The sequence below is a fragment of the Zootoca vivipara genome, chromosome 3 (genome assembly GCF_963506605.1).
Source record: "Zootoca vivipara chromosome 3, rZooViv1.1, whole genome shotgun sequence".
Classification (NCBI taxonomy): Eukaryota; Metazoa; Chordata; class Lepidosauria; order Squamata; family Lacertidae; genus Zootoca; species Zootoca vivipara.
The window spans coordinates 84,737,146-85,025,503 of record NC_083278.1 but is presented as its reverse complement, the minus strand read 5'-3'; the positions used below and the strand labels follow the sequence as shown (position 1 = coordinate 85,025,503).

General features: G+C 43.5%; 2 protein-coding genes across 10 annotated transcripts; one reads left to right on the top strand and one right to left on the bottom strand.

Annotated features, from left to right (window-relative positions):
- Positions 1 to 26,701: 26,701 nt before the first annotated feature.
- MOCS1 (molybdenum cofactor synthesis 1) lies at positions 26,702 to 62,730 on the top strand. Of its 6 annotated transcripts, XM_035108122.2 has the most exons (12): positions 26,702 to 26,975; positions 28,447 to 28,617; positions 39,784 to 39,916; positions 40,380 to 40,547; positions 42,037 to 42,201; positions 45,545 to 45,606; positions 45,880 to 45,991; positions 46,742 to 46,857; positions 47,182 to 47,292; positions 48,162 to 48,282; positions 49,304 to 49,351; positions 58,877 to 62,730. In XM_035108122.2, exons 4-12 carry the CDS (start codon positions 40,391 to 40,393, stop codon positions 59,755 to 59,757), a joined length of 1,773 nt encoding a protein of 590 aa, XP_034964013.2. In that variant the 5' UTR covers positions 26,702 to 26,975; positions 28,447 to 28,617; positions 39,784 to 39,916; positions 40,380 to 40,390; the 3' UTR covers positions 59,758 to 62,730. The 6 variants fall into 6 exon arrangements, with proteins under 6 accessions (XP_034964013.2, XP_034964012.2, XP_034964015.1 ...); XM_035108121.2 differs by lacking the exon at positions 28,447 to 28,617; XM_035108124.2 differs by lacking the exons at positions 28,447 to 28,617; positions 58,877 to 62,730 and adding an exon at positions 56,103 to 56,226 and having other exon boundaries at positions 26,705 to 26,975.
- Positions 62,731 to 70,857: 8,127 nt separating this feature from the next.
- Positions 70,858 to 287,859, bottom strand: DAAM2 (dishevelled associated activator of morphogenesis 2). 4 transcript variants are annotated; one of them, XM_035108128.2, is made up of 27 exons: positions 287,682 to 287,859; positions 269,708 to 269,847; positions 199,700 to 199,905; positions 170,267 to 170,356; positions 155,934 to 156,008; positions 150,698 to 150,792; positions 142,173 to 142,506; positions 135,952 to 136,062; positions 134,819 to 134,922; positions 133,852 to 133,918; positions 131,644 to 131,761; positions 129,929 to 130,067; positions 129,572 to 129,630; positions 128,436 to 128,620; positions 126,921 to 127,238; positions 119,584 to 119,691; positions 116,681 to 116,716; positions 115,722 to 115,828; positions 103,743 to 103,827; positions 99,522 to 99,628; positions 98,910 to 98,998; positions 98,085 to 98,253; positions 97,684 to 97,791; positions 96,514 to 96,574; positions 88,493 to 88,624; positions 79,414 to 79,584; positions 70,858 to 76,359 (listed from the first exon to the last, which is right to left on the bottom strand). In XM_035108128.2, the coding sequence occupies exons 3-27, from the start codon at positions 199,871 to 199,873 to the stop codon at positions 76,141 to 76,143; spliced, it is 3,261 nt and encodes a 1,086-aa protein (XP_034964019.1). In that variant the 5' UTR covers positions 199,874 to 199,905; positions 269,708 to 269,847; positions 287,682 to 287,859; the 3' UTR covers positions 70,858 to 76,140. The 4 variants fall into 4 exon arrangements, with proteins under 4 accessions (XP_034964019.1, XP_034964020.1, XP_034964018.1 ...); XM_035108129.2 differs by lacking the exon at positions 287,682 to 287,859 and adding an exon at positions 285,791 to 286,140; XM_035108127.2 differs by lacking the exons at positions 269,708 to 269,847; positions 287,682 to 287,859 and adding an exon at positions 262,050 to 266,498.
- Positions 287,860 to 288,358: the final 499 nt, after the last annotated feature.

The following is a 288,358-nucleotide window of genomic DNA, read 5'->3' as shown; positions in this document are numbered from 1 at the left end:
GGCTGGGAAGGTTGCTGCTGTGTGGGTGCAGTGGTGGCAGAGTGCCAAATGGCCTCACACTCCAGTGACCTCCCTCCTGCCTCACCTCTCCCAATAAGTACAATACTGTGGCTGATGGGAGGTCAGATGTGCAGCAGTGCCCCTCTCAGCAACCATCTCGGCTCTCAGATTGCAAGCTTAGGTCTTTCCAAACCTTGCTGTGCAGTATTTACCAACTGGAGGTGTCAGCAGCTAAACCTTGGACCTTCTGCATGCGTAGTGTATGCTCTGCCACTGGTCTACTGAGGCTTTTTCCTTGAAGCTACCTGATACTTACTCAAACCACTGATTAATCCATACTAGTATTTTTCCACCACATTAGTGACTCTCCAAGTCTTCTACCACCAGAGGTTTGAAGGGGCTGGGATCTTCCTGCATGTGTGAAAAGATAAACAAACTTATTTCCATGGAGAATGTATAATAAGAGGATGTATCAGGAGCTGGCACTAAGACTGTGAGATGATGCTTCCATTTGTGAAACTGGCCTACCAGGTAACCTCAGATTTCTGTGACTCCCCTCTCTTCTCTAAGAAGGAAAACAATGTCAAGTTCACAGGGCAACTGGGTTAACACCTGTAAACCTATCCTAGGTCATGAGCTTCAGATCTCCAGAGAAATGCATAGCCCTATTCCAGGCTTAGGCAAACTCGGGGGGGGGGCAGATGTTTTGGGACTACAACTCCCATCATCCCTAGCTAACAGGACCAGTGGTCAGGGATGATGGGGGTTGTAGTCCCAAAACATCTGGAGGGCCGAGTTTGCCTCTGCCTGCCCTATTCTCACACATACAACGAATAATAATCTCCTGAGACTGCCATTGCTCAATTCAGAAATGATTAAAAGCCTGGAAATGTAATTAATGATTAAATCAAGTACCATATGAATATCTGTTGGTTTAGCTGTACAGCTAGAAATGTCAACATTTCATTGACATAGTAATTGGAGGACACACAGCTAAGTTCTTCAGGTAAAATCCTTTGGATGCTTTTTGTTTCTTTTTTAAAAGATAGAATAGAGTGTCTACAGTATCTTCCCCAGCCATCACAATACATATTACAGGGAAATTTGTACCTCTGTAATAACATTTTGACTTCTTCAGTTATAAAACCTGGAGGCATTCTAATCAAGGGTACTACCGGGAAGGGGTGTGATATAGACTTCACCAGCCACTCCCTGTAATTCCTGGAATAGGTCCTGGGGAAGCAGCCTGTGTGGATACTCCCTAAACATCTTAATTTGTGAAAAAGCATCAGCAAAGAATCCAGTATATGAATGGCTGCTAACGGAGACACCTGCTTTCTGCTGATCATCTACCTTAGTAGAATCTACAGTGACTGGCAGTAGCTCTGCAATCTTTCAAGCAGGAGTCATTCCACAGTCATAACTGGAGGGGTCCGGTTCCCTCGCTGAGAGAAGCCAAGTTACAGGGAACCAGGCAGAGGGCCTTCTCGGTAGTGGCCCCCGCCCTGTGGAACACCCTCCCATTAGATGCCAAGGAAATAAGTGACTATACAACCATTAGAAGACATCTGAATGCAGCCCTGTATAGGGAAACTTTTTAATGTGTAATGCTTTGTTATGTTTTTGTATATGCTAGAAGCCGCCCAGGGTGGACGGGACAATCCAGTCATATGGGCGAGGTACAAATAATAAAAGTGTTGTTGTTGTTACCTATCACCTTTTGCATGCAAAGCAATTGCTGTGGGGATGATTAGGGAGGCAGGAGAGGATATATTTTTTAAAGATATCCTTCCTAACTTGCACTAGCAAGTTCCATATTCTAGCAGAGCAGCACCCAAAATGGAGGCTCCCTGGCAGGTAGGAAATTCGGGGGATTTCCGGGATTTTTCTTCATTCGGGAGAACAGCAGGAAATGGATTAAAATCCGGGGGTTTCCCGCAAAAAAATGGGATACTTGGCAGCTAAGCTCCATGCCAGTACAACAGTAGTGGAAGTCTGTCCCAGCTCAGGAGGATACAGGAAGTCTTCTCCTGAGTGGTACAAAACATCCCCTAACATGTCCATTGTAGGAATGTTGTACTGCAGTTTTACATCCCACAATTGCTCTGCTACTGAACTAGCCCTTTCCACACCCGCCAAACATCTTCCATTTTAGAATACCCAAGGTGGACTATAATGAGTGGTTACACTTTTTCTTTTTCCTGGAAACACAGCACCTGTGACCCAAGGCATAGCTAGGGCCCCTTGTGCCCTTGGCAAGGAGCTGTACTGGAGCCTCCTCCAATCCCCCCCCAAATGATCACTGTACTGCACGCTTTTGTGCCACGGTGCAAGGAGAACAGGAAACTTCTTCCACATTTGGTCTTGCTGTGACAACAGTGCTGAGACACCCCACACCTATTGGCCATACGCTACATAGTCCGACAGCTGATTTTTGCACCCCACCTTGGCCTGTGCCCCAGGCGGTGGCCGGTTTCACTAACCCCAGGGTACACCTCTGCCTGCAATGCTACCTCAGTGACAAGTGGAGCTAAAAGTCATGATGTTAGTTTGGAAAGGTGACTAGCCCAACCCGTGAGGATATTACGTTACCATACTTTCACAGTCGTCCAGGTTTGGAGTTGCTTCTTCTCTTCCAGCTTTATAGTAAACAAGATCAGGATCAAGCTTGTAATCGTGTATGAAGGCCGGTGCTGAACATTTGTTTATCCAAGGGGGAAACTTGCTTTTGAACTCGTGCCTTTTTTCACAGCATGACGCAATGACTAACAGAAGCTAGTGTTTGGTCAAATAGGGCACATAACAGCATGAGTTTAACAACACCAAGTTAAGAATGAGTCACTTAATGAACCCAGGCAGAGAGTGATTAGCATAGAACAGAATACAAATGATACCAAAAGGAAAATATGTATAATTCTGGACTCTCCCCCCATGTCTCCTATTTACTAATAATGAACTCAGCTTTTGGGTTACGAGGGCTATGAAGTCAAAGAGGGACTCTTCTGGGAAAAGAAGGTGCACAAACCATGCTTGGAAGAACCACAAGGCTTGCAGAAGTAGTGAAAAAACTGTGGGAGGGGAGGCTGAGGAAGCAAACTAAAACCCTCCCAAAACAGCCCAAGGAAGCCGGCATGCTCAGTAGTTACAGAATGCTGGTGTCCTTTGCAGAATGGGGAAATGCAAAATGGCAAATTGCAGGGGCAAGCTGGTGTGCCTGGTCAACCTCCAGTTTTTGGTTTGAAAAAGTTGCAAACAACGAATGTGCTTATGCCATAATGATCTTATTCTTAACCACTACAAATTCCATGCTGCTGTGTGTTTGTAACTAATGTGCAGTCACAATGATGGTTCTGTCAAAGTTCCATATAGAGCCCCCAAGGTCTGGAGGAAACCTGCTCCTACTTCCAGAACAGAAGAATGAATGGTCTGTTCCCCCCCCCCCAAAAAAAGGATATCTCAGTTGTTTTTGGATGATTTTTCACCACAGTCATGGTGGGACACTTATGGGGAAGTATTATCAGTTGTGAACTATTCTGCCAATCTAGGAAGATGATAATCTTCTTGGTATATATGCCCAACAAAAAGAGGAGGGGGGGACAACAATTATAGGGCAATAATTTGCAAATGGGTTTAAGTAGCTACACTTTGTCTTCTGTGAATACCTTTGTCTTTAAAATAAACATTGCAAATGGCCCCAATTCTTATGCAATGGAATCAGCTGAAGACCAGGCAGTGTGCCCATATATTTCCTTTTCCTTGATATTTAAAAAGGCTTGGCTTATAAGTGATATTACCCTGGGCTGAAGCAATTTAGTCGGCACTGTACATGCATTTGTTTATAGCTTTAATTTTAAAAGTTAAATGGTTGGGACTTCTTCCAACCCACTTTTTGATTACCAGCTGGACATTTAAAAGGGAAATTTACCATCCAAATGTCTTCTTCATTTTGTGCTTTGCTAACTTTTCATTTAAAGAAGAAGAAAACAACATGAAGGCATTTAATAATAATAAAAAGAATGTAACAAGTAAAGAAATAATAAAACACTGTAGGTACCTAGGGACAGCAATTAAACTGGGGGAAGTATTCTCAGTCTTGATTTTCAAAGCACCTGATAATGTTATTTGCGATTTTCTAGGAATCAAACTCATCATGGTTGCCCGCTGTCTTATTTATCCACCTGCCAGTATTAATCCGGGTTCATTGCCTTCCATTCATTCATAACGCACACACCTTCACCCAAGGCTATGGGGTTATAGGTTTGATGAGGAGGTGTCATTTCCACCCCCTAAAACTTTTCCCACAGTCAACTCCCAAGGATCTTTGCATCTTACAAGGGACCACCCAGATTCAGGCATCGAGCATTTGACAAAAGTGAGGAAGCATATTTTGTGTGCTATTAATGGGCAGAAAATTGTCATATTATATTATTATGACCTTATTTTTATGGTCTGTTAATGGCCTGACAGCTAGGACTGTCAGATAACAAGGAATCTCGATCTAGCCCTAGGATCACCCACCCACCCAGTTTGGGGTGACATATCCATAGTATTTTACCTTGAAGGCACAGGACTTTATAAAACAGCTACTTTTAATACAGTGGGATTGTAAGTTTAGATTTTAATATAGCCACCCTCAAAACTCAGTTACTTTTTTATCAATGCTGAAACCATGCCAAAAGTCACCCTGTGTACAACTCCTCATACTCTACGGCACGGGTGTCAAACACAAGGCCCGGGGGCCAAATCCGGCCCGCCAGACCTCGTCATGTGGCCCGCCGAGCGCCCCAGCCAGCGGGACCCAGCAGCGGGACCTTGCTGCTGAAGCGCCGCGCCGACAAAGCGCCGACAAACAGCTGGGGCCGGGGGGGGGGGGATTGATAGGCAAGCCGCCGCCTCCGCCTCCTCTTGCCTCACCTCCTCCTCCTCCTGCCGCGGCTCAACCTCATGAACGTGAGCTCAGCAGCGGCTCAGCCTCACGAATGTGCAACTCTGAGGCTTTACGCACTTCTCCTAAAACGGACACCCGCTGCCTCACGCTGCACGGGAAATGCTTTTTGCCCCTGGGTCCCTTCACACTCTTTTCTGGCGCTGAATCAAGGCAGCGACCCCCCCCCCCTTCCCTTTCTTCCTTCCTCTCTCTCGTTCTTATTCTTTCTTTCCCTCTCCTTCCTTCCTTCTTTATCTCTGTCTTCTTTCCCTCTTTCTTTTTCTTTCCTTCTTTATTCCTTCTTTCCTACTCTTCTTTCTCTCACCTCTTTCCTTCCTCTCTCCCTCCTGCTCCCTCTTTTCTTCCTTCCTTCCTTCCTTCCTTCCTTCCTTCCTTCCTTCCTTCCTTCCGTCCTTCCCATCTTTCTTCCTCTCCCTCATTCTTATTCTTTCTTTCCCTCTACTTCCTTCCTTCTTTCTCCCTTTCCGTCTTCTCTCCCTCTTTCTTTTTCTTTCCTTCTTTATTCCCTTCCTTATTTCCTACTCTTCTTTCTCTCCCCTCTTTCCTTCCTTCCCCCCTCCCTCCCCTCCCCTCCCTCTCCCTCTCCTCAGAAACATAGGATGCTGCTTTATACCAGTACTTCTGGCCCTTAAGCCCTGGAACCAGGAGAGCAGCTCCAGTGAGTCAACCTCAGCCAGTCCCTTTGGTGAAGGGTGGTGGCTCACTGGCAGAACATCTGTCCTGCATGCAGAAGGACCCCAGCATCTCCAGGTACTAGTAGCTCTGCAAAGGTCCTGCATGAAACCCTAGCGAGCCTCCACCACCCAGTGCAGTTACCAAAAATCATTTTTCAATAAATTGTACAATAATTGTACATTTGAATATCTACTTGCCATTATTCTGACTATGTTTCTGCTTTCAGAGCTAGTTATTACTTACATTATTACAAAAAACAGTAATAATTGAATGCAGTGACAATAATTTATGATAATAAAGAGTGGACACATAGTCCTACAGATACAACCGGCCCTTTGAGGGTGACCAAACTGCTGATGCGGCCCCCGATGAATTTGAGTTTGACACCCCTGCTCTACGGTCTTGGTAGTTGACTTGATATTTCACAACTCGAGATCATCTGGCTGGCCACTGTGGGAACAGAATATGCCGGACTAGAGGGAGTATTGGCCTGATCCAACAAGTTGATCTTATGTTCTTAGCAAAATAAAAAAATTCCTTCAGTAGCACCTTAAAGACCAACTAAGTTTATATTTTGGTATGAGCTTTCGTGTGCATGCACACTTCTTCAGATATCTGAATTTTTTTATTTTGCTTCGACTCAGACCAACACGGCTACCTACCTGTAACTAGAATTATGTTCTTAGGATACTTAAATCCATGTACTTTCTCAACTGAATGTACTCTGTTTTCACTATCCCCCCATTTGGAATGGGAGGAGACTCCAATCCTCAATGGGCTTGATCCTTAAACAGAGTTCTCATAAATATGCTCATGTTCTTTAAAAGGGCACACTTTCATAGGACTTATGAATTAATAAGTAGGTGCAGAATTGCTGTCTAAGTTACAAAGTTTTGCTGAGCCGGCAAATGGAACACTTCTTGATAGTAAAAGTCACCCGCTCTGCAATTTGAATAGGTCCTGCATTCCATTCAGTTCCACAGTGCTTAGAAAAGATTCTAGATGCAGACAGATCTCATATAGCCCTGTCTTCAAAAAAGTAGAACTGTTTAGTTGATGCCCATCTTTGCAGAATCTTACCAAAATGTAGCTAAAATGCATCAAGAACTTGGCAAGAATTGGAACCCACCAGCTGGGATCAAAATGAAAAACCTCAACTGTGATGGAATTGAGTTCCAGAAATCCCTTGGTTCATTAGGTGGTGGTAGTGGTTGTCATCATTATCTCTGCTCTGACCACCAATTGCCCTAGGGATCTGAAAAGAGAGGCACCAAGGCCCACCAGAAGGCTGCATCACCTGGCAAGGGGCATACTAACCCAGCCTCATCCATCAACCAGTGGAAGAGTAGCTGTTGCAGTGCTGGTTTTCCTCCTGTCCTCCCCACGAGTTCCAGCGGGGGGGGGGGACACTAGGTGTACACAGATGCACATTTTACACACAGAGGGGGGCGGGAGGAAACAGGGAAATGAACAATCTGGTTAATGACTGGTAGAGCATGAGATTCTTAATCTCAGGGTCATGGGTTCTTTTTTTATAATAATATTTTATTAATTTTTTCAAAAAGATACAAAACATTAAAGACAAAAATAGAAAAAAGAAAAAGACAAAAACAATAGAGAAACAAATACATATAAAGCACAAAATCTTATCTCACCTCACAGTGTATATTGGGACCTCCTCGGGTTCCCCTCCCTGTGGTTCTTAAATACATTTATATTTAGCAAATTCTATATCAATTTATTCACCTTATAAAAATATCTTTTCTTCCTTTAAAATATCATGTTCACATATTCCACAGTTTATTTACAACTTAATTACTAATCTAATAAATTTACTTTAGCATATTTTTTAAAATACAGTTTAAAATCTTTCCATTCTTCCTCCATCGCTTCCTCCCCCTGGTTGCGGATCCTTCCGGTCATCTCCGCCATCTCCATGAATTCCATCATCTTCATCTGCCAACAGGGTCATGGGTTCAAGCCCCATGTTGGGTAAACGATTCCTACATTGCAGGGGGTTGGACTAGATGACCCTTGTGGCCCCTTCTGATTCCATGTTTCTATGTTAGCCTTCTTTTCTTCTGCACAGTAATCACCATTAAATCCCTTTCAAGGGCTAGCCTACAGAGATATTAGCACCTTATAAACACCTCGTCTGAAGTTTTAATGGCACCATGCCAAAAGCCATATAATTAATTTAACATTATAGGTGTGCGTTGTGTGCCATTTCCTTATCAGCCAATGGAGTTTTTTTTAACACTGCTGCCAGGAATCTTCTGGTTTAAAAATATGGAACACACACACACACACACACACAGCCAGAGATTTGATATTTGGTTAATGTGGCCTTCATTTGAAAGGAGAATCAGATGTCTCTTTGGGAGAAAGATGTGAGCCAATTTAAGATCATTTCTCAACTTGCCTATTAGCATTTCAGCAGATTACTTTCTTTAGATGTGAAATAAATACCGTAATTTCTGTTTCCCTATAATTAAAGGTCAAATGGAAACTAAAATGAATTAATCTTTCATTCCTGAGATGGTACTGGAATAATAAAACCACATCACCTGCACAGAGTAGCAATGATACTGGGTATTATTAAGACAAATAAAAAAGTTCAGTGTGCCGTGAAAACTGTTTTGAGAGCAAACCGGCCAAGCTAGGCATGGCTGAGCCTCATTCAGTCCCTTGTTGTCATCTGGTGTGAGAGATGGAGAAGCAGTATAGGCTCACTATAGTAAGCTCAATGGGCTCACAAGACTCACATGTGCAGAAGCCCAATTTCTATTATCTTTCTCCTGCCCTTTTCAACAGAAAAAAACTGAGACCTGAAAATGGGGTGGCTGCATTTAAAGCCTGTGTGGAAATGTCAGAATTATGCACTACTTTAGGTGCACGGAGAAGGGGAGGGAAGCCTGTACAATTCCTTGAAAACATGGACTCTGTTTAGTGCCTAGATCAGACTGAGTCACATTGGAATTGATGGGACTACAATGTGCAGTTAAATACCATTGGCTACAGTCCTCAATTCATTTACTAAGAAGTCTCACAGAACTTGGGATGAGTAAAGCCAAACACATGTGACCAGACACAATTTTCTGAATGGGTGGGCAGTGGACCGGGGTCACAGTGGCAGGCCTTACATGTGACCTCCATGTGTTTAGCATAGAGCATATGCAAGCAATATGTGCAGACCACATGCTTGAAGTGGTCAACTATTTTGTCTACCTGGGTTCCACCATAACCAGTAATCTCTCCATCAATGCTGAGATAGACAAGTGCATTTGGCAAGGGAGCTACGGCAATGGCTCCCCCCCCCCCGAACCAAAGGGTATGGGAAAATGTGATGTTAATATCCAATACCAAGATGAAGGTCTACCAGGCTCACGTGTTGAGCATGCTGCTTAATGGAAGTGAGCCATGGGCAACCTACAACCATCAGGAATGGTGTCTCAATGCCTTCCACACGAGCTGCATCAGGAGGATTTGGGTTACCACACAGCAGGACAGAGTTTCAAACAAAGGTAGTGTCAGGCTTTGAGGAATTGCATCCCTCCCCCAGTGGCAGTAAATAAGCAGATCAAACGAAAGGAGCATTCTCACCAGATAGTTTATTTAATAATCACAGCGAGAGACCAAGGAATGCATATTTCTCTTTAAAAATTGTGTCTCTCCCAATAAAGGTTCACCCCCTCCATCCCCATTAATCTACGTCATTCCTATGTCAGGTAATCTGAGCTTGTTGCCGCTGCACTTTCTGCTCTATCACTCTCAAAGCCCATCTAGTCTTAGGCAAAAGGGGGGTCATGAATGCCTTCTAAAGACAGTGAATCTGTTAACTCACTCTCTTCTAGTGTTTCTTTTGCTAGCTGTGTCTCCTCCAGTATTTCCCAGCTTCCGCCTTCTGAACTATGCCCCTCTGCAAACCACTGTTCTTAATCAATACTGTCCTCCTGTCCTTGGGAAGGTTCAGGAGAAGGGGGGCGGGTTCCCACCGTTCTTCCTTAATCCAGTCCCTGACAGGTAGACTTCCCATGGGCATTTGGTTGATCAGATGAAAACAGGTTGTTGGAGTAGATTGATCCTTGGTCAGATTCAGCAGTCTTCTTATCTTCTTAAGTAAGCAATTGCCAAACTGGTTAGCTTAGGTATAGTGTACAATGTGGCAGGGTAACATCTTGTTTTTCACTTTAACAGTAAGATGTCTTCATCCAGCCCTGATTACTTCATACATTTTTGGAGCTGGACCCTGCTTTTTAAATGATTTTATGTGCTCAAACTCTGGTCAGGTTAAAAGTGCAACAGCCTTTAACTTCTGCAACAGGGAACCTGTGGCTCACAACTGGGGATGTGGAGGGTGTTAAAAGCAATGGCTAACTATAGAAACGCTAGTTTAAGAAGAGGGGAAATAGCATCACTCCCTCTGCTTTGTGCAAAATTCAAGCCATGGTAAGTGGTCCCCTCATTTTCGAACAAGCTCTGAAATTACAAAGCTGAAGGAGCAGAAAACACTTTTCACAGTGGATGATAAGAAGAATATATATATATATATATATATATATATATATATATATATATATATATATATATATATATCTGATAAGCCTAATAAAGACTCTTCTGCTGTTTTGCAGGGATTAAGGCCTAAGAAGCTAACATGATCAGGAGTAGCTTCCAGAAGCAGAGACAAAAAGCAAAGATGAGCATTCAAAGTGAAATAGAAACCAGAGGTTGAAGCAAAGTGAGTCCAGCTGAGATAATATAGAGGGAAGTGTTTTTTGTCTTGCTTATAAATAAAGAATGGGATTGTAATTGCATTCACAGGGTGTGAAGAGGCCTTGGAACATAACATAATAAGATAGATAGATGAGATCGGTAACACTGAAAAACCGTTGCTAAAAAGAAAGCCAAGAAGCCAGATATAAGCCATGGCAACCTTTGTTTCTGAAACTCAAAGGTTTGAGCACATAGATCATAGGCTGAAGGATCATAGAATCATTGAATTGGAAGGGACCCTGAGGATAATCTAGTCTAATCCCCTGCAAACAGGAATCTGCAGCTGTCCCATATGGGGATCAAACTGGCAACCTTGGCATCATCAGCACCCTGCTCTAACCCAGGCATCCCCAAACTTCGGCCCTCCAGATGTTTTGGACTACAATTCCCATCTTCCCCGACCACTGGTCCTGTTAGCTAGGGATCATGGGAGATGTAGGCCAAAACATCTGGAGGGCCGCCGTTTGGGGGTGCCTGCTCTAACCAGCTGAGCTATCCAGTTGTACTGAGTCATACCATTGGCGCACCTACCGTAGCTCCATATTGCTTACACTACCCAGCAGCTGCTCTCCAATATTTCAGGCAAAGGTATTTCCAGCCCTTCCTGGAGATGCCATGGATTGAATTTAGGACCTTCTGCATGCAAAACAGATGTTCTACCACTGAGCCAGGGGCTTCCCCCAGGGAGCATGGGTAGCCAATGTGGTGTACTCCTGCTGTTTCAGATTCCTACTACTATCATATCTGACCATTGGCCCTGCTGCATGGGACTGACAGGGGTTGTAGTACAAAACATTGGGAAGGGTTATTAGCTAACCTAAGCAGAGGATCATTGAAGTTTCAGAATACAGCAAGAGAAGAAAAATCTTCATTCATTGGCTTCACTCTTAGGCTTTGGCAATTTGATGTCTACTGTTCATTGTTCCAGAACACAATGGAACGGTGGCAAGTGATGCTCTTTATCAACAAATGGTGCATTTTCAGCTCATGGAAAAGAAACATGCAACTGTAATTATCTGAAGTGCCTTGTTTCACATTGGGCATTTTAAAAGGTAAGTCTTTTTTTTCTCCCTTAGAAGGCATGGGCTTTTGTTTGTTTGTTTGTTTTTGAAAAGGCAAGAACACAATAATACATACATAAGTAAGTATTTTGTGTGTGTGCAGGTTGATAAATGAATGCAAGGAAATACAAATAGTCTTAAACTGGCTGGGGCACTCTTCCAAAGCAGTCCTTTACAGGCTTACAGGGGGAAGACTTCGTGCCAAATGGGAGGGGGAGAAGCTATATTTAACCCAGATGTGAAGGACAGCCAGTGGCATGCTATGATACTGCATGGGAAATGGAAATCTGAAGAGTTTGGGGCACTAAAAGTAGTAGTTACAGGTAGGTAGCCATGTTGGTCTGGGTCGAAGTAAAATAAAAAAATTCCTTCAGTAGCACCTTAAAGACCAACTAAGTTTTTATTTTGGTATGAGCTTTCGTGTGCATGCACACTTCTTCAGAGGGCACTTCTGAAGAAGGACACTTCTGAAGAAGTGTGCATGCACACGAAAGCTCATACCAAAATAAAAGCTTAGTTGGTCTTTAAGGTGCTACTGAAGGAATTTTTTTAAAAGTAGTAGATTATTATATAAAGAAAATGAGGTGGTAGGTGATGAGAGCATACTTGAGAAAGTGAAATATACTTGGAGTCCTGCAGTGATTTCATGTCTTTATTGCAGCTTGTAAAACAGTGATTGAATCCCCCCCCCCAAAAAAAACCAACCTCAGGCTTTTATATGCATTATTTACACAATGAGTCCCGTCTGATTGGCTGATTCTGCTTCCCTCCTGGAGCCTGACTGGTCTTTTCCTGCAGACCAATCAGTTGTTGCATTCTACGATCCTACCAGCCTAATAGGCTGATTAACTCCCTCCTGGAGCCTGATTGGTCTTCTCCTGCAAGCCAATCAGTTGTTGCATTCTAGGATCCTACCTGCCTATTGTTCTAGGATCCACACTTAGTGCACAACTTAGAAAGAGAGAATATTCAAGCAAAATACACCCACAAAAGTGTTTTTAAAAGATGACATTTGGGTTATCTTATTTTCTGCCTTTAAAAACTATTTATGGAGATATGAACACAGAACTCTGCAATCAAGCAGGTATTGATATCAAAGAACAGTTGCTATGAGATGAGAATGATATAGGAACATTGCTCCATCTTGCTCAATATTATCTACACTGGCTGGCAGCAGCTCTCCTGGGTTTCAGGCCATTGTCTCTTCCAGCCCTACCAGGAAATGTTGGGGATTGAACCTGAGACCTTCTGCATGCAAGGCAAATGCTTCACGCACTGAGCTACATAAAGAGCAACGCCCAGTCATTGTCTTACTAGTATTGGGGAGAAAACATTCCAAAAGGGGCCCAATAGTCCTTTGGGACATTTACATTCTTCTCCAGCATTCCCAGTTGTGCTGGAGGGTTTTTTGCCATAGTAAGGAATGCAAACTCTGTTTTGAATGATGCGCTTGCAGTTTTGTATTACATATATCTTTAAAAGGTTTATCTTAGCAGCGGGTTCGGATTCTAAGGGAATCATCAGCACCGCCTTCAGCTTGTAATCTGGTTGACCTTCTTGGGTTCTGTGTGATAAGGATAATGGAGCTTTTAATCTTGATAAACATTCTCTTTCATGGCTGGTTATACCACTAGGCATCCCTAGACGATTGCCGTTTACAAGGGACAACAGATGCAGGCTATTTCTTTTCTCTCTCCTCACCATCGCCCCTGACGGAGCATGCGGTTCTACGGCTTGCAAACAACAGAGGACAAAGACATCATGAAGCATCTGGTACTACAGGAAAGAAAGAGATAGCCGGGCAAAAAAAAGCCAGGGGTTAACAGCAGCAATGAGAGAAGGCAGGCAAGGAGTCATGTATAACCAAGATGGGTAAAAAGGTAAAGGTAAAGGGACCCCTGACCATTAGGTCCAGTCGTGACCGACTCTGGGGCTGCGCGCTCATCTCGCATTATTGGCCAAGGGAGCCGGCGTATAGCGTCCAGGTCATGTGGCCAGCATGACAAAGCCGCTTCTGGCAAACCAGAGCAGCACATGGAAACGCCGTTTACCTTCCCGCTGTAGCGGTTCCTATTTATCTACTTGCATTTTGACGTGCTTTCGAACTGCTAGGTTGGCAGGAGCTGGGACCAAGCAACGGGAGCTCACCCCGTCACAGGGATTCGAACCGCCGACCTTCTGATCAGCAAGTCCTAGGCTCAGTGGTTTAACCACAGCACCACCTGGGTCCCTGAACCAAGATGGGTAGTAGTAGCTAATCAGCACTGGGGGCAAAGGGCATAAGGAGAAGTATGTGAGTTGTTGACCTTAGTATGAGAGAGCGGACTAATTTGGATGCAGCAATACGAAGGGATGGCTGATGTCTCAATAGGACAACCTTGAGACTGTCAACATGCTGCATTGTCCTGACCAAACTGATAAAACAGTGCCAAGTAACCAGTAATTTTTGAATCCCAAGCCGGAATTAAGGTTGCTGGAAGAAATATCAACAACCTCAGGTATGCAGATGACACAACCTTGATGGCAGAAAGTGAGGAGGAATTAAAGAACCTTTTAATGAGGGTGAAAGAGGAGAGCGCAAAATATGGTCTGAAGCTCAACATCAAAAAAAAACAAGATCATGGCCCCTGGTCCCATCACCTCCTGGCAAATAGAAGGGGAAGAAATGGAGGCAGTGAGAGATTTTACTTTCTTGGGCTCCTTGATCACTGCAGATGGTGACAGCAGTCACGAAATTAAAAGATGCCTGCTTCTTGGGAGAAAAGCAATGACAAACCTAGACAGCATCTTAAAAAGCAGAGACATCACCTTGCCTACAAAGGTCCGTATAGTTAAAGCTATGGTTTTCCCAGTAGTGATGTATGGAAGTGAGAGCTGGACCATAAAGAAGGCTGATCGCCGAAGAATTGATGCTTTTGAATTATGGTGCTGGAGGAGAGTCTTGAGAGTCCCATGGACTGCAAGAAGATCAAACCTATCCATTCTTAAGGAAATCAGCCCTGAGTGCTCACTGGAAGGACAGATCGTGAAGCTGAGGCTCCAATACTTTGGTCACCTTATGAGAAGAGAAGACTCCCTGGAAAAGACCCTGATGTTGGGAAAGATTGAGGGCACAAGGAGAAGGGGACGATAGAGGACGAGATGGTTGGACAGTGTTCTCGAAGGTACGAACATGAGTTTGACCAAACTGTGGGAGGCAGTGCAAGACAGGAGTGCCTGGCGTGCTATGGTCCATGGGGTCACGAAGAGTCGGACACGACTAAACGACTAAACAACAACAACCAGTAATTTGGCCTTGGTCTAGAAAAGGCAGTCAAGAGCATGGGACCCAGGTATCTAAAGAACCCTCCTCCTATATGGAACTGTTCCACTCCAGATGTTCCTGCCATTGAAGTTAGGTGGTCTTTCTTGAAGTGTCTGCCTGACCTGGAAACACACTTAAAGCCTGTAGCTCTTGAGATGCTGGACTCCATCTCCCATCAGCCCCAGCCAGTGATCAGGAATGATGGAAGTTATAGTTCCAGAACATTGGGAGGGTCACAGATTCCCCACACCTGCCTTAGGGCACCCCTAGGTTCAATTTCCAGTGCACCTAAGGGACAGTAATTCCACCTCTCCCTTTACACATCAGAAAACTCATCACCATAGAACAAGGTGTCATCCCTGGGTCATTCTGGGCCTCACCTCATTTCTGAGACCTCTAGTACACTGAGGAAGCAACCACAGTTCGCAACTCCCTCAACAGTCTTCAGAATAAAAACACATTGCGATTCTATCTTGACCTTTTTACCCTTTTTCAGAGATCTCCATGGAGGTATATAAATTCTTAATAATGTATAATTGAGCCAATGATTAAGTACCTACTTAAGGCATCACTTGAATTTTCTCAGTATGTGTAAATTGAAGGAAAAACAATACGGCTCAGAGGCGATTTACAAGCCAATGTCTCCATCTAGCTGCTAAGCAGCTTTTTGCTGCTTTGGAACATGAGGACAATAGCTGTATTTGAGGCAGTTCAGGAAGGGATACTATATGGAAATCTTGCACATCTTGTGAAACTTTCCAAGAAATATCCCTCATGTACAATTTGATTAAACAAATTCACCCAAGGAACAAGCATTGTGTGGTACTGGTTACAGTATTGGACTAGGACCGAGGATAACCAGTTTAAAATCTTCACAAAGTATACTGACCTTGGGCCAGTCACCTACTTTGCGTAGATTAAATGGGATGGGAGTGACTTCATAAGTCACCATGGTGGAAAGAGAGGAGATAGGAATATGTGTGCAGTCGTACCTTGGTTCTCAAACACCCTAGAACTCATTTGTTTCGGCTCCCGAACGATTGAAAACCAGAAGTGTGTGTTCAGGTTTTTGAATGTTCTTTTGGAAGCTGAACATCTGATGGGGCTTTCACGGCTTCTGATTGGCTACAGGAGCTCCCTGCAACCAATCAGAAGCCGTGCTTTGGAAGCAGACTTCTGGAATGGATTCCATTCGACCTCCGAGGTACAACTGTAGTGAGAGACAGACCTAAGAAATGAATTTCTCACCTATGGCTCACTTAGGCATTGGACTCCAGATTCTATTTTGTGATTTACCGATTTACCTGCAAGTACATACCGTCTTCACTGGAAGGACAGATCGTGAAGCTGAGGCTCCAATACTTTGGCCACCTCATGAGAAGAGAAGAATCCTTGGAAAAGACCTTGATGTTGGGAAAGATGGAGGGCACAAGGAGAAGGGGACGACAGAGGATGAGATGGTTGGACAGTGTTCTTGAAGCTACGAACATGAGTTTGACCAAACTGCGGGAGGCAGTGGAAGACAGGAGTGCCTGGCGTGCTATGGTCCATGGGGTCACGAAGAGTCGGACACGACTAAACGACTAAACAACAACAACAACATACTGTCTTCAGTTGTTCCTCTTGCTTGCTTCCCTCTTTTCTGTTAAATAAATCCTGGCCGTTGCCCACTCTCCCTCCTTTGCACCTCCTTTTGGAAAACATAGAACTGACAAAGTGAAGGCATTTCACATTATGTTAGGAGCCCTAGCATTCTTCCCCGTCATCAACCCCACTGTTCCCAAGCTAACAGGGAATTTCTGGGAGAGAAAGTGAGTTACAGTAATAAACTGCAGCTTTATTTTACTCTCATGTGCCACATGGCATCCGAAATAGCTAGACATTTGGAGCCTTGCAAATGAAAGGACTTTGGGGTATTGCACCCTGTTGTATCAGTCTATACTCTGTGTGCACTTCATCGGACACATGAAGCTCCCATGCCGACTTCATTCAGCAGCTTTCTGTGCGTCTCCCTTAATTGAAGTCAGTCATACCTCTCAGAAAACATCTCTGAATGTACAATATAATTTACATGTCCGTAGGGAACGACTGGATTAAATAAAGTAACATGTTTACATGGTGCTCAAGCCTCTAGAGAATAAAGGATTTATTTGTGTTGCTTTGCTGAGACAAGCAATCATCTACATGTTTATTCAATCCAAACCCCAGCCAGGCAACAGTGGGGCTTAATGGAGAAGCAGAGGTACCACGGCAATCCTTCCAGTCAGGAAAGAAGGTGGGGAGAGACATATTTATGCACCAGCACCACATTCAGCTATGGTTTTTCCAGTAGTGATGTATGGAAGTGAGAGCTGGACCATTAAGAAGGCTGATTGCTGAAGAATTGATGCTTTTGAATTATGGTGCTGGAGGAGACTCTTGAGAGTCCCATGGACTGCAAGAAGATCAAACCTATCCATTCTGAAGGAAATCAGCCCTGAGTGCTCACTAGAAGGACAGATCGTGAAGCTGAGGCTCCAATACTTTGGCCACCTCATGAGAGGAGAAGACTCCCTGGAAAAAACCCTGATGTTGGGAAAGATGGAGGGCACAAGGAGAAGGGGACGACAGAGGATGAGATGGCTGGACAGTGTTCTTGAAGCTACAAACATTAGTTTGACCAAGCTGCGGGAGGCAGTGCAAGAAAGGAGTGCCTGGCGTGCTCTGGTCCATGGGGTCACGAAGAGTCGGACACGACTAAACGACTAAACAACAACCACATTCAGGCGATCTACAGTAGGGCTAATTCAGGCTCCAGAGGATCGTGGGCTGGCAGCAGGCAGTAGCAACCTGAGTGGGGTGAGGTATGCAACCTTAAGTACTTATATTTGGCAGAAAGTAATTATGTATATTTCCCATCATAAGACAAAAATACAGCTCATGTCCCAGAAAAAGAGAGAGCGAGACTAGCAGCTGATTGCTCTGGAAACAGGGCAATCAATCAATAAATGCAGATCTTCAATTCCACTCAGTACATTTCCCAGAAATAAGACATAGCATTCAACTGACTGGGAGCCCTATGTGGTGGGCTAAAGAACCACACTGGCCACATCTGGGTGATATACACTATTTACAAAACGGTTGCTCCTTTTGATCAATGAGCATCGAGACAGAGGGAAGTATAAAACGTTGTGTTAAGGTGATTGTTCTGTTGGTGGCAAGGGGGAAAAATAGGTACCAAAGGAGAATTCCTGGGTGCCAAGATCCAAGTTTGGGGCAACTTCTCTTTGGTGAGACAACCACAGCAGAGATTAAAAAATCACAGGAATATGCAACCATGTAAAATGTGGAAATACGGGCTATTAGACCTTAAAATATGCTCTTCTAAATTCCTTCCAGAGTTCCTCTTTTCCCCTAGCATAGAAAAAGAGCACATTTGGCAAGTCAAAAATGGTTTACGTACAAACTATTCAATGGTCAGATCCATGTGCTTTTCCATACAGCAGTCATAAAACACATGCAGTAAAACTTTGCTTAGTTGTAGTGGTGAAAGTTCCTAAAGTACAGTCATACCTCGGTTTAAGTACGCCTTGGTTTGAGTATTTTCAGTTTAAGTACTCTATGGACCTGTCTGGAACGGATTAATCCACTTTCCATTACTTTCGATGGGAAAGTTCGCTTCAGGTTAAGTACAGACTCCGGAACCAATTGTGTTTGTAAACCGAGGTACCACTGTATTGGTATAGGACTACAAGAATGGATTGTAAAAGCCATGCAGTCTGAGCTTGGAACAACCAGCTCAGACTTCTTTACACACTGAGCTTCCTGGGTAGACTGAAGGGAAATAATAAGCTTAATTACCTTCTGTGAGGGAGAGCAGCTACAGACAGCCTCCTCCCATCCTGAGCACAAGCTCATCTCCCAGCGCCAGTGTGAGCGGGGAGGGGGATGTCTCTAGCGGGGAATCAGGAAGTAGAAGACACAGCTCAGGTAGGGTAGCAGAGCCACTGCTCCGCTCAGGAGAGGAAATGGGAAGCAGGGAAAGCGCGACCAGAAGACCGCTTCCGCCGACCCTGGAATTGCGCAAAAAGTGCCGGGGGCGGAGATTCAATGTTCCCAGGCTACTTTGTTGGAGGAAAACGCGGGAATCTCCATTCGGAGGTTCTGACCAAGACTGACAACATGTACATAGTACGGACTCTGCACTGTAAATAGTTTGCACTGAATAAAAGCATGAAAAGGCAACGTCGTGAGGAGTCTTTACTCTAGAGTAGCCGCTACCGCGCCTGTGACACCTTCCATCCAAGATGAATGGGAGTGACCTAAGCATAGCAGGAAAGCTTACTCTATGGCGTTAACCCATTTATTAATTCGACTTAAGCATGTTGGCTATATGAGGCTGGTTATCCATCAGGCTTGGCTTGCCAGATGGAGCAAACCCCCCTTCCTCCCTGTGAGCTGTTCTGAGGGTTCTCCTGACCTCCTCCACCCCACCCTAAGCCAATTTTGGGTAGGGGCAAAGCCCCCTTGTGCAAGCGGAAGTCGTTGCACAGGGCTTCCTCTGATAGGACTCATTAGTTGAATCCTGCCCAGAGTGGCAATCAGGACAACATACACTTGAAAGCATACGAAGAAAGTGAATTTTGCACTGATGGAATAATTGCTATGTTCCGTTAGAGGGCAAATATATTTCACATATGTATTTTTATTGTGGCTGAAGCAGAACGACTGCAAGTGGTATTGTGTACTATGGTACACAATGTAAAACAAAGCGCTAGGCCCGTCGATAAAAGTCACCGTGTGTATATGTGTGTGGATAGACAGACAGATACAACCGCATTAGGCTTCCCAGTCTAACTGCTGCAGGGGTGACATTTGGGGCATGTCATTTCCATCACCTCCCATAGACAGTGGTATAAGAGTCACTTCAGTCACCACACGAAATCGCTTCAAGGGAGGCCTGTGAACAATAGGACCTTTTCTCCTCACGTTACCGTCATGGCCGCAACAGAAAGGTTGGAATGACAGCTCACACGGAGTTGGAAATGTGCTTTCCCATTGTGTAACTGGCCCTGTCACACACCTCTGCCACTGTGGGACATGGTGTTTGTTTCACTGTACAAATCCAAAGCAACGGCAAGAGAAAGTGAGAAAAGACAGCCAGGCCCCCTGAACTCTCATGCTTTAGGAAGCTAATAAAAAGAAGCTAATAAAAGAAGTTGATAGCTTCTTTACTCCCCTGAAATAGTTACTTGTTACTTGTTATTTATTTTATAAATAACGTTTATGTCTTATGTTATGGACTATATATATATATATATATATATATATATATATATATATATATATATATATATATATAGGGTGCATGTGTGTGACACCGAACAGTTCTCAGAAACCGCTTGACCGATTGCGTTCAAATTTGGACACAACATTCCATGCCACTATGCGGGTGTTGTTATAAACTTACATTACAGAAATAGGATACCTATCACAGGTAAAAACGGCATTTTTATGGGGGGGGGAATAGCACCCTTCAGTGGACGTCAAAGGAACACAGCTAGAAAACCTTGGCCCTCTATCGGAGGCTACACTGGTACTGCAGCTACTAGGCCAAATGGAGGCTCGCTTTTACAGACTAGGCCGAATGGAGGCTTGCCTTTACAGACTAGGCCAGATGGAGGTGGGGACTCACCTGGGTATGGGTTGGGGGTGGGGGGACGGGATAGGTCATGGATCGGGACAGGGTGGGGGTGGGGAATCACAGGGATGAGCCACAGCAACGTGTGGCCTGGCCAGCTAGTTATTTTATATGAAGACTGTTTATTCTGTGACTCTGCATAAATGAGGCGTTGCCAATGTGGTGTACAAAAAAGAACCACAAGACACAAGAGATTATTTGCTCTTCCTGCTCAGTTACCGTTTGGACTAACTCAGCAACCCCTGCATTGAAGACACCCCTTGCCCACATTTTATTGGTTTCCAGGATTTTATGCCCACCCCTCTATTTGTTCTGAAGCTGGGAGAAGTGCAAAGAGCTTCTCTCTGTGAGCAAGCATGGTGGTGACTGATGAAGCTGCTCCCTGGGGCGGAGTGCATGGCCACACCATTTTGTGGTCCTGGGTGGAATCTACACACATATAAAAACCATTCTTTTTTTAAACGAGTTTTTAAAAATACATTGGAATTTCTTTAAGGCTCACCATCCCCATCTAGTGTCACATTGTATATTGCACTTAAAACACACTTAAAACGTTTTATTTGCAGCTGTATAGCTGAGTCCCTGGTTCCCCCCCTCTCTTTTAGACATAGTGATCGTTATGTCACACACCCACCACAACCATTATGTTATGCTATGCCCCCACAGCAGTTATTTTGTGAGCAGTACCCACAACACTTTTTGGCTCAAGAAGGTTGGCAACCTCTGATAAGCAAAGGATTAAATATTGGGCTCATTATTCAGCTTTCTTTTCTGCAATTTGCAGCTGCTAAAAGAGGCTTAAAGGTACACAAGAAATGCATTGTGAAATTTCAGAGGCATATAAGGAATGCAGTGAGAAATCTCAAAGGCTGGGATAGAGGAATAAGTCATTGTCAAAGAACCAAGCTTTGCTATCCCACCCAACATTCCTTCCCTCCTCAATGTATTAAACATGCCTTTTCTATCTTTGGCTGCTGGTTATCACTTGATTCAATATTAGTACTTTTAAATGGGATGACCAGAACTATACACAGAATTGCAAATGGGATCATCATGTCACAGATTTATCAAATAGCCTCGTGATTGCTGTTCTTCAGTGACATGCAAACAAACAAAAATCCTTGAAATGAGCTCAAATTATATTTTCCGGTTCTGCTATGCAAGCCAGTGTGGGAAAGATATTTGGAGACTCAGCACTCATTCTGTTCTCCATATAATTGACAAAACTCTGCAGGATGTAGTGTTAGTCATACATGGAACTAGCACCTTCACCAATAGCTGTGCTCTCTGGGGATGATGCTATAGTCTAAAACAGGCATCCCCAAACTTCAGCCCTCCAGATGTTTTGGATTACAATTCCCATCTTCCCCGACCACTGGTCCTGTTAGCTAGGGATCATGGGAGTTGTAGACCAAAACATCTGGAGGGCTGAAGTTTGGGGGTGCCTGGTCTAAAACATCTAGAGAGCACCAAATTGGCAAAGGCTGAACTAGCATATCAAAACACAATTTTCCATAAGTTACTTATTTCTCATAGTAGTTTATTTAACTGGAAATGCATTGCAACTGCAAACAATATTGACATTTGTTTATAGTGGGGTCCTTGAATTCATCTAGATTCCATATGACATATTCTAAACTAGTTCAAAACAAGTTCAGAGTGGCCAAACTGATTGACAAACTATATTTTGAAGTCAGTCTCTGATCCGGAATTGATTTGGATAATTTAAAAAAGAACGATGAACCTGACTGGTGTAGAACCCTGTTTGTTTGTTTGTTTGTTTGTTTGCTTGCTTGCTTGCTTGCTTGCTTACACAAGGGGTTGGCAATCTGTGGTGAAATGGGAATTGGTGACTCCTGGCCCCGTGTCCCATGACCCACTTCTGCCACTGCCACCCCTTGGTTTGTGCCGAACTTGGTAGGAGCCTGGGTGCTCCTCCAAGTGTTGCTACTCAATTGGCTTCTCTGTGCCAGATTGCTGCCCGCTCAGTAGCGGAAGGTGGGGGGAGAGAGAGATGCAGAGCGCCACCTCCTACACTTCTGCCACTTGAGGCAGCATTTCACCCAGGCTGGCTCTGCCATTGGCCATGCTGGCTGGGGCTGATGAGAGCTGGAGTCCATAGCATGTGGAAGGCCACAGGTGCTCCATCCCTGATTTAAATTAGAGTTAAGCAGAAGTTAACCAGTTTATATCAAGAGAGCAACAGATCTGAGGCTCTGAGTTGCTTTCATTGTTATCAGGAGTGGTTGGATTAAGTATATGGCTGATCCGAGAGGAAAATCAATGTATTCCACCCTAGTCAGTTTTCTCCTTTCTGCCTCCTTTCCTCAAACGACATGTCAGCAGTGCTCTGAAGCTTTCCTCCCACATGAAGTGCATTCAATGTCATGTGAAAGACGTGTTATTAAAGGGAAATTTAGTATGACAGCTCTATGGCTACCAAAACACAAGAGGCTCTTGTCAAGAGCTGGGTGGTTTTGTTCTTGTGTTCTTCCTGCTGGTTGGGGAAACAGAGGAAATACAGCATCCTTTCCACAGCTGGAAATCAACTTTTGAATCCCACTTCAACACAAATCTTACATTACAACAAGATGTTGAAATCACAGCATTCTAAATATTAGTACTAAATTTTTAAGCAGCCTTTAAGCATGGTTAATGTTTCTTTAATTTCAAAAATGGAAATGGGGAGGGAACACAGGCTGGGTTTTCAGGTTCCCCAGACACAAATTTAAATTTGAATTTCATAAAATGTGAATCTTAGTTGAATTATTTATTCATTGCAGAATCTGGCTAGGGGCTTCTTTGGCTCACAGATGTTTGTTACAGTTTCATCTTTCTTAAATATTACATGGTATGACCATTGGCACTTCTACATATATAAGGTCAAAATGTTTTATGGATTGCAGCTTTTCTCAAATCCTTCTGATATAAGAAACTCTACACATGGTCTAATGAATGTGCATCTATCAGAGAGGGAGAGGGGTCTGCCACTGATGCTTTCATATTAGCCCTTTTGGCTATCATGAAAGAGCTTGAGTAGGCTGTACAAAGTAATTTAAGTTGCAACCATATACACATTTACTGGGGAGTAAGTGCCACTGAAATGAAAATGGGACCCAGGTGGCGCTGTGGGTTAAACCACAGAGTCTAGGGCTTGCTGATCAGAAGGTCGGCGGTTTGAATCCCTGCAATGGGGTGAGCTCCTGTTGCTCGGTCCCAGCTCCTGCCCACCTAGCAGTTCGAAAGCACATCAAAGTGCAAGTAGATAAATAGGGACCGCTCCGGCGGGAAGGTAAACGGCGTTTCCGTGCGCTGCTCTGGTTCACCAGAAGCGGCTTTGTCATGCTGGCCACATGACCCGGAAGCTGTCTGCAGACAAACGCTGGCTCCCTTGGCCCATAGAGCGAGATGAGTGCCGCAACCCCAGAGTCGGACACGACTGGACCTGATAGTCAGGGGCCCCTTTACCTTTACCTAAGCACCACTGAACTTGATGAAACTTACTTTTGATTTCATGTGTATATGCTTGCACTGTAGATCCAATATTTAAATACGATCCAGTCCACTACTACGGTGACTACTTAACTAAAGTCTGTTGCAGAAATGCATTATTTAATTGAATTTTCACAGCAAATATTTTCAATGGTGTGTAACAAAAGTGTTTTTAACTCACTTATCAATTCAACAAATTCCATTCATTTGAAGGTAAGCTTGTTCTTCAGACATGGAATCAACAATCCTGTGTTAAACTAGATTGTAGACTAGGTTACACATGGCTTAAACATTTTAGCAAGCTATGAATGCTAAAACAAAATTTATAACTGTTATAAGAACAGAAAGTGTATCAGACATCCAGCATTTAATTGTGGAAACTTCATGTCCGTTCCCTAAGGAATTATGGGAGGGTGGCAGCTCCCACCAAAAAATAGTGAATATTTTTTTCTGTTTTCTTTCTTTCCATTGCTCTGCCCACTTTTCTCTCTGGTTCCTCCATGTGGCTCAGTGAAGGTTTTCTAGAAAGGCATGAGGCCCACAGGCTGAAAAGCCCCCCCAAAAAAACATATACTTTGACATGTCCTAAGGGAACTATATGGTTGAATGTAGGCACAAATTACCCATCATTTCAGATCCTCTAATACATAGCAAGTGGTTGGGCTCATGCATGTGCTAAGTACATATGTATAAAGGATGGATGACAAAATACAGGGACTGTGTCAGGTGAATAAGGAAAGTAGGAGCATGTGTTATGATTCAGGCAAACAACCACCTGATGTAGAGACAGCGGCTGTGTCTAATGTTAACTGCCTTGCCTCTGTTCCACCAGTTCAAATGGGCAGCAGCCACTGCCCCCATCTTGTTTTTTAAAGTATTTTTTATTAAAGGTTTCTTGATTTACAAAAGTATGTGCAATGTCTCTCTCGTATTTTTCCCATTCATCATTTTTACAAATCAGTTTTATTTGTTGAGACATTGGGACATAGCTGCCAAGTTTTCCCTTTTCTCACGAGGAAGCCTATTCAGCATAAGGGAAAATCCCTTAAAATAAGGGATAACTTGGTAGCTATGCATTGGGAAGAAGAGGGGAAGAGAGGTAGGTGGGGGGGGAGGTTGGGTGATGATGCTTCTATTTTACTTAATATATGTAGTGTTTGATTTCAGCATTGCTTGTGTAGGTTCTCTTTTGTTTGCTTGTGTTCCTTTGGTGGTGAGAGAGGTTGGGGTTGGCCTAGGATGTGGTTGTTCATTTATGATTGGCCCTCATCTGACAGCTCTGTTGAGTTCAGAAGTCTCTCTCTCTCTGTGTGTGTGAGAGAGAGAGGGGGGGGAGGGAGGGAGAGAGGGAGGAGAGAGAGAGCTAAGCAGTGTGGAAATTTATCAGCAACATCTGTTGGCATTGCTTTCCCACCCACTGCCTTGCACAGCTCCACCATCCCACACTGGAACTCAGCCCTCATCTGCCCGCACCAGTCACAGCAGCAAACGCAAATCTTGTTTTGTTTATTTTTGTTTCCAATTGGCTCAGTTCCTGCAGGAGCACCCTTGGCTCTGCCATCTGCCTTGCCCACATCATCAAAATGCTTAAAAATAAGGCTGGCCACCCTATAAGCTGCCAAACAGGGGGAAATTTACCAAGTGAAACTTTTCTCTTTCCAGGGACAGGGAAAGCTTCAGTGCCTTTGATGTCAGCTCATAATCCCTGGATTTGGAAAGCTCAAATTGAAAATGCTTTTCAGATGGCTGATAAGTGGTGCTGTTAGAAAATCCACTGTTAATGGGGCTCTTAACGAGCGTGACCCCCTCCCCACACACTTTTTAAGACTGCAAAATGTATTGTTATAAATTTGTTGCATGTCTGGACACCCCTTCTAATGTCTGCACACACATACACCCTTTCTAATCCCTGGGTGCCAAATGCTGAAATTAGCATGTTAAAATATAAACCATGTTGAAATATAAGACGGGCTGGTTTTCTGATGCCACAATCACCTGGAGAGATGGGATACCAAGAGAACAAAGGGAGAGGCAATGACCCATTAAGAAAGCCCATCAGCAAGACTGCGTCAGCCAGAAAGTTGGGTAGTCAGAGTTGCAGTAGGCCCATTGCAATTCACCTGATATAAGCAAGAGGGAAAAAATAGTTGTGTTTCCAAGTTAGAGAAAGGGTGTGTGAGAGAGAGCAATGTGGGCTGGCAGTTCGATTCTAAGGAGCCTCTTGGGGTGTAATAATGAAAACCCCTCCATCAGAGGCTCAGGAATATCACAAAGACACCACTGCGTCTCCGTTGTGCCTCGTTTCCGAACCCTGGGCAAGTGCCGGGAGCCCTGGAATCTCACACCGCTCAGACACAGGGATGGCTTGCAACAACATTATTATTCCTTGCTCATTCTGCTCAGCAGAGCCCTGGATTTATGCCTCTGACGCCCCCCACCCTCGAGTCCTGCTTTGGAAGCACTACTAATAAACACACGGAGAACAGTTTAAAAAAAAACAACCCCAGACAGAAATCAGGTAAGTTTTCTCTCTTCTCTCTCTCAGAAACCAGAAGTCCGCCTCTGCAGAAAACTCTCCCTTATAGCGTCTCTTCCTGGGACTTTTAGACTCGCACCCGACTCAGCCGGGCCCAGCACATCTGCGTCAAATGGGGAGAGTTTATGAGGCGGCACGCAGCGAACCAACTACAAATCCCAGCATGCCTATCGAGGCGTCCTGGGTCGCTATTGGCTGCGGGCTCTGACGTCCCGTTCCTCCCTGTGCCCGGGCCGGCTGATCGGCGCCGCTGTGTGTGTGTGTATCTTTCTGAGTTTGGTGCCGGAGCGAGAGGGGAAAACAGCGGCTGCTGCTGCAAGTTCGGCTTGGCAGGAGCCATGGCAGCTGCCTTCGGCGTCGCCAGGACTCAGCGAGCGCGCCGGTGTCTGCTGCTGCAGCTGCCAAGGGCCTTCCGAGCCACGCTTGGCCGAGGCTGCCGCTCTGGGGTGCCGGCGCGGCAGAAGCAGCAGCAGGCGCTCGCGGTGCCTTCAGCCTCTGCGGAGGTGAGGAGAGAGGAGGGGGCAGGTGGGTGGGTGAGAGGGGTTATGCACACTATCCTTCAAAAATAAGCCCTGCCTGCTGCATTCATTGCGGGCCTCGCTTCCTCCCAGGTAAGTGGGGGGTGACTGCGGCGCTACGCGTGTTTACTCGGGAGTAGGCCGAGGGGCGTTTCTTTCCCCTTCAGTCACTGTCCCTGTGTGTGATCTTCCTCACCTGGGCACTTCTTCCAGGCTGTGGGCAGGTGGGGTCCAGGCACGCGCCCGACGCATTTCAAGTTGCGCGATTTAAAGTCTGTGTTGGAGAGGTCTTGCGCAGCAAGCCCCACACGGATCGGACTTTTGGGTTTGATTGCAGCCTCGCGTGATCTGCCCGCCAACGAAATCGGGATGAATGTTCAACTGAAGCAGGTTGAGCAGTTCCAGCCAAGCGTGCATGGATGGCGTGGTGGGAAGTTATTTTTTTAGTGAAAGGGTTAAGGAGTTGGGTATGCTGAGCCTGGAGAGGGCAGGGTTAAGATGCAGCATGAGAACACAGAGGCAAGAAATAAATGTTCTCTTTTGCGGAGTGGGGGCAGCGAAGGAGTCAAACCCAAAACAGGTTCCAAATGCAATAAACCTTTTCCTAGGATGAAGTTCCTGATTTTTAATCAGAGGCAGATGGCGCCCTATCAGCAATGTTGTAGCAGAACATTTCCTGCCTTATTGGGGGAATGGACTAGACAAACTTTGAGGTCCCTTCCAACTGTAATTCCACCAATGTTTTCTGGATAAGAGAAGTGTGCAGTTTTAAAGTCCCTGAATGATTTCTGTGTATAATTTATGGCACAGTGAAATATTGCGCAAGTATTCTGGAACAAGGGTCCTTAAACTTCACATACACAGACACCCTCCCCCTCCCCCTCCCCGGGCCCTCTGGAAATGGATGAAAATTACCCACCAGTCAAAAAATGGTGGTGCAGGGGCAGAGTCAATCACAAAACGGTGGCAGAAGGAGATAGTTTGTCACAATCCACTGATAATTAGTGACATCAGTTTCTACTGATATCTGATCCAACTTTGGGAATTGCAAAATTCTCTGCCACAACATTTCCCTTGCAGCAAGAAGTTCCATAGCTCAGCTTTCCTCGAAGTAGAGATACTTGCGCTGGAAGTACTGACAGCCTCCTCTTTGAAGGCAGGGTATGCTCATCCAGAGGCTGTTAAGTAGAAACACTTTCTCTTACATATTTTTCTCTTCCCACCCATACATCTCCAGGTGAATTCTACCCATCTCCTGTAATTTCTTCTCCTTTTTCACACTCAGTTTCTGTCACCCTCGGGCCATTTTTTTAACCCAGTCTCCTTGCTACTTTTACATTAACTTCTTCCTGCAATAATAATAATAATTAATTAATTAATAATTTAATATGATCTGCTATAACAACTTTCTCCCCTCATCTTCATTGCTATTCCTTGTTCGTTTGTTTATTACTAGCAATTAACCACAGAAGGAACCTCAAGGGCCATCTAGTCCAACACCCTGCAATGCAGGAATCTCAGCTAAAATATTCAGGACTGGTTGCCATCCAACCTCTGCTCAAAAATATCCAGTGAAGGACAGACCACCACCTTCTGAGGGAGACCCTTCCTCTGTTCTACCTGAAAAGTTAAGTTTTGATTCGGAATAGGTTTGGAGACAAAACAAAATTAACCCCAACAGGTTAGCACTGGTAATCTGGATTGCATGTACAGATAAGAAAGAACTGGGGGACAATTAAAAGCAAGTGGTTACATGTTATACTATATTATCTTTTACTTTGTTAGCACTTAACCAAATGTTCTATAAAAAGTGCAGAGCACACATTTCTATATTAGAGCTTTCTAGGTTGAAATGTAGAAAAGAAAAACAAGAAGTTAATGCAGAAAATTGTTTGGTTATTTATATATTCCTAATAGTCAAGGCAAGGCAATCTTTTACTGTACATCACTCACAATATCTTCAATGGAACTGACAAAGTGTATCCACTTACCTAGAAGTGAGTGACTTTTTTCTTTTCTTTTTTTTCAGTACTGAAAATGTTAAGTTAAATTAGCTATTACAATAGGTTATCGAAACATATAAATAACCTATCTATGAATGAGTTAAACATTAATCAGTGTAAACATAGTTACAATGTAATTTCATTGGTCTTATAATAGTCAGGGTCAAAAAGTTCCTACAATAAAATGTATAGATTGATTGTTTATGGGACTATATCATTCCATAAGAAGCTCTACTTTCTCATGAACCTGGGAGTCTATATTGGCTGCCATGCTAAAAGCCATTAGGTACCGATAGTCTTTTTAACAATATGCACCATATAAGTGTGTGTGTGTGTGTACTATTATTATTACTTTATGCAGCCTCTATGAATATTTTTTCACATCGGGATATCGTGTACAATGATTAGCTATTGGAGGCATCCACTTTGTGGCATGAAAAAACTTATTGCTGAAAGTTACCAAACAGCTATTCAGAAAATCAGGCAGAGAGATAACTCAGCTAAATTTGTCACTTTGAATATATGCTATGTGTAATTCATGGTAATATTTTTTGTTAACTGTAATAATTGTTTAGATAGCTTTAATTCATACAGACAAACTTTTTTGTTTTGCTTCTGTTTTGGTTCGTATCTGTAATGGTAGCCTAACCATGACTTTGACAACTTCTAATCTTTTCCCCAAATGCCACTACAGCAATCATTCCTATGCACTGTGTGCATAAATACACGTGTGGAGCTTCTGAGATCTCCTGGCAGCAGGTTGGAAAGGCACTAAATTTATCTCCCTCAGAAAGCTGAGTAGCTTGTTCTCGGAAACTGACTTTCTCTAGTGGCTTATTTATACATAAAGCTATGGTTTCATTTCACAAGTCCAGAAGGAATGGGACTTGTGTGTTGATAGTTCTAACCAACCCAATAAAGGAAAATAAAGGGGATAATTTAATCCTTTTCCCCATGCTTTAATGCGTGCTACACATGAGCAACAGTTTCCAGAGTTCTCCCACATGTTGGCATTATCAGGAAACTAAAATATGCTGCAAAGATCTGGATTCGTGTTACCGTATTGTCCCGAATATAAGCCGCACCCACAAATAAGCTTCATCTTTAAAATTGAAGGGGGCAAAAGAAAATTCCCGGGGGTGGCTTGGGAGCTATGAGTGGCACACCGTTGCCCACTGTTGCAGCTTCCTGGAGGGGGGCAGCTGTGCCACTTTGACGGCAATGTAAGGACAGGAATATAAGCCGCATTTTAACTTTTCACTGTCAAAATTTGGGAGCGGGGAGAAGTGTGGCTTATATTCGGGTCAATATGGTAAATTGTTGTGCCACAACCTGTGTGGGTCAAAGTGAAACAAAATACAGCAATCTAAACTGTTGTAGGAGGGCAAAATATGCCCTTCCCCACCCACGCACCCAACTGAGGACGCTGAGGGTAGGAGGCAGGATTTGCCTCCAGCCAGCAGTATCACATTTGGTTCTGCACATTCAAGTGCCAGCTTTGGCTCCCTAGCCTCAGGAATGTTTTTAAGGTTAGGGAGCCAAATGCCCACCCCTTGTTCTGGGTGGTTTCACCTCTACAACAGAGACAGATTATACAGAGACCCACTGCCCTCCTCACTGACTTCTATACGGAACCCTTCTAGGACTCCACATATGCACTTCTCAGTGGTAAGCACATCTTTTGTTTGGGTGAGAGATGAGTGGGTTCTTGCCCTTTCAATTGCAAACAAAATCTTGCCTCTCCTTCTCAGGAGAGGGGCAGGATCAGTGGTGACCAAAAATGTTGGTCTTGGTGAGAAGCTAAAAAGTAGTAGTTGGACCATCAGACTATGTGCTAGGCAGTACCTTTCTCTGCCAGTAGTAATGGCGGGCATTTTGCTGTTTCTGCAGAAAACTACTGTATTGTTTCAACTTGGCCTCAGACCTGTTTTTCACAATCAACTTGTAAATCACATTGAAACTAGTTTAAAAGCAAGGAGCCCCAGGCTAAGAAAGAGATGACGTAACTTTACAGTGGCAGAATGTCTATACACCACAAAGAAATGAGAAGAAAACGCCCTGTATTTCTCTGTGTATCAGTTGTATCCCTTCCATTCACGTGATATGTTGCAGTCTTTACTTCTCAATAGTCCAGCATTAACACAGTGGATGCAAGATTGTAAATAATGTATTTGAGGGAGCACTTTCCTCCATAAGTCTCTATGCCTTCAAGTTTGAAACCTAATCTTTGTGGGTGTTGCATCTGCCCTGGTGTTTTTGCTAGCCATATTGAGCCCAAGCCGCAGTCTGTAAATCTGCTTCTTACTATAATTAACAAAAATGTTAGTGTAGGTGTAATACCAGCTGTAGTTAGCTCTAAAATAGAAATGGAGGCATAATGAGAGGGTAGAGGGGGGAACACAGAAGCTCATGAGATGCATCCAGTTCCTTAACCATGGCAGCGTTGCATCTATACCAAACCATCGTTTATGGTTGAGATGAACTGGAGACTTTCCACTTAACACTCTTTAGTGGTTTAGCGTGCTAACTCTCAGAATTATATGCAACTTGGAGTGTAATGTTTTACGTCACTTTTCTATAATACAACTTACCATGAAATGGTGTGTGTGCACATGCAAACATCTGTTCTCTGTGTCTGGGCACCTTGATAATACCAGAGCTTTTAGCATAGGTAGAAGTGTTTGTTTTAGCCTCACGTTCAGTATCCTTGAATTGTTAACGAGATGTGTGCCTCTCTAAATATCCTTAAAGAGTTTCAGGGCATTAAAAAGATCAAAAATCACAAGTGGGACCTGTCCAGGGTACCATTTGTGCTTTTATGCCTGCCTCCAGGATACAGACACATTTTTCCTTCCTCCTACTCACAATGTTATCTGTCTGGGTCCCCCCCCCCCCAACTGAAAACATTTAATGTCTTCAGGATGCCAGTGAATATGTTCCATGGGATGATGTTTAAGAACGTTTGGTCCTGGATTTTTTTAAAAAATTGTTTTGTATTTCTGGATACTTTAGGGTTCATCCAAGCATTCTGATACGCCATTCTCCCTCCCCCTCCCCCCCCATCCCCCCGGCAGTAGGCTCATTTGGCGCCAGTCTTTTTGACACCCAGCCACCTGAGTTGATTATTATTTTTGGATGAGAGAGACAGAGAGAGACTTTTTTTTTTTTGAAAACATGGTTATGAAAAGAAAGGTTGCAGTGATGCAGATGTGTCAAAAAAGAGAGATAAGTACATAGTCAGACAGATATAAAACAAGAGTATATTTAAACTTCCCTATTTCTTATTACTGTCAGTGTAAGGAAAGTGTTAAGAGTTGTGAAATCCTAATGGCTTGGAAACCTCAAAAGAGTTATTTGAACATTGTATTGTGGAATTCGTGTCCTTTACATAACAGCTGCGTTCACTGATCCTAATAATTTGCTTTGGCTCTGTTTCACACACGCTACAGCAACAAACCAGGATTTGTTACCAAGTGTTTCCCAACATCTCTTTGTCATATTCACACTTTAGCTTTGTGGGTGCAAACTTTTAAAAAACCGGAACAACTTAGCTCTGTACCTAAGAATATGTGATGTTACTCTTTTAATGGTTCAGTAATCTTTAAAGTTTGATAATCTGTAAATGGTCAGATTTCTTTAAATGGGCCAGTTGATTCACGAGGCAGTGTTGCCTTATTGATCTGTGTTTGGAGTTGCAGAGTTGCTGGCTTGTAACTGATTCTAGCTCCTCACGGCCTCTGCTGAATAACAGAGTGAGCACTTCTTCATAGCTATAAAAATGGAAAGCATTGTGAATATTCGGAACTGGCACAAAATTATTGAATTCATCCTGTCATATGAGACATCTTAACTCTCCCTTCTCCTGAAACTGGGAGTTCTAAGTCATCTAGGCTTGTGATAGGTTATGGATTTCTGGCACATAGACATCACTTTCCTGACAACAAAATATCTTAATCAGCAAACATCTTTATTTCTTTTACAGGTTAATTTATTAACTCTCACACTTGTGCCCTTTATCTTGTGTGGCTGCAAGACAGGAAGCTTTTATTTCAGCTCTTGAACAAACCGCAGTTCCCCATTACATCTGAACCTGAAGAACTGTGGTTTTCTTAAATGGTGATTTCAGTTCAGTGCAGTACTGTATTTGAAACTGGGGTATGATCCCGGCTTGTTATAAGAAACTGATACTGAACTAGTTTCCTTCGTTCTGACATATCAGCAAAACCTTGTTTCTTCCTTGAGACCAGAGGTGGAGAGAGCATGTAAAACCAAACTTTTCATTCGACCCATGTTCTTTTAACATCAAAGTCTTACCATCCCACAGTATAAATCCATTACACTTGTTATGATATGAACAGTGTGGCCTATTGATTTAATTACCCCCTTTGAGGTTCTGCCCACGTGTGTGTATTTTTTGTTGCACCTTTTGATGGAATGATTAATAAATAATAGTTACATTATTTGGAGGGTGAAGTCAAGAATGACAGCTACACGTCCCTGCATTGCAGGGGGTTGGACTAGATGATCCTCAGGATCCCTTCCACCTCTACAATTCTGTGATTCTTTTATTCAGTTTAGGGCTGTCGGTGCTCGAGTTAACAAGATTTACTAGTGTCTGGCAAGCTGACAGCTGTCACACAGTCAAGAGAAGAACCACCAGAACTTAAAGCTGAAATAGTATATCCATGTGAACCTTCAGAGTCTACAGATAAGCTTCTTTAGAGTTGCTGGTTCACTTTTTTAAAATGCTCTTGCCTGAGGTTGTTTGAAGGTAGGTAGTATTTTAAGGTAGATTTTCAGGATTCTTGTATGTGGGCTTAAGCTTTTGCGGCATGACCCTCAGCTTTCAGGAGAACAAAATATGACAGACAATGGGAGAGAGCAACAGGGAATAACATATTCCTTTATATAGTATTACTCAGTAGCAGAATCACTGAGATAGTAAATCCTCAAAGCAAGGTTTTCCATCCGGCATTGGTGTTAAGAGAAATAAAATAACCAGATAAACATACAGAATCTACCTGTCTGCCGAGCTATTCTGCTGGGAGGAAGTGGAAGCAGACTGTTAATTTCATTGTAGTTGTATACTTTGTCTAGTGAAATTAAAGTATAATAATAATAATAATAATAATAATAATAATAATAATAATAATATATTTATACCCCGCCCATCTGGCCGGGCTCCCCCAGCCACTCTGGGTGGCTTCCAACAAAATACTAAAATACAGAAATCCATCAAACATTAAAAGCTTCCCTAAACAGGGCTGCCTTGAGATGCCTTCTAAGGGTCTGGTAATTGTTCTCTTTAACCTCTGGTGGGAGGGCATTCCACAGGGTGGGTGCCACTACCGAGAAGGCCCTCTGCCTCGTTCCCTGTAACTTGGCTTCTTGTAGCCAGGGAACCGCCAAAAGGCCCTCGGGGCTGGACATCAGTGTCTGGGCTGAACGGTGGGGTTGGAGACGCTCCTTCAGGTATACAGGACCGAGGCCGTTTAGGGCTTTAAAGGTCAACACCAAAACTTTGAATTGTGCTCGGAAACATACTGGGAGCCAGTGTAGATCTCTCAGGACCGGTGTTATGTGGTCCCGACGGCCTCTCCCAGTCACCAGTCTAGCTGGTGTAATAACTTGTCAAGTATAATAACTTCTCACATCTACACTATGCATTTAAAGTACTGTAATTCTGATTTAACCGAATTCATAGAGAATTCTGGGAATTGTAGTTTAAGGGTGCTGACCTCACAGAGCTACAGTTCCCAGCACCAGTAGCAATCTGCTGGGATTCTTCATTATTGTTGAAGCGGTATAATCACGCTTTAAAGGTAGAGTGTGGATGTGACCATATTATATATTATATAGTACTAGTGTATTTCAGCCCGTTCAATAACGGGCGCTAGAACATCCCGGGGTTCGGAGAAGCACTTGCGCAGTGCTTCTCCGAACCCTGGGACCTGTCCTTGCTGTCGGCGGCAGGGGGACAGGAACGAAGGAGGAGAAAGCAGCCCTTTCTCCTCCTTCCTTCCTCTCCCCCCGCCGCCGACAGCCCTTTCTGTTGGCGGTGAGGGGAGAGGAATGAACGGAGAGAAAGCAGCCCTTTCTCTCCGTTCATTCCTCCCCCCCCCACCGCCGACCGAAAGCACAGATCCCGGGGTTGCCGGCTCTGTCGGGTGGGGGGAGGGAGAAGCAATCCAATCCTCTGCTTCTCCCTCCCCCCGCCTGACAGAGCCAAATGCCGGCTCTGTTGGGCGGGGGGAGGGAGAAGCCGAAGACCGATGGGATCTTCTGCTTCTCCCTCCCCCCCACCCGACAGAGCCTGCAACCCCGCAGCGGGGGCTTTTCGCCGTTTGCCTTCCCCCCAGGGGGAGGCAAACGGCAAAAAACCCCGCCGCGCCACACTTCGGCTCCGGGACTGGCTTGGCGGTGGCGGGAAGAAGGGGAGGAATTCCTCTCCTTTTTCCCGCCACCGCCAAGCCAGTTCCCCAGCCAAATTGCCCGCTGCCGCTTCGACTTCCTCAGCTACGGCAAGCAGGCAGACAGTTCGCCAGCGGTCCCATGCCAGCGGTGTGTGGCAAGGCGGGGGGGAGGAGCGCTTCTCTCCCCCGCCGCCTCGCAGCGCACCTCCAGCATGAGACGGGGCTTCGGAGCGGCGGTTGGCGGAGTGGCGGTTGGCGGTTGTCTCTGCCTCCAATCCCTGTGTCCCTGGGGCACATGCGCAGTAACCCAGGGACACACGGAATCTGGACGCAGAGACACAGGGACTTATATAGGATGCATTAGGTATTCTGTCACTATCACTGCCTCTGGGACAGTCATGACACCACTTATACAAGATATGTGAACACAATTTCAGAAAGGCAAGAGGGTGTCGTAGGGGAATTGCAAGGAGAAAGAGCTCTGCAGACAAACGTGATTCAGTCTTGCCCCTCTTATTTCAGAATCTCTGGGGTAAATGTCAGACAATGTCACTTTCCCTTGTGTTGTAATGAAGCTGTTACCCCCCCCCCCCAAATCTTGGGTGGAGAGGAAACTCCCACCCTATGCAGATGACCAGACGATAAAGAGAATCCCCTGTGTGGTAGGTATAGGGGGTTCCACCTTCACCAGGGGTTTGGGCGGATACACAGCCTCTTCCTTTTGGGGTACTGGTGATCTAGCTGGCTGACTTTTCTGTGGCTGAACAAACTGAGTTGAATTGAATTAACAGACCTATGCTGATACAGTGGACTTCCCTTTCCTCCTGTTGTCATTCTCCCCCCCCCCTTAAAAAAAAACCACACTTGCCCTGGAGAGGTATGCAAAAGGAGTCTGCAGGAGTGTGGTGTTGTAGCAGAAATTCATTTTGTGAGCAAAGGTTTGCTTATCGTGACATTGGATCCCACACTGTAATAAAAGGTAAACCCTGGACAGTTAAGTCCAGACAAAGGCGACTATGGGGTTGTGGTGCTCATCTCGTTTTTAGGGCGAGGGAGCCGGCATTTGTCCACAGACAGCTTTCCGGGTCATGTGGCCAGCATGACTAAACTGCTTCTGGCACAATGGCAGCAATCCATCCTCATTAGCTTCTTGGCTGTCAAAATACCTAGCAACTATTGGTTTTAATTATTGTTTACTTCATTTCCAAATCACATCCCGTGAAGCACGGTGAAACAATCTAGTAACACATATAAGACAGATATAGATTATATATATATATATAATCGTTTAAAACAATGGCATATTTATAAAATCTACTAAAACCCCAAATCAGATAACAACTAGCATAAAGGTTATGGAAGTTCTGTTGAAAGAGGAATATCTAGATGATTGGGATGAAACAGGAGTACTGTTTAACATTTAGAAGAGGGATGCCATGAAATTGAACAAAATGTAGATATACAGACTTCCTCTTTGTTTATTTAAACTGAAACTGGAGAAGCAGCCCTCTGTTCTGAAACCTGGCCTGTGTGGTTTGCCATTTTCCTTGTGCTGCATCCTATTTCCATCTAAAAAGCAACGGCACGAGAAACATCGTTAATAAATGATTCAAGAGGTCACTGTGGCAATTCATTCAGACCTTTGACATTGTGTTCTTCATATTGTGTAATCTGTAACATGATGTGTCCCATGGGAAAACACACACACACAATCACTTAATCACTCCAAATGTTTTGGCCAAGGTTAGTAGCTGTCTTCATTGTAGAATTGGCAGTTTGAGGACAATAATTTGAGATTTCAGAAATAAAAGTTTTTGATGGATAGGAACGTAATACCTGTCACTGAAAATCAGGCATAACTGTAGATATTCTAAAGAAAAGTACGGTAATACCACTGTACTGCATTAATGGGAGACAAATTGAGCTTGTAATTACCTCCTTCACAAATTTCAACTGGTAACATGAAAACACGCGTATTTCACCTGGGATAAAGGTTTTAGAATGCATAGGAACTTTTCATAAATCATAGAATCATAGAGTTGGAAGAGACCACAAGGGCCATCCAGTCCAACCCCCTGCCAAGCAGGAAACACCACCAAAGCATTCCTGAAAGATGGCTGTCAAGCCTCCGCTTAAAGACCTCCAAAGAAGGAGACTCCACCACACTCCTTGGCAGCAAGTTCCACTGTCGAACAGCTCTTACTGTCAGGAAGTTCTTCCTAATGTTTAGGTGGAATCTTCTTTCTTTTCAAAGGGACAATGCTGAGAAAACACAGCACTTTATTATTTAAAAAATGCTTCTATAATTTCAATTTAAAGAGGATAATGCTCTGCAGTTCCTAAATGAGATGGAGTTTGAATATTTAACATTTCCTAAGGTACAGTTCACATGTTACGTGTTGATGTGGTCTCATTGTACAAGATTCAGCTAGTGAGACCTCTCAGAAACCTGTGTAAGGACTTCCACTTGCGCAATGGTCTTCTCCTTTCCCTGCATGCCCCTTAAAATTGGCTTGGGGTTGTCAGGAGAACCCCCAAAATAGTGCTCGGGGGGGAAGGGGGCATCGTTCTGTCGGGGAAGTTGAAAAGCTTATTCTGACAGAACAATTGCCATGGAGCTATGCTGAATTCCTTTGGGAGGAACATTTAGCACTAACGTACAGGGTCTGGGGATTCTGTGAGATGAACTCTTAGTAGAGGAAGATCATTCAAACTTGTAGGTCTGGATGAGACTTGGTGGAATGATTCCCATTATTCGGAATATAGCAATTGAAAGAAAAATATATATATGGGGGCATGAGGCAATTGTTAAATTGATGGTAAGGTTAAGGAAACATGGAAAGTATAAAGACTGGACAGTTGAAAGCTGGTTGAGTAGTATATGAAAAGAGAGCTTGGGCTACAAGTAATGAATGTAGGTCACATACTAATATAATTTAGTAGCAATGACACAAACATTTTTATCCATTTATCTCTGTTTCACTTCTGTAGCATTAGAGGTTTTAAAACGTGTTTATAGAAGATTTTTTTAAAGAAAAAAATTCACATGCAGATGCATTTGGAAATATTTGGAAATTCAAATAAACACACTTGGACTAACCCAAATAGTTGTGTATGTACCTAGGATTTTTAGTCTGTTGCTAGGTTTCCAAAACGTTTGCCTCATTTAAAACAGCTCCTCTTTTCAGTCTGCTGTTCTCTGGAAGATGTTTGTCTTCAACAGCCTATGCTAGTAAAAAAGCTAAAGCTGATTGCCCAATAGTTGAGTGGGAGATTATATAACGATTAATTTTGGCTTGTTTTTAATTGCTTTGCTAAGCATGTTGTAGTAAACCTAAAAGCTGCCAGTAAATCAAAATGGCCACATTACTTAATTAATACCTTGCTGTCCCCTCTTGCTTCTCGTGCTGTCAGAGCTGAAATGTTTCCTTTCTGAATACAGATACCCTTTGAACAGAGGATAACTTGCTGTGAAGAGCATAGAGGATTTTATATTCTCAGTTTCTTCTGCCTTTATCTAGATAAGCGAAAATATTTTAAGTATTTATAAATCCAGCAATGGATTTATGTCCAATATTTTTGTCTAATGATTTTGTCTTATGTTATGATTTTGTCTAAACATGGGTGGTGCTGATTGGTACCCAGTGAAGCATGTGGGACCTTATTTAATGAAATGTTTGGTGTTCTTGTTAAGTGTTCCAGTTAGTCATAGAATTGTAGAGTTGGAAGGAACCCTGAGGGTCATCTAGTCCAATCCCCTGCAATGCAGGAATCACAACTTAAGCATCCATGACAGATGGACATCCAACCTTTGCCCTTTGTTTTTTGCCAGTCCTTCTCCCCAAAATCAAGTAATTCAGCATTCTGGAGCTACTGAGCATACCAAGTCCTTCTTAGGATGTCTTTAGGGTTTCCCCCTTAACTGTGACAGTAAGGCTTACTCGTGGGTATGTGTGTAATATTTATTACAGCCTAAGACACACTGACATTATTTCATTGTCCCTTAGTTGGTTTGGGGGACTGTTTGCACCTTGAATACAGTTTGCTTTTTCAAGTACAGGCATGTTCAATATATTAATATTGTTGGCTGAGCACAGTCATTTTGAAAAGAGTGAGGGCATATATTGTTCCTTTCAAAGCAAGAACAATCTCCTCCGGCTGCACAGTTTGCTATATTATCAACTGCATCTTGTTTAGATTTTTATCTTTGGTGTGTACAATTACATAGAACAGCCTGACTCTTAAAATGCAGCTACCTTAAGCAGTCTGGACAGAAAAGTACCTGACTTCACTCTCACCCCTAAGATTCAGAATTATCCATTTGTTTTCCTGAACGTATCTATATTAAATGTGAAAGTAATTTTGTTTGTAACTCAGGAAATTACAAGTGCAAGAAGAAAAGGATTCCTAGCTGAACACGCTGCCCCATTCTCTGCATTCTTGACTGATGGCTTTGGTCGCCAGCATAACTACTTAAGGATCTCCTTGACTGAGAAATGCAACCTCAGGTGTAAGTCTCTTAAGTCTGAATAGGATACCAGTGGGGCAATACTGTTAGACTCCAGCTCCCATCAACCCCAGCCAGCACGGCTTCTGATCAGTCATGATGGGAGTTGTATTCCAGCAAGTTCTGGAGAGCTGGAGGTTCCCCTTCCCTGGAATAGGATCATGTTCCTGAAGCCTGAAGATGTGTTTTCATGACGTAGTTTTACTGCGCATGTCTTAAGCATAGTTGGACTCTTCTTGCATACATTCCTTATAGCAGCAGGGTGCCGCCCCAGAACCGCTTTAGTGTTGTTGACTATTATTTTGCGGCAGTTAATACATGTAAGTGGCAACCGCAGTGGGCAGCTTGGGTCATGGAATAGGAATCTCCTGCGAATCTTTCAGTTCTATTCTTATTTAGCAATAGTTACGCATGTCTGTCTTTTCTTCTTCTTCTTTGCATTTTGTTCATTTGCTGCATGTTTCAGGTCAGTACTGTATGCCAGAAGAGGGAGTTCAGCTCACTCCGAAATCTGAACTGCTGAGCACCCAGGAAATAATCACCCTTGCAAGGCTCTTTGTGAAGGAAGGTGTGGACAAGATCCGATTGACCGGAGGAGAGCCTCTCATTCGGCCTGATGTGATTGACATCATAGGTATGCTCCTTGTATAGTTTTGTTATGCAATGTTCATGGGATCCTCTCGTTTACAAAGCATGGTTTGGAACAGTGTGGAAGATGCTACCTGGAGTGCTTTGAAAATTCAGGCAGATCTGTAGGAGCTTCGCTGTACACAAAAGGATGGAATGACAGCCGTTCTGTCAGCTTTGTCCTCTTATTTTGTATCTCAGTGGATTTCTTTTTCTCATCTTCAGACATTTCTGAAAGTTAGCAATGTATGACCATTATGAAATACCCGAGTATCCGAGAATAGGTCTCCTGCAATATTTGCTTCCCAAGAAAGCGGCATATTTCAAAATCTTTCTCACACACTCCATTTTACCCCTTCTTAGTTTTACTTTGCATGTTATATTAATCCTTAATAGATATAACTTCTGCATAGGAAAAGCGTGTACAATGGCAGTGTCAAGTGCAAGCCACTTTCTGCAGTGGTTGTCCCGCCAATGTATTTGGGGACACTGAAACCCTACCCCACAGTTTGTGTGTTACTTTATGTGTGCTTTTCCTCCACGGTTAAAACGTCATTGGCTAATGGGGCAAAGGTGGTTGAGCTGTGCATGTGGAAGGCCCCAAGTTAAGTCCCTCCAGTATCTCCAGTTCAAAGGACCAGAGAGCAGACTGCCTGTGACCCTAGAGCAGTGGTGGCCAAACTTGGCCCTCCAGCTGTTTTGGGACTACAACTCCCATAATCCCTAGCTAACTCCCATAATCCCATAATCCCTAGCTAACTGGACCAGTGGTCAGGGATGATGGGAATTGTAGTCCCAAAACAGCTGGAGGGCCAGGTGGGTGGGCAGTATGGGAGTAATAATTCGATGTGGAATACAGAGTTTCCTATGTGTCATCCAAGATCCTGGGTGATAAGCAGGATGAAGGTGGTAAATTGTTGCTGTCTTTCCAGGAAGACTAGGGTACAGAAATAGACTTCCAAATATTTATTTAAGAGTGTGGTGCATGATAAGACCCAATGTCTGAAAGTCTTATTGTATTTATTTTTTGCAAGTGCTACATGTGGCAAGACACACAGAGTGGGGTGGGGTATAAATATATAAATATAAATAATATAAATAATATAATTATAATTATAATTATAAATATAAATACAGCCGTACCTCGGGTTATGAACACCTCAGGTTATGAACTCCGCAAACCTGGAAGTATTTTTGCCGCACGTGCGGTCTGTGCATGCACAGAAGTGGTGCGCGCAGTTTGTGCATGCGCAAAATGGCGCTTCGGGTTACGACCGTTTTGGGTTACGAACTGCGTCCCGGAACAGATCGTGTTCGTAACCCGAGGTACCACTGTATAAAAGTAAATAATAATAATAATAATAATAATTTTATGATTTGACAGTTGTTTTCGCCCCCTCCCTGGGTTCCTTGTTTTGTCTTATACCCGTTGACCTGTTGTTACTTATTCTTGCTTATTTTTGTTAATATTCTTTTTCTTTACTATGTTTTCCCAGCTCAGATGCGCAAACTAGAAGGGTTGCAAACCATTGCTGTCACGACCAATGGTATTAACTTGGCCAGATTGTTGCCCCGGTTAAAGGAGGCCGGCCTGAATGCCATTAACATCAGTTTGGATACCTTGGTCCCAGCAAAATTTGAATTCATTGTCCGTCGAAAAGGTATAACTGGAAGCTTGCTGTGATTTCCACCATAATGGTTTTTTTTTTAGCATTTCCATTGTTATATCCTGCATAGTGTCTGTCTGATTACAGGATGATGTCAAATGGGGAATGAAGGCTGACCATCTCTGTCATCTCTTTCACAGTCAGAACTCCCTTTTCATTGCAGCCCGCTGTATAGAGATGAATATTCAGGAATTAATCATCAGATTGCTTGCTGTTTGTGTGACTCCTACTTTACTTATTTAGCAGAGACAGCATGCTAGAACTGAGAAGGCTTATAATCTACATTAGACAGGGCAAATTGGGATAAAAGGAAAGAGCTTTATAAAAAAAATAGTAAAAAAGTAGTTAATTGGCATTGCTTACTGGTGGTTTCAGAAACACTCTGCTGATTTTTATTTTAAGAAAAGGGGGGTTATGGCAGGTAGCTTGATAAATAGTTGGCTAAAGATTGACAAACAGTTCCATCTAAAAGAAGGAATGGCAAAGAAGACCCCAAGGAGCTCACAGTAAAGCAAAGTCCCACAAAGAACAGAGTACAAGGAGAACCATAAATGGCTTTGCAAATTCAGTGCCATCCAGGTTTTTCGTGCTACAGATCCCATCAGCCCTTTTATCCAAAACATCTGGAGGGCATTAGGTTGGAGAAGGCTGCCTTAAATGGCAAGAGTAGGAAACATGGAATTGATGTGGAAAGTCAAGAGAACACAAATAGAGACCTAAGGCAAGGTGTGTTATCTTAGTAAGAGGTGAAAAAGGGATGGATTCTAGACCGAGATAAGGATGTTCAGTTCAGTTGCTTCATCTGTAGTTCATAACAGTAACAGTATAGCAGCTGAAACCAAAAACCAATATTAAAATCAATTCCCATTAGTATGAGGTATCAATCAATGACATGCCAAATATCCAGGGGTCCTTTACCTTTTTTCATATGCATTAAATATATTTCTTGGCACCTTGAAGCAGCCTTAGCTGTAATTCAGGTGCTTTTGCTGAAATTGACCAGTGTTCATGCTCGTAGGAATAAAGCACCAGGGAACATATTCTGCACATTTTCATAATGGGTCCACGGAACATGGAGTGTGGAATGCCTTCCATTGCTTCCTCAGTGCAGATGCAGTACCTTAAATTAAAAGGCTCGTTATAATACTGCTAATGGGGGAGAAGCCACTTGTTGAAATGTCAACAGCTGTTCTCTGCTCAAACCTAAATCAATCAATTGCATGTTCAAGGCCATCGTTGATAAAATAATGAAATGCCATTGTTGAATATCGGGGTGTTTTATTAGTAGCCGATAAAACTAAATTATTATGGACAAAAATACTTTAGCTGGTTATAAATCCCAACTTGGTGACAGATAATTCTAGAATCTAACATGCACTTGTGGCCCAAAAATACCCTTGCCAAGAAATCATACAGTTGGCTTATTTTCTAGGGCCACTTCACAGAAGTGAGAAACCCTCTGTCCCCCATATTATAGAGGTAGGGCCTCGGCACCAAATGAAAACGAATAAATTCCCCTGCCTGCCCCCAAAGGTGCCAAGCATGTGCTCCTTTTTGTGAGGCTTAAATGGTCCTGCAAAATTGGGGTTGAAGTCTAGCAGTTATGTTCACATAGTTCCCTGTGGGGCGATTATAGCAGATTTTTCAGATATAAGTATGGAAGGTTTAACTTTAGGGGGGGGGAAAGCAATTGCAATTTGAGCCATTTGGCAGTAGTGGCAGGAAACAGGATTAATATTGCTTGAACAGAGCCTGTCACATGCACAAAAACTCTGAAGCCAGATTTTGAATGGCAAGCTTGTTCCCATTTTCAGCCTGTTCTTTAGAGATGAAATGTGGTTCCCTAGCCACTAGATGGTGCCATGGTATCGTTTTAATCAAAGGTACACTTTAAAAGAATCCAATAAAAAGTGCCTTTAATAGGTTCAAGATGTTAGTACATTTCCTTTTCGTTTCTAAATATGGATTGTGCTATGTTTGGGAATCTCTGCAGAGATGTGAGAGACTGACCTTTACCTACATATGAGAACATATCAAATTATAGAAATCGTATTGCGCAGTTGTGTAGGTCTGCTAAAAACTCTCACTCTCAGTGGAATGTCTGAGAAGGAAGATTCAAGCTTGACTGAGCTTATTCTCTGCAAAGGAATGATCTGCTCAGATGTCAGGCTATCTCTTTGCAGATCGTCCCTGACATGCCCATTAGGAAAACAAGTGAGCTGGTATGAATTGCCTAGATGTTAGTTTGTGATTGTCTTAACGCTTAATCGCTTGTGTTCCGATTACTTGTTCTCTTGGTTCTGAATTGTCTTATGACTTTCCTAAAGTCATACAAATGACCCCTTTCTTTCCTGACCTGTTTCTAAGCCTTTCCGTAAGGGTCTTGTTCCTGAGAGTAGCTCTTCAGTGTTTATCACCATATGTTATACTCTCAGGCGCCATGTTATTTTTGCAGTCATATTTTATCAAAATAAACCTTGCATTCGATGTCATAGGTTTTCTGAGTCACAGGAAGCAGAAGCAACATACCAGTTTTGGCACCAGGCAACTGATGTGATATTCCAATTTGTTTATTTGTAGATAAAGGTATAGGAAATACAATGATACTCTGTTTACCTCAAAATAGATAAAAATAAAAAAATACCAAAAATTGAATTATAAAAAGTTGGAAAACTTGCCCCGGTCTCCCCTACCTTGTGTGGAAACAAAATAAAAAAATTCATTCCAGTAGCACCTTAGAGACCAACTAAGTTTGTCATTGGTATGATCTTTCGTGTGCATGCACACTTCTTCAGATATATATGTGTGCATGCACATGAAAGCTCATACCAATAACAAACTTAGTTGGTCTCTAAGGTGCTACTGGAAGGATTTTTAAATTTTTTTACTATGGCAAACCAGCACGGCTACCGACCTCTAACTTGTGTGGTCAGTGTCCAGACTTGCCAGAAGTAATGGCTGTTTATTAATTGAGCAGAGCAGCCTTTCCCCTGTGAGATGGAAAGTAACTGATTCTGCTGTTTGATAACGATCATAATCTGCCACAAAAATACAAATTGTGAATTGTTGGGAAGTTTATGTTACACTTGACATCAAAGTCATAAAGTTCCCCATTCCTGGATTTTTAAATGTCAGAAGACAGACTTTATGTGTTATTTTAAAATTAAATTCATTTTCTATTTTAAGAAAGAAGATCTGTGTTTGTGTGAGTGCGTATCTTATGTGTTTAGTGTATGTATAAATATATGAATTTGTGCATTGCATGTGTGTTTACATTTAGAGAAAAAAAATATTTTTATCCATCCTGTTTCAGAGCTGATTTTTGTTTTTATTTTAGGTTTCCATAAAGTAATGGAGGGGATCCAAAAAGCCCTTGAACTTGGGTATTATCCTGTTAAGGTGAGAATTATTATCTTCCTGATACACGTTTGGGGCTGGTATCACTGTTGCTGAATAAAAAAATGGAAAACACAACTGAGTGTAGAGGCTCCATCCAGATAATTGAGTTCTGAAATAAATGCTTAATACCCAACTTTAGGTAATGGAAAAAATGGGTTATTTTCCAGTGATAATCCTTCTGAGCTTTTATTTTGATCGCCACTTATTCTGTCATGTGCATGATGTTGCCATAGACATATTCAATTTAGTCAGCTGGCTTTTCTTTCCTCCTAGGTGAACTGTGTAGTTATGAGAGGTCTTAATGAAGATGAGCTGGTAGATTTTGTGGCTCTGACAGAGAAGCAGCCCCTGGATGTGCGCTTCATAGAATACATGCCCTTTGATGGTGAGCATTTCAGCCACCCTGGCTGTACTTTGGATGATGCTGAAGTGAGCAGTTCCCACTTCTCCAGATGTTGGTGATGGGATGTCGACCGAGGACGTGTCTACAGCTTCTGTGGCCTCGAGAGCTTTCTTTCTTTTCTTTTTAAAAATATATTTATTGAATTTTATAACAGAGAAACAAAAAACACATACAAACAGACCACATGGGAAACACCCGATGTGGGGTACAATAAATGCACAAAATACAAACATACAAAAAGAATAACATACAGAATCAAAAACAACATTAAGAAAATAAACAAAACAAAACCAAAAGATAATATAATCCTGTTTATATATCTCAAGCTCTAACATTGTTGACTTCCTCATGTCCCTCCTAACTGCGTTTCATTGTATATAATCTTTAATAGTTTCTAAATCATAATTCAAATCTTATTTTTACATACTTAACCTATTTTACTTTTATTTCACATTTCATAATCTATTCAAAACTTAATTAACATTTATATCTAAATCTTATTATTATAAAAAAGAAAAAAAGAAAGAAAAATCAACAAATCCTTTTCTATAATCTCTCTGTGCTTCCAAATCTTTTGAGAGCTCTCTTGTTTGGAAAGGGACAAACAAAATTCCAGGGAATGCTTTATTTTGTATCTTTCTGTGTGACCCCAGACAGAAAAAAAATACGTCACGAAATAAGCCTTCTGTTTCACTCTCACTGCCGCACATATTGGTTCTCCTCTCATTCTAGGCAACAAGTGGAACTTCAGGAAAATGGTGAGCTATAAGGAGATGCTCGATACAATCAAGCAGAGATGGCCAGAGCTGGAAAAAGTGCCTTGTGAAGAAGCCTCTAGCACTGCTAAGGTGATTAATGCAGTAGGATCAAAGGGAGCCCAGAAGTTTTGGGATGTTCGGGGCTTGCTTATAAGCCTGCTATGTCAACACCAATGCAATTAGCTCTTGAAGGGAAAATTGAAATGGCTGTGATGGTCCTGGTGGGTGCCTGCCCACATACTTTCAACTGTTGCGACAGTCAGGATTAAAGGATTATGATAGTGGAGAGAGTCTGCCCGCTAAAATGACTGGAACAGGGCGATGCTGAAGCCAGTTAGGTTAAATATTAATGAAGATGTGCTTCAACTTCTCTCTCTGTTTTCTCTTTCTCAATCCATGCCTGGGTCACAACAGGCATATAAAGTGCCACATTTTCAGGGGCAAGTCAGCTTCATCACCTCAATGTCTGAACACTTCTGTGGTTCCTGTAATCGACTGAGGATCACAGCTGATGGAAACTTGAAGGTAGGAGCACGATGTTCTTCACCAGCTTCATCTGGGCCGTTAGAGTGCTTACTAACACATGATTATATAACCTTCATCAAGTGCGCACAAAGTTGTCATTGCATCCAAAATGGGCCAGAAGTCATTGGAGGATTGCTGCCTAGTTAGACTTAAGTGGTAAATCAAATAACAGTCCCTGTTGGATCCTACTGTAGATTTTTGTTTTGCTGTTGGAAAGGACAACTGTGTCTTTTTCCTTGGCTCTCGTTGTCGCAGAAACTGCCTTGTTTTCATAATGCAGCATATTTGAGCTGTTAAACTAATTGGTGAGAGGTCTGTGAAGATAATAAACACATTGTTTAGCTTTTTATCTTAAATCCTCTTAAATTGGCAGCAGGAATGCTACTCTTGGTAATATGACTGGGAGGGTGTGGGTTTTCTTCTTTGCCAGTATCCAGTTTCATTGCAGAACTCTGCCTGATCTGTCAAATCAGACATATGTTGCACAGACTGAATTGGGGGCTGGGGTGTGGGTGGAGCTAGGAGGAAGAATGCTTCCTGCCATGTTTTGTTTTTAAAATTAGCTTTCAATTAAATATTGGCACTTCTCAAAGCCTTGCTTCCTGATCCCTGCCCTCCAAAATTTTCTACAGTTGAGAAAGTGATGGCTATTGCCTTCAAATGTCCCTTTGACTACCAAGTCCCACGTGGGTTTTAGTGTTGGAATGGACTGCCCAAGGGGGGCTGATTCACTTTTGGGCAGAGTATAATTAAAGACGGATCTGGAAATAAAACCCTTTTGAGGATGTTTTCATGCCATCAAAGTTGATGCATCCAGGAAAGCAGGGTTATATGATTCTCTCTCCTCTCATCCTTTTTTTTTTTTACAGGTGTGCCTTTTTGGAAATGCAGAAGTGTCCTTGCGAGATCACTTGCGATCTAATGCCACAGAAGAAGAATTGGTTCAAATCATTGGGGCAGCTGTTGGCAGGAAAAAGAAACAACATGCGGGTATTTTGTTTTACAATTCCAAGTAGTATAGGCCGCATTGTGCACTTCATTTAAGAGCGGTGCACTGCCATAGTGCCGAATAAAATATATGACCATAGGACCTTTATCTATCTCTCCATCTATTTCCGTCTGTCCTGCAGTCCTACTTTTTTTTTTTTTAGCATGAGAGGATCCTGTTTTATGCTGAAAGTGTTAAGTGTAACTTAAGTGGCTGCTGGTCACATTATTTACCTGGGCACACATTTTCCACCTAATTTTTAGTCCCACACAGCAACACAAATACAGCTGGTTACGTTGTGACAGTGTGAAAGTTTCAATTGTTGCAAATTTCTATTCATGAATTTTCCTGTGTTTTAGTAGTTGCTCGATTTGCCTAGTAAGTGGCAAATAAATGCTACCCAGGGATCTGGAAGCCTGGAGTGGTAGACAGGCAGAGTCAAAAGAAAAAAAACATGTGGCCTCTATTTAACCAGGAATAGGGGCTCCATTTTCCTTTCTTAGCAAAGGTTTTTACACCTTCATGCCTTTTATAATTAGCCTTATTGTCAATGAAATGACACCAGAGCCTTTGGAATCATCCAGAATTCTGCCGCCAGAAGACCCAAACCTTGTTTCTGAGGTCAAAGGTAAACATCTCATTGATAATTCCAAGGCACATGCCTGGTTTTCCTAGAGCCCTGCCATTTCAGGTCCTGTCGGGCCATTCTACCTTCGGACCCAATCCTTCTCCACTAGTTTGCTACAGGAACCTGGCTGCCCATTTCCCGTGTGAACTGTTTAACATCAGTTCTGCTTCAGGAGGTTCAAACAGAAGCCCATCTGTTGGGATGAATTCTTCATCTCTGTGCTTCTGAATAGTTTCTCCTTATCGGGACCGGCTAACTAGATGTCTTGGATGCTAACATCTATGCTATTCCTTGCACTTTTCAAGTATTGTTTCCATTTACAATGCAAAGCCAAGATGACTTAAAATCCTCAACATCCTCTAATTCTTGCCTCTCTATTCTTTACTTATTCCCAGGCATGTTCAACATTTCCCAGATGAAGAACAGGCCAATGATCCTCATTGGTGGGTGACTAATCAGTACGTAATAAACCATATCACAATGCTGTATTTACATTTGCCCCTTGGGGAAAGAGTCGGTCTTTTCCTAGACTAAGTGTGTTTGAATTTTTAAAGAGGTGTACAAACAGCTTTTAAAAACAGCTCACAAGGAGAAACTGCATGTTACTTGGCAAAAACTCTTGTGATCTCCTTGGCCATTCACTTCCACCGTTTGCGGAGTGTACAACTTGTTCATTCATGCTCATGGGGGTTTATGAGCTTGCCTGTCTTTTTCTCTCCATAACCTGTAGGTAAGCAGTTTATAGTGAAGGGGTATCTCCTTCTCTCTCTGTGTTCTTCTCACCCACTTTAAAATTGGGCGCATTGCCAGAATTACATCGTTGGGATTCGGATAACTTGAGAACGGGAACAATTAGCTACTAGCACTTTCACAGCATGGGAGAACTATGTGGTGAGGCAGTACTCATCCCACTGGCGCTCTATTGAGATAGGTTTGGGGACTTGCTTGTAATTCAACAAGACGTTTTGGGGAGAGCGAAGGAAGCTCGATGCAAAGAAGGGACCCCTCTAGCTGGCTTTGGAATGGCAGGCAGGCTGCCTACAGTCTGTTTACACAGCTAAGAACTGGATTGAGTCTGACAAGCGTGCATTCGGCATCTCGGGAAAACTAACCACTGGCATTCTCTGTACAAACAGTCTGGTTTCTGTGACCAGAGTTGAGCCAGCTTTGTCATGACACGCAGGCTAGCCGAGGCATATGGAGAATGACTGGAAGGGCCTCCTAATTTGGACTTCAGGCTGATTGCATGGTTCCCCCGAAGCCAGCTAGTATGTAAACAGGCAGAAGGAAGCAGTTGGAGAACACACCAAGGAGGTATTGAGGGAATATAGCCTCTACTGCCACTGAATGCTGTGCAAAGAATTAGTTGTGCTGCTCTGCTGCCTTAGCATATTTCCACGCTTCCCTTGACTGCTTTAACAGGATTTTTAAAAAGTGAACTCATTGTTTCCCTTTGACATCTTGCTTCACATAGGCTCATTGGCAGGAGAGTGTGCAGGGGGTTGGGAGGTAGTTTGGCAATTGCAAAAGGCAAAGTATAAGATCTATACAGCATAGACGGTAATGAGAATTGTGAGTTGACAGTGCTGGATTCTAGAGCATAGACGCTGTCTTTTAAAGCCCCTCATTTCCCTAATCTGCATGTTGTGCTTCTTCCTCTTCCGGCATATATATGCAGTTGTAACCAGGCAGACCTGGAAGCACACTCCCCGGCCCATGATAGAATTCACTGTGCCTTATCCCTTGCAAAGTACTAGAGCAATGCTTTCCCCCCTTCCACTGCTAGGATGGCCATTGCGGCTAACTCCTCTCCAGTCACATAAAATGGAAAGCTAGCCGCTATATTTCAACCTGTCTGAAATTTAAAGAGGCCACCTGGGGGGAAACCCAGAACATTGGTGTACATATAGCATAGGTTTGCTGGCAAGTGAACAGGAGAAAGATATATACCAGAAAGATATGGAGGTCTCGTACACCCCAGGTAGTGTGGTTGCTGACCTTGAGCCAGACATCTTGGAGAGTGAAGTCAAATGGGCCTTAGAAAGCACTGCTAATAACAAGGCCAGTGGAAGTGATGATATTCCAGCTGAACTATTTAAAATTTTAAAAGATGATGCTGTTAAGGTGCTACACCCAATATGCCAGCAAGTTTGGAAAACTCAGCAATGGCCAGAGGATTGGAGAAGATCAGTCTACATCCCAATTCCAAAGAAGGGCAGTGCCAAAGAATGCTCCAACTACCGCACAATTGCGCTCATTTCACACGCTAGCAAGGTTATGCTTAAAATTCTACAAGGCAGGCTTAGGCAGTATGTGGACCGAGAACTCCCAGAAGTGCAAGCTGGATTTCGAAAGGGCAGAGGAACCAGAGACCAAATAGCAAACATGCGCTGGATTATGGAGAAAGCTAGAGAGTTCCAGAAAAACGTCTACTTCTGCTTCATTGACTATGCAAAAGCCTTTGACTGTGTCGACCACAGCAAACTATGGCAAGTTCTTAAAGAAATGGGAGTGCCTGATCACCTCATCTGTCTCCTGAGAAATCTCTATGTGGGACAAGAAGCTACAGTTAGAACTGGATATGGAACAACTGATTGGTTCAAAATTGGGAAAGGAGTACGACAAGGTTGTATATTGTCTCCCTGCTTATTTAACTTATATGCAGAATTCATCATGCGAAAGGCTGGACTAGATGAATCCCAAGCCGGAATTAAGATTGCCGGAAGAAATATCAACAACCTCAGATATGCAGATGACACAACCTTGATGGCAGAAAGCGAGGAGGAATTAAAGAACCTTTTAATGAGGGTGAAAGAGGAGAGCGCAAAATATGGTCTGAAGCTCAACATCAAAAAAACCAAGATCATGGCCAGGGTGGATTTGATTTAAATCAAACTGATTTAAATCACTAGTCAGTAAGGCTTGATTTAAATCATAGTTGATTTAAATCATAAAGACTAATTCTTGCTGGTATAACTTTATTATGCAAGTAGATGAAGATTTTTAGAATAACAACTTTTCATATTAGTTTTTTTATCCCCAGTTTAATAGGTTAATCATTCATATTTGGACAACTTTACTGTTGTACTTAGGAAGGAGAAAAATAATCATTACCTTAATAATAACAATTTAAATAGATTTATTCAACTGAAACAATAACATTTCAGCAAATGTTATTTGCTTAAACAAACATCCATGTTTGTTAACTAATTTGGCTAAACAAAAACAATATATATATATTTAAGAAACTTAGACTGTCAGCCCAGCCTACACATGAAAAACTTAAATACTGTCCAAACAATCAGAAAAATATTGTTTCTATTCTATTCACTGAACTTCTTGAAACTTAGCACTGAAGGGGTTGCTTCTGTATTCATAGGTTTGTAGAACAATAGGATTAAGGTCTTTTTCTCAACTCTGTTCATGTTATAACATTTTTGCTGTGAAGAAGAGGCATGTGATCTCTGTTGAGTCAAATTCAGTTTTGAGAACTGCAAAAGTAAACCAAGCACCTGTGATAATATCTTGTAGGCAGAGAAACTGCCCAATAATCTTACAAAAACCTCTGGAAGAGGTGAATGGATTAATGGAATTTATTTACCCCATAAATTAAACATATACAACCTTATACTACATAATTAAAAAAACTAATCTTTATTTCATGATGGAATAACCTTTGGATGGTAATATTCTTTCCTCAAAAAGCATTTTATTTAAAAAATCCAATTTAAAGCAAAAAAATTGATTTAAATCAAAAAAATCCGATTTAAATCAAAAAAATCCGATTTAAATCAAAAAATCCGATTTTTTTGATTTTTTTAAAAAAATCATTGATTTTTATCCACCCTGATCATGGCCACTGGTCCCATCACCTCCTGGCAAATAGAAGGGGAAGAAATGGAGGCAGTGAGAGATTTTACTTTCTTGGGCTCCTTGATCACTGCAGATGGTGACAGCAGTCACGAAATTAAAAGACGCCTGCTTCTTGGGAGAAAAGCAATGACAAACCTAGACAGCATCTTAAAAAGCAGAGACATCACCTTGCCTACAAAGGTCCGTATAGTTAAAGCTATGGTTTTCCCAGTAGTGATGTATGGAAGTGAGAGCTGGACCATAAAGAAGGCTGATCGCCGAAGAATTGATGCTTTTGAATTATGGTGCTGGAGGAGACTCTTGAGAGTCCCATGGACTGCTAGAAGATCAAACCTATCCATTCTTTTTTTTAAAAAAAAAATATTTTTATTAATTTTCCAATTAAAACCAATTATATCACATTTCAATATTTCAAATTATACACATATATATATCAATCAAACCGAATGTTATGCCAAATCATCTAAATAATTTATTTTTGGGTTCCCATGCTTCAAGAAATTGGGAATTCCTCGCAACTGTCCACTGCCGTCTTATTTCTAAAGTTCAAATCGTCCTCCAAGCTCATAATATTCCAAATCTTCCCCTTACAGTCACCTAGATGTTTTCCACTTTCATCCGATTGTTCCAGCTGCTGAGATAAATGTCAAACGAAGTTTCACAGATGTTCTTTCTCCTGTGTGAGTTAATCAGTCCAGCCTCCCCATAAATCTTCTTAGTGGAGCTCCCTGTTGCGACGGAGTAGCAGCGCCATCTTAAAAGGCTCAAATCACTTTCATTTTCTCTCATAACCATGAAGATTTACGATTTATTTATCTTTATAGAATTTACAGCTTTTTCAGGCAGGAGACCCAAACATCCAACCATGAACTCTTGGTAAATTAATGGATCTCCTTGCCCTATAGCTGAACTTAGCTTCAGGTCGCTGCTCCAATTTAAAGTGCGTCACAGCTCATAAATCCTCCGAACGCGTCCAGAACTCCTTCCGTCTGACTAGGGGGGGGCTTTTCTCATCGGCAACTTCACATCTTTAAGAAATATGCTCAGTAACAACAGCTATAGAGTTCAACTCACACAGTCTTTTGCTTCTCTTTCACTCCAAACAAGCCAGGACATCGCGTCCGGGAAGATACGAGGCAACAATATGAAGAAAAAATAAAAACTTGCTTCCCTTATCGCTCCGTCCCCATCAATCCTTCTTCCAGATGCCGTACATTCTTTGACTCCTCTCGCTCAGCAGCATAAAATTCTCAGCAGTAAACAGCGCTTCTTCCCCTCCTTCTGAAGTATGTCCATAGATTTAAGCCTAATTATCTTCTTTAACCATGGAAATCCCCGCCATGCAGATTAGCGTCCGGGAGTCCTGGCCGTCGTAAGTGCTCAGCCCAAGCTCCCCCCACTCCAAAAACAGTCGGAGTGGGTCTGGGGGCATCGCGGGCCAGCGGCCCCTCTCCGTAACCCCCGGAGAGGGTAGGGGGTTGCCATTTACTCCCCTAGCAACCGCCAAATTCCTTACGAAGGTCAGAGAGATGGAAAACAGGTCCGCCATTCCTGCAGGCGGAAACCGGAACCAAACCTATCCATTCTTAAGGAAATCAGCCCTGAGTGCTCCCTGGAAGGACAGATCGTGAAGCTGAGGCTCCAATACTTTGGCCACCTCATGAGAAGAGAAGAATCCTTGGAAAAGACCTTGATGCTGGGAAAGATGGAGGGCACAAGGAGAAGGGGACGACAGAGGACAAGATGGTTGGACAGTGTTCTCGAAGCTACGAACATGAGTTTGACCAAACTGCGGGAGGCAGTGCAAGACAGGAGTGCCTGGCGTGCTATGGTCCATGGGGTCACGAAGAGTCGGACACGACTAAACGACTAAACAACAACAACAACGAACAGGAGAGAGTCCAGTTTAGTTGGAGGCCCGGCTCTGTTGCTTGTTTGACCTCATATCTAATCCCAGACCTATGGAGAAGGGCAGGCTTTCTCCTTCAAATTCCACCTGGTATTTGGTTGCAGGTGGCACCTAAGTAATATTTCCCCATGTCCCCCCTGCTTGTTGATGAGCATCCTGGACTGCAGGGGTGTGGACCCCAGGTCTCTTTGTCTGACCCTTGGGACTCTCCTCAGGCCATTCCCCACTCATGGCCCCTGCCCTGCAATCACCTTTAATGTGTCCTTGAAATGTGAGGATTCCTCTTATTTATCTGGATAGAGAGAGGGGTGTGTGTATGAGAGAGAGAGAGAGAGAGAGAGAGAGAGAGAGAGAGAGAGAGAGAGAGAGAGAGAAAGAAAGAAAGAAAGAAAGAAAGAAAGAAAGAAAGAAAGAAAGAAAGAAAAACTTCTGGCTCTTCATGGCTGGAATGTAGCCTACTGTAGAAAAGCAAGCATCACATCCATAGCTCCACCCACCTTTTGCCTCTGCACCTGCCCCCGGCATGCCCCCCCCCCCAGCGAGCTGCCTTTGGCTGAAAACCACTTCCCCACTCCCATTGCTGCACTGCCTACTCGCGTCACCTATAGGAAATTCCCACAGACCATTTGAGCATGTGGCAGGCATCTCCCATCACTTTTTCAGCATTCTTGGTCCCTGGTTAGGCAAACATGATGGAATTTTAACCCCCAACCTCTTTGGCTGGCAACATTCCAAAATGTATTTGGAACCTCTTCCTCTGAATTATTTTGTCTGTGTTGGGAGAGGAGGAAGTGATATTCAGAATCTTGTAGAGAATTTGCAGTCCAGGGGAACCGGCTATGCATACATCCATCGTTATTTATTTGTGGGGTGACTGGCTGTAAATCCACAGTGAGGAAAATGGTGCTTGCTAAGTACACTTCTCCAATCTTTTTGAAACATCTTATATTCCTGGTCAAGCCCTGTACTGTTGCACCAAACATGTTAAAAAGTAGTGCATTAGTTGCGATATGAGCTTTCCTGGTGGAAGGCAGCTACGCTGCAGGAGTGCTCTTTTGATATTGAGAGAGTGTTTTTGCACCCCAAGATTAGAACCTCTGAGTGCTCCAGCATTTCTAAAAGAAGGGGACACATTCTCTTATATGAAAAGACCTTGAATCCTTTGTAAGGATTCATCTTAAAGACATAGCTGGTCTGTGAGCCGAACTGCACCAAGCCTTGCCTCATCTCTCTGCTGCTGGAAATGAAATAGGACTGCTGGGGAAACAGAAGCTTCCCAGGGAGGCAGGAAAATAGCGTGTGCTGAGACTTCTTAAAGGTACACATCATTAAAAAGAGCTTTGGCTACTGCTTTTTATCTCCCCCCCCCCTCCCTTGCTCATAAAGAGAATTGCTGCCATTATGTTTAACAGGCTCCTTTTGACTTGGTCCTTGGCACTGTACACTGGAATTGCCACAGCCAAGGGATTAATGAGAAGGGCAGAGAGGGCTGGTTCCCAGTGGACTTGGAACTGAACCTGGCAAAGCTCCCAGCCAGAGCAAAGGTAACGCGTGTCAGCGAGGGAATCTGAGCTTGCCGCAGCAAAGCTCCAAACATGACGCGTCTGTTGTTAACACAGTGAGAGCTGGCAACAGCAAGTGACTCCTTTTTATTATAGTCGCTTAAAGTTTGGGCTACTGCTCCAAAAGGAGTAGGTCTACGTTGCAGCTTCCTTTCCCATTCTCGGGACTTGGTAGAAGGAGCAGGCAACGGCTTTGCATCAGGAGTAGTGTACTGTAAAAAATCCACAATTAATTGTACTTACTCTTAGCTCAGTTTAATGAGACACTGCCATCAAGCAAGCTTCTTCTCAAACAATTTTAGAAGGAATATTTGAGGTTATTGGGTCAAGCCCCCTTGCTCAGGGCAGGAATCTTGCAACTACAGAATCTCTGCCACAGACACGGAGCCTCTGCTGGAGTATGTCCAGTGGGGAGCCCATCACCTCTCCAGGTTCTTGCCCTTGGGAAGCATCTCCTAATGTTTAGCAGGAGATCCCTTCTCTGCAATTTTCATCTGCAAGTTCTAGAATTGCCCTCTGGATGTGTGAAATAGAGAACAAGTCTGCTCCATCTTTTCAGTGGCAAGTCCTTCGGACATTTGAGTGCAGCTATCATGTTTCCTGTTAGCCTTCTCTCCTCCAGGCTAAACATGCCCAGTTTTTTCAGTCCTTCCTCATGGGCCTTGGTTTCTAGAACTCTCTCTATCTAGTTGCCCTCCTGTATGTTTCTCGAGGGATGCAATTGCTATTCAGACAAAGTCAAAAGCGTCTTTGGGTGCATTCAAATGGCTGGGTACAGGGAAAGGTGCTCTGTGCCTTTCAGTTGCAGTGTGCTGAAGTTTAGTAGTGGAGTCTTAGTTTTGTGCATGAAACAAAATAAAAAAATTCCTTCCAGCAGCACCTTAGAGACCAACTAAGTTTGTCATAGGTATGAGCTTTCGTGTGCATGCACACTTCTTCAGATACACTGAAGCAGAAGTCCCCAGACGCTTATATATAGTCAGGTGGTGGTGGGGGAGGTATTACTCAGAAGAGTGGAGGGGAGTGGGTGATTGACAGATTGATAGCTGTTGATGACTATTAACGACTGCAAATGGTCTACAGGAAAAAGCTCATGCACAAATTAGAAGCTTGCCTCTTATTCACAGTCCAGTGCATCCTTTAGATTCCTCATGGATCCTCATACTTATTCTTTTTTAAATATACTGGTAGCCCTTGTGACCATGAAGATTTTTTTTAAAAAATGGCACCATTATTTGCTTGAGGTTTGATACATGTGGAGCTTTTTAGAGACAGAAACGGGAGCATGACATTCCGCATGGTCCATCCTTCCCCACAGACCCATTTAGTTCCAGTTCATTCTTGCACTGCAGATTCTCACTAGTATTCCACGAATCAGCATTTCTTTCCAAACTTACTGTGTTCAGTTAGATGATTCTAGAATAGGGAATAAAATACTAGCTTTTCAGAATGGCTTTAGTAGCCATAATTTAGCCCTGTGCTGAAAATTTATTCCATTCCCCCTCCCCCAATCATTCTCTTGTCAAGTGATAATAAAAGAAAGTGCATTGGAAAATTATCAAAGAGGAGGGGAAATCTGGCTGAAATTCTGATGGGTGGGGGTACAGGGTTTTTGCTGGACTGAGGGATTTTGTGAGTGTCTTTTCATTCGGCATTTCAACTCTGATGATCTGCCTTCTGCAGCCTTCACATGTGCCTGTGTTTCCTGAAAACTATGACATCAGCAGCTGAACTTTCCTGTAAATGTAGAAGGACAAAGAGGCTATCCCCCCATCCCCCTGACAACCATTCATTAACTTTTTAAAAAAGTGAAGCATTTTTACTTTTAAAGAATTGGTGTGAAAATAATATATAAACTTTTAAGTGGCCAAGGGTTCCCTTGTAAATAGAAGCAGCAAACACATCAGCCTGCCCAGCTGCCTGCACTTCAGCTAAAGCCCAGGGAGGTAACTCCTGCTGTGGAGCTTTTTCAGATTAGGAAGTGCTGGCAGCCAGGGAGACTGCAGGGTGCTGGAGTAAGTGGAAAGGAAAACACAGCTCCTTCAGCCACCTCACAGTAATAAAGTCTGCTCAACCCTGCACTCACAGCTATAAAGCAGCCATCAAATGAGACATTAAAATGGAAGCCCATTTTGTGGGGGAAGAAAACTTTTGAGAAATCGAACAGGTTTCTGCACAATGCTACCATGTTGGAGCAGAACACTCATGGAGTATAATCCTGCTCTGTGATAGAATTTGGCTTTCCGGATTGTTGGATTTCTGCAATTTGAGCCTCAACTGCTTCCAGTGCCCTGCAGGCCAGCACACACCTACTCAGTTTCATGCACCTGAAAGCAGCTGCTCTCTAATAACTGATAATTGGCCTGGCAAATTAAGTAAATTTCATTATCTAGAAGGGTATAAATTTCTTCTTCTTCTTCTTCTTCTTCTTCTTCTTCTTCTTCTTCTTCTTCTTCTTCTTCTTCTTTTCTCTCTCTCTCTCTCTCTCTCTCTCTCTCTCTCTCTCTCTCTCTCTCTCTCTCTCTCTCTCTCTGGTTTATGGGGGGTTATAGAACTCTGTAAAATTCCTAGTAGCTTCTCTCATCCAACAAACTTAACAACCCTGTGTTTTTTTATTTCCCTAGAGGCAGCATCATGGTCGTTCCCATTGCTCCAAGATGCCCTGCAGGACCGAGCTTGTTTAAATGACGGGAGCCACAGAACTGGCCACTGGCTGACTCCAAGAGCAAGTTTATCCAAACAGATGGGGAAGACATTCCAGAAAAATGTCTTTAAAGGACATCATGCTTTGCCAGGAACTTGTTCAACAGGACAGCTTGCAGCAGGAATTCTGCAAGCTCAGCTCTGCAGCCATTGCATTTGCCAAAAGAACTTGAGCTCAACTTTGGCAGCAAAGTGCCTTAGGACAGGAACCTCTCTCCCTCAGCAGGCTTTTCACATGATTAGAGGCATTCACTCTGGAGTGACCAGGAGCGAAGCAGATGAGAAGAACCAGGGACCTCTTCCCACCGGCCAATTTCTTAGTGCCTCCGATCGTCTAACCCACATTGACCAGGAGGGCCGTGCCTCCATGGTGGATGTGGGCAGGAAGCCAGATTCTGAACGGACTGCAGTGGCCAGTGCCGTGGTCCATCTGGGCGAGAAAGCATTTGCCTTGGTGCAACAGAACCAAATGAAAAAGGGGGATGTGCTAGCAGTTGCCCAGATAGCAGGGATTCAGGGAGCCAAGCTGACCAGCCAGTTGATTCCGCTGTGCCACAACGTCTCCCTGAGTCTGGTGGACGTCTCCCTGAGTCTAGATGAGAGGAGGCATGCAGTGGTGATTCAGGCTCTGTGCCGCACCTATGGGAAAACTGGTGTGGAAATGGAAGCCTTGACCGCTGCCAGCTTAGCTGCCTTGACCGTCTATGATATGTGCAAAGCAGTTACTCACGACATGGTCATTGAGGAGGTGAAACTGCTCAGCAAGAAAGGAGGGCAAAGAGGAGACTTCCAGAGAGGCTAACATAGGTCTAAAGTTTCCAAACGAAGGCATCACTTACTGGTCATCAAAGGTGTAGCACCTTCACATACTAGGAAGTGGAGATCTAGCTGCTGGGAATTACAAAGCACAACTTGAGCTATCGATCATCTTGCGCTTGGACCGGCAGCTGTTTTAAATGACTTGACTTACCTGTATGAAGCAGACGTCATTCTTCTCATTTGCCTGCCTATGTACTAAATGGGGTCCTTGGCAGTAGTGTGGAAGTTCCCGTCTTCCTAGGGTTTCTTTGGCTTCCTGAAGTGTAGCTGTACTGAGCACCTTAACTCTTCTCAGTGTACAAGGCTACAGTCCCCACTACAGTGGTACCTCGGTTTATGAACACAATTGGTTCCGGAAGTCTGTTCATAAACTGAAGCGTTCATAAACTGAAGCGAACTTTCCCATTGAAAGTAATGGAAAGTGGATTAATCTGTTCCAGACGGTCCGCAGAGTACTTAAACTGAAGCGTTCATAAACTGAAGCGAACTTTCCCATTGAAAGTAATGGAAAGCGGATTAATCCGTTCCAGACGGGTCCGCGGAGTACTCAACCTGAAGCGTACTTAACCCGAAGCATGGGTGTAATTGGTTCCGGAAGTCTGTTCATAAACTGAAGCGTTTATAAACTGAAGCGAACTTTCCCATTGAAAGTAATGGAAAGTGAATTAATCTGTTCCAGATGGGTCCGCGGCGTTCATAAACCGAAAATTCATAAATCGAGGTGTTCATAAACCGAGGTTCCACTGTATTCATGGCTGTCCATCTTTTGGCACTAAAAACATGTGCATAATAAGATTTCCACTGATGTAGAATAATATAATTCAGAACCAGGAATTCAGGCAGAGACCAAAAAAGAAAAAAAAGGTGATTAGAATTTTCAAGCAAGTGAACAATGATTTTTTAATACTTGGTCCTAACGCTGGAAAATATATACTATTTTTTACCACTTCAGCCAAATAACACTTTGGTACAGTGAGAATAGGCTACATTTCATCCTTGAAAATGGAAAACAGGTGTTTGTCAACTGAGAAAACTGATGCTAAATACTCAAATTAGTTCCAGTAATGCTGTGAGACTCTTGCTTCCAGTGGTGTTGAATGTTAATGGGGCATTTTAATTCTCACAACAGAATTGTGCTGAACACGGCTACCATTTATCTTCCAGTCGTTAAATGTTCTGGAAATAGGTCTCCCTTCATCAAAATTATTATTTTTTAAAGCTATAGGCTTGTTTCTTTTCTGCAAGATACCGGAAGGTATACAATTTCGGGATACACACTCCTTTGTGCCAAAACCAGTCCCTGGGCTACATTTCTGTCGCCACTCCAAAACGTTTCCATCCTGTTTCTATAGAACCCCCTGGATCACCAAGTTCCCCAGGCTCTTCAAGGTAGCGTTCAAGATGATGGAATTCTATGTGAGTAGCACACTAAAATGGCAACAAATATAGGGAAACAGTGTCTGTCAGTTCCCCCACATACAGTTAATGATGGTGTTAGGATGTAAGGATTTTGAGGGCAAACCCACGTGTCTGCAATTGGGAAAGCTCATTCTGAGCATTATTGGCCGTAAAATTTCATCAGCAGGACTTAATGTTTAAATGCATCCTTCTTACACATACTGACCCCCAACTTCACGACATGCCCCCCTCTCATGTGTGCAGAGCAGTGGGTGCACATTTTTGTCTTTAGGAAAGCAACAATCAACCTGTTTATTTTTATTTTTTTTATTTTTTGCGAACTCCTTGACAATTAAACTTCAGAAGTGACATTTTTAAAACTTATAGAATAAAAGCCTGGCTTTGCATTTTTAATACTTCTGCTGGTTTCCCTTTCTTTCTTTCTTTCTTTCTTTCTTTCTTTCTTCTTTCTTTCTTTCTTTCTTTCTTTCTTTCTTTCTTTCTTTCTTTCTTTCTTTCTTTCTTTCTAGGTTGGTCTGAGGATATATGAAAATTTGTTTCAGTCCTGCAATGTACCTGCTTTTCGTTTTCAGATTGTGTCAGGAATCTCATTCAAAATTTTAAATTGCGTTCTTTGACCTAAGATTGCTGCACCATAAGATAAATGCCTTCCTTGGATGGGGTCTTACCCCATCCAAGGGTATGCCTCCTATACATATCCCCATAAAAATAATAAAAAGCACAGGAGTACAGCTAGGACTTGTGTAAAATAAGATGTTTTCCAGTGGATCTTCTGATATACCAGGCACTGCAGGAAGGCATTGGCCTTGGGATGTTAGGAAACTGCTCCAATCTAGTTTAAGTCGATAACAAAAGAGAAGTTTCTCGTGTGAGTGTTTCTGCGACTTTTGCACCTTCAGCAATATTTGGCATGCAAGCTAATGTAGATAACACAGTAAACCGAGTTGTACACTCAACTCGGAGACATTAATACAGCTCCCACTTACCAAATGTGAAGTAGTTCCTTTCTTTCTTTCTTTTTTAAAATGGAACTATATAAGGTGTACATTTCGGGGGTTTTGCTTTCCACTTGTAAATGCATAGGTGAGATTTCTTTTAAAGGGGCTTGGAAATTAACTTAATCTCACGAATGGAAATCTTGCTACAAATGCTGGTTCTGAATACATTTGTGTTACTTTCTGGAAAAAAACTATCCAATAATTGAAAACAGGGTACCCAGAAGTGGCTTTGTTACAGTTGCCCTTGAAGCTTGTCTGTAGGGGAAAGGATGGTGCTTCATGGTTACGGGTTCGGCAAAATGGCCTTTTGATCCATTTTTAAAGGAGGTCATTTTATATTTAAAGTGAGCTGTTAAGCACATTCTTTTGTGTGTGCCATAATCAAGCGCTATATGATTCTTGGATCTATGTACAAGTTTGGTATGTTTTCTAGATAACGGTGCACTTGGGATAAAATGATTCACGCACAGATTTACTGAAGCATTGAGATTTTATCTTATTGCTCTACTACACTTTTAATAAATAACAATTGCAAGCAATGAGAGTATGTGGTCTTCATTATTCAGATATCTGTCTACTTTCTTTATGGATAAAATGTCGAACATTTGGGGGGGGGGGAAGAGTCATTAGGAATGAATGGGAACTTTAATAGAAACGAGATACAATAAAGTTTAAACTTACCACCACTTTTTTTATGCAAACAGCTGTGTTAGATTCAACCGAAAGTTCATCTAGTTCAGTGGCCAACCAAATGTGCCTGGGGGAAGCCCACAAGCGTGCTGTGAGCAATGGCGTTCTGTTACTTCCCAGCAACTGGTGTTCAGAAACATACTGCCTCTGTTACAGAAGGTAATATATAGCCATCATGACTGCTAGCTATTAATATCCTATTCATTGTTGGTGGCGCTCACTACATCTTGTGATGTCAAATTCCATATCTGAACTATATGCTGTGTGAAGAAGTACTTCCTTTTGCCTGGGCTGAATCTCCCACCATTCAGCATCATTGGATCCTGGGATTGTGAGAAAGGGTGAGAAACTTCTCCCTATGTGCTTTCTTCACACCATGCCTAATTTCATTGTTTCAAAATGTATTACACCGTGTCAACAATAAACCAGAACTATCTTCTTGTCCAATAGGCTTGATGTCTAAAGCCAGGCAAAATAAATATGAAAGGGGGATTGATGACGTAAGGGGAGGGTTAAATAACAATAGGTGTTCCAATGGGTGAGCTTGGATAGTTGACTCCAAGGCTTGGGATTTGATAAGATACCAGGAATTAAATTCGTGGGATGCATAGAAAAGCACAAGGAAGAGCACAACAGGGTTAACCAGGTTGGTGAGGGCAGAAATTGTAATTTGAAAAGTGCTTATCCCTCAGATTTATGCACACATCCCTAAGCAATGTGTTACTAGTTCTAGGGAATAAGACTGAACATTAGTATGACCGAACCCAAAGGGTGCTCATCAATGGCTCCTCTTCATCCTTCAGAGTAGTGACTAGTGGGGTGCCACAGGGTTCTGTCTTGGGCCCAGTCTTATTCAACATCTTTATCAATGACTTGGATGATGGGCTTGAGGGCAGCCTGAGCAAGTTTGCAGAAGACACCAAATTGGGAGGGGTGGCTAATACCCCAGAGGACAGGATCACACTTCAAAATGACCTCAACAGATTAGACAACTGGGCCAAAGCAAACAAGATGAATTTTAACAAGGAGAAATGTAAAGTACTACACTTAGGCAAAAGAAATGAAAGGCACAAATACAGGATGGGAGACACCTGGCTTGAGAGCAGTACATGTGAAAAGGATCTAGGAGTCTTGGTAGACCACAAACTTGACATGAGACAACAGTGTGATGCAGCAGCTAAAAAAAGCCAATGCAATTCTGGGCTGCATCAATAGGAGTATAGCATCTAGATCAAGGGAAGTAATAGTACCACTGTATTCTGCTCTGGTCAGACCTCACCTGGAGTACTGTGTCCAGTTCTGGGCACCACAGTTCAAGAAGGATACTGACAAGCTGGAATGTGTCCAGAGGAGGGCAACCAAAATGGTCAAAGGCCTGGAAACAACGCCTTATGAGGAACGGCTTAGGGAGCTTGAGTATGTTTAGCCTGGAGAAGAGAAGGTTAAGGGGTGATATGATAGCCATGTTCAAATATATAAAAGGATGTCATATAGAGGAGGGAGAAAGATTGTTTTCTGCTGCTCCAGAGAAGCGGACACGGAGCAGAGCAATGGATTCAAACTACAAGAAAGAAGATTCCACCTAAACATTAGGAAGAACTTCCTGACAGTAAGAGCTGTTCGACAGTGGAATTTGCTGCCAAGGAGTGTGGTGGAGGTCTTTAAGCAGAGGCTTGACAGCCATATGTCAAGAATAATTTGGTGGTGTTTCCTGCTTGGCAGGGAGTTGGACTGGATGGCCCTTGTGGTCTCTTCCAACTCTATGATTCTATGAAAAGGGCTGGTGATATTTTTGTGTTGTGCTAATTGTAGCAAGAGGAATAGAGCAAGACACAAAAGGGGTGAAATGATCTATATACTAATGTTCCAATATCTATGACAGTTATTCTTGTTTGATTCTGAAGTAGCTTTCTCCTCCTCTTTCAGGGGTTAAGGACGGTTGGATCAGGGGCGTCAAGATTCCGAGGGCAGCTGCTGACACCATGAGGTAAACAAAATTACAGATTAATTTTAGCTTTGTTGATTAATTAACAAGATAGCTGTTGTGTTTTTCCGAGTTCTCGGGTAGTACGGCTGAGTAAAACCAGACTAGGTAAACGGCCAGATTATTCCTTGAGTATTTTACACGAATGGCACATTTTTATCCTGAAAGTATGTGCTGTTTTTGCTAATGCTTTGGACAGAGTGCCCTGGTTTCCTTTTACAGACCTCCAGGCCAATGTCCTTTACTTCAGGAAAGCAAACAACCCCGCTTCCCCTCAAGATTTAAGCTTCAATAATCTGTGGCTCTGCAGCCAAGTCATGGTACTCAACAGAAATATTAGAAGTTGTAACTGTGTGTGGCATTGGTTGTTGGCACAGATCGAGGGGGAAGGGGAGGGTGTCCGCAGAGTTTTACCGAATGAACATGACTGCGGAGAGGTGATAACTCTTGCTACCCACAAAGTCTCGTGTCTCCTATTCTGGCTGGCAGTTTGAGAGACTCCGTTCTGCCCAGATCTACTCCCAATTGTGGTCAATGGAAAAGGCAGAACGCTGCCAAAGCCTCCGTACTTTTGAGTTCACAGAGAATTCAGGCAAAGCTGTAAGAGGCCTGCTGGCACAGAAGGCAAGTGCCTAGACAAACCTTTCCAGTGGTTCAGAAATGTTCTTGACACGCAGCCAAATGTATTGTACTTGCACAGTAATGGGATACGCGAAGAACCTCCCCACAGCAATGAGTAAAAGACACAAAGGACTACACAAATACCCTGTGTTGGTGGTGAGAATGTTGGATTTGGGTTTGGATAAGGGGCACATTTTATTGCGTGTAATTGTGTAGCCTCTGAGGTAACCAACCATTGGTCTTCAGTGGGTGGGTTGTGATGTGACCAATGTGGGGCTACCCGAGAGGACTCTTTCAAATAAAATTAGGAGCTGAGTTCTGCTGAGAGAGGAGACGAGGAGCCCTTATTGAATACATTGTCTTCCTGCCATTCCTTACCTGTTGTTCTAGATGCAGTGGTTGAAGTTGGTCTAAGCCAGGCATCCCCAAACTTCGGCCCTCCAGATGTTTTAGAATACAATTCCCATCATCCCTGACCACTGGTCCTCTTAGCTAGGGATCATGGGAGTTGTAGGCCAAAACATCTGGAGGGCCGCAGTTTGGCGATGCCTGGTCTAAGCACTGGGCCAGATAAGTATTGTGGGGGTGGGGCAAGATTTTGCTACCTTTCCACTATGAACTTTTATGCTTTGTTTGTGATTTGGCCCATTCCCAATATAGTAAGGAAGAGGAGTGTTGGCAATTGCTTTACTATAGGCTTACAATAACATCCAAGATCTCCTAGGGTGGTCCTGGCAGTGCCTCTAGAGTTCATCCTTCTTAGGACAAGGCTAAGGAATCTGTGGCCTTCTGCGTGTTTTTTTTGTTTGGACTAGATCCGCCATCAGCTCTGACCATTGGCTGTGCAGGAGTATGGCTGATGGGAGTTGGAGCCCAACAACAACTGGAGAGCCATTGCTTCTTCAGCCCTTGGCTTTTTGAAATTAAAATTCTTAAGACTCCTTTGTCAGACAGACTCGATGCGACGTACAAAAATGCAAGAGATGTTTCAAGACAGCAGCGAAAGTAACAGTGCCATAATAGTTGCCAGTGCGAAGCAAGTAGAAGCATTAATTGCACCTAGCCAATAAGGGTAGTGCTGGAAAAACAGCTAAAGAGGAATGGCATGAAAATGCTCCTTCTTAAAACATAGATTGTAGTGCCTCCGCTGGGTTCATTGTTGCGTTTCTTTTCCTGGAGCCTCTGGCAAAAGTGGAGCCAGAAAGTAGGGATGGAAGGAGGTAGCAGCATTGCATTGCTGATGTAGCAGCTGTATAAAGTGGTTCCACGTGAATCGAACCAGAGCCTAACTGGCTGCTGTATCCATTGCCGTGTGGTTCTGGGCAGTGATTTCATATCAACAAACTGTTATTTATTGACTTTAGAACTTGCATTCCATGGAAGAAGATGCTCCAAGATGAGTGAGATGGCTAAAATTAAATGCAGCTGGCAGAAGTGTGGAAGGTAGAGGGAGGGGGTGGGGAGAGATCCCTTTGGTGAAGAGAACAAGCATTGGCCAAAAAAAAAACACCCACCATTGCTTCTGGAAAAATTCCCTGCTCCAAATTTGGTGGAATTATCTCTTGCCCTTTGCATAACGCTAGAATTTTAAGGACTTGTCTTGGAACAGTCTGTCGTTACTGTAGAAAGCTATCCTTGCAGTACTTTAGGGTGTGATCCTTCTACTTGAGATCATTTTTAAAAAAAAATCCAAAGTGGCCAGGTATTTAAAACCCGGGACTTGCAGATGCAAAACATATGCATTGCCACTGAGCCGTGGCCCTTCCCTCCCATCTCCCCTTCTCGATAAACAAAGACCTGATTAGCATCTCTCAGATGATGGCAGATTTATCACTGCTACAAAATAAAAACAGCATCCTAATAACTGCAAGCTTCCTCTCTCCTCTTTTCCAGATGAAATGTTTTGCCAAATCACTCTCTTGGCCACAGAATAGAATGAAGATCCAAATTCTGTATGACAGAAGCTCAAATCCCGTGCATGGAGTTGGGGGAATCTGCTTTATTTGCGTAATTGATTCTAGTTGATGTATTTTAGTGTGGCAGATGAGAAATGTTGTTTAACATCTGTATGAGAGACACCGTGGTGGAGTGGGTAGTGGCAAACTAGGACCCCAAGTTCAAATTCCAGTCAGACCTGAAGCTCCTTGAATGACTGGCCGAAGGTTGCTATATCCCTGCTTAATTTACCCCACAGGTTTGTTGTGGGGATAATGGGGAGGGGTATAACTACCTGTTACCCTACGGCATCCTAGAAGGAAATGATAGGCTAAAATGCCCTTTTACAAGTGATGGTGAGGGAGATCATTCACCGTTTGGGAGATAGGTGCCATCTATATTCTAATGAAGCCCATTCAGGGACTTCACTGAAGAGACGTGAGTGGTTGTCTGAAATCTGTGATTGGTTGGATAAATGCTGTCAAACTGAAGCTCAATGCAGATATAATGGATGTGTTAGTAATGGGTGTTCAATACACCTGGGAAGAAGTCAAAGGTTGTTCAGTGCTTTTTTTTTCTAAAAAAATGTTTAGGGGTACTCTCATTTTCCTACTCCTATTAAAATACTGCCCCTCAATGAGGCCAAAATTAGATTCACAAAATGTTTAGCGGTATGCGTACCCCCAGAAAAAAAGCACTGCTTGGAAGCATTCCTGTATCCACCTGTGGGCTGTTGTCCATCTTACATGCTGTGCACACTGATAAATTCACAGGAGAACAAGGAGCCAGTCGCACTGACACATGCAAGCTCTACTCACCTTTCCATTGGAGTATTGTAATGTGTGTTTTCAAAAGGTGTTTGGGGAATTTTGCTTGTGTGAAATGCAGCATCGAGACTCTAGAAGGGCTTGGAATGGAGAATCTGGTCCTCCGTAATATTTTCATGTGAAGATTTAAACAGCAGGGAAACAATATTTATTTATGTGGCTGATAAGCAAGTTGCTTAAAAACAAAAATCAGGCAAAGGGGCTTATAAAGAAATCTTCCAGTTGGAAGAGCGAATTTTCATTGAGAAGCAAACTTAAGTTTTCTTCAGAACCTTTCATTTGTCTTTGTCTTGACGGAACATCTGGTTTGATCTGCCTCATTCCTTCTGATGTAGCATAGTCTGTATGATGATGGACTAGTCCAGGAATGAGGAACCTGTAGTTGTCCAGATGTTTCTGGGCTTCACATCGTATCAGCCCCAACCAGCCATGGTCAATGGTTAGGGCTGATGGGAGCTGAAGTCCAGTAACAACTGGTGGGCACAGGTTCCCCCAGCCCTTGGCTATTCTGGAAGGAAGAGGGTGTTGTCTGCAGACATCCAAGGCCACCATCTTCCAGAGGTTAAGCAGGGATTGCACTGGATAGGAGACCTCTGGGGTACTTTGGATTCCATGATGGAAGGAAGATGGAATGTGAATGTAATAAACAAATTTGGATATGAACAGCAGAGGTTTGGATGGGATCACTGACAAATTCCTTTCAGGTCTATCAATCTGTGATTCAGATGCTATTATTTTTAGATAATCTCTCCTTCTGGGGTTCTAACAGGGCTGGAATGAATGTTCACCATATGTAAGTTTTGTCTGCCTTTTCTCCCATGGGAAAACCCTGGCCCATTTCACTTTTACACTGTGAAGCTTGTTTGATCGCCTACCTTCCCTTTGCACAATTTGGATCTAGGTGTTTCTGGTTTGGGATAAAACCCAGACAGCTCAAATGGCTTCTGTGCCAGATTGAATCCCCCAGCTTCTCCTGCTATAGTCCCATCCCTTTTTTATTGCGGGATGGGGGAAGATTAATGGAGAACAGATAGGAGTTGGCAGCATCCTCACCAAGAAAGAAGCTTGTTTATGAATGAGATTAAGATTGCCGGTTTGGAGTTTCTCCTTTTCACCCCATAGCAATGCTGGGACGTGCTTTGTCTGACTCCCACTACCCAGACTTGGCAAGAAATGATTGGACTTGCCAAGGGGAATGCAGTCAGCTGTGGTTGAAACCCCAGACTGCTCCATTTGGAGAGCAGTACTTGTGGTGAGCTGGTGCTTATTGAGAAGTTTCATTTTTGTTTCTGCTGAAGAGTAGAAAGGAGACCAGGATATGTTGCTCCAGACTCAAGATATGACTGTTAAGGAGCTGGAAAATCCATAAGGAATTAGATGCTGTTCCAGCTTGCTAGGGGCATTCTTTGAGTAGCCATTTTGTGAACTTTCTGAGTGGTTTCCATAGCCAGCTGTGGTATTGTAGAACATGACAATAGTGAAGAGAGCAGCATTGGTGAGGGCAGAGAAATGGTTGGACGTTCGTAGGTTGTCTGAAAGAACCCGAGTCCTAAGGCTCCTCCCTCAACTGTCATCAAGCAGCAGCCAGCTATTGCATTTTGAACAAATACCTACATACATCCTTTTCTTACTATCAAGAAAACACTTTTCTACATTGGCAGCTGTTGGCTTTGCCCAGTAGCTTGTTGGTTAGGAAGTGCTTTAGAAGAAAAATGTTCTACTTGCCCATGGACATGGTCATTAACTGCAGTGGTCTTACTTGTTTTGTGTATAAATGTGGCTGTACAACAAGACATATGAAGCACAGGGGGCAGGAGGAGAAACTCTTCAATCTATGGAAAACAGAGCAAGCCTTTTATGATTAGTTGTGATGTAGTTGTGTTGACTCTGGTCCATGGGGTCACAAAGAGTCGGACACGACTAAACCACTAAACAACAAAGTTGTGTTGACTTCCAGGTGGATTTGTGGTGGGGCTGGTTTGTGTGGTGCTTTGATTTCATTTGGTTTGTATTGCTTTGGGGTGAAACCAGTAATAAATCAGCAAGAGTCCATCTAACAACAGAATGGACACCATGGGCCTGTGATTTCCCCCTCATTCTTTACATCCTTCACAGGCCTGCAGAATCTGCTCTGCAAGATTGGGGATTCCCCAGAGCAAGCTGGAGAACTTAGAGGAAGAAAGCAAGGGTGTTCCACTCTGTGAGTTGAAATCAACAGGCATGGCATTCAATTTTGTAAGCTCTATTGTAAAAAGTGGAATAGAAATTAATGGTGATGATTATGATACAATTAGTGTTGAAGTTGCGAAACATCATTCTTTGATGGTTAGTGTCATACTTTTTCATATGTAATTCATTTGGCGTGAGGTGTTTAATGTTTCATTATGTTTTTACACAAGCTGCCCAGCCAGATGAGATGTGAATAATAATAATAATAGCACGATCCTACTTGCTGCATTGATGATGTAGACTTTAGCACGGGTAGGGACTGAATCAGTCCAATCTTAAGGTGTTGCTGTGAAAGGAAGAATATAATAATGCTTGTTTTAGTGAACATTAATAGAGTTTATTGCTTAAATTTGTTTGGCTCACCGAACAAAATAACTCAGTGGAATAAAATAGGGGCAATATATCTTTAATTTTTTTTTTAGTATTACATTATATTCTTATAAAAAGGTGCAGATAAAAAGGATGCTACAGGTTTTGTACATTTAATTTCATTTAAACTGACCAACAAATGAGGAGACACCAAAGCATTAGAGGAGCAAGATGAAAACATGCAAGCACACACAGTTTTTGGGCAGGGGCACTTGCCAGGTTGATATACAAGATGGTGTAAGGCAGATTAGTTACCTCTTAAAATGGTAGAATTCCTCCCTTTACAAATGAAAATTCTGAGCTAGAATAGTGGTGGCAACCTAACTTATATTACTGGTTTTGATTAGTCAAACCAGAATAACATATTTCAGTAGTGGGGAACATGCAGCCCTCCAGATGATGTTGGCCTTCCATAAGCCCCAGCCAGCATGGCCCAGGGGTCAAGGATGATGGTAATTGTAGTCTAACAACATCTGGATGGTCACAGCTCCCTCGCCCTTGATGTAGCTGGCTGGCTGTGTTCATGGAACTAGCCCTTGAGCCAGGGACATTGTTGCATAGAAGATAAGGAAAACAGAAGGTGCACATCTTCATTCTACTGGGGGGGGGGGACCAGATGCATAGACTTTGCAGATACACCTGGAGGCACCCGCTTCCCTTGTTTAACGCTGCTGCCCATTCTACAGCTCAGCTTTGTGATGCAAAAACACACAAGGGCACTGAGAAATGTCTATGCGTGCTGGGCCGGCAGTGGCATATACTTTGGACTTCATTTGTGTTATGGTTGCCCAAAAAGGTTGTTTGCTGTTGAGATGGAGAATCTGTGGTCCTCCAACTGTTATTGGACCACAACTCCCTTTGTCCCTGACCACTGGCTAAGGCTGTTCCTCATTCTTCTGCAACACGTGTGGTGCAGGGAGAGCCTCCTGAGCTTGACATCTTTCCTTCAATGGAAGCCCGGCCCACTCACCCATCCTGCTTGAGTTGTGCCAAGTATGGAACTCTGCTTGCTCCAAATATACTGGTGCAGTCTCAATAGTCATGGCTGCAATGCGGTGTATACACAAAAATAGCAAACTAAAATAAGGCGAAATAAATAGAGGTGTGGCATTTACAGGGTTCCCCTAAAAACATTCCTAAAATTGTATTTTTTAATTATTAGAACATTAAAAAAAACCAGAACTGCATACATCATGTACATAACAGAACTGTACAACCGATCTCCTGTCCCTTCATGGAAACATATAAGATATAAACCTATTTCAATGGCTTTTGGGCTATACCTTGGGGGAGGGGGACAGAAAGAAAAAGGTCTGCCCAAAGAAGTTGAGGGGGGCATGGAGAGCCACAGCTCTTCTGCAGAACAATAGCTTTGCTCTCCTTCACTTTGTTAAACATAATACTTCTAAAAGACCTGCAAATATCGTATTCCAAATTAGAAATATCTCATTAAGCCCTTGCCATGCCCCCACCCCCCACCCCCGCAGATTCTGGGATGAGCGGACTCAAACTTTGGTTTTTATTACCCCTTGCAAAACTTGGAATGCTTTTTCCCTGGGAAATGCTCCATTGGCTGGAAGGAGATGAACCATTTGGATCTAACCAACAGAGGAGACTTCTAAACCTGAATTGCTACTGTATTGCCATCGCTGTTAACTGGCGATGTATTTGGATTAGCACGCCCACCTGGGTTAGGAACACATACCGGGTAGCCCAGTCCTAACATCATTGACACACTTTGCAACCAAAGTCTACAGAAGACGGTATGTTGTTGTAGGTTTTCTATTTGTTGTCAACCACAAACAACAGTGATGATGCATAAGTATTAGGAAAAGTTGAAGAGCTAGATTTGAGAAGATGCAAAGTCCAGCTGCAGTCATTAAAGCACTCTGGGATTTTGTGTTTTCAAGCATTCTCTTGATCTGACTTCCCCAAACTTGTGCCTCCCCATTGTTTTATACTACAACGTGCAGGAGCCCCAGCAGCACTGGCTGTAGCTGCTGGGAATTATAGTCTAAAGGGAGTTATAGTCTCCAGGTGCTGTTGGACTACAACTCTCATCATCCCTGAGCACTGGTCCTGCAGCCCGACTAAAGAACTTGCAACTTATTTTTCAGAGGGGAAAAATGCTTTGGATTTAAGCTGATTCAGGTCTAATGCATGTGCTTTTATTCATTTTTAAGTGATTGCTGCATGCCACCTGCTGCTGCCTGTCACCAGGTAAGCTTCCTTGCCACCCAAAATGGAGGGGGTGCGTGCCCCCTCTGAAATGGGACACTGACAGAGAGAGCCACCAGCAGGCTCCAGCCTGGCCCTCCTCCAATGCATAACCAGAAAGAATGGGTGTTATGGTAATGGCATCAGCATAAGACTAAACCACATCAACAGAAACATAGATCAGATTATTCTCTTTTTTCGCATTCAGGGTGAGGGTCACAGATGAATCTAAGCTGGTGAATTGGGATTTATCCTTTGTAATTAATCTCTCTGCAGGCCTTAAAGTCTTTAGAAACTAAGCAAGTGGGGAAAGACAGTGCTGAAAGAAAACAAATGTTTATATTCTGGGGGGGGGTGTTATCTTGGGCTTCTCTGCAAACTAAACTAATTTGTCTCCCCCTATGGCACATAAACGGCGTTTCCGTGCACTGCTCTGGTTCGCCAGAAGTGGCTAGTCATGCTGGCCACATGACCCGGAAGCTGTCTGCGGACTAACGCCGGCTCCCTCGGCCTATAGAGCAAGATGACTGGACCTAATGGTCAGGGGTACCTTTACCTTTACCTTTATGGCACATATAGCTTAAGTCTCAACATTGTGTCCACAATACATACAGTATTATCACAGTACTACATCTCCACTACAGAGCTCAGCAAGAAGCTTGAGATAGCAATAACATTTTCTTTTAAAAGTGTCTATTTCATCAACTTTGGAGGTGGGGCGAATACCCCCAAAAGTATGAGTTTGTAAAATCCCCCCACCCCAAAAGAAAAGTTTTTAGAAAGAACTTTTTTAAAAAAAGTGCTTGGGTCTATTTGCAGTGGGTTTGTTTCAAAAAAAGAGAGGCCCTTCAAAACAGGGAGGAGTAGTAAAGAAGAGAGCACATTGCATCCAGCCCTTGTAAGATTAACCGGCTCTTCACTGTCTGTGTCAAAGCAGAAGTGCTGGATTCTGGAATGTCATGAACAGAGAAATTCAGAAATTCACTACATTAAAATAAGGCAGCTTCTCTCTCTTCTGCATGTTCCTAGATATCTGATTTAGTGTTCCTGATGTTCTGACCAACAACCTCCCTCTACAATTTTCTAATGTGGTTTGCATAGAATACTGATCAGGCAGTGCTCAAGATGCAGACATCGTCTGCTCTACAAACTCAAGGTTAAGCTTGAAATTAAATAACACTTTGATACAAACAAAAAGCAGGTGATAAGGGGGAAGCAATCCTATGCTTCTTGGGAGGGTGGCTGAGGCCCACGGGTCAGCAGAGACGGAGGTCTACTGTGTGGCCACAGAAATTGCATAATGGCTCCCCACTGGCAGTGGGGGCAAGAGCAGGGCGTTATGGCGGAGGTCGCAGTTTGGAGGTGGGGAAGGTCAAAAGACAGGGAGGAAAGCTGCCCCTCACTTTCCACCCTGGCTGCAGTGAACCTGCAGAGCGCCAGATGTGGTGGTTCTTCCACAGCTTCTCCCACCCACAAAGAGGTCATAGGATTGCTCTGTAAAGTGACAATTTGAGCCTCTTGGGAATCCCAAAGAGTCCCAAGGACTTCTCACTCACAGATGACACATTCATTTCCAGAAATGGGCATGACCATCTATCGCTAGGCTTAACACCCAGCTCTTTCTCGCCTCTTTTTCCTATGCTCACTTGAGGGAAGATGGCAGCCTGTTCACCTCTTTAAGATAAATACGGACTCTAACGCTATATGCTTCTATTGCCATACAGCCATATAGGTACAATGAAACAGGAAGATATTAGTATGCTCCCTCTCGCTGTTCTGGCTGTGCATGTTAGATAGTTTCCACTGTGGAACAACTAATTATTTTTGGATTAATTACATGTGCTCTTTTCGAAGTCCACTGGGGTAAGCCACCTTTGAGTCTACCATTACTCCCTTCCAGATGGAAAAGTCCTCAAACACCCCAGCGATTTACTGATGCAGTGTGTTGTTGTTGTTGTTGTTGTTGTTGTTATTATTTACTACTACTACTATTAAAATTGTGCAGCCCTTTCTGGGAGTCCTGGGGCTTCCGAGAAGGCCAGCCTGTTAAAGTGTAAGCTCCAGTTCATCCCAGTAGAGTTATGGCTGCCAACACAAAGAGGATTCCCATTTCCAACCATCAGACAAACTCCATTTGTCTGGGTTTAAAAAAAGGAAAAAATATCCTACCTCTGCCAGTCCCAATAACCATTTTTATTGTGCTAACAAAATGATGTAGATTTACACCTGTGAACATTCTTATTTGCCACCCTTTCCCTACCACATTGCTCAGCAATGACAACTGAACTGGCTCGAAACCCATTGCGGTTGCTCTTCCGAGTGTGGTTCATCCTTCCCTCATTCTTTCTCATGGCTGGGCACATCCTTGAAGACTCAATATCCATGCTTCCTGAAAAAAACAAGGAGTGTCGCAAACAGTCTGTGTCTGTCTTCTTCGGATGAGCAGTTCCATCTACTTCCGCTGACGCAGCATCACTTGCTTTGCTTTATATGATATAGGCCACTAAGTAACATTTCTCCAGATTGAAAAACATCATTCAGGCTTCGACCAATGGCCTTTTGTAAATCCAGGGGAAGAGCAGAGCTGCAGCGCTGTAGAACCACTCCACAACAGATGCCTAGGATGGGCAGGAGGGTTCAGCAAACCAACCTGAAAATGTATTGTTAATTTTCTCAGATAGATGGAGAACTTTTTTTTTAAGTGTACACTTTGGCACAGAGCAAACCATAGTCTCTCTCTCTCCCCATAACTAATCGGCACAGAAGGCCCAATGGTTTGTGTTCCGCCACTGGGACCTGGGGGAACTTGGGAGGGGAAATGTCAAGAAGCAAACTCGTCCACCAAACAAATCCCTTGGGCTGTAGAGAGGCACTTTTATAACCATTCCAGATTATATGGCTATGGAAGAGAGCAAGATGGGAAGGCCCGTTCATCCTGGAAACAGTAAACAAAGCCACCAGATAGACAAGTCTCCTGGGCAAAGATATTGGCCAGCCTCCGCCATCTTGTTTGACTCGTTTGTTGTGGCAATAAGTCTTTGTTTTGTCCTTTCCTTTCCTTTGTGCTTCCTCCTCCTTTAATAATTGAGCTTTGTCACTGCCCGTTCCCGGCTCGTCTCCAAGTTTTGGTTCCCTGAACGCTTGCGGTTGCGCTTGAGCTTTGATAAGTCCTTGTCAAAGACCTCGCCGGACCTCAGAGCAGACACAAGATCATCGAACTCTCCCCCTCCCTCCTCAGAGACGCTGCCAGCCTTTGCTTTCTTCTGCCGCCGCTCCTTTTCTCTCTGCTCTTTTAGCTGTTGAGGGAGAAACAGACATATATACATGGATTTAAACTTGACAGGGAATGTATTTTAAAAAATGTATTGCTGAAGTCACTAACAGAGATATTTACACCTTGTATAAAACTGCGGGAGGCAGTGCAAGACAGGAGTGCCTGGCGTGCTATGGTCCATGGGGTCACGAAGAGTCGGACACGACTAAACGACTAAACAACATAAAAGCTCTATAGAATTTGATGTTTCTTGAACCACAAACCATATAATTTTTTTGGGGGGGGGCTAGGCATTCCCATTAGATTGGACTCTTTCATTCTTGCTTTTAATGATATTGTTTTAGTTAGGAAATCTATATGCCGCACCTTATCAAATCAGAAGGTGGTTTATGACATAACAAGCAACATAATGTACATGCATACATAATATCCATTATGGATTTTATGGGCATCCTACTGTTTATTTTAATTTTGTATCTGTTTTTCATGTTCTTATGCTGCAGTTTTCTATATCAATTTAGGAGATTTTAGGATACTAAGTGGTTTATAAATGCTTTTATATTAAAAAAAACTTCAAAAGTAAAAAGTTTGGGGCTTTTTGTGGCGGGAGGTGAGTAAGGAAGCACATGATAGAGGTGTATATGAATTTATGCTAGTAAGAGAAAGTGGAGATGGGGAGTTTCCCCTCCCTCTCACAACCCTAGAAACCATGTTCATCCAATGAAGCTGCATGTGGGAAGGTGAAGGACACACGAGAGGAAGTACTTCTTCACACAGATCGAGTTACAGGTAGGTAGCTGTGTTGGTCTGCCGTAGTCAAAACAAAATAAAAAAAATTCCTTCCCGAAGCACCTTAGAGACCAACTAAGTTTGTTATTGGTATGAGCTTTCATGTGCATGCACACTTCAAGCACAGGTAGACAATAAAACTCACTCCTACTAGACGTACTGATAGACATCAACTTAGCTTTAAAGGGGGGGATAGCTTTAGAGGAATTCTGGGAAGATAAAGCTATCAGTACCTACTAGTAATGAAGGCTATATATTGATTTTGGGATTCTACTGCCATGGACCATGTTTACGATTTTGCATAACTGATTTTTAGAATGTAATCTCTATTATTTTGCTTGGTTGGTCACTCTGACAGCTTTTACAAAACTGAAGGTGCAGAAATTCTTCAGTAATTTTTTTTTTTTAATGAAGTGGCAGCCCAGGACATCGTCCCCATGAGTTCAGAAAGCAAGGGGGCATTCCTTTAAGGCCAAATCAAAAAATAAAAATGAGCATGGAATTGGAGAAAACCCCTTTGAAAGAGAATGTTCTGGCTGGAAGCCACGATCCACTTATGTGTCAATTTTATAAAAGCCAGTGTGACAACTCGTGAATAAAAGAGCAGTGATTGTGAAAGTCGCTTTGGGGGTCATGTGACTCTTGCTGATGAAAACATAAGCATTGAAGCAGGACCTTATACCTCAAATCCAGGCCATCCCTGTGTGATTGAATGTTTGGGAGGAAGAGACAGAGAGAGAAATGCATTCCTCCTCCCACCCACACAGGAAGTGGGTGTCAAAACATGACCCTGACTGTATTTGAACTCGGTAGATAACACCCCACTGATTTCACTGGAGCCAGGAATATATCCCAAGTTGTGACCCAGAAACCCCAGGGCTTCTTTTTTGCCCTGGCCACACACAGTCCTTCTGTCCCCCCACTGTTCCCCTCCTAAATTCCAGTACTGATGACCTGCCAGTGCCTCTCATTCCTAGAAATCAAGGGTCTGCCCTCTCCTCCCATTCTGGTTGTGTGTTGGACAGTCTGCCTTTCAACACTTCTAAAACTGTTCCTTATTGTTGTTTCACACTTATGGGCTCATGACATTTTAAACCACACACAACTGCATACTAATTCACTGGAAAAGAGTTTCTTCAAAATAGACCTACATCCCCACATCGACCCCACCCCACCCCACCAAGCTCATTTAAGCTGGAGAAAACAAGGGTGTTTTCACAGGGGGCTCGGAAAAGCAGACCTCATTCTTAGCAAGGCTGGAGTGACCAACACTGCTAGGGTTAAAGTGCTGGCAACATGAAACGAGGCAGAAGAATGCTGAGGAACGGTTCTCAGGCTTGGGAAAGCTGTAAGGTTAGGAGAGGGAGGTCAGTTCACATGAACCCCCGGGGATCCAAGCATTAGCACTCTAGCAGCAGAATCAGCAAAGGGAATGAATTGGAGCATTACACAGCTGAGGGAATCATCTTTACCAAACCAAAAGGCAGCGTGCAATAGCTCTTGGAAGACCTCAAGTAAGAAATCAATTGCATGGCAGGTGTCTTCTTGCATAAGGTAACAGACAACAGTCTGCCCCAGCTCTATGCCTGGAGATCCGTAATTGGACTTCTCATATTTTTACATTTTGACCAGCAGGAATGGGGGGGGGGGAGAGTGGTTGAGTGCTAGAACCACAGGGTTGGTGTTGTGCCAGATTCTATTTCTGGTGTCAAGGGTTGAAGGACTGGACTCAGGAGAGGTCAAATGCATAGCTGCCAAGTTATCCCTTATTTTAAGGGATTTTCCCTTATGCTGAATAGGCTTCCTCGTGAGAAAAGGGAAAACTTGGCAGCTATGGTCAAATGGGAAATCATGAATTGCTGCTCTGTTTGCAACTTATCACTCTCCATGCTTCCTATGGCAAACAGTGGAACCTTCCCTTGGTATTTATCACTGTTTCTCATTGGAAACTGCCAGTATTTTCATTCTTGTCTGTACGGCACAGTGTGCATTGTCTCTTATTAGCATGTAGACATTGTGGTACTGAAAGGTGGGCGAGAGGGACAGATTATTACCACACAGAGCACATGGGACCAAAAGCATGAAAACGAGAGGCCAACAGGCAGGCAGGATATGAGCTCAGATGGGACAATGGTGCAGGACAGCTGGCCGCACTGTGTGTGGGAGTGCAGAGGGAAGACATGTCCCTCTGCACACATTGTCCTCAGACGTGTCCCAAGATGCTTGGAAAAACAACTTCCCAGAAGAAAGCTCTCTTTTTGCTCCAACACACTTGAGTCCTCCTCACCATGGCTTCCATGCGTGCCCTCCGCTCCTCCTCCTCTTTCTTCTTCCTCATATTCTCCAGATCTTGTTTGGCTTCTGTGAAGGACTGCAGGAAGGTGTCAAAGATGCCAAAAAACTCATCTGGCTGCATCCTACCCTCATGCTCTCCAAAGTGCTTCAGCGCCTTGGCGTACTGTCAGAGAAAGGAAGAAAGATTTTTTTATTTATTTTAAAAAACCACAGACAGATTGCAATTAGAACAGGAAAGAAAAGGCACAAGTGTGTTATGAAGTGAAATGCGCGCCCCCCCCCTTATTTTTATTGCTAGTGAAAATTCCCATGGGTGCCTAGCAAACCAAGGGATTGGGTTTGTCATTTTAATGGTCCTTTTGCCTCACCAGTCTGGAGAGCTGGGCTAGCGAAGTCTAGGGCAGGCCACACAATAAGCATGAAGCAGCTAAGGCTGCAGTTCTCGTTATTCATGAGGCCATCTTGAGACACAATAAAGCGGCTGCCGGTATCTGCCAGGCACCATGCTGCATTGCTTATTTGGTGTAATGAGCGAGCGAGCCAGAACTGGTGGCAACATTTCTCCTAGTACAAGCAAACGGGTGCCAGAAGGAGTTGGGAATAAGCTTTGACTTGAATGTAAGAATTTGTTACTGAAGCTGACAGTTGTGAGGCTTGAGCAGTGGTTTGTGCACTCTTACACACACTCTCTCACACACACTCATATGGCAACAACAAAGCAGGTCATCAGGTACATCAACACCTTAGGTATAAATTCAAATCTGAATTGCTGGTGGCGGCAGTGACAACAGTTAAACAGCCCCCAGGTTCTGCCCAACTTCTTTCCTTCCTGATTACCTGCAAAGTGCAAAGAGGCTCTTACAGGAATAGCACAGCATTTTGATAACAGGGATTTTGTGGCACAATTACTTTAAGAGACCTCACACCCAATATAAAAGGTTGTTTCCTAGGAGAAATGAAACACTGGCTAGACCATGTGGTTGATGAGTGGGGGAGAGAGGGTAGTAAATAAGAATGGACAGTGTGGAGACTTTACTCTCATTCTTTTATAAGGAGAATGCAGAGGCTAAAAGAAGCATTTGGTAGCTGCCAACTGCATCTGTCACAAGGCAGCCATGATCTGGTTTGGTGAAATCACAGCAATCACTGATTTTTTTCTCACCCAGTCCTTTCCCCCAACATTTGTTTTTTGTTAGGTCTGCTAAATATTCCATTTTTAAATATATACTCCATGAACACTGGCATTCTGGTTCTCCTCCACACCCGCATGGATGTAGACATCATGAGATACACGGTAGTTTTATCCTCACAGCAGCTGAAGAAATGAGCAAGATTAAACATCATATGACGCATGACTTTTCACCACCTCAATAAGCCTCTCTGTTGAACACAAAATGTACGATCTCCCTTTCCAGTACATCCTCCTGACAACAGGCCCTTAACCCTGCAACCCTCTGTGCATTACAAACTGAGCTTGCTTGTGTACTCCCCAGCTTGCCGCAATTTCTTTCCAGAAACTGCCTGACTTAGAAGAAATGACACAATAATCTCATTTGAGATCAGAAATGGTGATCTCCCTGTGTGTCAAAATCTTTACCACCGCAGGCAACTTTGCTTAGTTTCTTGTGTCCTCCTGGATCATTCGCTCAGTAGCGGTGCTACTGAAGCTGGAGCAATGCCTGTGGCTTATGCTCGCCTTTTATGTAAGTGAGTAATGCAGAGTTTCACATGGCAGAAGCCACAATCAAGGATAACACAGGGGGCATTTCTCTCCCATGAGATGCCATTAAGACTGGGCATGATTGCTCCTGCAAATGGTTAAATGCTCAAAACAAAAGGGAACACAGCAAGGCTCTCTCTCTCTCCCCTGAGAAGAACTGTCTGCCACAGCTCCTTTTCCATCTCAAAAGTGGCTGAGCCATTATTTTTTAAAGCAAATAAACCCAAACTCTGAACTTACTTGCTTTCTTCTTCCCTCCACAGATCCTTCTTCAATTAGGCCAAACTAGATATGATGACGAATGCAAGGCTGCCATTCAGAAGAACAGCCGTATTATTTGCCTTCCCCTACTCTCCCAATATCTGAGCCATTTCAATATGTTAGGGAATATTTATCCTCCCCTTTTAGGTACTGACTCCCATATTTAGTTTCATTTGCTAAATTTATATGCAGCGTCTCACAAACACAACAGAATTTCAAAGCAGTTCCCAATAAAACAATACCTCAAGTAAAATCAATCTAAGTAACAACCAAACTATCTGCGACCCAGTGAGATGTTCTGAGTGACCAACAACTTTGTGTGTTCAAGCGCCTCTCTGTTTCACAGCCAGATTGCTGGTCTACAGCACCATTCTGAGACTAGGGCTTTCATTGCTCAGCCTTGTTCTGCTTTCTTGCACACGTCACTCAATTCTATTAATATATCATCCACTAATGCCTATAAGATTTTAAGTGACAGGCTAAAATAGACAACTTTACCAATACTGAATGACCAAAGTAGGTTGAGGAAAGGTATTTGGTGGTTAGGATTTCTCATATTTTCTTAGGGAAGCCTGAGGTTCGTGACTATTATAAATTAACCCATTCAAACATCATTTAATGGAACCTCAACCTAGGCATCATTTACTTCCACAGTAACTCGCATATTCAGCAGTTTGATTTTGGGAATAGGACTAAGAAATTAGACCTGAACATCTTAAAAGCGTTTTGAAATTTGACCTGTGTCTGACTCTAAGGCTGTACGGTATAGGCAACTCTGGTTGATAAGACTTACTGGTTTGTACTGGCACTTCCTTGGCTCAGAAGATCCGCTGAATTCTGGTCCCCCTTCCTTGTTCATTGGATCCTGTTGATCCCAGCTGCCTGTGAAATGCTTCCCAATGTGTTTCAACACTTGGCAACAAATTCTCTCTGTACTCGCGGCTTTTTGTCCCTATCCTGTAAATACTCCTTGCTGATACTATGCATACCCGCCTGCCAAGTTCCTTGATTCCAGAACCCACCATGAATCAGGAGAAAGCCTCATTCTGCCATTGCACCCTCCGTCTATGAGCACAGAAACATGGAACTGCTTTTTTTGCTTTGTAATACACAAAGTAAATGTATTTTTTGTTGTCGCTTCCTCTTTACGGTGCGCCAGGAAAGCAGTAGCTCCCAACACCCACGGAAGAGAGACAGAGGCAGATAATCAGATAATGATGGGGGAATCTCATTATCTGCATTCCTCTTTGGTTGGAAGAGGGGACCAGGGGTCCTTCACCTGCAGGTTGGGGGAAGATCATTGGGAACAAGGATGAGGCAGTACATTTCTACATCACGATGGGTGAGGTGTTGTGCTCCTTCCCTTTAAGCTAGATCCATACACAGAAAGGTGTTCCATCCCAATGACTGTCACTGTTCTTCAGCTTAATGGCCAAAGCCTTTAAAGCAAGACCCATTTCAGTGTTGATAAAAATCTCATTCATGAGTGTTTTCTTTTTAAAAGGAACAGTATCATGGAATTTCTGAGTTTTCTGGCCTCTGTTCGTACTGGCCAGTTGCAAGAAGTTTCCATGGTGGAGACAGCACTCCTGATTCAACAAACACAGAGAGACCATTGAGAATGGAGCCATTTCAGGCCCTGGGAAGCACATCTGGGGAGATATATATATAATTTTTATTTATTTATTTTTTTGGGGGAAAGCAGGGGGTGGGGAAAGAAAGTCAGAAAGTAAAGTGAGCATGAGAAATAGCTCCGGTTTTGTTAAGGACAGAATACTCCCTTCCTGGCTCCAAAGGCAGCTCAGGGCTTGATGAGGAGTGAAAGCTGTGAGCTCCTCCAGTAGAAGCTGAAAAGGAACTTGGTTCAAGAATAGTAGCTGTGCACATGATTGTACAGAGTGACAGATTGATGGGGCATGTTATAGCAATTAGAATTAAGCATCTCTCGTTGAGAACATTATGTTGGCAAATGTGCATGCAGCCACTTCCAGACATGATTGGCTTTGCTGTGGGGAGACATGTCAATTAGCTTAGCAGAACCAGGAACCTGATTCTCCTCCCCCAGTATGATTAAATCCAGTTTGGGATGAAAATAAACCCTGGATTCTTAATCCTCAGAACACCAGAAACAAATTGTACCAAGTGATGGAAAAGCTACACGATTGGAAGATACTGACTTTGCTAGCACAAATAGACAGAAAGCTCTCATTTGCTGAGCTGGATTAAGCATTATGTGAGGTAACACGCAGTTCAGGTTCTCAGCCATGGTAAAGCATATGCCATGGGGCGTAATATGGGCATTCCCCCGCTGTGTTGAGGGACTATTGTTTTGCAGGATCTGTTTCTTTTCACTAGGCTATGTTATGATTCTTCAAAGCTCACAACTCAGAGGTAGTCTTTGGAAGTCAAGCTACGCATTATACTGCATAACTACTTAGTTTATTTTAATTGGTTTAATTACTGGCACACACATGGGATAATGCATTTCCTACTGCAAACGTAGCACACAGTAAAAAAAAAAAGTCTTAGCTCCGATCTAAGCAGAAATCACCAATACAGACTTCCCCCCTTGTTGTCCTAGACTTGGGCCCATGAAGTGTGACCTAACCTTGCTCTTTGGCCCTCCCTGAGAATATACCACAAACCAGTGCTACTGGTGTTCCTAGAAACAGGACACCTAAAGCCCAAAGATGGATGGTTTCTGTTCTGTTTTGATTGGGGCTAGGGAAAGAAAGAGGTAATCCTCCCCTCACTATGCCCCACATCTAACATTATTTCATTCATTATTATTCATTTAATTTGCATACCACCCTTCATCCATAGATCTCAGGGATGAGATCTACACAACAAGCAAGCAAGCAAGCAGAATTCCTCACAACATGTCTCAGAAAATAGGGACATTCTACTGGTGTAAAAGGGACACGGGTGGTGCTGTGGGTTAAACCACAGAGCCTAGGGCTTGCCAATCAGAAGGTTGGCGGTTCGAATCCCCTCGGCGGGGTGAGCTCCCGTTGCTCGGTCCCAGCTCCTGCCAACCTAGCAGTTCGAAAGCACATCAAAGTGCAAGTAGATAAATAGGTACCGCTCCAAGCGGGAAGGTAAACAGCGTTTCCGTGTGCTGCTCTGGTTTGCCAGAAGCGGCTTAGTCATGCTGGCCACATGACCTGGAAGCAGTACGCCAGCTCCCTCGGCCAATAATGTGAGATGAGCGCCGCAACCCCAGAGTCAAACCATTAGTCCGTCTAGCTCAGTACTGTCTACACTGGCAGTGGCTCTCAATGGTTTCGGTCAGCAGTCTCTCTCTGCCCTGCCTGGAGATGCCAGGAATTGAACAGGAATTGAACAGTGTTGGTGCTGACCTTTAAAGCCCTAAACGGCCTCGGTCCAGTAGGCTATACCTGAAGGAGCGTCTCCACCTCCATTGTTCTGCCCGGACACTGAGGTCCAGTGCTGAGGGCCTTCTGGTGGTTCCCTCGCTGCGAGAAGCCAAGTTACAGGGAACCAAGCAGAGGGCCTTCTCGGTAGTGGCACCCACCCTGTGGAACGCCCTCCCACAAGATGTCAAAGAGAAAAACAACTACCAGACTTTTAGAGGACATCTGAAGGCAGCCCTGTTTAGGGAAGCTTTTAATGTTTAATAAATGATTGTATTTTAATATTTCTGTTGGAAGCCGCCCAGAGTGGCTGGGGAGGCCCAGCCAGATGGGCAGGATATAAATAATAAATAATAAATTATATATACCTTCTGCATGCAAAACAGCTGCTCCACCACTGAGCTTCTGCCCTGGCTAAGGAGATTTCTGTATGAGGGATAAGATGCCCTTTTCCCTGTAAGTAACCCTAGAAACTGAGCTCGGTTAACATTCCCACTTAACACCAGGCCTTTTCGGGGAAATGTAAATTTTGGCTAACTTTCCTTCATTCTTCCCTTTTGCTTGCTCATTATATATTTTATTCCCTCAGGCCACTGGATCCAGACAGAAATAGAAGCAAGAAAACAACCCAAGAACAAAGGTCCTGTTAATGAAGAGAAACCAAACAAAAAGTGAAGGGTCTGGGAAGCAAAGGGCTATATGCGAACAGTACCCAAACCAATCCTATATTAACCTGGGGCTCAAAGACAGACAGACAGCTGACAGCTTGAAATAACAGGCTTGTTGCTTTAAGATAAAGGACATTAATTTTGAGGAAAGCCAGATAAAACACTCTGTGTATTTCATTTTTATAACATTTCCATTTCCCATTTTTAAAAATTAACCCCCCCCCTTTTACATTTGTTTTTTATGCTGCAAGGCAACTCATCTTAGCCATGAAAAACAGACACACTCACAGAGGAGAGAGGCAGTTATAACTTTAAAAGGTCAGAGCTGGGCTGTGGCACATTTTGAAACAACATAGCGTAGAGAGTGAGGCCCTGTCATGTGTCATGATACAAGATAGCAGGGCTGGATTAAACAGCTGGCTAAACACGCTGCACTTGGAGGGTCAAGCTGGGGCCCAGGCAGCAAGCGCCATTACCTGAGAGCACCACTAGGTGGTGCTGCCCTGCAGATCAGAACAGCTTGGCTTTCCCCTCATGGCAGAATCTGTCAATTTCAGTCTCTCTCTCTCTCCGTTTCTCATATTTTCAATCTTAAATTTCCTTCTCCACATTTCTGCATCAGATTGTGATTTTTTAAAAAAGAAGTCCTCATGAAAATCCAACATTTTAATGCACTCCCCCCCCCAGCAATTTCCCCTAATACTGTATGTGCATTTTTGCATGTTATTTTCACAAATATTTTCATGCATACTTTGCCTAAACATATCCATTTTTGTACACATTTATTGGCTGGCTAGCTCCGGCACAAAATTCGGAGCAGTTTGAATTTCAAAAGATAACTGCCGTTTGGTCCACATATTGTTTCAGGAAGTTTAAGTCTGGTAAGTTCACATTACAATGTGAACTGAACCAAATCCTGCCCTCCCCATCTCTACAGTGCCGAGGGCCTTCTGGCGGTTCTGTCGCTGCGAGAAGCCAAGTTACAGGGAACCAGGCAGAGGGCCCTCTCGGTAGTGGCACCCGCCCTGTGGAACGCCCTCCCACCAGATGTCAAAGAGAAAAACAACTACCAGACTTTTAGAGGACATCTGAAGGCAGCCCTGTTTAGGGAAGCTTTTAATGTTTAGTAAATTATTGTATTTTAATATTTCTGTTGGAAGCCGCCCAGAGTGGCTGGGGAGGCCCAGCCAGATTGGCGGGGTATAAATAATAAATTATAATAATAATATTATTATTATTACAATGGCACTAGCAGCCATGTTCCTAATAGTGCACAGTGACTATTTGAAACAGACTCGCTAGCAAAGTAAAAGTGAGGTGAATAACAGCTGTACATCAGATGGCACGGGAAAATAATTTCCACAACCCCAACAGATGCAATGGATGAGAGCACAAGGCTGAAGGGCTCATAAAGCATCTGGGCTGAGCAGAAGGTAGCCTGGGATCTGCTGGTGGGTCTCTGGGTGATCTGAAGTAGATCAGCAAGGATTACTTGCTCTCAATTGTTTAAGAAAGGCAACAACTAAACGACCCCCCGCAGGAGGGGGCTTTTGTATGGAAGAAGTGTGTAAGCTCAATGCATATTCGTCATTTAAAACAAACTCCTGGGCTCAGAATTCTTTTATTCCTTTGCACCAAACTCCAGTAGGTAGATATCAGGGCTCTAGCACAAAACACAGTCGGTCCTACAAGGCTGAGTTGGAGAACAGTGGCTCCCCAAAATATGAATTCCTGTATGATGGAGCCTGCGAAAGAAGGGGCATTTCACATGTTGCAGAGACAATAACGGCCCAAAGCATCGAGGGGTGTGATGCGATGCGATCAACTTATAGTAGAAAGCACCAACTTCAGCTGTAATGTGAAGTGGCTGAAAATCAGGAAACCAAGCCACTCAGGCAAAGTTCTACCACAACACCAAAAGAGCCCGTGTTTTTTCAAGCTCCTTACATAAAAGAGAAAAAATGGGCCAAGGTGTAACAGACTTACTTGGTGCTATTAGCTGCCTTTATCACACTAGCAAACCAGGACACGTTTGCCATTGTTACACCTTGTTTACATTATGACTTGTTCTCCTTTAAACATTCTCGTGCCTTTATACTGTTTTCTTATGTTTCTTCCCCACCCTAGATACTGAAGGCTTAGTGCCAACTTCTGGTCAGGAGAAAATAAATTGAAGGTCTACTCTTCTGCTGCTTTACAGTTTGCCTCTTGGGACATGATGTACATGCTTCTCTCCGAACACAGAGGTTATCAGGTGGAAAAAGAAGTGTCTGTTTTGCTCCAGGCGATACGTTGGGAAGCTAATACCAGCCCCAGTTTCCAATATATGCAACTTGCTAGCTATCACAGTTTTAGTTCTTCAGTGCTTTCCTGTCTTTCCAGAAGTATCCTACGAATGGTACATTTGGGTCTACTGAACCCATCTTGGCTAACAGGGTCACTGCGTACTAGATATTTGGAAGGGAAATTAGATCTGGAGATCAAAAGTTAGCCAATCCCAGGGGTCAGCAAACTTTTTTAGCAGGGGGCTGGTCCACTGTCCCTCAGACCTTGTGAGAGGCCGGAATATATGGGGGGGGGGAATGAATGGATTCCTATGCCCCACAAATAACCCAGAGATGCATTTTAAATAAAAGTACACATTCTACTCATGTAAAAACATGCTGATTCCCGGACCGTCCGCGGGCCCGATTTAGAAGGTGATTGGGCTGGATCTGGCCCCCGAGCCTTAGTTTGCCTACCCATGGCCTATCCAATTGTTACTGGAGGATGTATTTAGATTGGGATGTTGCAGGTAAGTTGCATTATCACAGCAGTTCTGTACCTTTGTCTAATCAAACGTGCCATTCAAACAATAATTACAGACCTTTAAAGAGCCACCCATTCTCCCATTCATTTCTGCAGACAAGATTCCTTTCTCAGTGAAGAACAGATATATGTGCTCTGTGCAACAGCCCATTAAAAATGAAAACAAAGTTACATGCCTCGTATGTGTTTTGCGTTGGAGGACCGTATCAAAGAACAAACATTTTAAAAGCATTTTCCTACCTTATCCTTTGCATCGTTCAGAAGGTCTTCCAGCTCTGAAAAGCTAAAACTGGCTACAGTGATGAAGTCGCCCATGACAGGGACAAATCTATCACCAGCTTCCCGCATACGTCTCTTCTGGTAGTCCAGCTCCTAAGAAAAGAGGAAGATCAGAGCAACTGACTGGCGAAATTATTAAAACAGGTGCAGCCACACTCCTAAGACCAATCAACCATGTGTCTGCTGGGCAGCTTTGGAAGCAGCAAGGCTTGAGACATACAAAACAAGCCACTTCTTAAACATTCCTGGTGGCAAAGCACATAGCAATTCAAATCAAATTTCTACCATTGATTCCTATGTTCACAGGTCGAGACCTACCTGTCCTCCTGGCTCTGGCCCTTAATCTTCAGGAGCTGTTCGTTTTGTTTTGTTTTTAAAATCAAGTATCTAGTCTCTTTATTTACAGAGATATACAGGCAAACATGCAAGAAATATTCTGCTCGGGCGCTCAGCAACTAGCATATCCAGGGGCCATTACGGTTGTGGGTTTCAGCCCCATGTTGGGCAAAAAATTCCTGCACTGCAGGCTATTGTATAATTAGATGATCCTTGTGGTCCCTTCCAACTCACATGATTCATTGCCATAGGAGAGTCTGGGAAGGCCTGGCTGTCTCATAGCTGTTCCCTGAATATGTCTCTCTGTGTGTGTGCACAGGCATGCACAGTGCTCTCCCATAATCCCTAGCCATTGGCCATAATGCCTGGGGCTGATGGGAGTTGGAGTCCAACAACAACTAGAGGGTACCATCTTGGATACCAGTGGTACACAGTGAAATCAGAGTGGTGGTGATGAAAGGGGAGGGGGCAAGAGATGGAAGGCCTGGGAATAGACTGAAGCAAAGAGGAACATTAAGTAGACAGGAAACAAAAACACTGCAGACAAAGCAAAGCCTAACATAAGACAATATGAGACAGCATAATTTAACATTATCAAGGAAAAGATCCTTTTCCCTTCCATTAAACAAGACCTTTTTAAAAACAACAACCACAACAGCACATTCCTGAATCACTTGGCAAGAGCTAAGGGTAACACACACACACAGGGTATTTCCCAGCACATCAAAACAATGAAGGAAATTCAGAGTCTAAAGTACCCAACTTTCACTTTTATTTCATATTGTAACAAAAGGGAAAGACTACATACACCAATGGAAGTGAGAGCTGGACCATAAAGAAGGCTGATCGCCGAAGAATTGATGCTTTTGAATTATGGTGCTGGAGGAGACTCTTGAGAGTCCCATGGACTGCTAGAAGATCAAACCTATCCATTCTTCAGGAAATCAGCCCTGAGTGCTCCCTGGAAGGACAGATCGTGAAGCTGAGGCTCCAATACTTTGGCCACCTCATGAGAAGAGAGGAATCTTTGAAAAAGACCCTGATGTTGGGAAAGATTGAGGGCACTAGGAGAAGGGGACGACAGAGGACGAGATGGTTGGACAGTGTTCTCGAAGCTACGAACATGAGTTTGACCAAACTGCGGGAGGCAGTGCAAGACAGGAGTGCCTGGCGTGCTCTGGTCCATGGGGTCACGAAGAGTCGGACACGACTAAACGACTAAACAACAACAACAACAACAACATACACCAATGGGATTTGGAAGAAAACGTTTCTTTCTTAACAAACTTGTCAGTGCTTTGAATGACCTCAGGAGGTCAGTCAAGGACAGTATCAAGTGCTCCTTGCTCTTCCTTTCAAAGCAGCCCCATTCACAACAAGGCTTGACAATGGGCATGGCATAAGCTCTAACCTCTGGGTGTTCTGTTGCCTTTGTGAACCATTATAGCACGCTGGATCTCTTCCAAACCAAATGAAAGTATCGGTAATCATTAATCAGATAGTGGTTTGCCTTCCACTTCTCTCTCTTTTTTTGAGATTGTAATTCTCAGCATGTGCAGTTTGGTCATGCCTTGAACTTCCATATTCAGGTTACCTGCCAAATGGACTTATTTGCCTAGAACAGTAATGAGCACCTTGAGAACTGGATCTCACAACTGAGCGAGCACAGACTGACTTTTGAACACCTTAAGCTGCTTGAGATTGTGAAACAGGGTGAGACCTGGCCTCAAATGCCCTTTTGTCATGCAGCTCAATAAGAAGCCTTGGGCCCATCATACACTCTTAGTCTAATCCAGTGTTTCTCAACCTTTTTTGGGCCAAGGCACACTTGTTCCATGAAAAAAATCACGAGGCACACCACCATTTAAAAAGTTTAAAAAATTAACTCTGTGCCGCCCTATATTGACTATATAATTATGACTGTAAGAAACACTTGCCAATTGCTGTGTTGGTTGCAATCTCCTGTAATAAGGCTTCACAAGCCGCTGATTTCTCTGCCAGCACAATCCTTTGCTCAGCAAGTTTCAGGTTGAGCTGATCCAGCCAGCTTCTTTAAGTTTGTCTAAAACCACCCTCCCGGGTTCCTTTCCGGCGGGTCAGTGTTTTTTATTGGCGGCCGCCAGGCATGTGACAATGCAAATCGCCCTTCCTGTCGCCGCACGTCGCGGCACACCAGCCAGCGTCTCACGGCACACTAGTGTGCCGCGGAACAGCGGTTGAGAAACGCTGGTCTAATCGGCCTCACAAGGTTGTTGTGAAGATAAGAGGGTCAAATAGAAGTTTCCTGGGTTTCCATTATGAAAACTGCATACTTAAATACACAAGTTGTGATAAAATACATGTTCAAGGATGTGTTTAAACATGTATTCAAATTTTATATATATATTTTTAAATCACAAATTAATACAGAAATGGGATGGAAAGGACATATGAGTTAACATCTGAAAAACTGACTAGGGCCAGAAATGATGTGATCTGCCCATCCCTAGAGGATGGAGAGAGGTAACCTCCATTTATGTCACCTTCAGTTCCTTGGAATCTGGTGGGATGCAGACGGAAGAAACAAAGAAGAAACAAATACATGGAAATATTTTAGGGTTGTTCACATTTAGAGCTGGGAGCCCCGGAAACCTTTAATTGTGCTTTGTCGGGGTTAGCTAGCTACCCATGCCACCCTCTCTCTTTCTCCAATCTCTTCCTCTCAGCATTTAGACTGCAAGATCCTCAGGGCAGGGAATATTTTCCTTCTGTAAGAAAGATACTGCCTACAGTAATGGCTTACTAATACCCCCTAGTTTTAACTGAAGCATTATCTTGTGCTGGGATTGTTTGGGGCATTGGATATTGTCTTTAAGATGGCAGAGGGTTTTTTTGGGGGGGGGGCGCTCTGGCTCTCCAGGTATTGCTGAACAACAACTCACACCAGGAGTTGCAAAATTCAGAAGTGAAAGTTAGGACACTGTGCTCAAAAAATCTACACCAGGGGTACCCAAACTACCCAATCACCTTCTAAATCCAGCCTGTGGACAGACCGGGAATCAGCATGTTTTTACATGAGTAGAATAATAAATAAATAAATAAATAAATAAATAAATAAATAAATAAATAAATAATATTTTATTTATACCCCGCCCATCTGGCTGGGTTTCCCCAGCCACTCTGGGCGGCTTCCAACAGAAAAATAAAATAATCTATTAAACATTAAAAGCTTCCCCAAACAGGGCTGCCTTCAGATGTCTTCTAAAAATCTGGTAGCTGTTTTTCTCTTTGACATCTGATGGGAGGGCGTTCCACAGGGCGGACGCCACTACCAAGAAGGCCCTCTACCTGGTTCCCTGCAACTTGGCTTCTCAAATGTGTCCTTTTATTTAAAATGCATCTCTGGGTTATTTGTGGGGCATAGGAATTCGTTCATTTTTATTTTTTTCCAAAATACAGTCCGGCCCCCACAAGGTCTGAGGGAGAGTGGACCAGCCCCCTGCTGAAAAAGTTTGCTGGCCCCTGATCTACACTATCAGAGGTTTTAGAAAAGAAACACAAGTACTCGCAGTAAAAGCCACAAACACAGTTGACAACAAGGCAGATGGATGCCCTGGCAGGGCTCACAGAGAATGGAGAGTGTTTATGAATTTGCATTTTGATATACTTTGCATTGCCTGCTTCACTCTGTGAAGTTTTTCAGAGCTGGACTCAAGTCTCATTTTTTAAAATGGTGCTGCCAGCCCTGGGAAGTGAAGGATTACAAAGTGCCTCTGTTGAGCAGCTGACTGTGAACCTATTTTTAGCCCTGTGTTTGTAATAAGGAGCTTTGAAGAGCCCTCTCAACTGTCAGAGCCAGGACTGTGGCGAGAACACGCTGGAACGCAGTCAAGAGTTGCACCTTCCCCCCCCCCCCGTCAAGTCCCCTCCCAACAAGGACCTTCCATTGTTGCTATAGTGCTGCATTTTTACATGCCAAAAGTGGGTGGGGGGAGCAGTGAAATGAATGAGCAAGACGGGGAGGTGCTGGCTGCCAAGGCTAAACAGAGGTGGGAGGGAGGGGTGTATGAATGGGAAAAAGATGTTGCCCAAGGAAGGGAAGGAGAAGGTACTGCAAGGACACTGGGCAAACAACTCACAAGCTTGAAACCAAACCGAATCTATGGTTTATCACTCAACAGCTGCAACTATCCTGTAATTTCTTGGATGCCTGAAACAGCCAACACAGAGCAGCTCTAGGCACACAGCGCTTTCTTAGCATGCAAGGGGAAATGTGCCTGCTGGAGAGGGGTGGGGCGAGCTTGTCAAGGAACAAAGTCAGAACTTGAGAGCGACCTCCTCAATATTTATCATGCAAACTGGCTCTGCCACAACCGCTGTGAATCCACATGAAACTTGAGATTTGAAAATGCACACTGAACAGTATTTCATTCTGTGGAAGCGAGCACTGAGCAGTGTTTCCAATGGCTTGGCTTGCACACCACACTCAGCCAACTGTTGGCTTAATGCATTTAAGTGATGGAACCAATTTGTTTTTTCTTGCCAGAAGCAGGACCCAAGCCAGTGGATTCAAGCTGCAAGAAAAAGGATGAAGACAGTGGAACAAGCTCTATCAAGAAGGTGGTGGACTCCTTCATTAGAGGACTTTAAGCAGAGGCTGGATGGCCACTTCTCAGGGATGCTGAAATAGTAGGTTTCCTGCATCCTCAGGAGGTTGGACCAGGTGACTGACAAGATGCCTTCTAACTCTATCATTCTAGTCCTTGCATCACATGCTCCAGAAGTTACTACAAGATCATGTTATGTTAGGACTGTAACTAAAAAGGCCAGCTCCAATAGCATTTTATTTAAAAACCCATTAACATTATGTTTTGAGTCAACTGACAGTGATCTTGAACCTGCAAACTGAGAGAAGTCATTTATTTACAGTGTAAATGGGGGGGGGGGTGTATTCAGGGGATACTTGGTTCCACCACTTGACTCCCCATGCTCAGGAGTGAGAGAATGAGAGGGCACCTTAACTCCCTGGCTATCCAGCATATTGAGATACTCTTGATGTCACCAGCTATTCATGCAGGAGCAATAATGTTCTCCAGTCCAGGGAGAATGAATGTAAAATTCTGTGTTTGGTCCACACCCAGTGCTGCACACACACACACACACACACACACACACACACTGCAGGATTAGTTGGTAATGTGTCACAGACCCATGCTGAGTACGTTACTAAAACTATATCTGTAACATTTGAAGTAGATCCATACATTAAATTTTGCATAAATATAACACTCTTTCCAAAGTACCCTACATAGATGAATCTTCAGTTGGGGAGATTATTTAAAGCAGTCCCAGTGTTTGCAGACAAATAATTCAACTTCGTTGTTCCCGCAAGGGGACAATGACAACAAATATTTATTCTATTCTATTCTAATATGTAATATTAATATGTACTAAGATAAAATGAACTGGGTGATAAACTTTACAATGTCATAATTTAGCCTTGCAATTATGTTTAGTTCTTGCTGCTTGACGTATTTTTGCTGCAACAGCAATTGTGATAGAGAGTCATCCCAAATCACAGGTGGGAGGCAGAAGTAGCATGACTTTATGAAGGCCACACAGAAAAGCCAGTGGACAGCCAAGAGGAGAAAGTAGGTGTTCTTGGCTCTAGGTCCTACATTCAGTTCACCAGACCACAATCCCCTAGAGAAGAACCAGTATGACTGAGTCTTTCTGTTTTGCAAAAGCCCGTTGGCTCCATTCCTTGTTTGTCCAGTGTGATTCTATTCACAGGGCTTGTAGTAACAGAACTCTACAGTGATTGCCCCAAGTACCCTGTTTCTCATATTTTAAGACATACCCATAAAATAAGCCATAGCAGGATTTTAAGCATTCAAGGAATATAAGCCATACCCCAAAAATAAGACATAGTGATAGGCGCAGCAGCAATGTGGGCCGCGGCAGGAGGAGGAGGAAAAAAATAAGACACCCCTTGAAAATAAGCCATAGTGTGTTTTTTGAGGGAAAAAATAAATATAAGACATGTCTTATAATATGAGAAACACGGTATATAACACTGGGTAGAAAACGAAAGCACTGAGCCACTCCCTAGAAAGTAGGCAGCCAATTCTCTCTGTGGTTGTTTTGAACAACCAACTACAAGGTACCTTCCCTGCTCAATTATGCACGCATACTCCACTGAACTAGAAATGTACTAGGGAAGTGAGGGCAGGAACCACAGCTCACAGGTAAAGCAAGTGTTTTGCATACAGAATAGGATGGGAAATATCTCTGCCCAAGGCCCTGGACATGACAAGAGTAGTAGACAATACTGAGTCTGATGGACAGAACAAGCTGGTGTAAGGCAGCTACATGCCAGGCTGCATTAGCCTGTGGTGCACAAAGGGAAAATAAGCCATGTTTGGTGTGAGAGACAATGTTCCACCTGTCCTCTGCTACTTGAAGGATCTTGGGCCCCATTGGTTGCTGCTCTCAGACTCTGGAACTCCCTCCCTGGAGAAACTAGACTAGCTCCCTCATTGTCCTTCTGCTGGCAGGTGAAGACCTTCTTCTTTTTGAGAACTGACAGCTTTTAATGAAAGAGCTGGTGCCGTGCTATTTTTATTGTAATTGTTTTCATGCTTTAAACAGATTTTTTATATGTACTGTATATAGTTTTATATTGATGTTTAATTTATTTTATTTTTAAATGATTGCTTTTTCTACATTTTTACCTTGAGTACCATTAGGGAAAAGGCAGAGTAAAAATAAACAAAACAAAACAAAATATAAAATAAAATAAAATAATAAAGTCAACTCTCAGCAGATTGGCCTACAGGGATTCCCAGCAAGGGACATCTCATTCACAGAGCTACAAGTGCCACAGAAAGTTACTACAGGTTCCTAAGTGTAAGATAGTCATTGCAAAAGATCTAGCAATGGACTTCCCTTTAGTATTTTAGTGTGGATGTCTGTTAATAGACACATTTTTTGCAAAGCATTTTCCCCTAATAAAGAGCATTTTTTAAATATTATTTTCACAAGCATGCATTTAAATGCATGTTTATTATATGCATTTTTATTCAATTACTTGGCTGCAGAACTGCATCACGAAATTCTGGAAGTGCAAATTTTGAGGGATGGCTGAGCTTCAATTCAAATATTGAAAAAGTGAATCAGGTAGCTTTGCCAAGTACAAATTGAATCAGTGTCTTCCCCCATCCTTGGTTGTATTGCAGCACCGTACAGCTGTGTGGCCACCAGTTCCATACCTGCTTGCTTCCTTGCCTTTCTCCCCCCTTGGCAGATGTTTTGTCTGCTGCTAAATGCTTTGATACATAGACTACACCCCACCCGTTCAGACCTGTCCACAGAGGCCACACCAAACACCTGCTCAGAGACCAAACCTCTCTGAAAGAAGCAAAAGCAAGTGTTCCAACATTTTTAGGGCATGCCATTTGTCAAACTCCCATTCCCCCAACTCTCAGTAGCAGATCAAACAACTTTCTTAAGGGGTACATCTGGTAATATCATCAGTCCAGGCCTACGGGAGACGGTTTTAGGGAAACAGGCTGTGCTTGACAAAAGAAGAAAAGCTCGTTCTTCTCTCACCAAAAACACAGTGCCCGAGATCCCAAGTGAGTATTTGGAAACCACGAAATACTTACAGCTTCAACAGCTTTCAATCCGGTCTTTATGTTGTTCACTTCCTTCTCCAGCTCCACCAGGCTGCAAGGAGACAGAGAGAGACATACAGCAGTTGAAAACAAAAAGGGCAGTGTTACATGGGAATACAGGAACTGGTGAGGCAGTAAAGATCGCTGGTCCATCCAGTCTGGTATGCTGCCTCCGGCCCCAGCCCTACACCAGATGCTTTAGAGGTGGCAGGAAGAGGTCCATTCTGTGTTGCGTGAGCTTTTAATAGGAGGGTTCAGACCCCGGGCTGCTTGCACTTACATGCAAGATCCCACACTATTCAGAAGAGAATAAGCCTTTCAGCCTCTGGATAACTGAAATGGGGGAGGCACTGGACCGAGTCCGTTTAGGGCTTTAAAGGTCAGCACCAACACTTTGAATTGTGCTCGGAAATGTACTGGGAGCCAATGTAGGTCTTTCAAGACGGGTGTTATGTGGTCTCGGCGGCTGCTCCCGGTCACCAGTCTAGCTGCCGCATTCTGGATTAGTTGTAGTTTCCGGGTCACCTTCAAAGGTAGCCCCACATAAGAGCACATTGCAGTAGTCCAGGCTAGAAATAACTAGAGCATGCACCACTCTGGCAAGACAGTCCGCGGGCAGGTAGGGTCTCAGCCTGCGTACCGGATGGAGCTGATAAACAGTAGTTGTAGTTTCCGGGTCACCTTCAAAGGTAGCCCCACATAGAGAGCACTGCAGTAATCCAAGCAAGAGATAACTAGAGCTTTTGGCTTTTCATGCAATAGTATACTGGGCTATAAAAAGTGGCAATTATTTCATAGAAACGTAGAATTGTAGAATTGGATGGGGCCCCAAGGGTCATGCAGCCTAAATTCCTGCAATGCAGGAATCTCAACACATGGTTTCCCATCCAATCTCAAACCATACTAGACCCTGCTTAGCTTTGCAAATGTGCTAGCAGATTTATTGCTGCAGCATCATGTGATTCTACAACATCTAACCCCTAATGCTGTACAGGCCATATTCCATTTTTCACTGCAGGTTAACAACCTATTTTACAACACCTTATTATATGTTGCCTCTAGTCAGGTTGCTGATTTATATATAATGAGCAAATGTCAACACCATGATCTAGTACCCATCCTTCATTGAATTTTAAATGCCAGCCCCATCCCCAAACTTACTTGACTTTTGCTGCTTCTGGAAGATGCTGTAGTTCAGACTGCATGTCTAGAATATCTAGGTAGTTCTTTTCAAAGATCATAATCAGGTAGTGTAACAACGTAATGTTCCTAAGACAAACAGGTATGAATGAGGCAAAAAACAGGATATTGGGAATAACTGACATGCCATGCAAGATGTCTGGCATCAAGTCAGGCTCACCAGTTCAGGGTTACATAAGCATCAGCATTTGTGTTTCTCTAATAAAGGCCATGTAAACAAAAAGCAAACATATTTCTTTATAACAATACACACACACACACACACACACACATGGAGCCACCCATCCAACAGAGATTGTTTAATGAAGAACAGATAAAAATATTTATAAGGAATAAACAAGCAAGTAAGCAAATAAACCTACTTATCTATGCTAGATTTGGTGTCTGCTATTTTATTGAGGCTGGAGACCTTAAAGCCATAGGCGTTTCCTCTTTGGCCCTTGTTCATGTAGTTGCCAAAGGCTAAAACGACTTCCAGGAGCTGCTTCAGCTGCTTACTACGTGTGAGCTCCTTGGAAGCCAGGAGAAGAGCTGAAAGAGAGAGATAAGGAATTCCCTTAAGTTAACAGAGTGGTGCCATTTCAATCAGCAAATGTGAGGCAACCATCCTTCTTCCAAATCCCAAGTCCCAAGGCAAACAGCCCCTGCCCCAGTCATTTCCCCTCGGAAATAAGAAATGTATAAGAATGTCACTAAAGAGCTTTTTCATTACAGTGAACTTCATTACAGTAACTTCTGGTTTCCATTCAAATATTTTTTGGTATTTGCTGTCAAGTGAGGCAGAGGTACCCACATAGAGTGGGTTTCACATAGGATGGTGGTCTAGCTAATGAAAGAGACAGAGAGGAGCCAGGCAATATAAACTACACTTTCAAAATTGTGATGTGACCTGCCACACGGTGGTTGCCTTGCACTGACCGCAACACTACCCAGTGGAAGACAGCCAATGCTATCCCTATTCAGAGTAGACCCATTGAAGTTAATGAATACCACTAACTTGGGTTCATTCAAAAATTCCTTCAGTAGCACCTTAAAGACCAACTAAGTTTTTATTTTGGTATGAGCTTTCGTGTGCATGCACACTTCTTCAGATACATTCATTCATTTACTCTGAGTACAACTCAGTTGCCTACAGCCCAGCATCTTTGTGCAAGTCCTGCAATGGTCTCTGAAAACTTTCGCTTTACCTTCTACTTTGGGTTTCGCTTCTGCAAGCCTCTCTGGGAACTTCTTCTTAAAGAATAATGCTTGAAGCCGCTGCTGGTAGTGGTCGATCCTAAAGCAGCGAAAGATGTGGGTTATATTTCAAGGGAGCCCCAGAAAACAAAGCCACTATGAGCTCAGTCCATATTTATACAAAACCTGTAGGGTATGGATGAGGAACTGTATAGTACAGCAGAGTGCTAAAGGCCATCATTAACAGTCATCATTTCACTTGAAATGGTGAAAAGAAAAGGAAGGAAGGAAGGAAGGAAGGAAGGAAGGAAGGAAGGAAGGAAGGAAGGAAGGAAGGAAAAACAAGATGCATAGAAATATATTTATTCAGTCCAACAGGCTTCCAATATTTCCTTCCATCAAGGGCACTCATAGGCAAAACCAACATGAGTCTTTGGCGTCAGACTCTGTTGCGAATTGCAACATTTTATACAGTGCTGGGCCAGCAATATCTTGATACAGGGATTTCTATTAGTGGCTTGTGATCAATTTTAGCTGAAAAAGGAAACAGGAGACTCTGAATAACATCCCTGCTCTTATACCACACAGAGAGACAGAGACATTTATATGTAGTATATATACACCTGCTCATTTCATAAAGAAAACGGTCTGCCCGAGCCATGCGGTCAATTTCATGCTTGTGTTCCTCCAGCAGATCAATATCACTCTTCTCTGGGACAAACTTCAGGAGCTGGAACCACAGGTGGGGAAGGAGAAAAAAAGACAGCATGAGGGAACTAACCAGGGCAAGGGGCAGACAGCAGGAGAGTGTGATGGAGTGGGCTCCCATTGCTTGGTCCCTGCTTCTGGCAACCTAGCAGTTCGAAAGCATGTCAAAGTGCAAGTAGATAAATAGGTATCGCTCCGGCGGGAAGGTAAGCGGTGTTTCCGTGCGCTGCTCTGGTTTGCCAGAAAGCTGCTTAGTCATGCTGGCCACATGACCCGGAAGCTGTACGCTGGCTCCCTCGGCCAGTAAAGCGAGATGAGCGCTGCAACCCCAGAGTCGTCCACGACTGGACCTAACTGTCAGGGGTCCCTTTACCTTACTGTAAGAAAATGCTGCTTGGAATTCCCCATCTGACTGTAATTCCTAAGCAAGGCAGCTGCGGTCATATGAGTGACCTTTCTGAAACATCTGATTGGATTCTCTGTCTTGGATTCTCCCCTCTGTGACCCTCATTAGATACTTTCCAATTCCATATAGGATTTCCCATATCTAACAGCTATAGGCAGTGTATGTCCAATAAAGAACTCCCTTAATGGCCAGAGGCACCCCTGAGTGTAAATGAAGTACAATCTGGCCCTTAAAGTGTTGAGCCCACTCATCCTCCAGTAGACACAAAGCTTTGACTATTCCCCCCCCACACACACACAACTTTTAAATATGTTTTTGCCCTGGGGAGACAATGAACAACATCAGTGTGACTGGACAGATGCTCAATAGAGGCTCCTATTCATGTGTTGAACTTAAAAGCTCATACGTTGACAGATTTATTTTTTTTTACATATCTAGTGGGAGTAATGTTCTGGCCTGGCCAAGCGTTTGTATGTTTGTGCGTGTGCTCCTGCACATGAGCGCACGCGCGCACACGCACACACACAAGCTCCCTAGTTACTAAAACAAACAGCCTGGAAGAAACACCAGACAATGGTTCTGCTTTTTATCATTCCCTCCTTTATACTCAGGAGCAGTTTAAATGCCAGCAACCCATAGATGTGATAATGGTAGTGCAGGAAGCTATAATAGCCAAAGAACACTGAAAACTGGAATGCAATGTTCTTTGTGGATACTCTCAACACCAAGCTAATGTACAAACCAAGAGCTTTTGGAATAGTTATTCATTTAAGCAGAGTTATAGCCCACTCTTTGATCATATTTATAATGCCCAGGTTGGCTCAACTGAAAGTCAAAGGACATTCCAAAGGTACTGGTAGATACTCATCTCATTTTAGCATGTAAAACAACTCATAGTGCCTATCTACTCAGAAGTAAGACTTACTGCCTTCAATGGGATTTACTCCCCAGTTAAATGTATATAGGATTGCAGACCTGGTGGTTCAAGGGACTAGAACAACCATAGCAAAAATAATGGCACAGATGAGATCCATACCAAAGCATCAACTGCAACTGAAATAAAGTATAGTGGCTTCTCTAAGGGCAATTAATAAGTTTGTGGCTGAGGTTAAATATCAGGTGAGGCCACCACATTTGTATACATTAGCCTACACTAGCTCAGCACACTATTTTCAAAAGATACATTGATTACCTCACTCACCCCCAATTCTAAATACGTTTTTTCACTACCCTTTCTTCCTTCTGTTTTTCTTTCTTTCTTAAGTCTTAGGACCAGCACTGCCCTCCCTCACAGTAGTAAATTAATACTGGTTCATCTGAAATTATTATTTTTAGTTTAGTAGGCCAACAGCTATGAAGGAAATTGCCATATTAACATGATGTGAGTGTTAGGTTGGAGAGCTGATGTTGTTTTACATTTCAAAGCCAAATTCAGTTATTCCAAGAAGCAAAGGCTGCCTTCAAGTTGGTAGTATGGCCCATTGTGGGGCAACCTGTGGTCTTCCAGAGGCTGTTGGGAATCCAACTCTTATGGGGCACCATGCAGTATGGACAATGGTCAGGGATGATGGGTGTTGCAGTCCAACAACATCTGGAAGCCACAGGTTGCTGACCCGTGGTTTTCCCCGGCGCTGAGGGCAATGAAACAGTCGTTGAGACGGCTAGAGCGCCGGTGGCGGAAAACTCATTTTGAATCAGACCGGACACGGGCTAGAGCTCAACTTCGAGCCTTCTTCACCGTCTCCATCGCATCTGCAGAAAACAGCAGCAGGAGACTTTTCCAGGTGGTTCGCAATTTAGCGGAACCACCTGCTCCATCCGGGCCCAGTACGGGCTACATGATCTCCTGCAATGATTTTGCAAAGTTTTTTGCAGATAAAGTCGCTCAGATTCGGGAAGAGGTAGACTCCACCGTGGGAGCAGGGCCGGGGCGGGGGAGTGCTAGAGTCCTGTCTAGTCAAGTTTTGTGGGATCAATTTCAATCTGTTACCTCCGAGGATGTGGACAGGCTGCTTAGACGAATGAAACCAACCAGCTGTCTCCTTGATCCTTGCCCATCCTGGCTTATAAAAGCTAGCCAGGAAGGGCTGGGCGATGGGCTTCGCGGGTTGGTAAATGCTTCTCTCCATGAGGGAGCCTTCCCAGACCCGCTGAAAGAGGCGGTTATTAAACCGCTTCTTAAAAAACCATCTTTAGATCCGGCCAATATGGCCAACTATCGCCCAGTCTCAAATCTTCCATTCTTGGGCAAGGTGATTGAGCGAGTGGTTGCGGAACAACTCCAGGCACGCCTGGAAGAAGCGGACCATTTGGATCCCTTCCAGTCAGGATTCAGGCCTCATCATGGGACTGAAACTGCCTTGGTCGCACTGGTCGATGATCTCCGGCGGGCTAGGGACAAAGGTAAGAGCTGTTTCCTTGTTCTGCTGGATCTCTCAGCGGCTTTTGACACCATCGACCATAACATCCTTCTGGACCGTCTAGAGGGCTTGGGAGCTGGGGGCACTGTCATGCAGTGGTTCCGCTCCTTCCTCCTGGGCCGTGTTCAGAAAGTGGTGGTGGGGGATGAGTGTTCAGACCCCTGGGCGCTCACTTGTGGGGTGCCTCAGGGTTCTGTCCTCTCCCCCATGCTTTTTAACATCTATATGCAGCCGCTGGGAGAGATCATCAGGGGGTTTGGGCTGGGTGTCCATCAGTATGCTGATGATACCCAGCTCTACCTCTCTTTTAAATCAGAACCAGTGAAGGCGGTGAAGGTCCTGTGTGAGTGCTTGGAGGCGGTTGGAGGATGGATGGCGGCTAACAGATTGAGATTGAATCCTGACAAGACAGAAGTACTGTTTGTGGGGGACAGGAGGCGGGCGGGTGTGGAGGACTCCCTGGTCCTGAATGGGGTAACTGTGCCCCTGAAAGACCAGGTGCGCAGCCTGGGAGTCATTTTAGACTCACAGCTGTCCATGGAGGCACAGGTCAACTCCGTGTCCAGGGCAGCTGTTTATCAGCTCCATCTGGTACGCAGGCTGAGTCCCTACCTGCCCACTGACTGTCTCTCCAGAGTGGTGCATGCTCTAGTTATCTCTCGCTTGGACTACTGCAATGCGCTCTACGTGGGGCTACCTTTGAAGGTGACCCGGAAACTACAACTAATCCAGAATGCGGCAGCTAGACTGGTGACTGGGAGCGGCCGCCGAGATCACATAACACCGGTCCTAAAAGACCTACATTGGCTCCCAGTACGTTTCCGAGCACAATTCAAAGTGTTGGTGTTGACCTTTAAAGCCCTAAACGGCCTCGGTCCGGTATACCTGAAGGAGCGTCTCCACCCCCATCGTTCTGCCCGGACACTGAGGTCCAGCTCCGAGGGCCTTCTGGCGGTTCCCTCATTACGAGAAGCCAAGTTACAGGGAACCAGGCAGAGGGCCTTCTCGGTAGTGGCACCCACCCTGTGGAATGCCCTCCCACTAGAGGTCAAAGAGAACAATTACCAGACCTTTAGAAGGCATCTCAAGGCAGCCCTGTTTAGGGAAGCTTTTAATGTTTGATGGATTTCTGTATTTTAGAATTTCTGTTTTTTTGGAAGCCGCCCAGAGTGGCTGGGGGAACCCGGCCAGATGGGCGGGGTATAAATAATAAATTATTATTATTATTATAGCACGACATGAGTGAAAAGAGGATGAGAAATATTCCCATTAAAATCAACATGTTTAGTAGCCCTTACAAAGCATATTACCTGTTCCAGCATATCTTTAGCAAGATCTTCTTCTTCATCCATCTTCAAGATTGCTTGTCGGATTTCCTCATTGGACAGCTTCAACCTTTAACAACATCAATATTGCCCCATTATTTTGTTTGAATTTTGATGAATCTGAAAGTTCAGCCAATATGCTGTCGTAAAAACTTCCCTTAGATCTATAGGAGTGAGCAAAAGTTTAACCTTCCAAACATTCCCGCCCCCATTCCTGAGTGATTTGCAATGGCTACCATAGCAATTAACTTGAAGCACTCACAATATATTGGGGGGGGGGGAGAGAACTATTCACACAGGGCCAACTTCCCAATGGAGTTGGTAGAAGAACCTCCATGCATAAGGAAAACATCAGTGGAGATACACATGATGGGAGCCTTCAAAGTCTAATTTATAGTACCTTGCAGAAAAATAAGAAAAGAAACACTGAAAAATTCCACACTTTTTGTTGCCTTCATAGTCTTGGAATAGTGAATAAACAAATGTCAATGCTTCCCAGACAGGAAACAGTACTAAGCCTGAGATACTTAACACATTTTAACGCTGCCCAATATAATCAGCAGCTAGTAATTAAAACATGGAAGGTTATGTTAAAAATAAAAACCTTTAAAACTTGAGCTGTGCTCTTTCTAGCTATTCAAAAATGTAAGGCCAAACTTATGCCCTTCAGCCAATGCAGAGCATAGACCCAGAAGACAAGGCATATCCCTACATCTAAGCTGGGAAGCTGCAACTAGAAACTATGCTCTGCAGCAACTACGCACTGAAGCATAGGAACAGACTGTCAGAGAGACTCCACTATTACTCTTATTTTGTCATTTCCCTTCATCTAAATATATATACACACAATTCATATTGAATGGATAATGGGTCCTCTTTGGGTATGGAAAATCATAACACTCATCCTTCCACTTGGCATCAGTTTCAGCAGGGAAGCCAAAAATCGAAGAGGCCATGGAGAATGAATTACCCTCCTACATCCCCAAGAGAAGTTCCCTCCAACTCGAATTTCAGAACCGTTAAGCAAGACACTCCAGAGAAATCTGTCATAGGTACTGTGGCTTCACCATGTTCTCAGTTTCCAAACCCAACAGTTTGATGCCTTCCCAATAATAATAATAATAATAATAATAATAATAATAATAATAATTTATTATTTATACCCCACCCATCTGGCTGGGTTTCCCAAGGTGCTCAGTTATCTCAAGATTTAAAATGCTAAAAGCACGAGCAGTGAAATCCAAGAAACTGAAATGCTTGTGTGACTGTGCTAAGCAACTAAGCAAGGAAATGTTGGGTTCAGGCAACCTGCCCTCCTTTCACAGAGAATTACATGGTCCCATTCTAAGATGCAATTCAACAAGACTCACTGAAAGTCTGCAGGCGAATACATGGAGCTTAAGGTGTGCCTCAAAGATCACTGCAGAGTCTATTAATCTCAGGGCCAAATATATCACTTAAACTGAGATATGTAGCTAGCATAAGTGCACAATTGTTGGATATATGCGTATACCAGTTGCCAAGATAGTAGATTATCTGTATCAGTACCTGTCAGAGGGTCGTTGTGGCTACTCTAGAGTAACTCCGCACGAGTCCAGTTTGTCTTTAAAGACTTTTATTGTGCAAAGTATTTACAGTGCAGAGACAGCTTAAAACATGACCTCTCATTCCGAATCAGAATCCGGCAATGGCGTACGTCTGTTCTTACGCCAGCAAAGTAGTCGGGGCACCCCAAAACGCCTCCCCCTTGACCTGTGTCGCAGTGCTCTTCTTAACTCTTGTGCCGGAAGGAGCGATGCCCTCTCAGCCTCCTCCCTGTCAAGACGGTGGCAGGGCTCTCCACCAGCATCCTTGAGCCCTTGCCTACATCTCTCCTCCCCTGAGCTTTCCCATCGTTCCGCACGTTGGCTTCTCTCTCCCTCCGAGTCTCTCCCCTCCCCCCTGGCTGCTTCAGAGCTCCCTGTGCTTGGCGAGGTGGACGTTAGGATGATGGGGGCTGGCTCCCTGTAGGGAGTCACCCTAGTGTGGAGATTAGAGGGTTTAATCCAGATCTAGATTTGGGTGCCTGTACCTGCAATTTGCACTGACAAATTATTCATTTGGCTCAAAGAGAGCTTTATTTCTCTATGCAAATTGCTGGTGTGGGGAAGCCAAACTGGGGGGGGAGGGTTAAAGAAAGGGCATACGCCCCACTCTAGAGTCTCAGTTCAAATCAGGCGCCCTGCGCACTGGCACTTTCTGTAAAAAGAAAAAGAAGTTCTACAGTTAGGGAGACACATATTTATGTAACATATTGTCTAGTTTGGCCCTCAGACTATACTAAGCCAGCACACAGCTGTAACTCACACAACTACAAATGTGCTACTCTCTCACACACCTAGAAATGGATGAGCAATTGGGCCAAAGGGCTGTTAATCAAGTATTTTCATTATTACTGCTGTTTTTTTCAAAACTTCTGACTAACCACGCAATGGATCTTAAAATAGCCAACAGTAACATAAAGCAGATGTGTTGCTTTTTAAGCAAAAACAGGTGAACTGGTTTGAACAAAAACCTAAAGCAGACCCCTAGAATCTTTCCACTCAGGGTTGAGCGAAGATGACTACTTGGGGGAAAGAGGGGTGCTGGTTGTAATGGAGACGCCACATTAAAGTGTGATTGCGGCCAGAGGAGAAACACTAAATAAGTCATATCTCATTGTTGGATATGTATCAGCAGTGATTTTCCTACTGGATTTTTAGGAGCCAAATGCAGATTTCTTCCACTGGCATAACAACTGACAAACCCCAGGCTGCATACATAACTGAAGCGCCATCATCTCTGCTTCTTATTTGTTTACCAAAAAACAAAGGCTATGGAATCACAACCAAGTTAAGCAGATGCTGGCGCATAAAAGCAGCAGAATGGAACAAGGTAGAGCTACACTGAACAACACCTGTGAATTTTTAAAGTGAAAAATACAGGGTTTTTTTGGCAAGGCAAAAAAAAAAAAGCTCTTAAAACCCAAAGGTACTTTTGAAGACGAAACACCCCCATCTGTCCCAATCGAATGATATTCATGAAATCACATGATTTCCAAGAACTGGTACCCAAACTTGCTCGCTTCCCTCTTCCCTCCCAAACCATTTTCCTTTTATTATATTGTATCTTATCAGGTTATGAGTCTGTGGGCAGGGGGTGTATTGTTTAGAAAGTTGGAGGAGGAGGAGGAGAACTTGCATAGGGAAGGCAGAGGCATCAAAGAACGTTCTAGCATCCTGAGGCCTACATCCTGTAATCGTCGTAAAATCAGGGTGACTTGTCCAGATCATAACAAGGTTACATGGTGAACTCTTATAAGCTGCCTATTAAAAAAAAAGCTCCACCAAGAAATGGCCGAGATACAGCACCTTAATATTTCTGCTCTAATTGGAAAACAAACAAAAAACCCTTGAATTAGTCTATGCACAAACATAACATACATTTACCAGTACTTATTTGACTTTTGCCGAGCTAAACACTCTCAAAAATCCAAGGGAAAAAAATGCAGGGATGTAACACTGAAGGTTAAAAACCTTCATCAGAAATATGAGGTTTCATTAAAATTCTCATTTAAGTCAGGAGCAAGTCACACTGCAACAGGGACTCAGTGCCTGGCTGCTGCCAGAGTAAGGCTGTGTACACGCCATACCTTTAAAGCACACAACTTCCCCCAAAGAATCCTGGGAACTGCAGTCTGTTAAGAGTGCTTGGAAATGTACCTCTGCAAGGTATAAACTACAGTTCCCATGATTCTTTGGCGGAAGCAATGCACTTTAAATGTGTGGTGTGCACACAGCCTAAGGAAGAAGCTTGCAGCTGCTGAAGCCAGTAGGATGGTAAAATGGGGACCAGTGGTGTGTATATGACTCACTGAACAGAGGAAGAAAGAGTGAGTAAGACTGTGAGAAGCTCTATAGCAGTGATGGCCAAACTTGGCCCTCCAGCTGTTTTGGGACTACAACTCCCATCATCCCTAGCTAACAGGACCAGTGGTCAGGGATGATGGGAATTGTTGTCCCAAAACAGCTGGAGGGCCACGTTTGGCCAACACTGCTCTATAGTGACAGTGTCTGCTACCTTCCTTTGCTGTCCTGCAAGAGCTGTCTGAGCCTGAGGCCCATTCTGTTGTGACTTATTCTTCCATCACCTTGCTCTCCTCTGTGCCACATTCCAGCACCTACGACTCCTTTTACTACTGCTTACTGAGACCCCATATTGGGATTTTACAGTTAAAACCGCTAATTATAGCCATCACTTTCCTGACTTCTAACCTTGGCCAGGTAGGCTTCTGAAGATTACAGGGAAAATAAAACACTCCTATTTCTCTTTCCCACCACATTAAGTCACACAGAGCTGACGAGACCCAAATGTCTGAGTAATCTCCAAGTCAGGCTAAAGCAGCGTTATTATCAAAATGCGCCTAAAATGATACTTAGCCTGCCCCTGCCTTGATCCCCTTAGGACACATGAATGACCCCTATTGACTCTACAGCCTCATTCATCACTAATCTCCTCAGGACACCTCAGCTGATTTAATGTCAGTAGACATGAAGTGGCTTATTGTTTGGCCATCTTGCACAGAGAAGGGGGAGTGGGGAGGAAAGAGACAGTGACTTATTCCAAATATGCCTGGGAGTCATGCTGGATTTGCCTTTTATTTTTTGCATCGCAGCACACTTCACAGATGTGGCTGTCTCATTTTTCTCCTTCAAGATGGTCACTGGTTCGGTTTAAGCTAACTGCCAAAACTCTCATGCAGAAAACACTCCACATTCATCAACCATCTCTCCTCAGAGAGAAGGAGCGCTGCGCTATGGTGCCGCTCCATCTTTAAGCTGATGGAAGATGCACTGCCACAAACGCATGCAGGGCCATTTATTCCAGAGCCACGCCTGTCCTCAAAACCACCAGGATACGCTTATGCTCATATTTGGGAGAAAAGAGGATATTTTCTCCTTTAAAAATCAATTCATTTGCCTTATCAGTATAAACCATACAATCGAGATAGATAATAATGAAGCCATGCAAAGCACCTTCCATGAATGCTGCTCATGTAGCAAATGCAGGGGTCAGAAAGCTTCTAGGTGAGAGCAAGGGATTTGATGCATATTAACAGGCTTCCTTTCCCGCCCCACAATATTATTTTTCGGCATGCACATTTTCTCCTTATAGGGACACAAGAGAATTCCCTTGTTTGTAGAGGAGAGAAATGGGGAGGCTCTAACAGCACAACAGCTATATGTGAGCAGCCACATGTGTGAAGCTGCATGGCCGTAACTTCCAAGATGGGAGAAAGGCTACTTAAAACTTCACGGTGTACTCAGCCTTTCTTAATCCCATATTAAAAGAGGGATGAGCAACTAGTGGCCTATCATATTACGTTGGACTTAAAATTCCAACTAATCTCTGGCCACTGGCCATGCAGCTGGGGCTGATGGGAGTTGAAGTCCAACAACTCCCTCTCTTAAAGGAAATGGTATTGGGGCTGATCTGAATATGCAAAGAAAACCAGTTGGTACAACTTTGCTGGGACTATACGACTTCAGTGTGTGTGTGTGTGTGTGTGTGTGTGGTGTGTGTGTGTGTGTGTGTGTGGATTTACATGTTTGAATGCTCCAAGTTACAGAAACATCCCTGCATGTCAACACACACACACACACACCAGCTTATCGGAGAAAAGGTTAGACTCCTTCTTGGCATACTATTTTTCTGGGGGAAGGGATAGGAGTCCCAGTTCCAAGTATTTTAAAGAGCACACCCTGGATTTTCCATGCAGGTGTGATGGGTATTTTGTTATCAGGTATCTACATCCAAGTAGAACCAGCCCTTAAAATCTGGGCAAAACACAGGCAAAACCAGTAACGACCTGGTCTACCTTGCTCATTGGTCACCTCTTTATACAAGTAGGAGAAGGGGATATCTTAGTGCTGAACAGTAAAGAACATGAGGTGGCATTCAACTACACTTTACTCAGAGTAGACCCAATGAAATGCATGGACCAAAATTAGTAATGTTTGATTTCAATTACTCAGATTAATAATGTTTGATTTCAATTACTCAGATTTCAATCTGAGTAAAACTTTGTTGAATACTAGCTCATATAGATGGCAGAAGTAGGTGACAAGAAATACGTAGATAAAAATAAGGGAATTTTCAAAGGGAAAAGGCATCTTAATTCTTCTCCCATCATTTTTATTCACCTTGTTACACACCTGCAGGTCACACCTGCAGTCAAGTTTCTTTGCTTGCAATAATCATGCAAAGTACGACAATGCGACAAATGCCAGTTCGCTCACTGCAGGGATTGAGCAGCGAGCACCATCTCCATCCAGTCTGATGGACCCCTCAACACTGCAAAGGAAAGCTGGGTAAAGAAACAAGCCGCCAGCTTAGTGCATTCTTAAAGTTCCCAATTTGATATAGCTCAGCTCATCTTACAGAAAACAGCAGGCTTGTAGCCAGAAGTTGACAGATTGCAGAAAGGGGACCGAAGTGTCCAAGGGGCAAGTATGATATGAATCATATCATAGCTATTCAACAAAAAAACTTCACTATCGCCTTCTGTTAAACACTTCCTTGTTTCAGACCACTTATGGATGACTAAGCAGAGGGTCAGAGAGACAAGAATACAAGGTTTCAGAAAAAGGACAATATGCCATTGAGGCTTAATACCTGGGTCTTTGGCCCCTCTGTATTTATGCCTGTTTGGTAAAAGGAAAAAAAGCCCCAGTGCTTGACTTTCCAGATGACAGAGAAATCCTGGGCCTTAACATTAGTCATAAAGCAGCAGCAGCCTCATCTAGGAAACTAGGCAACATCTGTTCATTGCACCATGGAGCAGCCTTACTACAAGGAAGCTACTGCTAGGAAGTGAGGGGGTATATATTGGTTGTTGGCAGTTTTTAAAGAGGATTTGTATGCTTCAGCACCGGAGAGGCAAGGTGCTTTTCAGACCTATAGTTTAAAGAAGTACTTCCATCAACTGGGGTTGTAATGTGAGTATCAATCTTACCCTGGCCAGAAGGCTTGTTTGTATTACAAATATTTCTTATCTACTTTATTTCCCGCATCGCCACTGACATCAATACAAATAGGATGGGAGATGCTAAAGTGCATTTTAAGCCTCAGGTGGCATAGCTTTGATCAGCCTTCCCCAGCCTGGTGCCCTCCAGATGTTTTGGACTGCAAACTCTGGCCATACTTGGCAGGAGATGATAGGAACCGGGAGTCCAAAACATCTGAAAGGCATCAGGTTGGGTTAAGGCTGGCTTTGGACAATATTTTAAACTGCAGGGAAAATGGGTGGGGGTGGGGAAAACATGAGTCCACACAAGGCCTTGTGATATATGGAGAGCTAAGCTGAGCACAAAGCCTGCTGATAGAGATTTAAGGCAGGATAGCTTCACATGGCCTGCTTGATTTAACTAGAGAGCTTACAATGTACTGAAATGGAGGTAAGGTCATCCATCAAAGAAGCTAGCTTTTTTAAAAAAAATGAATGAAAGAAAAACCCTCTGAGAGGTTCGTGGCCTTGAGCCTTGCAAGCAGTGTGCACCATACATGCAATCTTCCTTTACACTTCCCCTCGGGAAGAGGGGTTTCCATGATAGCCTAAATTCTGATGCAGAAAATGAAAACACGTGTTTGTGTGTGTGTGTGTGTGTGTGTGTGTGTGTCTCCAAAGGCAAGGCAACAAATGGCTCCTGAAAAGGGCTGAAATCTGGCTTGCTCCAGATTTAAGGAGGTCTAGTCTTTCTCAGTCACACCAAGGACTCCATTCTATAAAGCTGAATAGATTCAAGGTCCATTGCATTTCAAACCAAAAGACTGCACGGTCATTCTCATTGTCTGCCGGTATATTGCTCCCATGGAACTGCAAGCTTATCTCATCTATCATTCCCTTAGTTCTCCCATTCCCACAGGCTTGGAAAGCTGCCTTATACTGATTCATGTCACCAAGCCTTCTAGCTCAGGGGAACCTCAGGCCTGGGTTCCAAAGGGACCGCTACCCCTCTGTAGCAGATTTGGCGAAGGGGCACACAAGGTTACAAAGGGAAGAAGGTCAATGAAAAAGAAGCCTGCTGGATCAAGGAAGCTTTTGCCAGCAAAGAAATATGACCGGATACAGCCCACAATCTTTATATTAATTGGCACAAGAACATCATACGCAAAGGTCTATTGAATATTGCATACGTACCCATGAAAGAGAATTTCACTATATGCATGAGAGAAACACACACTTAAGAGCAAAATGACATGACATGCAGTGCTGCATTACTTTTCAACTACTGGAAAAGGCCTAGTGTTGAGGAGGAGAAAAATGACTCTGAAATAGAGCTACAAATTCCACTCCGCACCAACACAGGCCAGCAAAGAACCCCATTTTCATCTGCTCTGATTGATACCTTCTTCCCCAGTTTTGTTAAAAGGGAAGGTGGGGAGAAAGGAGACATGATTATTTCCCACACCAGCCATCTTTCGCTTTCTTAGGTCCTATGAAACACGAGCCCCGCCTGACCCTTCAGAAGACAGTGTTAGTGAAACGAAAACATTTCAATTAGTGTGTGTGTGTGCAGGGGAACCCTCTGTGCAGCCATTTTACTTTAAAGGGCATGGCAGCACTGTGTAAACAGAAGGGGAATAAACTGCAAAGATATATGCAAAGTTTACAGCCAATTGAAAGCAGCTGTTTAAAGAGAGAGAGGGGGCACCTGAAAGAAGGGGATGGTGCTCGGGATGTAATGTGGTGCTCTCAATGTACACATTTGCATTTTCACAGTGTTCAAAAGTGCCGTCCTGCCAAGCACTCCATGGGAGGCCTGGGGGAACGGCAGGTAGGGACACCGTCCTCCCTCCAGGCTCACGTTCTGAAGCCTTACTACTAGTCCACAGAAGGAGACAAGGAAGAAGCCAGAAGAGCCAAGAGACTGAGTGACAAAATCCCTTTACACTGTTGCCTACATCCCATTTTAAAATGTATTTAATCAGGCCTTAGTTGAAACACGGAACAAGATGCTGAGGTTAAGGGAGTGGCGCAAGAGATGCCCGCTGCCAAAAACAAGCTCCCAATTCAGATTAAATGAGAATCCAGATGAATCCAGATAATGGTTTATGGATCAGTTGTGTTCAAGTGTGGAAGGATTTACCAAGATATCTTCCAGTTATGCTACAGGCTCAACAAATGTGATTATTTGGATTCCGAGTAATAAACTTGCAAGTAACAGTGTAGCTGCCTTCTGCCAGGGGGATTAAATGATAATGTGGAACAAGTGCCTTCAGGAGAGGGGATTTAAAAGTCAACACAGTTGCACTCTAAGACGAATACCTCCCTGAAGATATATTGAATGAAAACTCTTTCTTCTGCCAAAGCCCTCCTAAAAACACCTCTTCTAATCCTAAATCAGAAACATTCTTTTCCAGTTTGCCACCATTCCACCTAGCAATCTCTGTTGTCTCCCCTCTGTCGGAATTATATATTGTGAGACCAAGTGCTCTTCTTGCAATCTTTGAAGCACCTACGCTGTTGTTAATGTCAGTCAAATGGTCCTTGCTAACATGCTGGGCAGGCAGTGATTCAGAGAAGAAGGAGATCCAGCCTCTAGGCAGGGCTGCTAAGTTTTTGTTTTGTTTTGTTTTGTTTTGTTTGCATTATTCCAATTTGGCCACAGACTAACAGTATGGTCCTCTCAAAAGCCCTCTCAAAAAGCCTCTTTTCCTCAGCCTCTAAAACTAGTAGCAGTAGTAACTGGAAATAAGGGACTTCTGTTAGGTCCAGATACACAGTAACACTACCTGCTCAGAGGAGACCCATTAAAAGAAATGGAGTTATTATTCTTTATTGAATTTATATACCACCCTGTACCTGGGGGTCTCAGGGTGGTTCACAGATTAAAATCAAGACATAAAATCACAAAACACCCAACAAATATGAAATAACAACCCAATACCCCCCCCCAAAGAACACACTTTAAAAGGGCATAGGATGTGTAAGGGGGACTCCCTACAGGGAGCCAGCCCCCACCATCCTAACGTCCACCTCATCAAGTACAGAGAGCTCCAGTGGTTCTGAAGCAGTCAGAGGGGGAGGGGAGACTTGGAGGAGGAGGAGGAGGAGGAGGAGAGAAATCAGAGGGAGGAACAATGGGAAAGCTCGGAGCAGAGGGATGCAGGCAGACGCTTAGGGATGCTGCAGAGCCAGGGAACTGACTGCTGAGGGAGGAAGCTGAAAGGGCATCACTCCTTCCGGCGCCAGAAGTAAGGAGAGTGCTGCAACGCAGGTCAAGGGGGCGGCGTTTTGGGGTGCCCAGACTACTTTGCTGGCGTAGGAACAGATGTACGCCATTGCCGGACTCTGATTCAGGATGAGAGGTCATGTTTTAAGCTGTCTCTACACTGTAAATAATTAGCACAATAAACGTCTTGAAAGACAAACTGGACTCGTGCGGAGTTACTCTAGAGTAGCCACGACAACCCTTTGACAGGATGTAAATTGAATCAACCAAAGGCCTGGTTGAAAAGGAACGTTTTTGCCTGGCGCCTAAAGGTGTATAGTGAAGGTGCCAGGCAAACTTTCCTGGAGAGTTAAGGTAGCCATGGGTAACTTAAGTTACCTATGATTTCACAGGGTCTAACTTCGAGTGCAACTTAGCCAGGTGCAACCCTTGAAGTTAGATAAATTTGTTATTTTTTGCACTGGTGATTTTGCTTTGCTTCAGATGCGAGGGCTGGAGCTCAGTGCCTGCAGAAGGACCCAGGATCAATCTCCAGGTAGGGCTGGGAAAGATTCTCTGCCTGCCTGCTGCTGCCAGTCAGTGTTGACAATACAAGGCTAGATGTGGCAAAAGTCATGACTCCAGCAAAAGGCAGCTACCTAGGTTCCCACGCAGTCATGACATCTCTACTAATTAGTCGCAAACTTCCTAAAAATAGAAATGGCAGTCTCACCTCCACAACCAAACAATTCTGTCCTTCGCTTCCATGCTGCAGCCAAGCACAAGGGGACAGCTACTTTCAAACACATGCCAAAAATGCCAATCTGTTTGCACACTAGTTCTTATGCAAATAAAGTATTTGCATATTATTATACTTGCAAATGTGATTATATTGCAAAGGGCTAAAAAATAATGTTAATAGTTAAAACACTTATTTATAAAGAAGTGAAAAAATGACTGAGAAACTATTGTACTTAATATATCAAACTGTCATTTCCTCTCTTTTTTAATGACCATGACACTTTATACTGGAAGCATTTGCTTAAAAGGGATTTAATGCAAGCAACTTATAGTATCTTAGGGCATACAGCAATGAGGAATATAAGCACTAGAAGTAAAATTAAAATAAAAAAATATGCTAGACCGCAATGCATAAACTAATTAATGAGCTTACAATCCTATTTGTTTATGTCATTATAGAAATTTATATCCCGCCCTTCAAATATATTATTGGCCATCTTACAATACAAAACCAAGTAAACAGTAAAATAATTTTAAAAACATGATTTGCATCATGACAATTTCATCAGAAATAGTGATGTCAGATAATTCCAATGAAAATGGTAATAGAAATTACCAGTGTTCACTTGTTTAACCCATGTCCAGAACAGAAATTAATCCAGCAAATATTATTGGCATTTGCTATTGCTGCTGCTCTCAGCCTGCAAGTTAGATGCAATTGATTGTGTTCCTATCATTTGCATACTGTTTCCTTTGCACTTAAATAAATGGGATGGAATAATGTAATGACAACGTAACTTATGGAATTTCACCACGGTGGAAAATAAGGCAAATAATGTAAACAAATGCAAATGCATTGCAGAAGATGAACTGCAGTGGAACAGAAACAGCGCTTCATGTGACAAATATAAGGTGAAATGAAAAATGATGCCTTCTTATATCCCTAACCAGAAAGCAAATCCCAAATAAGTTTGGGTTCAAGCAAACTTACTTGGAAAGGAGGATGACACAGTTCTGTGCTCTCCGGCCATCGATCACAGAAAGCTCTTTGACCTTTCGGGTGGACAGGTACAAATCTTCGGTTGATCCCATTTCCTTCTATAAATAGTTTTTTAAAAACCATGAAAATCAGTGCCATATATTTTTCCTCCTCCTTCCTTTTTTCCCCTGCCAGTGCAGAAGTGCCATTATCTAACCAGTGTTGCAAGCCCAAGGAGTTGAACTTGCGTGGAAATCCATCTGAGATGCAGGATTGTAATGAAAGGGGAGATTAAGGAAGCCTAGGGTAGATTTCTCTGTCCTAGTTCACCAGATAAACCAGAAACATTTACTTGCAGATTATGGTACATTTACAAACACAGAGGATTGTGTGTGCGTTTGGGTGTGTGCATATGTCTAGATGTTAAAAGTAGGTCTGTCTCTCCTCTCTTTCCCAGCACTGTAAACAAGATTGCCTGTGCAGGTTGAATTAAAGTTTTATAGGACAATTAATTTTATAGCACAATATTTTTTTTTAAAAAAAAGAACTAAGGAAAAGCCCCACATGCATTATGGTGCAGTGCATGCCTTGGCATCCCAAGAAACACAATGTGTCAAAACAACAACAACCAAGCAATGCTAAATCAGGTACCAGTTGTGGATTATAAATAAATAGTGAACATTGAATAAAATTTCTCCGCTTCTGCCCAAAGAGGAAAACACCGGGCAGGTTCTTTGGAATGGAACAAGAGACATGAAAAGGACAGTGGTTTTCCATGCTCCCTCCCTCCCTTGAAATTCATGCAAGGAAATCCTTACTATCTCCTCTCCACCTGCTAAAGTGCAAATAAAAGTGAAGGGTTTCTCATGCAGTAAACAGTGTGGTCGTGCAGCTGCTTCTGCTGAGTCTCCTAATGTAAACAGTGGAATAGAACTCTGAAAGTCAGACAGAGGACAGGCAGTAGTACTCACCTGCTTACAGGAAGAAGGAGGGTTAGTTAGCAGGTCCTACTCAGGCAGGATTCGAAGAGAACAGAGAAGGAAACATGCCAACAGTTAGCCACAGCAAAAAAAGGCACAGAGTTTACCAAAGCAACAGTATTTGGTTTCCTAAGAGATTAAAATGCTATGCCAGCAAAATGACTCGGTTTTTTTTGTTTGTTTTTTATGAAAAGAACCAAAGAGGAAACACATCCGGGTCTGTTCTTCTCTCGGCATGTACATAAGCAGTGAGCTTGTATATTTTGTGCAAAAATACTGCAGACAGTGATTATCGGTGCAATCCTTTGCACATCTGCTCAGAACAGCTGGTCCTATTGAGTTGAAGGACTGCAGTCTAAGTCTCTGAACTCCTTTCTGCAACAGCCATATAACCAATATTTTAAGGCAGGGAATGAATGCACTGAATACCCTAACAAGGATTAGTCAGGGAGTTCAAAGTAAATTCTACTCAAAACTAAGCATTTGAGTAATATTGTCTCATCCTTCTATAACTAGCAGCAGATACAATTCTAGGGAGGGGAGAACAGACCTTTGCCTTTTCAAAGAATGAAGGAGCAGTTTAATATAAAGGAAAGCAGGAAGAGACATATTAATACCATATTAATTGCATTGAAGAAAGAAATACCTCATTCATGCTCTCTCTCAAGAACAAAAGAACTAGGATTTGCTTTGACGTTTGAATTTGGATGCATTTGTTTATAGTTTAAAAGTCACAAATTCAGTCTAAGTAAGTTTAATAAGCAGAGATATCCACAAGATTTTTGCCCCTGCAATGCCCCACCATGACAAACTAGGATGTCTTCACATAACCACCCACCCCACTACATTCAAAGCAGGAAGCTTCCAGGTTTGGAACAAGCCAGGATCTTAAACTGCAGTCTTAAGAGCTGTGATCATTGTAATATTTGCATGCCTCTACTGTCTTTCCTTTACCAAAGGCCCAGAAAAGTATCTCAGGGTATGGAAAGGAGGTGGTAGCAGATGTTCTCCAGGCCCCAACAGAGGACTGTAATTGGAACCACAAGTCTACACAACATTTCTGTCAAGGATTTTGGGACATATAGCCCCAGCTTCCAGTGAGATGAGATACCCTGCCAGGGCCTGGGGTTCACCCAACCGCCTCTACAGCCTTGCCCTATCCTGTCCAAAGGTAGGTTTCTGGGCAGGAAAAGGTGAGATAACGAAGGGCACATTTGCGAGAATCCTTTGAGCTTTTTTGTGAGCATTCAAATCCAGTGCCTGCAAAAAAGTGAGCCTTTGCACACAGCCAGTTGGAACGCTTGCAAAGGCCTGGCCCCTTCTAAACTGAGCAGCAAGACACTCATGAACTGCTGGCCAAGGGGGCTAGGGATTAATCTCAAGTGGCGCCTAGAGACAGAGCAGACTGTGTGCTGTCGGTGGGAAGTAGTACTGACTGGCAGGAGCTGTGCCAGTTAGAAAACAGGGAAACCCAAGGCAGAATGGAAACTGAAGTTTCCATGTTAATTCAGAAATGACCCGCCAAATCTTCACAACTTTCTTTGTGCTCTAAAAAGTGCATTTTGCAGAGATTCACACAAATAAAATGGCCCAAATCCAGGGGGGACTAGGAGGTGTTGTAGTCAGGGAAGTTTATGGATTTATTCGCTAATAGCTTCCATTGGTTCCATGTCGTAATAGCTGGAACAGGATATAATGTCAGAGGATTTAAAATTAGAAATAGCTCTTTTTGTATGTTGTCTGTGATACCGCACTAAAAGGGGGGGTGGGGTGCCTATAATAGGGTCCACCACTTTATATTATTGGATAGGAGTTATTTAGGTTACAAAGCACCTTTGGGCTATCATTTTAACAACAGCAGGCTGTTTTTCAAGACAACTGGAAAAGACCATGTTTTCAGAATACATTCCAATAGTTAGGAAAGAATTTGGGAAGCAGGCAGGAAGGGGGGGAGGGCAAAACCCCATGGTACTGTTCTAGCTGAATTTCATTCATCAGAGGCAGACATAATGCAGGTGACTTGCTTTCCAAGAAAAGGAGACAGAAATGCTAATAAACAGCTGCTGATAAAATGACATTGCTAATGTTATAATCTGTAACTCATTTGTTGGAAAGAAAAAGAAAGGGGGAAATAAGTGAAGTGGCACCCCCCCCCCCAAGCCAAACTAATCCAATCTCGCCACTGAAAGCTCTAATTGCTCAGAACGTTTTATTCAAGAGGAGTAGGGTTGCAAGGGCTAATGCATTAACAGAAAAAAAGAAAACACAAAATCAGTAGCACTGAATAAAAAGATCAAGTATGAGAGAACAATAAGAACCCCAAACATGCTACAGGTTCAAATAACTGCTTGCTTGCTTGCTTGCTTGATTGATTGATCCTTTATTTTGCACTAAGGTTAGATGCAACTGCAGAGTTTAAAGCAGGTGTAGTCAACCTGGATCTCTCCATATGCTGTTCAACTCCTATCAGCCCCAGCCAATGGTCAGGAGTGATAGTAGTTCAACATCTAGCATCCCTGGGAAGCTGCTGAGCCACTGTCATGTAGACCACTGCCAATGTCACCTCTGGGCCATTATTTCTCAGCCTGCTGCTCCAAGCAAAACCAGATGGCTTGGTTGAGGGCCCATCTCTCATGATGCCCCAGTGCCCCTGCAGCACACTAGGTGTGCCCAACAGAACTCACTGATGGAGGAGGGAGCCAACTGAAGGGACCTTTGCTCAGTCCTGCCCCCTTCCTACCTGCAGCTGGCCTTGCTTACTTTGAAATATATGAGAAAACAGCCCCACTGCTTGCTCCTCTCCATTGGGGCACCCAGTCCTGGAAACTATTTCTGCAAAGAAGCCCAGGAAGCTTAGGGTTTAGAGTGAAAGGAATGACAGGAAAACTCCTTACCTGGTGTCTCTGATAAGCGGAGAACATTTTTTCAAAATCCTCCAAGTCCAGCATCTTGAAAGCCCTTAAATCATCAATTTCATGCCAGATTGTGCCATGTATCTTCTCCTACAGTCCAAAGAGATACAGAAACATTCAGGGAACAAATAACTATGCAGGCTTGTAGCTGTGTGTGTGTGTGTGTGTGTGTGTGTGTGTGTGAGAGAGAGAGAGAGAGAGAGAGAGAGAATTATTATGGTCAAGCCCTAGTTAAGGTCAGCAGGGAAAAGGCAGAGGGAAATTGTGCACTACAGAAGAATCAGAAGACTATCATTATGTAGTCTTCCCCCAATCCCTTTAACTACAGTTAACATTGTAACATGTAACACTAAACCAGAAATAGTGGCTTAATGCTCAAGCTCTCTTCATCTGCACACAGCTATTTCCTGTAAGTAGCAAAACAAGCCAGGATCTATCATTTAACCATAGCTTCCCATTGCACTGGGCGGGTTTCGCCTACTGAACTCGATCAGCAGGTGCCCTGTGCTTCCAACTTGCACCATGGGACTTCCCTTCCCTCCCCCCCACCTGTGCCCCCCCCCGCCGGGAGAACACCCCCCCCCCCAGAACAGCACAAGGGGAGGAGACTGGTATGTTCTGTCTAGGAAGCTGACATTCTTGTGCAGACGGGACATCTGTAATAGTGCAACGTTGAACCCCACCCATTGTGAAGCCAGAAACTATGGTTAATGGCTTCAAAACAAGACAGGATATGGAAGCCCTGTTTTTAAAGGTGCCTTATGAATCCACACTTGTTTGGATGCCACTGAGCCTTGCTTCTTGGTTTGCAGTCTAAAATCTGCTTGCAAAAGAATTTCATTGCAGTTTTTTTTTGTTTAACTGTAAAGTGTCCCCAACATCAATGGACAAAGGCACTGTTAACGTAAAATTGTTGATTTTATGCTAAAGAACTGGAGACTTTAAAAAGAACACAGAAATGTTCATGGTGGGGGGGGGACTCAAGGAAATCACATTGGCAACCATTATTATTTTCACAGCATGTGGTGTCTTATGGTCCCAAAGAAAAGATTACCAAAGAGACCTCTCAAAGGCTCCTGGCCTGAAAGTTCCTGAAGTGCACTCACGCAACAAAGTGCATTAACACTTCATTATTGAACTAATTAGGAACAGCCTCCATTTCCCACTCACCGCCTTAAAAAAGAGCAAGAGAAATGTGTTATGCTAGAAAGGAAACACAGGAAACAAGTTGATGGTCAGAGCGGAAAAAAAAAAGCAGAACCTTTTAAGAAATAAGATTAAAGGAAGGAAAATGTTTTTTTGAAGAAATAGAAAAGTGTTTTTTTTAAAAAAAAAAAAGCACAGCAATGTGCATTTGCACTGTCTTGAGGTGGCTGAGCAAAGCTGTAGTCCCTATCAGTGCTATTTTAGCTGGTATGAAATACCATAACCTCTTTCTTTTTGCAGCCCATGACAGTCATTTTATGCTGGTACCCACAACACCTATCAAGATATGAGTGCTCACACTCATCAAAAGTGTTGGTCCTTATCCGAAGTTGAGAAGCTGAGAAGACCATAGTTGACTGTGTGCCCCTAGATTCGTGGAGCTACTTAGAAGTGCATTCGTTTTTCTGGGAGAATCCTAAATATTTTCTTCATGGAGCAAGAAGCTCAAAAGCTAAACTTTGGAAAACTAAATTTTCCATGGGAGCAATGCTTATATTCATGAGACAGCAGAGGCTCCACCATGAGAGTTAAGGGAGGCATACAAAGCATGCTACGTCCACTGCTGTCACCAAAACTTCATTTTTTCTCTCTGGCTGCCTCCACTAAATAGTTCTTTAACCTTCCAGAATTGGCCCAACCTATTTTCAATATTGGGTAGAATAGCATGTCACTAAGAGGCAGGGTGAATGACAAGGCCTCAGACCAAATTATTCTAACCCGAATTATGCCTTTACTTAAGGAATTATCCCTTACTTTAGTAAGGTGTGATGGATTGGAGCTTTATTCCTAGTAACCCAGAGCCAAGCCTGAAACTGGCCACGTTAGCTGGATAGGAGTACCCTTGTTGTTGAAAGTCCCTTAGAGAAAGGGGAGATTCCTATTTTAGGAGGACCTCAAGAGTCTGGTGTAGAAGGGAGTTTAAGAGAGTCCCGATCGTCACCACAGAGAAATAAAAGACAACAGGGGGAATTTGAGAGTCCGAGGGAAGGTCCGTCGCATAAGGCAACAAGTTAAACAAGTTTTGGGGAAGCAATTTTAGGGGGGGAAACCCCATTTTTACCATTTGAGTAGTACAAATGAAAAAATAAACAGATATTATTGGCTAAATTTATATTTCTTTATTATTGCCTGGCTTGACCTTCCTGTGTAAAACTTCCTGGTGGAGGGAAGCCTCCCATTCCCGTGCTGACCCTTTTTACTCATGGGGAAATGGACGGCTGGGACAGACAACTTCCTTACACTGCATTTTCATTGCTCAGTTATGGATTAAGAAATTTATAGCTGCTTTTCATCAGTCAAAATGACTGAGTATTGCGAGTGAAACAAAAGATTCACCTAATGACAAATTATTCCCTTAGCTCCAGAAACATAGTTATGGTCGCTAATCAGCAATATAAAAATACAACAAATTCTTGTTCTTTTTGCTCTTTTTTAAAAAGTTACTTCATCTGTGCATCATTCCATTTCCCCGCTTAATGAGATATTTTTATTCCATGTGAACCTTGGAGAATTAGTTATCTGGCTTCTCTGCTATGCAAAAAGTTTTAGTCCATTATGAGAAATCAGACCTGTGAAGAAAATTTCCCAGGACTCCCCAGAGATTGCCTAAGACATAAAGCAAAAAGTATTTGGAGCACACACAATTAACCAGAGTACATCTTTATAAGGAACTGGCCCTGCAGAGAGGATTTGTTTCTCGAATGCATTGTACAATCCCATTGCCTCATGTCATTGTGCACTGACATACTTGAAATAAAGTACAGTCCTCTGGGAGAGAAACTAGAGATAAGGGAAGCACAGAGAATGGTCATAGCAGGATCCCTCCCTACAAAATTGTTTAGTTTCTATGCCCTCTTGTTAGCAAACTGCATCATCAACCCGAACCCAAGCATGCAGTCTTGGGTGCTCTAAATGCACTAATATCTGTTTTGCCATGAAAAGAGAATCAAGGAAAATGGAATGAATTTTTAACATGGGGGTGCAAGGCCTGTTCATGATCAAAAGAACATGCTGAGGACTGTGATTTATCATTCATTTTTGGCCTGACTATAGACAGCAGAAGAGACTCATTGCCAAGTCTTTCCTTTTTTTACAGTGCAACTGGCTATTTCCCTGGCCGAAACCATAGACAAGGAATGGGGAATCTGTGGCTCTCCAGATGTTGTTGAGACTACTCTTCCCATCATTTCTAAGCACTGGCCATGCTGGCTGCGCTTGATGGGAACTAGAGTCCAATGGCATCTGGAGGGTTCACCATCTCTGCCAAAGACCCCTCCCTCAACAGAATACCCTTGTACCCAAGTAAATGCCACATTTCAGGTTACTGTGAACTTTTGAAGGGAGGTCTTGTTAGGAAATGGGACATGCTTATTTCATTGAAAAGGCAGTACAAGTTTCAGCATAAATTGTTCACTTCCTCATCCTTGCAAACTCTGAATTCGTCAGGTATATTCATTGTGCACAAAGTCCCCACAGCTATCTACAAGCATTGCTTTAATTCATTATTTCCTTGCTCTTCATTGTGGCCCTTCGTTTCAAGTGTCTTTGTCTCCTAAATTTCATCCATCTAGGGCAGGCATGGCAAAAGTCCATTTCAGGGGCCTAATGCGGCCTGCCGGTCAATTTAATCAGGCCCCCGTGGCAGTATATTTGTAAAAAAAAAGCTCAACTTCAATCCTAAAAAAAACCTCAACAACTTTGGTCAGCCCTCACGCATGTTCACTTCATCAAATCTGGCCCTCTTTGAAAAAAGTTTGGGCACCCTAGGGGTTTTATTTGTCATTGAGTCTATGAGCTGAAACGTATGCCCTACATTTCCTTCTGGGAAGCAAGCAAAACATTATTCCAGAACGCCGAAGAATTTCAGTTCTATTTCTTAAGCGGCCGGGTAGCCAATGTGGTACCTTCCACATGGGGTTGCAGCAAAATTCCCCTCATTCTTGACCATCAGTCACATTGGCCGGGGCTGAAATGAGTTGGTGTTCAATAATGTCTGCAAGGCTCCATGTTGGCTGCTCCTGGTATTAAGGTTTCTAAAGAGTCGTTTCGTAGAAGGTGTTAACCACAGGCAAGTTAGTGCAATGCTTCCATGTGTTCAGTATCAAATGTTTCTGACTGAGTTAATGTAACAAAAGTAAGGGTGTCAAGGGAAATTAGTGAGCTGTTGCAGTTTTCTCCCTGGAAACCAAAGCATCCTCCCCCCCCCAGCTCTTTTTGAAGTCCTCCTCTTGCGGCCCAAGAGTGATGTAAATTGAACAGCTTGACAACAAGAACTGGAAAACATTTCCACATCTTTAAGATAAACAATACAGCTGTATTTTCCTCCTTGGTTAAAGTGACCCTAATAAAGTCCTGCAACCCTACATTGTAAAAAGTTAGGCCTCCCAGTGCGAAATCCTGATTTCCTCATCAAACAGTTATCATTGTTCCTGTTAGGCTGCACAAGCTCAATTAATTCCTTGGAATAGCCAGTAGGAACTGGAATAGACATCTGCTGGTGTGACACTACTCTCTTATTTTTACTGGTTATAGAAGATGGGCTGGTGGACCAAAGGCTGAAGAACCAGAGTTTAAGTTAATATTTGTGAGGACCAAACTACATGCTGTGCTTCAGATTTGTGGGTAGTATGCAACTAAATAGTTGCATTAGAGCAAGAGCAATGACACAACAGAATTTCCTACCCTCTCCTCTTGCCTACCACCATCCCTAAATCTGTTCTGAAGAGTTGGGGGGAAGCCCAGATCAGATTTACGGGATGTACAGGATGAGGAGCAGGAGAAGGGGAGAATGCTCAGTTGTGCAAGGAGCATCCCTTGTGCTAATATAATGCTCACCGTAGTGCTACACAGAATACAACCCCATGGTTGGATCTTCCTACTTTTTTGCTTTGACTGAAATGCAGCTGCAGAAAGAACCCCCCCTCCCTCCATTGCTCACAGCTGAAGATCTAAGAAAATATTTCCCACACTTGGGTCTCCAGCTGTTTTTGGACCACAACTAGTGGTCAGGGATGACAGGAATGGTAGTCTAAAAACAGCTGAAGACCCACATTTGAGAAACCCTGATCTAGGAGAAGGGTTACTTATCCCTTTCTTCAGTACTCTCTCCTCCATCTAAGTTGCCCCTCCCCCCACTCAAACTGCCTCTAATAGGAAAAACAACAGTATTGTCCTCTCCTCCCCCCCTCCGCCGCCGCCTGGTAAGGAACAGCTCTGGGTGTTATGTATGTTCTGACTTAGGTAAGAGTAAGGGGTACAAGGAGGAAAAAAAGTAATTGATCACGGATTTTTCACATGGCCTTCTTTGCTCTGTAGTGGTGGTGGGGTCTCGAGGCCTCTTATAAGAACATTACTAGAGAGCAATCAAACAATCTTAAGTTTTGAAACTAAAATCAACCCGCCACTTTAAAGGGAAAAACAAGCTGCTCGAGTTGAAGGGCAGCGTCATGTGATGCTGTAGCCCTGCACCACTTCAGATGGGGCAGTGAAATAAATTCCCTCCCACAACATGAAAAATGAACACCCCCCACAGCACATGGCCTATACAAAATACAACACAAAGAATAGAATGCGATAGCTTTTTAGTTAACGCTAGAGAACCGCCACCTCTGGAAACAGCAAAGCATTCACTAACCATAAATATTAATCATGGAAAACGCTTATCATATCCTCCCAATACTATTCTTGCAGGCCCCAAAATAGTATTTGCATTCACCTCTGAAGCCCCCATTTATTAGCACAGCTGCCTCCACTCTTAACCAGAGGGGAGGATAAGTCTGTGGTGGCTGCATGCTAAAGAGAAACACCTGTGTGTCCCTCTCTACTTTATTCTCCCTCCCAGAAGTGTGTGTGTTTGTGTAGTTGTTACATCTTTCCTTCGAAGCACTAAGTCCTGTGTTCTGAAAATGAAAATAAATCGCTGTCTTACATTCTCTCCCACAGCCCCACGTGGCTCTGACAGACAAGCACAGGCAGAGCAGCAAATACTTCACTTCATCTTATTTTAAAAGACATGGGGGGGGGAAGGAATTCTTGTGGCATTCCAGAGGTCCCAGGACACTCATTCCAAATGCCTGAGTTGAGTCCTGAGTGACTTGGAGTCTAAAAAAGAGCGTGGATTTCTAGGCAGTCACCCAAATTCAACACAGACACTGTTCAATCTGTATTTTTTAAAAAAAGAAAACAACAATGCCAAGAGAGAAACAGGGGTAGGAGGGAATATAGGGGTGGGAGAGGTTGCAGATCTTGGACAGAATGAATGTGCCATGCAAAAATTAGTCTGGAGACTCCTCCAGAAGGATGTGCTATATGAAGAGTTTTACTAGGGTTGGGAGAGAATAGGGCAATTGTATTCAAGCATGATTACATAATGCATAAGCTGTCATCAATATTGCATTTTTCTTAGAAATCCCTGCAACTATCCAGCACTTCACACACACACACACACACACACACACACACACACACACAACTGAATCAACTTGGTCCTTTCAAAGAGAGGGCACGAATAATGAAACCTTTGAAACCTTGGGGCACTTGAGTATTCTCTTTCTTGTTAGCCGTATGAAAGATTAAGTTTCTAGAACCACCAAACGTAGTGAATTTGATTGGGAGACTCCAAATCTCATCAACTCTTGGTGAGGAAATGATGTTCCTGGGCATGCTTAAATACATCCAGGCTTTCACTATTATGCTCTCACCTTCAGAAGGGTCTGCTTGCCGGAAGGAAGGAAGAGTGGAGCCGGCACCAAAGCCCATCATGAGCTCAGCTGGAACGTGAGACTCCGCCTGTAACGGAACTATTACTTCCAGACTGGCATGTGTGCATGTATGTGTGTGTGTCTAGGTCGAGTCCAAATGTCACTCAGTCCAAAATCTATCAGCACCTCTTTTAAAATGTAGAGCAATCCAAAGATGCCAAATATAAAATGAATACAATTGCCAAGGTCTTTCAGTGAGCGCCTGTACGCTCACCCACAACATTTTGCTCCTGAAGGTTATTCAGCTAGAAATTTCTTCTCAGGCAACCAATTTAATAGCAACAACCAGACAATATCTGGTAAACCTAACCAACATTCACAAGATCCACACAGAATGGCTCTCCTTCCCCTTACCTCACTCAGCTTGGCCCAGTTGAAGGACTTCAGTGGATGAGACGGCTGTGGGGTTGATTTCTTCTTCAGACTGGGCCCAGTGCCACTGAAGGTGGTGGTGGAGGAAAGGGGAGGCATGCCCATGTTAAAGAAAGGTGGTGCTCCGGGAGGTGGAGGAGGTCCTCCTGGGGGAGGAGGAGGAGCGGGCGGAGGGGGGCAGCTGGAGAACGGAAGTGGCGGCGGAGGTGGCGGCAAAACCTCCGGAGCTTGTAGAGAAGAGGCAAACGGGCCACCAGGAGGTAGCTGAGGAGGGGGAGGGAAGGAAATGCTGCCCCCTTGCTGAAAATAAGAAGAGAACATTCTGATTGGTGTTGCATCAAAAACAGGTCCATTCTCAGGTCAGATGTTTTGTGTGAGAGAGGGGCAGTTCTGGCATTTTCAAAGGCAGCAGGAAAGAATTTTGGCAAGATCTTTTCCCCTTTGTCTATCTATGTTTGCCACAATGTCAGTGCTTCTCAGTGCTGGATCATGCCGATGGCCACCTAGTTCAACAACTTGCTATCACAGTGGCCAACCAGACGCCCACTGGGACACCTGTAAGCGGGACCTGAGGACAAGAGAACTCTCCCTCCCTTGGTTTTCAGGAACATTGCTGCCTTGGACCATGGAGGCAGAGCATAGCAGCTCAGCGGCCTTATCCTCCCCACAATGCCTCCCAAGATGTAGCACTCTTCAGGGAGGCATCAGTGGAGGGGAGGGAACATGGGTGACGCAAATCAAGTTTTGAAAGAACATAAGGCAGAAGCCTCTGTTGACACTCTTCTGGTAAGGTCTTCACCTCTGCAATGTTTTTGTTATATTTCCCCTGCTGCCCCCCCCCAAAGATGTGCTTTCGACTTCTCAAGGTTCCTCAAAAATGGTCCATTGCAGAACTTTTGGTCAGGCTTTAAAGCTAGCACAGACTAACAGCAAATATAACAGGATGTCAGCCACAGCTCTATGGCTGCTGGGGAGAGGGACTTTTTATGGTAGTGTCCAAGTATGGAACTCTCCCTTCATATCCATTTCTCTGGCACCATCTCTGTTATCATTCAGGCACCTAGCAAAGTCCGTTCTGTTCCATCCTGCTTTTGTGGGTGCAGGGGCAAAGGTTAGCCACCTATGCATTAGAGCAGGCTGGAGACACCCCAAGACAGATCAATGTTCAGTCAATGGGCAGAGAGAGTTGGGGTTACTTACAACTTTACACAGCACTTACCTTATGGTACAGCGTAGCACATGCATAATCCCACAAGGAATAAACTAAAACCGAAGCAATGAGCAAAATAAAGTAACAGAAAGCATTTGATGTGTGGCTACTGAGTCTATTTTCTTTATCAGAGGCCTTACGAACCTTTCGGCAAGGGTATAACTACTTGCAAACTTTTCTTTCTCTTTAGAAAAGGGCAGGTGTACAAAATTGGAACTTCACTGTATCTCTTTTCTTTTTGTGTTTCTGCATGCTATGGAAGGAGAAGAAAAATCTCTGTATCCTACCGAGAACTCATTGAGTTGTGTTACAAGGTCGGTCATTTGGTCCCGGGTTTGACGTAGCTCCAGAGATTCCTTTTGCAGTTTGTCCTTCATTTTATTCAGCGTCTTCATCATTTCATCTTTCTCCTGGGTCTTTATCTCACATTCCCTTTCTTTCTTCTCTAGCCTACTCATCAGCTCAGCATGCTCTGCAGAGGAAAGAAGACCAAAGTGCAATGAATGATTTCAGACAATCTACTCAGTCAAAAGCCATGAATAAAGGGAACAATGGGTAAAAAACATAACTGTAAACTTCCAAACATTCTAAAGGCTGATTCTTGATAGCTCAGTTGGTTAGAGTGTGGTGCTGATAACAGATTCCAGTATGGAAGAGCTGTGTATTCCTGCATTGCAGGTGGTTAGATTAGATCAGGGGTCAGCAAACTTTTTCAGCAGGGGGCCAGTCCACTGTCCCTCAGACCTTGTTGGGGGGGGCAGACTTTTTTGGGGGGGGGATATGAACGAATTCCTATGCCCCACAAATAACCCAGAGGTGCAATTTAAATAAAAGGACACATTCTACTCATGTAAAAACACGCTGTTTCCCGGACCATCTGCAGGCCGGATTTAGAAGGCAATTGGGCCGGATCCGGCCCCTGGGCCTTAATTTACCTATCCATGGATTAGATGATCCTGAGGGTCCCTTCCAACATTACAATTCTATGATTATAAATGGCTTTATAATCATAGAAGGTAACTTGTAGCTCTCCAGGTGTTGGATCACAGTTTCTCTCATCCCTGACCACTGGCTATTCTGACTGGAGTCGAACAATATCTGGATGGCCACAGGTTACCCACCTATGATACAGATGCAGGGATAGTTTTTGATGAGCAGGTGTTTTCTAATGGGGAGGCATCCCAAAAACTGGAAGCTTTATCAAAATGTCGGAATCAGATTTGCATTCAAATGCTAGCTCACCCAGTAGGCAACTGGGTTAAGTCACCTATCCTTTAGCCACAATTCACATCTATAAAATGGGAACAATAGTGGCCTACACAATCATGAATCCCTAGAACCCTATCATTCCCTCCACTGCCTGGAGATCTGTGGTTCAATCAGATTCCCTCTCTATCATCCAGAGTATAAGACGGCCACATACCTTTTCGGAATTTCTCCGCCTGATCTCTCCACTGTTTCACTTCATTCTCATTTACCAACCTGAATGGAGATAAAGCCAGATCAGCTTAGATCTATACCCAAGTAATTAAATACAAATATTCCTAGGAGAATAGGAAAAACCAGCTAATTTCTGGTGGGATTCAGTCTCAATACTATTACTAACCTACTAAGGCAAAATTAACATTCTCAATGTTAATGCAAATTGTACCAGATGAAAAGGTGACATTTATCCACAAAGAACAGCTATCCCCATGCTGATGAAATGTCATGGAAAAGCAAGCCTTGTCCTTAACATGCTGCATAATATTTGGCTATTGGCAGTTAGCATGTTTCTTACATTTTAATGATGTTCTTGACATTGAAGTTCTCCAAAGGAGCTATATCAGGATCATCCCCTCGCTCATCCTGAAGAACAATTTGCTGCAGTATCCTGTCTAACAGCTGCCATTGTTGAAATGTCCCCCCATTTCGTTTATCTGCAACGACAAAGGCCAGTGAGGAGATGCATCTAGAAAAATGGCTTTGATGAAAATCCCTGCAAATTTCCATTGAATGCTAAGACTGAGCCCTTTTTGATGACTTGGTTCCTATTGTGGTTACTTCAGCCATTCATCATTCATTATTTTAGTGAGTTCCCTTTAGAGCCACATTGGATGTGATCATCAGGAAGCAACGGAAGTGACAGTGCAATCCTAACTATATCTCCACAAAAGTAAGTACTATCAAATCCATTGGGGCTTCAATGAATTCACTTTGAAATAGAACTTTGTGAATTCACTTTGAAAGAGAACTTTGCACCAGCTCCTTTATCTTGTGTTCAAACCTAATTTCTGAAACCAGCTATAGTGGATTAGGAATCTCATATTTGCTACTGAAAAGAAATTTCTACTTCAGTGGAAAAGATGACCAAATATTCCTGGAAGATATTGATCCTGCAGCAAGCCTTTGCCTAACTGTACTGATTGGAAGCAACTAATCTGCTGTTACTAGGATATTCAATCAGATGTCTTTCAAACCCCACATTTGTATCATATGCCTCAAAGAGAAAATACTAATTTGATTTTCTAATTAAGGCATGGGAACTTTCTACTTATCCATTCCCATGTGGTGCCAAGCAAAAACAGAGCCTTTTCTGTGAAATTCCCACTTAAAAGCAACAAGAGTTTTCTCTTTTTTTAAAAAAAAACCAAAACCTCATTCTGTGTCAATTAAATGTGGCACCTGTTTCTCAGACCCTGAGCACAAATGTCCTTTCTTGCCTTTCTTAATAAACAATAATTTAATCAAGAAGGATTTGGTTTCCAGGCGGACAGCATCCATCTACTCCTTTTTAAAGAAGTGGCTGCTTCATGTTTGGAAACCTTAAGTGGAAACAAAGAAGAATAAGAAGAAATATGAGAAATCCCTCATGCAAGCATGCAAGAGGTATTATCACAAGGAGATGCTCCAGTGAAACAAAAGCACTCAAAGAGAGTGCAGTGCAAGTCTAGTGAGGGGTGTGGCTTTAGGAAAGTCCCAAGGACCAGGCAGAGAGGCCTGGAGGGTCTCATTCAGACCCTAGGCTTGAGATTCCTCACCCTTGCTGTATACTAAGTGCTTACTCATACTGAGTAACTCATCTGGCTTCTTTCACCAGCCAATCCTCAATTACTTTCAAGAATATTTTCAACGGTCATATTAGAGACTTTCATATGAATGAACTTGGCTAGTTTTCTCACTAAACAACACAATGGAAAGTAGGGCTCAGGAAAAAAAAGAGTGGATTGACTAGAGTTCCCCTATAGGGGAGCCCAATTCTCTAAAGCGAGCTTCCTCAAACTCAGCTCTCCAGATGTTTTGAGACTACAGTTTCCATCATCCCTGACCACTGGTCCTGCTAGCTAGGGATCATGGGAGTTGTAGGACAAAAACATCTGGAGGCCCAAGTTTGAGGAAGTCTGTTCTAAAGCTCTCCAGATAGGTAAGGATTCAACAAGCCATACCTCTGTCTTTCAGAAAATCTTCCCAATCAGGGAATTCTGCATAACCCATAGGGAGAAGAAATATACTCACAAGGCATTTGCAAGCAGTGCTGGAGTACAGATAGTAAATATGGATACGCATCTGTGTGCTTCAACCTCTTCTTGATCATCTCAAACATCTGCGAGGCGCTCTTTGTGTCAATATGTGCCTATAGCAAAATGAAACATGGGAAGATGTAGAGTAAAACAGGAGAAATCTCCTAGTTTTGAAATCCAATGAGGCATCTAAAATTAAAATCTCAGAAGGACTGAAATGCACACCACCGTTGTGAATATATGCTTCAAACTGAAAGGGGGGGGCTTGGCAGTGATGGGTTACTTTGATGACAAATTAAGTCTAAGGCAATTAGTGTGAATTCTAGGTGGTTTTATATAGTCCAAAGAAATGGGGATGGTTGATATTGTTTAGTCAATTAGTCGTGTCCGACTCTTCGCCCATGGACCAGAGCACGCCAGGCATTCCTGTCTTCCATTGCCTCCTGGAGTTTTGTCAAATTCATGTTGGTCACTTCTATAACACTGTCCAACCATCTCATCCACATGGGGATGGTAAAAGTGCACATAATAACACCTTGCTATCAGCAGCACCAAGTGATGTGTGTATATGAGAATGAGCTGCATGCTACAAGAGGTAGCATTTTTGTATCACTGAACACTGAGATTTTGAAGATCAATTCAGCTCAGTCCATAGCAGGCATCCCCAAACTGCGGCCCTCCAGATGTTTTGGTCTACAACTCCCATGATCCCTAGCTAAGAGGACCAGTGGTCAGGGATGATGGGAATTGTAGTCCAAAACATTTGGAGGGCTGAAGTTTGGGGATGCCTGGTCCATAGTATTGAAGGAGCTAGTTCCTCCCTGCAATATGTCATGCTACTCCACTTGCCTGAGAGAGGAGGAACCTGACTTTTGGTGGTGCTACTCCTAGCCGGCAGATAAATTTTGGAAGGATTCTATGTGGTTCTACAACAACCAGTCTTTTTCTATATGGAATAAATGCTGACAACAGGAAAGGTTAAAATGCATCAAAAAAAATTATATTGCTTCTGCAATTTAAAAAAACCACCCCAAACCTAAGGGACAAGCAATAAAAGCAGCATAATTCCATAGCTATAGTGTTGACTGAAATCATGAAAGCACCATACGTTGTTGTTTTGGTGTGCTATTTGTTGCTTCACTGGAAACTCAAGAGGAAAGAAAAAGCTTCACTGGAAACTCAAGAGCTAATCTGGGGCAGGTGCTTAGCTCAAAGAGCAAGGAGCTGTCCACTGGGACTCTATAATTGATGGTGCTGAATTTAGAAGCTCCTTGTATGGTTAAATAACAGAAGCTTACATAATAGAGTCAAGAGAGTATGAGACCGGAGCAGTGTGACTCCAAACATCTAGCTTGTAGGAATATTCAATTTATTCCACAGAGCAGCATCTTCCAGCTCTATGTGAGTAAAGTCCAAGATAATCTAGGAAACATGACTCCTGAATGTAGGCAGACTATAGGTCCAAAAGACAGGGAAAAAGCAATAGCAACAGATGGAAGGGGACCAATCTGATGAGCCAAGCCAGTAGCTTCCATAACATCCAAATCCAAGCCTGTTCTGGCTCTCCAATACATTTGCTAAATACTTGGAACAAGCAACCACATTACAAACAGGTAAACAAACAACAACTAGACAGAGGCGCTTTAAGTATTTGGTGCCATGAAGTTGAGAGACAGAACCTGACATCATCTAAATTCATCCAGTGCTACCAGTCAACATTGCTGGCTGCTTTTTTTTCGTCTGCACTGCAAATAAGAAACAGAGCAACCCATATCTCTTTAGTTGAGAGAAAATCAGATCCTCAACACATGGAAAAATGGAAAAATCATATACAGTGGTGCCTCAACTTACGAATTTCATCCGTTCTGAAGGCACCTTTGTAGGTCGAAAAGCGCCATTGGAAACGCGATTTCCCATAGGAATGCATTGGAAACAGAAAAATTCGTAAGTCGAAGCAACCCTATCTAAAAATTCGTAAGTCGAAAGAAGCCTATATAAAACCGCTGTGGTTTCCATTCGGATGTCGAAAAAACCGTAAGCACACGGCCATTTGCCCCATTCGTAAGTTGAAAAATTTGGTTGTCGAGTTGTTCGTAAGTCGAGGCACCACTGTAAATTTATACTAAACAGCCAAAGCAAATGGGAAAGCTTTTTCGTCTTTTTTTAAATAATTTTTTAAAAGTCTTTCCAGAAACACACTCACCACTTCAAACCTCTTTGCAAGTTCCAAGTCATCTTCATTTCTTACCATCTCAAAGAAATCCAAGTGCCTAGAAGACAGAATAAAATAAAGTCATACAACCCATCTCTTGCTTGTAATAGTGCAAGACTGTTTTCCACTGAAAGACAGGATAAAAAGGGTAAGGTGTTACCTTTTCCTTAAACCAACTTGGTCTGATGAGCTTATATTAAGTGTTGACTTTCACAATGTTATGCTTCCCACAGAATAAAGTATTTCAATGCTTGTTGAACTTTAAATCCAAAATAAATGATAAATACATCCTGAGCATTGGGAGTGGGACCTACTGAGAAGCTGTTAGAACGGACAATTGACAACTCCCATCAGCTTCAGCCGGCATGGCAAGTTGGGATGATGGGAATTGTAGTCAAACATCATTTACAGTGAAACAGCATCCCTGAAATGAACTAAGGGGTGCATACAGATAATTTAAAAGTGAATGTGCAGAGAGAGTTTACAGTAGATGTGCATGGGACATGTGTTTGTTGGGATCACATCCAGTCACTTAAGACTCCAGGCTTTGCACTACAGAGTCTGTGGGCCTTCAACCCATGTTGATTGACGCTTCCATCTGTATGACATATGGATACAACATCTCAGAGTAGACTCTGCTGCCTGTCCAATCCAAGGTGTAGTTATCAATAGTAATGTTGCCCGAACTCCAGAAATTACCTATACTATCTGAAGAATTGTGTATGCACACAAAAGCTTATACCCAGAACAAACTTAGTTGGTCTCTAAGGGTCTACTGGACAATTTTTTATTTACTTTGACTGCGTCAGACCAACATGGCTATCTACCTGAATACATTTGCTCAGTGTGTGTATGTGTGAATTGTTAACCTCTTCCCAAATCAAGCCAAGGGGAATTTGTCCATCACCGGATATTGAGTACACAACAGCCTCATATCTTCCCAGCATATACGGCTCACCTATCCAGCGTTGCATTTTCATGTCCTCTGAGCTTGTCAATAACAGGTTGAATGCCCAGCATTAAAAACTCATATCGAAGGTGCAATCGAAATTCCAAATTGTCCTAAAGGAAAGGGGGGGAAATTAGATCAAGTCATCCGATATCATGGGCTTTAGATCACTTCAGATAAGATGAAGCAGAGGCTATAGCTCAGAGGCAAAGCATGCACTAAGGTCTCCAGCTGGCATCTCCAGCTGGCAGAAATACAGGTAAGCTGGACTAGGGGTGGGGCTATACCGTGCTAGTTGGCACCTCATGATATTGATACAATTTATATTGCTGGTATAAATGGTATAACTTTGATGCCATTTTGGTAAGGGGACAGCAGAATTTAGAATGTTTTAGGGCAGGGTGGGGAACCTCACATCTGAGGGCTGAATGAGGCCCTCCAGACCTCTCTGTCTGGCCCTTCAAATTTTGGCCAGGCCACACGCCTCAATACCCCTTGGGCCTTTACCTGTCTGGAATGTGTCCTTGAACACTTGCATACCTGGATGCAGGATGGAGTAGGGGTGTATCTGGCCATGCCCACTTTCGCCACATCCACCCTAGGTATAGGTTGCCCATGTGGGAATGTGGTCCTTTGGCTGAAAAGGGTTACCTGCCCCTGCTTTGGCACAATATAATTAAACTGCAGCACAATTCATTACATTTGGGTTTCGGCTAGCAATTTCCAGCATAGGAAGGAAGGAAACCAGCACTAACTTTATTTATATATTCTGAACATAGGAAGCTGCCTGACATCACCAGAACACTGGTCCTTCAAACTCAGCTCTCCAGGTTTCAGACACGGAACTTTTCTAGGCCTGCCTAGAGATGCCAGGAATTGAAGCTAGGACAATCTGCATGCAAAGCAGATGCTCTGTCATTGCCCTACAGATCTTCTTCATTGCATGTTATATCATGTGGCAATAATTGCTATTCATCAGTTCCTGTTGTTCTTATCAGCTATCCCACCATGCTTCACCACCGAGCTACTGGATAGATACCCTACTTTTTAAAAAGAAATGCTCAAAGTGGCTTACAAATAATAAAATATATCTATAATAAAACAAAACCCACATAATGCAACAAACTCTGTTAAAGACTTACCTCACCAGTACCTGCATTCAAAACAGCATTAATAAAGGACATGATGGCAGTTTTGAGATTCACTTCATCTCGATATCGCCCCAGGCTCCGGTCGAGCTCATTGAGTAATGACTGCAAATGAAGAGCAGGGAGAAATGAATCAACACACTACCACTGTAATACTGAATTTCATTATAGCTCCTGCTATAACACAAGTTATTGTTCAAATGCTTAGAAGAAAGTGAAGAGAGGCTATGAGAGAACCTTATGAATGCAAAACACACATTTCTGCTTCATAACCTAAAATGGTTCAAAAACGTCTTTTCTGTTTCACATTATTTGCTTGTTGAAGGTTGGAATATTAAATCCATCAGTTGGATTTCCACGATGGCTTATAAAACAATAAACCAAATTATTAAAAAAAACACATGAAAACAAGAACTTTGAAACACCACAATATAAAAAAGGGATGGGGAACGTCTGGCCTGTGGGACAAATTTGGCCTGGCACAGGTACCTTCTAACAATGTGACAACTTCTTGTTTACAAAATTATCAATAATATAGAACTACATTTGAATGTAACAGATCAAGGACACAATGCCCCGTTCCCTTCAAAGAGCTAAAATTTTCAAAGTGGTTTAACAGTTAGGTCCTCTTCCCAAGGAACTCTGGGAATTATCTCCTTAGCACACTTGAGGAAATACAGGTCCCAGGATTCTTTGAGGGAAGCCATGATTGTTTGAAGTGGTATGATACTTTTTTAAATGTACACATGGCGCCACAGTGGTTCTTCCAACTGTTGATAATGGGTGGGAAAATAAAAAAGCTAAATAGAGATCAGCAAGAAAAGCTGCCATGGATCTCTCTTAGGATTACTATACAAATTATAAATCAAAGCCAAGAAAGATAAAACCAACTAAAATTATGCAGTCCATTAATTGCACTAATATTTATACACTGCATTACATTGGAGCAGTCTTCGGTACATGATCTTCATGCCTCACTTCATGAAAGACAGAAAAATGAGGCAAAACTACCAAAGAGAATAAGGTCTTAAGTGCTGTGAAATTTTGCATTGTGAAAGTTATATGTTTTTATTGTTGCTCCTAGTGGTGGAGTACCATACCTACAGAAATCACTGGTTTCTATTGGATTAGTGCTGGTTTAGGCAGATGCTATTCTTAAGGCCAATTCCTCCTCCTCCTCACTGGAGTGGCTTAGTAACAGTGAATGGTTGAGACCAAGAGGCTATACAGCAACCATTGCAGACGTCTTGTCACTGACATTATAGATTTGTCTGCTTGACAATTTTCTAGAGTTGTTCTTCATAGCTAATGTACTGTAATTAATGATACAGAATCCAATATTTTTTAAAACAGGATGTTTGATAGGATATGGCAGGCATCCCCAAACTGCGGCCCTCCAGATGTTTTGGCCTACAACTCCCATGATCCCTAGCTAAGAGGACCAGTAGTCAGGGATGATGGGAATTGTAGTCCAAAACGTCTGGAGGGTCGGTTTGGGGATGCCTGGGATATGAGCTGTAGCTCAGCAGAATATCACATCCCTCTCTCTCTCTCTCTTCACACACACACACACACACACACACACACACCTGCATCTTATGTATGGTTGTAGGAGAAGAAATCCCAACACATGACCTCCTGCCCATGAGTAGGGGGCTCCATGTGACCAGAAAACTTGATTGTGTGGGTATCCCCATCACATGAATTCCCTATACACATGCTGGAACTTGTGCATTGGGCAAGTCTTTCTCACACGTGACTGTGTGTGTATGCATGGAGATGCTTAAAGTACAACCCCATTCCTCTCTCCACGCACTTTCACCCTTCATTACTTTCAGAAGACTGTTACAGATCCACAGTGTGCACCCTTCAAAGATCAACTGGCTGCGCAGAAGCACTAAATCAAATTGCTCTTAGCATAAAGTCAGCTAATTTGATGACAAAGACCAGGTATGCTGAGTAAGGATTTTCCCTTCCTGCTTAATAAGTTTCTTCACCCCTTGCTACTGGACAGGATTGATACTGATCCATAATTACTTTTATGTCATGCATGAAACTGGGAAGTTGGCAGCAGAAAGCTCAAAGGAGCAGGCTTTACCTCTGCTTCTACACACATATTTTTCCAGGGGTGGGGGGTGGGATCACCTAACAAAGTATTTGTCTGCATATATTTACTAACACACACACACTTTTGCACACAATTTCCCCTTATGTACATATTTTTGCAAATGTTGGTGCCCTGCAATTGCAAAAATGTGGAGAAGTGTGAATTTTGAAGGATAACTGCATTACAATTCACACATTGGTCTGGGAAGTAGTAATTAGGTGGGATCGCAATAAAATGTGAGCCAAACATTTGGGTGCTACCATCACCCAAATCCCTATTTGGAATTCAAAAAATCCAAGGGGAAACCTGGAGACAGTGGATTTCAGAAGTATCCCTAAGAGTGGCTACTGGAAGCAGCAGAGACATGCATGATAGATGCTGCTGGCCCCCCCCCCCCCATGAAGCCAGTGGGGAAAGTTAAAATAGTACTGGACTGGTGTCTTTTAAGACCTAACCTTACTAAACAGCTTTGAGTTGTTCTGGGACACTAATACACTAGTTTCAGCTGAAACACAGTATATTTCACCTCCACCCTGCTCTAGGTTTTCATCTCTAAGCCTGTTCTACAAACTGTGAATGTTACTTCTCTATTCCTTGGTGGGCAAATCAAGAACAAGAGTCAGCTTTGTGTTCCCCGCCATCTGAAACTGTCTCTGACCCAAGCTATTTTGGTCTTCAACCAAATTCAATATTTTCTCATTTGCCAGGGCCATTTCTTCAAGTTGTCATCATTCCTTTTTTTTTATTTTATTTTAAAAGGAGTAAGCACGTCAAACACTGCAAGTCAAATAGAAGTAACCAATTCAGCAAGCTGCAGAAACGGACGGGGGTGGGAGAGATTGTCAATCCTATTCCTTTGGACTCAGCAGACGTTTTCAGCATATGCAAATGCAAATGACATCTGCCACTCTGAAATTATGTGAGTGAGGAGAGGAGAGCCCAGAACTTCTCTCTTGCACCTCTGACATTATCTGAAGGATTTGAGTTTTTTTCTCTCCTTCTAGACAGATGACGCCTACATCAACTCATCACTACAATATTAACAGAAACACAGGTGCTCTCTTCATTTTTTTAAAGAAAGATGAAGGTAGAAGGAACAAGTGGGAATATGAAAATAACTTCTGAACACACATAATGTGAATGCTTGCAGAATCATAGAGAGACAGGAAAAGTAGAGAGCAATTACAATCATAGGGGTGAGACTTATTAACTAATATTCCAAGTTGTGGAATTCCTTCCCAAAAGAAGTTGAATTAGGTGCACCCTACATATTTTAGGCTTTAAACAATGTAAAAAAAATCATTCATTTCTCTGGCCTTTAATGATGTTCAATTATGTTACTGATGTTTTAATTGCTCTGGTCCCTTTGCTCTTTTAGTTTCTGTTTAAAATGCTTTAACTTGTTTTAGTGATGTTCTACTCAGTGGCTGCATTCACATGTCATGTTAAACCATAGTTAAACATGAGCTGTGGTTTAATACAAGTGAGCAGGGTTCCTGCTTCATTCCTACTCTTCTCCTAGCTATGCTGCGCTGGAAGCAACTAACCACAAGCCTTGCCTTTTTCTATTGTCCAAACCTGGGCTTGGCTACAATTCATGGGGTGTTGTTGTTTTTTGGAGAGAAATTAATCACCTGCTGAAGTTTAGAAAACAGGACAAGCTGAGGCTTTTGGTTTATTGCACCCAGCACCAGGAACAGGGAAGCAGATACTTTTGAACAGCAACAACAGTAAAAGCATCGGACCTAAGATGCTATGAAGCTACATGACAATCTACTGTTCTTGACATCTTTTAATATGAGCATCAAGGTCACACAGAGTCAACAGATATGGTCAGCAGGAAACAGAATGACACTATAGACAGCAGATGAATCCTTACCTCAAAAACATTCTGAGCAGAGGAGGACATAACATTATCACCTCAATGTGCTTGTAATAAAAGGTTCTTTTTGCTACAACTGTTAGACTTTAGACCAGGGATGGGCAACCAGTGGCTCTCTAGATGAAGTGGGACTCCAGCTCCCATCAGCACCAGTCAGCATTGGCCAATGGCCAGGGATAATGGGAGCTGTAGGCCAACAACAATTGGAGAGCCTGGTCTTTGCTTTAGACCAGGGGTAGGCAACCTAAGGCCCATGGGCCGGATGTGACCCAATTGCCTTCTCAATCCAGCCCACAGACAGTCCAGGAATCAGCGTGTTTTTACATGAATAGAATGTGTGCTTTTATTTAAAATGGGTTATTTGTGGGGCCTGCCTGGTGTTTTTACATGAATAGAATGTGTGCTTTTATTTAAAATGCATATCTGGGTTATTTGTGGGGCATAGGAATTCGTTCACACACACCCCCAATATAGTCTGGCCCACCACATGGTCTGAGGGACAGTGGACCGGCCCACAGCTGAAAAAGGTTGCTGACCCCTGCTTTAAACCTACATGAACACTCAAAATGATAGAAACAGTCCAAAATGATAGAATTCATCCCTTGACTGAATATTCAAGATGCGAATGATTGCATCTATTATAGCTGACACCTGCACTTCTGAGGCCAATATTCAAAGGGAGAAAGATGAGTTGAAGGCATTCAAAGTTACCTTGCATGAGTTTAACTTTGGCCTCTAGGAAGGAACATTGCAGAGAAAAGACCATTTTGTCATGGCACAAGCATCAGAGGAAGGGAAAAAGTCCCCACACAAACAGGAGCACGTCCTCATTGCTCTTAAGAAAACAAAGAGGAGAACATTCATCTTTAATTTCTTTTCCCCATCCAAAAATATTTGACGGGTAATTATTTGTGCATTCCACACATTCATGGATGAGATAGTGAGTTAGTTCTCTGAAGGCTCATAAAAACTTCTGCAAGCTATTAACATCAACTTATCAAAGGACCAGCTGGACTCTGTAGAGAGTCATGCTACTCTCTCTACTGGATAAGAAATGGCTTTCCTTCCCCATTACTTTCAGATGGTTTTAGTCTCTTTAAAAATACAACAACACAGAGAGAGAGGGGAGATGTGAGTGAGGTTAGGCTCACAAGAGCATATGGGTTTATTTGGCATAGCAACCCGGTCAAGTTGGGACAAAGGATTAAAATCTGATTGAATGTTGTCAGGGCCATGCATGACCAAAAAACCCTGTCAAGCACACAAGGTCAGCCTGAGCCACCTCCAATGTAAACAAAGACAAGTTACAGAAAGGCCTCCTCAGATTAGTTACCAGGCAGTAAGTTATATATTTCCTCCCCCCCCCCCAAATACACACAGAGAGACAACTGCCTTCCAAACATCACAGGCATTGAGCCACTGAGCTTCTAATGCCCAACTCACAAAACAGCAATCCTTAAAACAAGTTTTGAGTACAGTACTGGTTATAAACCATAGCCAAAACTGAACTCTCTTATCCATGGGGTATTCCAAGTGTGCGTGCACAGGTAAATATATTTATAAAAACAAAGAGCAATCCCTAGACTAAACTGCATCCCTTTTTTTACATCTATTTACATAGCAGTACTACAGGATATTTGCTACATAACCATCCCTGTTTACATAGAATAGAATAGGGAGAGGGAAGGATGAAGCATGTTCCTTAACTTGATTTAGTTTCACGATTCCACAGTTCCAGTAAATGGTCAGGTCAGGAGTCAAGCTGTAATCTTGCCTGCATGGCTAACTTGGAGAGGAATCTTCAGGGACAATCCAAATGTGCAAAACAGCTGATGCACATCGCATTGATAGAGATCTATGTTTAAAACCCATCTGGGCATAGCCATCATGACTAGCAGCCTTAATCGATGAATGCCACCATGTTGACATTTCCTTTTTTAACTATATGTTATACTCATTGTGTGGCTTGTAGCCACTTTGTGGGATTTTAAAACATTAATCCTAGGGTGGGAAATTGTATCAAGAGCACAGTACACAGAGAAGGGCCATGAGTACAGCAAAAGTACCTTGGTATCTGCTTCAATTAGTGATGTTGTGGTGGGGAAGCTCCCATTGGAGCTTTCTGTCTTCCGATTCTGTCTGATTCTGCTTTATAAACATTAAAATAATCAGGAGCCCAAACGTAACATAGCATCTGCAATGGTTTGCTCCAAATGTTAGATTTACCTGGAATCTTGTCCTCTCTGCTGCATAAACCTGGTAGTGAAGCATGGCCTGTAGAACCTTCTTGTGACCTCCAGGCACTAGGCAAACTGCCCCGAGGATCTCCAGCACAGCAATCTTGGTTTTTATGTTCTCAGTCCGTAAACTCTGAGAGATTATATTGATGCTTTCTGGATGGGCCAGGACATGTGCCCGTCCCTGGGAGTTGTTCATCAGAGCCTTGATACACCCTATAACGGATGTGTGTATGCGGCTCTCGGATGTCTCATAGTCCATGCTCTTCAGGAAGTTCAGCAAGCAGGTCAGGCCATCCAACTCAATAAATCTCGTCACAAACCTGAATGGAGGCAACAAGAGGAAAATAATATCAAGGCCCTGTGTGTAGGAATAGAGAACTGAACAACTAATTTATCACATTACTCTGGGGGAAAAAAATCATATATACAAGTGTAACCTGAGGATCCTCGCAACCTTTTCATCAGCAGTATAAAGAATGAAATAAAATGTTTACGCATTAGGGCCAGGTCACATCAGCATCAGATCAAATAGTAAAATTGCCTCTTTACCGCACCACGTTGGGGTCTTGACAGCATGTATTTGGACATTCCCCTGTATGTGGTGGCGCCGGAGGGAGCTACTTGTGGAAAAACTCAGAGAAGAATAATTAAGCTAGAATATTTTCCTTCGCAACTAATTTCTACGCACATTGTTTTATCTGGGAAAGCATTCATTCATGCATTTGCTCACCTCCAGTTTGAGGTGATGTGCAATCCAGGAAGAATTTTACCACATGCTGTTTGCCTAGCCTAATTATAGACTTGCAGCAGAAGATTCCAAGAAGTATGTGTTATTCATTACTACAAACATTGCAATCAAGCAAAATGTCCATGGTTAGGTTTGAATGGTTTAAGAACTACTTTGTGCTTGGCAACAATTGAGGACAAACCCCTTACAAATTGAAAGGTGGAAGTTTTTTGATAAGCAACAGAGAATCTCTAGATGTCCAGATGTGGCTGGAGTACAATTCCCATCAACCCCAACCATTGGCCATGCTGCCTACATCCAACAACATCTGGAAAGCCACAGGTTCCCAATCCCTGCTTTATAGCTTTAGCCGTGTAATGAATAAAACAAATAGCTCAATTCTGAAAGAGGGAGAGAGAGAGAAATGATTGTAACTCATTGATAAGTGCCTTCGAAATGGAAATCAGCAGTATGAAGCCATTCAAGCCAAGGATGGAGCCGACACATTTTCAGTGTTTCTGGCACAGTGGTTGCATCTTGTATAGGGTTGCACTGTATCTAATTCACATATTTGCAGTTTTGAGACTTGGCAGCAGCAGATCACTCAACTCCAAAACATCCTATTGTTTTGGATTGCCTCCTTAACATATTACATATACACTATTTATAAGCTTTGCTTTTGCTCCCATAATATATATAAACAAAATATACACCAGTAATATGGGATCTGGGGTATGCTCTCTTCGCTCCAACAAGGACATTGGAGAGTCTGTGTAGAACTTGGGCCAGATTGGCTGACTGTCTTATGATCTATCCCTTTAGCAACTTCATCCAGTTGGTTTCGTTCCAGAAACCAGGCAAAACCAAAATACGTTCAGTATGAGGTTCTGGTGCCGCTTTAAGCCTGAACTTTAAAAATTGGTCCATGCAGGCAAGACTTGAGAGAAAACACAAATACCACAAATAGTTACACAGAAATGTGTTAAATGGCAGTGAAGTGATAATCTGTTGAGAAAAACAGGACTCACTTCCAGTCTCAGCTGATTTAAGCAACGAGTGGAACATTTTGAAGTCTTGCATTTCTCATCTCCAGAAAAGGCAGAAGTTGTTTGGTGTGAGATATGCAGTTCACTCATTTAAGGAGCATCTTCGCATTTGCACCTGGGCCTCTAAATGAATTTGTGCTTCTGCCATGGTTTTTAAGGTTCAATATATGCAGTGTATGGCATGAACCTTTTTACATGTTATTCTCTATGACCTAAACAGGGTGGGGCCAATTTGTGGCATGGATGTCACAAGGAGTTTATGGCATGCCTGAGCAAGAAGAGATGGGCCATGGACCTAACTGTGGCACAGAGTGGCCTTTTCCAACTTGGTGCTCTCCAGATACTTTGGATTATAACTCCCGTAATTCCTGACCTCTGGGCCGTGTTGGCTGGAGGATGAGAGGAGTTTTGTTGTTCAAAATATCTGGAGGGCATCAGGCTGCAGAAGGCTAGCGTAAAGCAAAGCCAATACATCTGCCTGACACTCCAGTTTTGCAGAGAAGAATGGCAGATCAAGCTGATGGATTATGCTGAAATGGCTAAAATGACCGGAAGAATCAGAAATCAGGAATACCAAAATTTAAATAAGGAATAGGGGAAATGTAGAACTTATCCTTAAAAACCATTGCAAACAGTTAAAATCATTAGTAGGATTGGCATAATACTTGTAGTTTAATGGTGAAGTTTGGACACAATGGAGGGGTAAAAGATTTGATTATAAAAGACGCAGGAGGAAATGGTTAACAATAGGACCACAAAGGGGAGAAGGGAAGTCCAGGAGATTCTTTGGAATTTTGTTTCGATACTGTATGTTGGATATGTGACTGGAAAATTTTAATCTGAAAAACCAAATAAATAAAAAAATTTTTAAAGACACTCCAGTTGTGAGCTGCCACTTTAATCCGCTGCTTAGCAGATTTAAGCCTAGCTCTCACATACTGTATATTGCTATAGGATTGGTGGTATAAAAAGGTTTGGGGGTTATACCTCTTCAGAGTGTAGGTGGGACTTCCATAACTGAATGTTCCTCAATAATAGAAAGAATAAACCCCACACATAAAAAAACTAGAAAGCCAGAAAAAGGGGTTCTAGTCCTACCTTCTCCCTAATATCCTGGCTTTCTACATGCATGAAACATGGAACTGTTTTGTATGAAGGAGTATTCAGTTACAAGAGATCCCACTTAGAAGCAGGGTTTACTAGTTAATCTGCTCCTTAAAGCTGCACTAGGGTGAACTGTTTTAAATCGGACATATTCTGGGGGAAAGACAGGCCACCACTTCCCTGTACACACTGCAAAACTAGCTGGCGGAAGTGGTACCTACATAAATCCTGCCACAACCTCCATGTGAGAAGTGGCACTGCTAGTAAAGGATGAGGGTGTATGGAAGGCAGGATATTCCCAGCCTACCCGCAGTCAAAGCAAAGTTTCCCAGGCTAGCTGAAGCAAAGATCCTTTACACCAGAAGGCAAGCACACCACTAACAAATCCTGGATCTCTGCCCTTCCTGAATTTGGCAACGGAGCAAGCTTAATCTACCAGATAGAGCAGAGGTTATCAGAAGTGTGACAAGGCAAAACGCAGCCAAAATAAAGGATGCAGTCCTCTGTCCTTAAAAATAGAAGAGGGTGGAAATATTTCTTGGCAACAGGTGGGGAAACTCACTTTCTTGACACCTTTCCATTTTCTTTACAAAAGCTCTGTTGCAATCCCTCAAGGTCCTGCCTGTTCCCAACCAGAGCTTCTTCTTCTTCTTTTTTAATCTTTTTCACTTTACTCTGCCTCTCCAAGATCTATTGATGACTAACAGGAGCAACAGTACAGCTTTCCCATATGCTTCTAGCCTATTTTATTTTTTTTATAACCCCCGTTGTTTATGGCGGCAACTCACAGGGAAAATTTCACTTCCTTCCAATCGTTTCCTTCATTTTATTGTGGGTTTGTCCCTAAGCAATGTGGTAATTGAGCCAATCTGTTACTGTGCCTTAAAGCTGAAGCACACATAGTGTCTTATGTTGTACGATAGGTTTTTTTTTTCCTAATTGAGGGATGCATTCAGCTGCTGCTCTCAAAAGTTGATTCTGTTATGACACTTACATCCCAAAGGGCCTGTTCACTGTCCAGGGAGAAATTTTAGACCGGGATGGATCTATGGTTCTCAGTATAAAGAAAAAGTAACCAAGTGAACCAGGCTGTACCATGTACCATGAACATGGCATCTCTCTAACTGCCGGGTCTGACTCTTAAAAAGAATAAAGGGCTTCAGTGGGTGGGGAGGGAACACCCCCATCAAATAAATATGATGCAGCCTGGTCCATTTATTCCTTTGTCACTAAACCTCAGCCATGTGTGTGTCCAAGATTCATCTCAATTAGAGATTTCCCTCCAGAAAACAGCCCTTTATGAAGCCCCTCAAAACAAAATCAAGAATCAGCTGGATGTAGAGAACAGTTTGGGAACAGTGGGTGAAAACTCAAAATGCACAGAAGAGAGACTGCTTAAGGGTTTTAGCATCCTGTATGAAATACTAAACTCCACAGGGTTTCCATCACCCCCCACAATTTCTCCACGGCTTTGAACCTCAACATGTCCACTGATGCACACATCCCATGCTCTTTCCAGTCATCTTAGCTTTTGCTCCCACAATCCAAAAAGATCTTGGAAACATAATAGATTCTGCAGATGTGCTTGATTTGCTGCAATTATTCCAAGTACACAATTCTGATTTTTCTCAGTACAAAGGTTGGCCTTCTTTGGCAGTAGATGCACAATCTAAATTCTAATTAAGTCAGCAGGCCATATAAACTCTACCCAAAGTTGGCAATTATTATTGCAAGGATTTAGAGATGAACATGATGCGCAAAGCTTAGCCACCAATGAAACAGGCATGATTAGAAAATGAGCATCGGGGTCAGGGACAGGAAACCTGTGACCTTTCAGAAGACCGGTACACTCCTTCTATCTGGGATGGTCGTCCTCTTCCACCGAATCAGCCAAATCAACCCTGGTGATTAATGGAGTGACAGGTGTCGCAGCCAGATCGCCCTCACATCCGAGGAAACCTGTGACCTTTCAGATGGCTCAGCTTCCATCATCACTCCTGACCAACAGACATTGCTGGCTGGGGCTGATGACAACTTTTGGAAGATCCCAAGTCTCTCTCTCTCTCTGATCTAGACACTGCTGTGGGTACCCCAGATTCCATCAGCTGGGTAACTTTACAGCTTCTAAGTATACAGTGCTACTATCAAGGAAGCACTGAAGGGACTCCAAACAGTAAGCTTTCTTCTTCAATTCCAAGCCTAGTATTTTGATGGCCTCTGTACGAAGCGGCTCACGAATGGGATCTGATGCAGCTAAGGGTCCCTCCACTGCAGCCTTCCCATTAAAGAGGGAACTGGCTCACTCATCAGTCACTGGCACACAGCCCACTTGGCAACCTACACATTGAGTCACTGGAAATTAGTTGAGACGTGGGGACTTAGCTCAAAATTTAGCTTGGCTATAGCTACGAAGGAGAAGCGGGGGGGGGGGAAGAGAAGTACTTAGGGTTGTAGCCAGCGATTTAAGAGCAAAGACTTTATGTGACAGTTTGTGGGTGCTGGTGCTGACACTCATGAGGGCTGTTATAAACAGTGGAAATAAATGCCTGCTGTCGGGAGTAGCCAGCCAATGCAATGCTTGGGGGTGGGGGGAGCTGCCCTTGAGTGGAGAATTCCCATACCCCACTCCCACAGATTTCACAAAGAGGAGCCTTTCTATATATAAAAAAAGACTTCCCGGGAGTGATGGAATAGCATGGTGAATGGAGGCTGTGGAGGTGAGATGCCCCCATGCTTAGTATAAGGACCAAGTGGGAACATTTTTCTTCTCTTCATATGGAGGAGGGAGAAAGATTGTTTTCTGCTGCTCCAGAGAAGCGGACACGAAGCAATGGATTCAAACTACAAGAAAGAAGGTTCCACCTAAACATTAGGAAGAACTTCCTGACAGTAAGAGCTGTTTGGCAGTGGGATTTGCTACCAAGGAGTGTGGTGGGGTCTCCTTCTTTGGAGGTCTTTAAGCAGAGGCTTGACAGGCATATGTCAAGAATGCTTTGATGGTGGTTCCTGCTTGGCAGGGGTTGGACTGGATGGCCCTTGTGGTCTCTTCCAACTCTATGATTCTATGATTCTCTTTTGAGCATGATGCAAAAAGCAGCAGCTGACTAATGGCCATTAGGCGCCATTAGTTACAAATGAAAAATCTTATTAATATTAAATAATAACAAGCAACAAGGGTAGTGCTGTAGCATCTCTTTATATACAGAAGGTCCCAAATTCAATCCCTGGCATCTTCAGGCAGGGCTGGAATTGTCTCCTGTTTGAAACCCTGGAGAGCTGCTGCCAATCAGGGGAGAGAATACTGAGCTGGATAGACAATGGCTTCTTTCTATGCTCCTTCCCTGCGAGAAGTGATGTTACAGGGAACCAGGCAGAGGGACTTCTCAGTAGTGGTGCCCGCCCTGTAGAACACCCTCCCACCAGATGTCAAGGAAATAAGCAACTATCTTACTTTTAAAAGACATCTGAAGGCAGCCCTGTTTAGGGAAGATTTTAATGTTTGATGTTTTATTGTGCTTTTAATTTTCTGTTAGGAGCTGCCCAGAGTGGCTGGGGAAACCCAGCCAGATGGGCAGGGTATAAGTAAATTATTATTATTATTATTATTATTATTATTATTACTACTACTACTACAGTGGAACCTCGGTTTACAACTACCCCCGTTTACGAAAACCTCCGTTTCCGAACGCTGCAGACCTGGAAGTGTTTAAATCCGGGTTCCGCGGTGTTGGATGCGCAGATGCGATCTGCACAGCTCGCACATGCACAAAACACTCTATCGGCGCTTCGCGCACACGAAGCATGCCTTCGGCGAGCGAATACCTCGGGCAAGCGAACGCCTCCGCAGAACGGATTGCGTTTGCAAACCGAGGTACCACTGTATTATTATTATTATTATGTGATGTAGATTCTGCCTGTCCACTTTTTTTACAACTGTTTTGTTTACATAAATAGTATTACGCTTCTTCCATCTCAGCAAACATGTTTATACCCCTAATTACTATTTTTTCCTTTATTATACTAGACAATTGGGATAGCTTCCAGGCTGTTGCTAAGCTGATTTTAACAGCACTTCATTAGTTACTGCAGCCTAACAAGATTGCAAACAGATTGTATTATATTTTACGCCTATTAATTTAGTAAACCTCTGGATTGGCCTGCTCCTTTATCACTTTACAATCCTATAAAATATGAATGAAGTCTGCACTTGATCAGAGAAGACAGGGAGCCCACCCGCTAATGACCAAAAATAAGGGGGGGAGCATGTTCACCATTTAGAATAACTGCAAAGAATGCAATATGAATTGCAAATATACCTATATGAATATATTTGCCTGGCTGGAGAGAAGAAGCCTGTAAAGAAGAGAATATAATTCCCCATGATTTGCTGGTCTAGGCACAGAGTTTCACAAAGTGTTATTTGCAAACTACTAGAATACTGACAGGCAAAAACTTAGTCCGTGGCTGCTGTTGGCCCAGGTGCCTTGAGTTGGAGATTATGTATGAAGTAAAGGGAGAAGTGGTAGAGCAGGTTATCAGAAGGAGTAGGATGGAGGAATAATCCATTTTAATATATAAGGAATTTGGTAGTTGCCACATTATCAAGTTTGCTCACATCAGAATGCTTCTTGCATCAAGTGCTCACTTATACCCAAGCCCCTCGTGCATTTGTTGGGTTAAAAAAACAATCCCAGCTAATAAGATGCAAAATTATACACCAAAAAATGTATATAAAAGGCTGCATCCAATGTTTGTCATGCTCAAAGGAGACCCACTGAAATTAATAGGCACGAGTAGCATGAGTCCATTCATTTCATTAGGTCTAGCATCATTTTATGAGTATAAAATATGTGATAATTGCTTGCATTTTTTAGTGGAACTCCTTTCCGCCGAGATCAAGGAGTAAGGCAGGAACTGGAAAAATCCTTCCGCATGATAAGCTCAACCTCAAGATTTTCAGAAAATTCCATGCACAAATGGACAGGTGAGGAAAGAGTAGCAGTATAGTGTAGGACCCAGGTGGATAACGTTAATATGGTTGAGTGCAGAGGCAGGAAACATTTCTTCTGTTGTGCATCACATTGTCCTGGGGGCAATCTGTCAGGGACTGGGGGGGTGGGTGCAGCTGGATCCAGCTATGGGCAAAGCCAGAACCAAATATGCATGGGGCACTTCTTTTTTCATGTTCTCTTTTTTTCTTCCATGCCCTTTCTCTCTCTCTTTCCTACCTTTCCCCTCATTTTGTCCCACTTGAAACTAGACTGGTGGACACACCCACGTGCGGACTGAGGGATGGTTGACATGGAAGATCTATCAGGTTCAAAAAGGAAGAAGCTTATGATGACGGCATGTGGTTTAAGAATCACTGCCGTATTTTAGATCCAGAGGAAAGTTGGCAGGTTTGAATGCAGCCGTGCAGATTCCCTGAGCTTCCCCCATCCCTTCAACAGTTCCATACTGGTTAACCTCAGAGAGAAAAGAACTTTTCTCCACAGTCATGACAACTACACTCCCTCTGTGATTTTAGAGAACCAAATTAAGAGAACAGTCAAAACACTATACTTCTCCGTGTTAGCTGATCTCAGCTCATGGCCCAAGAAGTGTGTGGTGTGGGGAGAGAGGATGGATAATTACCTCATGGGCTGAGTCCTCAGAGCTGTCTTCAAGTCTTCAACTATTTTATTCCTCATTTCCGTTTCTTCTTCATCAAATGCATACAAGGTCTGCATCTGTTTGGACGAGGCAAAGAAACAGTTACAAATTCAGCACTGGACGAAAGTTCAGAGAAATCTGAGGCTACTGAGCAACTCAGGATTCACCCACGAGAGCTTTTTGCCAAACTAAACTGGAGATGCTGCTGGGAAGCTCACCAAGAAAGCAAAGTCCTCCCCAGTAACAAAGCTGGATAAAAATGAGCTTCTGCCTAAGGACCAAAGAAGTCTGTGTCTTGTAAGTGCAACGTTGTTGCTTTTAACCAAATGGACACTGTGGGGTGGCTGATATGGATCAGAATTCCAGTGTGCGGATTTTAATCTCCTTCTACCCCACCACCCAAGGTCCTGATTCAGTATGTGCCTCCAGCATAAGCAATTTAGATAAGGGGGAGACCCCCATGCACTTTACTTGGGAGTTTTCACCCCTTTGCAAATACCAGTATGGGACCCCCAACACAGATTAGGACCACAGTAGGAAAATCCCCCTAACCTCCTAGAACTAGGATCCCAAACTGGATCAGGCACCTAGATTGCAATGAGGTAGGCAAAAACCACAGGGCCAGAGCCAATTTGTCAAGTGGGAAAATTACTGCCCAGCTCCGAACAGACAGCCAATGAAGTCTATAGCAAGGTCATGCATGCACAAACAGTCAATATCTGAGGGAAGGAGATCTGGCAACGAATTGGGTGAGGAGGCCTGGCAGATCTCTATTTATTCCCCAAGCATGGACCCAAGTGTTGCTCACAGGCACAGTTGACTCCACCCCTGGGGAGGGCCTGCACAGTAGCCTGCCTGGATTGGCCAATTTGGAGTCCTGGCTAGTATGCAACTCCACAGGCAAAGCCACGCTGGCCAGGCCTTTCACCCCGGCACCAATGCTAAGAGCTGGATTGCGAAGAGGACAGGGCCAGGCAGCATCACCCCCTGACCATTTAGAGGGTAAGCTGACCTTTTAAAACAACAACAACAACAAGAAGAAGAACCATGTGCTTAGGAGCACAGATACAGAGCTAAAGCATCATTTGGTTTGGCCCTAACCAAAGCTGCAATCCTAAGAGTGGTTATTAGGTTAAAAGAAAATCCCAAAGGAATGGAAGCCCTGTTGAATTCAATGCAACTCATTTCTGAGTAAATCTGCTGAGCACATCTTGTTTTTCACTTTGGGTCCATTTTGAATGAATATACTGTGATGAAAGCTAAGGCGAGCTTGAAGAAACAACCATGCTCCGTCCTTCCAAGACACTTATAATAACATCTTACAAACAGCGAAGTCTTTCATGCAGTGTTCAGCACAAATCAGATAAAATCTCACTTTCCTTGGAGAGCCTCTTTGCCCCACTCCCCGCTTCTCCATGAGCCCTTCTGTGTCACTTTGTGCTTGCAATTCATGCCGTGCCAACACATGTCAAATCTTCAGGGTGGTCAGTTGATGAAGCAATGTAACTCTTATATACTCTGCAGCTGGGACCGGGAACTAGATTTAACTCCAGGGAGATACATTCACTGATTCACGCTAAAGTCAAATTTGCTCAGTTAAGTGGATAGGGTTGCCCGACTCAATAGAGGACAGGACTTCTGTGCCTTTAATTGCCCTGCTCTCTTTTGAGTCTGGAAACCTTAAAGAGAAACCAGCAGACCCTTTGTTTAATTTCCAAGCAAAGGGCCTGCTGGTTTCTCTTTAAGGTTTCCAGACTCAAAAGAGAGCAGGGCAGTTAAAGGCACAGAAGTCCTGTCCTCTATTGAGTCTGGCAACCTTATAAGCGGAGCAAGCCTCCTCCTCCTCCTCTAAGGGAGAGCAACTGATAGAAAACAAGGAAATAACGTTGTGCCGGCATCCCTTCCGCAAAGCCAGAAACAAAACAAGACTGAAGCACTCTAGCATGCCATGTGACCTGTGGCCCTCCAGCTTCCAACCTCCTTGTCCAACAGCCATGGTGTCTGGAGCTGATGGGAGTTGGAATCCAGCAATATCTGTGGGCCACAGGTTCCCTATTCCTGTCCTAGAGAATTATGCTTCTTTGGGGGGCAGGGTGGAGGTGGGAAGATACTATCTCAATGACAGTTTCGTCAGAATGTGATCCGGAGCTAAATTTGTATTCCTTTCTGCAGGGACTTATCAGCACCCTATTTTTTTCTGCAGCGCTGGGGAAGGCGGTTGAACCACCAGTGCCCACTTTTGAAACACTCATATATTGAATTTTATTATCCCTATGATTTAGGGTGCCCTGAGTATCCAACTAGAGCTTTGTTGAAATTGAAGGATGCTTGAATCCAAAACCAAACAGAGCCAAATAATCCCAGCATTCTGGGATAATTATAGACAATTATAATTGCTGTTGCCAGCAAAAAGTTCTCACTCCTACACAGTCTTGGCCTCCACAACTGTTTCACTTCATTACCATGAAGTCATTTCATTGTGTGGTCACATGACTGCTCTGTCATTACAGTCTTGTGACCACACAACGAAATGACTTCATGGCAATTTATATGCAAATAATTAAAAAAGAAAAAGGGACCCAGGTGGCGCTGTGGGTTAAACCACAGAGTCTAGGGCTTGCTGATCAGAAGGTCGGCGGTTCGAATCCCTGCAACGGGGTGAGCTGCCGTTGCTCGGTCCCAGCGCCTGCCCACCTAGCAGTTCAAAAGCACATCAAAGTGCAAGTAGATAAATAGGGACCGCTACGGCGGGAAGGTAAACACCGTTTCCGTGTGCTGCTCTGGTTCGCCAGAAGCAGCTTTGTCATGCTGGCCACATGACCCGGAACCTGTCTGCGGAGAAACGCTGGCTCCCTTGGCCTATAGAGCGAGATCAGCGCCGCAACCCCAGAGTCGGACACGACTGGACCTGATGGTCAGGGGCCCCTTTACCTTTACCTTTAATTAAAAAAGAATAAAACCTTCACATAGTGACTTTGTCACCTTAGCTTTCTAGGGGTGGTGCTTACCTGACACCACTTCGATGGGGATTGCTAAAACGACCCTATCAAAGACGGAGTGTGGTAGGAAGGTGGTCTACTCAACCTCTGCAGCTAGCACTAGCGGGCAGGAGCAGCACCATCATCATAACCAATAATATTTATATACGGCTTAATATGCAGAATCCCTAAACAATTTACATAAAACACAGTAAGATTGGAAAAGGGAAATGTATATACGACATGTGAAACCCAAAATGGAAATAAATGCATCCGTAAAAACAGAGAAGCCATCTCTAAAACATACAGTTAAATATTAATGATCTTACAAGTCAGGAAATGCCTGCTTAAAAAGATGGGTCTTTAGGAGGTGTCTCAATCCTGTCCAGACAGGGGAGGTTGGCATATCGTTCAAAGCTGATGGAAGACACTCCATATCACTGAGCCCACTCCAGCCTCAAAGGACAGTGAGGCATCCAGAAGTACCCCCCCCCAATATACATATCTGCCCCATCAGAGGGAGTGTAGCCCCATCTACATCTCAGAGCACATTGCAAACTCATCACCATCTAGACCTGCTATCTCCTCATTCCTTTTAATCTGCCTGCACCTTAATTTGAACTGCAATTCTCTACACCCTCACCTGAGAGTAAATCTCACTGAACTCAATGAGACTTGCTTCTGAGCAGGCACACACAGGATTACACTGTTCCATCTTTTTGTTGTTGTTCCCTATCATTATCATTTCATTTGCAGAGAGAAGCAAATGAAAATGACCTGAGTAGATTGAGCATCCATCTCTGAGATGTGCTGAATGATGTATTTTTTTTCCTGATCTATAAAGTTCTTGTGCTGCAAGCAAATCATTTCCAAACCATGAAAAATAAATGTGTAACAGCTGTATTGTTGACCTCTGACACACACACACACACACACACTTTTAAACGTCATGTGCTCAGGATAGCTGTGGTTCTAAAGAGCTGCTTCTAAAGCTATCATTCATTTGCAAACATATATATATATATATATATATATATATATATATATATATAGGAGTGCCAATGTTGACAAGCTTCCAAAAGCAACATGGGGGTGTAAAGGTAACTTTTCTGTTCCACAGGAAAGCAGGGAATGGGTTTATTTGATTTGCTAAGCTTAGACGACTGAAGACAGAAAGCAGAATGTCTAAGAGTTCACGTGCTCATGTTGTTGGAAGAGAGGGAAAGAAACAAGGGAAGCAAAGGGCAACCATTTCCATAAAAGCACCCATGGGTGCCAAGATCCATTCCAGTAGATTACCATGTGGATGGCACATGTTGGCTGGGCCCACTTCAACCATGGCTCCATGTTTCAGTGAGAGGGCAAGGAGGGAATAATACCAGCCAAAAGGGCTATAAACTGGGTGGTAGAGCATTTGTGCTGCATGCAAAAGGTCCCAGATTCAATCTCCAGCATCTTCAGGTAGGACTGGAAGAGACTCCTGCATTAAATGCTGGAGAGTCCCTGCCAATCAGTGGAGGCAGTACTGAGCTAAATGAACCAATGCTCTGACTCTGTATAAGGCAGCTGCCTACATTCCAACCAAATATATATATTTTTAGATACTGTTTTTCCATTGACTATCCACTCATTGGCAAGAACACTGCAAGGTGGAAACAAGTTTACTACTTAGTAAACTACTGGGTAGAATATTGCCTGCACACTTTTCCTTATTATCTCCACCAGTGCTATTTTTCTAGAAAAAGAGGTGCCAGAACTCACTATGAATGCCTCCCTCGTTCTCTTATAATGGCAATGGTGCCCACCCGAGAGGTGCCGGAACTGAGTTTCAGTGAGTTCCTGCTGAAAAAAAGCCCTGATTTCCACAAGTGGTTTAATGTTTATGGTGGTTCAGGGGTGGTATTGACTCAGAGTAGACCCACTGAAACGAATGGACCTAACTTAGCCATATTGAAATGGGTCTACTCTAATAGTTAGTTGAACGTTACCATTATTGTAGTAATTTGTTTTGAAACACATAAATTAATTAAAGAAAATAGAGACATACTCTACTGTTCACAAAGGCTGAAAATTCAGGGAAGGGGTCTAGAATATCTCTGAGAAGCCAGACCCTACCACAATCAGGGAGTGGGGAAAATTGATATGACAGTGCCTCTACACAACCCACTATGTCAGAACGGTCAAGGTAACAATATTCTCAGAGAAAGCAACTTTTCGACAGTATGCTGCAAGTTACTTACTGCAGCCATGGAGTTGATGCGGTCAATGTAATAGTCCGGCCAACTTGTAGCAAGCTTATTAGGGTCTTCTTGCTCCTGAAAAGAGAAAATCAGAGTTATATGAGATATATAAAAGATTGCCACAATCATTACCATCCAAGCTATTTTCTTTTTGCACCATGCTAAATTTTACACACCTCTGTCATGTCATCTGCTAAGCTTACTTATCCCAACCATTGTAATGTTTCCTCACAGGGCGAGTTGCTCCAACTTGCTGAACATTTGAGTTGTGCTTTTCTGAACTTTTCAGAGCTGTACAGCATCCCTTTCAAGCTGTGGTAGCCAGAACTGTACACAATGTTCTCAACCACAGATTTGTGTAATGGCATTATGATACTGACAAATTTATTTCCAATCCCTTTCCTAAAGATTTCTAACATGGATTTTGCCTTTTTCAGAGCTGCCACACACTGGGTTGTCATTTTCAGTGAGGTATCCATCATGACTTCACCTGAGATATGTTTCCTGGTCATCACCACTGCCAGCAGTTCAAACCCTGTACAGAAAATTGTTGTTCGTGCATATCAGGCATATCTAAATTCAGTTCATAGCAAAAACACACAATACAAAGTTGATAACCAGTGCATTATTTTTAGATAATAATCTTATCATGACTCAAATACAAGAACAGACACAGAGAGCTAATCTTGTTGTTGTTTAGTCGTGTCCGACTCTTTGTGACCCCGTGGACCATAGCACGCCAGGCACTCCTGTCTTGCACTGCCTCCCGCAGTTTGGTCAAACTCATGTTCGTAGCTTCGAGAACACGGTCCAACCATCTTGTCCTCTGTCATCCCCTTCTCCTTGTGCCCTCCATCTTTCCCAACATCAGGGTCTTTTCCAGGGAGTCTTCTCTTCTCATGAGGTGGCCAAAGTATTGGAGCCTCAGCTTCACGATCTGTCCTTCCAGTGAGCACTCAGGGCTGATTTCCTTAAGAATGGATAGGTTTGATCTTCTTGCAGTCCATGGGACTCTCAAGAGTCTCCTCCAGCACCATAATTCAAAAGCATCAATTCTTTGGCGATCAGCCTTCTTTATGGTCCAGCTCTCACATAAATCACATAAATCTATGCCTACTTAAATAAAGGTCATTCCAGTGAGGGCTATGCTTCTATGGAATCTCATTTATAAATGAGCAAGGTAGAGAAAGCTTTTAAATTTATCTTCTCTTTTCTTTTCCACCAATTTTCATGCATTAACTAGCAATCATACTGTGAGTCTAGTGTAAGGATTTGCCACTATTTTTTATCCCTGTTTTCAGGGTCGGGGGAGCTAGGTTGGTCTTGTGTCCTACTTTACAGTCCTCTACTTCGAAGTGCTGTCAAAGGACAGTTCTCTGTTTTAGAGGCAAAGTATGATTTAAAGATAAGGAACCACACAAAGGGGGAGCAGGAACCTTGAAGTTGACCATCCATAGTTAGCAGCGCCTGGCCTGCAGTCTACACCTGCTGTCTTCCCCACTATGGTGTAATGTGTTGAGTCCTAAATATCGTTACTATTTTTAAATTTGCATCTATACATATCAAATGCAAGTTTTATGCAGATCTGTGTCTTCCTTTTTCCTCTGAGAAACATAATAATGATGATGATGATATTTAAAATTGCTTTTCTAAATATCAGTCCTGAATACAAATTGGATGTAGATATTTCACACACCCATTTCCCTGTATCCACTTCCAGACTTTAGGTTTTACTGAATAGGAGGAGGAGAAATAATCACAAGGGTGATTTTGTTCTAAGTGTAAAAACATTTTACTACTTCAACCTTTATTCTAGTAAGCTTACAAAATGTGTGAGAAATGGGTTAAGACAATATTTACCAGCTTCTATTCAAATAAGCTCTTCTATCTACAGCAAACGCAGGAAAACCCTTTTTATGTCCACCAAAGCCATTCTTGCAGACACAAAGAGTTTGGGATGTATTTGAGATTCAATTATTCATACCGTTTGAGAATGGCTCATCTGACCTCTCTTCTTAGCCAGCTGCTGGGTGAACATTTATAAGAATCAGAATGTCTGGAGAAGCCCACAAATTACTGCTCTCTAGGGGAATAGCACTGTTTCCATTTAAACACAAAACTGAGAATTTTAAATCCAGTTTTCGGAACCTGGATCAGCAAGGAAACTCTTGTGTCAGGTGACTGCAAAACAACTTAGTGTGAGTGGTGGGGAGGAGAGCTTTCGTGCACCAGGAGATGCAGAAGGAACACATTGCCCCCACTCTCTAAAGCTCAACAACTTTCGGGGTGTCCTGGTTTTTACTTTTTAAAATATGGCCACCCTAGAATATATGGAAACAATTACCCAACTACAGGGGCAGAGCATGAATGGAATATATTATAGAAAAGCCTACTTTAAACTCCCACTGAATAGTGTAAATATTAAATTTAAAAACAGATGGCAATCTGCAGTATTTCATAAGCAGCTGTCTCATTCTTCCCAATGCAACAACACTATAGTCAATATGAGAACCGTCTTCCAATTCCATACAACTGCAATGCAGTCAACATATATTTTAAGTACAGAAGCTAACTGTCTTCAATAGGCCCCCTTCCAACATGGAACCTGGGAGATTCAACAGTCTTCAGTGAGTGTTTAGAAGCAGGCAGTGGTTGTTGTTGTTGTTTGTATTTGTGATGGTACCCACTGGCATGGAGTCCTATCACCTCTTTTTTGTTGCACATGGCAAACAGGGTGTGGTAGCACCCACAGAACTTTTATCAAGAGTACCAGCACCCCGCTTTTATTTTCACAAAAATAAAACAGCACTGGAAAAAAGAAACCAAAAACAGTACTGGAGACAAGAAACCAAACTAACAGAAGTCGGCCTATTCAATGGGTATTTATGGATTCTCCGTTAAGTCCATCTAAACACCAGGAAGAACTTTCTGGCGGTAAGAGCTGTTCGACAATGGAACGGTCTCCCTCCGGAGGTGGTGGGCTCTCCTTCCTTGGAGGTTTTTAAGCAGAGGTTCAATGGCCATCTGTCATAGATGCTTTAGTTAGATTAGACCAGACCAGACTAGACTAGTCCAGACCAGACCATGCTTTGTTTTATTCTTTGGGGGAGGGAGGCAGATGACGGATTTGAGGCTAGTGTTTGTTTGAAAACCAGATTTCTTTAGGCTGAATTCAACAACGAAAACAACTTTTAATCAGCTGCTGCATTGCTTGGCCCAGTTCGGCAAGGTCTGATTTAGTTTCTCTCTCCCCGCCCCACCCTCAAATCTATGAAATATGGAACATTCTTCAAACTAAGGGATGCTCGCCTCATTGGGCTGTGATCAATTATACCTCTACTGGCTGGCGTTCTCTGATTAATGCGCAAAATATGTACAGCCTCTTCCTCCCCCCCCCCACAAGCTATAGGACACAATATACATTTATAACTGAAGCTTGAAACAAATTCAAGATTTTCCAGACTTCTTTCTCACTCTTTCCCTCTCTCACACATACAGTATATACAACTCCTAAGGCAGGCAAGTCACAAGAGCCTCCAGTTTTGAAGCAGGACAGACCAAACGGTCCAAGTGCAATGCACTCTTTCCTAAAAAGTACAATTAAGCACTTCCAAAGCATTGTTAGACACTTCTGATACATCTCCCCCAAGGGTTCTGAAGGCAATAGGAAATAATTGTCCCTTCCAGAAATGGGCAAGAGATGTGTGCAAACTTTCCTTTCAGTTTTTGCAAAGTAAACTATGAATATTCCTTGATAAACAGCAGCTTAATGACTATGAAAAATAGTCTTCACACTCTCCAGTGTGAAGAACAGGTGTGCATATGGTAACGGATTTCTAATAGTCAGCAGTAAGGCCTAGCAACAAATGTTAACAGTTGAATTGCATAGCTTGTTCTTCTTTGTTGATAGAAGGAAGAATCAGGCCTCTATAATGCGGTCAACCTTTTCTGGCTCACTTTTCCATATGTATATATTTGAACAGGAAGGAGAAGGGGGCTTGAATAGACTGCTTTTTAGCTAACCAGATTGTGCCAGAACGCAAGAGTTTTCATATGTGCATTTAGTAGCGTAGATAGAAAAGCCTGCCTCAAACACTATGCACAATATTGTGACTTGAAGTAGAGATTGAATTGCTCAAAGCAAGCCAGAGCTGCAAAACTGCAGCCGCTCGAAGCAGTGATTTAATCTTTCAAAACTCAAAACATGTCTGTGGTGCTCAATTGTGCATTTTTTAATATTAGCCTAATAGCTCATCTCCCTATTACTGTGGTTACAGATTTGGTACCCTTCCCCCCCCTGCCCCAATAAGTGAGTATATACTAAGGTCTGAGTACACATTACAGCCACAACAGAAAGGCTATCAAGGCCAGCATTAACACAGTCAAGCGCTCCCTCAGCCATAATGTATCAAATTACTAACTCCTCTTCACTATGGCTTTTCAAACTGAGAGTCTCAGCAGAACATCAGAAGAGCCTGATGGATCAGACTCATGGTCCATCTAGTCCTGTTCTCACAGTAGCCAACCAGATGTCTGTGGGAAACCCGCAAGCAGAACCTGAGCACGAGAGCACTCTTCTCTGTGGTTTCCAGCAACTGGAATTCAGAAGCATAACTGTCTTCCGGGTGTGGAAGCAGAGCATAGCCATCACAGCAAGTAGAAACTGATAGCCTTATCTTCCATCCAAGTTCCCATGCCCCTCACAGTAGGAAATGGGAACATAGAGAATCAGGATTAGAGACTCACAGTGCAAAAAATGGAGGCAGTGAGAGATCTTACTTTCTTGAGTTCCATGATCAATGCAGAGGGTGACAGCAATCACCAAATTAAAATACACCTGCTTCTTGGGAGAAAAGCAATGACAAACCTAGACAGCATCTTATAAAGCAGAAACATCACCTTGCCGACAAAGGTCTGTATAGTTAAAGCTATGGTTTTCCCAGTAGTGATGTTTGGAAGTGAGAGCTGGACCATAAAGAAGGCTGATCACCGAAGAATTGATGCTTTTGAATTATGGTGCTGGGGGAGACTCTTGAGAGTCCTATAGACTGCAAGAAGATCAAACCTATCCATTCTTAAGGAATTCAGCCCTGAGTGCTCACTGGAAGGACCGATCCTGAAGCTGAGGCTCCAATACTTTGGCCACCTCATGAGAAGAGAAGACTCCCTGGAAAAAAACCCTGCTGTTGGGAAAGATTGAGGGCACAAGGAGAAGGGGACGACAGAGGATGAGATGGTTGGACAGTGTTCTCAAAGCTACCAACATGAGTTTGACCAAACTGTGGGAGGCAGTGCAAGACAGGAGTGCCTGGCGTGCTATGGTCCATGGGATCACGGAGAGTCGGACACGACTAAATGACTAAATGACTAAACAACAACAACAACAACAACAGGGCAATAGTGAAGATCCACATGAGAAGTGGGTTCTATTCATGGCTGTCAAGTTTTCCCTTTTCTCGTGAGGAAGCTTATTCAGCATAAGGGAATTTCCCTTTAAAAAAAGGGAAGAACTTGACAACTATAGTTCTATTGGAGTCAAGCATGTATTGTCACAGGGTGGCTATGGGCACCATCCCTATCAGGTGCCAGAAAGCGAGGTGACAATGAGCCTGTCTCAACTGAGCACCAGCCTCATGTTCTAACCATTGGACTCTACAATTATATAATTCTATTAGTATTTCTATATGCAAAAAGTGGAGCAAAGGAGGAGAAGAGGGTTTTTTTTAAAAAAAAATACAGTATGTGTTTCCCTGTTAAGTAGCCTTCCGACAGCACAGTGATTGAGAGACTGTCTAGGAGATCCTCTTACTCCAAAATACAGTGGCAATATATGAAATGTAACCCACAGTTATCTCAATTGCTCCTCAAACTTTTTCTCGTCACATTTTCCAGAACATGTGGGATGAAAGGTTTATGCATTCTTTTAACATTATACACATACATGCTCATGCTCTCTCTCTCTCTCTCTCTCTCTCTCTCTCTCTCTCTCTCACACACACACACACACACACACAGAGAGAGAGAGAGAGAGAGAGAGAGAGAGAGAGAGAGAGAGAGAGAGAGAGAGATAATTCGATTCATGCTTCACTTAAACAATAATAATTATTTCTGTTTCAAACGAATTGGTCCTAACTAGCTTAGGTATACAAGAAGAGAATCCGAAACCTTTGTTTTGTTTTTCAATCAGGGCTACCCAGCAGTCAGCAAGGCATTCGAAATGGTCCAGCATTCCAGACCTGGATGGAGCTAATGTCTGGGTGCATTATGTGAAATCTGAAGACTGGGGTTTATTTTTAAAAAAACCCAAGCATTTCGAGAGACCTCAGACTCTGATTTAAATAAACTGTGTAATTGCAGTGTTTAAAACAGGCTTAAACTTTACAATAACTGTATCTGGTACAGACCCTTCCATGGGTTTTTTGGGAGGAAAATACCATTTTAGGAAACTCTAAACTGCTGTGCGACTAGCTTACATGGTTTTTTTTAAAAAATAAAAAACTCCTTCATATTTGACAGCAAAAGGTAGATACCCATCCCCTCAATCCAAATGCAAGAATAGTTTAAAGGACAGCATACGATAGCATCCGTCTGTACCAGGAAACAATGAAGGAGTGTGCCTTTGGGGGTGAAATCAAAATGTTGGAAGGTGACAGTGCCTGCAGTGGCTGTAAGACAGCATGATACACAAGCATTACATTGCTGTTTTCTGCCCCAAATAGGTTGTGTGTGGATGACACACCGATGGCTAGAAAGGCATTTGGTCTGATCCAGCAGGGCTCTCATCAACTCCATACATGCTTTTGAGAACCCTGTTCCATTCATAGCTATCATATGTAGGTATGCATCTGTTTAAATACGTGGGTATGTTATTCATAGTCGATGTGCTTGCTCCGAGAACCAGCACATAGTCACATAGAGCAGTGTTTCCCAACCAGTGTGCCTCCAGATGTTTTGGGACTACAACTCCCATCATCCCTAGCTAGCAAGACCAGTGGTCAGGAATGATGGGAGTTGTAGTCCCAAAACATCTGGAGGCACACTGGTTGGGAAACACTGACATAGAGCAACAGTCATGAGGGGTTCTATAGAACCACCTATAAAGACTGCCTCCTCCACTATGGCTCCCTGCTAACCAGTCCCCTTCACCCATTAAGTTAGAAATGTGAAGATACAGGTAGCTGCTTAATACGAAATGACCCTTTGGAGATCTGACAAAGGAAGACTTCGCATGTTTTCTGCAAAGGTTATAAAACTTCATTTAAGCACACACATTTTGAAAGCCTGCCCTTTTAACCCATTTTAAGAATTTTATTTCAAGAGTTAGAAATTCTTCCTTAACATGAGGGCAAAGACTGGCTGGAAATGCAATTAAAAATAACCCTTCTCATTTTTACAGCTTATTTTCTACTGCTATCATTTTTTAATTATTCCTTTCTTATGTGTAACTTACATTGTTGTAATTTTGGCAATAACTATTTCCACCTCTACTTGAATGTGTCTGGATGGTGCCCAATGCAGTCCACAATTATACATTTCATACATACTGAAACTCTGTTTTATTCACCATCTCTGAAAGCGGTAGACCCTCTCTCCTTTTAATCCCTTTTTTCTGCCAAAACCCCTCAAGGCTCTTTGCCTGGCCTTTGCCAATTCTCTCTCCTCTGACAGTGCAACCTCTACTCCAGTGACATCAAAAATTTCCCCCTCAATCAAATCCCACATCTCCACTTGCCTCTCCAACATTTCATTCTGGATGAGTTGCCAACACCTCAAATTCATCGCATCCAAAACCAGTGTCTAATGTTTCCTGTCCCTTCGCTGCTGTCTCTTGCTATTAACATTGTTGTTCAACTGATCACTCAATCCTATGGTGGAGCTTACAGCCCATCAATACCCCTGGGAACATGTACTTTTTCTTTTCCACAGCTGTTGTCAAAATGCGGGTCTGTACACTGATATCATGTAATTTCAATGATGAAAACCGAAATACCAGCTTCTTCCATACATTTGCACCAGGCAATCGGTTTGATGCATCAGGCCCTAGGAACCAGCCAAAGGCATCTCTCAGCCATTCTGGAGGAGAAAGCAGGAGGTCGCAGTGAAGGTCCCCCTCACTTGCCTCCTGGGACAAAGGTGGTCACCACCCTTCGGTTAAGCAAGAAGGTTCTTTATACCTAAAATCTAAGGATTTTAAACATCACCTCACCTGGCCGAGATAACGACATTTGTCAAGTGACACCTTGGTCATATGAAACACTGAAAACTTTATCCTTGAAAACCTCAAAAGATTGTGTAACTTGGACCTTAGAGCCCATTTATATATTAACAGTTGTTCCAAGGGCAGATAGCCTAGGGATGACTCCCCTCAAGAGCATCTTGAAGTAACAGAATCATGGGAAGTGGGACAAGAATATGGCTACTTCCCATGCCAAAGTCACCCCATAGGATGCAGAAGGTAAACATTTTTTCCAGCCCTACTTATATGACTCACATCATTCAAATATTACCAAGAGTGGCATGGGAGAAGCAACTTCTGATAATATCAAAAATGCCACTAGCTTGGCTGAAATAACCAGTTGTGTGGACCATTCTGACTACCTACACTCAAGTCATTCTACACTCAAGTACACTTCACACCAAGTCATTCTGACCAGCTACCCTCACAGTCTGAGCCTGGTCTTTTGAAGGCCTGTTCTAAATCGCTAAGAGAAGTTATTCCGGACCTCAGATTTTCAGACATCTGTAAGCCTTTTAAAAAATGGGGGGGGAGAGAGAGAGAGAGAGAGAGAGAGAGAGAGAGAGAGAGAGAGAGAGAGAGAGAGAGAGAGAGGTGGAGAAGCTGCAAATCTTCTCTGCCTTTCCCATGGTAAAAGAAAAGAAATTCTTCAGGTTTAAAAAATAAATATATAATTTTCAAGGGCTTGACCCTCAGCGACCTCCATTCTTAAGATAAACAAATGAGCCAGCATTGCATAACGGAAACTGTGAGTTAAGCTGAGAAAGTTAGAGAGCGCAAGAGAAAAAACAGAGCTCTCATCCCTTCTGCTGTTCCCCAGAATACGGCTGACATTTTCAGAGTTTTATCTAGGAGTGGAATGTCAGCACATAGATGGATTCCTGAGAAAGAGTTCAAATGGCTTTTCCCTTGATGTCAGCAAGTATAGAGTGAAACACGAATGAAAGCTTTACCAGAAAATATCTGTCATCTTTCAGGTACTATATAAGTGGCCAGGGGAACAGAATTTTGTTGATGTTGTCACTTACCAATCAAAGGATATGTGCATAAGCTTAATAATTACACTTGTAATTTACAAAACAGTAGGTGCTGTGGTCTAAACCACAGGGCCTAGGCCTTGCCAATCAGAAGGTCGATGGTTCGAATCCCCACAATGGGGTAAGCTCCCGTTGCTCAGTCCCTGCTCCTGCCAACCTAGCAGTTCGAAAGCACACCAAAGTGCAAGTAGATAAATAGGTACCGCTCCAGCGGGAAGGTAAACGGCGTTTCCGTGCGCTGCTATGGTTCACCAGAAGCAGCTTAGTCATGCTGGCCACATGACCCAGAAGCTGTACACTGGATCCCTCAGCCAGTAAAGTGAGATGAGCGCCGCAACTCCAGAGTCGTCCACAACTGGACTTAACGGTCAGGGATCCCTTTACCTTTACCTTACCTAGACTTGGAATTGCCAACATGGTTCTCAAGGGAACTTCCATTTCTGGTTTCCTAGACAAGAGCTCTGTTGCCATTTTTAAATTTTGTACCTTGCCTGGAAAATGTTAGGTGTAATAAATAACAGACTCATCTTTCTCATTGTGATGCCCCTCCTTAAAATCCCTTGAGGTAAGGACCTGTTAAACTTGTTGTTTGTAAAGCACCATCTTTGTAGATGTGTCTCCACCATAATAATCTCTGAAAACCTTTGCTGATGGATCCTCTTAGAATCAGCTTTCACATTATCAGATAAGGGCCAGCAAAAACACACTTCAGCATAGTGAGAATTCATGACACTTTAATATGTTAATGAGGATTAAAGTGGCACTGGTCTGTATCCAGAAGCTCTAGAGTGCAGATATCATCCCAATCAAAATGGAGGTGGCAGCATCCACTGATTTACCTGCAAATTGTCCTTGCAGCAGCTCAGAGGTAACTAAATAATAATAATTTATTTATACCCCACCCATCTGGCTGGGTTTCCCCAGCCACTCTGGGCGGCTTCCAACCGAACGACCACTGCAGCAAGCCCCCTGCAGCAAGCCCACTAACCCTGAGGAGATGCCCAAATGAACATCTTTATGGCAAAGAGGTCTCTCTGCAAGACATCTTCAACTAAGCTGGCTGGCAGAGGACTTGGAGGTATGTGCTTTGGGGATAGAGGATGGAAAGGAAAACATGAATACTGTATTTTATTTCAGCAACATCAGGCTGGCCATTGCATTTTGTGGCATTCAGCAACAACACATGCCAAGACAGACCCCCATAAATACAGCAGAAATTTACAAAACAAAAGTAGCCAATAAAGTACTGAATAAGAATATAGATTATGAAGCAAACACTCGCAGGACATAGTGATCCCTCAACAAGCTAGCTGTGAACATGTAGCCCAAACGTGTCACAGAGAGAAACTGTTTCATGTGCAGTGAAAGAACTTTTTTAAGTGTCAGAGGTTACAACCAAATAACTGTGAACAGTGATAGATATTCGTAGCTTTGAAATTCAGTCTCAACAATTGTCATCTTTATTTGCAAGAAGTTAATCCATTCCTGGCACTGAGCAAATGTGCAAACAGTGGCAATTTCTTCACCCGTTTCTGCTTCTATTGGAATTCTCCGACATCCCTAACTCCGATACTGTCCTAATTTATTGTATATCCACATTTTGCTTGACATTGTGTGAACATGGTTCCCACCACAAAGAGCACGCACAATGCAAAACAGAAAACACATTCAGGAGTTTCCATCCACCCCCCCACTTCCCCACACACATGCTGAGAGAACAGATGACATGACCTTCATTTGGTGCATTATGTCTTTAAATGAGACCAGATGAACATTCATGGAAGGTTTTCTTTGGAAATCTCCATAGGGGAGGTGTTTTAAGAAGGGATTTGACGAGAGTGAACACTGGGTGTTGGGTTACTCCTGGTAGAAACTGTTATGTAGCTATTGCTAACACCTAAAGCACCAAAATCAACAAAGGTCCCAACTTTTGCCTTGAGTCCCAGCAATAGTACCAACGTTAGCAAGGCAAAGAAAGATCCGAGCAAGGTATCACCACTATGTAGCCACGAGCCCTCTCATGTAATCAGATTTTTGGCACAATGTACAAAGCCCACCCCCACTGCTTTTGCATCTTGCCAGAAACTGGGACACATTAATCAACCTCTACGGAAAGGGTGGTCTCAAGGCTTAATATAGATGGGCCACAATCCTGAAATGAAAATGATAATCCAGCGTGTGTAACAGCTGTGAAAAAGGCAAATTCCATCTTAGGGATCATTAGGAAAGGGACTGAAGACTGACAATATCACAATTCCTTTCTGTGAACCTACGGAACAACCGCACCTGGAATACTGTATACAGTTATGATCTCTGTACCGGAAAAAAGGATATTGTAGATCTGGAAGAAGTGCAGAAAGGACAACCAAAATCAGCAGGCGACTGCAGCAACTTCCCTATTAAGAAAGCTGAATAGTGGACAGAGAGAAGCACTTCACACAGAATAAAGTTGTGGAATTTGCTATCATGCAAGATGTCGATCCGGCCACCAATCTGCACTGTTTGAAACAACAAATTCATGGAGATGAAGCCTGTTAAATGCTACAGCTAGATATTCACTCCAAGCGAAAGCAGTTGCCACCTGGCATGGTGGTGCCCAGGAGCTGCCTCCCTAGCAGTGCTGCTGCTGCTGACCTGAACGGGGCAGGGTTGGGGCCAGGATAATGGAGAGATCAGGAGGATGGTGCAGGTGCACCAGTGGCGACACTGAACTGGCTCTCCTGTGCTCCAATGAAGCCCTAAAGTTGTCACTGCCCTGCCTTGTCCAGGTGAGCATCAGCAACACTTCCCCCAGTAGGGCAGCACTGTGGCACAATCCCACTGCGCCAGCCGCTCCTGCCTCCAGCATCAGAGCCAGTTGCTGTGGGGGCCCTGTGTGGGCTTCCCATGGGCATCCGGTTGGCCACTATGAGAACAGAATGCCAAACTAGATGGCCATACTACCTTCCTATATGCAGCATCACAGAGAGTTATGCTCAAACATAAACATAATTTTTATACCTTTGATGGTGGTGCCCATCTCCAAGCATATTTGAATCCATTTGTATTGACTTGTGTCAATGTGAGAGTCATGCCCTAATGTGGTTGTCGGGGCCTGAGAGTATCTACCAATCTCAGCATGGATCGGGGGGTTTTTTGTAGAGCATTGCAAAGATAGCTTCCTGAGCTTCTGTTTGTGCTTAAAAAAGTCATTTTACACAAAATTGTACATGCTGCAGTAAGCAATCTGATGAGTCTAGAGTCTATGGGTTCCACTCATGAGGGTCAATGCAGATAGACCAAGGCGTGCAAAAGTCAATTATATTATTAGTATTGCTGTTTATTTATTCATTTATTATTAATTTCATTGGTGTTATGTTATGCTTTTTTTTTATACACCACTTTTTGGCCGCACAGGCCTCCAAAGCAGTATTAGTCACTTAATACAAGGAAGTCTCTAAGCAACTTAGAAACAGAATAAAAATACAGAGTTAAAAACATCGCAATCATCAATTCCATACCAACAAAACAAGAACCTCAAGAACGATGTTAAGTTCCTAGGAGTCTTTGTCATTGAATAAACTGTAATACAATATCACTCGTATTGCAACCACTACTATGACTAATAACCACACAATAAAAATATCATCATATTTTACTACCCTTATCCGCACAGCCTCTTCTTACTACTTACTACTAATAATACGCACATAGGAAGAGAGATGTGAATTCCAGTGACCTGAATTGCCTGGGGAAAGTTGTACAAGACCAGCACAATTGCCTGGAAAGTTGTACGGTACAAGCTGAGGTTTAAATACTCAGTGGAATCCTTCAAAAGATTGTTCACACTAAGCAAGAAATGGAACTAGGTGAGCCAGTTCAGTTAGGACTGGGTGCTATCCACAGCCGATTTCATAATACAGCAAGCATTGCATCTGACCTTTAGTTCCCTCCTCACCTTGAAGGACCAGGTATTTGCTTGCAGGTGGGTGAATGGGCAGGAGGACTCCCATGCCTAAACTGGCGTGTTTGATTCATTAATTCATTAAACTAGCAGGCCTGCAAGTCAAGAGCATTTTTAGTCCATTGCCCTCTTCAGATAAAAGAACTCCAATTTACTTCTCCTCTTCTTAAAACAGGGAGGGGAGGCAATACAATAAATCTAAGAGACATATTAAATATCGTTAAAGGCTGCTGCTTCCTGTCAAACCTGGCTGGCCGATGGATAGAACGCACCATTCAGCAAGATGGCTATAAACAGATACTTCCCCACTAGAGCTAAAAAAAAGCTCACTTAGCCTGCCTACAAAAATGGCCACAGAGAAGGTTGTGCAGATGAACCTATTCCAGGGGATGAGGGAGTGATAAGAGAAGCTGTTGTGCAGCCAGGGACTGCACCCCTCACTGGGGAGGGCTAAACACAAACAGCATTACTGGGCCCAGAAAATGCCACCAGCAGCTCCAATGAAATAAATGCACCTTCCTTCCTTCCTTCTTTCCTTCCTTCCTTCCTTCCTTCCTTCCTTCCTTCCTTCCTTCCTTCCTTCCTTCCTTCCTTCCTTCCTCAGGACCTATGAATCAATAGGAAGACTAGCAAGAATCCCATGGATAGTGCTGGTTCACAGGATCTCAAAGTAGAAATTGGGTCTTACCAAGTCAGAAATACTGCGGCTTGTTTTAGCCATGCAGGCAGTGCATATGAAAGGTGGGGTGGCATGCTCTCAGTTAAACAATGATTTTATCATGATGGAGATGGCCAATGGGAAATGCTAGGGTCAGGTTTGCCACTAGGCAGAGTGAGACAATTGACTGAAGCAGCTGGTCTGGAGTGTCATGAAAAGGTAGAAAAGTTTGGGCTATTTATTATTGCTGCCTTTTTACTGCCTCAAAGAGGGACATTTTGCCTCAGGTGCCAAAGTAACCTGGCCAGCCTTGGTTATGTTGCGGAGAGTGTCATTAGCTGGCCCGCCTCAGGCAACAAATGACATGGACCAGCCCTGATAAATGCACATAATCATATGGTTCAAATCATCCACACATGCAGAGATCGCTATGTGATTCAATTAAACTAAAGTGAGTACCTTCTTCTTGCTGCAGTAAATCTGCCATTTCTTCTCTGGTGGGAGTGCAAACATTGCCTCTCTGTTCTTATCGGTGAGATCCAATTCATCCTGGAGAGGACAAAAAAGAAACATATAAATAATATGTATTTTACAGAGGATTTCCAAGGCCACCTTTATCTCCATGTCTTCAGCTGAAGAAACTTTAAAATTAAAACTTAAAAGTTGACTCTTTCAGGATATCTAACTCATCTTCAGTGTTGTTTTTGGGAACTATGCACTGAACTCTTAAGCACACAAGGACTTTCCTCCCTTTCCTTGGCCTAGGAAGAATCTTGCAGCAGGTCCCTTTTAAGAGCCCTGCCAGGGAGCATGATATATAACACACCATTATGGATCCTAAATTAAAAAATTCAACAGATAATATACTCTCCAAACTCGATGGCTTATAGTCCTATGCATACCGTGTTTCCCCCCCAAATAAGACACTGTCTTATATTTATTTTTCCTCAAGAAGACACACTATGGCTGATTTTCAGGGGATGTCTTATTTTTATTACGCGTCCAGCCTCGCCTCTTCCTTGGCGCCCTCCAGAACTGCGCCTATCACTATGTCTTATTTTCGGAGTATGGCTTATATTGTGCAAATGCTTAGAAATCTTGCTATGGCTAATTTTATGGGTATGCATTATTTTTGGGGAGACAGGGTAGGTGTGAGCAGGCTTCTTCAGTCTGTTAAGTGTCTATGATTTCGGATTGTATTTCTTTATCCTGTTCTGCCACTAAGTTACCGAGGTAAACCTAGTATTTACGGTACAAAGGTAAATCTATGCACATAATTACATAGATTCACAGTCAACTTTACTCAGTAGTGAGCAACTCAGGCAATCTCAAAACAGGACAGGATTCAGACAAGCACACTCTGCTGTCAGACAAGTAAAGAATTTTGCCGTCAGGGAAACTAGGCTCTTCCAAAGAGTCCTACGCACAATGGATTCTGCTGCTATGAGGGTTTCAGGAAGCTAAATTCTGGGAGTATTGGGCCTTTTCTGATAACCCAGTTTCCCTGTATTCCAATGATCCAGCTTCAGGAATACAGTCATTGTTGCTTGGGGAAAGGGTTGTCTGAACCTACAAAAAAAGTGGCAGAATGCACACACGGCGAAAAGACTTCCGGGTTTGCAGACTTCGTAAGTCGAAACCTTCGGAAGTCGAGTCAAATTATTGTTATTATCATCATTATTAATAATACATACATACCAGGGGTTAGCCAATGTGACACCTTCCACAGGTGACATTGTGAGGACTTCTGAGCTATTAAAAATAAAGCCATACCCTAAAGCAGGAACAATACCTCTTTAAGCCAGCTCCACAATGGCTCATTTGGAAAACTTTCTGGATCCAGAAACTTGTGAAAACAGTGAGCTAAAATTGCATACTGAGCCTGGTAGCGGCTGCTGACAGATTTAAAGGCCCACAGAGATTTCAGCCACAGAAAGGTACAAAAGAAACACAAACAGTAACAAGGCTAGGTCATTGCCAACAGCCCAAAGTAGGAGAAGCCAGGGGAGTGGGAGGGAAAGGGTTTTTCAAAATGTATATAACTTTGCGTGAAGAGTGCAAGCCATGTGGAAATGTTTAGAGCGAGTTTCCAAACAAGAGGGCAGCCAAGCAAGGCAAGGCAAGGCAAGTTTTATCCTCCTTGCTATACAAAATTAACTTGGGCCAGGAGCACATTCTTAGAGGGATGGAAAGAGGAGAGGGGGAGAAAGAGAGACAGAAACTGCATGTCAAGTCTTAAGGACAGAGAGAACACTGCAAGTTTGTGGAAAGGATGCCAGGCCATTTATACTTCTGATGTTGTCAATATCACGTCTGGCAAAACAGAGAAAGAGAAGCCCTACTTGGGCTCACATAAGCAATGAACTGGGTCATCTCAGCAAAATCCTTCAAAAAAGCTCCACCACTCAAGGGAAATGCCAATTTATTGCTTACTTGGCAAAAGTCAAGACACTAACACGATTCTGTTCCATACAACATAGAAACACATCTAAGAAACTGGTGGGCTGCTACTTAAACAAGAACTTTTGTCAGGATGCTCAGTTCAACTGTCAAAACGGCAAGCTGAGAGATTTTACAAATGTCCAGCCCTTTGCAGGATGTGGAGGGAAGGAATCTGAATGACAGAACATCTAGCCCCCACTCCCACGCCAAAAAATCCAACCCCAAAATTTAAGAAGCTGCTTAACCATTTTCGCTGGCTGAATAAAACCTGAAGGCTAACACTGTAAATTCATCCAGCAGCTTCCAAGACTTCAGCGGATGTTGCCTATGAAATTCAGTTTGCTCATTCCTCTGAAGGAAAATAGCATTTGGTCATGTAATTATACGGCAGATTTAGAATGCACAATAATGAGTTTCCTGCAAAAGCAAGGAGATCATTTGGCTGGACACCAAAACTTTAAAAAGGTGCACGGGCAAGCATCTCCATCTTTCCTCCTTCCCAGTGTTTGTTGTGTGTGTTTTTTTAAGAAAGAAAAATATGGTATGGTCCACTAAAAGAGCAACAGTAGAACATCACAATAGACAATGTTTTGTTTTGTTTTTTAAAATGGACATAACACCCCATATAGCTTTTGCCAATCTGGCTTTTACCAAGCATCTGCTGTCTGAAACACCTGCAGGACACCAGGTTGCTGAAGGCTGACCTAATATGATCTCCAGATGAAACCAAGTAATCACTCTTTCACCATTGCCCTCCACCTCACATCAGTATAATTAATGACAGTAATTTCCACTGAGCAGCCAAAAAGTAAACTCTTCTATGCCTGGGTAAATAAGAGGCCAACTGCCTCAAGTATAAACTAAAGGGACTTGGTATTCAGTTGGTGCTGCTTTTCTAAGTGGTTGGCAATCCTTGATAAAGAACAGGCTATAAAGCTCAGGAGAACGTCAACATAGAACACAGTCTCTGTCCCTCACATTTATTTAGGGCAGGCATGGCCAAACTTGGCCCTCCAGATGTTTTGGGACTACAACTCTGGTCCTGTTAGCTAGGGATGATGGATCCCTAACTAACAGGAAAAGTGGTCATTGGTGATGGAAATTGTAGTCCCAAAACATCTGGAGGGCCAAGTTTGGCAATGCCTGATTTAGAGTATAGTGCTATACTTGAGATCTGCCAGCTGGGTTCAGTGGAAGACCTGCTCTGCTGTGCAAAACACCAGATAAACCTCTAGGGCAGATAGGCGAGCAGATGATCATGGAAGTGAATGGCCACACCTCTGACATCTATGCAGTAGCATGGATAGAGGGGGAAGGAGGAACCACACACACTTTAGGGGTAGAGCTGAAGGTACAATCCCACAGGTTCTTTCAACACACTTTGCTCCTTCAGGCAAATAATGGTGAAGGAGCCAAATGTTTCCATTGTCCGTAGCCCTAAAGCAGAATGCTTGCAGTCCTCCAGATGTTGCTGGACTCCAACTGCCATCATCCCTGACCATTGGCCATGCTGGATGGGGCTGAGGAAAGCTGGAGCCCAACAACAGCTGGAGTCCAGCTTTCATCAGCTCCACGTTCTCCACTCCTGTCCTAAGGAACATCACTGTGTGAAACAGTAAGCTCATCCCCCCTTCCTCTCTCTCTCAGCTAAGCACTCAAACACAATTAGACCTAGAAGACCACTTGCATCTCCCAGTATATGATTCCTACAGAAAGAGTTAACATACCTTGCTTTTTATACTATTAAACCCTGGAAGGGGTAGAAGATATTTTGTAATACTGTACCACAATATGATTATGTTTGAGATGCTTCAAATGGGGCAAGATACATCCAGGTGAGGCGCTAAGGGTGAATTAATAGAACAGTCAGTCTTCATTGAGAACTCTGAAGATGGCTGAAGCCAAACAAGGCGCTGCAAATGTGACTGCCCAACAAGAACAGCCCTTTCAATGTTTCAAAATAGAATTGTTATTCATACGTCAAACGACACACACACCCTTTTAAAAAAGCACAGCCACTGTTCCATCTGTTTTCCAAGAATGCATTATCTCTTTTCCCACTTCTTGGATAGAAGACTTCAGTCCAAAGCTTTGTGCCAAATTGCCAACGCTCAGCCTCCTGCGCACTGGAATCAGTGACTTGGCTCTCAAGTTAGCACTTCCAAGATTGCAGATACGACATCTTAAAGTGATGATTAAGAAGACATGTGCCGCGACGGCCTCAGGGAGATGTTTTAAAAGAAAGGTCCAATGAATATTTTAACAATCTGTTCCATTTTCAACTTCCTTATTTTTTGTTATTTACAGAGGGGAGGATATGGTCAGTTAATTTCACTTTTAATATGGCCAAGACAGAATTTCAATGATAAAACACATGAAATGTTTGGGAGTTGGACCCAAAGCAGAAAACGTTTCCAAACCAGATTCCTGAACCAGAAGGGGAAGATGGCCCAGATCTGAAATGACTGAAAAAAATCATGAAAATGAAAGGAAGAAACAGAGTGAGCAGGAGGAAACCTAAGAGGGTATGTTGTGTTATGCCCTTCAGCTCTGCGGGACGTTAAGAGTAAAAGATGGATTTAATACTCATGGGGTGGGAAAACATTTCCAGCTCAAGGGCTGCATTCCCATAAACAGTAGACAAATTTCCAACAGCTACAGGCCAGTAGTGGGTGTGGCCAAAGGCAAAAAAGCAGGTGTGGCAATGGGTGGGACTCTTAGGTTTGTATAGTACAGTGATGGGCAACCTTTTGAGCTTGGTGTGTCAAAATTCGCCCAAAAAACGAGCATAACTCGGGTGGTGTGTCACTTCGAGAAAAAACCCATAATTTCACGATATTTATAGTTTAAATAACAAAAATGTATAATTGTAATATATAACTGTATTTAATAAACCAAAAACTAACTATTTAACCAAACCAAACCAAAAACCCCTTATTTATCACAAAGTGCCCAGAGTTGTTGAGCTTTTTGGGGGGAGCTGCTGACCAAAGTTTTGGAGGTTTTTTGGGGGGTGCAAAAGTTGCTTTGCTTTTTTTTGAGGGGGGAGTGCCCCAAAGCTGCTGCACTTTTTGGGGGGGAAGAGAACATAAATAAATGACAAATAATACCTTCGCTGGAACTAACACACAGCACCGAAATAGTCTGCCAAAGCGCCAAAAAAACCAGCACAGAATGGGTTAAAAAACCAATCTCTGGCTACCAGCAACAACAACAACCAAAAAGGATCCAGGTTTAAACAGCAGGTTTTAACAGCGGAGACAAGCTGTAGCGTGAGGAGGAGCGGGAAAACAAATGGGGGGCGGACAACAACAACAACGTGAATGGGTCGATGGGGCGCGTGCCAGCAGTGAGGGCTCTGTGTGTCATGTCTGACACGCATGTCATAGGTTCGCAATCACTGGTATAGTAGGCTACAGTCCAGCCACTCAAACATATAAGGTTTCTATACATACATATGCACATCTCTCCATCCAAGCAAGTGGCATTATCACACTTCAATGACACATTCCAGCCAGACAAAAGGAATAAAGCAAGGTGTGGAGAAGGTATGGTCAGGATGAGACCTGGGGGGATTCTGGAGAGTCAGACAGAGAGGAATGCTAGACTGCACTTGGTCCCCTAGGCCTGAGGTTATTGAACCTCCTACACAAGCCTCCTTGCACTTAAGCGGAAATCTGGAGTAGGGATCAAAGAATCTGGCCATTTTGGTTATTTCCGTTTCCCACTTTGCCTATCCAAAACGCACTTCTCTACATTTCTGCAGCAATTGGTGATTGTTATTATTGTTGTTCCCCTTCATGGATCACTGCCTTGTCATGGCGAAGGGGCTTGAATAACTCCAAGAAGCTATGAGCTATGTCATGCAGGGCCACCCAAGACGGACAGGTCATAGCCGAGAGTTTAGACTAAATGTGATCCACCTGGAGAAGGAACTGGCAAACCACTCCAGTATTTTGCCAAGAAAACTCCATGGACATAAAAAAGGAGAAGCTTTGAGAAGAAAGTGAGAGTTTCCAAGGCATGCTCTGGTTCATGGGGTCACGGAGAGTCGAACACAACTAAGACGACTAAACAACAATTATTGTTGTTGTTTTAATGTTATTTTTTTAAAATCCTCGTGAAAATTATTAAGCATTTTAGTGCAAATTTCTCCTGATAACACTTTTTTGTATGCGGTTTTTTACTAAAGCACTGATTTTTGCTAACAGTTTTTCCTGATAATAAGGCATTTTTGTATGCTGTTTTCACTAATATATTCATTTTTAGGCACATCCCCCCAATATATGCATTTCTGAAAATATTATTTGCCTGGGGAAGAGCATCACGAAATTTGGATAAATGCAGATTTTGAAGGATGGCTGAATTTCAGTTCCCATATTGTTTTAGAAAGTCCAAATTTGATAAACCTGGCTTTAAATGCAAACTGAACAAAATTTCTCCCCCATCCCGGCTGAGAATTAAGGTTCTTGAGCAGCTCTTTCCTACCCCTTTCAAAGGGTTTTTCTTTTGCAGGAGAATTACCCACTTGGTTGTAACTTGTGGCTTTTAAAAAATATAATTTTATTTATAGTTTTCATTTGCATACATTGCAATACTTTTACAGAAATTATAACATTTCAAACAATTTGACTTCCTGCCTCCCCTTTCTGTGGTTCCTTAAATTTATTTCATCATTTCCTCCATATTCTAAATTAACTTATGCTTTTATTTATTTATCTTAATTCTATATTCTTTTTTTTAACACGCCATTTCTGCATATTCCAAAAGTTTTTGTATATCCATTCTTCTCTTGTTGGGAGTAGCCTGCGGCTTTTTATTAAGTTAAAAGAGGCATAAAACCCTCCAATGTGGATTGCGCTTCATATATTTTTACCCCTTGCTGCTTCCAAGTATGATGCTACAATCTTTGTTCAGAATCCCAACACACCCAATACACTCTAATTTTAGCCACATTTTTGTGATTCTTGGATTCCTTTCCCCCACCCCCATCATCCATCGTTACAGAACCTTTCTCAAACCCCTAGAAACTCAAGGGGGTGTGGGTTTGGAGGACGTGTTCCTCACAGGAATGTTTTCATTTCATTTTGGGAATAGTAACTCATGTTGCATTTATGTCAATCTGGTGTTCCTGCTTGAGCCTAGCTCTTACTATTTATAGGTGGTTTTGACAGAACCCTTGCTATATAAGAAGCTTCTCACAGGACCAGTCATTCCACTTTTAATGAATGGTTTTTATAATTGCATGGTCATTTACTGGAGCCTAGGTGGTGCTTTCCACAGGAGTTTCTGTACCAACATCCGAACTTTTATAGTTTGTTTCAGACTCAACTGGTTTCAGCTTGCACGTCTCCATGGTTTTCCTCAAAACCAGGAGATCCTCACCATGGCCACTGTTGCCATTTAGTCTGTGATGGAAAATGTTCTTCAGTCCTGGGAAGGCTCCACTGGAATGTGTCGTTTTTTGTTACATTTGGGTCTCCTCCACCCTCCAAGGGACTCCGTCATAGCAAACGCAAGCTTTCACCAAGCAAACAAAACGACTTATTATTCACTGCAAAAAAAAATGACCATGATTTTGCCACTCCAGAAAGGAACATACATATCAGCCCACAGCGGGTGACTGAACAAGACTGGCCCAGTTTGCACACAACACTACATCACGAATGGGAAACTTTTTGAGCCCGAGGCCAAATTTTCTTCCAGGGGCCACATGTCAGTAGTGGGTGGGGCCAGAAGTGAAAATGAATGTACTTTTTACCTTTGTACAATAGGCTAGTTTCTTCACAGGGGACGCGGGTGGCGCTGTGGGTTAAACCACAGAGCCTAGGGCTTGCTGATCAGAAGGTCAGCGGTTCAAATCCCTGCGATGGGTGAGCTCCCGTTGCTCAGTCCAAGCCCCTGCCAACCTAGCAGTTCAAAAGCACGTCAAAGTGCAAGTTGATAAATAAGGACTGCTACAGCGGGAAGGTAAACGGCGTTTCCATGTGCTGCTCTGGTTCGCCAGAAGCGGCTTTGTCATGCTGGCCACATGACCTGGAAGCTGTACGCCGGCTCCCTCGGCCAATAATGCGAGATGAGCGCCGTAACCCCAGAGTCGGCCACGACTGGACCTCATGGTCAGGGGTCCCTTTACCTTTACCTAGTTTCTTCACAGTGATACACACCTCTCTATCCTTCATTCAGACAAGCAAGACTCATTACCACCATTCAAGGACACATTCCACTTAGGCAACAATGATCAAGAAGCATAGCTGACTGAGGGGTGTGATCTGGGAAAAGAGGGGGTGGATGAGAAGGGGGTGCAGACTGGGTAGAGTACCAAGGGCCAGACAGAGAGGGCCACATTTGGAGCCTAAGACTGAGGTTCCCCACCCCCTGAGCTAAGCCAGAAGCATGAATGTGAGAGCACTGTATACAGGAAAAAATCATGCCAGTTTGCTCTTCCTCCTGGTCTTCTGCTGCTCTACTACTTGGAGCTAAGCCGTGGTTTGGCTTGACATGATTTGGCTCTGAACCTGGGATCCTTGAGATGCTTTTATTCAATGTAGCACTGAGTAGTGCTTTGCATAAGGAGAACAACTTCCACAACAGAACTTTACCTTTTCCCCTCTCCCTCCCCTCTCTCCACTGACTCCCTAAATCTATTGAGGGGACAGGTGCAAGTGCACAGGGGCAGGATTGGGGGGGGGATGAAAGTTCCACTGTGCAAATGGAAGGCATTCTGCTCACGTATTTCATTCTATACGCTTGGACTACAATTCTCATCAAGCTGTTTTGTAGTCCAAAACATCTGCACAGGTTGTAAGAGCAGGAAAGAGCACCAGGTACCTGATTTCTTGGTCAAGTATATAGAGGGTTAAATATTTCTTTGCATAAGGATATCCCCCCCCCCATTTACATGACTGTCTCCACTCCACCTTCATTGCAAACAAGCATTGATTTACCTTTTACTCAGACACTGTATCCTTTGTACACTTTACAATGAAATAAGCACATATAACCTTTCTCCTGGGAGTGAACCACAGTTAAATGCATGGATAATTTCACAAGTGCCCTGTTCTTTGAACATATTTACCGGGTACGCGGATAAGGATCACCCAGTGTTGGGCTTGATGAGCTAATGCTCTGACCTAGTTGTTACAGGTTGGGTCGAGCAATCCTTACAGGAGGGGAGAAGTGGAACAGTGAAGTGGCAGAAAATATGTCACTTCCAAAATCTGGATGATTCATGCCTGCCAGGGCAGCCGGTGGAGATTGGGTCTCCCCCACACCTTCTTTCTTTCTTTCTTTCTTTCTTTCTTTCTTTCTTTCTTTCTTTCTTTCTTTCTTTCTTTCCAAGAGGTGTAATCCTGGACCCCTCAAGAGAATGGAGTTTGGGATTGAGCAGACCCAAGGGCATACTGCCAAGGATTGGATCTAGGCCTGCTGAGCTTTCCACAGGTGTAGCTGCAGTTTCCAGGGCAGACGTGCCCTCCCCCCCATAGAGCCTTTCACTCTGTCACCAGTATTTTGGGGGGGGGGCTCAAGGAAACTTGAACAAGGTCTCAGCTTTGTCATTTATGGGCAGCTGTAGAATTACTGAATGTATGCTGAAAGTGAGGAATAGACTAAAGGAGAACTATCAATCTGCAGTCCTTTCCAAACTAGGATCTAATCCAGCATAGCTGTTACGGTGTTAACAAGCAAACTGAGTAGGACCACATGGCAAACAAAGGATTTATTTTGCCTCGCAGACGCATTCTTGAATTAGTAACAGCCCAAGGAATACTTTTTAAAAATGTGCTTTATACTCCGTTCCAGCCCTGTCTGCAAGGAGTGGATTGGAGAGTTTATATTCTGTGGCAGAGGACACAGCAAATCTGGTATAAGTAAGCAAGGCACAGGACCATTTACGGAGCAATCTAAACCCCAGATCTGCCAGGATGGGCAGAGTTTGGAACAAGTGGATCTCCAGCTGACTCTGAGCTCAGCCAGTTTAAGTCCCTTATCCTAGTTCAGCCAGTGGAACACTGGCATAAGTATTCCATTCTAGTGCAACCAGGGCTCAGCCAGGGCTCAGGTGAAGCTAGCCAAACTGAAGCTAGGCAAATCCTGAAAAAGGGTGTTCCAGGAGAGTGGTGGGGACAGGGCAGAGTGAGATGGGGCAGGAGAAAACAAACCCCTAGTCCTAACTTCATTTAACCCAGTCATCCCCTAACAACCCAGTGGAACACTGGGGAAAGGATAGCGTAAGTCAAAGTCTATGACTCAGACCAACTCAACCAGTGGTAGCCCTGCTGTAGAATAGTGTTTGGAATAGGGGCGAATTACACTGGCCTAATTTACTCTGGCGTTAATTGTGCTGGTTTCCTATAGTCTGGATCACTCTTATCAATCAAGAAAGTTGAGCACTCTCAGAAGTACGCGGGACAGCAATGGAAATTAGACCAGAACCTTTGTAGATTTTTTTTAAAGAGAATACAGTGGTACCTCTACTTATGAATTTAATGCGTTCCGAACGCACATTCGTAAGTCGAAAAAAATTGTAAGTAGAATCCCATAGGAATGCATTGGGAGAAAAAATTCGTAAGTCGAAGCAACCCTATCTAAAAATTTGTAAGTAGAAAAAATCCTATCTAAACCGCATCCAAGATGGCGGACGGAGCTCTGTTCGTAAGTAGAAACATTCATAAGTAGAGTTATTCGTAAGTAGAGGTACCACTGTATATAAGAGCAGAGAAAGAGGTTTATAGAAAGAAAAAAGATTTAAATAAATAAAGTGTTTGATCATTTTGTCACGGAGCTGGGATAAATGAATTTAAACAACCCATTTCAATGAGAGTGAAAGGGCTTTGAAATTAGCTCTAGATTAAAAAAACTGTAGGGTTTTAAAACACACACACACACACCACCTCCATGTCTACACAGAATGGAAGGAGGAGAGGGGAGGAAGAAGTGTACAAGATGCTTGCTCAATAAATGATGGAACTGGCTCTGTGGCTAAGACTGACCTGAGAAGTCCTCAACTCCAAACCTCACTTCAGCCATAAAGTCACAAGCACATCAGTCCATCCTCAGACTCACATACATACTCTATCATCAGCAATATGCAATACGCTCTCCTGGCCTCTGTTACACTACCGTGGGTAACCGAGATAAACCATATGATGTGATTTGAACACTTGAAACACAAAGTTTAGGAGGGCAGTTTTTTTGTTTTAAACACTTCACACTTAGAAGCAACGAGTTCACTCTGGAACAGCACCCAAGAGAATACCTCACTGCAGCAAAGCTATGGGTGAAGACAGACAGGCATTCTAATTGCGGTGGAAGTGGTTGAGGGAGTGTATATTCTCTGCCCTGAAAACAAATGCCTGCAACAAAAAAACACCGAGCGTGTGACCAAAACCACTTTCCCCGCACTTAGAACGCCTGTCTGTCTTCGCCTTCAGATTCCATATATTTATCCCATATACAGAAAGTGGACTGACTGTACATTCACTCACATAACCATCAAAGTGAGGGTGCTTTGGCAGGCACATTCCTCCATACACAGCAAAGGAAATCCTAGTTTTGGGATGTGCCTCCTGCCATAAAACAGCTCTAGAGAAGCCGTGACCCTGTGAGCGAATGCTCTGAGAGTAAAGGAGCGGATTCCATCTGAGCATTTGCCTCCCAGGTCTCCGCACAAACTATGGGCTTAATTTTATTGCCTGTGCAATGATTTCCCTCTCTCTTAAGTGTTACCGATCAGAGACCGCCAGCTGACATCCAGGGGTGTGTGTGTGTGTGTGTGTGTGTGTGTGTGTGTGTGTGTGTGTGTGCAGATTCTTCCCATCTAACTTGTTTCATGGCCATATTCCATCTCCTGGCCATCTCCCCTCTCATCCCAGCAGCTTGGGCCAAGGAATATCCTCTGCAACCTGCTCAAAAAGCTGGCAAGGAGAATACCTGTAAACTGAGGAGCTGGATCTAAAGAAAAACATAAGGAGAGCCCTACTGGGTGAGGCCAAAGGCTTATTTAGTCTAGCATCCTGTTTCCCACAATCAGGACATGAAGGGAATAGCCCACTCATTGTTGATCTCCAGCCATTGGTACTCAGAAGCTGCTGCTGCTACTAGAAATAACATATAGACATTTGATCAGGCTAACTTGGTTATTCACTAATTTCTAGGGGGTGCAGAAGTACTAGAACAAGTTCCTCTAGCTGAATAAATGGGTCTTTTGCATGAATGTCCATTTGTTAGGACTTTAGTTTTGTTTTAAATGTATCTGTTGCCTTTGTGTGTTTAACTGTTTATAATTATTCTATGTGCAAATTGCCTTGACACAGTGGTTTAGAAGGCAATTAATAAATCAATTGCAATAACAAGGGTTATCATAATGATGATTATGAGAACCAACGTAGTCATCATCTAGGACTGCAGTGAAACTGTTCAAAATCCTTTATTATTTTTGCTGCCACCAGGAGGTGTAATGTTGTTACATTTATAGTGCTGAAATCTTGTTCTGTATACGCGCGGCTGCATTTTTTTTTTTTAAAAAAGGATTTATGTATTGATTTTAGATTACACAACATGTAACAATCTATAGGCTCTCCTCCCACTCCCTGCCTCTTCGCTCACTTGTTCAACCTAATAGGCTGTTGCATTTGCTATACCGTATGTTGGTGTTTTATTACTGCCGTTGCTGTGAAACTGTTCTCATGATTGTTGCTTTTGTGAGCCATTGTTGTCCCCACTGTGTTCAGTCACATAATTCTTTTTGTGGAAAAGCAGCATACAATAGAAAGTACAGTGGTGCCTCGCTAGACGAATTTAATTCGTTCCACTGGTCTTTTCTTATAACGAAAAATTCGTCTAGCGAATCCCATAGGAATGCATTGATATATTTTTTTGCCCATAGGAACGCATTAATTGAATTTCAATGCATTCCTATGGGAAACCATGATTCGCTAGATGATTTTTTTCATAAAACGAATTCGTCTAGCGAGGCAACCTCCACTCGAAAAATCCTTTCGTTAAGCGGAAATTTCATTAAGCAGGGCATCCGTTAAGCGAGGCACCACTGTAGTGGTGATGATGTAGCCATTAAGACTAGCAGCCATCAAAAGCCTTATCTGCATTGCTGATGAGGGAGAGCTTTTTGGCTGAACTGCAAAACCAAAAACAGAAAGAATAAAATTTGCAGGAATCACTTCCTTTGGAGTGAGAGAACATTGGAGAAACACATGGCACTTTCTAATCTTCTGCTTACAAGCATGCGTGGGGAGCAGCTTGTGGGGATCGACTAGGCCTGCAGCGACCTCCAAAGTATACAAACCAGCCCTGAGTTCAACAAAATCCAGACCCTCTAGAAAAATGTCTGTGTAACTCCCACAGCCAAATCTTTTCAGCCTTGGTCCTTTGCAGACACACGAAACTTTTAGGTTTGTCCGATTTCACTAAGAGCAGTTCAAGAATAAACATGTGTGCAGACTCTGACTTTAATGACCATGAATCACGGCCAGTTATTGCAAGGCCACACTCCATTCAAGGCCTCAGGGCCACAACGTCATTTTTCCAACATGTATAGAAACAGAACATTTCTTGCCTTCTGCGTGCTGCTCAGCATCTCAGCACAGCTGAATCTGCCACTGCATCTGAGGAACACAGAATACCTAGAATGACCCTATATAAACCTCTGGGCAATAATATATCTAACAGAACATCACCTCAAGAACTGCTAGTTCAGCAGAAATCCCCCATCCCCTCACTTCACTTCCCATTTCTTCCCCTCCCCCCTTCACCTCTCCTCCCCTCCTTTCCTCCTCCTCTCCTCTGTCTGTTTTCTGATGCCAGGGCCCTTCAGATGAGCCCCTGTCAGGGAAGCTTAGGTGTGGGAAAGGTTATTAGGAAATAGCCGCTACTTTTCCGGCTTCCCCGCCCATACCCTTTCCTTTTCAATGGCTCCCCTCCCTCTGCTTCAAGCTCGCTCTTAACACTAATGAGTTCAGAAAAGACTCCAGGCAATTTGCACTTCAGCCCAAGCCAAAGCACACAGGCACACACCTCTCTGATCGTTTCCTGCTCAAACAAAAGTCTGCTGGCTCACGGCACTGAACATGGTCCAGGAAAGGCTCAGAGAAGGCAAGAGCCCTGTGCCAAAAGCAGGCTGCATTTCCAGGGCAGGGCGTTGGTGTCACCCTCTGGCTTCCTCTGCAACTCCATCTCCTCGCAGGCATCCTATTTACCAAATGACTTCGTTGAGCAAAACACTGGACGCAGGACGCAGCCTTGGCTCAGCTTTAATTCTCTAACAGTGTTATGTAAAAGCGCTAGAGGCCTAGTAATGAGAATCATTCAAAGGGAGCTAAGAGAGTGTCAAGCTACACTTTGCCCCAATGTCAGCATGGAACCCTAATACCAGATCCTCAGGTTTTTTTGCACAGAATTTGTTTCTCTCATGTAGTGCTATACTTTCACAGAAGTAGAGAGAGAGAGAGAGAGAGAGAGAGAGAGAGAGAGAGAGAGAGAGAGAGGTTGCCTTAAAACCCTTCATAAAAACAGGATATCAATATCATTGACCCTCCCGTGGTGTTTCTGCAATGTTTAAAGGGTGCCACCCTCCTACCGGTAAGTATCATAGACTGGAATGCTAAGACTCAATGAAATTCAATGGGATTTATTTCTGGTTGAATGTGGTTAGAAGTATACCGAAAGCTGCCTTGCTGTTCCACTCCTTTTGGCTCCTTTTTGTATGCAAAACACTGCAGGAGCTTACCAAAGCCAGTGAGATGAGGAAATTCAGTTTACCATTTAATTAGCTGCTGCTCATTAATCACCACTGCACAAACTGGCTCAAAAGACACAGTGAAATGGCTCAAAGCAAGGGAATTCAAAAAAAAGTGAGCACCCCTGCCTGAAAAATCAAAGTGGCCTCAGTTCAGCGCCCTCAACTGGCCTACTTTGACCTAGAACTGCCACCCCTCCTTTGTCATCCTCTCTGGCCCTCTATTCTCTTTCCCCAAGGACCCAGGCAGTGGCGAGGCACAGGCCCAGGCTGCCAGCTTTTCTGGAAGTGTGCCAACAATGCCCTTCTGCCTCTGCTGCAGCCTCTTCTATTTGCGTCATGGCCTCTGCTGCACAGCAGGCAATGTCTCTGAGCGACAGCAGCGGGATGGCCCAGCACGCAGGCAGTGGTGCAGTCCAGGTAGAGATCATTGACTTTTCCAGATATGCACCAACAATGCACTTCTGGCATGCCGCAACCTCTGCCACCTTTGCCATGTTATGACCTCCACCTGTGACCACAGGTGGCAGTGGGGGAAGAGAGAGAGAGAGCACCAATCAAGGTGGGGAGTGAGCAAGAGATGTCTCAATTTCTTCTCAGGAAATGTTGCGAGCATATGCTAGATCAGAGTCCCCCCCAGACTACGGCCCGTGGGCCAGATACGGCTCGATGGACTGATTTATCCGGCCCGCGGCAACCCCCCCCCACCTGCTCTTAGAGGCACGGCGGCCAACTTCCGGCTCACCAGAGGACCGGAAATAGCTTGCACGCATGTGCAAACGTCATTTCCGGTGCACTTCTGGGTCAGAGGAGGCCCATGCGCATGCACACAAGCCATTTCCAGCTCTCCGGCGACCCGGAAGTGTGCCAGAAATGGCGTGTGTGCAGGCGCATGGGCGCAGGTGCATGGGCGTGCGCTCCCTCGCTCTCCGGCCCGCTGCGGGATCGGCGCTTTGGGCACCGGCCCGAAGCGAGCTAAGTCTGGCAACCCCTGTGCTAGATGCATGTAGTAAATCAGTTTATACAGCTTAGTCCTCACGCATACACACCCACACACATTTGCTTCTAACATTCCAAAGAACTTTCCAAAATGGAAAAGCATTGAAACCTACAAGCCCACCCTTTTCACCTGTAAGACAAAGAGGTGCAAAGCAAAGTTGTAGCTACTGACTCAGCATTGGCTCAAAATTACCAATGAACTTGTCAAAGAGAAAGATCACAAGGGAACAAAAGGATAGACTGCTGGGGCAACTCTGTGATTCATCTTCATTTCCTAGCTGACAGGGCAAAGAAGTCAGAGAAGGTAGTCCTATACATCACAAACCCCGTCTATGATGTTTTAAGACTTCAAGTAGGGCCATTTAATGCAAAGCAAAATGTCCTGCAGACATTAAGGCAGCCTCAGTGAACAAAGATTCATGGAAATGATGCAAGTAAACTGGCTAGATTGATCCTATGGGGTTTTACACCCTCCCTTCCATGGGAAATATCCATGCAATCAACCCCGTTTATATGATCAAGTCATTCAGATGTAGTCCTGGGCTCTGCAGGAATCACTTGTAGAAAAGTGCTTCCAGTGTAGCACCCCAGACAAGCAAGAATCAGACGTTCAAGTACACTTTTAGCCATCACAAAAAATAAAAAATCCTCCCATCACTGGAATCGTTTACAAAGGGTTGCCTGGGAGATAACCACAGAGCAGCTATGCCACTGGGTGCTACAATAATTCACGCTCTTCAATGACTGTGCTCTGCTTTTGGTAGTGAATTGCTGGCTCCATGACAGATTTGTGTACTTTTCACATTACAATTTGCTCAACAATTAGAGGAAGTAGGCTTATTGTTCAGCAGCAAACGTGGGTGATTAATTGATTAAATGGAGATAACTAACAAAAACACCATTATCTCCGCCCCACTCTCCCATCAACTATTTACAAGACACTTTTTTCATGGGAAAGAATACATTTCAGTTAATTAAATGCCTAATTCTTCCTGTTTAGAGGGAGAATATCACTGGATTCTGGGTTATGGCAAGAACCGTTAAAGAATTTGGGTGCTTCTATTGCAATACCTATAATGCAATAATATGTTGGCTGAAGGAACTGACAATAGGTTAAATGGGGGTACTTTAGAGGGCGTATGATAACCAGGCCAGTGTTTGTTTCCTTTTCAGATTTGGATTCTGGCCCATACAAATCTGTTGACATTTATTTTTCATTAGATTAAAGGGGCCACTCCACAAGGAAGCATCCATACACTGCTGCAGTAAAGATGATGACACAACACACTGAAAATTTCATTTAACATCCAAGTATTTGGTGCTTCATTCATGAACCAGTCATGCATTTATTCCTCTAAATACTCTGGCATGTGGACCATCAGGCTTTACAGCATGAGTCAAGAAATGTTTTAATGGTGTAAGAATATGAGCCATCAAGGGGGAAGGGCTCAGGTTGGATCCACCTTTTTTGTATACAATGAATATGTACAATCAATTCAATAAATATGAACATATTCTTTGTGACTTTTTCTGCATACACACCATACATTTAAAGCACATGGCTTCCCCCCAAAGAATCATGGGAGACGACGTAGTTTGCCCTTCACAGAGCTACAATTATCAGCACCCTTAAAACTACGGTTCCCATGATTCTTTGGGGGAAGCCATGGTGTGCTGTATGCAGTATTTATTAAGCACTTGAAATACAAAGCTGATCAATAAAGGCTGATTCACACATGCATATTCAAAATCTCATCTGCTGAGAACTCATTACTTGGCAATTCGCAGCTGAATGCTCGAACCACAGAAAAATATTGCATATGTGGCATGACAAGATCTCTGTGTGAGGTCTCCCAGCAGTGAAGCTTTTTATCACATGTGAAATAGCAAACTGTTTGATATTACAATAATGAACAATGAATCATTGCAGTAATCTGCAATGATGATCTGAGTTCCCTCCACTCACTAGCCTGCTTAAATAAATGGGTCAAGAATTCCCGGTGGACCAGCAGGCTCATTCAGCAGTTGCACTCGGTGAACAGGTCCATTCTGAAGCAGTCACAACACCTAGCCATTAGCCGCTAAATCCCATTGGCGCTTTATGACTCAGGAACATCCATTGGCTAAACTCCAAATTAGATTACTCTTCCCCGACTACGCAAAAATCCCTTGGCAATTTTAGTCTGAGAGGCTTATTGTTAGTTAACTGTTATGTAATATTGAACAGCCTCCGTACAACAGTATTAAGGGAATCATATCCATGGTACTCTGATCAATAAACACCACATTAGGAAAGGAGATCACAGGTCCCAGTAATTTAATTTTCGGTGATAAATTAAATACAGCTGGTCATGGAATCCCCCTTGTAGTGCCATTCATAATAACATGATCGCTTCTATCCTGCTACTGTTAAATTCACCTGCCCACCCTTCATTGTGCAATTAGATCCTGTGCTTCAAAACCCAAAAATATGTGGGGAATGTATATGCAAAAGAACATCGGTGCTATCTGTGTAGACCAGGGAGGGGAACCTTTTTCAACCCAAGGGCTGTGTCCTTCTGGCAGCCACATGCAGGCAATGGGCAGAGCGGGAAGCAAAAGTGGGAGGAGGAACAACTGCAATTTCTAATTTGCACAGTAGATCACATTCCAACCACATACTAAGCCAGAAGTTTCTATACATTCAAATGCTAATTTCACTATCCAGGTAAGCAAGAGTAACCATCCTAGCTTAATAAAAAAATTCCTTCAGTAGCACCTTAAAGACCAACTAAGCTGAAGAGCACATTCCAGTCAGCCAAAGGCATTTAAAGTGTGTACAAAGCAGGGATAGCTAGAGACCTAAAGGGCCACATTTGGCTCCCAGACCTGGGTTTCCCCAACCCTAGTGTAGACAAAAGTGTATATGTCATTTTCAATAAGTGCTAAACATCAGTCCCTCCCTCCCTCTCTCTCTGGAAAACTGCTTCATAGATCCATTCTTATTTCTCAGATTCTTACCATATTAAGGCTTTGGGAAGTAAAGTTACCATACTTTTCCATGTATAAAACTTGGTTTTATGTTGTTTCTTTTACATAAAAATGATGTTTAAATTTGGGGTGGTGCTGATTGGTGGCTGCTGCGACAATTGGGTGGGCAATAGGCTGCTTTTGCTGGCAATGGGAGAGACATTAGGAGGCTGTTGCAAAGCGCGTAAGTGTTAGCGTTGGCCAGGCAGATGAGTGATTTTCGGCAATCCCCCCCCTAAAAAGCTCAACTCTCGGCAATCCCCCCCCATTTTCTTAATTTTAACTCCCCAAAAATAGGGGGCGTCTTATACATGGGGGGTGTTATACATGGAAAAGTGTGGTACTTTCATGCACAGCCTGCTACTACTGTGCTCCCCCCTTGTATTTTCTCACAGGTGTCAGATCCCTTTCTGTTGCTCCCAGTTGTGAGGAAAGGACATCTCTTCACAATCAATGTTCAGACAAGGGTAACTAAAAGGGAATCAAGCAGGTGAAAGGTTGTTTTCTGCTGCTCCAGAGAAGCGGACACGGAGCAATGGATTCAAACGACAAGAAAGAAGATTCCACCTAAACATTAGGAATAACTTCCTGACAGTAAAAGCTGTTTGACAGTGGAATTTGCTGCCAAGGAATGTGGTGGAGTCTCCTTCTTTGGAGGTCTTTAAGCAGAGGCTTGACAGCCATCTGTCAGGAATGCTTTGATGGTGTGGCAGGGGGTTGGACTGGATGGCCCTTGTGGTCTCTTCCAACTCTATGATTCTATGATTCTAGGTCTATCGACTCCCCTATGAAGAAAGGTTGCAGCATTTGAGACTTCTTAGTTTAGCGAAAAGGTGGAGTTCCAATGAAGCTGTGTGCTAGAACATTCAGGATATCAAAACTATTGAACTCCCTCCCACAGAAGGCAGCGGTGGTCAACTTAAAAGGTAAAGGGACCCCTGACCATTAGGTCCAGTCGCGGACGACTCTGGGGTTGCGGCGCTCATCTCGCTTTATTGGCCGAGGGAGCCAGGGTACAGCTCCCGGGTCATGTGGCCAGCATGACTAAGCCGCTTCTGGCAAACCAGAGCAGGCACACGCAAACACAGTTTACCTTCCCGCCCGTGCGGTACCTATTTATCTACTTGCACTTTGATGTGCTTTTGAACTGCTAGGTTGGCAGGAGCTGGGACTGAGCAATGGGAGCTCACCCCATCGTGGGGATTCGAACCACTGACCTTCTGATCGGCAAGCCCTAGGCTCTATGGTTTAACCCACAGTGCCACCTGCATCCTCGAAGGTCAACTTAGATGGCTTTAAAAGATGAGTGGACAAATTCATGGGGGAAGAGGCTCTTGAGAGCTACTAGGCATGATGGCTATTTTCTACCTTCTAAGGCATTATGCCTCTGAATAGCAGCTGATGGAAATCACAGGAGGGGAAAGGGCTCTTGTGATCAGATCCCACTTGGAGGTTTCCCAAAGGCACCTGCTTGGTCACTGTGGTTAGAGGATGCTGGGCTTAGACAGGCCTGATCCAGCAGGGCTCTTCTTATAATAGTTTAAAGGTATTATAAAAAAGTACATCATTTTGTAAGCATTATCATGAAAACGCCTCTCTCTAAGAACACAATTTCGTTCCACTTGTTTCATGCACTGACAGGCACCGCTGCGGCCAAACATTTTGCTGAAGTATTTCCTAATGCGAGTTTGGGGACAGGGAGGTGGAACAGCATATATATACAGACAACAAGAGGCAAAAGGAAAGAAAGAACTGAGTGTGCATTCACATCCCACCCCCTTCTTCAGCCTAAGTTAAGCTGACCTGCCCGGAATACAATTTAGCGCACTAAACACTATTAATAGCCATTTCACAGCATTCAACTCCTGCTGTGTTTCTCAGAGGCTTCAGCTAATCTCAACTCATTCTATATAGAAGCAATGTGAATCAAAATAGAAAAGGAAAAAAAGTCACACTGAGCCTTTATGGTGTTTCTTTCCTTAAAAATCAGAACAACGGTGCAAAGGTTCAATTCTATTATACCATTGGGGAAGGGACATAGCTCAGTGACAGAGCACCTGCTTTGCATGCAGAGGGTCCCAGGTTCAATTCACAGGTAGGGCTGGAAATATCCCCCCACCTGAAACCCTGAAGAGCTGCTGCCAGTCGGTGTAGACAATACTGAGCTGGATTGACCAAAGGTCGGACTCAGTACAAAGCAGCTTCCTATGATCTTCTGTTCTCAACATTGCATTTGAGGGGAAGGGACAGCTCTCTGCATTTCATTAAACACACCTCATTACTACTGCATATATTCTAGCAAAGGAGCTACAGAAGTGTGAAATAAATCCCCCACATGTGGAAGCCACTGGATGGGATACGAGGAAGACAGGAGGACATAGAAAAGTTTTTAAAACACACATCTACAATCTAAACTGAAAGACAAGGGAGCTGCTCTGTTTTTCTTCTGCAGCATTCCAGATCAGTTTGGCTGATCTCTGCCTGTTTAGGGAAACTGTTAATGTTTAATAGATTATTGTATCTTAATGTTTTGTTGGAAGCCGCCCAGAGTGGCTGGGGAAACCCAGCCAGATGGGTGGGGTATCAATAATAAATTATTATTATTGTTGTTGTTGTTGTTGTTGTTGTTGTTGTTGTTGTTGTTGTTGTTGTTGTCTTCATTGGACTATGCACAACAACGTCCTGGACAGCATCTTTCCCTGCCTGTCCTCCCTCCCCAAGCCTATTACAAAACTTACCTGCTAGAGGTTTCTGGCCAACAGCCTAAGTGGAAGAAGGTCCAGAGATATGAAAGGTTTAAGCCTTCAGTCTTTTCAAACCAAGGACCCATTTTTGGCTCACACATATGACTGGGGACTCGCTTCATAATTTTTTTACCAAACATTTATATGGAAGGTAAATGGCGTTTCCGTGCGCTCTGGTTTCCGTCACGGTGTTCCATTGCACCAGAAGCGGTTTAGTCATGCTGGCCACATGACCTGGAAAGCTGTCTGTGGACAAATGCCGGCTTCCTCTGCCTGAAAGTGAGATGAGCGCCGCAACCCCATAATCACCTTTGACTGGACTTAACACTGCGATCCAAGATACATTGAGAGCAAGACACCACGAACTCCGCAAATGGAGAGGCATTCCGTGTTACATTCAATAGGCAGAAACTGGAAGGTCAATGAAGCTTGCCTTTCTTTGGAGGAAGGCTTTGAGGAGTGATCCAAGTTCTTTTTCAAGATTTGACTCAGGGTAAATATGCAGGCATCTCTTTTTAAAACCCTTTTAACTTCATTTGCTGCTTTAACCTGCAATCCTAATCATGTCTACTCTTAGGTATAGCAAGTTTTGACTGAGAACTGGGCATGGGGAGGGGAGGTATAATAGTTCTGTAATGGTTAAGTGCCATTTAATTTAATACATGGTTAGCAGAAAATACTTCCCAGGGACACCCCCCCCCCAAAGGATTCAAAGTTTGTTGTCTTTCTTATGTAAATCAAGGGAATGCAGTAGCAAAGAGAATGGAAGTGGCAGAGGAAATCTGAAGAGAGTGAAGCAATACTGGTGTTCTAAGGTTTAGTGCCTTTGACGTCATTTTCTTTTTACTGTTTAGGCATTTCCATGGCACTCACATGGGGGGGGTGCCCCCTTGAATAGCACAAAGATTATGGGAGCAACTCAGCAAGGAATTGGGTGAGCAGACAAGTCAGAATGCAGACTGGCTTCATTTTTATGCTGCTTTCACAAACCTGGTTTGGGCAGGGTCACAGAGCAGTCACAACCCCACAAATTCTGTAGTTATCAACTGCACCCTTCCAGAATTTACAACTTAAGTGACACATACAGGGTGGCGCTGTGGTCTAAACCGCTGGGCCTCTTGGACTTGCCGATTGGAAGGCCAGCAGTTCGAATCCGCACTACGGGGCAAGCTCCCATGGCTCTGTCCCAGCTTCTGCCAACCTAGCAGTTCAAAAGCATACCAACGTGAGTAGATAAATAGGTACTGCTGTGGCAGGAAGGTAAACAGCATTTCCATGAGCTCCGGTCCTCCATACAGCAGTAGCGATTTAATCAGGCTGGACACATCACCTGGAAAGCTGTATGTGGACAGACACCGGCTCCCTTGGCCTGAGAGCTGCACCCCATATTCACCTTTGACTGGACTTAACTGTCCAGGGGTCCTTTACCTTTACTTTTTACCTTACTATGAAACTAATGAAGCCTAAGCTTCAGGACCCCTAATCTCAAAGGGACTCCAGAAGTTATTTTAGTCCACATTCTTCTTCTTCTTTTTTTAAAAAAAGGGTTTAGTAGTCCCATTTGATTCATTTTGTTGTTGTACTGTATATATTTCAACAATCCCTCAGTTTGAGAGTCAGTAGCACAGATGTTGTAAAGGTTGTTATAAACAACCCCATTGAAGAATATAACAGTGGTTACCTAAACGTTAGATCAAACCTATCCATTCAAACATATCCATCCAATCAGCCCTGAGTGCTCACTGGAAGGACAGATCCTGAAGCTGAGGCTCCAATACTTTGGCCACCTCATGAGAAGAGAAGACTCCCTGGAAAAGACCCTGATGTTGGGAAAGATTGAGGGCACAAGGAGAAGGGGATGACAGAGGACAAGATGGTTGGACCGTGTTCTCGAAGCTACGAACATGAGTTTGACCAAACTGCGGGAGGCAGTGCAAGACAGGAGTGCCTGGCGTGCTCTGGTCCATGGGGTCACGAAGAGTCAGACACGACTATAACGACGAAACAACAACAACACCTAAACGTTGTTTCTGGTTGTGTAGAGGCCGCCATAACAGTTCAAGCTTCAGGGCCCACATCCACCACTGGGCATATACAACAGGAACCAGCAATATCATTTGAATCTGCATAATGCATACTCTTTCCATAAACTAAGCTGTGGCAACAGCAGTGTGGGGTAGAGTCACAGAGGCACTCTCCCACCCCTGGCATTGCTGCCGCTCACCTTGATGGAGCTGCAGCAGGGTTGTGGCAAGGTCAGAGCTGTGAAAACAATGAAAAGGAAGACCAGAAGCTGTGAACAGAAGAGAGCTACGGTATAATGCCAAAAGCCCCGCAGTATGCAAAATTCTTAATCCCTATTACTTTTAATGCTTATATCTGCCACTCTCCTGACACCCCGACTCCAAGTACCCTTCTCCACAGCAGCCTCCTCTTGCATTTCCAGGTTGGCTACTGGCTGATGCTGTGAGCCCTTTAACAGCTCAAATCTGCACAATTTGTAGGCAGCTTTTACACTTCCGTCCCCGGTAATCATCAACTCAGTTTATAAAACTATGAATGTCAAAAGGCACAGGGTAGCCACAAACATCTATCAGGAGAGGAAACACCAAGACCCAATCCAGGTATGGCATCTTAAGGTACCTTTAACGTTTGAGGAAAGGGGCTGGGGATTTGGAGAGCAATTCTCCCTGTTTTGTGGCTAATGTAAAAATAAATAAAGTTCTCCCAGATCCTTCTCTGTTTCCTGCTCAGTCAATAAATCTGCACAAAGAAAAACATATGCTCTTACAATAGCCCCTTTGCCAGCAGGCACACAACCAGCTTGGCACATGTTGTGCAGACCACCAACTACAGCAGCACTTCATTATAAGCTGTGCGCAGGGTGCCAGATGGGAAGAGGAAAACAGGGAGCCAGCCAAGGCAGACTGAAGTGATGGCGCTGGGCCAACTTCACCACTGATGGGGTGCAGACCTACCATACCAGCATCCTCTGAAGTACAGGGAGGCCTTCATGCTTTGCTCCACAGAGTTAGGGCAGAGGTGGGTGGGAGGAGCAGAGAAAAGAGATAAACAATAACTCAAAAAAGTCATTTCCATCTGAGAGTTTGTCCAGAAATAGAGGCTTTGCCTGGTTTCCGAGATAGAGCATTAAATTACAGAGCATTCGGAGATTCTCAAAGTTCTCAGTGATTGCATTTTTTTATCGATATCCTTTGACAAAGACTTAAACTTGTGGAGAACAGGACACACACACACAGCTCGTGGCGAAAGTTAGGAGGTCAGATTCAGGGAAAGTGCTCAGAACATAAACCCCAGAACTCAATATGCATGATAGACAAAAAGTATCTTGCTAGATACTTTGCCTCAGATCCACTGCATTTCAGGGGTTGCTTGACTAGTTGCCATGCTCCCTGACCCCTGGCCATACCGGCTGGAGTTGATGGGAGTTAGGAGCCCACTATGTCTGGCAGGCATGTGAGGAAAATGCTATAGTTCAGGCATCCCCAAACTTCGGCCCTCCAGATGTTTTGGACTACAATTCCCATCTTCCCTGACCACTGGTCCTGTTAGCTAGGGATCATGGGAGTTGTAGGCCAAAACATCTGGAGGGCCGCAGTTTGGGGATGCCTGCTATAGTTCATCTGTCATTACGGCACTTCAAGCAAAATGTCCACAGGAAGAGAGTTGAAACCTAGCATAGCAGGAGAAATGAGTAAACCAAAGAAAAAGACGACAAATCAGAAGACAAGAGAGACCAAGACAGAGGTCAATAATCAGCTAAGCATACCTCTGGTTACTTAATTTCCCACACGCCAGCACACACATGATTTTCTATTTCTGAACTGTCAATAAGAAGCAGACGTGTGATGAAAATACAGGATATCGTTCTCTAATCTAACAGAAGGTTTGTCAAAGGCCCCTTGGCTCCATCAGGATCTGGCATGGCTTGGCAACCCAGACAGAAGAGGAAGGAGAAGATGAGCCTAAAGGCTGGTACCCAGGGATGGTGGCGCTCCCCTTGTGACTCAAGATGTTGGAGAGGGGGAAGCAGAGCTCCTGGCCCACCCCAGTGCCCCTCCTGCGGAGTGCAGGGCCTCATTAGGGAGGGAGGACTTCAACCAGCCAGTGGGAGGGGCTGAGCAGGAGATGATAGTGGTGATGGAGGTAGAGTCAAAGGTGCAGGACACAGTGTTGTCACCAAGAACCAGGTGCCAACTTTGTAGGTGGGATCAGATGCACCAGCTCAGACAGAACACAGATTTGCATATATGGTGAGCGATTTGAGCTCACCCTGCATCATCTTTAAAAGCTTGGCGGGAGGGTGCTGACAAGTGTTGGGACATCTTTGTTGCTCCTGTTCAGTTCTGCATCTCTTGTCTTGCTCGTATACATTGGAATCATGACTTCCAGATTCTGTGCTTGCTGCTATCTTTGTACCGTTTATAGCCAGAATAAAAATCTCTTCCTTACTCCCAAGTAAGAGTCAGTGTCACCGTGTTTTGGGATGGGAGCATGACAAGGCTAAAGAAATGAGCAGTTGGACAGAAGGTCAGAGTGTATGTCTTGTGATGAAAAAGACGCACATCTGAAGATAGTAAGATAGTAAGTTTTCCTGTGGGAGGTCAACCTGGTGCTTTAATTAAATAGAGGGAGGGCATCCTAGTTGCTGTATGAGAATGTAATAAAGAAAGGCTAGGTTTTTTTTCCAGGTCCCAGAAAAAGAACATCTCTCTCGATGTTCCACTCTTCCTTTGCATGCAGTGGAGCTTTCAAAGCCCGTGCCAGAAATTTGGAGAGAATTAAAATGATAAAATCAACAGAGAGAGAAAGAAATATATTCAATTGGCCCAGCGCAAGAGATTTTTTTCCAGGAACACAGGTAAAACATCCAAGGGTAATTAATATTTACTGGGCTGATCAGAAGAACATCTGCCTGTCCTTGTACAGTTAAGATTGGATTTTGTTGCCGTCATATATATATATATATATATATGTAAGGTAGGGGCACTGACTCACATTTTAATGCTTAACGCAATGATACGCTCATGGCTTTTATAAATATAAATGCAGTCAAATGCAGCAGCATTTTATTGTACTTTTTACAAAGCAGATGGCAAATATCAAAGGCCAAACTGTAGCCTTTGGGCATACTTCAAGGGGCCCAGAGAAATATTTGGCTTGCTAGAGATACTCTGTCTGCATCTGAAAAGGCTCTTCTCTATATATAATGATTTAGTAATGTGCACTCGCACAATAGTATACAACACACAGCTTTTTCAAGCATTTCCAGGTCATTGATTTACACTGGCCCCCTTACAGACCGAACCTTTCTAATTCAATTAAAACCTCAGCCCGGCCAATCAATACAAATGCAGCCTGCCTTTCTTTAATGCATACAGAGCAGAGGCCACAGCTATGGGCAAAGCGAGGCCCAGGAGGCAAATTTTGCAACCTACAAGCCTAGTTTCCATTCCAAACTAACACTGCCATAAACACTCATAGCTCCCTGCCCGCCCCCCCCCCCCAAAGCTTGGACACAGTCCAGATTTCAATACAATCCAGGGACAGTTTCACACATGGCTCCCCCCCTCCCAAACAGAAAGATAATATCAGCGTAGAAAAAAAACCCAGAAGCACAGCACCCCTTGAGAACTGAGGCCAAAGTATTGTATTTTTCCACAAATGTGTGGGTCCGAAAGTGTGAGCCCTTCCAGGCACGAGCTTCATTTCCAAATGAGACACTGAGGTATCGCTAACTGGTTGCTGGCGACAAGGTTTTGTTTTTTACTTAGCAGGGAATCGGGATAAAAGAGTGGGGGTGGGTGGGAATACTGGCTGGCCTATCGATGCCAGCAATATCCTGTGGATACTGCAAAAGACTTGCATGCCATAAGGAGTTGTCAAGCCCACATTAAACACCCTTCTTGGAGCACCCTAACCCTATACAGTGGGGGGAGTGGATCTGAGGTTGTGTACACACCATAAATTTAAAGTGTACCCCCACCCCATACAAGAGTCATGGGAAATGAAGTTTCTAAAGGGCACTGGGAGGTGTAAATTATGGCTCCCAGGCAGAAACCAATATGTTTAAAATGCATGGTATCACAGCCTGACCGAATGACCAATTGTCACATTCATACCACATCTGACATTAAACTAGGGTCGGCTCAATCTGTCTACTCCCCATCGGGTAACATCTGATGTTTTTACCCACAGTTCTGTTCCATTTCCACATTTAAAAATAAATAAATAACAACTCTCAAAATATGCATTTGAATGTGTATTTACATGGGTATGTATTAAATTAATATTTAAATTTCACTTAAAATATTAGGAACTGTGTCATAAGGCTTGGAGAAGCACAAAATATGGTGGATACCGTACTTTTCTGTGTATGAGACGAGGGCTTTTCCTAAAAAAAAAAAAATGTTAAAAAATGGGGGGTTGTCTTATACACGGTCATTGCATATTGGTGATATGGGATTGGTTGCTTCCGCTAGCCTTGTGTGTGTTATTGGTGGCTGCGACAAGGGCTGGTGTTGATTTGCTGTCGCTGTGGCAATTGGGCAGGTGATTGGCGGAACAGCTTTTGCGGCGTGCCGGCCCACTCCCCAAATAAGCTCAACAACTCTGGGCAATCTCTCTCCCCCCCCCCCATTTTCTTAAGTTGGAGCCCCCAAAATAGGGGGCGTCTTATACACGAGGGCGTGTTATACACAGAAAAAAATACAGTATGTGCTGGTGGATTAGCCTGAGATATGTGGTTCAGGGTAGTATTTGCCTATGCTTTACTCCGAGTACACCAACCCAAACTAAGGCACACAACTGGGGCTCATCCACACTTCTACTTGTCCTGCTGCTTTTCTTCAGGAAAACCACTGAACGCCAATCAGGTTTTTTTCTGGATCAACATTTTCTGGGGGAAAGCACGGCAAATACCAAACCTCTCTAACCCATGCCTGGAAAGCACAGAACAAGCAGAAAACCACTTGGACCCATGCTTTCCAGGCATGGGACAAGTGTAAGGGTGGAAGAGCCCCAGGTTAGGTGCATTAATTTCAATAGGTCTACTCTGAGTAAAATTCAGGTGCATACCACTCCCAGCTGTATCCAGGGCGTTTTTTTCCAGCCAGAACTCAGTTCTGGCACCTCTCAGGTGGGCACCATTGCCATTATAAGACAACAAGGGAAGCGTTCATTGTGAGTTCTGGCATCTCTCTTTCTAGAAAAATAGCATTGGGTGCATCAGAACAAAGAAAGATTGCTTTTCTCAAGCGTGCCTGTTCAAAGGGTCTGCAACAACTTGACTTGAATCTACTTCAGTAGCAGCATGCCCATAAAGTTTTGAGCCTAGGAATGCTGAAAGCGGGAGTTTGCCTGAAGCAATTAAGAGGGCTCTGTGTGTGTGTGTGTGTGTGTGTGTGTGTGTGTGTGTGTGTGTGTGTGTGTGTGTGCCCCCTGCCCATCTCAGAGTCATTGTATACCAGCTGCCCCATGATAAAGAAGAAGAGAGTAAGGCAGGCAGGGCCTGTGCCAATTGCTCTGTTTCCTCACTGCCCCTCTTCCCAGGCCAGGGCCAACTTTACATTTTGTATCGTTTATGGTAGGCATGTCCAACTCCCAAGAAACTGTGATCTGCTCCCACTATTAAAAAACTTGGAAGTGATCTACCCATTGGATTGACCAAAGTTTTGAGCTGTTTTGGGGGAGCAATACCCCAAGTTGTTGTTTTTTGGGTGATTGCTCAGGATCACGCGATTGACCAGGAACGGCCCGTGATTGACCAGTAGATCGCGATTGACCTGTTGGACCGCCCTGATTTATAGGGTGGGTTTTATAATTGGTTATTGTTGGGGGTTTTTAGAATCGTAAACCGCTTTGGGTGCCTTGTCAGAAATCATGGCAAATACACAACTGGCGGCTGGTGCGGGTGACACTTACCACAAGCTCAGAGAACCTTGCATTGAGCTCCTCCGCTGGTGGGATTGGCACAGAGAACTCCAAGAATTGCAGGGGGTTATTGTCCTTGAGGTTGATCTCAGGCAAGTCACTGCCCCCAAAGCAGCAAAGGAACCCCAAAGCATGACGATTCCTTTTTCGGGGAGCCATGGTCATCGTGATGTGGGGTGCTATCTAACAATCATGATCTGCGGAGAAAGCAAGAAAAGAAATATAACCAAGAAGCCCAAACCTTCTTAGCGTCTTCTGTAGTAATTAATAAGCAAGTTTTTGAAAAGAAATGGGGATGATGTCAAGGCAGATTGAATGCCAAATGGCTGAGTTTCTTTATTGCACCCCCCCCCCACACACACACTACTCTCAAAACTCTATTCTTAAATAAAAATGAAAATAAAGGGAGGAAAAAAATTATATAAAGACAATTACAAAATAGTAAATGTAGAGATATTGACACAAGTCCCTCACATAGCTATTTTTTCCACTAACTTTTATCCTAGGAGAAATTTCCCCTTCTTTACATACAAAAACTGAGCAAAAAATCAAGAATAAGGTGCTAAATGCTTATGTACACACCTCCAAATTAAATATTTTCCACAACCTGAAGGTTTATCACATTGATCTGGGAGTATGATAGATTAAATATGTCAGAATGAATTATATGGATGAGTGTTTTCTTCAATTTTTCCATTCCAGAAATTTATTAAAAGGGGCCATCTTTCAATAAATTGATCTTCTAGTTAATGAGCATAATCTCTTCTTCAATAAATTGTTTTAGTAAAACAAGCGAACCAAAAAACAAAAAAGCAGATTCCCATACTTTACCTGTAAGAATGGCAGGACACTACAAAGCTCTTAGAATGTCTGGGCAATTTTGTTGGTTTTAAAGACAGACACATTTTGCAATCATAAGAGCTTTTAAACTAAATCCCAGCTGGAGGAAATGGAAACACTACATACAGCAAAGGCTCACCACATATAGGTAAGTCTTAAATACAAGAACTTGGGTCCTACAGGAGAGCCCAGCAAACCTCAAACTAAAACAGCAGAGAGACACTGGAGCAGACTATCAAAGGATTTCAATTACAGGTAGGTCTGCCGTAGTTGAAACAAACAAAAAAATTCCTTCCAGTAGCACCTTGTATCTGAAGAAGTGTGCATGCACATGAAAGCTCATACCAATGGCAAACTTAGTTGGTCTCTAAGGTGCAACTGGAAGGAAATTTTTTTAAAGGATTTCAATGTCTCATTCACTAGGAGCCAGAGACCATTTTGAACCCATAGGCAAATTTCTGGTGGGGGGTGTCACATGCCTGTGATGGACAGGGCAAAAGTGGAAGGAGCAATGGTTGTGATTTTTGTACACCAAAAGTAATTATTTAATTCCATCCATGCAAAAGCCAGAGGTTTCTAGACAGGCAACTCTCCATTTTCCATCTAGGCAAGCAAGGAACATTTGGACCAGGGTGCCAACTTAAATAAAATAAGATGGGGGGGCAGGTAATCAATCACAAAATGTAGCACATGCACACCATTTGAAAGACAATGCCTATCAACTTTGGGGAGCATTCCCTCAAATATTTTACTTAGGGGGCCAAAGGGACCTCAGCCCCTAGGAGTTGGCTCCTATGATTTGGACACATTCCAACCAGGCAAAAGCACTGGTGGAAGGTGTGGAGGAGAGCCAATGAGGGAAAGGGGGAATGAAGGCAGCCTAGAGAGAGTTTCAAGGGATAAACTGAGAAGTCTGGGTGGTTGTGTTTGGCCCCTGGGCCCAAGGTTCCCTACCACTGCTATACAGTACACTTATTGCTGTTGGGTGAAGGTTTCCTCGTAGGGGGATATCATGGGCTTCTGGGAGTAGAGCAAAATTCTAAAATCTTTTGGGTGAGGGTGTTTATTTCCCCCTTCTTTCCAAACAGTGGATAAGCACACCTGGCTCTTCCAGATGCTGAAGCTGCTACTGAAGTGTGCTTTGAAAGGCAGAAATAGCCATGGGTCTGGTGGGACAATGCATAACACATTGCTGCCACTTGGAGCAGCATGGACCAGGTTTGTTAAAAAGGAAAAACAGACAGAAGGGGGAAATCCATCCCTAGCCACAGTGTGTTAGTCCTATGAAATGTTCCCCAACAGCTAACCAGTCACATTCCCCAATCTTTCCAAACATTTCCCCCCTCCCCGGGCCCCTTACCCCAGAAGCCCCCCAAATACGGCTGGTCCAAAAGCTCCACCCAGTCCTAACAATAATGCATGGAGAATGTGGAATAAACCCGTTGAGCTTGAACTCCAACTACAGAAAAGTGAGTACGACTTCTTAAGATTTAACCGTTACGTGGTGGGGCAACTCCCAGGATAGCAGCTCATTGAAAAAATGATGTTTTTAACTAATGTTATTCCCTTTCTGTTGCATATGTTTTTCGTCTAAAAACAGATACACCTCCACAGAAACTGAAGAGGGAAACCAAGGTAGTCCTGAAGAGAGAATCTGGTTAAAAACAAATGGAGAAAGACAATGGCTGGTCTGCTACAGAACACTGAGCCAAGGAGAAGATGTGCACATTGCTGTCCCAAAAGAAATTACACATCTTTAAGCCTAAATAAATGAATAAATAATTTGTATACTGCTTCACCAAATATCTCAGGATGGTTCACAGCATAAAAAATACAAAATCAAAACACAAAATACATTGCTGAATGCCAGCTCTAAATTGTGGCTAATCTCAACACACACACCCCTAGCTGATGCTGTCATATACAGAGTCAGACTATTGGTCCATCTAGCTCAGGACTGTCTCCACTGATTGGCAGTGGCTTTTGAGGTTTCTGGCAAGGGACATTCCCACTGCTACCTAGAAATGCTGGGGATTGAACCTGGGACCTTCTACAGGCAAAGCAGATTCTCTACCACTGAACCACAGCCCTTCTCCATCTTCATTACATCAGAATGAGGCAAATGCATTTGACAGTTGTCCTTAATATTCCTGGCCATGCTGGATATCTGTGACCACTCACTAGAGCCAATGGGGGGATTCCAATACCCGGCTCAAATATAGATTTCATATCACAGCACAGGATGATCTTGCACAAATCACCCAGCTATTGTATACTGACAATAAATAGCTAACTTACATATTTGCTGCACAAAACCACAGCTAAAATAAAGATTATATAACACACTTGTGCACATTCAGGATCAACTGCAGTGTAGTACGGTATTTCCCTTTTTGGAAATGTTTTTGAGGTGGGAAGTCTGTGTGTGTGTGTGTGTGTGTGTGTGTGTGTGTGAATGAATAAGTATCAAAGCTGAAAATAAGTGATTGTCTTGGATCTTTCAGGAGAGATCTTTAAGTGAAATATGGTGGAGATCAACTGCATTTCATACTTATTGAAAGTGCTCCCATGGTAGAAAAAGTTATGATGGAGCAGACAATTAAAGTACTGTATTAATATTAAACCAGTAGAAGTAGAAAGTCACAGGATTTTCATTTATTCATTAAAAAGCATGTTAACTAATATGTTAGCCAAAATACCCACTACATTGGACTTGGGCAATTCCATCTTGTGCAGACTTGCTCATTTAAATGGCAGGCACTCTTTGGTGAGGATGCGATACTATACACACCTACTCAGAAGCAAGCCTCATGGAATTAAATGGGGTTAACTTCTGCATAAGCATATGTAAGATGGTCTTGCACATTGATTTTGAACTCTACTATGTGGACACAGCCCCTTTATCCACCATGTTGCAGTCGCCATCAATCACAGTGGTAAATGAGAATACTTTCTCTACCTTTCCATGCATTCCAGTGCTTGTGGTTGAAAAGCTTGTGGCCTCCATACTTCCATAAAACTTGCCACACACCTCAGTTCATGCTATTCTGGGGGACATGCATCATACTGCACTTCCCACTTCATCACTTAGACTGACCATGCTGTCATCACAGCCCACAGCAGGTTATCCTGGGCCTCTAACTGCAACCTTAGAGACACAGGACACCAAGCAAGGTTCTCCTCAATCTGCATTTGAGCAGATGGCCTCAAAACAAAAAGGGGTTTCTTCAGCACTGTTGAATGCACACAAAAATCGGGGAGGCCATTATGCAAGCCAAAGGGATGGTCCTTGAAGGGTGGACGGAGACCTTCGTCACTTCAAACACATGGTTTCTGATTTACATTTTAGAGGAAAGTCTATGCATAAAAGAACCTGGGCATGAAGAGTTTGGGTTGCTGTCAGAGACGAGGAGGGGCAAAGAGAAGGAAGTCCTTGGATCTCAGCATACAATGTCATCTGTGAGTTGTACATCCAAACAGGAAGTCTCCTGCCAGGAGTTTGAAAGGAAGGATCTGTGCAGTCCACGCAAAGCTGCATATTTTTCCCTTTTAAGGGCCTTGTTGTTTGACAGCTTGGAGGCTTGTGTTATTTCCTCCACCACCAAAGACCTCTATCCTTTTCACTTAATCTGCAGAATAAACCATTATTTTGAGAGTAAATAATTAAAAGTGCTCCTTCAAGAGTCTGGCTCCTCTGGGCGCGAGGGAGGAAAGGCAGGAGATGGCAGGTGAGCAGAGTCACTCACAGCAACAGCAACACAGCTGAGTTTTGTCAGGCCGGGTGCCGCTATTGGTTCACCCTAACCTGCCCCGGGACACACTGTCTTATTTATTTGCCTGAACAAGGCTGCCTTGTCCTCTTGCAGAGGCCAAGCACACGGCTGAAAAATTAACTTCGCAGTGGTAGCAGCAAAACTAACATACCATGTCCTCATTTGTCTCAACTCCTCAGGACCCTTCACTACATAACTTAAGACTGAATGTGTTTTGTGCTTCCTTTACTCCTCCATGATGATCTGCCGATCCATTTAGCAGATGGCAGGAAAGCAACCCAAACTAAAGGAAGCCTAGCTTTCCTGGATACTAGCCTCAAGGCAGGACTGGCGTTCAGAGCCTTAGCACTGGCTTCCAAGGCACATTCTTACAAATGTAGGAATTGCAGTGCAAAAAGTCAAAAGCCAGTTTAGTGTGGGATCAGGCGTCTCCAAGCCACCCACGCAGAAGTAAGCCATAATGCCTCTGTTATTATTATGCAATGCTGTACGTGTGCGGCCGGGAGAACAAGTGGCGAAAGAGAATATTGTTTCTTTCAGACCACAACCGGTAGCTAGCTTTGTGTCCTTCTAGGTTGGCAGTGGTCATTCTTGAAAAGAGAACCCAAAACTAGCGTCAGGGACCTTTCCCCCACCAAACTGCATTTGTTACTCTTTTACATTATTATGGTTATCTTCAAGACAAACACCCGCTAATTGTGTTCAAGCTGTCTGCTGAAGCCCTCCCCAGCTGGGCACCCTCCAGATGTTTTGGATCACAACTCCCACCAGCCCCAGCCAGCATTGCCAATGACCAGGGAGGATGGGGAATTGTAGTTCAACAACATCTGGAGGGCATCAGGTTGGGGAAGGCTGCTCTACCGCAAAGTAAACAGAACTCTGATCTACTGTGGTCACAGCAATTACACCCACCGATGACATATAACATATCAAATATCTTTGCACTTGCTTCAAAGCTCCAATATACTTACAGTAGATGACTAATAGAAAGAAAGCAGATTGAAACATTCTTAAAGCTGATACCCTCCTTTCTCTTCTACTCTGACTAATCAAATCCTCAAGCAGTACCATGGGTCAGTACCCCAGGTGACCAGCATACATTCCTATTATATACTCATGCTCATTGTAGGCACCAAATAACAATGTACGGTTTCAGATTTGTTGAAGAGATGAACTGGTCCCCCCCTGAATTAGCAAGTCATATAGTTTCTGGATCATATCTTCAACACAACTTAAATGAAATTACAGACTGGTTCTGTGCATTGGTTGATGTGACCAATCAAACTGCTATCTGGCCAGGTTCCTGAGTAATGAAAAATTATACAAGAGTTCTGCTGATTGAATCATAGAATCAGAGAGTTGGAAGAGACCACAAGGGCCATCCAGTCGAACCCCCTGCCAAGCAGGAAACACCATCAAAGCATTCTTGACATATGCCTGTCAAGCCTCTGCTTAAAGACCTCCAAAGAAGGAGACTCCACCACACTCCTTGGTAGCAAATTCCACTGCCGAACAGCTCTTACTGTCAGGAAGTTCTTCCTAATGTTTAGGTGGAATCTTCTTTCTTGTAGTTTGAATCCATTGCTCCATGTCCGCTTCTCTGGAGCAGCAGAAAACAACCTTTCTCCCTCCTCTATATGACATCCTTTTATATATTTGAACATGGCTATCATATCACCCCTTAACCTTCTCTTCTCCAGGCTAAACATACCCAGCTCCCTAAGCCGTTCCTCATAAGGCATCGTTTCCAGGCCTTTGACCATTTTGGTTGCCCTCTTCTGGACATGTTCCAGATTGGTTGAGTTCCAAAACTCCATTCGGACCACAGAGGCATTGACTGACTCAAAACACCCCAAAGTGAAGCTATGTCTGCCTGGTTCCCTTTTGGCCACCTGGCAGTGGTGAGGTCAAGGCAGCCCCAGCCTGGATAATCTGCCTGTCCCTGGATCTCAATTCCATTCAATGCTCTATAGGCTCAAGGTGGGTCAATGTTCAGGCTTCAACTTAACAACTATAGCCCAGTGGTGGCTGGTGGGGCAGAAGGCAGGAAGCTCAACAGTAAGCAGAGCCACAGCCAATGAGAGGCAGATCCAACTCATTCTAGTTTTGTCTCCATCATCCTCCATGCTGAGCTCTACAAGGGCAACACTGAGACTAAAGAGGAGAAGGCTGGAAGCCAGTGCCCAGACCTTGGAATGGTTGTATTTATTATTATACTTATTTTTCACATTTGCATCCCACTCTTTCTCCCAAAGAAGCCCAGGGAGGCAAACAACAAGTAGTAAATCAATAAATATTTCCAACGATTCCAATACAGATGCAAAATGGGAAAGATTTCAACTTCAAAGGCTTGTTGAAAGAGGAAGGCCCTCAGTAAGTGCTGAAAAGACAACAGAGATAGCACCCGTCCAATATTCAAAGAGTAGATGCCAAAGAGTAGATGCCACAACATTCATACAATGTGTGGATCGGACCTCCTGATAAGATGGTATCTCAAGTGAAAAGACAGATAGGTGGGTGCTGGTTGGGGGCAGATGAAAGCTGGTGAGCCATAATGAGCCAGCCTTCACTATTCTAGACCAGACACCCCCAAACTGCGGCCCTCCAGATGTTTTGGCCTACAACTCCCATGATCCCTAGCTAACAGGACCAGTGGTTGGGGAAGATGGGAATTGTAGTCCAAAACATCTGGAGGGCCGAAGTTTGGGGATGCCTGTTCTAGACCCTATTGCTATGGAATATTCCACAAAACTCCCCAATACAGGGCTTCTTGGTGGATGCCATGCCTAAATATAGAAGAACATGGGCATGGAACCCTGTGGGAAACCCAATAAAGAGACATCAGGCAGCTATCTAGCTTAGCTTCTGTGTTTCCATGGCTGGCTGATGGGGGGGGATTATAGAGCTCACACAAGTAGCACAGTTACCCCAAAAGCAAGGTAGTAAAAGCTTTACAGCATCCTTCTCCGTTACATAATCTATATTTAGAAGCACTAACATTTTCCAGCACCCAGCCCACCACCACACTTGGAGTCAGCACTCGCTATGAAGGGAAAACTGTAACCTCTTGACTGTTGTAAAGCGTAGGCACATAAGAGTGTCTGGAGGTTTTAAAAACACAGACCACTGGAGGAATCACAGGGTGGAGTGCATTACTGGAAATTTATAAACTGAGACAGATTGCGTAGGGCTGCAGAGCTTATAATACATGGTTCCAAAAAAAGATATAAAAGTTTGAGAAGTTGCGGGGTGGGGAGCACGAAAGCATCAACATGTGTATATACACACACAGTGTTTTTCTTTTTAAAAAAATGTTTAGGGGTACTCTCATTTTCCTATTCATATTGAAATACTGCCCCTCAATGAGGCCAAACTTAGATTCACAAAATGTTTAGGGATATGCGTACTCCTGTGTCCCCCCAGAAAAAAATGACTGTTCACACACACACACACACACACACACACACACACACACACACACAAAACAGAGACAGCAAGGTCTGAATATAGCTGTGTAGCGCTGCCTCAAAATTCCAAATGTGCTTACTGGCCCCCAAAGGCTGGGCAACTCTAGTCTTATGATTTCTGTGGGCTACCTGCAAAAATTTCAGGACAGGATAATATTGGAACCAAAACGCTGCTGCATTTGGTTATGTGAAGTATTTTAAATTGTTTATATTACAATAATATAAAGCAAGCAATTTTTAGGGGGGGGGGTAATAATTCCAGCAAATTGAAAGTCTGGCAGCATTCCCACCCCCGCCAAACCCTACTGTTTGTTAGGATAGGATAGTAAACTTGCATTCATAATAACTTAAAAAGAGCCTCCTAGATCAGGCCAATGGCCCATCTAGTCTAGCATCCTGTTCTCACAATGGCCACCCAGAGACCTGTGGGAACTCTTCCCTCCTGTGGTTTCCAGCAACTGGTATGCAGAAGCAATGCTGCATTCAGTTGTGGTGGCACAGCACAGCCATCATGGCTAGTAGCCTTCAACAGCCCTCCCCTCCATGAATCTGTTAAATTCTCTTTTAAAGCGATCTAAGCTGGTGGCCACCACTCCCTTCTGTAGTTTCACTCTGCACTGCACGAGCAAGTATTTCCTTTTATCTTCCCTGAATCTTCCAACATTCAACTTTATTGGATGCTCCCAATTTCCAGAATTATGAGAGACGGAGAAAAACAATTCTGCATTCACTTTCTCCACGCCATGCATAATTTTAGAAACTTATTCAGAGACACAGGAGCAATGTGGTCATAAAGCACTGGAGACTTTGTACTTCTTAGAAGTTGTGTACAAAGATAATCAATGGGAATTCCCTCCAGAGATGTCTGTTTATACACAGTTCTTCTTCTGAGCTGTTCTTGGCTCTGTATTCTTGATGTTTTCTACAAGCAACACAGCAGTTCCCTGCCACTTGAACCAGCGTTTCCACCCTTCCTTAGTCTGATATTTCCCACTCAGCCAGGGCTATGGGCTGGACCAACTCAGGCGCAGAGGCCTGGATCTCTGCTGGGAGATCTAATTATAACAATGTCCTCTTCCTCTGACAGCGAGTACGTGTTCATTTCTAATCCACTTGGCCCAGTGACCAAACACAATTAGCTTAATGCAGTTTCCCTGACTGTTATCAGATGCTTTAGCTACATATCTGGAGATCTACTCCAAATGCTCATAAAAACAGGGCAACTCCCCTCCCCTCACACTGTCTCTACGTCCTCTTGTTTCATTGGCTAGGGTAGGAAAGCTGAACCGGGGGTGGGGGGTGGGAACCCTTTCTCAGAATTCCCATTCCACACACTGATGCATAGCCTGTCAACAAGGAACCCTCTAAATGTTTTAGATGACAATGTCCATCATTCTTGACCATATGCTGTTAGATAAATCAGATAAACCCTTCCTTGGATGGATATTTTATCCCCAAGAAAGGAGGCCAGACATAGGCATCAGGGTACGACTCCACTTTATTAGAGCATGCTGTGGGCTATGCTGCACTAAGTTCAGCATCAGTGCCAAGCTAGCAGGGGCTGATGGGAGTTGTATTCCAGCAATGTGGGAAGCTATCATGTTGGCCAGCCCTGAACGAGTAGAGGTCCTGAACTAGAGGTTCCAACAAGAAATATGTGGAAGGGGGCTTTTCTGAGGTCAATGCCACAGCAGCTTTTTATATGTGTTCCTTTGCACGTGCAAAATGTCTCCCTTAATTGAAATGAGTAACATCATGGGAAGGGTGTTCCCAGATACCCCATCCTTTGCCCTTGGAAGCCTTATAAGATGCTGCTGCCTGCTGCATGAGAGGAACATTGAGCAACATCATGAGAAGGTTGTTTCTAGGACTAAGGTGAAATTGTGTAGCTCCCTTACTATTTTTGCTATTGGATGCTGCATGCCACTTAAGTAATCTTGTTATATTTATAGCATTGAAATGTGTTTCTTATGTTATTATATTTTTGTTTTGCTGTGTTTTTATGGAATTGTTTTTGTAGTGTTTGCTTCAGATGCATCCCTGTTTCTTTGCTGCAAGTCCCTTTGAGCCTGGTGTGTGTTTGTGGAAAAGTGGCATGCTGATAAAAATGAAGGGATGAACGGCACAGCTTTTGACAAATGAACATGAACAAACAATCGGGGAATATCTTATATAAAGGAGATAGTGTCCCTGGAACAAGGCTAGCTGCAACCATATCAGTCCCACGGTGAGTATCATAGCTCAAGTCTTGGGAACATAGGAAGTTGCTTCATATGAGGTCAGGCTATTTGTTCATCTATCAAAGCATTGTCTATTCCAGTGGTGGCTGGTGGCTGGAGTGGTGCAACATAAGCGAGAGGGACCAACAGTAAGGGGAACCAGAGTCAAGGGGAGTCCAGTTTTTTCCCCACCCACCTTCCTGTTGAGTTCTGCAAAGACAACACTAAGACAAAGGAGGAATAAGCTGTTGCCCAGTATCAGCCCCTAGACTGGAAGTAAGGATAAAGGCAGGCAGGTAGGGACTGGTTGAGGGCAGAATGACATTGGTGTTCCCCTTACCCTTACCCTAACGGACCAGGCTCCACAGGCTCCAACTAGGGTTTCATTCAGAACCCACTGCTACTTTTTTCCTTTAACTGGATATGATGAGCATCAAACTTTGAACCTTTGGGTTTCCCCCCCCCCCCCCAGAATCTTTGCTGTGTAGTTCCATACAACACATGGGCTTGAAGCCAAGTTTTTTGGTGCTGAAAATTGGGATTCAGACTTCCACTTAATAGGTGATTTCAGGCATCTCTCTCTCTCTCTCTGTCTCTCTCTCTCTCTCAGTGTGTCTCATCTTACAAGCTGGGAGCATGGCTGGTTATAATAACATGAATAATACGGTTTAACCTCCCTTTTAGGATCATTCTGTGATACACCCTGTATGCCCTTCAGAGTGATTTTATTTGCCAATTAACTTAATGACGGACCATTGCTTTTTAAATATGCACTTCGCTCCTTGTTTTTATGTTGCAAAGCTGCTCCAGGAGGATATGATTTTTTTTAAAAAAGGAAAGGTTGAGTGAACAGTCAGAATAATGTGTTTCCCACATTTCATAAATGGATAATGCATCAAACACTTGAAGGCCACAGGTCTCGGCAGTAAGGAGCGGAAAATGAGTTGCAGGTATAACACTCTAGAAAGCTACCTGTTTTCAGCTGGAAAGCAGAGCCAGAGGTTGCAAAGACTTAACAGGCAACCAAGGCAGACACTAGAAGAAATCAGCAGCATAAGCAGTCAGAAAAGGGATAAACCAAACAGCAAACACCAGCTGATGAATGCAAAGCCTTGTGGATTTTGGCCAACAGGAAACCTTTTAACTACAACCAGTTAGAATCCCAGATTCTAGACTAGAAAGGAATTATACATAAATTCACAAAACACCCAGCACTATAGATACCGGTATGATTAAGTCCTCATGCACAGTTTCGTAACAGATTTAATCCAACATTTTCTATGTACAGTACACCCTTCCTTAGCCCCCCCCCCCACTCTCTTTACTATATCCCTCAATACCCCCTGGAGGTCGGGTAAATCTCGGCCAGCGCCCGGATGTGGTTAAAACTTATTTTTTCCCCTGTTGGGTTGGCACCCTTAACCCTTCTGGATCCCTACCAATCCAAATGGAAAGCCACACTGTACGAAAAGCTAAGAGACTTGGGATTCCCCCCCCCCAGGCCTTGATAGCTGCAGGCTGCGAGAAAGCAAGAGCAATAATCCGCCAACGAGTTTGGGATGTGGAACTGCAATGCCATGAGAGCGAGATGAATAAACATCCAGCCATAAAAGACAATGGGAGAGGATTTTCCCCAGCAAAGTATTTGTCAAAATTACAAATACCTAAATACAGATGGGCATTTACCCTTGTTAGATTTAATGTACTGCCATCTGCTTTACTGCAGGGAAGATTCGCAGGTAAACCATATGTGGGACGAGTCTGCCCCTGCGGTATGTCGGAGGTAGAAACTGCCTCCCACGTTTTATTACGCTGCCATTTTATTAAACTGCCGCAAAATTGGGGGGGGGGCTAAGCTCTTAACTATCTACCTGAGTTGTTTTTTATTTTTTAATGTCATTTGTTTTCGCTGATTTTACACCCCTAAAAAAAGTTGGACTAGCCCAGTGGGGGGTTCTTGCCTTGGAGCAACATCCAATAAATTGAAGAGAAGGCGAAAATCATTTTGAAAAGACAAGCTAAATTACTCAGAAAAGTTCTCTGCATCCATTCTTAGGACTAGGATCTTAAGCCACTTGTAAGACTACTGCTTCCTTTCCTTTTAGAAACAATTCTTAAATTCCACCCATTGATGGAGTCTGTTTGTGAAGACAGCATCATGGCTTGTAAAACAGCTTACAAAAACTGACACGACCATTCGTTGTAGCATAAGGTTTTGTGGTTTAGTGATCACTTCAGATTACAGTGGAACCTCGGTTTACGAATTTTCGGTTTACGAATGCCGCGGACCCATCTGGAACGGATTAATTCACTTTCCATTACTTTCAATGGGAAAGTTCACTTCAGTTTATGAATGCTTCAGTTTATGAACAGACTTCCAGAACCAATTACACCCATGCTTTGGGTTAAGTACGATTCAGGTTGAGTACTCCGCGGACCCGTCTGGAACGGATTAATCCACTTTCCATTACTTTCAATGGGAAAGTTTGCTTCAGTTTATGAACGCTTCAGTTTATGAAAAGACTTCCGGAACCAATTGTGTTCATAAACTGAGGTATCACTGTACTGGTATTACTATTGTATTATCATTTCTACTACTACTACTCGGCCTTCACCAGAAGATCCTGGGGGCAGCAATATAAAATGCAGTATTGTAAAAAGTTTAAAATAAATTACAATTGCATCTAGAGTGGGTCCAAATAGATATAGGCGCAAAGCCCAGGGCAAAGGTATATGAAGCCTGATGCTCAGTTGGCAGGTGGGGGGGGGGTCATACAAAGGTGGAGAAAAGAGGAATAAATGGTTTGAAATAATCTGGGTTGACTGTTTTACATGCACACACACACAATGTATATATGCTTTCAAGTCACAAGCCAATCAAATAAGGGATCTCTGCTATATTTTTGTAGATTTCAGATGTTGACCACAATGCCATGCAGAGTCCTAATCCTGCATCATCACCAACACTACTACAGTGGTTCCTCGGGTTAAGAACTTAATTCGTTCTGGAGGTCCGTTCTTAACCTGAAACTGTTCTTAACCTGAAGTACCACTTTAGCTAATGGGGCCTCCCACTGCCACCGAAGCACGATTTCTGTTCTCATCCTGAAGCAAAGTTCTTAACCCGAGGAACTATTTCTGGGTTAGTGGAGTCTGTAACCTGAAGCGTCTGTAACCCAAGGTACCACTGTACACAACAGTAGGCTAACCAAATACAATCACCCAGACTGAAACTCAGACAGACCATTGGGGCTCACGCCCATACAATGACGTGATTGTGAGAGGCACAGATTAACTGCGTCCTCCACAAGTTCAATGTAAAGTCAGTTTACATAATGGCTGGAAATGGATAGTTTTATGCTTTGTGAAGGAAAGGAATTTATGTGAGGGTTTTCATGGCCACATACGCAGAGCCATTAATTTGGAGAGCAGGCGCCCGTCGCACGTGGATGCTGTTCTCCCTGCAGGGGCCTCTATGATTGAGGGAGCACCAAGGACGGAATAAACAAACAAGGGAGAGGACCACCACTACCTCTGCAGATCATATGAATGCTGCCCAATGGCCAATCCAAACCCAGGATAATCCAAGTCTCCCTCAGAAGTCGTGTCACTGCAGACACTCTCCGGAGAGATATACTGTACAATATTTGACTCAGGGCAAGCGATCTGGAGGCAAACAGACACTCACCACTACAGATCTTACACACATGGGCACAAAAGGCAGCCATAGCTCCATTGTCCTCTATACATTATGACTCTATCTTAGTTACAGTGTTTACACCCAACTGGAGAGATAGTACAACTCTGCAGGGCAGCCATGTCTCATATCCCCTTTCTTTCCTTGCCAGAGCAGCTCTGGGAAAGAAAAGCAGAGAAAGCTTTCTAAGGGAGAGATGGAGAAGGGAGGAGGAGGGGCCAGGGGCTTTGGGGAAGTGATGATAATCCAGTTTAAGACTGCAGTCTATTAGTGCTGTGGTCCTATATACACTTACCTGCAAATGTCTCCAACTGAACTCAATGGAACTTACTGCTGAGTAGACATTAGTGTAGGATTGCACAGTAAAACTGCCATCCTCAAAACACCTAACACATCCAAAACGCAGCCCTAACCATGCCTGTTCAGAAATAGGCCCTACTATATATCCCATTGAAAACAGTGGGAGTTACTCTTTCTAAGTGAACACATATACTGTATAGGGTTATGCTGCAAGGCTACAAATCTATGCACAACTGATCTGTGAATTGCACCATTTCAGTATTTCCCAAGGATTAAATAATCACTCCTCATTTATTCAGTGTAACTTGCTGTATCCAAACAGAGCAACTGTTCTGGTTGTTGGATGCTTTTGTGTAAATCACCACCACTTGGTCCATTCCTTAGTGTTATTACTTGCAATGAGTTGCTGGCTCAGATTATCACAGTCTCAAACAGCATGGCCAGGGAAAGAGCAAAGGCCTTCTCTTCATTTTTCTCTGATAGCATGTTAGTTGGGCACAGGGTATAGCCCTCTTTCTCATTGGAACCAGTAGGGTGAATAGCAAACAGAACTTTTGCCAGGAAGTTGTCTTCCAGAGCACAGATATCAGCTCTTACCAGCAAAAAAAAACAAAAACACACACTCAGACAAAGTATCTGAAGAAGTGTGCATGCACACGAAAGCTCATACCAAAATAAAAACTTAGTTGGTCTTTAAGGTGCTACTGAAGGATTTTTTTTATTTTATTTTATTTTATTTTACTCAGACAAAGCAAGACAAAATAGAACAAAACCTTTTCTGCCTCGCAAGTCATGATGTGAATGAACCAAACCACATTAGCTACTTTTGGCAAACTGGATGTTGGAAAATGAACTGGCAGATTCAAGGCATGGTCTTATTTTACAGTTCCTAGTAACCATCCAATGAAATCCATATGATCATTCCATCATTCCAGTTCTAAACAGAAGGGCAATTGAGAAAGCGGACTGCTAGCCAAAGTCTAACCAACATGTATTGAAAATCAGGGCTTAATCTGAGCTGAGGTTCAGGCCCTGAACTTCTTTTCTTAAGCAGAAGGCAAGTCTTAGGAATGTGAACATAGATAGTTTTTGAGCATGTGCAGCTTCATTGCTCTTGTTGTTGTGGAATAATATTCAGCCCCTGAATAACTGGGATTAGAGAAAAGGGGTACACCACCACTGGGCAAAACTGTTGAGCAGAATAAAATATTTGCATCTCATCTTACTGACTTTATTAGAGAAGGGGCTGATATATATATATATATATATATATATATATATATATATATATATATATATATTATTGCTCTCCTTGATTGATATGTGTTCCTAAAGGAACATCCACAACATAAACAAAACTGTAAATAACTTTGTGAGTACTATAAATATTTCACCAATTCCATCTTGATATTATGGAATGATATTATAGAATGGTATTATGATATTATATTAAGTAATTTTTTGCTTGGATGGTACATAGAATAAGCAAACTTGCAGTTAAAATCCACGAAGCCAGCAGCTGCCAAAGGCCAATGGTCCAAAATATACCATATTTTTCCTTAGATAAGACTAGGGTTTTGTCCTAATAAATTAGGTCAAAAATTAGGGGGCGCCTTATACACGGATAGTGCCGAGGCCATTTTCTTAAATCTGAGTCCCCCAAAATAGGGGGTATCTTATACATGGGGGCGTCTTATAGATGGAAAAATGTGGTATGTGACAATAAATCAACAGGTCACTATAACAGGTAAATTTGGACTTGAGAGTCACCATTACAAAACGGTTGGGAACCACTATTCTAAAGGGATAAAGGTAAGACACCATCACCAACTACCAACACATCTCAAAGTTACATCCCAGCTGCCCACCATTAGATCAGAAAAACATTCATCTGTGAGACTTGTACATCCCTCACCACCGGAAAAAGGGGAGAGGGTGAGCTGCAGTCCTCCTGGTGTTTTGTACGGCAATTCCGATCATCTGGAAATTGATGGGAGTTGTAGCCGAAGAACTTATGGGATGGCCATTAAGTTCCCCATCCCTGATTTAAAGATTTGACCGTGATCTTAATGCTAACAGTGCAACCCTATGCATGTCTACTCAGAAGTAAAGTCTCACCAACTTCAGTGAGACTTACTCACAGGAAAGGTGATCCCAGGTTCTTGGCAGCCCTTCTTCCCCAACCTTGCACAGTACAGATAGTATAAGCTACAACTCCCATCATTCCTTGCTGACTGAAGAGCACCAGGGTGAGGAAGGCGGGTTTATAGGATTGCAGCCTAAAACAAATAACCCAAAAAAGTGAATAGATATCTTGGTCCCATAATAAGCAAGGTTACCAAGCAGATTAAATTACAAGGTTAAGACAACAAGTACAGTAGCAAAATAATCTCTCCGAGCAGCTTCCTAAATGAGGCTTCAATTTTTTTCTAAAACAAGACTGCATAGGGTGGGCCTTTTCTAGGCAACTTCTCTCCTTAGCAGTTGTCTAAGAGAGGAGTCTGGTGTAATCTGGAAATATTTCTAGACAGGCCACATCACTGGGAAGCCAAACAGGCTGCCTAGGGATGTGGCCATGATGGAGACACTCTTCCGACCCCCTCAGTTCTGCATTTGGGAGTGGCACACCACCAGCGACCAGAAAATTCCTGATCCCAGTCCCACTCACTTCAATAGTTACCAACAAAATCAAGCCAATACTTAAAGCAAAGGATGGGTTCTGTTTGTTTATCCTTCCGAGAACATACTATTTTGGGACAACTAATATCTTACAGGGTTTGGGTGGAAAAAAAGCATTTGTGTCCTTACGCTCCCTCTCTTACACAGGCAAGCTGCAGCATAGCTCAGCCATTTCTAATAGCCATTTGAAAGTCAACCTACAAAACCCATCCACGTAGGGTAGCGCTTAAAAACTAGTTTGTAACGATTTAGGCAGAAACACCAAGGAGTAAATGCTGCGGCCAATCTAGAGGTATTTCCTCAAGAAAATACCAGATGTTGTTTCTGTATGACTAGGTACACACCATACATTTAAATGACATTCTCCTCCCCCCCAAAAATCCTGTGAACTGTAGTGAAAGGTATGGTGTTTGTATCAAGGGCAAAGCAACGTGCCAAGCATTCATGCACAAATATACTCTTTAAAACTAGGAAACTTGGCAGCTTCCAGAACTGCCAAACTCTCTGGGCCCAATTCTGCATTCCCATTGCAAATTAAACTATTAACAAAAGGTTAAGCACAGTATTTCATTGCACTGTTTTTGTTTTCATTCGGCATTTTGGACAAGGGATAATCTGGGTTCAGTGACCCTAAAACCTCAATATTACGCAAGCAAGTTTGGACTTTAAGCCAGAAACTTGGTGTAACCATTGAACTTTTAACCTAAATAGTCGGTGAAGAATTGCTGGCTGGCAGGAGTCCCGCCTGATAGATTTCGGCTTGCTTTGTGTGTATATTTTTAAGAAGCGTCCAACAAAAATGCCTGATTTTGCTGAGCAAGGCAGTTTGCTGGGCAGCAAATTATGGCTGCAAGCACATTCACTTGGGAGTGAGCCCTATTGAATTCAGTGGACTCGTTTCCAAGTAAACATGTGCAGGATTAGGCTGCATAGCTCTTTTTTCTAAGGCCAACTGGCATCCTTCAATTTGCTCCCGTGTGTCTACCAGACTGGACTGAAAATGTAGATAAGAGTTTTGGCCCTCCACCCTTGTGGATTAGCAAAGGACTTGCTGGTACAACAGGCTATATTTACAGTATCCCCATAAAGTACCCTCCTTGGCTTCTGCCCTTTTCCATCAGGTTTTGCTGATTTACTCTATAATATCTAATCTGTAAAGGCACCTTAGATCAACAATTCCTCCCTAATTGAGGTTCCAAAAAGAAACTGCCAATTCATTCTTCCTGAACTGAAGTTCATTACCACACAAGTTGGTTTCCACACCTTTTTCTATGTAGTTTTAATCCATGATAATCTTCAAGGGATTGTTTGCAATCATATGTTTGTTTTCCGTTGTCGTATTTTACTGTGCTGAAATACACAGCCTTGAGCTCACTGTTTATAAACAGTTTAGCATGGAAAGTTCCCATTAATTATTATTTTTTGAAGGAATTATTATTCTATAGTTGAATACCCTGCAACAAGCTAAAGGGCCACTAACTAATGAGGCAGCTTCAATAATGTCTGCCTTTGACAGCAAAGGCTTCTGCTAGCTCTCTCACCTTCTATGAATATAATACAGAATATGCAATGCTGCATAGACACTACTAGACCTTTAAAGCATATTCAAAGCACATTCTTTATCACTAAGAATTCTGGGCACTATATTTCACCCATCAGAGAGTAATAATTCCCAGCAACCCCTAACAAGCCACCTTGAGTCCCAACGGGGAAAAGGCAGACTATAAATAAATCTATAATAATATAACAAATCACAGTGCCCAGAATTCTTTGAAGGCAGCTAGACTGGTGATTGCCGAGACCACATAACACCAGTCTTGAAAGACCAACATTGGCTCCCAGTACGTTTCCGGGCACAATTCAAAGTGTTGGTTCTGACCTTTAAAGCCCTAAACGGCCTCGGTCCAGTATACCTGAAGGAGCGTCTCCACCCCCATCGTTCTGCCCGGACACTGAGGTCCAGCGCCGAGGGCCTTCTGGCAGCTCCCTCACTGCAAAGAGCCAAGTTACAGGGAACCAGGCAGAGGGCCTTCTCAGTAGTGGCACCTGCCCTGTGGAATTCCCTCTCACCAGATGTCATAGAGAAAAACAACTACAGGTACCAGACTTTTAGAAGATATCTGAAGGCATCCCTGTTTAGGGAAGCTTTTAATGTTTGACAGACTACTGTATTTTAATGTTTTGTTGGAAGCCAGCCAGAGTGGCTGGGGAAAGCCAACCAGATGGGTGGGGTATAAATAAATAAATAATAAATAAATAAATTAGTATTATTATTAGAAGGGGGGATGTGTTTCAAATGTCCTTCCAGGGTATAGTGTGTATGCTGTCCAAATCATCTAACCAGTTTCCAATCCAATATCCACTTAATAAATCCCAAAGCATTTCCTGAACACTTGCTTTTGAGTGTGATCCTTTATGAGTTTTGCTAGAATATGATGCCCCATTCTAAATCTAAGAAGCTGATTTGTTAAAGGGATGTGGGGCAGAGCAAACAATTAACAGGACAAAGGAGCCCCACGGCTGCTTCAAAGCCCTCCTAGTCAAGGAGCCCTGACATTTCCATTTAATATCAGGGAAGCCAACCTTGGCGACACTTGGCAATGACATCGCTCCAAAGCTTTAAAATGATTGCTCCTGCCCAAAGCAAACAATTTGTCCAAATCAGGACAAGTGTCTCAAAGGAATGAGGTTGAGCTCAACTTACTAAATTGTTTGAACAGCAAAACCATTAATCATGGGGGACTGGAGCGGAGGGCAATGAGGGAAGATCGGTTTTCTGAACTGCTGGGCTCTGTGGGGATATTACAGCCAGGCTTCTTGTTGTCCCTCCCTGGTGTGGAAGGAAAGCCAATGGGTCAGCTACCCTGTAGTACAAATCAGGAAATGATCTCATGCCTTTGCAATCAGATCTTCAAATATTTAGGCTAAGGAGGTTGCACTGGGAATGCTCTCCATTTTCTTATCAGTAAACAAAAGACCTTTAGATTAATGCTGAGTGGGGAAACATTTCCCTCCTAAATCTCTAGGGTTCACAGATAGCATGCAGTGTGTGTGTGTGTGAGAGAGAGAGAGTGTGTGTGTGTACACGCACACACACATTTACCCCACACATATAGCTCTTTCTGCTGCTGGTTTTCCTTAATATCAACCAAGCTTTATGTCAAAGAGGCTTGGCAAGTCTACAGCAACTTGTTTATAATCCTGTGCCCTTTGGAGGTGAATAGTAGGGCAGGCAGATATCAGCTTTTCAACATTGCAGGGTATCACCAGCCAAACATCAAAGTTTGGCGATATACCGCCACTCAGGAGTTGTGACGGTTTCACCAGCGATATACCGCTGAGTGAAACCGACATAGCGGTCTGCTCCTCATACTGGTCCTGGGCGATATATTGATATAATTCCCAGGCCTAGTGAATAGTAGTAGAATAGCATCACAATGGTGCTGGCATTTCCATCGGCTTTAGAAATACTCCATAGCTTGTGTTGCTGTCGCAAGCTGTAATCTAAGGTTACCAGATTTTTCCCAATGAATTTGGGGACACTTTTCAAGTTCAATTGATTTTGTACGGGGAGTGATTTGTAGAAACGGGGACGTCTGGCAACGATGCCCTAATCACCCATTACTCACGCGTAGGGCATAAGCATGCAGACTGGGGAATGGTTATTGGAACCTAAATATTTTTGTGTCCTAACTGCCTGGAGCTCTTAGTTTTGAACAGGAGCTCACACAACCACGTAACAAAGAAGGAGAACACTAGAGGATGGGGAGGCAGAACACGATGCAAGCTGTAGCCTTGCAAAAGCCTTCTGGTTACTCAAACTAGTTAGCACATGCTCATGAGTGGTACAGAGGGAGACACCAATCCCTACAAAGCACAATGTGTTGTTGGGAAGGGTTGTAGCACAGCAGTAGGGCATCTGTTTTGCATACAGGAGGTCCATTTTTTTGATCCCCAGCTTCTCCAGTTTGGGCGAGAGAGCCATAGAATTACCGTATGTTCAGCCTGGAGAAGAAAAGACAGAGAGAGGGGATACAGTTGTCACCCTTCAACTATCTGAAGGGCTGTCACGTGGAAGATGGAAAAAGGCTTGTTTCCTGCTGCTTCAGAAGGTAGGACCCAAACCAGGATCCAAATTACAAGAATAATCTGACTAAACATTAGGAAGAACTGTACAACTGTGGAGTGGACTGCCTTAGAAGGTGGTGGACTCTCCTTCACTCGAAGTTTTTTTTAAACAGAGGTTGGATGTCTGTCTGTCAAGAGATTTTTAGCTGCATTACTGGGGGTTGGACCAGATGAGCCTTTGGGTCTCTTACTCTACAATACTATGATTCTGTGATAGATGGATCAGTTGGTAATCTGATGATCTCAGTAGAAGGCAGCTTCTGATATTCCCTATGTTGCTGCAAGAGGAGCTATTGAACTTGGGTCATGGGGAGGCAAACCCAGTAGTATTCTTGCAGCCCCAGACTTACTGCAATGGAAATTCCCGATTGTCATACATGGAAGTCCCTCCCATTTCTTTCAACAGATTTTAGAGCCTAACTCTTTATTTTTTAAGGAAAATGTTCTGTTGTTGTAATCTGTTCTTCTGAATATTTTCTTACACAAATTGTGTGTATGTTATTAAAAATAATGATAACAATATTGCCACGAAAATGTAACAAATACTGGATATCACCAAATGGAGATGAATTCTCAAAAAAAGTGTGCCTAATAGTAATAATAATAATATAAGGTTGCTCTTGGTGACTTTAATATGCTAAACATCAACATCCAGAATCTGACCTTGGCAAATTATTTTTGCCCATTAAAGGAGATGATCAGAAAAACCGTCATCTTTCTTTCTTACTGATATATGTGGGTACTACTTTTTGTGCATTTTAATTAGGCATATTAAGAAATGTAACTGACAAAGAAAATGGAAAGTAGTGGTGCTGTGATGGACACTGCATATGGCAATCCAATGAATCACTTAGAAGCGTCTACACAGCTGGTATTGGCTGCAGTTTAACAGAGATGGCAAAACATTTATTATTTTCTTTTCTTTTTTAGTCACATAGGGCTTTTCCACATCTAGGCAGCCAAGAACTCCACATTGCCAAGAAATTAGTAGAGCATCACAGATAACAGCCAATTTCAAAATAAGGCCCATTTCCAGTTTTCCCAAAATCTATTCCAGGCCCACCTTAAATTCAGTCATCCCCATATAAAATATCTAAACAAGAAAGGGATATTGGAATGCCTCAAAAAAAAGAGAGCCGATAATGTGTCTCCCAATCTGTGACCTCAGAGCACTTTTTCAGGTCCAGAACTTGGAAACCAGATGTGTCCAGCATTGATGTGGAACACCCAATGACTGCAGCAAAGAGGGTACCACCCTTCCCAGCTGCGATGTCCAAGAACAGTACATTTGGCAGAGCCCTTAATGAGCCTGCTGAATGGAAGACAAGGGATAGAAATGATTTTCCACTTAAGTGGCACTTACCTCCCCAAATATTTAACAGTTTATATAACAAGGCAGATTGATTCAACAGAAACGGTATGCAAAAAGAAGCTGCAAAGATCCAGTGAGCCACTTCCCCTGCTTTCATGTCTTCCTCTTTTCTACATTATACAATGGAAGAAGCTAAAGCTAAAGCTTCTTCCATTGTATAATGAAGCTAAAGCTACAACCGCCACTGCACAGCAAATTCTGCTCCGATCCAGGCCAGAGGAAGACTATTATGGGTCTTTTCAGAGGAGTCAAATGACAGATTAAACACACACTTTCCACTTCCATGTTGTTCTGGTTTAGTAACCAAGTTAAATTAGCAGAGCTTAACTTGAACCAGGGCTTTGGAGGGCTCAGCCCTAGAAGCTATTTTCAGTCCCGGTACTCTTCCCCCTGGAACAGAGGACCAATCAAAATAATGCATTTGATCCAAGCGTTTGCAAGATGCATTTTTTCCCCTCACCACTGAGTAGCTGCTGTCTGTTCAAAAGTAATTTGGGGGATTCAAGGCAGAGCATTCCAGTCTGTGCAGAGCATTTAAATATATATTCACTGTATTGGTGTCTGGTGTCTTACTCAGAGCCTTTCCACAGTACTCATAACCAGGCTGGTAGCCGAGTGGTCGTAAGATCACAGTGGTTCTGAGCAGGACTTCCTATATTCCGCTTCAGATATATTCTGACACCTCTGCAGCAGGCTCTATCGCCAGCCCTCTTTAAGCCTAACATCTCGTGTCTCACCAACAGTACAAATGTTCAGAATTCCTAACTATTTCCTGTGTTTCAAGATTAGCATCCCAAAGATGTCCTGTTTATATTTTGGAGGTATGGTGGAAATAAACACTATGAAGTCAGGATATTCCATCAGCAGGACTAAAATGCTGAACAAATTCTCATTTATTTATTTTTTGCCTTCCTACTCTCCTCTGCTTTACATTTTCACTTCTACAACCCGTTTAATAGAGTATGATCAATAACCCTGTGCTTAAACTCTGCATGAAGAAAATGGTTAATGTTCCTTTTTTATTGTCCCAGTTCCAAGTGTGAAATAGCCCCCCTTGGCTGTGCACAATCACCCTTTTCCCTCGCAATGAGCTGAATTATTTGCTTTGGGGTTTGCAGTTTTACTGGTTGCCACCTTTCAGGATCAGCCGTATCTATGAAAACCTAGAGAGTACTTTGTAATGAAAAAATACACTAGTCTATATGTCAGAACTTCCATGCAGCAACATACGGTAATTAAAACTGTTCCAAATGGTAGGTTTTATCACAAGGTATGCCACACACATGTAGCAGTTTACTGTGCAGTTGAGATTATTTTCTCCATATCACCATAAACGTTTCCATGTATCTGCACTGGAACAGAGGGAATCCCCCAACTGGGTACAGTGGCTCTTCACAAGTATGATCTACCTTCAGGGTAATTTAAAATAGCTTATACTGTATATATATAAAACAAAGGTGATGAGTAGACTAAATCTTTAAGACTAAATAGCCACTGGATGCTAACAGTTCCCCTATTCAGCCATGTGTGCATGCACACGAAAGCTCATACCAAAATAAAAACTTAGTTGGTCTTTAAGGTGCTACTGAAGGAATTTTTTTTATTTTACTTCGATCCAGACCAACACGGCTACCTACCTGTAACCAGTGGCTACTATAATCAACATTGTTTGGGGGGGGGTAGGATCACAAAGCCCCAACCCTCTACAGACTGATCATTCCTTCGTACAGTCATACCTTGGTTTAAGTATGCTGCTTCGGTTTGAGTAGTTTCAGGTTGAGTACTCTGCGGACCCGTCTGGAACGGATTAATCCACTTTCCATTACTTTCAATGGGAAAGTTCACTTCAGGTTAAGTACGCTTCAGGCTAAGTACAGACTTCCGGAACCAATTATGTACTTAACCAAGGTACCGAGTTTTTCTCTGTGTGTGTACCCAGTGTACCTACACAGGCTTTGTATATGCCAAGTGGTATTCTATATTTTGCATGGAGAGCACCTAAGTGCACATAATTTGCACGGACTGGCTCTTTGCACAAATAAACCATCACAGTAAGGAATTCGGGAACGGGGCCTTCCGATTCTTCTCTCCTTCCATGCATCACCTGCAACACGCACACATTAAGAATATTTGACAAAGGGATAGTGACGTTTAATTTTTGAAAGCAGCATTTTTTACTGGTTTAATCAACCCAAGCTAGGTGCCAGTGATACTGAGGGCCAGTTGTGAAGCTTCTGGCCCTTGCCATATCAATCACTTCTCCCTGAGGGGATACCCACAGCACAATCCTATTCGCTTAAGTCCCATTGTGTTCAATGGAACTTAAGGTAAAGGTAAAGGGACCCCTGACCATTAGGTCCTGTCGTGACCAACTCTGGGGTTGTGGCGCTCATCTCGCATTATTGGCCGAGGGAGCCGGCGTACAGCTTCCAGGTCATGTGACCAGCATGACAAAGCCGCTTCTGGCGAACCAGAGCAGCACACGGAAACGCCGTTTACCTTCCCGCTGTAGCGGTACCTATTTATCTACTTGCACTTTGACGTGCTTTCGAACTGCTAGGTTGGCAGGAGCTGGGACTGAGCAACAGGAGCTCACCCCGTCGCAGGGATTCAAACCACCGACCTTCTGATCGGCAAGCCCTAGGCTCAGTGGTTTAACCCACAGCGCCACCTGCGTCCCTCAATGGAACTTACTCCCTAGTAAATATGTTCAAGGGATAGCAACCCAAATCTGCTTTCATTATACTTTCTCCAGCTGAACCTGAAAAAGTTAGGCTCTCCTCAATATTGCCCTCAATCCATACATAAAATGTGAAAAGCGTTTGTAGAAGAGCACAGCCCAGAGTACTTTCATTCCTCACGCTGTATCCCTGCCAGCATCATGTCACCAGGATCTGTTTTGGCAAAACTGCAAAGCTTTTTTTCACTCTTAGTGCACTACTAGGATTATGCGGGGGGGGGGGCTGTCATACTAGCAAGAAAAGCAAGAAATGGAAACATGTGGGAGGAGACACAATTTCAGAAACTCTCGTAGTTCTTATGACAAAACTGGGGATACAGAGCTAACTAAACACTGACTAAAAAGGGGGTTTAGATCTCCAGTGCTCTTAGGATTACATGATCTTTCTGAACAATTCAGGTATAAAGCTCTGGTTTTGCAACAGCTATAATGAGGCTTTTGGCTTTTGGTTTAAATATGTCTTTACCCAACCTGAGGTTTCTATAATATTGTATGATCTGCACACACGAAGGGGGGGGGACTTGTGGCTCTGTGAGGAGGATGTGGGTTCTCCTCTCAGGACCCTTAAACTACAGTTCCCAGAATTCTTTTGGAGAAGCCATGGCTGCCTACAGTGATATGATAGTGTTTTAAAGGTATCGTGTAGCTGGGGCCCAAGTGTTTGCAGTGAATTCCAGCAAAGGAATCTCTACCGTGTTGCCCAGGGGCTGGGTTTTCTCAGTCTGTCATTTAAACAGCACGTGCTGTGTTCAGAGCAAAAAAAGATACTGCAATGCAAACGCTCTCTGTCTATGGGAAAATGTCACTTACACTTGACCTAAACCATGTGCAACACTTCAGCATCTAGAAGGACGCTTCATAAGTGCCTGCTGTCATGCCACAGATGTTTGTGATTAATGCAAAGTATGTATGTATGTTGCATTTCAGGTCTCACAATCCTTACTGTGATTCGCTCGACAGCTGGTAATAATCAGCATCTGTCAGATGCTTTAACAAGAATGGCCATGAAGAGAACGAAAATATAAAATGAGGGTACCTCTCCTCTATGCTTAAAACTCATGCCTTCCACCCAGGGAATCCCAGGGAAATGTAGCTTGGGGGCAGGCTGAGAATTCTGTTGGAAATCCCTGGCCATCTGAACCATCTACTAATACAAAAGATTCCTAGGAAGAAACCATGACATGCAAGTCAGTATATAGGTTAAAACTTCAATCATCAGGTTGACAGCAGGGATTCTGTAAATGTGTTTCAGGGGATAGACATTCCTGGACTCTAACTCCCATCAGCCCTAGCCAAAATAGTCAATGGTCAGGGAGAATGGGATTGGTAGTTCAGCAACACCTGGAGGGCCACAGGTTTCCCCAATCAGAAAAAAGGTGTTGTCTAGGAAATTGGCTGGTCTGATCTCCAGACAAACCCCATCTGGCCTACCACTTGATTTGTACAAACACAAAATTATTTCCTATGAATTGCTATAACAAGGCCTGAATTAAACACACACAGAATGAAGGTGGGGGAATCTTTATGTGGAAAAACTGCAAGCGGAGACACCATTTATAGTAATTCATGCAACTAAAGAGCACACTTTTTAAAAAATACACAGCAAACCGGACGTGAAATAACTGGTTAACAGCTCCCTAATCACAAAGAGTTTCCTCTGCTACACATTTTTCCTATTTACCCAATGGCTTCTGGTTTTCATCTAGCTTGCCTAATGGAAGCTTGGGGTGCGGAAGAGAGCTGGGCCTAAACTCATCCAGCAGATGCACAGCACTGAGGAGACCTCAAAACACACCAGCCTGCTTTCTGGAACACCTGGAGAAAAGACATTGCAGCGGATCCCTTGTCCCCACATGCCGAACACTTTGGAGATACTACAATAGCAAAGATATTCCAGCTGCCCGGAGCAAATGCCAGGGAAGGATTCTGTGCTGTTGAAGGAGAAAAACATTGATGGAGGTTCCTAATAAGATGAGGTTGAAATAACAAAGCTTGAATAACTTTTCTTGTGACTTTCGTTATGCAGAAGGCATACAAAAAAAAATCATGTTAAAATGTTTGACCTTCCCGGATTAGGAGGTATTTTCATAAACAGAACCAAAAGATAACATATATCCAGAAGCTACGGCTGAGATGTTGAGGGGAGGGTGTTGAATGCTAGACCATGAAATAAAGTAGAATGTTAAGCGTGGTGGTGGGAAAACTGGTCCATGCCCCAAACTCAGACAACAGACTCAAAGTGTGACAATTAGGCACGGTGCATCTCCTTGGACCACATAATTGTGGCACACACCACTTAAGAAAAGGTGGCATCCAAGCCCATGTTTTCCATGTCACAGTAAAATTGGGACTTCAGGAAGGAATCATAGAGTTGGAAGAGACCACAAGGGCCATCCAGTCCAACTTTCCCTGCCAAGCAGGAAACACCATCAAAGCATTCCTGACAGATGGGAGTCAAGCCTCCGCTTAAAAACCTCCAAAGAAGGAGACTCCACCACACTCCTTGGTAGCAAATTCCACTGCCGAACAGCTCTTACTGTCAGGAAGTTCTTCCCAATGTTTAGGTGGAATCTTCTTTCTTGTAGTTTGAATCCATTGTTCCGTGTCCGCTTCTCTGGAGCAGCAGAAAACAATCTTTCTTCCCTCCTCCATATGACATCCTTTCATATATTTGAACATGGCTATCATATCGCCCCTTAACCTTCTATTCTCCAGGCTAAACATACCCAGCTCCCTAAGCCGTTCCTCATAAGGCATCGTTTCCAGGCCTTTGACCATTTTGGTTGCCCTCCTCTGGATACGTTCCAGCTTGTCAGTATCCTTCTTGAACTGTGGTGCCCAGAACTGGACACAGTACTCCAGGTGAGGTCTGACCAGAGCATAATACAGTGGTACTATTACTTCCCTTGATCTAGGTGCTATACTCCTATTGATGCAGCCCAGAATTGCATTGGCTTTTTTAGCTGCTGCATCACACTGCTGACTCATGTCAAGTCTGTGGTCTACCAAGACTCCTGGATCCTTTTCACATGTACTGCTCTCAAGCCAGGTGTCACCCATCCTGTATTTGTGCCTTTCATTCCCCCCCCCCCAAGTGTAGCATTTTACATTTCTCCCTGTTAAAATTCATCTTGTTTGCTTTGGATCGGTTAGTGGTAGGAGACAGTTGCCTCTTACTCTAATGCAGGCACCCCCAAACTTCGGCCCTCCAGATGTTTTGGACTACAATTCCCATCTTCCCCAACCACTGGTCCTGTTAGCTAGGGATCATGGGAGTTGTAGGCCAAAACATCTGGAGGGCCGCAGTTTGGGGATGCCTGCTCTAATGGCTGGTTTTCTTTGTAAGGTTGCAGGTGCTGCCCCAAGCCCTACCCCCAGACAGACCTCAGTCTCAGAAGCCAGCCCAGGTTGGGGTCGGGGTGCCATGGGGGCAGGCATTTGCAGAGAATTCATGGGTGGAGGACAAGTTAAGCACCTTTCCCTCTTTCCCACCAATCCTCCCACAGACAGCAAGATAACATAAGCTCCACCTCCACTGTTAGAGGCAGTGACTACCAGCTGCTGGGGATCTAAAGTAGGGAGGGGGTTGTTGCATTCAGGTTCAGCTTGTGGGCTTCTAAGTGACATCTGGTTGTGACAACAGGATGCTGGATTAGGTGAGGCTTTGGTTTGATGCAGCAAGGCTCTTCACAACCTCTAGGTTTGGCCCTCGGAGATGCAGGGTCAAGTGGGCACAGCTTCCTGGTAGCCTCGCAGTTTCCGTAATTGGTGAAGGACCTCTGAGAACATCAACAGATAAGCAAATATTAGAGTGCAGCACTGAGGGAAACCATCAACATCTTCAGGGAAACTCTCCTCCGCCTTCCAAATCACCTCATTGCTGGCTCATGCACAGTGGAGATGGCAGCGGCACCAGCTGGTGGTGATCTTGAGAACACCCAGATGTTCTGTCACTCAAAGGACCCCCTCAGAAGCCTTTGTTCTGAGGAAGGAGACGAAAATGTAGATAAATGTATTTTTCTACATTCAATTATTCCTGCCAGAGTGAAGAAGAATTGGAACTGGTAACCTCAGAGCTTCCTCCCAACTCCTGGGAGTTGCCTTAATTAAAGCAATCTGCATTTAAATTTGGCTTGCAGCAGTCTGCCATTTAAGAGTCGAAACACATTTTTGGGATGGAACATTCTTTCATGGGGCGCAGGGCTCGGTTTTTGCAAACGGAGCTTGGGTAATAACCGAAAATAATAATCATTAGCTTTGTTTGTGCCACTCTAAAAGAAAGAGAGCAGGAAAGGTCATCATGATGCAGCAAGGCCTCCAGAGGTGGGTGGGGCAGCAGGCTCATTTGGAGAAAATGTGCAATTTCTCTGTACACAGGCCCTGTACAGCCCCCTTCTACCCCCATGAGAGCACAACCAAGCAATTCTACCTCAGAAATGTCAGGGCTTTAGAATAAGGCCCCGCTCTCCTATCAGAGACATCAACAAATCCACTCAGATCTGCTCAGATCTGCTGCCCAGGTGCTCATTGTCAACAGACAACTTTAAAAACCATAAGAAGGGAGTCCAGAGATCTTGGATCGATCTTGGACTGGACAGCCTTTCAATTAGATGGCTTTCTTCTATAAAATAGGACAAATAGCCACCCTGTGTTATTCCTCTGTGCTGTTCAAACAGCTTTCAATTTCTGACCTGGGCAATTAAAGTTATCTATGAGTGATGGTGGCAGAATAGCTTTTCAAAATGTCTATTGTACTAAGTTTGGGTGTTATTACAGATAAATCTACTGGGATTGAAACATAACATTTAAGGCAAAACAACATGAATCTGAGACGTAAATCCTGCCCTCAGATTCCCCTTTGGTCAGGAAGACACAAGCCATAATGTAATTCTTCACTGTCTATACAGAGCACATGGATTTTGTCTCAGCAAGTTCTGGAGGAGCCCTGGTTTATCCTCATGTGCAGAACAGAAGCAAGCCTCACAGCTGTCTAAATAGGCATCTGTTGTTAGCATTCTTTCCTTTGTTTTACTGTGGGATAAACTGCAGAGGAAAACCACTAGCAGAATCCCAGGTTAACAGCAGGATTAATATGGCTCTTGCACAGGTAATGGCTAAACACAAGCAAATACAGGGTGCTTTTCTCATTTATGCAGCATTGTTCTGGAACAGCCACAGTCGTAAAGTAGTCCAGCGTTACCAATTCTGGTGCAACAGCCACTATTTGATTGCATTTCTACTGCCACAAATCAGCATGTTGTACAAACACAGGAGGAGTGAAACTGGGCATAAGGAAGGCCTTTGGGCAAAATGTTGAATGCCAAGATAGAGTAGCAACCTATGCATGCGTCCGCTTGTTAATATTGGTTCCAAAACTAAAGATTCTGGTTCTCAGGTAAAATCTTTCCAACCCATGAACTGAATTGCTCGTTGTCTGCAGAGCTCACTACCAGCAGCCCAAGCTACACTTTACATACAAGGGTGTGTGATGAAACCCCAATGGCTCTTGAAAACAATGCACTTAACCCTTTTCTGCTTCTGGTCATTTTCATTACCTCTCATTGAAAACTCCTAACAGAAAATCAGATAAAAAAGAAGACTGAAGTATAATCACAGTTAAATGAATGCCATTAAAATTACAAATAGGTTATAGTTCTGTTGTGTGATACACACAGTGTCAGAAGGTAGGCAAAGGGTATGTCCAAGGGACTGGACCTCAAGAAGAATCTTTGTGTTGAAGGTATATCTGGAGGGTTGGGAAATTACAGGGCATGTGGGCTAGACCTGCCCACCACGTTCCTCCGAATACCTGCTTGGCACTCATTGGAAAGAATCTGCACGCACAAGGAAGGCCCCTGATTGGCTAGGCATGTGTCAGGAGAGCACGACAGCAATGAATAACAACAGCAGTAGGCAAAGCAACCCATGCGGCCCCATCCACACATTCTTTCAAAACATGGAAGGGTGTGTGTGTGCGTGCGTGCGCTCACATGCACACATCACACAAATAGCAAAGTTTTGGACTATTTACTCTAATCCAAAGTAATTTTGTCTTGAGTCATTGCTGCATATCAAATCCTCCCTAACAAACAGAGAGATAGATTTTTAAGCAAGGAAACAGCAACACTAAACCATGAGCCTCATCATCGCAAAGCACAGTGACACATTGCAACGGCTGAAGCCATTCTCATCTCTGCATTCCATACCACGGGCAGTTGCACATTCCAGTTTGATGCTATTCGTGCTTCGTTTGGCTTTGGCTTCTGCAGCTTACAGGAATGCCTAATAGCTGGGGACAGAGCTGGGAGTTGTCCATATGTGGAAAAGTCTGCCAGTGGGCTAGTCATTGGTCACCCCATTGAACATGCTTGTCAAAGGTTTGCCTAGCAGCAGCAACTGGATCGTCCTTTGTATCCCAATAATCACCCTACTAGTCAGAGCCTGATAACCAACAATAAAAGTGCCTCTGCACGACCACATTCTTCTCTTACTCAGAAACGAAGCTCGGACAGCATATCAGATGTACATTGACCCTAAATATACTCTCTTGTACTCTCTCTCTGGGGCTCAGTTACAGCAGTTGCTTGGCTCTGAAGGATTAATTTGCCTTTGAACCCAACCTCGCCCATTGTGATCACATTACTATAGCAACACTTTCCTGCAACACCCCAAACATGACCCACCCAAGGTGATGCCATATTCCACTTGTTCCAGACACACACACATACACACAGGCAAGCAAATCCATGTTGGCTAGGAGCAGAGTATTAGCCAAAACAGTTCACAACCACTATGGTGGTATGTTGCAATATTAGCATTAAAAATAACGTGGTCACAACTCGTACCAAAAGAAACCCTCATCTCCAGGAATCTGGCTCTGAAACACAAGGAGTGGAAGGCATCCAGCTTCAGGAAAATGTGGTATATCTATTTACCGCTGAAACTAGTTCCAAAAAGACAAGAGTGTGTGCTCTTGTGAGCCACTTCCCTTCCCCTGAGAACTGGGTATTGCATTAGAACAGCTAAGAAAGAAAAATGAAGACTTCCTATTTATGCATTATTTAACAACAACAAGGTTCCCACACAAGGAAATTTTTAAGGAGGATTTCCTTACAATGCTAATTTTTAAATCAGCTCTGTGCTGCAATCACATGAACTATTCTCAAAGGTGAAACCTGTATGTCACACAGTGTCCATTTCCACGTTGATGCTGTTTAGTTCAGAAGCTCTGCTCACTGCTTCCCATGTCAACATCTGCAGTCTTGATGACTGAATGCCTCACCCTTTTTTTGGCTTTAGGAAACTGGGAAATCATTAGGCCTGCTTAAATCGATGGGAGCTTCCCACCATGACTATGTGAAACAAACCCACAGAGAAGCTTCTGTGCTTTCAGGTTGCCTCAGTAACGCTCAAGGCTGCAGCATCAGCAAGCCAGAAGAAGAAGTTGGCTTATTGAAGGAACTTCATAGAAGGAGGTGGATGCAAAGCCCAGTAACTTCAGCTGCAACAATGGAGCATCTAAGCAAACCTCCGCAATAAGTGGTGGAGTCTCCTTCCTTGGGGTTTTTTTTAGCAGAGGTTGGATGGCCATCTGTCATGTATGATCTACTTGAGATCATTGCAGGGGATTGGACCCTCAGAGTCCCCTTCCAAGACTACAGTTCTGTGCTTCTAAACCTAAAACATTTCTGACAGTCGTAGAAACCCCAACATATATCCACGACAATACCATGGTGCTACTTGCAGTTGTAGTATGAAAGAACAAGTAAATTGGGAGAAGTCAATGAGGCAGGAGAGCATCTGTTTACAAGGTCACCATAACTGGAAAATATTCCACCCATGCAGGCAGCTCACAGCACACAATGCACGCGATCCATCAGGGAGGGCATTTATTAGGTGCACCAGTCCCACAATATACGCCTGCTAGGAAGCAGCCTATGTATGATCTTGGGTATATAAAAGAATATTTCTGGTGCTGGGCCCTTCAAAGAGATAAAAGGAGCCACTGGCCCTTTCCTGGCTCTGGCAGTGCCTGCGTTACTCAAGCCATACCTCTGTAGCTTGGCTTCTCTCTCTGGTACTGGCCTTGCAAGGATCTTTGTTTCAATTGCCCCCAGACATGCAGCAACGCCAGGTCTAACCACAGAAAGAAATGAAGGAAAATGCAAATGGAAAACAGAGAGGGGTTAAAGAAACCACAGGTAAGAACATTGTACTTGGCGGTACAAATAACAAGGAAATGCAGCCTCGCAAGAAATGTTCCGGATTACCCAGAGTAATAAAGCTGCTCAATGAGGAAAACAGGGCACTGCTAGAGAATGGGGAGCTTACAGTTTCTCCATTATTAAACGCTGGGCAAACTCTGTTCTTTGTAACCATATAAAGTCAAACTGAATTGTTCATCCAGCCAGGCATTTAAATATATGCATTTGCATGACTTCACTTTATAAGAACTGACTCGAGAAGAAAGCATATAGAACTGATACAACAACACAAACACAACTACTACTACTCTGGTTTGGAGCATCAAATTATTGCCACAACAAAAGCTTCACGGTTTCGAATGTGCAGGCAACAGCTTTGCCCTCTCCCCATCCACAGATCTGTGTAAACCTATTGTTTAGGAAAGTTTTTAATGTCTGACATTTTAATGTATTTTTAATCTTTGTTGGAAGCCGCCCAGAGTGGCTTCCAACCAAGCCAGATGGGCGGGGTACAAATAATAATAAAAATTATTATTATTATTATTATTATTATTATTATTATTATTATTACTGCATTGGAGCAACACAGATTCAAAACCCCCAGCAATGGCTGCATCGCATCAGACCCAGCTATAATTCTGCCCAGCATAGTGTGTAAGGCAACACTATAACTCACATTATCACACAGAGACCAGGTGTGCCACAAGTCTCCACTGAACAACAAGCAGTATTCATCTGAGGTGCATATCTAACAACATAACATGTGAAGGGGTTTATAGAAATAGCACAAACAATATGAGAAAGCAACAAACTGCTGAAAATATGGTTATGAGCTTGGAGGAGGGTGTCAGTCTGGATGGAGTCCCCTTCCAGAACTTGTGATCCCGTATCTGTGAGGGTAGAAAGTACAACAAGGAAAAGCTTGCCAAACCAATTCCTTTGTCAAGGTAATGGCTTTGGCTGGCTAGTTAAGTACCACGATTTATGAGTCCAAAGCGGTTGCCATAGGTTGCCATAGGAAGAAGAATGCTTCCTGGAGCTATGTGTTGAGTGAGATGAAAGCAGGCTGGAAACTGGAAACACAGAGACATGTTTTGCTCTGTGCTGGACTTTGGGGCTCCCCTGGAAACCCAAGGAAAAGCAAAATGTATGGGAATGCCAATGCTGTGTGTCCCTCCATCCTATGCTCAAGTTGTACATATGTGTAAATAAAACCATATATCCTAAAGACACCACAGTCTCAAAGGAAACTCAGCCCTGGGTAAATGCAGGAACCCCAGAGTTTTTTTTCTGCTCAGAGATGGGGTGCATTTCTCAGCTAATTTTCATATTATGGGGCGTAGGCTGCATTCACGTGGCAGTTTACTTCATTCTCCCCAATGTTTCCCTACCCATTAATTTCTGCATTGTATTTGAGCTTTCACATGATGTAAAAGTCACTTTTGGAAAACTAATGCAATGTAGTGCATGTTTAGCATGTAATTTTTATTTATTTAGCTTTTCACGTGACATAGGGAGCAAAATGAAATGTAAAAGCAGAGAAGGACTGGTCAGTGCTTTTGGATGTTCACCTTTGGCATCCAAGCAACAACCTTGTATGTAGGTGCTAAACACAGCATAAGGCTCAACAGAAAATGATGCATTACACAGTAATCAGACAGACTGAAATGTAGACATTTAAAGCAAGCGAAATAACATTTCCCCCCTTAAGCCACCATTTAAAAAAGAATGACAGAACTACTTAGGAATCTGAGCTGTTGGCTAGGACCAATAAACCTCTAGGCGATGTCCTCAAAGTTTACAGCTGGGCTCCCTGGAGTGGCCCCACCAGTTGCTGGGAGAGGGACATGCTTTTATCTAAGCACATATTCGGGCCTAATAAAAAGGAATCAGTAGATTTCATCAAAATCTGCTAGGATTCCACTAGATCAGCCTGTATCTTCAGAAGCATTTTGCTTCTTGAGGATCCTTCTCCCATCATCCTTAAAGCATCCAATGGGCTTAAGTGACCTCTATCCTCCCCACCCTTCCATTCTGACCTGCTTGGTCTCAATAGGATAAAAGACACACCTTAATTATGTGTACGTGACACTATAGAACAAAGCTACATGCATACCTTCCAACTGCCAGTTAGAAAAATCCAGGATCAGCAGCGCCGGCACTAGAAGTCGCTTCCAGACATGTGTAGAAGCAACTGGTGTCCAGACTTGGGCAGAGCGGCACCGGAAGTCGCTTCTACGCATGTCCAGACATGCTCAGAAGTGACTTCCGGTGCCGCTCTGCCCAATTTCTGGTGCCCAGACATGGGCAGAGCACTCAAAATTGGTTCCCTGGCAGGTACTGAAATCCGGGGGATTTACGGGATTGTTTCCAATCCGGGCTGCCAGTGGGAAATGGTTTAAAAGACGGGGGTTTCCCGTGAAAAACGGGAGACTTGGCAGCTATGGCTACATGGGAGCAAGGGTACCATCTTAGAAATCTAGGTCAAATTCCATGGCATATGAGGCAGTCGGGTAGACTACATCTGGGCATCTACAGTGTGATTATCCCCTCAGTGCTGAGATTCTGTAACCTGCTCTCATATATTTCATGTCAAGAGAGCAGAAGCCTAGTCTACACATGTAGCAAAGTCCAGAGGAAGTAAAATGGATTTGTACGGCTTCAGGATGTGGATGGGAGACTATATTTTGCCACCTTGGAACATTTAATGCCCTCTAGCCACAGGAAAACAAACATAGCATAGGAAGAAAAAAATCCCTGCTAAGTAGCACAGCAGGGAGCAGGCTGAGCATGATCCTTTTCTCTCCAGGCTGCTATTTTTTAACTCGCAGGACGTTTTGTGCATTGGAGAGCATCCCAAAACCAGCAACATTCTACTCAGATTCTACCACTACATTTTGTGGCACGTATGGATCACACTGGATCCTCCAGTTCAGAATGTGTGGTTGTGGGCTTGAGCTGCAAGGAACTTCCTTTCTTTCTCTTTCTCTTTTCATTTTTTTTTTGGGGGGGGGGAACCATTGTTTACAGGGCATGCCAAAAAAATAATTGAAGGGTGTAACAAAACAGAATGAAGTGAAGTGTAAGGGAGGAATGCAGTTGGAACCAGCAAGGCAGCAGGATGGGAGCACAGAGTATTCTGGCACACCACCTGCAAGCCTCCTCCTTTCTGTGTGTGGAGTGCACACCTGAGGACCATGTATGTGTGTCTCCATATGCCTCACTCCATTTAAGACGCCTGGTCAAAGATTCCAAGTTGGGTCTTGGGCATTCACTTCTCCTAGCCGAAAGAAGGACCTATTACCATATCAACCTGCCTATGCATTAAGGCAGGGGTGGGGGTGGTTCAGCCTGAGGGCCAAATTCCCTTCTGGGAAATCTTCCAGGCGACAAATACCAGTGGCAATAGCGAACAGAGCAGCACATGAAAATTTTACTTGTGCACAGCAAGCTAGTTCCTACACACACTCTCTGCCCTCCATCCTGGAAAGCATGGAGCATTTTCCAAGTACAAGGACCCATTCCAGCCAAGCAAAAACAAACAAACAAACCACACATGGTGGTGACGGCTATGGGGTCAGCAAAGGGTGTAGCCTGGGAAGAGTCCCAAGGGCCTGATAGAGAGGCCAGCAGCACCACATTTGGTCCCCAGGGGTGAGGTTCCCCATCCCTGTATTAAGGATTTCCTCCATGTGCCATGTGAGATGAATGGCTGAGCCAAATATCTCAGCAGCATCTGAGATGTGGCAGGTGGAAAATGGAGAGAGGGAGGATTAAGGCTGATTGGCAATCTTAGGCACAGCTCATCAGCCAGATGCAACAACAAAACAGAAAAGGGAAATAGCAAGTACCACAGATAATTTGATTTCCCAGTGATTTCTCCAAGATCCTGGCTAAATAGGAGCAAGTTTAATAGATAATGATTAAACAGGCTTATTTCAAGTTTAACATATTTTTAGGGGGAGCTTGGGGGTTTGTTCACATTTAGCTACTGATCATTCCAAAGGAGCGACACATACCCTCTTTCTCTTTGTGCATTAGTGACTTTATGGCCAAGGCGGCAAACCTATGTCCCTCCAAATGCTACAGGACTTCAACTCTCATCATCACTGCCACCGGGCTTGTTGGCTGGGGGGTGATGGGCATTGTAATAGTATTACTATTGCTGCAACATCCACAGCGCTTAAGGAGGAAAAGAGACACTTAGGGAGACAGGATTATGGAACAGAATCATCTCAAGAAACTGAGGGGAATTAAAAAAAACAGTTAAGCACTCAGCACCCAAAGGTTAAACCGGATGGAAGATCCTTTAGCTCCAGTGTAAGAGGCTGAGACGCCTAGATTTCATTTCCCATAAAATAAAGTAGGAGAGGATTAAGCATCCATTATCTAGAAGCCACAATAAATTTAGATCAGGTCTGCTGAAACACTCCAACTTAAGAGTTCAATGATTACAGATATGGACTCCTGGGTTGTGATCCAAAGCCACCCCCCCCCCACTCACGGACATCCTGTTCTTTTCTAGGAAAGAAATGATCTGCACACTCAGAGATATTTCTGCATCACACGGACCAAACGTTCCCCAGCACCCACAGGATCAGAACTCCTGGATTGCTCCTCTGATGCAGAAGAAAATACGTGCAACAACAAAACCCACTAATCAATGTTTTTAAGAACCAGAGCTAACAACATCCTATCTGTATTAAAGAAACCAAAACCCACAGAGAAACAAAAAACCTCAGCTACCCCACATGGCCCATAAGAAAGAATGTAGTTCCTGGAGACTCTGTTCTGCATCCCCGGTTCACACTGACGCCATGTACAGTACACATCCAAAGCAAGTGGCCAAATCTTACAGGCGGCTTTGAAGGGAACACTAACAAATCAATGCCAGGACATCACTGCACAGCTAAATTTCAGAATACTGTAGATTGGAATGGCTGATTTAATGTGATGTGGGAGAGTGGAGCAAGAGGGAGAAGAAACATATAACCAGAGTATTTCTTAACGCTTAACACATTAGATCTGCTGTGACATGACATGCAGGTCTGTGGTTGCCATGAGTTCATAAATCCCCAGTCAGAAAAGGAGCGCCTTTCTATATTAAATCAGCTGCACAAGTGTGCAACCTCTGCATCCCAAATATTTGTCAGTATTTGAATACATAATGCCTGGCCACCATGGCTGCTTCCAGCACAGCTAAAGAGGAAGAGATTGGAAGTATCCACTTCCTGGTTTAAAAAAAGACAACCCACCACTACATTCAAACCAGGTACAGTGGTTAGTTTAAACTACAGGATCATGAAACAAGCCAGAATCAGAAATTGTGATTTGAATTTGGTTTGTTTCAACGAACCATTGTTTAAAATAATCACAGCTTGCCCTTGTCAGACGTTGACAACAAACCAAGGCTTGTTTAAACATGGAAGCAGAGCCTTCCTGTGATCTCCTCTTGCCACACCAGAAGAGAAGAGGTGTGGGAGAACACATGAGCAACAGGCGTGCCCAGTTTTAGTCACATAGTGCAGATGATGGCTTTTAGCATAATGTCCACACTAGGCTAAATGTGAAGGGCCAATCCACACACGGTTCTAGGATCTCAGGTTCAACCTATGAATTTACCAGCAATAGAGGCTACAGGTTACAATACATTTTCCGTCCATATTCTCACACACACACACACACACACAGAGAGAGAGAGAGAGAGAGAGAGAGAGAGAGAGAGAGAGAGAGAGAGAGAGAGAGAGAGAGAATCTTAAGAAACCATAGCAGTCAAGACCAGGATGCTGACAACCAACACCAGCAACAGAGGGGAGGACCTGGTGCAACGAGATCTAGGGAGGCTCAGTAGCCCATCAAGGACCAACAGCTCCAGAGTTCTGCAAGCCATTTCCTCCCTTCAGCTACTTCCATTTCACACAAATATTGGCACATTGCACAGGCATGCATTCGTAGCCCATTCCAGAACACAGCTCTTGATTCACTTTCTTCAATGGCAAGGCACCAAAATATGCTTATACCACAAAAGCCAGGCACACGGAGAGGAATATAAATGCCTAATCGTGGGGTGAACATCCTCCAAGAGAAATCTTGGAAATCGGTGGTCTCGTGAACTCCAACAGATCAAAACCACAATGAGGTCATTTGTTAACTGTGGAAGAAGACAGCCTTTGGCAGGCTTTCATCCAGTTTGCCTCTGCTGTATTAATAACCTGGGACTTTTGAAATTCATAATGCAAGCCAGTCATTTTCTGATAAAAACAGAAGGGGATTATGCACATTTCATCGTATATGACAGTATTAAATGGAGCTTTAAAGCAACGCTGTGGGTCTTGGATAGCTCCCCTGTGTTCTTAAGCTACTGGCTGCCTAGGATGGAACCAAAGCCAGCCTCCCTTACCCCCGGTGATACCTTCCTTTCTGCACTGGCATAAATTATATCTTGGAGTCCTCTAATAAAAATGAAGCCATCTATTAAAATCAAGAATTGGAAACTCCACAGCCACAAACCCTCTGCTCATTAAAGGCCCACTTCCTATCAAGCATCTTGAAATAAATTTGAAGTGAGACGGGCAGTGCCTTCATCACCAGCCATCAACACACTTTTCTGAAAATGATGCTTTGGGAGATTGCTATTCCCCTCTAATTCAGAAAGCATTCAGCACCACAAGTCACAGAACAGCCCAGTTCATTAAGACAGCAAGGAATCATAACATCACCTATAGCCTTGCTCAAACTGAGCCTTGACTTAGCATTTCTATATCAACCTATTTACCTTCTTTCGTGCTTATAAAATTTACCTTGATAATTGTAAAGAGGTTCCGGAAATTAACATTACAAAATATTTTAACTCAAACCTGCAAACATTTTCAAATGTTTACAATGTTCTCTCATATATTGTATGAATTTACTCAAGTCCTTTTCAAACAGCTCGTTGCGCTGGTTTCGGATCATCAGCTTCACCAGTTCTGCGTATTCCATCATTTTAGTCTGCCATTCTTCCAATGTTGGAAGTTCCTGCTGCTTCCATTTCTGGGCTAAAAGTATCCTTGTGGCTGTGGTAGCATACATAAATAAATTTATATCCTTTTTGGGAATTTCTTCTCCAATTATACCCAACAAAAATGACTCTGGTTTTTTGATAAAGGTGTTTTTTTAAAAAACTTTATCAGTTCATTGTATATCATATCCCAGTAGGCTTTAACCTTACTACAGGTCCACCACATATGGAAGGAATTCCCCTCCTTTTCCTTACATTTCCAACATTCCTTGTCTTGATTTCTATACATTTTAACAAGTTTAGACAGCGTCAAATACCACCTATACTGTACATCATCTTCATTAAACTTTCCTTAAGTGCCTTACATGCAGACATACAGACAGCCACCCAATCTTATATAACTCTTCACCCACAATAATACAACCACCAGACTTAACAGGGACACTGGTACCAGAGCCTGCAATAAACCCAGATGCCAATTTTGCTGCCACATACACTCGGACAACACTATTACTGGCCCCAACAACATCAAACATACCTCTCAGGACTGTTTAATTGCTCATCTTCTAACATTGTGTATGCCAACAGTGCCCTTTAGCTCTCTATATTGGACAAACAGGCCAAACCCTACGTCAAAGGATAAATGGACATAAATTTGACATCAGGAATCACAAGACAGAGAAACCAGTAGGAGAACACTTCAATCTCCCAGGACATTCTATACAAGATCTCAAAGCAGCTGTCTTATTACAAAAGAATTTCAGAAATAGACTGGAAAGAGAAGTTGCTGAATTGCAACTTATTACCAAACTTAAAACCATGGAGAGACCTGGTCTGAATAGAGACATTGGATTTTTATCTCATTATACATGATAAAGTTATTTTCTCACCCCTTGCTTTTTGCTGTAAGACCAATTGCAGCCGTTAACAGTCATCAACAGGTTTACCACTCCTATCAGCCAATCACCCATTCCTACCACCCTTCTGAGTAATACCCCTCCCCACCCTCTAACTATACATAAGGGTCTGGTGACTTCTGTTTCAGTGTATCTGAGGAAGTGTACATGCACATGAAAGCTCATACCAATGACAAACTTGGTTGGTCTCTAAGGTGCTACTGGAAGGAATTTTTTTATTTTGTTTTGCCTTACATGCAGTAAATTTAATTGTTTTTCGTTCACAATTTTCCCCACATTTCAAAATCAATATTGTGACCCAAATCTTGAGCCCATTTAATCATAACCGTCTTTACTTCTTCATCCTTTGTATGCCAATCCAGTAATAACTTATACATTCTCGACAATGTTTTCCTTTTACTATCTAACAACTCAGACTCTATTTTTCATTTAGTATTACCAAAACCATTCTTCTTCTTATCCTCTTCTTCGCCCTCTCTCATTTCCATTTCTTTATTGGTATTTAATCCATTGCGCTGAGAAAAAAACACTTTCACTAGGACTTGAAAGCCTTGTTATCACCTCACTCACTCACCAGAGGTAGAACCGATCGCAATCATTATCCTTGTGTGCAATTTTATGGAAGCTTATTTCTATGCCTTCACCTCAGACCACTGGGAAAGTGAGTATGAGAGGCAGGACTTTCTCAGTGGTGTTGCCATGGCTCTAAAATACTCCCCCCGGTAAAGAGAATCAGCCCTGTTTAGACAGAAACTGAACAGGTGTTATAATGTTTAACTGCTTGTTGCTCTTACATTGATTCCTAGACTTATTTGTAGTTGTTATGGTTATTATTACATGGTTATACTGTAAAATGTTTCAGGAACTATCTTGTATTCATTGCATGTTAAACTGTAAGCTGCTCTGAGTGCTCTAAGGGCAGAAGAGTGCGATAAAAATACAAAACAACAAGAGCAGAAACTCTCATATCTTCCAGGTCATTTCTTGAGTAGGCAGCCCTTTGCTGAATTTTCATATGGGCTTCAATAGGAGAATCGGCTCTCCAATTACTGTGAACCCCAAGGACTGTGAAGAATGTGGGCAATGTGTGAGAGCAGAAGAGGAAGGAGGGGGGGAAATGAACTACACAGGCAGCGCTATTTTTGAGCTCAGCTTTTCCCATCAGTCCTGTTAACTTTTCTACAGCAGATAGAAAATGCTGGACTAGTCTGGGGGAAAGCCACACGGGTGGATAATTGCCTCTTTCAATTTATGAAGACCACAGAGTCTCATATTCCATGTTAGCTCGTCTTCTGATGTAACAGCGACTGTCATAAGTTGTTCTGATTAATAGTCAGCGCTGTAGGAATTAAGGGAAAATAACAGGCTGAAAAACTCTGGGGGTTTATACCACTTTAAAGAGCTGGCCCATGAGAAATTATATACAAAACTGGGGGGGGGGGAGAGACCAATAAATAAATAAGACCCACAGTGATGAACAGGATTCAGTTAGTGCCCAGAGAGCTCCCAAAATAACCCTCACTGGACCAGAAAACAAAGGCCACAATATCTGACTGCCAATGGCACTGATATGAACGTCAAGATGCACTGTTGGACAGCAGTTTTCTATGCGGTTATATCTGCAACAATCTTCACATGTTTTACTTAGAAATGGAGATTAAAGTTTGAAAGGCAAGAGGTTTTATTTGTGTGGGGCAGGGTAGGTCCTTGTCAATTAATAATAATAATAATTATACCCTGCCCATCCAGCTGGGTTTTCTAATCCACTCAACTCCTGTTGTATTACGACTTAGGCCTCATATGCACTACCGTATCTGTATTCAAAGTCACATTATACCACTTTAAACCAGTGTTTCCCAACCTTGTGCATCCAGCTGTTTTCGGACTACAATTCCCATCATTCCTGACCACTGGTCTTGCTAGCTAGGGATGGTGGGAGTTGTAGTCCCAAAACATCTGGCGGAACAAGGTTGGGAAACACTGCTTTAAACAGTCATGGCTTCCCTCAAAGAATACTGGGAGCTGCAGTTTGCCAAGAATGCCAAGAGTTGTTAGAAGACAACCACCCAATTCCTGTCAGAGAGCGACAATTCCTTGAGTGCTTTAACCACCAATCCTTCCTAGGGAACTCTGGGAACTGTAGCACTCCAGGGGAAATAAGGGTCGCTGAAGAATTCAGCACCCTCAACAAACTACAGTCCCCAGAATTCCTGGCGGGGAGCCATGACTGTTAAAGTGGTATAATACAGCTTTAAGTGTATAGTGCAGATGAGGCCTTAGAGTTAAGACTTTGAGCCATTGCTATAGAGCAGGCATCCCCAAACTTCAGCCCTCCAGATGTTTTGGACTATAGTTCTCAGCTTCCCCGACCACTGGTCCTGTTAGCTAGGGATCATGGGAGTTGTAGGCCAAAACATCTGGAGGGCCGCAGTTTGGGGATGCCTGCTATAGAGGGTCTAGCACTCTCACACCATACTATCAGTAGAGAAAGATTTCTTCAATCATGGGGGAGCTTCCTGGAAAATTTCATGGGGAACTCTCGCTCTACAGATATATAGGAATAAAGAAAGTTGCTTTACACTGAGTCAGGACATTGGTCCATCCAGCTCAGTATTATTTATACTGACCGACAGTGGTTCACCAGGGTTTAAGGCAGGAGACATGCCCAGACCTGCCTGGAGATGTTGGGGATTGAATTTGGGGCCTTTTGCATTCAAAGCTGATACTCTACCACTGAGCAACAGCCTTCCCCAATTCATGTTATAATATTTATATGGGTCAATACATATTTGTACTACCAAATTTCATGACTTCCTAGGAGTTGGATTTTCGGAAACCGCTGAAAATTCTTCTAGCTCTTTAAATCCTTTTTTTTATACACACACCCCACAACCATGCTTACAGTTCTGTGTGAACCCCTGTAGATTGCTGGGAATGCTTAAATGGAAGTATGCACGCAACTGAGACCATTTTGCCAGTTGCATAGAAACTTTCCTGACGTAAGACCACAGGACTGCCCCATTAAATCAAGTTTGTGCATAATGTAGCCTGGAAGGCGAATGTTGCAGTAATGTAAAGGTTTGGAGAACTGAAGGGACAGTAAGCGATTCTGAGCATGTAGTTCTCTGTTGTTGTTGTTGTTGTTGTTGCTGCTGCTGCTGCTGCTGCTGCTGCTGCTTCCTAATGAGTCCTCCAGTTTTTTAAAAAGGCATTCATTACACAGACGAGCATTGGCCTCATCACTCCACAAGCAAGTCCCAACTCCCTACTGAGTGTCGACAGAATGCAAGGCTGCAAATTATGTTTTGCCGCTCAAAAACTTTTCATACAGCGGAAGCCCGGGGAATCATTATCCTGTATCGTTCAACACATTTTGAAAACATCAATATGCTAATGAAAATCAGCTCTGCTTTTTTCCATCATCACGTCTAGACAGAACAACTAACCCCCTCCCAGCTGAAAGCAGCAAGTGTGGTTAAGAACAGATGTGCTTGTGCTCAGCTCAAAAAAGAGGAATGGGATGCCTTGGGAGATGGAGTGATGGTGGAGGAGAGAAGATGGGCAAAGTAAACATAGGCTGGAATACAAATCTCAAGTCTTGGGATTCTTCCAACATTTGCTGTTGGTAGAATTCAGCCCTGTGACTGACAGACTAAGGGAAAGGGCATGCTAGCCCCAACCATTGGCCAAAGGAACAAGAGTCACCAAGCACTATTCAAGCAAGGCCATCAGCAAAAAAGGTCAACCTGGCCCAGTTGTTGTTGTTTAGTCGTATAGTCGTGTCCGACTCTTCGTGACCCCATGGACCATAGCACGCCAGGCACGCCCGTCTTCCACTGCCTCCCGCAGTTTGGTCAAACTCATGTTGGTAGCTTCGAGAACACTGTCCAACCATCTCGTCCTCTGTCGTCCCCTTCTCTTAGTGCCCTCCATCTTTCCCAACATCAGGGTCTTTTCCAAGGATTCTTCTCTTCTCATGAGGTGGCCAAAGTATTGGAGCCTCAGCTTCACGATCTGTCCTTCCAGGGAGCACTCAGGGCTGATTTCCTTAAGAATTGATAGGTTTGGTCTTCTTGCAGTCCATGGGACTCTCAAGAGTCTCCTCCAGCACCATAATTCAAAAGCATCAATTCTTTGGCGATCAGCCTTCTTTATGGTCCAGCTCTCACTTCCATACATCACTACTGGGAAAACCATAGCTTTAACTATACGGACCTTTGTTGGCAAGGTGATGTCTCTGCTTTTTAAGATGCTGTCTAGGTTTGTCATTGCTTTTCTCCCAAGAAGCAGGCGTCTTTTAATTTCGTGACTGCTGTCACCATCTGCAGTGATCAAGGAGCCCAAGAAAGTAAAATCTCTCACTGCCTCCATTTCTTCCCCTTCTATTTGCCAGGAGGTGATGGGACCAGTGGCCATGATCTTGGTTTTTTTTTTGATGTTGAGCTTCAGACCATTGCATCTCAGTGGAAGGGTTGCAAGGTTTTTCTTCTTTTTTTAGCCACATCCTGAGGTTTAACACACACTTCTTTCTTTCTTATATTGTGTTAATTCTGCGATTCAGACCATTATTGTCTCCCAAAGTGTGTAAAATCATTAGAAATAGAAATAGAAACAGGCTCTGCATCAGGCTTATGCAGACAAGCTAAGAAGACACAGCACATGAGGAAAGGAAGAGTGGAGGCAAAGGGTTGAGGCAGAAGATCAGTTCTTCATGGCCACAACGAAGTGCTTGACTCAATATGAGCCTTGCTGAGCTTCATCCAAACTGACTGGGAAACAGAACGTCATCCTACGAGCTTTTGTTGTATGCTGTATTACCCAATGGGACAGAAATTATGGGGCAAAAGGTTTCCACTTGCCTGGGATTCTATTAAGACATATTTTGTTTTATTTCTGGCAGAGTCAGATCTGAGTGAGCACATAATTTAATGAAAGGAGGGATCATATCAGGCAAAGTCAGGCTTAAAGGGTGGAGCGGGGGTGGGGGGCTTCAGAGCATGAAGCACAGAAAGCCCTGAGCCTTAAGAAGGCAAAAGGCCAAAAGCTACATGGGAATAAAGATATAAATTAAACAGAGGATGGAGAACGCACAGAAGTTCATTTGCTTCTGACTAGTTTAAAAGGCTGTTCCCTTCCTTCTCCTGAATGGCTCGTGTTTTCGGAGATTTCTAGCGAATTTGAAAGCTTTGCGTGGGATTTACCTGAGGTAAATTCATCCACCTCCTGAAATAAATTTATTGCCTATTCATCCAGAGGACAAACAGCATTTCTAAAGATCAATGAGAAATAGAAAATATTGGGCAGGGAGCATAATTTGGTCCAGTCATATTTGATATATGACAGCCCTTACTGGAAGTTAGGATGCTACGTAGATACCAGAAAAGCCATGACTTTCTTTTGCCTGGATCCTGAGACAGCACAATTCAGGCTGCAGGGCCAAGGAGAAAACTCCAAAAAGGATTCACACATAACTCCTGTCGTAGAATGACACCGGAGACAAACAGCTATCCATGGTCCGCTGCAGACCCATTTACTTGAACAGCTCTCTCGAAATAACATACCCTGAACTTACATCAACTTCCAATTTGTTTGCATATGCCCAAACCAAGCCAGCTTGAAGAACCAGCTTGGAAGCTAATCAGAAACCTACAGCAAGTCTTGCTTGACCCTGTATCTCTTTCGCCCAAAAAGATAACAATCGCAAAATGCAACGGTTGGGTGTCTTTCTTTAAATTATCATAGAATCATAGAATCATAGAATCATAGAATCATAGAGTTGGAAGAGACCACAAGGGCCATCCAGTCCAACCCCCTGCCAAGCAGGAAACACCATCAAAGCATTCCTGACAGATGGCTGTCAAGCTTCTGCTTAAAGACCTCCAAAGAAGGAGACTCCACCACACTCCTTGGCAGCAAATTCCACTGCCGAACAGCTCTTACTGTCAGGAAGTTCTTCCTAATGTTTAGGTGGAATCTTCTTTCTTGTAGTTTGAATCCGTTGCTCCGTGTCCGCTTCTCTGGAGCAGCAGAAAACAACCTTTCTCCCTCCTTTATATGACATCCTTTTATATATTTGAACATGGTTATCATATCACCCCTTAACCTTCTCTTCTCCAGGCTAAACATACCCAGCTCCCTAAGCCGTTCCTCATAAGGCATCGTTTCCAGGCCTTTGACCATTTTGGTTGCCCTCTTCTGGACACGTTCCAGCTTATCAGTATCCTTCTTGAACTGTGGTGCCCAGAACTGGACACAATACTCCAGGTGAGGTCTGACCAGAGCAGAATACAGTGGTACTATTACTTCCCTTGATCTAGATGCTATACTCCTATTGATGCAGCCCAGAATTGCATTGGCTTTTTTAGCTGCTGCATCACACTGCTGACTCATGTCAAGTTTGTGGTCAACCAAAACTCCTAGATCCTTTTCACATGTACTGCTCTCAAGCCAGGTGTCTCCCATCCTGTATTTGTGCCTTTCATTTTTTTTGCCCAAATGTAGTACTTTACATTTCTCCTTGTTAAAATTCATCTTGTTTGCTTTGGCCCAGTTGTCTAATCTGTTAAGGTCATTCTGAAGTGTGATCCTGTCCTCTGGGGTGTTAGCCACCCCTCCCAACTTGGTGTCATCTGCAAACTTGCTCAGGATTCCCTCAAGCCCATCATCCAAGTCATTGATAAAGATGTTGAACAAGACTGGGCCCAAGACAGAACCCTGTGGCACCCCACTAGTCACTACTCTCCAGGATGAGGAGGAGCCATTGATGAGCACCCTTTGGGTTCGGTCAGTAATCCAGCTACAAATCCACTGAATGGTAGCATTGTCTAGCCCACATTTTACCAGCTTCTTTACAAGAATATCATGGGGCACCTTGTCAAAGGCCTTGCTGAAATCAAGATAGGCTACATCCACAGCGTTCCCTTCATCTACCAGGCTTGTAATTCTGTCAAAAAATGAGATCAGATTAGTCTGACATGACTTATTTTTCAGGAACCCATGCTGACTTTTAGTGATCACAGAGTTTCTTTCTAGGTGCTCACAGACTGTTTGCTTAATGATCTGCTCTAGAATCTTTCCTGGTATTGATGTCAGGCTGACTGGGCGGTAATTGTTTGGGTCCTCTCTTTTCCCCTTTTTGAAAATAGGGACAACATTTGCCCTCCTCCAGTCTGCTGGAACTTCGCCTGTTCTCCAGGAATTTTCAAAGATTATTGCCAGTGGTTCTGAAATCACCTCTGCCAGTTCTTTTAATACTCTTGGATGTAGTTCATCTGGCCCTGGAGACTTGAATACATCTAAACTAGCCAAGTATTCTTGTACTACCTCCTTACTTATTCTGGGCTGTGTTTCCCCTGCTGAATCATCTGCTCCATATTCTTCAGGTCGGGCGTTGTTTTCTTTCTTGGAGAAGACAGAGGCAAAGAAGGCATTGAGGAGTTCTGCCCTTTCTCTGTCCCCTGTTTGCATTTCACCATCTTCTCCTCTGAGTGACCCCACTGTTTCCTTGTTTTTCCTTTTGCTACGGACATACCCATAAAAGCCCTTTTTGTTGCTTTTAACCTCTCTGGCGAGCCTGAGTTCATTCTGTGCTTTAGCTTTTCTGACTTTGTCTCTACACGTGCTGGCTATATGTTTGAATTCCTCTCTGGAGATTTCCCCCCTTTTCCATTTTTTGTACATATCCCTTTTAAATCTTAACTCAGTCAAAAGTTCTTTAGAACTTTATCATACCCCATTTCAATAAAATGAAATGACAAACAAAATCATTGAAGTGACGCCTTCATCCTTTGCTCTCTGTCAGAGAGCCATTGCCAGTCATAGACAATACCAAGCCAGAGGCACATGCAGCCTGACTCAGAATAAATGAGCTTCTTCTAAGAGCCCTGCTGGATCAGGCCAAAGACCCATCTAGTGCAGCATCCTGTTCTCACAGGGGGCAACCAGATGCCTAAGGAACCCTGAAGCAGGGCATGAGCACAACAGCACTCTCCCCAGTTGTGATTCCTGCAATGGAGGGGTGCACCTTTGAGGGTGAGGTTGAAAGGTTGCAGCATCTGCTGAGGCTGTAGATGCAGGAGAGACATGTTTCATTGCAGCTGAAGCAGACGAAGGCGTCCAGTTGTGCTGCTGCAGATGCACCACAGCGTTTCTTCCCTCTGTGCTCCTCCCAGCCGTAATTTCTCCTCTGGTCACTACTATGAATACACAACTTGACTGCCTGTCTCCAGGCGCTGCAACTGCACGCTGCCTCTGACCCTGGACAGGATACACAGCCATGATTGCCAGTAGCCATTGGTAGATTTTTCAATAGTTTAGCTAAACCCCACTTGGGAAGGTAGTAACATCGTTATGTTAAAATAGATCTGCCCTAAAGAGAACCCATTATTACAACCACCACGGGAATCTGGGGATCCGTCATCAACTTGCGGTGGAAAGGTGGACCGTGCTGGATTTGTCTTTTTTGTTGTACTATTATGGGAGCACTTTCAGGAAATTTTCTTTTCGATGTTCTTATTGGGCTTTTAACTGACTTTACCTTGTCAAGTTGCTTTGAGATTTTTGTATACAGAGACAAGCAAACGCAACAACAATGATGGTAGCATATCCTTTCTTTCTGCACACCAATTTGTCCGCACATAGGACTGGCAGCTGGCTTAAATAAATAAGTAAGTCCACCCTCCTTGCTCACCAACAGGAAGATGTCCTCCTTGTTTTTAGGATGCAATGACAGAAACAGAAAGTTCTTAATTTGAATGCCATAAACATCTCTTTTCATGGCAAACTAATAGCTTGTTTAATAAACAGGTGAAAGATCCTGGGAAAACATTGTTCTGTTTGCCTCTAAAGTACATTTGATTTCATAATCTGCCATAGATTAAAATTCACAGATTGGCATGTGCAAGGCCTACCCAACCTATCATGAAAAAGCCAAACAAATATAGACCTACAAAGAGCCCTTTTGGCCTTTCATAGGTTTGCGGATTCAGATCAGCAACTAGGCTTTCTTCTTATTAACACCACATAACACCGGTCCTGAAAGACCTACATTGGCTCCCAATACGTTTCCGAGCACAATTCAAAGTGTTGGTGTTGACCTTTAAAGCCCTAAACGGCCTCGGTCCAGTATACCTGAAGGAGCGTCTCCACCCCCATCGTTCTGCCTGGACACTGAGGTCCAGCGCCGAGGGTCTTCTGGCGGTTCCCTCGCCATGAGAAGCCAAGTTACAGGGAACCAGGCAGAGGGCCTTCTCGGTAGTGGCACCCACCCTGTGGAACGCCCTCCCACCAGAGGTCAAAGTGAACAACAATTACCAGACCTTTAGAAGGCTTCTCAAGGCAGCCCTGTTTAGGGAAGCTTTTAATGTTTGATTTCTGTATTTTAATGTTTTGTTGGAAGCCGCCCAGAGTGGCTGGGGGAACCCGGCCAGATGGGCGGGGTATAAATAATAAATTATTATTATTATTATTATTATTATTATTATTATTATTATTAAAAGAGGATTGCAGATAACTCACCAAATTCCCAGGTGATCTGGCTCAGCAGTGGAGAGCATGCTTTAAAGGCAAAACGCTACAGCTTCATTCCCAGTTATCTGCAGATACGGGAGAGAAAGACTGCTGCCTAAAACCTGGGAAAGCTGCTGTAGACAATATGGCACCTGAAAGACAAGGGAGCTGCTCTGTTTTTCTTCTGCAGCTTTCCAGATCAGTTTGGCTGATCTCTGCCGATGGGAGTTGCAGTCCATAATTTCAGGCGGGCACCAGGTTGGTTACCTTCGTTTATAGAGTCTCGGGATAGATATTGATTCACATACAGACTCTCTGTAGTGAGATCACCCTACTTTTCATTCTGGAAAGCCTACCAATATTTTAGCTTCCTTCCAAAGCCAGTGTTCCTCCTATGATGCAGCAGAAAACTACCAATACGTAAGAATTCTAGGAATAAGGAGCAACATATGCCCACATAAAGCTGTTCTAATAGTTAGACCAGCTGGGGCATTCCTGCACCATAGCATATCTAACAGAACCATTCATCCAGCCTCAACTGCAAATGTGAGTATCCCTTGCATCTTTCGCGATCTCACTGGTGGAGGATATCTCAAAAAGATATATACTGTATATACCTCCAAGCATAACAAACTGTTACCATCTTTTCTCCAAAACCTATAGCACTTGGCAGGACAGATGCCAGCAGAAAGCAAGCAAGTTCCCCAGATGAATATCTAGCAGCAGAACTGGGAAGTCACCCCTGGCCTCTTGGCATGAAACTCACAGCTCAATCGGCTTGACATACCCTTCTCTTCCCAACTTCAAGCAGAGACATTTCTTCTAATCCCCTTATAAGAATGTAAGAAGAACCACATTGGATCAGGCCAAAGATCCCTCTAGTCCAACATCCTGCTGTCACGTCGATGACCCACCAGATGCTTATAGAAAGCGTGCAAGCAGGGCATGAGTGCAACTGCAACAGCGCTTTCCCCACTTCTGGTTCTCAGCAAGTGGTAGTAAGAGGCTTATTGCTTCTGACAGAGGAGACAGAACATAGCCACTGTGGTTAGTAGCCACCAATAAAGCCTTGTCCTCTAGGAATCTGTCTTCACTTTCTTGCCTTTTGAGAGGGTGAAAAAGTGCCGTATCTGATCAGCTCTCAACGGGACAGAAACAAACTGTAAAGAGTTATTTGTCTCCCAGCTCCAAGAAATGAAACTGTGCAATTTTCTTCCCTATGGCAGCCATATTCACTTTTAAATGAAGGCACTTCTATTCTTGGCAGTATTCTGGGCAAAGCTTTTCTCTGCATGCTGAGAGGAACAAGGCAGTCGGTAGACTGCTGAGTAACTCCTACCCACTAAAAGAAATCAATTGAGATGTCATTCGTTCAGACCCTCACTAGACACATTCCCACTCAAGAAATTAAAATTGCAAACAGTTCCTTACTTAGGTTCAACTGCAAGTTCTTTCTTGGTGTTACGAGAAAAAATCACTAGAAAAATATCAAACATAGATCTATGAGCCTCCAAAAAGTTTTACATTACCCCCTGAAGAATTATAAGAAGCCCTCTCCTACCAACACACTTATGGGAATTTTTAAACTATGCTATTCTGTAAAGGCATTAAGAAATGGAGTCCAGTTAATCATGGCGTGGCTTGCTGAGTATCAGCTTGTGGCAGTACTGACACAGACCTTTTCATTGGTGGTACCCATGTTACGGAACGTACTCCCCACGAAAATATGAGAGATCTCCATCAGTATTGGCATTCCGCAGGCTTTTGAGGACACACCTGTTTCATACAGGCATTTCCTAAATCTCTTATCAAGATTTTCCTGTATTGCGTTATTTTATTGAAATTGTTTTATTGCATATTCTAATGGTGGGTGCTTCTATTTTAATGTCTGCGTAATTGGTTTTTATACTTGTAAACTGCTCAGAGGCCTATTCTGGCCGGGGCAGGGGGGCAGGGTACCTTATGGATAAAGATCAGTGTTAACCGTGTCATATGTCGCAGCAACCTGGCAGACACCTCTGAATTTGCAGCCACACAATCATGGAGACAGTTGCTGGCTTGAAATTATGTATTGGCAGGCATTCACGTGATAGGATACATTAGGACCAAAAATCCAGTGCTGGCACACTTCTTAAGCACACTTGGGAAGCTTCCCTAAAAGAACAGCATACTAGGGCGGGGGGGAGTTAACTGGAAACAGAGTGTGCTCAATGTAGATAAGGAACAGCACCACTTCAAATCAGAATAATCAGTGGCAAGTGATTTCCCCCACCTTTCAAATACATACAAACAGAGATAATTCAGGATTTTAAGTCTTTAGCAATTACAGTGGTACCTCGGTTTATGAACACAATTGGTTCCAGAAGTCTGTTCATAAACTGAAGCGAACTTTCCCATTGTAAGTAATGGAAAGTGGATTAATCCGTTCCAGACGGGTCCGCGGAGTACTCAACCTGAAGCGTACTTAACCCGAAGCATGGGTGTAATTGGTTCCGGAAGTCTGTTCATAAAGTGAAGCGTTCATAAACTGAAGCGAACTTTCCCATTGAGAGTAATGGAAAGTGAAGTAATCCGTTCCAGATGGGTCCGCGGCATTGGTAAACTGAAAATTCGTAAACCGAGGTGTTCATAAACAGAGGTTCCACTGTATGCATATAAAACCTTTTAAGGTAGTGGCAGCTTCAGATAAACTGAGCACAAAAGATACATTTTTTAATGGATGTGACGTTTGAGTACCAAGAAAAATGCCCTGATCCCATTTCTTACCATTTCTTATTTGCCTTTCCTTTACAGAGGGAACTGTATCATTTTCTATTTGTAACAAAAAATTTGGCACAGCCAATCCAATCCAAAGTCATTTTACTGGTATTATCAGGTTGCTACAAAAATGTTTTGCTTCCGTACCAGCAGATAAAATTGATCCTTTAAAATGTTTCCATCAAAAACTCACTCAGAGGCTAAGAGTTTCCAGTTCATGCTCTCTGGGCACTTTTTAAAGCTTTAGTCAAACACACGCTTAATAAACCTAGAAGAGAAATGAGTTATTTCTCTCTCTCTTTCTCTCTCTCTCCCTCAGTTCTGCTTCAGGACTCTGGCAGCCGATACTCTCAAAGGAAAGGGCAGCCAGCACAGAGTTGAAGCAATATACACAGAATTTGTAAAACTACCTCTATCAGGATTCAGCCGTTTATTTTCTTAATTAACTGAAAATGATAACACAAGAGCATTTCCATTTGGGGAGCCCTCCAGCTTCATCAACTGCTGGAAAAAAATCTGCTCCAAGAGCTGAAGTTACAGTTATTTCAGCAGATTTCAAAATAAACACAGCCATACAATCGCGCTGCATAGTAGCCAAATCTAGGTAACGTTACTGGCCGCAGAGCTGCAGACGTCTTCAAAACGCCCCACCAAATTTTGCTACATGGCACCCACATTGTATACTTGTCAAGCCACAAAATGCCACTTTCAAGCCATGCAAATGCTACCAATGAGACGAAACCATAAAAGCCAGAGGTGGTTTCATCCAGCCTGTCCTTAGCCCACCTTCCTCTGCATGGATATTGCATTAGGCACCAGCAATTATAGCAGGCAAGATCATCCTGCGATTGGACAACCTTTCAACCACCTACACATCTCAAACCTGCCAAAGACCAAATACGAGACCCTGGAGGGAAAGGCCAGGAAGTGGGGAAACGATGTGTTCAAGAAGAATGGCTCTGGCATCCATTTCATTTCCTATAAGCTCCTCTTTACAAGTCAGCAGTTCTGCTAGAGCCACCTTAAATAATAATATGCAGGCCATCAAGACAGGAAGGTATGTCTGAGCTAAAAAAATGTCAAAACCGCTCCTCCCAATGAGCGGCCAAAGAAGTTCGGATCTTTTTGAAGTTCATTAATGGAGCAGCTCTCGATGGAGTACCAGAATCCTAGAAGGGTGAATAGGGTGGGTAAGATGACAGGAGTGGGGGAATCTCACACTTCCTCTGGAACAGACATGGCCTGCACTTGTCAAGAACAAGTTTGTTGTTGTTTTTAATTGGGCCACGCTCAGGATATGAACGTCATCCTCAGGGTCAGTCAGGTCACTGGCCTTCAATTGGCTTGGGACCCATTACCAGTTCACAGCAGCTGCACGACCACCAGGCAAAGATATGGCTTAAAAAATGTCTCGCATGCTGCAAGTCTCATTCATTTGGGGACTTGGGAAGATACTGAGACATACGCCGTGAGAATAGAGGTGGATGCTGGATTGTGGAAGTGCAGGAGACACATCACCAACCTTCACATTTATCACTAAGATGCCTTGTTAGCTAAATGTGGTTTGTAAAAGAAACAGACCATCATTTCAATCTTTTCGTCAGCAGAATTAAATAAATTATGGACACTTGCAACACTTTGTTGTGTTTGGAGTGTGGTGTTTTTTTTAAAAAAAGGAAACAGTTAAAAACCCTGGCAACGCAAACTCCCATTTGAATTCTTAAAATATTCTTTGAGCAAAAGATTAAGGCTGTTGAGCCAATCCTATAAAAACAGACACAGCAAATAAAACCTGTTTCAAGACTATGCCAAGCTATTTTAGAAACAACCATCTGGCTCAAGGATCTTAACACAGTCGGTTCCAAGAAGTAAGGGGGAAGCCTGAAGAAGAAACAGATATTTAAGAAATTAAGAGAACTCACCAGCAACTGATTGAGGGCTGGTGAAACCAGCTGGGGAACAAATTATACTTCTAGGTCCTGGGCTAGTGTCTAGATACTAAAGCCAGTGTGGTGTAGTGGTTAAGAGCGGTGGACTCATAATCTGGTGAACCGGGTTCGCTTCCCCGCTCCTCCACATGCAGCTGCTGGGTGACCTTGGGCTAGTCACACTTCTCTGAAGTCTCTCAGCCTCACTCACCTCACAGAGTGTTTGTTGTGGGGGAGGAAGGGAAAGGAGATTGTTAGCTGCTTTGAGACTCCTTTGGGTAGTGATAAAGCGGGATATCAAATCCAAACTCCTCCTCCTCCTCTTCTTCTTCTTCTTCTGACAGCAAAGTGGCATGCTAGAATATGGATGTTGAATATGGATGGTACAATCTCTGTAGAACACTACTTACTGACATGTCCGCTTTCCATGAGGAAGGGATTTTGGCTTCTGGGGAGTATTTATAGCAGGACTGAGAAACCTCAGGCCCAGAAGCCAAATGTGGCCCCTCAAAGCTTCTTTAACTGGCCCTTGGGACTCCCTCAGGCCACACCCCTCTCACTTGGCCATACCCCTCCTCCATATCCTTTTTGAGTGCTGTTGCCTAGCTGGAATTTCTTCTTGAACTTAGACTGAATGCAAGGGGAAGTGCAGGTGTGGGTGGCTGTCTGCCTTTGTAGCCTACTACACAATGATGAAGTCACATCCATTGCTCCGCCCTCTTTTGCCCATGGATACAAACACCACTCACAGAGAGCTCCAGAAGGTTGTTCATGATGGAAGGTGGCCCTTGGGTGAAAGAAGCCCCAGCGCTAGTTTAAAGATGTAGTCCCTCACATACCCACTAAAGTCCCAGAGCACATTATTATACTGCTAAATGTGCCATCTTGGCTTTAACTGAACAGCAGATACACACTGTTCAAGGAAGAGGGTGGTCTTCCCAGTAGTGCCCAAGTTTAGAGCATCGTCTAAACCATCCTATGAAACTAAACCATCCTATGAAAATGAAGTATTATTAAAGGGGTTCAGCTGTGGTCACATGAGATGTACAAGCATGAAGAAGGCACTTCTGAGAACGCCAGTGTCAAATGCCAGCAATGCAAAACAGAATTCTCCCACAAGGGTCTATAGCCTACAGAATGAAGGTTAAGAGTCACATCTTCCACCCTCCTGGCACCTCTGTCACTGCCAACTACTTGTATGTAGCCTTTGGAAGGTGTCCTCTGGCTGGAAAATGTTCCCCATCCCTGTTAGACGTACTATGCGACTTTAAGACCTAACGCCCAAGTTTGCTTGTTTTGCTCTTCTCACCTCATTCCTTCCCCCGCCTTTTGTGTTGGACCTTATAGATTATAAACCTGCAGACAGGAATCCCAACACACACACACACACACACACACACACACACACACACCACATATTGACCTTATTTAAGTCCCTCTGGGAAATCTTTTGACTGAAGGAGCAGGGTAAAAATGGTTTAAATAAACTCAGTAAATTCAAAGCCTCCACCACGTCCCTCCACCCTCCAAAATGAGGCAAGTGGTGGCCATGAGAAATGAGGGCCTTTCCAGTCCCAACACCTCAAATATGTCCTTTCACAGCACCAGGCAAAGAAATGTGACCAGGAATCCAAATGTGCTTTATAATTGGTTTTAGACATGCTGGGTTTTAGTGGTTTTGCTTCCGTGACTCTTCTGGTGTCTTGTTTTTATGATTTTAATGTCTCCGTTTTTAAAATTATATGCTGCCCTGGGAGTCATGGTACTGTAGGGTGGCATATAAAATTGCCTATTAAAATGGTACTTCAGAAGTAGTGACCAGGAGTATCCAGCAGGAACTTGCTATTGCTCTGTCCTTACAGACAACTAGCTGGATAGCATTTGTTACTATAGGAATAAGCACTAAAGTATTTGCTATTGTAGTATCAACAGGCAAATTGCAAAAAAGAAGAAGGGTGGGGAGGTACAGGATCCTATAATCTAATACAAAAGAGCTGAAATAGGAACAGAGGAAGCTGCCTTTTACAGAGTCAGACCACTGACTCCATCTAGCTAGCACAGTATTGTCTACACTGGCTGGCAGCAGCTCTCCATGATTTCCAGGTCAGGTTCTCTCCCACCCCTACCTGGAGAAGCTGAGGATTGAACCTGGGACCTTCTGCATGCAACACTGACGCTCTGCCACTGAGCTATTGCCCTTCCCTCCCTATTCCTCTGCCCGGAATGCAGCCATTCCATGAACAGAAGCTTTCAGTCACTGCACTTGCTAAGCATAAAACAGCATTTAAAAGGACCAGATTGCAATTATGTACACATACCAGAATGAGCAGCATGCGAGTGCAGAAAACAGGTGGCAGGGTGCAAAAAGTAGGTCATTTTAGCAGGGCATCCTGTCAAGAAACAAGTTGTTGTGGGTACTCTGCAGCAGAGGGACCGCCAGGTTGCTAAGACCATGGTCAGCAGGAGGCAAATTCACTCAAAGGCTTCTGAGACTTTGGGGGTCATGTGTCAACAGAAATGCAGTGCACCAACGGGGGGGGGGCTTAATGTCAGAAGCCAATAAATTACATTTTTTAAAAAAATCAAAACAGTTCAAGCAAGGTTTTCCAGCACTTGCTCATTCACCGATTATTTTTCAAATATTAGTGAATATGCTAAACAAGTACCCCCCCCTTTTGATGCCACCTTCAGTTGTCCCTGAAAGGAGGTTGGTGTAGGCAACCTAAGGCTCGCCAAATGTTCTGCACTACAGCTCCCAGCAGCCCGACCCAGTCCCAACCGTTTCTGTTGGGAACTGCCATATATCAGAATGGCATCAGGTTTGGAAAAGTCTGGTGTAGTCAATAAAAGCCATAGATCTCCAAAATGGAATTGCCTGTTAAGGGAGATACAGGTGAAACTCAGAAAATTAGAATATCGCATTTATGTCAGTAATGCAACTTAAAAGGTGAAACCAATATATGAGATAGATGCATGACATGCAAAGCAAGATATGTCAAGCCTTTCTTTGTTGTAATTGTAATTATTTGTCATTAGGCGGGTCAATTATAAATGGAATGTAATTAATGAAATGTAATAGTGATGTGTATTTTTGTATTATTGTAACTATTTGTTTTATTACTGTGGAATTTCCAAAAGAAAGCATTTGTAAAAAGAAAAGAAAAAGAAAAAAAATAATAAGTTGAATTACTGAAATAAATGCACTTTTCGACGATATTCTAATTTTCCCGAGTTTCACCTGTACAAGACTTCTCCCTAGCCAGGATTTGATAGGTGCTCATTGCTCCCACACACCCTGCCATGCAGCAGAAGAGGGTGGGGGAGCGGGTATCTGGGGAATATTCATCCCCTAATTTATTGATGTCAAATATTCTTATCCAACCTTTTTCTGTGGCTCACTACATAAGCTAAAACAATTGGTAATTGTCAAGGGGTTGTTGCGACTACTCCAGAGTAATGACTCTCCACAGGCTTGTCTTTTAACAGTCTTTATTGGTACACTCTATTTACAGTGTAACTGGGTGTTGGAAACATGTCTGTTCATTCCGATCCAGAATCCGGCACTGCCCCCCTGCGTGACTTCCCCCAACGTAAGAGTCGCGGGACAGTGAATCTCCTCCCCTTTCTCCTCCTCCGTAATTCCGGAACAGGGGGGGGGAAGGTCTACGCTCCATGCTTTCCCTCCCCCCCCTCCACCTCTCTCTCTTCCCTCCTGTGTAGCTCTCCCATGCTGCCAGAGCCCGGGCACTCTCCCTCCGCTTCCTGACTAGCCTCTTCAGAGCCCGCGCTTCCATCGCTGCTTGGGGAGGAGCTACTCCTGATGCAAGGGGGAGGTTCTCTATACTGTCTTCCCGTTACAGTAATGTACGCTCAAATATAAAATAAAGTGAGAGCAAAAACAATACTTTGCAAAATAGGACAGAAACATGGGGGGGGGGGTTTGAATGTCTTAACAGCATGTCTACATAGCAAAGGGGTCAATTGGGCCCCTTGGGAAAGGGAATTCCATCACCAGGGTGCCACTACAGAAAAGGTCTTGCTTCACACCCCAGCCTATCAGATATTTGGTGAAGTAATGATGTTATGCCCTGTGATACAAACTACATTTCCCATGCAACTGAAAGCTGCCCAAGCCATCTTGATTCCTGGAAGGAACACTTGGTGACCATCAGAAAGGAAGGGATAGTATTGTCACTTGCTTTGCCACAGTAGTTATACCCTCCTAGAACCTAAAACTCTCTGCACCTTTTTTTTCCCCTTTGCAGGTCCCCATGACAAAATTTGACCAAAAGAAAAAAGATGCTTCTGTACCAGAGTGAACATAACCAATCCATACAAGAAGAATCCCAGCTTGAGGAAAGTGTTATTGACTATGGATTAATTGAAAAACCTGACAGAAGCGAGAGTACATCTTTTTTTCCCCTACAAGCCTGATCAACTTCTTAGGATTCCAGAACTGCTCTCTCAATTTTCAACAATACTTTCTTTCCTCTGTCTTTAAGACACAAGTATGAAATAAAGATGAAGGAAAAAAACACGACCCTGATATACCTCTAAGACGTCTGGGTAGGTCTCAAAACACATGCATCTTCTTAAATTTCCCACGCACAACTCTTATGTACATAAATAAACCAGTCAGTACCCATAAGGGCGAGCTGGGGGTGGGAGTGGGGAATCTCAATGAATTGTAAATGTCAAGGATCTGAATGAGCAGATTTCATAACATGTTTTCACCAGCTTTTCCAAGAATTAGACACAACCAGCTCATGTTGTCAACAGTAAATCAGTAAATTGTCTCCCAGCTTTGTAACTTTAAATTTACAGGGTTTAGCCTAAAAAAAGGGGGGGCAATGCATTTAATGGCCTAGCTCAGCCAGTCTCAGGTATATCCTAAAGATACAATCTACTGCTGGTGACCTTGTATTTTTCACTCAGGCTGCCCTTCTCTCCCGCTAGCAGAACAACAGTATCAACACCATAGGGACAAATCTCAAAGGTTCATTTTGTCTGAGTCTTCAATGGGATGCACATGTAAGTACATCTTTAGGAGCTAGGGTCAAAATAATGAGTGTTACTATACGGTATGTAATGCAAAAGTGAGGAAAAGCAAGGGCATGGAACATTACAACATCAGCAAAACAGCAAGGAACATTAATGTGAGGATTCTTTCCCTTCAAATTCACTGTCCTCTGCACTTGACCGTAGTTGGTACACAGTTATGGGGCAAGAACACAGGTCCGTGTGTTAAGAAAACCCACACATCTACAGTAGAAATCAGCTCAAGAGCCACTGCTATCCAGTTTGACAAAGCCGGGCTAAATGGACCATATGTCTGACAACACCACATCCTGTCATGCTCCTCAACACTATTGAGGAAATAGTCATTGAACTATCGCAATGTCCAAAAGTATCCGTAGGACAATTCCTTTACTAGAAGTTGAATGTCACAAAGTAACGAGCAAGTGTTTTTAATTGCCTCTGAGCTCTTCTTAAGGTTGGATTCTAACACTCACAAATACACGCACACACCCTAAAAACAGGCCCAAAAGCACCCTTTTGGGATTTTTTCCCTCCCCTCCTCCCCATTTTGTTTTTTTTGCATAACATTCAGACAGAATAAGAGTTTGGGGGACCCGACAGATTACTCATAACTTTAAGACATTTAGCTGGTCGTAATAAAAAAAAATATGGCTATTAACTTTGTGTTACTTTTGGATCCCCCACCCCAATAAATTAGCACAGCTACTTTCAATGTATGTGTATTTGGGAAGATCCACAAGTCTGTTCCTTAAGCAAGATCCAGCCAGATGCATCACTCCACTGCCAAGAACAAAACAGAACACAAAGTTTTAAGCTGCTCTGCATATCGCTCTGTAGTACCTGTGGGCATCAAAGGGACGAACCTTCAGGAAGGTGTGTCAAGAATTCCTAATACTATGATCTTAATTCCGATTGGCCAAAGCTTCATTCTTAAACATGTCATGTGACTAACTCTACTCGTCTACTCAAAATCATGAATGGATTTGCTTCCCCGATGCTGCACTGCGGTGCTCGCTGCCCTGATGAATCACCACTCCCTTTATACCAGCTTATCACCACTGAATTATTCACTTAACTGAGTTTTACCAACTTCCCTGGCTGTTTTACGGCGGATTATCACCAGGCGTCGCAGCAGCGCCCTCTACCCGACCCACGCGGGAACTGTACCCAGGGACGCTGCCCAGCGCCTTCGCTTCTGCCCATTTCAATTACAGGCGACGATTGCGACTCAGAAATCTGCAGGCACTTCAAAACAACCCCCTTCGCTTTCATTTTAGAAATTGACCTCTTCCCAATACAATTTCCGGCCGCCTCAAAAAAGAAAAAAATGTCCGACGTGCAATTCTGCAGTAACATATAAATGACAAGTCTCGTTAAGAAAACCCAGTTGAAGAAAGTCATATTTAGGTTGCATGTACCCAATGAGTTCAGAATAGACATGCATAGCATTGCACTGTTAATAATCTCCCTATTCCGTGCAAAAATAGAAACAAAAAGGCTTCTTCTCAACGACTTCTGCCTGTCCTCTAACCCACCGCTTTTTGCCAGCAGGCTGGCAGGCTTGCGTTCGCCAAAGAGCTAACGTGGGAAAGGGGATTTTCATTTTAGAAAAAGCCTGCAAACGCTCGAGAGGATCTCCTTTCCCATCTCGGCTCTCTCCCTTGTGTTTTTGCAGCTGCTCCGCTCAGGAGAGACCATAAATGTAGCCTGCGGAGAATGTTTTTAAAAATAAAGAGCGCCCTAAAAAGCGACACTCACTTGGGTTGGACTTACCCAAAAGCTCAAGCAGCGCTTTTTCTCATCTCCTGACTTGGCTTTCACCGCAAACGGCTGAGCTCAGGGCTCCGGCGCGGCCATCCCGTGTCCGCCAGCCAAGCTCCCTGGACGCCCAAGTGCACCAGGCAAGGGAAAGGGGCGGCGGAGCCTGCGGGCTGCTGCTAGCGCTGCAGCGGCGTCTTCTCGTTCGCCTAAAGAGCAGGCGCCGCTTCCTCGTCCAGCCAGCGGCCGCTTTACGAGCGCCGCAAGCTCGGCTAGGCGCTCCTGCGCTACGCGCTCTTAAAGGGGCCACAGCCCCGACGGGGCGCGCAGAGGAAGAAGCGCCCGGGCTCTCCCGCGGGAAGGAAGCCCTGTCTTCACGCGGCGGCGCGTGCTTAATCTGAGGGACGCCCTCCCGCAGGGCGTGCTCCCGTCCCGATCTGCAGCTCTTCTGCTGGTAGGATACAGAGGTCAGCGCAGGTGGGGCACTCAGAATGGACTTGGCACTTTTGTGCAACAAAGCTAAGTCGGGAGTGGGCGAGATCTTTTCGCAGTAAGGAAAGTGATGCGGAAAGGAGCTGGGTAGTGTGGGAGTTCAATGGCTCTGACCCAAGAAAACAAATCCAAATGGTTGTTTGATAAATAGCGTTGAATGAACTCCCCACAAACTTTGTGCAGCCAATCAGAATGTTGTATAAAGTGTCCAAAGACCAATAGGTCAACTGATAGGTTTAGGAAGCACTGAGGAAGGAGAATAGCAGGAACCTTTAACTGCCCCACAGCTGACAACATAGATGACATCAAGTGTGGGCAGGTGAGAAGCAAACTACAGTGCCCATAATTCTTTGAGAAAAAGAAAGTGTTTTGAATGTGCTTTAAAGATATAGGGTGCATCCTGATTTGCTTGTAGGGAGGTAATATGACAACGAGCATTCATCCCAATTTGCTTGCACAGAGTTTACACATCTCCCCATCAATCAATCAATCAATCAATCAATCATCTATTCTCCACTTTTTAGTGCATTTCCCCAGCACTTTCCTAGTTGCAAAAAAACAAAATTAAAAACAACCAACAACCTTGCTTTGCTTTTAAGTGGGTTTGTTTCTACAGAGCGATTTAATTTCCGGCATGTGATTGAATCCTTCTTGCAGAATACCGACAGTCTAGAGGAGACCAAATAATTTCCTTCTCACTTTCTGCAACACCAGAAGGCAAGTGGCTGCAAGGATGGGAATCCTGCTCTTCCTGCTGTGGGGAAGATGCCATTCTCAGTCTCTCTCACCCAGAAGAAACAGGAGAAAATATCATCTTGCTACCCACCAGGCAATATTCTGTTGGCTCTTGAAAAAAGAGAGTTTCCCATCCAACAGCAGAAATTGCCTCCCTAGACCAAAATGAAACAGATGGCAGACTGGCACTGGTCTAGAAAGATGCTCAGCTAACCACAGGAAAGGTACATATTGGCCAAATAAGTGGCAATGCTGGCCAATCACAATGCAGCACTGTTTTCTCTACTCTACTAGTCTTCTGAACAACCATGGTAACTTGGTGTTGATTCTGGTGCTCCCAGGACATGTCTACAATGATTTTATTTCTACAAAATGGATATGCCCCTTGCTTGTAAATAGACCCTCTAAGCAGTTTACAAAAATAAATATATAAAACATTTGACACAACATTTGTTAGTGTTAGAGGCAGGAGAGAGATGGGGAGGAAGGCTTCTGTGGCAACAGAGCTTGGCAGCTGCCATTTGGAATGGGAAGAGTAGGACTTTGATTGTCTCTTGAAGGTTGATCAGGACAATATTGGGTACACGTAGAAACTTAGATCATATCCATGCCATGCATTTAAAGCACATGGCTTCCCTGACAAAGAATCAGGGAAGTTTGTTAATGGTTCTGGGAAGTATAGTTCTCTGAGGGCTAAACTAAAGCTCCCAGGATTTTTTTTTAATGTATGGTGCGGCTGTGACCTTAGCTACAGACCAAAAAAAGCCGCAGTTATTAAAGTCCAGATTTGGAAATACTTAACTGTACTCAGTGTTTCAGGACAGTGCATGGAAATAAGCACTTATGTATATCTAAAGCACTGGGCATTAGGAGAATTAAGGAATGATCTTTTATTTTAAAATAAACAACAACCCACAATGTACTTCCCACATTGTACTGTACGTGTAGCTTGATGATAAGGAAATGTGCATTTTATGATCGTCTCTTAGATAATTTAGTGATAGTTCTGTTCCTTTGCAGTACAAAAGAATACCAAGTTTTTAAAACATTACAAAGATTCCTTTGGAAGCCAGGTTTCGTGATTCAGAAAGAGAAATATTCACTCATGCTTTGAAGTGAAACGATCCCCTCGTGCGCCTTGAAGTGCAATGGTCACACAAAGAACCTGGTGGATATAAATGTATCTGGCTTGAAGAATAGGGGTGCAAAAACCCCAAGAGCAGGACATTTCCAAAAGCGAGATTATTCCCATAAAAGGGAATTGTTTTCTGCACCAAGTATTCTGAAAAAGCTTCTGTATCAGCCTTTGGTCTAAATCGTTTGTTAGATCAGTTGTCAAAACAAAGGAATCTGAGTATTGTTAAACTGAGGACAAAGGTAACTATTGTAGATGGGAGTTTCTGTGGCAGGCTGCCTGCTCCCTCTGACAAAGGGCTTAAGCACCATGTTGTATGGTTCGGGGAACTGAACTGTGAGCAATAGCCAACACATTGTTATTACAAGGCATAAGTGCCTCTTAGATCTGACACACTGCGGCTGCATCCCTGCGCTGAAGTGATGGGGTGACTTCTGATGTCAAAGAAATTTGACTCGAGAGTTACACCTGGCAAACACTGTCAGCTGGTACAGAGCACGTTCACTGTGGACCTGGGATCACGTCCCACATCGGCCATTGGTTCACCTGGTGAATCTGTTGAGTCACTATTGTTGGCCTCAGTTTCCTCTTCTGCAAAATGGGGACAATAATAATCCCCTATTGTCCAGGAGGTGCTGGCAGGATGACTGAGAAATGCTTCGTCAAGAGCTGAAAATATACCATTATGCCTTTAAAAATCTATTTAAAAAATCTGACCAGATAGCACCGAAGTATGCATAATTAGAGCAATGTGTTTCAAAATAAAATGTGTTGTTTTTTTTCTTGAGGGAAAGCTCCATTACAATGCCCCGTTATGAGCTGCAGTTGCAAATTTCAATCCAAAGAGCAAACGATTTCAAAGATGGTGGACTTGAACTGACGTAAGGCACTCAGAGAATCTGGAGCCAACTTTTGTGCTCAGATTTCTGGGATCCTTCAACTGATTCAGCTGATAGCCAGTGTTACCAGCAAGTGCCCAAAGCAGCTTACAGTAACTCAAATCGTATCCTCATAATAGTGCTGCAGGGTTACAATTTGCCAGGGCCACCCAGTGAGCTTCGTGGCTGAGCAGGGATCTGAATCACATTCAAACCCAACCCTACCACCTATGCGGAGACGGGTGGAGGCACATCATGTCCCTTTTCTAAAGTCCTTAGCTTGCTCCCGCCTCTTGATCACACCTGATCAGTTTCTTTGCTTTCTTTGTTCTCCACTTAGAAACACCAGACATCCGCCTCCCCTCCCCATTTTGTTTTATATGATGTTCCATATTCTAGAATCCTCCAACACCACAGAACATTGCAGAAGAAGGAAAGATATCACTGCACAACGTTGCTGAAAATCTGGATTCAGCGAGGAATTCCACTTCCAATCCTGGCTCAGTCCTGCTTCCTCTTTCCCAATCAGTTTGTTGTGTTCATTTCCAGTAGATCTGTTTTCATTTAGCGAGTTTCTTCTCTCAACTCTCCAACATTTCTGAAGTTGGCAGTGGGAACCGAAGTAAGTGGAAGACTGAAAGGAACCATCTCAAAAGTAAGAGTTGATGAGGATGGAGGAACCGTTGTCCTTTGGGGCCATACATACCCCCTTTGTGTGTCATCTAGGGCACCCGGGAATGTAGGCAAATAAATTACACGTTTGTAACGTGGTTCTTTTTAAAATTATTTTTCCCCACTATAAAAAGCATTTATACAGGCCCAATGGAAGACAAGGTGTGGAGGAGGGTGAAACCCTAATTGTGGGAACCAGGAGGGAAGGAGATTTATTTTTTCCTCCAAATAATACCATTATTAGGTCAATCCCAGTGTTCTACACCTCAGCCCTCAAAGGCAGGTTTCCTGTGAATGCCAATTGCCGGAAATCACAAATGGGGAGCTTGCGACCACACTCAGGTTCCTCTTGCAGGTTTCCCATAAGCATCTGGGTGACCACAGTGAGAACAGGATGTTCGACTAAGTGGGCCATTGACCTGATCCAGCAGGGCTCTTGCAAGCTTTCAAGTTCTGCAGAACTCTTCAGCAGGCTAGGTGGCAAACAAAGCCGTAGAAAAGAGGATGGGGGCAAAGACCCTCCAAGAAGCTCTTCTCATTTAATCCCCCCATCTCATTTAATCTTTGCAACAATGCTGTGAGGTAGGTCCAGGGGTCAGCAAACTTTTTCAGCAGGGGGCTGGGTTCACTGTCCCTCAGACCTTGTGGGGGGCCGGACTATATTTTGAAAAAAATATGAACGAATTCCTATGCCCCACAAATAACCCAGAGATGCATTTTAAATAAAAGCACACATTCTACTCATGTAAAAACATGCTGATTCCCAGACCATCTGCAGGCCGGATTGAGAAGGTGATTGGGCCGGATCCGGCCCCCGGGCCTTAGCTTGCCTACCCATGGGTTTAAGCTAAGAAGCAGGGACTGGCCCAGGGTCACCCAGTGAGCTTCATGGCCAAGTGGTGATATGAACCCTGCACACTGGCTCTCTCTCCCTCCCACACTTACTTTTGAGACGAAGGGAGGGAGAAGGTATCAGACATTCAAGTGTGCTTTGGATAGGTGCCATGCAAGTTCCAAAATGCAACAAGGCATGAACAGGAAAAGAAACATTTTTTCTCTCTCTCTTATAGGCCAACACTGCTACCTTTACTTATAAATTATCTTGTTACCCAAAGTCTTTATATAGCAGGTTGTGGGCTGCTAACTCTGATTCATGCCTTGTACTTCGCAGCCCATTGTTTTGTTTTGGCTAAAAAAGCATTTGTATCCCACCCCGGTTTTCCCGGAAAATACCTGCCATCTCATTGTAGAGAAAAACTGTCCTAGTTAGCATGTGGCACACAATGTGGCTTTACTTACAGGAATTCCTCTACAGTTAAGCTTTGACAGAGGTCTAAAAAAACACATTTCCCTGCTTTTAAAACAAGGAATGCTGGGGGGTGGGGAGCAGAACTACCTGTTAGTAAGGAAATGTGAGGTTCCTGTGGCTCCCTTCTGTAAAAGCTAAACCTCCATGGGTGTTTTTTATGATTTGTTTGCCAGAAAGTTAGATGGCACTGTGTTGAAAGAAGTGTGGTCCCTTATAGCAAAAGGTCTGACCTTTAGGTTGCTAGTGGTCCCCCTAAAGGTAAAGGTAAAGGGACCCCTGACCATTAGGTCCAGTTGTGACCGACTCTGGGGTTGCAGCGCTCATCTCACGTTACAGTATTAGCCGAGGGAGCTGGCGTACACCTTCCAGGCCATGTGGCCAGCATGACAAAGCCACTTCTGGCGAACCAGAGCAGTACACAGAAACGCTGTTTACCTTCCTGCTTGGAGCGGTACCTATTTATCTACTTGCACTTTGACGTGCTTTCAAACTGTTAGGTTGGCAGGAGCTGGGACCAAGCAATGGGAGCTCACCCCGTCACAGGACCTTCTGATTGGCAAGCCCTAGACTTTGTGGTTTATCCCACAGCGCCACCTGCATCTATAGTCAACTATAATTGCACAGCCTGAATTTACTGGTATGTGATTGAATTGTGCACACGCATGCACCCCTCAAAAATTGTGACAGTTTGGAAGCATCCTTGACATATGAAACAAAGAACATCAGTTGAACAGTCATGGCCCAGTATACCTAAAGAAGTGTCTCCACCCCCATCGTTTAGCTCGGACACTGAGGTCCACCACCGAGGGCCTTCTGGTGGTTCCCTTACTGTGAGAAGTGACCAGGGGACCAGGGGACAGGACACCAGGCAGAGGGCCTTATTGGTAGTGACGCCCACCCTGTGGAATGCCCTCCCATCAGATCTCAAGGAAACAAACAACTACCTGACTTTTAGAAAACATCTGAAGGCAGCCCTGTTTAGGGACGTTTTTAATGTTTGATGTTTTATCGTGTTTTTAATATTCTGTTGGGAGCAGCCCAGAGTGACTGGGGCAGCATATAAATAAAAAAAATGTTGTTGTTATTGCAGGTCCCACCTCTAGACTGTAACATCCAAAGTACTGTGGGAACATTCTCCCCTTCCCGCTGTTCCCATTGTTCAAGACCCTTTTCATAATAGATGAAAAGAAGAAGCTATGAAGGACTGCCTTTAACTTAACAGCATCTGAGGCACTGAGACAGAAGGCAGCACCTACAAGACCTTTTCCCTTCCTCCACTGGACTCTTCCCAAGAAGGATAATGTGCATCAGGACAGGTGGGAAGACAAAGCAGGAGGGGTAGTGGCTGCTTCCCCCTGCCCTCCCCCAAACATTTAATAGTACGGTTTATAAGCAGCACAGATCTGAGCAAGAGGCTGGTGGTGATCTTAAACATGAGAAAACTACTCACTGAAATGAATGGCTGCATGAGAGCACACAGGCTTTGTGTAAAGGGAGCTACTCTATACATTTATTTCTTGGAATACAGTATATATATATAAACAGGGATGGGGAAAGGGCTGTAACTCAAGAGCATCTGTCTAGCATACAGAAGGTCCCATGCTCAATCTCTGGCATCTCCAGGTAGGGCTGGAAGAGACTCCTGCCTGAAACCTGCCAGTCAGTGTAGACCATACCGAGTTAGTTGGACCAATAGTCTGAGTGCAAGGCATCCTGTGAGGACCCTGCGATGTTCCCAATGTTGTTGGGCTCCAACTCCCATCAGCCCCAGCCAGCATGACCAGGGATTATGGGAGTTGTAGTCCAATAGCACCTGGAGGGCTGCAGCTTCTCCATCTGCTGTATATAGTCATTAACACATCATATGATATGTGGAAATTCTCATAAACCGATAATTTCCTCCCTATCTCGTATTCCTAATCTTTTCCCCAGATTGAAACCTTCACCGAATGTGAACATGTAACGGATTGCTTCCCTGGATGCAGCTTATTTCTGTATTCATCTCAGATTGGGTGCCGTCCCTTCCCCTTTGCAAGAAATTATGATATTACTATATAGCCATCTATTTTTAGCCCATATCCCCAGCAGTGTGCAAAGAGGTAAGGAAATAACATTGACTCATATTTCTGACACCTTGTCTTTATCCTGTATGGTTGGTTTTTTTGTTTTTTGTTTAAATGTTGTAAATCCAGAAACAAGCCTACCGGTAATGATTTTTCCTTATGTGGTGAGTCAGGAGGTCTCCAGCCCAGATAAAAACACAACAGTTTTAGCAGAATAAATACTGTACTTATAAACGTATTGCCATCACCATTAATGCCTACAACACGGATGGGAAATCTGTGAGGCCCTCCCATTCCCATGAGTCTCAACCAGTAGTGCCAAGTCCAACAATATCTGGAGGGCCACAGGCTCCCCAACTCAGGTCTGCATGATCCTCCTCAGTACTTACCTGTGTGATGGGAAGAGACCTTGTTTCCTTCTTCTCTTCTCTCCCCCTGCTTAGGTCCTTATGCATTCAGGTATCAAAGGCGTGATTGTGGGCAATGCCCATCAACGAGTGACCGACGATATTATGACACTTGAGATGATCTGTTGGAGAAATTGACACACATGGTATACAGCAGTGCAAAGGTTGTTCATCTATTTTCATGCAATGTGCTTGTGGATATGAAGAAGACCAGTCAAGGGCCATTTGTCCTCAGCCTCAAGCTCAAATGAGGCCCCAAATTAAGACAACTGTTTGGCGTTTGATATGTTTTGCGACCCACAAGAACTTAAGAATATGAGATGAGCCTGCTGGATCAGGTCAGTGTCCCATCTAGCACAGCATCCTCTTCTCAAAGTGGCCGATCAGATGCCTGTGGGAATCCTGAAAGCAGGACCAGAGCACAGCAGAATTCTACCCATCTCTGATTCCCAGCAATTTGTATTCAGAGACATACTGCCTTTGACAGCGGAGACAAAGCATGGGCATCATGGTTAGTGGTTACCTTCTCTATTATTAAGCAGAGTGAGGCAATTGTCTCTGACAGCAGTTGTTGGGGGGGGGCAATGATGGCAGCCCTCACCAAAGGAATTTCTCCTGAGCCTCCTTTCCACACCTTTCTGTTGGAGGTCAGAGTTGTGTATGCCACATGGCCTTGCCTGCCCACCCGCTATAACTATGCTGTAGGCTTGTTGGAGGACACAATCCCACTGCTAGGCTTAAAGTAATATCCAGCCACCATCTTCCTTGTCCAAGTCTTATCTAGCCACTCCTTCAGATCCGGTTCTGCAAATACTCTTGTTGACCACTTCCCAAACACCAACTGGCAATGGTCTTTGCTTTATGGTTCTGTCCTTGCAATTAACCACAGTGAAATTTTGGACAGATTGTGTAACGTCTGTTGCTCCAGAATAACTGCTACAAATCATTTACTTCTAATGAACTATTTTTATTTTGAAAAGAAACCCAAACAACTCTGCTGGGAGACATTCCCCAAACGGATTGCTGTCATGAAATAAACTCCCCCGGTGACCTCCTTCTTGGGTCCAGAGCGTTTCAGTTCACCATGGGAAAAGTCAATAGGAATCCATTCCCATGTGCATTTCTTCACATATTCCATAATTAATCAAATGTTCATGAAGCTATCATAAAACAAAAGGCTGGTGTTTCACAATAGTTCAACTTCCCTTGAAGTACTAAAATAAGCCTCATGTTTGCAAAAGCATTTACCAAATCATCTAGTAAACACCGTTTTTCCGTATACAGTATCTAGTATTGTTCGTACATGGGCCCTGTTTAAAATTTTGCTCAACAGAATTCGATTCTTCTCACTTCTGCTTTATAAAATGAGTGACATGTCTTCTACCATCGCTTGGGAGAAGTTATGCTAGTGGCTGTATGAAATCCTACGTAGACACACCTGAATTTGGAAAATGACCTGAGCGTGTGAATACTATTTAGAATGTTGCACTAGGAGCTGGGAAAACAGGGTTCATTATCACCACAGAGCCCTGAAGCTCAATGGATGTCGTTGGGGCCAGTCTCTGCCTCTTAGCACAGAGGACAAATGGGGAGAGGCGAGAAAACCATGCACCCACCTTCAGCTCCTTGGAGAAAGGTGGGGTATGCATGTAATATAATACAATATCGTTAGGTTCTCAAGGAAAGCTACTGATTTCCACAGACCCTCCTTGGTGTATGTTGCAATATCAGAATCCAACACTGTTCCTTAATGCCTCTTCTGATGATAGCAGCACTTGAACATCACGGATGTAATACCAAAATAAAAACTTAGTTAGTCTTTAAGGTGCTACTGAAGGAATTTTTTAAATTTTATCACGGATGTAAAACAGCATTAGTTTCTTTATCATCCCCTCTGCACATGTGCGGTAACTCTTTCCAGTGGTATTCCCACCCCCCCACCCCCATAGCAGTTAGTTTTGTAAAGTGAGCATAATGAAAAGACAAACAAAACTAAGTAGCCTATAAAGATGCTTTTTTCTCTGTGTAGCTGTGATGATCACAACTCGGACAAGTTTGTCCACTTACAAGCATTGTGGTCATCTCAAACATAATGTCAGTTAGCCCTTAATACACTTGCCATTAACCCTCACACTGTTGTAAAAAGGTTTTTATACTTTTAAATACAACTGAACTGCATCCTACATGTTCCTCTTCCTCGCTCTTTTTCTTTTCAGACTCGAATAGTACTGAGTAATTCCTTTTAAAACAATTGGCTTGACATTACTCTTTAAGAACAACCGTCTTTTGACTGAGTTAGTCTAGAGCAGGCATCCCCAAACTTCGGCCCTCCAGATGTTTTGGACTACAATTCCCATCTTCCCCGACCACTGGTCCTGTTAGCTAGGGATCATGGGAGTTGTAGGCCAAAACATCTGGAGGGCCGCAGTTTGGGGGTGCCTGGTCTAGAGCCATTCAACAGAATGAGGGTACAGAATGAAGTGGTAACGCCATGGTAAAGCTGCCTTTGGACATCAAGCTCCTTACTGTCCACACTGATTGGCACTGGCAGTGATTTTCCAGTCTCCCATGGTCTGTCAGAGATTGAATCTGGGACCTTCTGCGTGCAATGCAAATGCTCTACCCCAAAGCTCCAGGATGCCAGTAAAGATTGGCTTACCATATTTTAGCTCACTCTTGAGACAAATGATTTTCTCTCCAAGTGGCTCACATCAATAGAGAGGCAGGTGGGGAGGTTGTCATTGGGCTTACAAAAAACTTCCAACTCTACAATTTTCTGATTCTATGAGGGGGGGATGGCAGAGGACAGAGATAAGAATATAATGAGTGTCTGCTGGGTCAGGTCAATGGCCCATCTAATCCAGCATCCTTATGTGACAGATTCTCTCAAGACCTATCAGTCCCAGTGTTCCAAATGCATGGACAGAAAAGAAGGCCAGCTGGGAGGAGGGGCAAAGTACCATAACAATCAGGGTCATTGATCTCAGGGACAGTGGGAGCCAGTAGTGCTGCTAGTAGGATTTACAGCCCACAGTCACCAAAAACTCCATGCATTTTGCTAGAGAGCAAAGAATGCTTATACTATCTAGCTATTTTGCTGATTGTGACCCTGAAAGAGAAACTGGCTTCGGGGAAACAATTTATGAATTTGCAATGAGAAACACCATAAAAACGCAACGCTTTAAAGAGAACTGGTCTATTTATAAAATGTTTGAAGTCATGTTGATCCATTAGAACAACAACAACAACAATCAAAAGATATTATATATATATATATATATATATATATATATATATATATATATATATATAATGTTATTGTTTTCTTTATGGTCATGGGGGACGGATTTTAAAAAAGATTATGAGAGCAATTTGCTTGTATGAAACATAACAAACAAGAACCAATAATTTTGAGTTTTTAAAATAGCCCCATTTTTTTATTATCTTGTCAAAATAATGACAGGATAAAACCTTTATTAGAACCAGCTGAAAAGTTACAAAACAGTTAGCTAGGTTTATGGGGTTGTTCTTCAGGCTGGGTGATATATTAAACAAAAACAGCAAAAGGGAGAAGGATGTTGGCCACACTCTCTTTTCAGACATGCAGAAAATGTAATTTCATGAGATTCTATGTATAGGATGTGACTGCGGTGTCTATAATGGAAGGAGGCCATATTGAAACTTTGTTAGGTAAAGGGACCCCTGACCATTAGGTCCAGTCGTGACCGACTCTGGGGTTGCGGCGCTCATCTCGCGTTATTAGCCAAGGGAGCTGGCGTACACCTTCCAGGTCATGTGGCCAGCATGACAAAGCCGCTTCTGGCGAATCAGAGCAGCACATGGAAATGTCGTTTACCTTCCCGCTGGAGTGGTACCTATTTATCTACTTGCACTTTGACGTGCTTTCGAACTGCTAGGTTGGCAGGAGCTGGGACCGAGCAACGGAAGCTCACCCTGTCGCAGGGATTTGAACTGCCAACCTTCTGATTGGCAAGCCCTAGGCTCTGTGGTTTAACCCACAGTGCCAGTTTGTACTGGGCCTTTAAAAAGGGATGCATAAACCCTTATGACAGAGGCCAGGGTGTTTTGCCATTGATGGGCAAGGATTTGTGACTCCCAATTGTTCAAGCAACAGAAACAGCACAATGAGCTCTGTCCTCCCTAAATTATACCACTAAAGTGAATAAAGTTTTGGGGTAACCAGGAGTGGGTTTTTCTGTGGAAGGACAACAAACTCCATTCAGTACTGGTATTGATGGGCTTAGAATTCTTTAATCCTAAATGGATGTCTTTTGCATCAGTCTGTGGCCAGCAGATCAGGGGTTTTAGTTAAACAGAAAGTAGATCCTGCAAGCCTGACAACTGCCTGCTCCTGGATTAGATGCTCCAGTGCAGCCTTCCTCAACCTGGTGCCCTCCAGGTGTTTAGGTCTCAAATTCCCATCAACATTGGCCTAGGTGGCTGAGGCTAAAGGCAACTGCCACTCTAAAACCTCTGGGAGGCACTAGGTTGGGGAAGGTGCCTCCACTGCTAGTCTGGATCAACTGTAAACTGGGGAGGGGCAGAGAATTATAGCAAAGTACTGCAAACATTTGCTTTATTAGCCAAACTTTAGAAGCTGCTTTCCTTCCTTGTTCTAACACAAACTCTAGAAGTGCATTGTTTGTACACCACTGCAAACAGCACTTAACAGCACTTGTCTGGAGAAGGAATAACCAATGTCACAATTATTTCCTTACCCTTTTCTGCATGGGCACCATTTGCTTTATGAGCTCTCACTTTTATTTTAAGAAGGAAGGGGGGGAGGGGCAAAAGTAACCTTTAAGAAAAATGGGATAAAAAGTAATGTGAATTGTTTTCCATCTTCCTATGACAGCAGTGGTTTATTTATAGCTGAAGACCAGAGGACGGTCCTCACGTGGCTATTGAAAATGAAAACAGTATGCGGGGTTTTGTTTTGTTTTGCTTTTGTGCTTTTGCAGTTAAAAAAATCTCTCTCCGCATTCCCTAAACCCTTGTTATTGTAACCAGAGCCACATTTCACATTGCTACAATTGAGGGTTATGTAAATTCCAAGGATTTTAAAGGATAGGGCCTGCACACTCTGTGTTTGGCCACAGAGAAGTTGACACAAACGGTTACGGACAACTTTTTTTGAGATGGAGGAAGGTGCTTGAATAAACTAAAAACAGATGAGAGGCACAGTGCAAAATTCAGCCTGAACTGGAACCAAATGCCTTTGGGAGGGTCAGGTAATAATGATTTCTCATTGCCTTCATTTCTTCAGAAGAAGTTCAGGGAGGACAAAACAAACAAAAAACCGAAACATCTTCCAAGCCTTTTCCTGGATGTCCAAAAGCTTTACACTTATTTAGGAGTTTAAAGGGACAACTTATTGACTTTGTGTCCTTGTATAGCTCATTGGTTTCAGTGGGCTGTGTTATTGCACTCTTGCCTTCTGAGCTTCCCATAGGCCTCAGGCTGACCACTGTGCAGAAAGAACATCAGACTAAATGAATCCTTGGGCTATTCTTATGTCCTTAACCAGTGGCAACGCTCTTTCTCACCAGTAATAGAAGCCCAGCCAGAAGGCTGAGCTGAGTGCCTGTTTTACTGAGTCATACTTGGTACAGGGTTTCTAACATTTAATTTTATAGACCTAGCCAAGTATATGGCACTTTATAGTGCAATGCCACCCAGTTTAAAGCAGGGGTCAGCAAACTTTTTCAGCAGGGGGCCGGTCCGCTGTCCCTCAGACATGGTGGGGGGACAACCCAAAGCAATTTTCAACCAATCAAGCAGGCAGAACTCCCCACCTCACATAGAATCATTGAGCATTTAGAGGGATCCCAAGGGTCATCTAGTCCAACCCCCCGCAATGCAGGTATCTCAGCTAAAGCAGCTATGACAGGTATCTATCCCACCTTAAAAACCTCTTTGGACTTCAAAACCTCCAATGAAGGAGACCGGCAGAGTGGCTGCATAGCCTGTGTGTACAGATCCAAGATTGTTGTGCTGCTGTTGTTGTTGTTTAGTCGTTTAGTCGTGTCCGACCCCATGGACCAGAACACGCCAGGCACTCCTGTCCTCCACTGCCTCCCGCAGTTTGGTCAGACTCATGTTGGTAGCTTCGAGAACACTGTCCAACCATCTCATCCTCTGTCTTCCCCTTCTCCTTGTGCCCTCAATCTTTCCCAACATCAGGGTCTTCTCTTCTCATGAGGTGGCCAAAGTATTGGAGCCTCAACTTCAGGATCTGTCCTTCCAGTGAGCACTCAGGGCTGATTTCCTACAGAATGGATAGGTTTGATCTTGCAGTCCATGGGACTCTCAAGAGTCTCCTCCAACACCATAATTCAAAAGCATCAATTCTTCGGCGATCAGCCTTCTTTATGGTCCAGCTATCACTTCCATACATCACTACTAGGAAAACCATAGCTTTAACTATACGGACCTTTGTCAGCAAGGTGATGTCTCTGCTTTTTAAGATGCTGTCTAGGTTTGTCATTGCTTTTCTCCCAAGAAGCAGGCGTCTTTTAATTTCGTGACTGCTGTCACCACCTGCAGTGATCATGGAACCCAAGAAAGTAAAATCTCTCACTGCCTCCATTTCTTCCCCTTCTATTTGCCAGGAGGTGATGGGACCAGTGGCCATGATCTTAGTTTTTTTGATGTTGAGCTTCAGACCATATTTTGCATTCTCCTCTTTCACCCTCATTTAAAGGTTCTTTAATTCCTCCTCACTTTCTGCCATCAAGGTTGTGTCATCAGCATATCTGAGGTTGTTGATATTTCTTCCGGCAATCTTAATTCCGGCTTGGGATTCATCCAGTCCAGCCTTTCGCATGATGAATTCTGCATATGAGTTAAATAAGCAGGCAGACAATATACAGCCTTGTCATACTCCTTTCCCAATTTTGAACCAATCAGTTGTTCCATATCCAGTTCTAACTGTAGCTTCTTGTCCCACATAGAGATTTCTCAGGAGACAGATGAGGTGATCAGGCACTCCCATTTCTTTAAGAACTTGCCATAGTTTGCTGTGGTTGACACAGTCAAATGTTTTTGTGTAGTCAATGAAGCAGAAGTAGATGTTTTTCTGGAACTCTCTAACTTTCTCCATAATCCAGCACATGTTTGAAATTTGGTCTCTGGTTCCTCTGTCCCTTCGAAATTCAGCTTGCACTTCTGGGAGTTCTCAGTCCACATACTGCTTAAGCCTGCCTTAGAATTTTAAGCATAGCCTTGCTAGCGTGTGAAATGAGCGCAATTGTGCAGTAGTTGGGGCATTCTTTGGCACTGCCCTTCTTTGGGATTGGGATGTAGACTGATCTTCTCCAATCCTCTGGCCACTGCTGAGTTTTCCAAACTTGCTGGCTACTCGTGACTAAGTCCGTTTGGGTGCAAAGAGTCTGCTTGCAGGTAAACAATCCCTGAATCCCCTTTTCAACCAAGAACTATGGTCGGTGTGTGGTCCACGAGGCCGGCCTATATAAAATCTCCCTCATGAGCCTCTTGGTTGCTGCCTTCTTGTTTGGTTTCTCTTCCTGGCTGTGCTGTAGTTTGCTGAACTCCCTATGATGCCGATCTCGGACTGTTTCCTCATATTGCGCCTGGGTCGTATTTAGCCCTAGACTGATTCCCTGTGCTTGAGCTTGGCTTGTTTGGACTGCACTGCACCAGCAAAGCAAGCCTAGCAAGTCCTTTGGTGAGAAGCTTATGCCTACTGGGAACCTTGCCCCGGAGGGCACCCGTTGGAGCGTGACTGTCGGTTTTTCTTAGGAGGTATGAATTTGGCCCTCAGGCCTCCGCCTGCTGCTCTGTAACTTAAATATTTTAGTCTTGCCTCTCTGTTTATACTTCATATAGACCTTTGCTTGCTGCCCCACTTCTGTTTCTCCAGATTGCCTGTGAAGGGAACGGCAAGTGTGTGTATCTTTTTAATTGATTACATGTGTTGGGGGTGTGCCCTCAGCCCAAGTCTTAAAAAAGAAATCGTATCTGACGATGGGCCTCAAAGAGGCTAATAGCTTCCCTCATTAGGTTTTGTGTAAATTTTACCCTGTCAGGAGCTTGAGGGCTATAAAAGCAGTCATCGCAGGACTAAAAGCATTTTTTCCCTTCTTTCCAAGCAAAATGAAAAGGAGGGAGGGGGGTTGGAATAGGAGATACAGGCATGATAACTGAGGGGAAAGAGTTTACTACTGAAAGAAACGAAAATCCACAAAAGGCTGTTAAATAATATAGGAAACAGTGGAGCCTAAAATGTGACCAACACCTGACTCAATAGTCTTGGAAAGGCTTCAGTGACTAAGGAATATGTCGTCTGCCTTTGAGTCATCTTGGGACACAGTGAAGAAAAAAGAAAAAGATCTTGAACAAAAACAAATGTCAGCTTCAAAGTCTATGAACAGAAATGTTGGCTTAGAGAGGCAGGGTTCTTGCTTTAATGTTTCCAAATTTGGAAAGTAAGGAAGTAAGCAAAGATTCCTTCCTTGATGCCACTATGTGACAGACCCCCAGATATTGATTCAATGTTTACACCCCTTTCCCTCCTCCTTTGCAACCCTGCCATGGCTTCCTCTTTGATCATTCCTGTCATCTGGCAAAAAGTCCCTTTAGGCCCTTCTTTTTATCCCTAAAAAGCTTCGGAGGGGTTTGGGGGGGAAAAAACTACTGGGCCTCTGAGTGCTTTTATGAAACCCCCACTCTCCAACACAGAACTGGAAGTTCACTGAGTGCCTTGTCTCTTTAACTATTAAGTTGAAGGGGCCAATAGGGACCTCCAGCATTAAGGCCTTTTTCTTGTGTGACTTTTCATTGCTGCAAAACTACTCTGCGGTGAGAGGCAGCTTTAGCGTAGCGCAACTGGTTTAGCCACACTGGGTACTGGCACCACAATAACGATGCAGAACAGAGCATGGGAGGCAGAGGGTACCAATTTTAGCATCACACAGGGTGCCACTGATATATGAGAGCCCAAAGTCCTCCACTATTGTGGTCCATTTTTCCATGCCAGTTTTGCACAGTGAATATTTTGTTAGCATGCATGCTCAAGTGAGGAGAGATGGCATTTATCGACATGGGGCAAAAAGTTAGTATTCAACAGTTTGCTGTGATTTATGAGCACTAGACTTCACTATGTGAGGGGTGTGTGTGTGCCAATTGTTTCTTTATCAGCTGCTGAGGTGGTGTAGCACTAGGCATGTTATGATTCTGTGGGGAATGAGTGGATGGAAAGTAGTCTCAATAAGTGCCACAATGGGGTTAGAAAGTCATATAGCCATGTATTTTTTTGCCTGTATTTATAAACAGTCACTCTCATTAAATCACCATGGATACAGCCCTTTTAATATGCAGAGGAAGGATTTGACATGATTCTAACTCCATTTCATGATATGGAAGTAAATTTAGAAGAACAAGTCAATCCAGAAGAATTACAGGGACCTATTGATTTGTGGTGGCCAGTGCTTTTCTTTCTTTCTAGAAAAATAGGTGCCAGTACTCGCCATGAAGTTGTTACAGTAAGGGCAACACATTTTAACAACAACAAAAAGAAGTGCCGGTACTGTGTACCCTTGAATACCCCCTGAAAGAAAGCACTGGGGGTGACACATTCCTCTATGTCAGGCATTACCTTTTGGGACCAGAGGGCACATTTCAAATTTGGCAAAAAGGCTAGGGGTGCCAGTCACAATATGGCTGTCATGGGGCATACTACAAAATGGCTGTCATGGAGAACGTGGCATAAAACAAAATATAGAGAAACCACCATATGCTTGCCATAGGAAGCCAGCTATGTCCTGACTATGGAGATCACACAACACTGATCTTACACATACACATCTTAATGACAACACATCCTAGTAAATACCAAAGGAGTATCACACAAACATACCTTACATATTTGCCTTGTACCCCCAAGGCTGCAGATATGAGTAGCTTTAAGAATGCAATTTGCCTTCCATCCAGGGCCTGGCCAATGGGCATGCTGCCTGTTGGTAGAACTCGCATTGTAAGAGCTTGTGTGCTGTGTAATAGTGTGTGCACGCTTAAATGGTTGGCTGAGGGGTACCTAGATGATCTGTTAAGAAGTTTTGTAAGTGAATCACTGCCTTGTCTCACCCTTTCTCTGCTTCATTCTTCATTGTTGGTTAGTACCACTATGCTACATCTGGCAAGGAAGCCAGTTATTGATGTATGCTGACTCACACTGAGGCATCGTCAAGATATCTTGGGCAGTTCATAATGCCATGCAGTGCTGGCACAGCCAGGATACCACACTGGTACAGCAGCCATTCTGTGTTTTCCCAACTTGGAAAACTAAGCTTCAGGACGCTGTCAAAAAACAGACCTTAAATTCTGAGACAGAGGAAATTCTGCTTCTGTAAACCTACAGTAAGTTCCATGTATGTTGGGTCAGCAACCCTATAGGTGGTTAGAGTTTTATGAGCCCCTGTTTCTTGTGCCATTTTTCAAACCTGAAGATGACAGGGTGAGAATTCAGCTGGTGGACTGCAAGGAAATTAACAATATGTGCATAGTAAATTTATGAAATTTCCTGTCACAAGATTTTTTGGGGGAATTTGCTGCCACAAGACTTGGTGATAGCTACTAATTTAGAGGCTTTTATAAGGAAATTAGACAAACAAATCGAAAACAAGGGTTCAGATGCACTATGTCCACTGGAAGGACAGATCCTGAAGCTGAGGCTCCAATACTTAGGCCACCTCATGAGAAGAGACGACTCCCTGGAAAAGACCCTGATGTTGGGAAAGATGGAGGGCACAAGGAGAAGGGAACGACAGAGGACGAGATGGTTGGACAGTGTTCTCGAAGCTACGAACATGAGTTTGACCAAACTGCGGGAGGCAGTGGAAGACAGGAGTGCCTGGTGTGCTATGGTCCATGGGGTCACGAAGAGTCAGACACGACTAAATGACTAAACAACAATGTCTGTGAGTACCAGTAGCTGGAGAACAAAAGCAGGCGAGAGCTATTGCCCTCATATCCTGCTTTTGGGCTTACCAGATATATTAGGCTGGCCACTGTGGAAAACAGATTCTGGACTAAATAGGCCTTTGGACTGACCCAGCAAGACTTTCCCTATGTTCTTAAGAACAGAGCACGTTAATATTTGAAGCACACAATTCACTTTAGCATTCCAAAGTTAAAGAAACTGAAAACCAGATGTAACCCAGCACCAGTCAGCGATGTCGCAATGGAGGTAAGTAAAAAGGTAAAGGGACCACTGACCATTAGATCCAGTCGTGACCGACTCTGGGGTTGCGGTGCTCATCTCGCGTTATTGGCGAGCTTCCAGGTCATGTGGCCAGCATGACAAAGCCACTTCTGGCGAACCAGAGCAGCACATGGAAATGCCATTTACCTTCCCGCCGGAGTGGTACCTATTTATCTACTTGCACTTTGATGTGCTTTTGAACTGCTAGGATGTCTCTGCATGACATTAGGCCAGTCATTCTCTCTCACCCAAACATACCAAACAAAGTTGTTGTGAGGAAGAAAAGAAGATAACCTCACATACTTTGTCTATTTTCCTTTCTACCCTGCCTTTTGTAGAACAGATCACAGGGAAGGTTACAATACAAATCAATCAAATACAGCTTTCCATAAAATACTACTTTAGTTAACAACAAAATCTAAAATTAACACAATATAAACAGCAAGCAAAATCCTAACTCCACAGCATTCCAATGCCCAGTATGGCTCACCTTATTACGCCCCCAAAGTATGAATGAAGTAAAATGTTTTCAACTAATGTCAAAAGGTCACCAATGAGAGGGATAATCAAACTGCCCATCAAACTGGAAAAGGGCCTTATCCCAAATGTATCTTCATCATAGGCCGGACCACCAACAGAATGGCTCATTCAAGTATCTGTGTCCCGAGCTGTTTAAGGCTTGATATACTAATGTTGAAACCTTAAAATTGGGCCCAGTTGCATATAGGCAACCTGTGCAGGAGTCATATTATTTCCCTGTACAGCAATCTGACTGCCACACTCTGCACTGGATACAGCTTCTGGACAGTCTTCAGGGTTTACCCTACATCAGGGGTAGGCAACCTAAGGCACATGGGCCAGATGCAGCCCAATCGCCTTCTCAATCCGGCCCACGGACGGTCTGGGAATCAGTGTGTTTTTTTCATGAGTAAAATGTGTCCTTTTATGTGTGCATCTCTGGGTTATTTGTGGAGCATAGGAATTCATTCATTCCCCCCCCCCCAAAAAAAATATAGTCCAGCCCACATCATGGTCAGAGGGACAGTGGACCGGCCCACAGCTGAAAAAGGTTGTTAACCCCTGCCATACATAGATTGCATTGCAATAGTCCACACCTGAGGTTACCAGGGTATGAATGAGAATGGCCAAGCTATCTCAGTCAAAGGTGCAGAAGCAGCCAGCTAACTAGCTGCAGCTGGGAAAGGCATTCCAAAGCATTGAAGCTTTTCTGGGCTTCTGATGCCCATTTCAGATCCAAGAGTAACCTCCCCTCTCAAGCTGAATACCAGTTGATGGAAACCGCAAGAGGGGAGCAAGCTCTTGGGCACGGGTCCCGTTAGTGGGTTTCCCCGTTGCATCTGGTTAGCCACTGTGTGAGCAGGATGCTTGGCTTGATGGGTTGCTGTCCTGATCCAGCAGGCTCTTCTTGTGGTTCTTGCATTCACGCAAAGTATTTCATTTGATAGAGAGGCTTCATGGCTTTTTTTATTTACTGGGATTGGGGACATTTTGTTCTAGTCCAGATGGGTCATTTCCTAATACTTCTGACCCATGTTTGAGAACTCGCATTTATGTAAGGCTTGGGAACCACAGTTCCAACTCAGCCTCTCGTTCCTTGCGCCAGGAAATGGCATCCTCTGATTTCTCAACAATCCGTAACTGCGCTGAAATGACTTTACATTCTTCTGGAACTCCCTGGGAGCCTCTGGAAGTTATCCAGCAATCCTGGTCAGCAGAGCAGCAGAGTCATGGCACATCTGGAAGATGTCTATGTGTGGCTGCGCAAATCTAGTGATATCTCACTGTCTTAAACAATAAAAAGTAAAGAGAAATCTACTACAAATGCAATTATTGTCCCCTGATATTGATCAGCTGAGATGGGGGGAGGGGATATTTGACCCCTAATTCCAATCTACTCACGATTTAGAGACGATTAAGTCAAAAGGTCCTGTGGTCGTGACACCAGTAAGCATAAGCCATACAAATGTATTCAGTGATTTAACTGGCTTTATTATTTACTTATTATTATCTTCACACTCTATTTTTCCTTCAAGCTGCTCAAGGTGGTGGACATGGTTCTTCCCCTTCCCATTTTATCCTTACAGGTAAAAAGGTAAAGGACCCCTGGACGGTTAAGTCCAGTCAAAGGCGACTATGGGGTGCAGCGCTCATCTTGGCTCACAAGTGAGATACAAGGGTGCTATTTTAAAACTCCAAGATTGACACCACATCTTTAAGGACAGACAAACAAACCAATGCCACACTGTCAGCAAACAGTACAACCCAACTTTTCTCTCTCCACTTTAAGATCAGTGTCATCAGGAAAATAAGCACTGGTTGGCTACTTCTTGGAGGAGTTTCGATCCAGGAGGGGATCATGAGATTATAACCAAAGCACACATCCATTCTGGGCAGGTAAATATCAGACTCGCATCTCTCTCTTTTTTCACCAGGAACATTTCCAAATTACTCATGCTCTTGTCCATATATAGATCTTCCACCTCTCATTCCTACCCCCTTTTTCACAATGGGGTGGGGTAAATGGGTAGGTTTAAAGACCCAAATTGCAAGATTCCTGATAAAAGAAATTTCTACCATGCAATGAACACAGTTAGCACTACCACCCCACACATAAACAACTAAAACCTGGGGACACAGTAACAATGGGACTTGCCTCATGATTACAGCTGTTACATTGTCATAGGTATGTTACCAGCCAGCTTGCAGTTCCCCACTGTGCCTGCGTACACCCCATACATTTAAATCAGGTGGCTTCCTCCAAAGAACCCTGGGAACTGTAGTTTACTCTGCACAGAGCTACAATGCCTAGCACCTTTAAAAAGCAACACACACCCCAACCTACAAAACCAGGGTTGGAGTGACTGTGTATGTATTGTGTGTGTACTGTGTACTGAAAGCTTCTAGCAGTAGGAGCACACCTTTCTACTGCAGCCAGCACAGCCACTTTGCCAACTGTGGCCCATTTTTCATTTTATAATGAACAAACTGAAGTCAGTGAAGTTAGCAAGAGCCAAAACAACGTTCCTGTGCATTGTATTTGCTGTCAGCTCCTTTCTCCTTTCAATGGGCTCATTTTAGAAATTTGGCAAATAGCAGTAGCCAACAGATCTGGTGAAGTTATGAGAGTGCTGAAATTCAACTGAAAAAATATTATTCTTGCACCTGACATCCTTTATACATTAATTTGAATCCAGCCCCACCTCTGGAACCTGGCTAATTCCCAAGGCTCAGGCCAGAGGTTTCAGGATTCAGCCTTCAAATGCATGCTCACTCACATCATGCTCCCTTTGCACATCAGACGGAACTGCTTTATTGATTTTAAAAATTCATAAGGAGCTTCCCAGAGAGTCAATCTAATCTCACAGGGAACTCTGGGAATAGAAAGCTCTGAAAGGGGAATGGAGGCAGTGTGGTGTAGTGGTTAAGAGCGGTGGACTCGTAATCTGGTGATTACGAGTCGCTTCCCCGCTACTCCACATGCAGCTGCTGGGTGACGTTGGGCTAGTCACACTTCTCTGAAGTCTCTCAGCCTCACTCACTTCATAGAGTGTTTGTTGTGGGGGAGGAAGGGAAAGGAGAATGTTAGCCGCTTTGAGACTCCTTAGGGTAGTGATAAAGCAGGATATCAAATCCAAACTCTTCTTCTTCTACACCAGTGTGGTGTAGTGGTTAAGAGCGGTGGACTCGTAATCTGGTGATTACGAGTCACTTCCCCGCTACTCCACATGCAGCTGCTGGGTGACGTTGGGCTAGTCACACTTCTCTGAAGTCTCTCAGCCTCAATCACTTCATAGAGTGTTTGTTGTGGGGAAGGAAGGGAAAGGAGAATGTTAGCCGCTTTGAGACTCCTTAGGGTAGTGATAAAGCAGGATATCAAATCCAAACTCCTCTTCTTCTTCTTCCTAAAAACTCTCAGCATCCTTAACAAACAACAGTTCCCAGGATTCTTTGGGGGAAACCATGATTGTTTAAAGTGGTGGGATACTGCTTTAAAAACATGGTGTGAATGGGATCTCAGAACAATATGGTGCCAAGCTGCTTCCTCCTACACCATGGCTCAGTTGAAATTCTCCTACCGAGCTCCAGTAATGATGTCAAACACCTTGAGGGCACCAAAAAGCAGGGCAAAAAATGCAGTAAATAAACATCAGCTAGCATTTCAGCCTCTTATTATGGAAAATATGGTTGGTACCTAACAATATGTTTCTCTTTGAGATACTAGCCAGCCCTGTTCAATTAGTCTATTATGAAGCAGTGCTTCTAGGAAAAGCTGCTGCTTACTTACTGGAAATAAACCCCACTGAGTAAGAAGCCCTGAATAATAACTGCTGTGTTACTCTTTTGCAAATCCAGATGTAATTATAGCAGTGCCAGGCAAAACTTTTGGACCAAAGTGCACAAGGGTAATCACACATGCGTGCACACACACTCCTTTTCAGCAACTTATTTTCCTTCAGCAATGTAAGCTTGCATTACAAGTCATCTTAGATTAGCCGTTGAGCATCTGTCCATTAAAGCATTAGCCAGCTTCATCAGCCAGCGAGGACATTACACTACACACATCAATACAGAAGGAGATTCCAAGAGCTATAAATAACTTACATTCGCCTACATGATTAAGTTCTGTAATCGGTTATTTCAATATAACATTACTCTGCTTCCATCCAGTTCTCTTCTCCCTTTTCAACAGCTTACACACAAACACAAACACACACACACACACACACACACACACACACACACACACAGGATATCTGCAGCCTTGTAGAATTATAAAAGCAGAAACACAGCCTTGAAAATACCTCTTTCAGGGTTGCTAGTGCATGAAGCACCATGACCAGCAGCTCACCCCTGCTCTTCATCCCTGTTCCAGCTCAGTTATACTTTATGCCCACTCATTAAGTTGTGTTGGCTTTTCTGGAGCAGATGTAATGTCCAAACTGCCTTAGATTTTACACAGGCTTTTCAAATAAATAAATAAAAACCTAGCCAGCTAAGGCAATCCAGGATCATGAAGCATGCCAAAAAAAGAGAAAAGAAAAAAGCATTGCTTTCAGATGCAGAGAGAAAAGGGGAAGGAGGGAGGGGGAAGGGGGGAGGGAGCAGGAGATCAGTAGCCCTGCCTGTAAACCAAAAGAAAGGAGATAATAAAACAGAGCTACTTCAGACCTGCTCTTCAGAAGAGTTATTCGTAGCCTCCCATGTGAAATGTGTGCATGTCTTCGTGTTGTTTCTCAGTCATGCTACAGCGAAAAATTAATGACCAAATCGGGTTTTTTTCCTTTCCCAAGGAATTAACTACGGTGCCTCTGCTATTGTTTCACTTTTAATCTGATTTGTAACATGAATGACAAGATTAATCCAATTTAAAGGGTTATGACGGAACTAAGTGGCCCCTGCTGCACAAGGGAGACGTGACAAACAGCAGGATCCTGCTTCCATTCCTAACCATCTTTATTTTAACCATTTTATTATTTCTGACACTGCAAGTCCTTTTAATCAGGTGCTGCTATTGCATCTCTCTTAATTAAACTGTGTTCTGCTGCTTTGCTTCTTGCGAGACAACTAATTTTGGGTGACCTGTTTCTTGTCCATTGTAGCCATCTGCAAGGAGACAGGTTCTGTTATTATTGCATTCCTGTTCTGGCTCATGACCAAGATGGAAACAAGGTTGAACTGAAGTAATTCATCTGTGAAGCCCGAGACGAGTTTCCAGAAACCTGGTGCCCTCCAGATGTTGTTGGGACTCCCAATGCCCTTCAGCCCCAGCCAACATGGCCAGCAGTCAAGGATGATGAGAGCCATAGTTCAAAACATCTGGGCTTGGGGATCAGGTTGACGAAGGCTGCCCTTGATGTTAAATACTTTATTATTTTATTTGCAGAAGCAGAAAATCATGTTACTTCATTGGGCTGATATTGCCCTTCTGAGTTGAAAATCCTTAGTCCCCCTTCTACATTATTGCCAACGATGTGCACACTTAAAAAAAATAAAACCCAAACTACAAAGCAAACAAACATCCTGACTGTTCTTACTGGTTTGCCTCCCTTCCGAAAGTCCTGCTAAGCATCCAACTCTTCAGACCCAAAAGCAGTTCCGAGTGTCTTCCTCTTGTGTAATTCTCAGTCCTTCCAGAGAACCAGCAACACAACAAGGGTTGAGAATGACAGTGAGGGTTGTGGACCCTTTCCCCCAACAAGTCCTTTAGCACAGCCCTCTCCCTTTTGAGCCTAATACACATGATAGGACCAAAAGAAACTTTCTAACAGCACTGCTATGCCACCACAGTTTCACTTGGAGGAGGTGTCAGATGAAGGGATTAAAAATAAACCACACATAGCTCAGAAATCTGTAGAATAATTGGGCTACTAGTTGTGTACTCAGGAATGTGGCTGCACTTGCCAAATCAAAGCTTTAGGGATTTTGTACTGGTTCACATGCTGTAGAGAAAGAACAAGCAACGCTGTCATAATCTCCCCCCCCTCTTGCACCCAAGACTGGATGAGGACTCAAGATAAGCATACAATCCATGCATCTGTGCTTTAGTTTTATACACACACAAATCCCCCAAAACATGCGCCCACTTGCTGTCAGCTTGTGTGTGTAGCATTTCAAAGAAACTAAGAACCTATATTCCAAACCTAAATCCTCTGACTGCTTTTTGATTGCTTCAGAAAAGAAAACAGAGCTTACCCTCTCTCTTTTTCCTCCCAGCCAGGGACTAGAAGAGCTGCTGCACCAGCCACCCTTAAGATGCAACCCCCTTGTCTCTGTGTCATTCCTCCTTTTCCTGCAGTCCTGTAAGTCCACACACTGAGCACTGTTCGCCCTGCTTTCCTTTCACTGCCTGTGCTGTCCTCGGAGTGGAACTGCTGCCGTTTTCACTTTCAGACCAGCCTCCCTCTGCAAGAGCCTGTGACGTCAGGAAGCCTCTACAAGATATTTATGGCTTAAGTGGGCTAAAGTTTCACTAGGTAAAAGCTTGGATTGCAGCTCCTTGGGAATCTTAGTCTTTCGTGCTTCCACGTGAAAAGCTTTTTCCAAATGCAATATAGCAATACAGAAAGCTGCCGTATACAGTCAGTGCCTTGGATCATCTAGCTTAGCATTTTCCACACTGACTGGCAGCTGTTTTCCAGGAGTCGTTTCCAGACCAACTGGAGGAACCAGGGATTTAACCTGGGACCTTCTGCATGCAGAGCAGATGCTCTGCCACTGGGCCACAGCCCTTTCCTGGGGGATTGCTGTCTTTGTACAGGGAGTGAGTAGGGGCAACACAGTAAGCATGGGTGTTTCAGACTGCAACAAAAGCCACTTCTTCCAGAGGGCGCATGTAAAGTGTCTCCGCCACATGCAACCAATGTTCCTGT

Excerpts from the sequence above, each read along its gene's own strand:
- DAAM2 (XM_035108128.2), bottom strand. The coding sequence starts at position 199,873 with ATGACCATGGCTCCCCGAAAAAGGAATCGTCATGCTTTGGGGTTCCTT. Across the intron at positions 142,507-150,697 it reads CTGAGGACTCAGCCCATGAG|GTTTGTGACGAGATTTATTG; the intron begins GTAATTATCCAT and ends GCCTCCATTCAG. Across the intron at positions 76,360-79,413 it reads GGGCACGCATGGAAGCCATG|CTAAAAGAGCAGAGAGAAAA; the intron begins GTGAGGAGGACT and ends CTCCCTCAACAG.
- MOCS1 (XM_035108121.2), top strand. The coding sequence starts at position 26,811 with ATGGCAGCTGCCTTCGGCGTCGCCAGGACTCAGCGAGCGCGCCGGTGT. Across the intron at positions 47,293-48,161 it reads CAGCTGATGGAAACTTGAAG|GTGTGCCTTTTTGGAAATGC; the intron begins GTAGGAGCACGA and ends TTTTTTTTACAG. Across the intron at positions 48,283-49,303 it reads GAAAAAGAAACAACATGCGG|GCATGTTCAACATTTCCCAG; the intron begins GTATTTTGTTTT and ends ACTTATTCCCAG.